We start from the raw sequence: 258362 nt of genomic DNA, 5'->3' as shown, positions 1-258362 counted from the left end.
GCAATTCCAATCTCCCCGAAACCTCCCCATCAGTCCCAACCACACCCCCCACCTTGACAGCCCCAATCCCCCCCCCCCACTCCCAGCAGCTCCTCTCTCCACCCCGATGGCCAGCCCCGACCAGCCCATTCGCTCCCTCTGCCACTGATTCCATTGCAGAGAGGTAGCGGTAACCCCCACCCCACCGATCTCCCCCGCATAGTTCCCGCCCTGCCCCAAGAGGCCCTGCCCCTTGGGCATTGCCACTTTGGGCTGGCAATGCCCAAGGGGCACCTCTGACCTCCTGGGGGGGGCCTCCATGAGTGAAACACGCCAGGCAGCAGGGGAGAGGCTAGTGGGCCCGAGACTGAAGCCTCAAACAGAACAGAGCAGTGGTCTGGGAGAATTGTCCCCCTTTTGAACAAACATCATGCAGCACCTCTCCAGGATCTGTAGGTCAGCACAACAGCACATTTTACGTACATTCCCAACGTACGAAAAAGGCATACAAAAATGGGACCATTTGACTTTTCCCGGTGTCCAGATCACCAACAACCTGTCCTGGTCCCTCCATGCCGACACTATAGTTAAGAAAACCCACCACTAATGCCTCTACTTTCTCAGAAGACTAAGGAAATTTGGCATGTTAGCAACGACTCTCACCAACTTTTACAGAGGCATCTTAGAAAGCATTCTTTCTGGTTGTATCACAGTTTGGTATGGCTCCTGCTCTGCCCAAGACCGCAAGAAATTACAAAAGGTCATGAAAGTAGCCCAATCTATCACGCAAACCAGCCTCCCATCCATTGACTCTGCCTATACCTCCCACTGCCTCACAAAAGCAGCCAGCACAATTAAGGACCCCACACACCCCGGACATTCTCTCTTCCACCTTCTTCTGTTGGGAAAAAGAACAAAAGTCTGAGGATACACACCAACCAACTCAAGAACAGCTTCTTCCCTGCTGCCATCAGACTTTTGGATGGACCTACCTTGCATTAAGTTGATCTTTCTCTATACCCTAGCTATGACTGTAACACTACATTCTGCACTCTCTCATTTCCTTCTCTATGAATGGTATGCTTTGTCTGTATAGCATGCAAGATATAATACTTTTCACTGTATGCTAATACATGTGACAGTAATAAATTAAATCAAATCCTCTAGAGCTAGATGAAAATTTGACTCCATGTACTAAAGAATAATTAGTATCTAGTCTTACCCTTTTTTGAGCCTGATCTTCGTTAAAATTAATTTATTAGTCACAAGGCTTACATTAACACTGCAATGAAGTTACTGTGAAATTCCCCCAGTCGCCACAATCTGGCACCTGTTCGGGTCAATGCACCTAACCAGCACGTCTTTCAGACCGTGGGAGGAATGTGCAAGGGGAGAATGTGCAAACCCCACGCAGACAATGACCCAAGCCGGGAATCGAACCCGGGTCCCGGGTGCTGTGAAGCAGCAGTGCTAACCACTGTACTACTGTGCCGCCTGTGCCACAATGTCTTATTCCAAGGGGATTATCTGTGACTACCGCTCACCTATCTTTATCTTGTTTTGGTTTGTTATCATGCCTGCACTGTAAACCTAGTTCAGACCTAATTGTATTTTCTCTTACTCTGACCCAACCTGATGCCTGATTATCTCTGACTCTATTGCTATCTGTCTCTTCCAATCCATCGTACATGGTTGTTTCTCCATTCTAATGCTCCATCCCAGTTCCCATTGTCCTATCAATGAATTTAAACCACCCCAACAGCACAAGGATAACAGGGGAGCTTGCTGTGGTGTCCTGACCCATTTTTATCTTTGAACCAAGTTGACAAAGACAAATTATTTGATCATAGAACATTGCAGTTTGTGGAAAGTTGCTATGTGCAGATTGGCCACTTCATTTCCTATTTAACAGAGACAACTACCGGAATTTTACCACCTCACCCACCCAAGGTTTGTAAGATCCTGCCCAAGGCCAATGTAGAATGATGTTCTGCGGTAAAACTCCGGCCAACTTTTCCAAACTACCTTCTTGGCTGTAGAGAGCTTTGGGATGACCTGAGAGTGTGAAAGGTGCTATATAAATACAAATCTGTATTTATTTGTTAACTAAATGCAGACACATGGGCTAGAATTTTATCGGCCCGCCCGCCATGGGAATCAGAGCGGTCTCGGAACGAGCGGGGCTGTAAAATCCCGCCCATGAAGTGTTTTGCTGTATTGTGTGAATGTGAGTAACACTTTTTGGTCTGAAGTTACTGCCAAACCAGTGTTGGCATAACCACATCTGTAACTAGTCTGATGTTGTCCCTGCCTTCAGAATGCTTAGAATATCCATCAGACACTTGCAAGAAATATAACATCAACTATAATCGCTTTAACACCGTAATCTTGCTACCATTTATAGTAAATAACACTTCACTACCCTTGTACTATTAATCATAGCCTCAATTGAATAGATCAAGTTAATTAAGAGGCCAATTAAAGTTGTTATTTTGAGTACAAATCAGCTAGTGTTGGTTTTCATAGCTGCAGATATGGTTCAGCTTAACATAGATTGGCATAATAATTCCCACTATTGAGCATTAATACTTGCTCATAGCAGCCAGATCCATTTTTGACTGAGTAACTGCAGGGATAAGTCATTCATTACCTTGAACCTGCTATTGAATGCCAAAGGGAGATGGTTAAACTATTTAGGTGGCACGGTGGCACAGTGGTTAGCACTGCTGCCTCACAGCGCCAGGGATATAGGTTCAATTGCCAGCTTGGGTCACTGTCTGTGCGGAGTTTGCACATTCTCCCTGTGTCTGCTTGGGTTTCTTCCGGGTGCTCCGGTTTCCTCCCATACTACAAAGATGTGCGGGATAGGTGGATTGACCATGCTAAATTGCCCCTTAGTGTTTGCAGGACTAGCTAGGGTGAATACATGGGGTTATGGGAATAGGGCCTGGGTGGGATTGTGCTCAGTGCAGACTTGATGAGTCAAATAACCTCCTTCTGCACTGTAGGATTCTATGATTCTATTTCTCGTTGAAGATGGTCATTGCCTTAGCATTCATGTGGCATGAATTTTTCTTGTGTTAAACAACCCTATCCTGGATGCTGTCTCTATCTTCAATATGTCTAATGCCCCTCATAAATTTGACAGAAGAAAAAAGTCATCCATAATGCATTTAACACTCTATAATTTAAAGTAATACTTCATCAGCACGCCCCCCCCCCCCCCCAGCCCCCGTACCACCACTATTAAATACAGCCTTAGCCCAATCAATCAAGTTAATTAAATTATTATTTTGAATATGTCAGCTGGTGTTGTTTTTCTGGGCTTGCATCCCCATGGCTGGTGCGTATAATATCTTGGTCTGATTGCACTAACACAGAATATTTACAAAGTCTGCAGAGGTAGGCAAATATTAACTTTAAGAAACATCTTACTGTGGTTTCATTTTTTCATGAGGCCCCAAAGAGGGAGCAGGGTCATAACACATTGCATTACTTCTTGCGATGATGTCTATTCTGTCTCAGCATATCACACAGTTAGAACTAACCCCTTATACCACATCTTCCCCAATCTCTGATTCTCCCCATTATACTACACCTCCCCCAGTCTCTGATTCTCCTCATTAAACTACATCTCCCCCTAGTCTCTGACTTCCATTTCTTTGTTTTTATATAAAGGCAACTGTTTCATGGGTGTACCCGAATGGGTCACAGTTGCTTTGGAGGAGGTTTGGGGTTTGAGTCCTATGTCCTAGGCAGAAGAAGAATTTATAGATGACTCTGGTTCACCAGTCTGGTTGTGCATCTTTTGATGATTGCAGCATCTATGATCTGTTTAATTGTGTAGATGGCTGCTCTTATTGTGTAGAAGGTTGCTTCTATATGGTAACTAGTGGACATCTGTTCTGTTTCACTGTATCATTTTTGGTTTGTTTGAGGTAGGACTGTGGATGTGATGTCTGTTCAATCACTTGTCCATAATGAGCTTGATCTCAGATTTTCACACCTGCATTGTTTCCCCGCCATACGGACTACAGTTCGCTGGAGAAGTTGATGGATGTTCTTCCTACTTCCTCTATGAAAACCATCTTTCTGCTTTTTAATATAACATACTCCACTGACTGTTCTTTTTGGGATAGACTCTCCCTATCACCCCAAATCACTGATTGATTTTGCTTCCTGACCTCAGCTTGTCCACTCAGTTGAATTGCCTTTGTTAAGGTTCAATCATCTCTCGACCGCAAGTTTTCTTTTTCATTCATTGATGTGATGTGTGTGTTGCTGGGTGGCCAGCATTTATTGCCCATCCCTAATTGCCCTTGAGGAGGTGGTGTTGAGTTGGCTCCTGAAACCACTGCAGTCTCTGTGGTGTAAGTACATCCACAGTACTGTTCAGAAGAAAGTTCCAAAGTTTTGACCAAGCGACAGTGAAAGAATGGTGATATAATTTCAAGTGGTCAGACAATACTTCCTTGATTAGTTCATATTTAAGCTGCCATGTGCATAGTTCTCTGCAAGCCTATACAGGTCATTAATAAATGCATCAATACTTTGCCCTTGTCATTAGGTGCACTTGTTAAATTTAGCCCGCTCGACAGTGCTTTTCATTCTCAGACTGAAGTGGGTATCAAGTGCTATCATGTATAATTGACCTCCTCACTGCTTGTCTTTGCTGTAAGGCTAAAAATGGTGCAATACTTGGAAAATCTCCAATGCCAATTCAGCCATGCTTCTGCCTGTTTGAGACCTGTGACCTACTTGAAGCTTTTTGGTAATAGCAGCGACTTTTCCGTATTCATTCATTCACACACTGTCTCGCTGTGCTGACACAGAATATTAACAAAGCCTGTTTGAGGTAAACATTAAGAAATATCTTACAGTGGCTTCATCTTTCCATGGGGCCTACAAAGAGAGCAAGGTAATGAGACATCACATCACTTCCTGTGATAATGTATATTGTCTCATTAACATAGGGTTTCTATGAAGCCCTCCAGACAGATGATGAGAAGACAGTGGTAAGAGATAGTAATGTCAGCAGTGTAGCCCCAGGGATCTAGATGTAGTGCAGGAAGAAATTTAATGATCTCACATGAGTTGTCAAGGTCAAGACTCCAGCTTCAAATTCCATATTCTACCGACTGCATCACTAGCCTCACCCACTGCTCAATTCACTGTACCTCCATCACTCATCTACTAACAATTTGTATCAATCAGGACTCATACCTGACATTCATTTGCTCACCCTCATGTACTTAGCAATATTGCAAGTCTCACATGCGCATCTGAGACACACTGGCAACAATGCGACCACGAGTCCTAACATATTGCATGACACACAGTGACTCTTTTTCTTCATTCTTGTAGCACGGATTGCCATACAACAGGAGACAGGAGGAATTAACAGAAGTGGGGCTATGATGCAGGTAGGAGAATATACAATAAGCCTTGGCCCCCCCGTAGAGTAGACAGCGTTGGCAATAGCTGGAAGGGGCATTGCTGAAAACCCTTCTCCATCTCTTCCTCATCGTTTCTCTGGCTGTGTGTGATCTTTGCTTGTTCTCTCAGTCAGATGTAGCCCTAAAGCCGTTAAGTCAAAATAGTCAGCAACAGCTGTTGACCAATGAAACCTAAAACAAGTATGAACGAGAAAGCACCCAAAATGCATTGAGTTATAGCAACAGCCGGAAGAACGAATCCAACAACTAACCTTCTTAGTGTTGATGATCCTTTCAAATGGCACTGGTGGCCCTTCATGCCATTGGGCACACGTTAAACCGTGAGAAGTTAAGAGAAAGCAAACGCATCATTAAACACTAAATGATGTCACGATCTGCCTGATCCTCGTACTGCTGGCAGTCATTAGGTAGTAGTGGTGCTCAGTTCTCCACCATCGCTCTCCAATGCTGTCTGCCTCTGCTGCTGGTATCAGCTTCAATGACTAATATCATGAAGGAAAAGAATACACGAGACGGTTTCCCACTGCTTTCCTAAGAAAATGCAAGTCTTCTTCCAGAGTGATTGTCCACTTGTAAGTAGCTGGTGTCCCTTGACATTTTAGCTCCTCCGCCATCACCACCAAGAACTCTCTGGTTCTGCTGTTGACCATGGTTCGTAATCCTGACCATGGGACTCTTACCTGGGCCAAAGTAGCAGAATCATTTGAAACTCAAGGGGTCTTCTTCCCTGCTCTTTTGCAAATTGTTCCAGACCCACGTAAGGCCTTTTGGTGCAAAATTACTAACATAGCATCTGGCACACTGCCCGTTGAAGGTTGGCACATTTATCATGATGTCATTTTGATAATTTGGTATTTTAAGAGACCTCAGTACCCACAAAACATGCACTACAGAGCCCAACTCTGACACTCTCTCCCCACAGTCTCTTACTCAGTATGAACCTTTCTAGTCCATGCATACTCACAACTCAGGGTTCAATGTCTGGGTCAGACGCTTTTAGACTGCATCCACTCCTTTCTTTGTCCAATACTTTCTGGTACCACGCTTCTTTTAACCTCGTCTCTCTGTTCTGCTTGATTTTCTCAAAAAACAGCAAGATTCCATAACACCACACAACTCTCTGCAAGTCCCAACACAAGTTCACTTCTCTTACACATGATGGCTGCCTTAGCCAATGTTAGTGTCCACATTAGCCCTACTAGATAAACATTTATTTTCTAGCACTTTTAATATTTCACAAAATAGGAAGTTGCTAACTGGCCCTGAATCTTGTTTTAACAAGAAACACCGACAGCGTGGCTGGTGCTGCCATGACTTGTAGGAAAAATGAGCTTTCATTAGGATATGCAGACAATCAGGCAAAATGACAGATTCAGTAATTCAGCCACACTCTAGTTTCCTGTCACCAATGCCCTATATAGTGCACCAAAGGAAACGGCTGCTCCCGTGGCTTACAGTCAGGCAATCTTCACCTCAGGACCTACACCTCCAGTCCAGGCAAAATGACAGGCTTAAAAAACAGTCGCTTTCATATACCTCGAAGCCCAAGGGTAGATCTACAGATGATCCCCCTTGGCCTTCGTGGTTGTCATAGCATCCCCTTAGGCAACATTAGGGTTCCTATATCGGATGGGACCCTTTAATACCTGATTGCCACAAGAACTCTGCTTTGAGGATGGGTTGCATGAGGTCCTTCCCGAGTTGGAAGACATTGCTGCCTGATGTTATCCTCTAATCCCTGGTGCAATCTAGTTACTGTAATTAATAGTTAATCTTTTTTTTACAATTACAATTCACATTACATTGCATTCCCTTGTAGCTCTTGAGAACCTCTCTCTGCATTCTCAAATGGCAAGGCTAAATCTCAACAGCATATTTTAAGTCCAAATTGGGTTCTGCCAACAGCTTCTTTTGAAAAGTTAGGTCATTTATGCCACATACCGATCTTTCCCGCAACATTTCATTAAGAGGCAGTCCAAATTCTCAGTGTTCAGCTAGTTTCTGCAATCCAGCCAAGAACTCAGCGACAGGTTCCCCAGGGGTTCTCCCAGCCTTGTTGAAACGATATCCGGATAGGTCAGACCTCTTATCACACTGAAAGTCAGTGCTCTGGATATCAATGTCACTTTTTACTTTTCATCTCTTCCAATGTTGTTAGCACAGAAGAAGTAATGCATGCACTCCGTGTATTGGGCCCAGTCTTCCCCACTAGTGTCATAGGGCTCAAATTTCCAGAAAAGGCGCATAATGGCCTTTTATCGGTGAAATTCTTGACATTCAGAGGTTGTTCAGAGAGAAAGATGGAGGAAAAAATAACTTTTCTCCTCGTTGTCAATGTAGTAATTCAGCCAAATGCCAGCTTCCCATCGCCAACACCCTTTAATGTGCATCAAAGGAAAAGGCCGCTCTCGTGGCTTACAGTCAGGCAGTCTTCACCTGGGGACATACAACTGCGCTCTGCGTAAAGTTACAAGCTTAAAAACCCCCACGGGCTGCTTCCCATTGGATGAGCCGCCGCTCACTCAATAAGGCCGCTGGTACTCCACGAAGCCCACAGGTAGATCCATTCATGATTCCCTGTGGCCTTTGTGGTCATCATAACAACAGACTTGTCCGAAACTCAACATTTTCAGATTGGATAGGGTCTTTCATTTTCTGGATCCTGGGTTATGCAAACACAAAATGACTTTTTTGATGACATCTCACATAATATACCGTGTTGTGTCAAATTATAACTATAACTTAAATTAGATGCATTGTGCAATGAAAGGTGAATTGTAATTGTAAAAGTAAAGATTAACTATTAATTACAGTAACTAGATTGCATTAGGGATTGGAGGATAATAAAACTATAATTGAATGCCTCACAGTGGATTCATACTAAATCAAAAAGTGATATGGCAACTGGGAACAAGTATGAATGCAAGACCATGGAAACTATTATGCCAATTTAACTTAAGTTGAATACTATAGCAGCCCCGAAAAACAAAACCAGTCAACTTACACTCAAAATAATAATTTTCATTGGCATTTTAATTGACTTTATTTCTTCAGCTAAGGCTGTGATTAATAGTATGGGGGTGGTGAAGTATTATTTACTGTAAATCATAGCAAGATTACAGTGTTAAACAAATTATCTTAAAATAACATTAATAAATTATCCAAAGTTTGGTTGATTTCTAGAGTTTGGATAATATATCTTATGTGAAAGAATGGATCTTTCCTTCTGATGACACAAGCTGCCTTTGTATTTTATACTGTTGCCTGACATCTAATTGTCTAATATCCAGGAAACATTAATTTTTGGCAGGAAGATGGCAACAGGAGCCATTCAACTTCTGCAACCCCCAACCTGCACCCTCCCTCCCCTGCTGCCCCAAACTCCCCCACCCTCTTATAAAGTTAGACACTTTCGCATTGGAGATGGTCATCACCTTAGCATTGGTGTGACATGAATCTTACTTGCAACTCTTGTCTTGGGTGTTGTCCCCATTTTCAATATCTTCAATATGTTTAGAACACCACGCTGCACTTAAAATAAAGTTTTCTAATGTCTCAACTCCAGTTTTCTCTCAAAGGCCCAGGATTTGTTGAAGTGTGGCATTTTTCCTCACTCTTCAGCTCCAGTTATTTTTGACCTACCGATTGCTGAAACCAGTGAACTTGGTGAAAGGGATTGATGGTATAGCCTGTCAGCCACTTCAATTTAAGGATAACAACAACTTGCATTTATATAGAGCTTTTGACATAATAAAGCGCCTCATATAGACCATTATATGAAACAAAATATGACACGGCCAAATGGCCAAAGCCTGGTCAAAGAGGCTGGTGTTAAGTAGCGCCTTGAAGAAGGTAAGTGAGATAAAGCGGCAGAGGTATAGTGCAGGAATTCCACAGCTTAGGGCCTAGGCAACTGAAAGTGGAGAAATTGAAATGGAGGACACTCAAGAGACCAGAATTGGAGGAACGAAGATATCTCGCAGGATTATGTAGGTGAAGGAGATTCCAGAAGTAGGGAGGGAAGGAAAACGAGGATAAGAATTTTAAAGTCAAGATGTATCTGGATAAGGCGCCAATGTAAGCCAATGAATAGAAAGATGATAGGAGAATGGGGCAGTGAACGTTAAGGCAGGGACAACAGAGTTTTGGACAACTTCAAATCTACAGAGATTAGAATGTGGGACGCCAGCTAGGAGTGTGTTGAAATAGTCGGGTCTATTCGTGGCACGATGAGAGTTTCAGCAGCAGATGCGCTGACACTGATCGGGCAATGTTACAGGTTTGAAAATAGTCAATCTTAGTGATAATGTGAATTTGAAGGTCAGACACTCACCTCGGGATCAAATCTGATGCCAAGGTTGGAGAATGAAACAGAATGACTGACAGATAAAAAAAATAAAGTGAATTCAAGACAAATTAGAAACAGAAAGAGAAATAAAGAGAGGACAAGAAAGATTGGATGAAAAGAAATTAAAATAGTCAGCAAGGAAAAGAAAGAAACCTCCAGGAGCAATTTCATAGAGTCATAGAATCCCTACAGTGCAGAAGAGGCCACTCGGCCCATCAAGTCTGCACTGAGAGTTTATCTTACCCAGGTCCTCTCATCCGCCCTATCCCCATAACCCCACACATTTACCGTGGCTAATCTACCTAACTTACATATCTTTGGACTGTGGGAGGAAACCTGAGCATCCGGAGGAAATCCACACAAACACGGGAAGAATGTGCAAACTCCACACAATCACCCAAGGTTGGAACTAAACCCAGGTCCCTGGCGCTGTGAGGCAGCAACACTAATCATTGTGCCACTGTGCCACCCATAAATCTGCTAGCTACAGTGAGAGTACACAATTTCTATTGAACTTTTCTGGGCTTCCAAGATTGAATGGGATGTCAGAACCTTTAATCAGCCCATTAATAATGTTCTTATGTTGTTAAGTAGCTGGCTGCACTTTCTGTGGCGAGTTTAGTTCATATTTATGGTGAAAATCCAATGATTTCTTGACACTCATGAGGAGAATATACTTTTGGAAGAATAAAAGCATAAAGAATAAAATTGTCCAGTAATTTGTGATGTTTCACAATTCATGACATAACTCTAATTTGTTACCTTTACCTGTTTTCTGCTCCCCACTAATAAAGATGTGTGCCTTAACTCACCATTATTTTCTTAACAAATTCTGGGCAAATCCTAACCGGGTGAAGTTCCAGATTGAAAATGTTTGAGCACCATGCTCATGAGGCCATTAAGTAACATTGTTGATTATTATTTTCAAAAGTTTACGTTTGTGGTACCATCTAGTGGTGCTCAAATATATTTACATTAATTCCCCAGCCTCTCCTTGTGGAATTAACCCTTTTTAGTTTTTACAGGAAAACTTTGTTTCTGCCCTCTCCTTTTGGATATCATTCCATTTGAGTGCATTATGTTGCTGGAGGTGGGTGGCTGGGTCGGTGGGCGGGGGGGCGGGGTGCCATCACAACCTTTACACAATGTATTCAGAGGCCTACTTCCAAAAATTGAGCTCTGCTGTTAATTTGCAATGGTCCACTAGAGGGCAGAATCGTCTCATTATTCTCTTGGTTTGCGATGGTTTTGGCCATTGACGTCTGAGTCTTGGGTTAATTGTTTCTCTGCAATGCAGTATGTCCAGAATTCAGGGTCAGCGCAGCTGATTACAGGCTGACCCCCTATTAAATTAGGTGGAAACTCATTTTTGTAGGAGGTAGTTTGAGACAACAAGAAAAGTGCTTTTTATTCTTTGCTGTTGCTATGAAATGATGTGGAGATGCCGGCGTTGGACTGGGGTAAACACAATAAGAAGTCTCACAACACCAGGTCAAAGTCCAACAGGTTTATTTGGTAGCAAAAGCCACGAGCTTTCAGAGCGCTGCCCCTTCGTCAGGTGAGTGGGAGTTCTGTTCACAAACAGGGCATATAAAGACACAAACTCAATTTACAAAATAATGATTGGAATGTGAGTCTTTACAGGTAATCAAGTCTTAAAGGTACAGACAATGTGAGTGGAGAGCGGGTTAAGCACAGGTTAAAGAGATGTGTGTTGTCTCCAGCCAGGACAGCCAGTGAGATTCTGCAAGTCCAGGCAAGTCGTGGGGGTTACAGATAGTGTGACATGAACCCAAGATCCCGGTTTAGGCCCTCCTCATGTGTGCGGAACTTGGCTATCAGTCTCTGCTCAGCGACTCTGCTCTGTCGTGTGTCGTGAAGGCCGCCTTGGAGAATGCTTACCCAAAGATCAGAGGCCGAATGCCAGTGACAGCTGAAGTGTTCCCCAACAGGAAGAGAACAGTCTTGCCTGGTGATTGTTGAGCGGTGTTCATTCATCCACTGTTCATCAGCTGCCAAGCAGATGAGACAAAGGAACTACACCATCTACTTGCACACCAAGAACAGGAAACTTGAGAAACTCGGCATCACCACCAGCAGCAACCAAGCCTCCCCCGGTACCACAGTAGAAAACAGTACCACTGCAGGAAAGTCCATTGTCAACTTGTCGGACTGCACACTTCAACCAGATGAAATTGAAGTCCTCAGCCGAGGGCTCAATTTCTGCCCCACCACCAAAATAGACCCCATCAGTCACGCAGCAGACACAGAGGAATTCATCAGGCGAATGAGGCTGCGGGAGTTCTTCCACAAACCCCAAGAGGCCAACAGCGAACACAATGAGACAGCCAATGAACCGGAACAGCCGACAGAGAGATCCGCAGTGTAGCAACCGAAGAGGAAAAAGTCGAATTGGACTCCTCCGGAAGGCCGCTGCCCTCGACTTGACATGAATGCCCAAGCCATCAGGAGGTGCGTCAACACCAGATTCATCAGCCGCACTCACAAGACAGCCCCGAACATCACCCAAGCACAACGCAGCGCCATCCGCACTCTCAAGACCAACCGCAACATTGTCATCAAACCAGCAAAGGAGGGGCCATCGTCATACTGAACAGAATGGATTACTGCAAAGAAGTGTACCAACAACTGAAGGATGGGAACACTACAGACAGTTACCTGCAGATCCGACCAAAGAACACACGCCCGTCAACTCAACAGACTGATCAAGACCTTTGATCCGGACCTTCAGAGCACCCTCCGTGCTCTCATCCCACGTACTCCCTCCGTTGGAGATCTCTACTGCCTCCTGAAGATACACAAGGCAAACACACCCGGCCGTCCCATCGTATCGGGCAATGGGACCCTGTGCGAGAACCTCTCCGGCTACGTTGAGGGCATCCTGAAACCTATTGTACAAAGAACCCCCAGCTTTTGTCGCGACACGACGGACTTCCTACAGAAACTCAGCACACATGGAGCAGTTGAACCAGGAGCCCTCCTCGTCACAATGGATGTCTCGGCACTCTACACCAGCATCCCCCACGATGATGGCATTGCTGCAACTGCCTCAGTACTCAACGCCGACAACTGCCAGTTTCCAGATGAAATTTTGCAACTCATCCGCTTCATCCTGGACCACAATGTCTTCACCTTCAACAACCAGTTCTTCATCCAGACACACGGAACAGCCATGGGGACCAAATTCGCACCTCAATATGCCAACATCTTCATGCACAGGTTCGAACAAGACCTCTTCACCGCACAGGATCTTCAACCGATGCTATACACTAGATACATCGATGACATTTTCTTCCTTTGGACTCATGGTGAACAATCACTGAAACAACTATATGATGACATCAACAAGTTCCATCCCATAATCAGACTCACCATGGACTACTCTCCGGAATCGGTTGCATTCTTGGACACACGCATCTCCATTAAGGACAGTCACCTCAGCACCTCACTCTACCGCAAGCCCACGGATAACCTCACGATGCTCCACTTCTCCAGCTTCCACCCTAAACACGTTAAAGAAGCCATCCCCTGTGGACAAGCCCTCCGTATACACAGGATCTGCTCGGATGAGGAGGATCGCAACAGACACCCCCAGATGCTGAAAGATACCCTCATAAGAAAAGGATATGGCACTCGACTCATCGATTGACAATTCCGACCCGCCACAGCGAGAAAACGCACCGACCTCCTCAGAAGACAAACACGGGACACGGTGGACAGAGTACCCTTCGACGTCCAGTACTTCCCCGGAGCGGAGAAGCTACAACATCTTCTCTGGAGCCTTCAACATGTCATTGATGAAGACGAACATCTCGCCAAGGCCATCCCCACACCCCCACTTCTTGCCTTCAAACAACCGCACAACCTCAAACAGACCATTGTCCGCAGCAAGCTACCCAGCCTTCAGGAGAACAGTGACCACGACACCACACAACCTTGCCACAGCAACCTCTGCAAGACGTGCCGGATCATCGACACGGATGCCATCATTTCACGTGATAACACCATCCACCAGGTACATGTTGGTACACTCTTGCAACTCGGCCAACGTTGTCTACCTGATACGCTGCAGGAAAGGATGTCCCGAGGCATGGTACATTGGGGAGACCATGCAGACGCTGCGACAACGGATGAATGAACACCGCTCGACAATCACCAGGCAAGAGTGTTCTCTTCCTGTTGGGGAGCACTTCAGCGGTCACGGGCATTCGGCCTCTAATCTTCGGGTAAAAGTTCTCCAAGGCGGCCTTCACGACACACGACAACGCAGAGTCGCTGAGCAGAGACTGATAGCCAAGTTCCGCACACATGAGGACGGCCTCAACCGGGATCTTGGGTTCATGTCACACTATCTGTAACCCCCACAACTTGCCTGGACTTGCAAAATCTCACTAACTGTCCTGTCTGGAGACAATACACATCTCTTTAACCTGTGCTTAACGCTCTCTCCACTCACTGTTTGTACCTTTAAGACTTGATTACCTGCAAAGACTCGCATTCCAATCATTATTTTGTAAATTGAGTTTGTGTCTTTATATGCCCTGTTTGTGAACAGAACTCCCACTCACCTGACGAAGGGGCAGCGCTCCGAAAGCTAGTGGCTTTTGCTACCAAATAAACCTGTTGGACTTTAACCTGGTGTTGTGAGACTTCTTGCTATGAAATGAATCATAGAATCATAGAATCCCTATAGTGCAGAAGGAGGCCATTCAGCCCATCAAGTCTGCACTGACTCTCCAACAGAGTATCTTACCCAGGTCCTCTCCCCTGTCCTATCCCTGTTATCCCACAAATACAACATGGCTAATCCACCTAACCTACCCATCTTTGGAGTGTTGGAGGAAACCAGAGCACCCGGAGGAAACCCATGCAGACATGGGGAGAAGATGCAAACTCCACACCGTCACCCAAGGCCAGAATTGAGCCTGGATCCCTGGCGCAGTGAGGCGGTAGTGCTAACCACTGTATCGCCACATTGTAAAGGAGTCAGACATATGAAACATTCAGTCCAGCTGGTTTATATTGGTGTTTTTGCATCACATGAGCTCCCCCCCCCCGCCCCCGCAATTCACTTCAGCCACTTGTCGAGGTTGTGTGTTCCCCATTCTTACTGTTCTTTGGATAAAGATGTTTCTCTCGAACAGCATCCCTCCTCGGACTGCAAGGCCGACTGGAGGATTCCCATCGCTTTCTGTCAGAGGAGATGGTGCTGTCACTCCAGCAACACTGTGAGGGTGGCACCACAGTGGAGACCTTGGTGCAGGGTGTGCGCTCCATGGCAGGAGATCTTCACACCATGACTCAACGTGTGAGCTCCATGATGCAGGGCTGCGACTGCATTGTGCAGTCTCTAGTGGGAATCCATGAGTGTCAGCGCCAGAGGACAGCGGGGCCTCTGGACCTCACTCCAGCTGCCCCTCTATCCCATGGAGGAGCACAGGATCCTATTGGCAACCAAAAGGGAGAGGTTTGGCCAGAGTGCAGCCTATGGCCCTCCACCCAGGAAACCCTGGGGGTCTCCAGTCCATCTGACACCATCCTCCCTGTGAGCAACACACCCCTGCCCCACACACCGAGGAAGGCAGCACTGCAACACTTGTGCAGCCTAAAAGTAGGGCCGGATCCTCAAGATTCAGGACCCCCCGGGGACAGCCAAAGAGAAGCACCCTTTTCCTGAACCCCTCTCTCTGCCCTTGCAGCCTGGTCCCTCATGGAACCCCACCTAAGGACCTTACAGTTACCTAATGAGGTTCCTGGGCTCATTACTTTCACATTATTCTGCCGGTGAGGGGGATTGAAAATGGGAAATCATTATTTCGCTGACATGATTCACGTTTTCCTGTTCTTTCTGGTTTTGTGCCTGCATTGGTGATCCCGCGCACTGCTAATGTGGACGCAAACTCACCTTCAGGGTCTCAGCCGTATGCTGAAAGCATGTGCTCTGGTAAAACCCCTTGTGCCTGATGAAGTTCTGATACAGCTACTACACCTGACAATGTGGAAAATTGCGCAGTTAGGTCCTGTGCACAAAAACAGGCCATGGTCAGTTAATTCCCTATCCACCTCCCGACTCCCCATCATCAATGTGATACAAGGAATCATTGACAGTTGGATTTACTCACCAATAACTTGCTAACTGATACTCACTCATATTGCGTTCTGCCAGGGTTGCTTAGCTTCCGACCGCAAAAGTGCATTGGCTCAAATTTGGTCACAAAGGGGTCGATCTTACCGAAAAAATTCTTAGTCCAGGATGGGCACAAAAACGGGAGAGCTTCACATCTGTCTTTTGGGCGAGTTCAAATCTGTGATCTTATCCACTTAGAGTGAAAAAACCCAGCAGAAACAGTTTCTCACCTGTAGAAGGTGGGGGGAGGGGTGGGGGGGGGCGGGGGAGGAGTGGGGGGGAGGGCTTAAATCACCTGACCGCTGGCTGAGAGCAGAAGAGGGCACCATTGCACATGTGCAGATCTCTAGCAGCAGAGACCTGTCACTCAGCCTCTGCTGCTCTCAGTTTGCCTCCATGACCTCCACAAAACACCTCCCAGCAGCTACCGAGGGGGCCACAGCCTATCGTAACATCCCCCCGCCTGGACCAATTCTCCCCCCTCCCCCCGCAATTGGCGGCCCAACTCCACCCCCATGAAGGCCGGCCCAACTTCGATCAATCCCTCTCCCCTCCCCCTCCGATCCCTGATTCAGACGGGCAGCTGGTCCCCCTCCCTCACACACATTTCGAGTGCAGAGTGCGCAGTGGGTTCCACCACCACCACCAACCTGCCGCACCTGGTTCAGCCCCATCCTCCAGTAGGCCATATCCTCCTTTGGCCCTGCCCTTTGCCAGTGCCCAGTGGGCAGTGCCAGGGTGCCCGGTGGCACTGCCATGGTGCCAGGCTGGCACTGCAAGGGTGCCAGGCTGGCAGTGTCAGGCCGGCACTGCCCAAGGGGCAACCATTCTTTCCCCCATCTTCCTCGGGGGTGGAGGCTCAATGGACACGGTTCTACTGATGAGGCCATCATGATGCTGGGGGCCAGCTGAGACTCGCTCCGGAGAGAACCTGTCCTGGCGAGGTCACAGAGGCAAGTGAGCCTGGACGATTCTGTCCCGGGCTCATTAAATCAATGTAAGATAAGTTTAAAATACATTTAAATAATTTATTCGGCCTTGCATCAGAACTAGGCGTGAGGCTGATCATGCTGGATACCCGGTGCCAGTAAGATCGCGAGAGGTGAGAAATCGGATGCAAAGTTGATTTCTCAGCTCTCTTGTAATCTTATCGCGCCACCCATCGGCCAGCAGGGCACAACGATAAGATCGCCCCCAGAAGCTGAATACTGGAGGTGAGGAGAGAGTAACTCGACTTAAGGCAGATGTAATCTGGGTGTTGCAGCAAGCAGCAATGGTATGCTGCAGTCGATAGCGATTGGAGAAAGAAATTCCTTGCAACAGGAGCAATATCTGGCATGTAGGAAAATGGTCATGATTGTTGGAGGACATCAGTGTAGAGGTTCGTCAGGGCAGTGTCCAATGTCCAGCAATTTCATTCAAGATCTTCCCTTCATCATAAGATCTGAAGAGAGCATGTTCAGCTCTATTCACAAATTCTCATAATGGAACAGCCATGCTTGAATGCAGCAAGACCTGGATCACATCTAGCCGTGGGTTAGTTAGTGGCAAGTAGCATTTGTGCCACACAATGACTCTATGACTCTATGACAAGTGCCAGGTGATGATCATCTCCAACAAGAAACATCTTATCAATTTTCTTTGACATTCAAAGGCATTACCATGACTAAGTCCTCTGCCATCAACATTCTGGGAGTCACCATTGACCAGAAAAGTGGACCAGCAACCGCATAAATACTGTAGCTCCAAGAGCAGATCCGAGGCTTGGTATTCTGTGACAAATGGATCTCCTGACTTTGCAAAAGGCCCTCTGTCACATATATTTAATTTGAAACTGATTCTTTGGATCAGAGTCTAGGCATAATTGTTGTGTCTTTAGTTCACACGTTTTCATATCCCTTCCCATCGCATTCTATTGGCTCCTCTTTCATTTCTCGCTCATATTTGTGAACTGAGGTAGCGCCTCTTCAGTGGTTTTAACCATTCACCCGAGCTTCCCAAAAGAGAAAGAAAAATGCTCCTTATGGTTGGAGACTGGTTTGTGATTCACTGAGAATGTTATTTCTAAAAATTATAAGAATAGAAAATATTGCCAGTGCTGTTACAGTAAGAATGCACAACGTACTTTTGTCAAACTTGTCTCTTTACTGTTTTAACATGATATATTCACATGATTGTCAAAACAGGATAAAAATGACTAAGAGTGATGTAGATCCCTGCATTCAAATAGCAGAAAGCCATACAAAATAGTACAACCGACAGTCATTTTTACTCTTATAAATTCCAGATTATTATGGAGACATTATTCACTGAAAGGGAAAGGCAATGTTCATCATAGGAGGGCCCAGTAATGAGTCAACAACGTCCCCATTTCCCGCTACATTAACATCTGAGGTGAAAAGACTCTAACTGGATTAAATTCACTTGCTGTTTACCTATTAATTCATTGATTGCTTTACTCTACCACTAGTTACTCTCATTATAAGAGAGGATCGGTATTGGTTATGGTGATAATTGGCACAGGATAATAACATATCAACCCCAGGGAATTACAGTATCCTGACAGTGTCCCGATCATGGATCATGATACATATTCATGGTGACATTTACAAGGAAGTACTGTACAATACTCCAAAGTTAACAAGCTCATTATTTTGGATGACATTCATTCCAACTGAATGACAATAATGTATTTATTTCCTAATGTGGTTGACGTACACCAACCAGTTTATTGTTGCACTTAAATATTCAAATGTCATCTGGGTAAAAATTTGTTAATGAGGGTTTATAAACGCACAATTAATTTTTGAAAGTAACAATGGGAAAAGGTCAGTAAACGTGAGTTTGCTTCGCCATCAAGTTACTGTTTCAGGACCTGCCTCTCCATATTTCTCCAAGTAAACCCTGCTGATCAAGAAATAGGCCCAATTCCCTTCCGCAGACTGAGCTACATGTCACTGTATTGGATGTCAGCCTATTCAAAATGTCCACAGTGCTGATTTTGCAGTATTTCTTCCAAACAAGCTAAAACACCTCCAACAAAATAGTGCTGCAAGAAATTCCAGGCACTGACACTGGATGGCACGATGACACAGTGGTTAGCACTGATGCCTCACAGCTCCAGGGTTCGATTCCTGGCTTGGGTCACTCTCTGCGTGGAGTTTGCACATTCTCCCCGTGTCTGCGTGGGTTCCCTCTGGATGGTCTGGTTTCCTCCCACAGTTCAAAGATGTATGGGTTAGATTGATTGGCCATGCTAAATTGCCCCTTAGTGTCCTGGGGTGCTTAGGTTAGAGGGAATAACAGGGTAAATATGTGGGGTTAAGGGGATAGAGCCTGGGTGGGATTGTGGTCGGTGCAGACTTGATGGACCGAATGGCCTCTTTCTGCATTGGAGGGATTCAATGAATTGTATTTTCATTCTATTTCATGCCTTTAAACATGAATAAATTCACCCTTAAATTTATCTGGTGTCTCCTCAGCTTCAGTTATGTCAGCTGATTCTTTTATTTGGATGTTAGACACAGTGGGAGAGTACTCCAAGGCAATGGGAGATGGGTCTGCGTGTATGTGTGTAGGGTGTTAGATCCCTTGAAACTGATGACGGAATCAGGATACCGACATCAGCCCACCCCATTCCAGGGTTCTGCCAAGCAAGATTGAAGGTGAGCCGGGGGGACCACGTTGGGTCTGTCGAATAAATTGTGTAATTACTGAATACAGTAGAATCCCTGCGGTGCAGAAGGAGACCATTTGGCCCATCGGGCCTGCACAGACTCTCCGAAAGAGCATCTTACCCAGGCCCTCTCCCCGCCCGTAGCCCTGCGCATTTATCATGGTCAATACACCTAAGCTATACATCTTTGGACATTGGGAGGAAACCGGAGCACCTGGAGGACATGGGGAGAATGTGCAAACTCCACACAGACAGTCACCCAAGGCTGGAATCAAACCTGGTGCTGTGAGGCAGCAGTGCTATACATTGTGCCACCATGCTGCCCCAAAAAAGCCACTTGCAAGAGTTTGAATCCTTGTTTCTGGATTCTCCAGCCATTCTGCAATTTCCAGCATCACCAAAGTGAGTCCACAGCAGAACGAGTTTCTTCAGTGAAACTGACAGACCGGGGAGTTTCTGACCGGTGAATCTGAGGAGTTCCAAGCCATAGCCATTGAAAGACTTTTTCTGAGAACTTTGCTCAGCTGAAGCTGCGCTTAGCTGCTCCCGGCCCTCACCATTGCACTGGTGCAGTTTATGCAGCTTCACCTTCCAACGCATGGGAGCTCAAGAGCAGAAACCATACCACCCCCAACTGCTCCAGCAGCAGCAATGACAGCACCAGCGGCAGCACCAGATACCTTATCCTCAAATACACCCCAGCACAGGACAGAGGAGCTGAACACTGGGATCCAGCTGAAAGGACGAAAGATCCTTAACACAGGGTCTACAGGCAGAAGACAAGTTCAGGAGGCTGAAGCTGTCAGGCCAGGTTGCTGCTGGTATGCAGGTTGCTGAGGTGAAACCTCCTAGATCAAGGCCTGAACATGCATGTCCACTGGCTGAAAGCAATGTGCCACTGGAGGATCAGCCAACCTGCTGCAGTCTCTCTGCCTGTCGCCAAGTTGTTTCTTCTCCTGCAAGGAGAGAAAGCAGAGAGATGAGAGTGCTTGTAATAGCTTGAGTGGCAAGAGGGAAGGACAATGAAGGTTGCCTGTGAGGCATGGGAATGAGAGGGCAACAGACTGAGGCTAAATCTAAATTTTGTCTGCTCAGAGCGGGATGTGGGGTGCCTGACGAGATAGGAATGTGTGCAGCTGCAAGATAAGTTGACCTGAGATGTTGTGTGCAGGAAAATGTTGGGTAAGATAGAGTATGGGTTTGCTAGCAGCTACCATTAACCCTACCAGAATCCCTACAGTACAGAAGGAGGCCACTCAAGTCTGCACCAACCAGAATCCCACCCAAACCCTATTTCCGTAACACTCATTTACCCTGCTAATCCGCCTGACACTAGGGTCAATTTAGCATGACCAATCGACCTAACCCGCACATCTTTGGAGTGTGGGAGGGAACCAGAGCACCCAGAGGGAAACAATGCGGACATGAGGAGAACGTGCAAACTCCACACAGACAGTGACCCGAGGCCAGAATTGAACCCGGGTCCCTGGCGCTGTGAGGCAGCAGTGCTAACCACTGTGCCACGATACCGGCCCTGTTGCACCCTCCTGAGCTCCTGGATCCTCAGTGCTCTTTCTCCAGTTTGGGGATCCCCACTTCTGCTGTTCACATTCCTTGGCCACTTCAATCCACGCCTGTTTGGATGAACAGGTTGTCCTGTTCCTCTCAGCCTTGGGAGATCTCATTCACCGTAGTCCCTCAGATCCTGCAACCGGACCTTGAGGTAAGAGTGGGACACCTGGGAAGCAGCCTTCACACGTTTCCTCTGCATTCCTGTGATTACAGCAGCCTCTGGGGAGTTCTGAAATATGCTTTAAATGCTGAGAAACCATAGTAACCCATATAGTGGTCCCTTTAAATAAAAATCTTTCCTTTGACAAAATGGACATGTCACCCTCCCTAATTGTTTGGAAAACCTGGAGGTGGGAGATAAAGAGGCACGGGTGAGTCCACCTTTTAGTAAATAAATTTCCTGACCCAAAAGTGATTCTGGCAGGGAGAACTGGTAGATCCAGATGTTTCTGTCCATTAGTATTTTAACTTACTTAATTCCTTTTGTTAACTCAAGTGGAAAACTTGGATCATGCTTCCCCCCCCAACCCCCCCATCACCAAACCCCCCCCCCCCCCTCCACCAAGGCACCAAAGAGTCTAGATTTAGTGAAGTGGTAAAGATTTAGACTCTTTACCACATAAAATTTAAAATTGGAATCCTGGGCCTCTATGTCATTTTTAAAGTGCGATGGACACATTACTCCACACACAGGGTGGGATTTTACGGCCCCGCTCGTCCCGAAACCATAAAATCCCGCCTGAGGTCAACAGACCTTTCCATGGTCTGCCTCTCACCCGCTCCAATTCCCGTGGCGGGCAGGGTGGTGAAACTCCATAGGGTGGGATTTTCTGGGCGTGCTCGCACCAAGACTGGAAAATCCCGCAATTCCGTGGTGGGTGAGACGGGAAAATTCCGCCCAGAGTTTCACTTGTTAACTCTTGCATAATAGGCTGTCAAAATAATGGTGAGGTTATTGACTCTCATTCTAATATGTAGCTAAATAGTCCAGTGTTGGGCCAGTTAGTTCAGCTGGTGAGAGTGCAGTGCCGATGGTTCAGTTTCTGTATCAGCTGGGGTTGTTCTTGGAGCCTGTCCCTTCAAAATGCTCCATTCTGACAAGCATTGGTGCAGCAACCTTGTGCAAAATACAGTCAAATGTGTAAATATCCCGAATTTGATGTTTGAGTTATACTGCTGTGCTGTTAACTTCATCCAAACGGTATCTCACACTCTGCCTCATCATTGGCATGCATTGAACGTTGAAAGTTCGTGTATTTAAGCAGTAGATATACACTGAGCCAGGAGCAGATATTTAGGACTATAATCAATAGCATATGCACCCTTTGATTAATATGGTCATTTTTAATGATTCCCAATGAAATAATCTAGTGCTGAAAATGAACCAATGTACGTGTAGAGTCTCAGTCCAGATTTTGAATTTTTGGAGGATATTTGAAAGATGCCAAATTAACAATTTATAATGATTTCAATCAGGGCATTGAGTTTGGCCGATTGGACTCCCTGATTAAGGAGTCAACTTATGGGCCAGTCAGGGAGTCTTTTCCTTGTCTCTAATCGGGAGTGTCAGTTCTTCTGGCATTCCCGAAGGTAGACAGCTGATTGTGTACTGCTGTTGGAATTGCAAATAAAGGGATTTGGGTGAAGGGACTTCTGCCTCTGCAGACTTATTACGATCAATAATATATTTCAAATGATAGAAGAAAAAATAAACTTGCCTATAGAAAGAACTGTTATCACCAAGTTTTGCAAAGTGGTTCACTGCCAATTATTTGCTGCTGGAACTTATTCACTGCAGAAAAATAAACTAATGTTGCAACAATTTTAACACAGCAACTGTAAATTTAACTACCTACACATATTCAATAATACAGCTGTAGGGCAGGCGCATATTTCTGGTTCCCTTTGAGAAATAATTTATACAGTATTTATATGGGGCTTTTCACATAAGAACAAGATAAGGCCATTCAGCCCCTTGAGCCTGTTCTGCCATTGAATTTGATCATAGCTAATCTGTTCCTTTACTCTTACCTTCGTTCTGCAACCCATCAATTCTTCTATCTTACAAAAATCTATCAAACCATTTTGACATTTTTAGAATGCCCTATATTTGTTGTAATGTAAGCAAGCTCATATTTTATCATCTATATACATCATTCTTATGTATATTTATAGATAAACAAAGTGCCCTGTAATGTATAATAATGCAATTTATTACCTGATATATTATAAAGAGCTGTTTCTCTGTGCCAGACAGCATTGATTTATTTAGATTTCTGTCTGGATTTTTGCTCCTCGCTGCCATAGCAACTCCCCTTGCTCTTCAGTTTATTTATTCCCTAACAAATGTATTGATTGTGCTTCACTGCGGATAAGCGAATCCTGGGAAGCACATAGAAAGGTGAATCTTGAAGAGATGATTCTGAATCTACCTGTCCAGCAAATGACTCCAACCGAGATCAGACTAACAAAGCCATGATAAACAAAAAATAAATTGTCTCTCCAGTCTGTTACTGGAGAGAACTCTGTTGCAATCAAGATATTTCACTGAAAGTTCACCATTTTGTCTTGTGCAGTTACAAGAAGATTGGAAAGATTCAGTAACATTCACCAGTCCAATTTCTCATCTCATTGGAGTCTGCTTTGATCACTTTTACGTGAGAGTGTGTGTTTATAGATTTTCTCTTAGTGGAGGAGGAGGCGACATCACTGAACAAATATTTTTGTACGCACCTATTTCCTTGACATTTACCGTCAGGATGAGCTCAGCAGTAGCTTTTTGTCACACGTTTTACTTCTAACGTTTTTGTTACAATCACAATTATTTCCTCCAGCCCCTGTGCTGCATCATACAAAAATGACGAGCAAAGCTATTACTCTCCAACTGCTTCAATAGCTATTCAGTTGATTCAAATAGCTGGTGCATGGACGTCACCTTTGTTCTAAAAATATATTTCAAATAGCCCCACTGAAAAATTGTTTTAGGCCTTTAACATTAAAAAAAATGCTTGACAACTGCGCCGGATTAGGCATCCTAGTAGATCCTACCCAACAATGTATTCAGTATAATGCAAAGTACCACAACTGATACTACTGCATAATACGGGATAGAAAAATTGATTATGATGGACTTGGATTTCATGCACCAACTTGAAGTCCAGCATAATGATTTTGTTTCGGGATGCTAGGTGCTGCCATATTGATCCTTGGATGTCTCTGGCAGCAGTCTGGAACACAGAATTGTCTCAAATGCAATTGGGAACTCTTTGAGAAACTGGCTCCTGGAAGTGATTGATTCAATCACTCTTAGCGCCAGTCAGATAACTTGGCTTAACACTCAGGCTGAAGCAACGGCATGTAAAGGGATCCCCATCTTTTTATCGGTGAGTTTCTGGATACTGCTTTCTGGCTTCTGGAGATTTTTGGAGCCACTTTGTTTTTGCATAAGTTTGGAGATCCTTTGGAGAAATTTAGAGGCAGATAGATTCTTGGCAACCAAGGGGGTGATAGGTTATTGGGGATGGACGGGATGCAGATTTCGTGTTACTCCCAGATCAGCCATGATCATATTATATGGCGGAGCAGGCTCGAGGGGCTGAATGGCCTATTCCTGCTCCTTGTTCGTATGTTCCTCGGAGAGCTGGTCTGGCTGCAGCTGTGCTCTGTCTTTACTGGCTGCAGCAGTGTTGGTCAAGGCGGGATTTAAGTTTGCCACACCAAGAAAACCCCACAGCAACACAGACTTGTGGAGGGTTATAAAAGAGTGTGAAGAAGGCCTTACAGACCCTGAGCACTGAAGCAATTAAAGTTACAAAACTCAAAATTCACCAAACCATTGGTGCCTTTAAGCAAAGGTGATGGCGACTGTACTGACGCAGGGGAACGTTGCAGCATAGTCTCAAATGAGTCTTCAGATTTGTAATGGTTTAGCACAGAATTCTGCATTTCCATGGACCAAACCTGGCAGCTGCCACTGGAGGAAGAAATGGAGAAGGAGGATGAAGAAGGGGACGGGATGAAGTGGTTCAAAGGTAGAGTAGTGATATCAGAACTGTAAGGCTCTGCAAGGCTTATTGAGGGGAGCTTCTCTTCGGCAAACCCTCCCCCAGCATTGCAACAAATCCACCTGCCATCTTACCCTGGCCTTCTCCTCACCTTCTGAATATCCTCCAACACAATTATCTCATGTGTCTTCCTTTCACATAACTAAGGACATCAATGCAAAAATAAAGCCTCTTTACTTTATACTCGTACATTCGTAATTTAACACGTTTTCTTTCTTTCGATATTGAACTGAAATTAACTTCATGCTGTCCCTTACCACCTGGCCTCTCCACTCATTCAGCTATTCAAGTGCTTCTATGAGGAGATTCCCTGTGTATAGCTCCTGCAAGGTAGGAGCACTTCTTCTGTTTTCACATACATTATTTCTATTCTTAAGTTGTACAAAATTGGTGCCTAAATTCATATAGCGCAGGCCATTCAGCCCATTTTGTTTGTGCCAACTTCTTTGAAATTGCTATCCAGTTAGTTCCACTCCCTTAGCTGTTTTTTCGCTAAAGCCCTGCAATATTTTTCCTTTCCATGTATGCATCCAATTCATTTTGAAAGGATATTAATAAAGTGTTTTTGTCACTTTTTCAGGTGGTCCATTCCAAAACACAATCATTCACTGCATCAAATAATTTCCCCTCATCTCCCATGTGATTCTTTTGCCAATTACCTGCAATCTTTCCCTCCTAGTTACTGATTCTCCTGCCAGTGGAAACATTTCTGCTTTATTTTCCCTATTAAAACCCTTCGTGATGTCGGACACTTTTATTACAAGTTACCTTAACCTTGCCTGCACCAAAGAGAAGAAGTTCAGCTTCTTCAGTCTCTCCTCATAATTGAAGTCACTCAAACTTGATTTCATTCTTTAGGAAGAATGGTGCCTAGAATTGGATACAACTATCTTCGATGTAATGAATAATTTATGGAGGGTTGGCAAACCTTCTTTGCTTTTGTGCTCGATGCATCTATTTATAAAGCCAAAGATCCTGTATATGCTTTTTTAACAGCCTGTCATGCTTAGTACAGGCATGAAGTATTTACATTTTAAAGTTGTACTTTTTAAAATGGTCACAACATGGCTGACAAAACATGATGCGATGTTGGTAATATCAGCTCCAGATAAGACCTGAACCTCAAGCAAATTACCTCATTAAAATACAAACAATCCCAGACATATGTGAAACTCACAGTTAAGGATGAACTGTAAACAACCATGCCAATGATACCAGCCGATTCATAGAAACATAGAAGATAGAAGGAGGAGGCCATTCAGCCCTTCGCGCCTGCTCCGCCATTCATCACGATCATGGCTGATCATCCAACTCAATAGCCTAATCCTGCTTTCTCCCCATAACCTTTGATCCTATTCACCTCAAGTGCTACATCTAGCCGCCTCTTGAATGCATTCATCTTCCTGGCTCAACATAGACAATAGGGACATCAAAACTCAACAGCTGGTAGGATGAATACGGTGGCACAATGGTTAGCATTGCTGCCTCACAGGTCCAGGGACCTGGGTTCGATTCCAGCCTTGGGTGAATGTGTGGAGTTTGCACACTCTCCCCGTGTCTGCGTGGGTTTCCTCCGGGTGCTCCAGTTTCCTTCCACAGTCCAAAAATGTGCAGGTAAATGGGTTACAGGGACAGGGCAGGGTAAGATACTCTGCCAGAGAGTTGGTGCAGACTTGATGGGCCGAATGGCCTCTTCTGCACTGTAGGGGTTCTAAGATTCTATGAATATGAAATGACTTTCATCCACTTTTTATTTGTACCATCATGGTCTCTCATCTCAAAACACTCAGGGCAGAATTCTCCTGTTTTCAGGCTAAGTGCCCAGGAGTGTTTGCTGCTGTCACTGGAAGTGTCTGTCAGGTGGGATTCACCAACTCGAAAGATGCTAATGAGGTATTTTGGGGAACTTGCCGGCCAGTCCCACTGTTAAGAGGTCAGGGCGCCCTTTTTAAAGGCACGGCGTCCCATGCTGGCTTGCCATAGTGCTCAGCCCAATCATACGGCTCTCAGGAATTTCCCCCTTAAAGGGGCCACGCTTCCACACTCCTCCCCCCCTCTAACTTCAAAGTTTACCTATGAATGAAACAGAAGGAACATCATTAAACATAGGCAAGCTCAACTCAACAAGACAAGAGAAGGAACTATCAGAAAAACTCGTCACAAATTCAGTCTGTCTGGAGTATTCCTGATTCTGGAGGAATATCTCAATCCAGTATTCTGATCTCCAGTGAGTAAGGGATCTGGGCAAGCTGTTGCTAACGGTAAACTCATCAGTCTGGGGTCGAGCCTTTCTTCAGTAGCTGCTGTCTCCTCATTTTCAGTAATCGCTGAGTGTCCCGGCTCCAAACCTAACACAACAACCCCTGTATCAGCAACTGCTGAACACGTGCCCCCACAGGAGGGGTCTGTTGATCCTCAGTATCGACACAAATGCTCCCTCAAATGATCTACATGTTTTTTTACACGTTGACCTTATACTTCGGCAACGTAGGAAACCACTATTTTTCCAGGTACCCAGGTCAGCTGGTCCTGGCTAAAACAAGATCATCAACTTGGAAAACTCTGTCCTTCTTCCCCGACTCATGGTTTTGTTTCTGGGAGGCTTGTGTAACCTCCACCCTCACCGCCAAATCCGGAAATACGGAATCCAACCGGGTCTACAAGTGACATTCCATCAGTAGTTCAGCTGGCGTGACCCCTGTGGTTGCATTTGGCATGGTATTGTATCACAGTAGGAAATCTGCTTAACATAAAGGCAATGGCCTATAATCTTGCTTCTTCATTGATGATATGAGCGTTTGTACAGCTCGTTTTACTAACCCATTAGAAGCTGGATGATATAGTGCTGAGCGAACATGGCGAATACCATTTGACTTCACAAATTTCTGGAATTCGTCCGCTGTAAATCTTGTGTCATTGTCCGACATTAAGACTTCTGGGATATCATGGATGGCAGAAATCTGCTTTAACTTATCAGTGGTGGGGCTGTGGCCATTGTGCTCTTCATCAATTGGACATTCAACCATTTGGAATGAGCATCGACCAAAATGAGAAACATATGTCCCATAAAGGGACCTGCAAAATCTATGTGTAGTCTTGCCCATGGCCTTCCTGGCCATTCCCATGGGTACATATTCACTGGTGGCAGCAATGCCAATTGAGTTCCACAATTGGGCACTGGCTGACCAATCTTTCAATTTCTTTTATCGATGCATGGCCACCAAACATAACTTCTTGCAATAAAAGCCTTTGCCCTTGGGCTGGCACTATAACATGAGCTGCCGACAATAACGCGCCATCCTCACATGTTATCTTCATTCTACGTTGCTGATACGGTTTTAAGTTGCTCTGACGTAACATACCACCAGCCTTACATCATCCTCTTAACCTTAGACAGTCCTTCTCGGTCCAGGTTTTTAATGTGATTTGCTGAAACTGGCATAGTCTCTATTTCTTGGGGTATTGGTGGTGTGGGGATTGTTTGAAGAAGAGGTAACCGATGCTGAGAAGAGCAGTTGTATACTAGCAATAAAGCAATCTCTGCACTCTCACAAAGGCAATTGATGGCACTGGCTTATCCTCTTGGAATAACTCCAATGAAGGTTTCTGATCTGACATTATGCTAAAAATGTCTACCATATATTTAGATGAAACTTCCTCACCACATAAATTACTGCAAGACTTTCTTTGACTATCTGAGAATTTTTTTTTCTGCATCTGATACTGTCCTGGGGCAAATGCAATTGGCTTTTCCAGTCCATCCTACATCTTGTGGGACAAAATTACTCCCATTCCATAAGGTGAGGCTTCACAGGTAACTACCAATGGTTTGGTTGGATCATAGTGTACAAGCAGTGCCGTTGAGTATAAAGCTGCTTTATTTTTGTAAATGCTTCCCGGGCCTCCCCCCATTTCCAAAGCAGATGCTTCCTCAAAAGTTGGTGAAGAGGGGCTAAGATTGTAGACACATTTTGTAAGAATCTGCCGTAATAATTCACCTCTCCCAGGAGCGATTTTAATTCCACCACATTTTTAGGCTGTGGTTCTTCCTTTAGTTTTAACTTTATCCTCCACAGATGTAAACCTTTAGCGTCTACCCTGAAACCCAAGTGTGTAACTTCATCCACCTGGAAAGTACATTTCTCTCATTTCAGACTAACTCACACCTCCTTAATCTTCTTAAAACTTCCTCTATGTTTGACCTGTGGTTCCTCAGGTGAAGCTCCAGTAATTAGGACGTCATCTAGATACACCACTACATTAGGGACATCCTGTAGCAAAACTTTCTATCGTACATTGGGAAATGGCACAATCCGATGAGACTCCAAAATGTAAGCGTGTGGGCTGGTGAAGTCCTTCATGGGTTAATAGTAACCATCTTCTGGGAATCCTCACCCAGCTCCCAATTGGCTCGGCTTCCCGCTGGCTCTTCATATGGTCCGGCCCAATCACATGGTCGTCAGGGATTGCCCCATTTAAGGGGTCACGCTACCACACTTTATCTGCCTTGACCTACATTTGACACCAGACCCACAGTAATGTTGGTTTCTTTTAACTGTCCTCTGAAACGGCCTAGCAAGCCATTCGGTTTAAGGGCAATCAGTAATGGGCAATAAATGCTGGCATTGGCGATGCCCAGGTCCCTTAAAAGGATAAAATCCTTCTATTTCTTACCTTCCTCAGCAAGTGTTCTGTTTTTTACTATTATCTAATCATTGCCCACACCAATAACTGCCACAACCGCTTTAGCAGTGTTTAATGAAAATAAATTTCTGAAAATAATTTTCATGAATCCGTTTTGTTCTCCATCTATGAAATAGGTGAAATTATATAAAATGAGAGTAAAAAGGTAGTGGGGAGAGTGATGTTATCTCCAAACAGGTAAAACCACTGGGTAGATGTGGTTCTCAGTAGGAATGGGATGGGGGAACAGGTTTAAACATTAAAAAAAACATGTGAGAAGGGGACTCAAAACTATAATTCCCCTCCAAAGGCTCTTTGTTACTGCCCATAAGCAGGGTAACCAACCTATAGCCAGACATCTCTGGCCTATAATTGGCAACACGCAGCTGACAATGTGTTATTGAATTCCACCATTTCTTTGCTCAGTATTTGTAACTCTGAGTCGGTGCAGACTCGATGGGCTGAATGACCTCCTTCTGCATTGTAAGGATTCTGCGATTCTGTTGGGATTCTATGGAAACATTCTCAGTAACCTCTTCTCATCGTTAAAAATCTCTTTGACACAACTTCTAAATTCCCACCATGGTTTGGTAGCTGTCCATGGGTCCCCTCTCCCTCTGTAAAGGGCACTGAAATTATTTCTATAATAGGGTCCTATGTAAATGCAAATTGTTGCTGTATGACTAGTCGACATTAGAATAAATTAATTAGAGCAAACTATTTATGTCACAGCTGACACTATTCACTCTTGTTGTATACCGCTGCCATAATGTGTTTAATTGCAGAGTACAGTCCTTTATTTATATACTCCACAAGTATACTTGTAAATGTATCCTCTATTTATAGAACAAAATAATTGCTTTTTTTTCCCTGTTATATTATATACACCAGAGATGAAGGAATAAGTTGTGGAGAGCGATTTTAGGCTGGGGCTGTTTTTCCTGAGATCTGAATTAAAGGCCTCCAAATTCTGGAAGGTTATGATATAACCTTTATGATATAAGGTGAGAGGGGAGAGATACAAAAGGGTCCAGAAAGGCATTTTTTCACACAGAGGATGGTGAGTGTCTGGAACAAACTGCCAGAGGTAGTAGTAGATGTGGGTACAATTTTGTCTTTTAAAAATCGTTTAGACAGTTACATGGGTAAGATGGCTATCGAGGGATGTGGGCCAAACGTGGGCAATTGTGGTTAGTGGTTAAAAAAAGGGGCAGCATGGATAAGTTGGGCCGAAAGGTCTGTTTTCATGTTGTAAACCTCTATGAGTCTATGACTCTACGATATAGAAAATAGCGACAGTTCGCTCAAAAATGCGGAAGTTCTTTGGATTTTACAATTATGTAAATTCTGCATGGTCTCAGTTTCCATTTTGAAGCTATATCACAGAATCATAGCATTGCTATGGTGCAGAAGGAGGCCATTTGGGCCATTGTTTCTGCACGGGTTCTCCAAACAAGCATCTTGACATAATGCCATTCTGCTGCCTTTCCTCCATACTCCTGCACACTGTTTCTATTAGAATATCATCTCATTCCTTCTCGAAAGCCTCAATGTGGTCCTGTTGTTTAAGAAGGGTAGCAGGGATAACCCGGGAAATTACAGGCCGGTGAGCTTGACGTCCGTGGTAGGGAAGTTGTTGGAGAGGATTCTTAGAGACAGGATGTATGTGCATTTAGAACGGAACAATCTCATTAGTGACAGACAGCATGGTTTTGTAAGAGGGAGGTCATGCCGTACAAATTTGGTGGAGTTTTTTGAGGAAGTGACAAAAACGGTTGACGAAGGAAGGGCCGTGGATGTCGTCTATATGGATTTCAATAAGGCATTTGACAAAGTCCCACATGGCAGGTTGGTTAAGAAGGTTAAGGCTCATGGGATAAAAGGAGAAGTGGCTAGATGGGTGGATAACTGGCTTGGCCACAGGAGACAGAGGGTAGCGGTCGAAGGGTCTTTTTCCGGCTGGAGATCTGTGACCAGTGGTGTTCCGCAGGGCTCTGTACTGGGACCTCTGCTATTTGTGATATATGTAAATGATTTGGAAGAAGGTGTAACTGGTGTTATCAGCAAGTTTGCGGATGACACGAAGATGGCTGGACTTGCGGATAGCGATGAGCATTGTCGGGCAATACAGCAGGATATAGATAAGCTGGAAAATTGGGCAGAGAGGTGGCAGATGGAATTTAATCCGGATAAATGCGAAGTGATGCATTTTGGAAGAAATAATGTAGGGAGGAGTTATACAATAAATGGCAGAGCCATCAAGAGTATAGAAACACAGAGTGACCTAGGTGTGCAAGTCCACAAATCCCTGAAGGTGGCAACACAGGTGGAGAAGGTGGTGAAGAAGGCATATGGTATGCTTGCCTTTATAGGACGGGGTATAGAGTATAAAAGCTGGAGTCTGATGATGCAGCTGTATAGAACGTTGGTTAGGCCACATTTGGAGTACTGCGTCCAGTTCTGGTCGCCGCACTACCAGAAGGACATGGAGTCGTTAGAGAGAGTGCAGAGAAGCTTTACCAGGATGTTGCCTGGTATGGAGGGTCTTAGCTATGAGGAGAGATTGGGTAAACTGGGGTTGTTCTCCCTGGAAAGACGGAGAATGAGGGGAGATCTAATAGAGGTGTACAAGATTATGAAGGGTATAGATAGGGTGAACGGTGGGAAGCTTTTTCCCAGGTCGGAGGTGACAATCACGAGGGGTCACGGGCTCAAGGTGAGAGGGGCGAAGTATAACTCAGATGTTTTTTACACAGAGGGTGGTGGGGGCCTGGAATGCGCTGCCAAGTAGGGTGGTGGAGGCAGACACGCTGACATCGTTTAAGACTTACCTGGATAGTCACATGAGCAGCCTGGGAATGGAGAGATACAAATTATTAGTCTAGTTGGACCAAGGAGCGGCACAGGCTTGGAGGGCCTGTTTCCTGTGCTGTACTGTTCTTTGTTCAATGGAACCTATCTCCACCACATTTCCAGGCAGTGTATTCCAGACTTGCATCACTCGCTGTTTAGCGTAGGAAGGCAGTTAGGCACCTTAATGAGTCACTTACATCTAATGATTCTTGAATCGATTGGGATCTAATGGTGGCTAAAGGATTAAACTAGACTCACAAGTATCTCCTGTGCCTCCAGAAAGCCACCCAATAAACACTGAGGTTGCTAGCAGCTCACCACGGGGAGGACCGCTCATTCACAGGCCGATCAAGGAAAAGGGGTGGGGGAGGGAATCCTGTCCTTGCATCTGTTCCTCCCTCACTAGTGACCTTCCCTCCCCACAATCCTCATCCCGTCCCACTTACCTCTCTCCAGGGATCCAGCAGTGATTCATAGAATCATAAATCATAGAAACCCTACAGTGCAGAAGGAGGCCATTCGGCCCATCAAGTCTGCACCGACCACAATCCCACCCAGGCCCTACCCCCACATATTTACCCGCTAATCCCGCTAACCTACGCATCTCAGGACTCTACGGGGCAACTTTTAAACTGGCCAATCAACCTAACCCGCACATCTTTGGACAGTGGGAGGAAACCGGAGCACCCGGAGGAAACCCACGCAGACACGAGGAGAATGTGCAAACTCCACACAGACAGTGACCCGAGCCGGGAATCGAACCCGGGATCCTGGAGCTGTGAAGCAGCAGTGCTAACCACTGTGCTACCGTGCCGCCCTGGTGAAGGCCCAAACATGTAATTGACAGTATGGCCTACCGCCCCAGTGGCACTGTCAGGATTGAAGAGCTTCCAGCCTCTTGCTGGCTGGCTGCTTTTAAGGGTGGAGTTTCTCTTCTACTTAATCTGATGGGAGGTTTGATGCTGTCCAGGCAAATGCCTGATTAAATGATAATTACGTTGAAAGTCCTGTCGAAAGGTCTCCAGAGGATCCACCAGTTCTCCAACCAGTAGGTGGTACCCCTATTGCCACACTATATTCCACATATTGAGTCAATATGAAGCCTTCCAAGACAGTCTTTGTAAGACCTCCAAATAGAGTTGCTTAAGCCATGCAACCTCAATACTTGGCGAGAAAAAAAAAAGAGTTATTTGATAAGACAGTTTTTTGTTTCTTGGTTTATCATAGTTATCTATTCAAGGCAGGGATCAACAGAGTTTTGGATACTAAGGGTATCAGAGGATATGGGAATAGTGCAGGATGGTTGAGTTGAGGTAGGAGATCCGTTATGGTCTTTTTAAATGGCTGAGGAGACTCAAAGGCCTGAATTGTACCCAGAATTGTGACTATTTTCTATTTTGAGGATATAGTAAAAATAATAATTACTATAAACTATTTAAAATGTTATAATAATATAATAAGTCCTTTTGCTTATTGCCAGTTCTTTGATCGAACTAACCAGTCAGTTCCATTCTCCTTTTTCCCATCGCTCTTTAAAAATGTAACAGACTCCATGGGAGAAGAGGGAGAATGGATAAAAGAACAAGGAGAAGAGTAAGAAAATCCAAGATTGTGATCCGCACAAATGAGGACACATTTGAAAAACTGGATTTTCAGAAACTGTTTATTTTCATACAACAGCAATTAGCATTTCACAAAATTTGTGCTTTTGAAAATGGTACTTGAAAAGCAATTGGTGATAGTTAACACTGCTAGTCACATAATATCAGCTTCAGCAGACTATACCTAGCAGCTGTGAGTGGAATTAATATACAATAAGGTTAATTTAGAAAATAATACATTCAAATTATTACAATTAAAAATAGTAAACACAGACTAAAATTAAAACTTAGCAATTTTTGTCTTTCATTTACTTGAAGCATAATTGTCGTACTGGAGAGCATCACGCCAAGTGAAATCAGTCTGCAGGAGAATGGTCTGGATCTGTGTCAGTGTCGTTGTCGCAATAGGTAATATCAATTTCTATAAACAGAGGGGAGAAATAGGAAGGTGTTACCATGGTTACACTGCAGTCATGTAAACAGCTTATTTATAAAATTCAGGCACTTAAAGTCAGCACTGATGTACTGATCTAGGATACGATGCATGCTGACCCAAGTTTTAGATGGACACAGAATGGTTGAGGGGCGGCACGGTGGCACAGTGGTTAGCACTGCTGCCTCACAGCGCCAGGGACCCGGGTTCAATTCAGCCTCCGGTCACTAGCTGTGTGGAATTTGCACATTCTCCCCGTGTCCGCGTGGGTTTCCTCTGGGTGCTCCCACAATCAAAAGATGTGCAGGTTAGGTGGATTGGCTGTGCTAAATTGCCTCTTAGTGTCCCAAGATGTTTAGGGTATATAGTAAATGTGTGGGGTTACAGGGTTGGGGAGAGGACCTGGTAAGATACTCTGTCAGAGAATTGGTGTAGACTAGATCGGCCAAATGGCCTCTTCTGCACTGTAAGGATTCTATTTTATGATTCTATGATAATAGCAATAGAGGATACATAATTTATATTTCAAATAGAGTAAAGGAAGGACATTGGGACAGAGGCTGTACAACAGAAGGGGTAGAAAGAGCACTGGAATAAACAATAGATGGAGAAAGGGATAGAAGGGGGAGAGTAGTTGGATAGACACTGGAGAATTGTTTCGTAAGCAGGAAATTTTATGAATGTCAGTAACAAATTCAAGAAAGGTTTATAAAAATCATCTATTTCCATTCTCGTCATCTGGTTCAAGGTGGCACTATTTTCATCCTTTTGCGGGCCACAACTTTTGCACTACCGATGGTTTCCATTCACCCCATTACAATATCTTGCTTCCTAATTCACACTCTTATGCTCATTATTCTACCCATAACATATTCCATTACTCCTTGACCATCGTGCAGCCTACTGCCTTTCCCCTTTCCAATATCAAGTCTCTAATTCAAAATAAAATCTCTTAACTATTAGGAGTCCTTTTACTCAACCAATAAGCTGAAGCTTCTTGTGGAGACCTAACATTTCAGAATGGGTCAAAGCTTGGACATGGGCAGTTCATCAGCAAGCAACATTGCAGACTCCTTTCGTTCCTAAATGCTGACTTTAAACAGTCTGTATCCCACTCTCTGCTTTACTCTCTTTCTGTACTTGACTTCTACTTTACACCTTACAACATGAGATAGTGATTCAGTGATTCACGGTAAGCAAATAGTCAAATTTAGTTTTTAATATAACGATAATAAATGTGAGGACATTGCAAATGTAAAGTCGTAAATTGCTCATATTATATTCTCCTGTGCATATCATCCATATCTCAAACAGATTATTGTTTGTCTAAAAATAGCACAGAGCAACAAATGTTCATATCGAAATTTTGCAGAACAGGAAATGCACTTCACTCTATCAGTTCATCGCTAGCTATAGCTAAAGTCACCTCACTGTACTATGACTTTATACTTGATTTTAAAAATACAATCGTAAAAGGGGTTAGGGCTCCTTGAGTTTAAGCCGTTAAAAGTTAGCTCCCAGGTGAAAAAAGCAAATGGGAAAGGTGAATGTTATGCTGGGCTTCAACACAATAGGTGAGGATATAAAAAACAAGTGCTACTGCCATTGTAGAGAGTGCTGATGAAACCTTATCTGAACAATGCCTTCAGTTTGACCAGTTTACAGAAGGGTTTCCTGGAATAAACAGGAATCCCGCCATGCTCAATTGTTCCATGGTTCATGTGATTCACAATGGCTGGCACTCACATTGTGCCTTTAACATAAGAAAGAATGGCCCAAGGCTTCAAAGAGGTGTAAGGAAAAAATGAACACTAAAGAACACAATTTGAAGTTTAACAGTGCCTTTAACACGGGAGAACATCACAAGGTGCTTCACAGAATGTTATCAAACAAATTTTGACACTGAGCCACATAAAAAGAGGATAGGACAAAAGACCAACTGCTTGGTCAAATAGCCAGGTTTTATGCAACATCTTAAAGAAGGAGAGGTAGATAATTGGAAAGATTTAGGGAGGGAATTCCAGACCTTAGATCCTTGGTAGCTGAAAGGCCACCAATGGTGGAACAAATAAAATCAGGGTTATTAAAGGTCAAATTGGAGGAGCTCAGAGATCGTGGAGGGTTGTAGAGAGAGGTTGCAGAAAACATTATAGATGTTCAGGTTAGGTGGATTGGCCATGCTAAGTTCTCTCTTGGTATCCAAAAATATGTAACTTAGGTGGATTAGCAGGGCAAATACTTGGGGGCACGGGCATAGGGTGGGGGTGCGCCTGGATAAGATGCAACGTTGGAGAGTCGGTGCAGACTTGATGGGCTGAATGGCCTCCTTCTGCACTGTAGGGGTTCTACAGAATGGGTTGAAAGGCTGGGGGTAGAGAGGACCTGCAGGAGCCAGTCCCGTTCGAGGGGGCACCCAAAGTTAAACAGGGGTTGCTGATGGAGGTTCCTCATGCCACCCCCTTGCCTTCCACCTCAGAACAGAACAGAGTTACTTTTTCGGTTTCCTCCCCTTCCCCTGAACTCCTCCCGCCAACTTGAAAGTTGAGGCTGGGCTGGAAACAGCCCTTAAATGGTCATTAATTAGCCACTTAATGGCCTCATTGGGGAAAGGGCAGATTGACTGTCCCAGGCCTTGCCCATCTCAGCTTAAAACCGCTGAGAGATTGGGTGAGTGAGTGCCTGGTGGAAAGCTCATCCAACAAATGTTACAGCCACCTCTCACTTACAAACCCGCCAGTGGGGAAATGCAAAATTCTGCTCCTGGGTAAAATGGCGCAGAAGAGGAACAGCATTTTGGAGGAATGCACATTAAGGCTAGAGAAGTCGATAAGGATAGGGACTGGTGAGGTGATGAAGAGATTTAAACACAGGCTAGGCTGACATGATAAGAATTGAAAGTTTGAGGCATTGCAGGAGCAGGAGACAATAATGGACAGGTGAGTGGGACTGAGTGTTGGAAAGGATCTGGAAGCAGAGTTTTGAGTGAGCTGGAAGTATATGGAAGGTGGATGATGGGTAGGGTTGCCAAATCTCTAGGATTAGCCTAGACTCCCTAGGAATCAAAGATTAATCTTTAGACCATTGTGCGCAACCCTGAAGAAAATCATCGTGGTGTTAAAAATGATTGTTTTTTTTGTCATTTTCTTTGAACATTAAACAGATATAAAAATTTTGAAAATGGCCAAGGAAAGATTGTTTGGCTGACCGTCAGGCTTCATTAACTTGGTAATAAATCATTTTGTTTTCCAATTAGCTGGGGATGGCAGTGCATCACTGGATGGATTAGTTGGTCAACTAACCACTGGAGAGTGGGGTCAAGTCATGTGATGAAACCTCCGGGAAGACATTTAATCACAACTGGCAAGCCTAATGCTGGCAGGGTCCATAGGATGAGGAGAGATTGAAAAAATGTTATCATGTTAAAGAAAGCATACAAAACATGATAACACTGACGGGAATTAACCAGTTTCTCACCTGGTATTTTGTTGGCATTTTCCTCTACATGTGATTGGACTTTGATATATTCATCCTGTGATTGGTTGAAAAAATCTTGAACTGCCTATAAAATAGAAACCATAAAATTAGTGAAAATTACAAAATGCAGCCAGGTACTGAACTCAACCTAACATCATGCGGCTAAAAGGAGGTAGTGCTTTCTAGGCTTATTTGATATGACAGCAAGGATTTTACAACTTAAATTTTATCCTCTGTTGTGAATTCTTGCCTCCAACAAGACCGCTTCCAAGGAGAAAATAACTTAATTGAGGTGTTCATATTTTAGACAAATACAGAAATTTAGCCCAGCAACCCTCCCCCGAGTATACATGGAATCTGCTTTATTGTGTGATGTTAGTGCTCAAAGGTGAGGAATGTCAGCACTAGAAAGACACCCAAAAGCAGCATCAGACACTCTCATGTCAGGTATGATATGCTCAGAACCAAAGTAAAGTTTCCTTTACCCTGTGCGACAATGCGTCTGAGCTTTAAGATAACATACCCAACTACACCAGTGCAGCATTTCTTCTATTTCTCATTCCAGAGCCACCTCTCAGACTAATTGCCAATGTAGTGCCAAATCATACAGTTATGTACTGTCAGCTCACATCCTGTGGGTACTAGGCTGAATCCTCCCTATTCATTTCAAATAGGACCCTGACTGTCATCAGCTTTGCTGTAATCAAACAAATCAAAAGGACACGAAGGCTGATTACACGAAGCACTGTTTTTGATTAGGTTTTATTGATAGTAATGTGATCTGTCCTGTAGTGTTAACATCTGCAACCTGTGTGCCTGTTGTGTGAAGTCCTGCGTGCTGCTGGTGCATTATGCTTTATGCAAGCTCAGTCACCATGCCACATTTTGGAGCTAAAATAAAGGAGTTAAACTTGAATTTTATACGATTTGCTATAGTTTAAAATCAAATGAAAATGTTTCCTGCTTTTGCACATCAAAATCCACATCACTGCCTTGCCTGATTCATCCCAGCTCACCTCAGCATCTTGAGGTTTGGGTAGTTCCTGTATTCCAAAGCAGTAGTCTTCACTCATCTGTTGTGACCCTTCCAGTTCTATGAGGCTTGGCAGGTTCTCCCACTGCTGTGAATCAAGACAGTCTGGAGGTGGTGCTGGAAGACCTTCATTGCCATCAAAACACAGCAAGTTATCTTCTTCAGCTTCCCCACAGCTCTGTGGTTGTTGTGGCCCTAGTTCAGTTGGCCCCGATGCTTCAGGTTTCTCTGCTGATTCCTGGAAGTTCACAAGCAGTTGGCTATTTGTTTCATTGTCTGCATGTGTTGACACAGCCTCATCCAACAGTGGGCTTTTCATATTTAAAACCAGTTCCGTTTCCTCAGCACTGGTGTAGATCAATGGCTTCTCTACCGGCTCACTGTTTGATTTTGATGGTAGCTGATCTATTCCATTGGCCTCCCAAAGATCCAGCAAATTCTCATTCACTTGTGGAAAATTCTCAATCACTTGTGGATTCCCAATGTCCACAAGATGTTGTTCCGCAGTACTTATGAAGCTTGCCTGATCACTGTGTACTGAATCTTCAGTATGTACAAAGCTGGGTGCCTCAGGCCATACAGGGTTTGGCGTGTCTATATCTACAAGACCAGGTTCCTCAGTATAGCTTGGCACATTCCATTCTGGCACTGGCTCTTCATATTGAATGGGCGGTTCTTTTGGAAAGTCAAGTGGTGTCTTGTCTGTATGGGACAGAATAGAAACAGAGAATGAGATCAAATCAATCAATGTATTGGTAGGTTACAGGTAAACTAATTAAAAGTACAAAACTCGACATGAATCCATATATTTCTTTTTATATCCAAATGTTACTATTCACATCATGAAGCAGCACAAGCATCAACACTGTGCATTGGTCCCTGCTTGGAGCCATACCACTAGCTCCCTAATTAAACTGCATTCTTTGTCACAAAGAACAAAGAAAAGTACAGCACAGGAACAGGCCCTTCAAGCCTGTGCCGATCATGATGCCTCAACTAAAATAAATCTTCTGCGCTTACTTGGTCTGTTTCCCTCTATTCCTTCCCTATTCATGGATGCCTCTTAAATGTTGCTAATGTTCCTGCTTCCACCACATCCTCTGGCAGCGTGTTCCAGGCACCCACCACTCTCTGTGAGAAAAACCTCCCCCCTCACATCTCCCTTAAACTTTCCCCCTCTCACCTTGAACCTGTGCCCCCTTGTAATTGACACTTGTACCCTTGGAAAAAGCCTCTGACTATCCACCCTGTCTGTGCCTCTCATAAATTTGTAGACCTCCATCAGATCTCCCCTCAGCCTCCATCTTTTCAGTGAAAACAATCCTAGTTTATTCAACCTCTCCTCATAGCCAACACCGCTGAGACCAGGCAACATCCTGGTGAACCTTCTTTGCACTCTCTCCAAAACTTTCATGTCCTTTTGGTAGTGTGGAGACCAGAACTGCACGCAATACTCCAAATGCGGCCTAACCAAGGTTTTATATAGCTGCAACATGATTTCCCAGCTCCTGTACTCAATGCCCGGCTGATGAAGGCAAGCATGCCATATGCCTTCTTCATCACCTTGGCCTCCTGTGTTGCCACTTTTAAGGAACTGTGGACCTGCCTGCACGCCCAGATCCTTCTGTATGTTAATGTTCCTAAGGGTTCTGCTTATTACAGGATAATTCATACCTAAACTTGATCCTCCAAAATCCATCACCTCGCATTTGTCCAGATTAAACTCCATCTGCCATTACTGTGCCGAAGTCTCCAATCTATATCCTGTTGTATCCTCTGACAATCCTCGGCACTATCAGCAACTCCACCAATCTTTGTGTCATCAGCAAACTTACTAATCAGACCACTCACATTTTCCTCCAGATCATTTATATATACTACAAACAACAGAGGTCCCAGCCCTGATCCCCGCGGAACACCACTCACTACGGATCTCCCTAGTTAAAGGCAGATATTAGCATCCCATTATCCTCAGGCAGAGTTATACTCCGACCATTTTCTCTTTGATCCATGTACACTTCCTTCAGAGTTATACACTACTCCCTCTGCATTCAGAGATTCTCTCCACCAATCAAAATCATTCACAACTTCCTTCTGCATTTATAACATACACAGATTACCTATCCACAGTACAAGCCATACACTGCTCCCTCCATTCAAAGTTACATATCTATTACCTTACCTGTCATACACCATCCCTGATAAGCAGAATGCAGCAGCCTTATTCTACAACTAACTGTGCGCTCCCCTAAAACTCAGTCATACCCACTGTAAGCATACTCAACCATGTCACTCATCTCAGTCAGAGCTAATAACTGCCCATTGTTTCTTGATTAGAGCTGTATGCTGCTCCTAGATCCAAGTCACAAGTATTGTTTATGTTATTGTATGTCAGGGTAGTTAGATTCTTTTTCCCTATGTATGATTTCATGAAGGTGTGTAAATACATGTCATTTTCAACAGCAGTGATGATAGCCCACAGACTTAAATTGCAACTGTAGATTCTCTTGTACCCAGACAGGACCTACAACTTTCATCAACATCAGTGAAGATCAGAAGTGTGATTATAAAATAATTATTATGATTGCCAATCAGCCACCATGAACTCAGAAGAGTCTTTCAAGGTAAAGGTTAAGAAATATCACACAACCATTACAACACGACAGACTTTGGAACAAGAAATAGACATTGGGTGGGATTCCTCCATTTTGAGACTAAGTGCGGTGATGGCGGCTCCGGTGGTGCCTGTTCTGCTGCAGAATGGCAGGACCTACGCCAGATTCAGCATTAATTATGCACAGGCGAGTTCCCCTCTGATTCTCCTGGCAACTGGCAGCTGATTCGTCTGCCTGTCCTCAGCTGACAGGTTCAAAGGTCCCCGTGTCATATTCAAAGACCAGTCTAGCACACTTATATCACACTCTTCAGCTCACCTGTCTTCAGCAGATCCTCCAAAATCCCAGAACCCTGAAGCAAAACGCTAGCAGCCTTAAGAAGAAGGCACCAAGGGCTTTTATTTCCAAGGTCCTTATTTGGGGAGTGCAGGCAGGGCTACCGGCATGTTCTCTACCCCAGGGATGGCTCAAAGTAGCACACCAACCACACCTCTCTAGCCTGGGGGGGGGGGGGGGGGGGAGAACAGCATTGTCCAGGAGGTCAGTGTGGCTCTCACCCTCCCAGGAAGAGGATGAACGATCTCATTCGCTCCACCAGGGTAAGTCCTCTCTCAGCTCCTCCCACTCAAACCACCCAGTTCCATATGACTGAATCCATTCTCCAACTATACCTGTATCCCGGATTAAACTTGGAAGCTCTTCTACTTCAGCCTCTTCATTCTCCTCGTATATTGGTGTTGCAACAATACTCGACTCGGGAGCATTGAAGGACGTTACATCTTCCAGTCTGGTCGATTCAAATTGTGTCTGGTGAGCTGTTATAAGAGAGTTGAGTTCAAAGATCAATATAAACCTAAAGCAACAGTCAACTCACAATTGAAGAAGAAAGGCTATTAAATATAAGTTAATGCTTTTAAAATCCACAAATTGTTTTGTCAGTTACATCAGCAAAGAATAATTTTAATTTTTGTAGAGGAGGATTAGAAACATTCAGAAGCACTTGATCTTAAAAGTCAAGAAATGATTAATGCTTCACGCATAAAGGTGGGATGGAGCAATCATATTGATTTTCAGAGAGAAAATGCTCAAGTTGTTAAGCTATGATTAAACTACTAGAATAAAAAATCATTCTTTAAGTAAGCCGTGATAAAGGGCATTTACTCTTTGTAACAATCCAGCAACAAATTCAACAGCAACTATTTAACATGTAACTACAGTCATCTGCTGTTTATCTATAATTAAGAAATCCTACACAAGTTAGAAATGGCAGGATTTAACTCAAGAGATGGAGATGGATCTTTCCTCTGGGGTATACTAAGGACGTTTTTTAATAAAATTCCCTGCGAGAGGCACTAGCTAACTAAGGACTGAAAGGTTTCACTAATTTTTTTTCACATGCTTTTGCCTTTCATTAAAGGAAAATCAACTTTCTAGCTGCATAACAAGAAATGAAGCAGAGAATCTCCTTTCATGTGCTTGATGACCTGAATGGCTCTGTCATAGCTTTCTATAGAAGGCCTGCTCAAGTTACAGGAAAGTGTTCTTTTCCCAGTTTTAGGCACAAACAGCACACATGAATGACTGTCAAGGGAACCTCAGGTTTGAGGGTACAGTCAGGTAGATGGAACTGCTCTTGTGGAACATAAAAGAAGTCAATAGTTGGAGCTAACTTTTTGAGGCACACAGGATAGATAAGAATGTGGAACTGCTTTTCAGGAAGTCAAGAAGGTGGAACTTAGCTTCAGATGTACAAATGGAAGATAGAAAGATGGAACTGTTTTTTCAGCACATGGAGAAAGAGGAATTTACTTTCTGAGGCAAAGAAGAAGGTGGAACTTACCTTGCGTGGCACTCTGGAAACACAAGAATGTGGAATTACCTTTCAGGTAGACAGACGATAGGAATGTGAAACTTCTTTTCAGACACAGGAAAGGCAGAAATGTAAAAGTGTTTTTGTGGCACACATTGATGGCAGGACAGTTGAAATGACCCATCAACAGAATTTTTAAAATCAGAATCTTTGGAGTAGTTTAAAGCTTAAAGTGACCCACATGTAAGCATGTAGAATAAGGAGCTATTAATTTTGCAGAGTACTTCACGGTAAGATAAGTGATGGAGGGTTGATTGAATCTACTCGGTTGCACGAAAACACTTTTGTTAGAAATTCCTAACTCACCAGCCGCCAAATTTGACAAATGATTACTTTCCATTTTAGAGGAATAAATGAAGCTGGTGTATGTAAATCTTTTACTGCAATTTTTAGTGAGATTTGGATTGTGAACAATTTTAATCATGCTCATTATCAAAAGTATATGTACTGTATCTTTAGGAGGTTCCACGCTATATTGGAGCAATCTTTTGGATACATGTTTCCATCTTCAATTAATAGGGTAGCTTTTGCAGTTAAGAGTCGCGATCGACATTGAGCAATAATGGCTCCTTTAAATGGGATGTTAGACAGGTTCATGAGCCAGAATTCCTCACTCTGCCACTACGGGGGCGATTCTCCTAAAAAAGTTCTAAGTGCTGAATTAGCAGGACAAATGGTGTAATTCACGATTGTTTTTTCAGTGGGAGCTCAGACTTGAATCTTCCACACACTGCAATGCAGAGATCACAACCATGAATATCATTAAAAGCTTGGGGGGTGGGGGGGGGCTGCTATTCACGCCAGAGTCTGACAGTTCCGGAACTCTGCACATGTGCAGTGGCCCCAATCTGTCAACCTCCCATTTGCTGGCCAGCTTGATCGCTGGACAGCCCGACAGCCTGGCACTGCTGCCCCTCCACGGCCCAATTGTGGCCCGCTCGTCCATTCCCAGGCCAGCCCCTAAACCCCCCCCATCCCAGAGTGCCCCAATCTCCAATTCCACCCCCCCCCCTCCTAGCAGTGACAATCCCCCCCATCACCCGCCCACTCCGGCAGACTCCCCCACGGGAGGCAGACCCCCCCCCTGGGAGGCAGACCACTCCCAGGCCGCCCCGATTGCTGGTCTCCCTCCAGCCCCAACCGATCCTGTCTGCAGAGTGGCAGCAGGACCCGCCCCACCCCCACCGATCGTTCCCTAGGGCCTGCCCCCAGCTGACCCCACCCCCTAGGCCTTCCCCCTTGGCTCTGCCCTCTAGACCTGCCCCTTTGGCAATGCCCCTAAGCCCTGCCCCCGAGGCCCCATCCCCTAAGCCTTATCCCTTGGCACTGCCCAATGCCCAGTGGGCAGTGCCAAGGTGCCCCCTGGGCATGGGCACTTTTCCCCTTGGGCAGTGCCAGGGTGCAAAGGCTGACACTGCCAGGGTGCCCAAGCCCAAGGGGCACCACCCCCTTGTGGCCTGACCCCCTGGGGGCCCCAATTGCCTCCCCTCCACTCTAGCAGGGTCTCCCGCTAGTTCCCCGAAAGTGGGGAGCTACTCTTAGCCCTGCCGGAGTAAATTTGTACTGGTGGGGTGGGAGATACTATCAGGCCCGGAGAATTTAGTCCCGGGCCCGATAATTACATTCAAACACATTAAAAATAGATTAAAATTACTTAACCGGTGTTCCTGCCTATTTCCTGCATGGCCCAACCGCGCTGGATATCCAGCGGTGGGAGTTGCGCATGCATCGGGAATGCATTCGCGAATCCTGCGAATCGGTACACGCGCACATCTCCCGGCTCGACGTGCCAAAAAATCAGTGGGTTGGAATGGGAGAATCGTCCCCTACATCTTTGGCCTGCTCTGAAGTAGGATTTAATCTAAAGTTTTTAGCCACAAAATGCCCCCTGCTGTGTTTGATTTTACTTATGGTTGGCTGCAACGACAGCAATAGCCTCATGGCTAAATGCTAACGAACGTTCATACAATACTTCGAGTTGGCAGATGATGGAAATCTGTCCTTGAATGGATCAATGGATGACTGCACTGACATGTGTGTGAGAGCTGAGCCATGAAGCCCTGGAAAATTGAGAGTTTTGATTTGCAGAAGGTCCTGTGTTAGATGATTTCAGCTGGTGGAGTGCCCGTAACACTGTGGTGATTGTCTCTTTAAAGGGCAACACAGCAGAAGGGGGTCACCTGGTTTGAAGGACCAATTGAGAATTTAGAGTGGGTAATCACTCCAGGGGGTAGAGTCCTATCTTAGGCAGAATACATTTCGAAGACATATAGGGACTGGGGCAGCCAATGGGCTGCTCCAAAGCAGCCATGAAGCTGCCGGCCTCTATTCAGTTTTTCCTTGTTAATACATACCTTTTGTGTTCCTGACAAAGTCTGTGGGCATGCATCATCACAATGGCATTGAGGATGGAATTATTGATGACACTGCCTGTGGCCCTTCACCTGTTTTAATCAAAGTCTGAAGAAAAGAAATACTCACCCGAATGCCTGTCTGTGGGCAAACACACCCATTTGAGATGTTGAGATATTGCCAGATTTTGAGGGCTGGTAACGGAGCAGACCTGAATTGGCCAATGTAGTTGGAGGCTTCGAAATGTATAGAGGAAAAAAAAAGTGAGGATAACTCTCAGAAGCAAGATCTGTGATTTTGAGTTTGGAGAATAGTTCAAAAAAAAGCAGAGTTGCTGCAGAATGTTTTGAAGAGAAAAGAATAGTACAGAGAGCAGCGTTTAAAATGAAGAGGGAAAAATGCCCCAGGGAGCCGCAGTGAGTTCTTAAAAAGCGCAAGAAAGAGAGGCTGAGATTGCCGGGCTCCCGATCTGAGTGGAGCCTGCAGGGGGTCTGGTAGTAGTCCCGGCACTGAGGGACCACAGACAGTGAGGGTCTGAAGCTCTGGGGAAAAGACAAGTCCCTCGCCTGGATTTTTCCAAAAGGTTACAAAGTTTTTTTAAAAAAGGACCGAAAAGGACCATGCTGGATCTCCCATTGAAATTGACAAGGGAAACTGGCTCACTGGAGAGAGGAGGGAGAATGGACTCTCCATGTAGCCAAAGGAAAGAAAAAGAGATCACCAGAAGGGCTTTCTACCAGTAGAAGAGAAGATTTAAAAATTTAAAAGAGGTTCGAAAAGGAGCATCCAGGATTCCTGTCAAAACTTCAAAAGCACGGGAGAAGCACATAAAGAGAACTGCTGACAGTTAAAAAGGTAGATAGTCTTAAAGCAGTAATGCTTTTAAAAAGGTAATGCACTTAAGGTGGTAATACCTTACCACCTTAATGTGGCAATGCATTTAAAGCAGCAACCACAAGAAGAAACAGAGGGCGATGTGCAGGAAAATTGTAGAGGACGCAGATAGAGGGCAACTCTTAAAAAAGGTCCATAAGTAACAAAAACTTCAAGGAAGAGGCAACTGAAGACCAGAAAGGAGGCAATGAACACTTCACAGAGGAGGCAACAGAAGGAGGAAATGAAAGAGCCCAGAAGGAGGGCATTGAAAGAGCCCAGAAAGGCAATGAATGAAATAGAAATAGAAAGAAACCCTACAGTACAGAAAGAGGCCATTCGGCCCATCGAGTCTGCACCGACCACAATCCCACCCAGGCCCTACCCCCACATCCCTACATATTTACCCACTAATCCCTCTAACCTACGCATCTCAGGACACTAAGGGTAATTTTTAGTGTGGCCAATCAACCTAACCCGCATATCTTTGGACTGTGGGAGGAAACCGGAGCACCCGGAGGAAACCCACGCAGACACGAGGAGAATGTGCAAACTCCACACAGACAGTGACCCAAGCCGGGAATCGAACCCAGGTTCCTGGAGCTGTGAAGCAGCAGTGCTTGTGCTACCGTGCTGCCCCCACTGTGCTACCGTGCTGCCCCCACTGTGCTACCGTGCTGCCCCCACTGTGCTACCGTGCTGCCCCCACTGTGCTACCGTGCTGCCCCCACTGTGCTACCGTGCTGCCCCCACTGTGCTACCGTGCTGCCCCCACTGTGCTACCGTGCTGCCCTAAATGACCAATGACACTAAATGACCAAATGAAGGATATTGAGAGATCTGCAGAATGGAAACAAGTCAATACTTCGGAGACAGATCCGACCAACAGTGAAGCCAGAATGGTTTCGCCTGGAGTTAAGACAAGTAGAAGTGAAGGTTCCATTTGTGATATTTATGTCCAGTGAGAACTTGATGGATTCCCCTCTGAAGAAATGCAGAAATTAAAAGACTTCAAAAGAAATTAGGAACTACTGAACACAAAGAGGAATCGGCAAAAAGATGCTAAAACAAGACAAAATGACTGACACAAACTTGGAGATAAAGAAGTTGCAATAAATTTACAAAATGAAGTCAAGGAGAATTTAATGAGACAATGTAAAGTATGCTGAAATGCATTAAAAAAAACTAGAAAATAAGAGCAAGTCCGGCGAAGAATCAAATCAGGAATATAAGAGCTTGAAGAAGGGAAACTTAACAATGAGGAATTAACTGAAGATGTAAAAAAAGCATTGAAACTGACAGCAGAATCAGCAATTCAGACAGAGAAAGAAACTGAGATCGTGTGCGAGGACAAGGTTGCTGAAATGAATGCAAAGGCAGTAAGCCTACATGGAAGAGCTCCATGCAAGACTCTGGCCGGAATTCACCAGTCGCACAGTCTCCGCTACCACTGGCAGCAAGCATGGAGAATTTGGCACTCATCTAAATCTCCATTCACAGCAGCGGGATCGGATAATTCCAGCTGCGGGTGAGGTAGAAGCATGCCGTCCCATATTTGGAACTGTACATAGTGATAGCCTACCAATAAAAGTGTTTATTTTTGGACATACAAGCTTCAAGACCGCATCAATGAGCCATCACCATTGTAATGCTAAAAAGCCCATATTAAGTACAAAATCTGACACAGTGCCATAATATGAAACCTTGGTAGCGGATTAAGTTAGATCTCTAGAATTATTACCTCTGTGACTAGACTCCTGTTGTACCCAGTAGACATGAAGGGACGGATCGTTCATAAACATGTGGATCACTTGAGGGGTAGAGAGGTGCTCCAGCAGTCAGTGCTGCCATCAAGAAATGTTTTCGAACCTGTAAGCACTGAGGTACCTAACTACCTGATCGACCTGTAATAGACATAACTGATGTCTCCAAGGAAGCAAGTAGTAATGAACTGCCTGTGCCGGAAGAGGTATCCATTATTTGCAGTTCCAGTTAATGTTGATCGGGTGGAAGCATCTTACACTTCTCTACAAGAAACGGAACAAACTCTCAACGACTCGATTGATAATTGTCCAACGCATGTGTATAATATTTAGTGAGGATTTGGGCTTGAGTAACTTGATTATTGAAGATTATATATGGGAGTTAAAGGGGGAGGGATGTGGTGATTGCTCTTTTAAGGGCAACACAGCAGAAGTGGGTCACTTGGCTTGCGGGACAAATTGGAACTGAGAGTGGGTAATCACCCCAAGAGGTGGAGTTCTCTCTTAGGCAGATGACATGTAGAAGACATGTAGTGACTGGGGCAGCCGGTGAGATGGTCCAGGGCAGCTGGGGGCTGCTAACCTCTGTACAGTTTTCCCTTGTTAATAAATACCTTTTGTGTTCCTGACAAAGTCTGTGAGTGTACATCATAACAAATGCACAACTAGCTTCACTGTCACTGGACTTTGGGCAAGGGAGGAAATCAGGTTCATGTTTGGCCATTACCTTGTGACACTTGCAAGTGAGCTTTCAATTAAAGGCAGAGGCTGCCCAGGCTGTGAAACTGCAGCAAATTAGTAACTGATTCAGACTTATTGTCCAGACTGTCCAGGGCGAGGCGCTGCCCATCAATCTACCGAAGCATCTTTAGGATGGAAGGGATGAAAAGAGCTAAAATCCAATGAATGTATTTCTTTTTAAAATACAAGTGATTAATTTTAAGAATTCTTCTTTGTTCCTTGTTCATTTTATGTTTGTTTCCAAATATGCCACATGCAAGAGAAAAAATACTCAAGAATTTCTGTGCAGTTTCTCCAATGCCAGATCAGTGGAACTACCAGGTAAACTACCTAAATGGTTAAAATTGCCATGTACAGTACTCCAGTTCAACACGGCTTCTTTCAATCTTCCACAGATGTTAAATTGGAAAATTAAAAGAGCATTGTGGAAATTCTTTTATGAAACACAATATTGGGCCATATTACACTGTGTTTCCCAACAATATCCATCCTTCTGAATTCTGTATTTCCAAGTTCTACATGAAGAGCTTCTTGAAGGGCACTTAACCCACAATGCAAAAACATAGCTACATAACATGGCATTCACTGGTGAGGCGCAGACAAGCAAATAAAATGCGGCTTTGCACAAATGCAGAGAATGCATTTAAAAAAGAAAAAAACATGCATGCAATGGATTTCTAAACTGTAAACAAGCTAGCCTAAAGACTCTGAGGAGTAAATGAGTAAGCTGTCCTTTAGCCTGTGTTGACACACACACACATGCACACACACACGCATACACACACGTGCGCGCACGTGCACATAAACACACACACACAGTCCATTATTTCTCTCCAGTCACATCCTAGCTATGTTTAACTTCTGTTTTCACACATTTTAGAATGTGTAAATTACTTGCTTAATATAGATCTTTTTATGTAGCTCCCTCCTGTTTTGCAGATTCCCTTGGGATGCTTGCAGCATTCCCTTACTGTAAGCAAGTAGACATTCAGCTGCCTTGATTTCAGGCCTCTGATGACATCAAGCCCTAAACAGTTACTAAGATGATATGAGAATGGCCCAGGTCCATTCATTCTCTCGTTTTTCTTTCTTCTTGTGGGCTAATTTTAAAATCTCCCCAAATAACCTGAACCACAGTATGTCGTGCATATCCATTTTCAGTTGATATTCTATTATTCCAATGAGAAGGAATTGAATTGTAAAGATGAAAACTGTGAAAATCAATAGAGTTTGGGTACTGTTGCTCTTCAACTTTAATATAACTTAATTATATTACTGAGTTATCCCATGTGGTGCTTTCGATTTAATCCCCCCTCCGGAGACTAAGGGTTATATTTTCTGCACACAGTAACCTGTGATTCTCTTCCCAATCGGATGGACCTCAGTAAATACAAGGGTAAAACCCCATGCTTATTCCTGCTACATATGTGACAGCATAAACCACTTCTACATCAGGTATGGCATCAACTAAATACAAAGCAGGCAGCCTCTACACTCTCCTGAAAATGTATTTTACCCAAAGTAATAATTTCCCTAATTTTACTAGAATAACATTTCCATTCTGAACAGTGGAGTATATAGTTTGGAGAGGGGACTCAATCTACACAACACAACTAGTGAGTGGATACAAATAATTAAGTTGATTTCCAAGCTGAGAGAATTATTATAGAAGTTCCCTGGTTAATTACCTTCCAAGGGCAATTAAGAATGGACAATGACACACAATCCCATAAATAAATAAATAAATAAAAATAAAATGTGTGGGGCCATTTTGTGTGAATCAGTTGCCGGCAAAGTCACCAATTATTAATTCTTAAAAGAAGAATGAGTAACCGCAGATCACGCAAACAGCAGTGAAAGAACAGGATGGTGACCTGGAGTTTCCTCCATGCGATCCAGAAGTTACACCCAAGTTTATGCCCATATCCAATGTCAGGTTTCACCCAAGTATCCTCCCAATCTCATTAGAATATGACCAAACTTAAAATGGGCGTAAATCAGTGTAAACAATTGAGTCTAAACAACAAGGAAATGCCAAACCCACATTATGGCTAGGATTTCACAGCCCTGCCATTGGGTGTCTCCCCTCCCCTCCAGCAGATGTGATGGGCCATTTTAAATTGCCGTTTACTTTGGCGGGACTATAAAATCCTGGCCAATATATTTCATCCGAGTCTGAAAATTTAAAATTTTAACTCAGTTAACCATCATTCATACACATTTGGCACAGCGTGTTTTAAGAACTTGCCGTTGGTGACACTTTTCAATTTTTAATGTGACTTATATGTTGCCATTAAAAGAAACAGAAAACGCAGAGCTTATCTCAGGGAGGATGCACTTACTTTAAAAAATGCACTGAAATTTGAAACTAAAAAGACCAGAACTTTGGCTTTTCCTGCTGTGGAGTCTGAAAGTTTGGATTCAATGTTGAGACAACTTCCAACAAGTGCAATTGATGGAGACTCGCACTTCAGAATTGGGAGCACGGCCTGCTCTGTAGGCAGTGATTTGTTCAGGTTGAAAGTCTAATATAAAAGACCAAGATGGCATATATTCAATTTTACCCAAACTCTGACCTTCTAAGTTGTTTGCATTCAGATTGAGTGCATCTGGGCACAAGTGTGGAGAAAATTACAAGCCAATCTGCTTTGGAGCTACTGGTTGAGGAATAAATGTTGGTTCAGACTAAAGGAGAACTAATTTACTCTTTCAATAATATCATGGGACCTTTTGCATCCATCCAATTCCATCTACATTTCAAAAGAAAAAGTTGGAGTTTAATGAGTTTTCAAAATCTTGTACAACATCCTCAGAATCCTTGATTGTACACTGCACTGACATGTTTCTATTGCGTCCAGCACTGCTGTCTCCTCTTTCCAATCAGGATCTGCTGTATTATGGATACTGAGGTGGGTTTCACCTTGAAGAACCTGTAGTACTGGGAGAAGAGGTAGATGTCAATCTTTTGTACTCCTGCTTAAAGAGCTCCAAGATTGCCTACATCTTTATCTCCCACTGACAGATTATCTCTTTCAGAAATGAGCACTTTTCAGGGATAGAGTTCACTTTACCTTCCTGAGCCTCTGGCCTAGAAGCAACAAGAATGGGTTCAGAGTTGTTGCATCATTCTGTAAACGTAGAGCTGCTTATTGAGCTGGATGAAATTGAGAGACAGGTCAGAATTGGCAAAATTTGACACTTTTGTTCTATCCTATTCCACCACCCAGACCACAAGAAAGCAGAAAACATTCATCCCTTCTGTCATTGGACAACTGAAAGAAGTTTCAGAAACACGAGCTAAGAGAATACATTCATTAAGATTAGAGACTCCAGATACATTCGCTTTATACAATACGTTTGATGGGTTCTAGCAGTGTCTGGAATCTTTCAAGTGTCCCCATATTTTATAAAGTGCATGCTTCTATTCCAAGAAACATGATACTCTATATTTTATTAGAAAGTATACATACATGAGGGGAAAGACTGGAAAGGGATATGGTTAGCGGCGATTCGAGGGCAAGGGGATCTCGGAGGGGACCATGATCGCTCGGGCAGACTGTGCTGATTCTTAAGGAAAGGACTGTTCACTCGACCTGTGGGGAGAATGTGTCACACCAGTCAGTAACACACAATGCCAAATAGCTAAGAGGTTTAAGGGGGTAGCAAAAGGGATTGATGAGGTGGGTAATGCAACCAATACAGTGTAACCTGCTTATTGTCATACCATCCTAAATAGCTAATAAAAATATTTTGATTACCAGCCAATTTCCATGTATTTCCATTGGTGTCTGCTCAAACACTATCTAATGTCATAGATTGGTCAATGCAACTTAATCAACCAGAATCACATCAACTTCAGATAAATATTAATTTCTCAACTGCTCCTATCTAACTGAGAAGAGTTATTTCATTATTACTTGCATCAAAATACACCCAAACCAATGAATCAAAAATCTTTTTTAATAACCCTTTCCTCCCTTTACAATCCTTCCCTGTCATCTCCCCCCTCTGCCTTGCAACATTTTACTGTTTCCTCTTTCTCACACCCTTCCGCTCATTGGGTGGGATTTTCCCACCCGAGGTCAACAGACCTTTTTATGCTCTGCCTCTCGCCTGCTCCGATTCCCAGGGCAGGCGGAACGGGAAAATTCGCTCCATCATCTTTTCACTCATGTTTGTTTTCTATTATGTTTACTTTTTAACCATATTTCCTTTCTATTCACTATGTATCCCATTTCCCAATATCAATTACTTCTCATTTCACGACCCATTACTCTCCACAACCCCTGCCCAACTACATCTCTTGTGCCTATGCTACCATCTCTTTCTATTGTCTTTGACTTTCTTGTGTTTTCATTATTTGCCTTATGTTAACCTTTGATCTGTTTTCTAAGCTTATCCAATTCCTGAACCATCAAACATTGCAAGTTGGGTATGATAATAACACGGCTCCACTGTACTAGAAATCATCAAGTCCCTTCTGACAAATTGTGAGCATCTGTTCATAGTGCAAAACAATGAGCTGTTTTATTTTCAAGATAGCACTTGAACAACTTTGGGAGAGGTGTGGTATTTGTTGAGAAGGGAATAGGGATTTCCGAAAGATGTTAGTCAAAAAATGTAGATAAAAGAAAAACCATTCTCATTAAGATTCAGGGAAGACTCTGGGTTTCATCTCCATCCCTTTGATTCTTCCTGCAAAGTTTAATTACAGCAGCAGATGGCTCAGAGATCCATAGCATAGCAAGTTCTCAAAAAAAAACACTACCTAGGGATAGGCCAAAAAACACAAACATACCAATGAAAAAAACAAGATTCTCTGTTTCTCTCTGTTAGTCACAATTTTAGCCTATCGGATCAATATTGCTCACAGTGTTCAATGCGGACTTTATGGGACATGCTGTTACCTAGAGCAATGAATGCAGCCTGAAGTAAACAAACAGCTTAGTGAATGAAGTCTGCCACTATCTCAATGTATGCAGATCTGATTGCTGCAGATTGATAGCAAAGAGTGAGTTTTAGCTGTAGCAGACCATTAACTGACAAATGGAGTTGAGTCGGAATCAACTCACAAGAAATATGATTGAGGCCAACACAGAGCAAATGGACAGATTTCTAATTCATTAGACATGAATAACAGCTTGTCATTGGTAAAACATGGGCCATGTATAACCAGAACATAAACTTAAATGACAAGTGAGCTGACTGATGTATTTTATTTTTTTCTACTGCACTCAAGTCCACGTGATCGGCTCCTGCTGAAGGAATTGAACAAGTATTCCAAGTGCAAACACCTGATGTCTGAGATTTGCCGGGGGGGTGCATCTTACCAAAAAATTCTAAGTGCCGAATGAGCATGAAAACGAGAGTGAATAGCACCCATTTTTTCAGTGGGTTTTCAGACACGATATTATGGCACTTAGTGCAAAAAAGAAGCAAAGTGTGATTCGCGCCAGTAGAGGGAGTGGACAGAGTCTATTTTCGCTAGAAAGCCGGTTGCTCACACTAAAGGGTGCTATCGCACATGCATAGATCTGACGTGTTCTGTGTAACAGAATAAAGAAAGATCTGTCACCCCACCACCCCCCAATTGCTGGCCTCCCCAGTTGATTGCACTCTCCACCCCCACTGGATATCGCCCCGACATGCCCATCCCCAGCCTATCGCTCCACCCCCCGCCTGGTTGATTGTCATCCTGGCCAATGATCCCCCCCCACCCCTGCCACCTGAACATCCCCCACCTCTCCCTGAACATCTTAGGACCTGCCCTCATCATGGGTCACCCCTCCCCTCCCCTTAGGTATCACCCCCATCATGGCCCTACCCCTCCTCTTAAGCCCTGCCCCCATCATGGCCCCCCCCTTTGGCATTGCCCAGTGCTCAGTGGGCAGTGCTAGACTGGCAGTGCTAGCATGCCCAGGGGACAATGCCAGGGTGCTAAGCTAGCACTGCCAGGCTCCCAGACTGGCACTGTCTAAGGGGCACTGCCTCCCCCCCTTCCCTGACTACCAGGGGGCCTCAATGGCCTCCAGTCCTACCAGTGAGGCCAGCATGACAGGTCCCTGTTGATGGGGACCATACGTGATCCTTGCCGGAGAGGATCTCCACCGGCGAGGCCGTTAAAGCAAGTAAGCCTAGGCAATAGCATCCTGGGATCATTATGAACATTTAAATATTAATTTAAACATTGAAATCAGCCTTGCATCTGGGAAGGGCATGAAGCTGATCAGGCTGGAAATCTCGGGCCGCTAAGATCATGAGAGGCAAGAAAAGGCGCGAATTCGGTTTTTCGCCTCTCGCGCAAACTTACCAGCTTTCCCCGCTGATCAACTGGAGTGACAAGTTGTTAAGATCGCCCCCTCGGTTATAAATATAGTCCAAGATCATTGTGGCCCATGTGCATTTACCTGCCACCTATAGATAACACACATAACTCATTCTAATTTTTTAATTAATTCATGGGATACGGGCATGACCGACAAGGCCAGCATTTATTGCCCATCTCTAACTGCCCTCAACAAGCTGGTGGTGAACTATCTTCTTGAACTGCTACAGTCCATGTAGGCCCACCCACAGTGATGGTAGGCAGGGTGCAAGTCCAAAGATGAGCAGGTTAGGTGGATTGGGCACACTAAGTTGTCCCTTAATGACCAAAGATGTGTAGCTTAGGGAGATTACATAGGGTTCGTGGAATAGGATGGGGCCAAGGGCCTGGGTGGATGCTCCATCGGACAATCAGTGCAGACTTGATGGGCCGAATAGCCTATTTCTGCACTGTAAGGATTCAGTAGCTCTATGGAATTCCAGAATTTTAGTCCAACAATAATGAACGACCGACAACATATTTCCAAGTCAGGATGATTTGTGACTTGGCATTCCCATGCGCCTATTGTCCTCCTTTTCATTGGTCATGGTTGTGGATCTGGGAGGTGCTGTAAAGGTAACTGGTGAGTAGCTTGTAGATGGCACACACTGTAGACACTGCATGCCAATGATGTAAGTAAATTAATGTTTAGGGCGGTGTTTGGGATGCCAATCAAGCAGGCTATTTTGCTCTGGATATTGTTGAGGTTTTTGACTATTGCAGGTCTCTATTCAACTAGGCAGGGGAGGGTATTCCACACACTCCTAACTTGTGTCTTGTAGATGATAGACAGGCTTGGGGGAGTAAGGAGCTGAATTACTCTTTGCAGAATTCTCAGCCTCTGTCGTCACAAGGTACATTTGGTCGATCTGTACAATGGTGATCCCCAAGATGTTGATGGTAGGGGGATTCAGTGATGGTAACGGCATTGAATGTCAAGAGGAGGTGGTTCAACTTTCTCTTGTTAGAGATGGTTATTGCCAGCACTTGTGTGGTGCAGATGTTTCTTACCACTTATCATCCCAAGCCTAAATATTGTCCAGGTCCTGCTACATCCAGGCACAGACAGTTTCAGTATCTGTGGGCTCGCAAATGGAAGTAAACTCTTTGAAATCAAAACGTCCACTTTTGACCTTGATGGAGGGAAGATCATTGATGAACATCTTTAGCTTCTGCAGTGATTGGCCTCCAAAATCCACAGCCATCTTCCTTTTTGTGACGTATGACCCCAGCTAGCAGCGAGATGTCCCCCTGAGTCCCATTGACTTCAGTTTCATACAGGCTTTTTGATGCCACACTTGGTTAAATGCTATCCTGATGTTAAGGGCAGTCACTTTCACCCCACCCCTGGAATTGGGATCTTTTGTTCATGTTTACACCAAATTGCATTGAGATTCAGAGCTGAGTGGTCCTGTTGGAACCCAAACTGGCATTAGTGAGCAGGTTATTACTGAGTAAGAGCTGAAATTGGTAATTTTGTCAGCAACACTTTCCATCACTTTGCTGATGATTCAGAGCAGACTGATGGAGCGGTAATTGACCAGATCAGGTTTTTCCTGCTTTTTTGTGGATTGAACATACCTGGGCAATTTGTCGGGTGATTACCAGCGTTGTAGCTGTACTGGATCAGTTTGGCTAGAAAATAAACTAGTTTTGGACAAGTCTTCGATACTAGAGCCAGGATATTGTCAAGGCCCACAGCCTTTACAGTGTCCAGCATGCTCACCATGTCTTGATATCATGTGGAGCGAATTGAATTGGTTGAAGACTGGCTTCTGGCTTCAGGAGGAGGAAGAGACAGATTATCCTCTGGGCACTTTCCACTGAAGATTGTGGCAAATGCTTCAGTTGTGTCTGCTGTTTTTGCTCGGCTCAGCCATAATTGAGGATGGAAGCGTTTGTGGAGCCTCCTCTTCTGGTTAGATGATTAACTGTTCACAACAGAATGCAGTAGGACTGCAGAACTCTCATTTAATCTGGCTGTTGGATTATTCTTCTTTAACTATTTGGCATGCATGCAGTCCTGTGTCATAACTTCATCAGGTTGGAAACATAATTTTAGATGCTGATTTTTTATGCCTGATGTTGCTCCTGGCATGCTTTCCCACTCTCTTCATTTAACCAGGGTTGATCCCTTGGTTTGAAGGTGATGGTAGAGTGAGAGATGTGCCTGACCTCAAGGTTTTAGACTGTGGGAGAATACAATTCTGCTGCCTCTGGTGGCCCACAGCACCTCGCAGATGCCCAGTTTTGTGCTGCTGGATATGGTTAGAATCTATCTTACTTAGTATGGTCCTTCTGTTGCATAATATGATGGAGGGTATCCTCAACATCAAGACCAGACTTTATCTCCACAAGGACTGTGCGGTGGCCACACCAACCAAAATTGATAGAACAGGTCAGATATGGAGAGTAGTACATTGTTGAAGGCAGTATGCAGGTCGTTAACAGAAAGAGAGTCTTACACCTCTGAGAGCAGCTTTGGGAAGACAAGTATCAGACTAAATTTTGCAAATACTACACTGGTAAGAGCAACATTGGGAAGGTTGCTGCTGGGTTGCACATTAAAAATCTGACATTGCCAATAGCAGCACTGGGGATTTTACAGAGCTGATGCTAGTGATAGGGAGGTTATAGGGAGCAGGAATATTTGCTGATTAACTATCCTCCAAGGTGTACTTTCATCTGCACTGCTTAAAAAGGTTTGACAGGGTCAACCAAATGAGCATCTTGAATGGCTTCAACTCAGCAGCATTTGCTTTAACTAACAAGCCTTAGGATTGTTATAACATCAACCCATTTTTGTTTAGTTGGAGAGATACGATCATTAAACAAAACTGTACATGTGATCCTTCCCCACATTCCCCCACCCACTGCCCCCAGTGAAGTACAAAGGGCAGATTTGAGCTTGGTTAGATTTAATGACATCATTAAGCATTTTGTACCCATTTATTTTCATGGTCCAAGCATCTTCTTCTCTCCAAATGTTTCCATTACTCTAGGTAATAATACAGAAATGTGACTTTGTTTAATGAAGAGATGAAACCCCAAGTATCTAAATATGTAGAGTAATGAGTAGAATAGATAGGATCTTCAGCAAGTGCTGAATGAGTTCTGTTTCTGCTCCAGTCCATATCTCTACAGCAAGAAGCTATTTATACAGTGGAGCCCTGTTCATTGGTAAATTCACTTTTAAATTAACTGGTCAATTGTACTGAAGAAATATCCTAATTTACAATTACATTTTGTGGAGAATGGCCCGAGGAACACTCAAAATGAAGACATTTTGTGCTCTTCAAATATTAGTAGGACTTCCCAAATATCATTTGACTTGTCTATTAATGACTCAAGTTCAACCAGTTGTTATCCAACATAACTAGGCACGGCTCAATTCACTTCAACCATGTCACCTGGCATAACTGAATACAACTTTACTCCATTCCTGTTTACTTTATTTGAGACAACTAAATGCTATTCTACCCAACTCTTCTGTCCTTCCTCATCTGATATGACAGGCTTTGTCCCATACATTTCCATCTGTTGTCACCCATTCCATCACCTACTATTCTGTCCAGCAAGATTCATATTACTTTACATAATTCCAGCCCAATTCATTCAACATGATTGATCATTAATTCCATTCCATGCATTGATAATTTCATATACTCCCCCATCAATTTAACTGATTGAACTGATCGGATGTTGCTCCCTGGCTCCCACAGAATATGTATCATCTGGTTCAGGTACCATATGAAAAACCTTAGTTACATGAGGATTAATGGTTTACTAGCAGCATTTAGCTTTACATTAGGCTGCTTGGCTCACATCCTGCAGTTCATGACCTGATCATGATCATTCCATCAAGCCTCTAAACAGGCTGTAACATTTTACCCTCTGACATGGATTTGATGACAAAAGAGAGCAGGACCATTAACTCTGCCATTTTGATGGAAGGAATTTTCATGGAGAATGAGAGGCCTAAGGGGAAATAAGGGGTTGGAGGTGTTGAAATGGGAATTAACATGGACTTTCCTACCTGGTCTTTGGCCTGAAAAATGTGCAGTCTCAAAACTTGTTGTCATGGCTCGTTCCCGCTGCTTAAAGAATTCCCGAGGATTTCCATCCCGCAGTGCAATAAGAGCCGCAGCTTCCTGTTGATAGAAGGATATGTGAGAAAAACAGGCCATGTCAAACTGAAGAGGTTTGATATCTTTACAACTGTTTCAGCATGTTATAAACATGGTCGCAAAGTTAGATTTAATTTTTGCTTTAGTTAAGCACCTTTCCTAATTTTGTTCATAATTTCACTGAACAGCATCCCTTCCGAAGACTTCTCTGTCAGGTTCTCTAAATGTCAAATCTGACCAGCTGAACCAAATGTTCTGCAGCATGTTTTGAGGTAATGGTGCCATAATCCTTGTACATATGGCGAAGGGGTGGGCTGAAATTCCTTGTGACATAAACAGCAGAATGCTTGTTTCTTCCCATTCTCAATGATCCAAATTGGAATGTATTGCTTTGAAGTAATTTCATTACTCAACCATTAATATGGAGGAAAAGAGCAGTAATTATATTACATTTAATCATAGATTGATCATAGAATCCGTACAGTGCGGAAGGAGGCCCATCAAGTCTGCACTGACCACAATCCCACCCAGGCCCTATTCCCGTAACCCCACATATTTATCCTGTGAATCCCCTGACACTAGGGTCAATTTAGCATGGCCAATCAACCTAACCCGCATATCTTTGGACTGTGGGAGGGAACCGGAGCACCCGGAGGAAACCCACGCAGACACGGGGAGAACATGCAAACTCCACACAGACAGTGACCCGAGGCCGAAACTGAACCCGGCTCCCTGGCGCTGTGAGGCAGCAGTGCTAGCCACTATGCCACTGTGCCACCCCTGTGCTCTTGACTTCTTGTTCTTTAAATGTACTATAAATGTTTCCTATACCTTTTGCAATTCAGCTTCAAATACCTAGAATGCTCAGTAACACTAAACACAAAAAAAACACTGACATATGGCTGGATTTAAAGGGGTGCCATAGGCCCCAACTGCACCTCCCTGGCTAAAATCTCAGGGTGGGGGAACCTGTCCACGATCCTGATGGCTGGCCTTAGCCATTTGATACAGCGTGCAGTGTTAAATAGTTGGAGGCAGGACATCTGCCCCACTCAGGAGGAAGACAGGCCTTAGAAAACTACAGCCAATTGGATAGCTGACTGTAATGGAGGGGATGTAATTATGCTGCGGTATATTTCCACAGCACACTAGAGCCATGCAACCTGAGACAAAGAACTAAAGGTCCCAGAATTCAGAGTTTGCCAAGGCTGAAGCAGGGAAATGTTCATCGAAAAACGAGTTTGGCCCCATTTCTGCTAATATATAGTCTTAGCCTGCTCCATGCAGTTATACAGCAAAGGCAACTGGATTGGAACTGACAGGATTTTGGATGATGAAGATCATCCATCCAATCCTGTCTCTTCCAGGGATATCACCACAGAAACAATGTGCACACAAAAAGCGCTCACTTCACTAATTTGTACTGGGGTGAATTCAAGGTTGGACACAAGACAAAACTCGATCCAATGCCAAACTTTGCCCCATCTGCCTGAATGACACTGCAGAAGTTTCCACCAGATCTGTGAATTTCTGTAAAATCTTTCAGTAATGTTATCTGTCACTATATGGAGTTACAGCTCAGGATTGCAATCATTTCAGAAGAAAATGCTTCTGTCTGTCCCCTATCAGCACACTTTGATTTTTATTAAAGGCTTACTGCTGCTTTCTCAGCAGAATCGCTGATCTTGGACCCTTTGTTCTCTTCATCCTCGTTCTCCTCCATTCCCTCTTTCTGCACTTCCTATTTCAAAATGAACATGGTTAGAATTAAGCGCATTTTTTAATGATTCAGCACAGGCTCACACTGAGTTTATCAATTGCCATTTTGAATCTGAATGGACAGAGACAGATGAAGCAAGGCTTAATTACCACAACAATGGAGTACATAACAAAATATGCTAAAAAATAAACAAATTTGAACATTTTGTTCAAATCTATTAAATTAAACAAATGATGTAAGGTGCAAAATGTAAAGGATCTGGTAGATCAGGTGAGAACAGCAGGAGATCTGAGAGCAGAACAAGATTAAAGGAGCAGCTGAGGATGTGGGGTGAGGGAGAAAGCATTGCAAGAACAAATCTACAAAATTAAAGAATGACCTAATGGGATATCAGTAAGGTGACTGGTTGTTTGGTGAGCCCTGGAGATAAGCAGCATGTATCTGAAGGAGTCCAGGGCAGAGCAGAGTAAGTGCGAGCATCAGGGAGAGATTCTTTTTTAAAACATATCTGGGATATGGGGGTTGTTGGCTAGGCCTGCATTTATTGCCCATCCCTAATTGACACAAATGCCAAGCAATGACCAATCAGAGACAATCTAACCACCACATCTTGACATTCAATGGTGTTACCATCATTGAATTCCACCCCCCCCCCACCCCCCCGGCCTTGATCAGAAACTCAACTGGACTTACTACATAAACACAATTGCTACAAGAGCAGTTTAGGGGGTTGGAATACTGTGGTGAGTAACTCACCTCCTGACTCTCCAAAACCTTGTCCACTATCTACAAGGCACAAGTCAGGAGTGTGATGGAATACTCCCCACTTACCTGGATGGGTGCAGCTCCAACAACACTCGAGAAGCTTGACACCATCCAGAACATCCAGGATCGTAATCGTTTCAGAAGAAAATGCTTCTGTCTATCCCCTAGCAGCACACTTTGATCTTTATTAAAGGCTTACTGCTGCTTTCTCAGCAGAATCGCAGAAGAAAAGTAGGCCGCTTGATTGGCACCACATCCACAAAAATCCACTCCCTCCACTACCGACGCTCAGTAGCAGCAGTGTGTACTATCTACAAGATGCAGCAATCAACCAAAGATCCTTAGACAGCACCTTCCAAACCCATGACCATTTCTGTCTAAAAGGACAAGGGCAGTAGAGACATGGGAACACCAGCACCTGCAAGTTCCCTTCCAAGCCACTCACCATCCTGAATTGGAAATATATTGCCGTTCCTTCACAGTCGCTGGGTCAAAATCCTAGAATTCCCTCCCTAACAGCATTGTGGGTCAACTCACAGCATGTGGACTGCAGCTTTTCTAGAAGGCAGCTCACCACCATCTTCTCAGGGGCAACTAGGCTTGGGCAATAAATACTGGCCAGCCAGCGATGACCATGTCCCATGAATGAATAAAAAAGTGCAATTGATAATGCAGAATATGGTGTCAAAGCGCTAATGGAGACCAAACAAAGGGCAGGTCAGAGTACAAAATATTCCTGGATATAAAGGCTTGGATTTTCAACCTCGAGGTAGGTAGTGGGAGTTGGGCAAGTTCCTGGTTAAATCTGCTTGGGAGAAAGTGCCCGCAAGGGTGGGCTCATTATTGCTGGGGAGTGTGGGCTGCAGTCTGGCCAGCCAACCAAGTAAGAGGCTGCCGGGTGAAGAGGCGGTCTCTCGGTGCAGTGGGACTGCCCTGGTCAAAATAAAAACACAAAAGCCCTTCAGTCCTCACCCTTCACACATCCTCACCCTCCAAACAATCCCATGCCCCCTCTATGCCCCATGCACTCCCAAGGTCCCTCATGCCCCCTATACCAAGCTCTACCTTTTCATCCACCCACTATAGCCCCTCATGAATCCTATTCCAAGCTGTAGCAATTGCATGCCCAGTGACCCACTATACATTCTCTAGAACCAATGAACCCTATAGTGACATGAAGGGCCATAAGGCACCACAGGATGTGGGTGAAAGGATAGAGCTGGCATAGGAATATGGGGGTTGGGCAAAAGGGCAGTGTTTGGTATGGGGAACAAAAGGAAGACTCTTTGAAAGATGCCCTCATGCAGATTAGGGTTCACAACTCCTTTGAGAGGCCATGAACCACAATTCATTAAGAACCTGGCCCAACTGCATGAAAATTGCAGAGGGGAGGGACCTTCCTAACCTTACAATGAGCTGGCCAGGTCGGGAATGCTGGATGTGGGCTTTTGACAATAACAATCCTGCAAACCTAGAAGGCACTCCTGAAAATGAGACACACTGGGAATGGAATCAGGATTGGGAACTGCCCATCATTGGGTTCCTAAGTCATCTCACCTTGGAGAAAATCCAGGCCGAGGTATTCAGAATGAGAGGGATGGACAGAAAGGAGGGTGGGTGGTATAAAAGTTGGGGTCTGATGTTGCAGATGTATAGAACGTTGGTTCGGCCGCATTTGGAATACTGCGTCCAGTTCTGGTCGCCACACTACCAGAAGGACGTGGAGTCTTTGGAGAGAGTACAGAGGAGGTTTACCAGGATGTTGCCTGGTATGGAGGGGCTTGGTTATGAGGAGAGATTGGGGAAACTGGGGTTGTTCTCCTTGGAAAGACGGAGGATGAGGGGAGACTTAATAGAGGTGTATAAAATTATAAAAGGCATGGATAGGGTGAACGGTGGGAAGCTTTTCCCCGGGTCGGTGGTGACGTTCACGAGGGGTCATAGGTTCAAGGTGAAGGGGGGGAGGTTTAACACAGATATCAGAAGGACATATTTCACACAGAGGGTCGTGGGGGCCTGGAATGTGTTGCTGGGCAAGGTGGTGGAGGCGGACACACTGGGAACGTTTAAGACTTATCTAGACAGCTATATGAACGGAGTGGGAATGGAGGGATACAAAAGAGTGGTCTAGTTTGGACCAGGGAGCGGCGCGGGCTAATTGTTCCTTGTTTCTCGTTTCATGGCTTCATTCTATGATCATCTTGCTGGTGCCAGTACAGAGCGAGACTGCGGATAGTTGGGAACCTGTCTCGGGGGCAGGGAATTCATATGGTGTTCGTGGAAGTGGAAATGACTAGGGTTGGGAAGCATTTTCCGATCAGGGCCATTGTGATCTCCTGGACTCGTTTCGATCGCCTCAGGGGGTCGGAGAGGAATTTCCCAGATTTTTTTTTTCCCCATATTGGCCCTGGGGTTTTTCACTCTGGGTTTTCGCCTCTCCCTGGAGATCACATGGTCTGGAATGAGGGGGTGGGGGTGAATTAATAGGTTGTAATGAACAAAGCATCGTAGCTGTGAGGGACAGCTCGGTGGATAGGATATTGGTATGTAGATAGGCTGGAAAATTGGGCGGGGATCCTGGATTCAGGATTCAATCCTGGACCGGGGAGCGGCGCGGGCTTGGGGGGCCGAAGGGCCTGTTCCTGTGCTGTATTGTTCTTTGTTCTTTGGTAATATTGATCAAGGACAGAATCAATTTGATTAGGCTTAAGGAACAATAAATACACTTTTACACTTCTGGGTACATTCTATAGGCCACAAGTTCATGGCTATAGATATAGAAGGGCAAATTTGCAGGGAAATTATAGAGGGTTGCAAAAACTATAGAGTTCCTGGGATGGAACATTTAAGTTATGAAGAGGTTGGGCAGGCTTTTCGTGGGAGCGGAGAAGGATGAGGGGCGACTTATTGAAACTTACAGGATACTGCGAGGCCTGGATAGAGTGGATGTGGAGAGGATGTTTCCACTAGTAGGAAAAACTAGAACCTGAGGGCACAACCTCAGTCTAAAGGGACAATCCTTTAAAACAGAGATGAGGAGGAATTTCTTCAGCCAGAGAGTGGTGAATCTATGGAACTCTTTGCTGCAGAAGACTGTGGAGGCCAGGTCATTGAGTGTCTTTAAGACAAGATAGATAAGTTCTAAATTAATAAGGGGGTTATGGGGAAAAGGCAGGAGAACGGGGATGAGAAAAGTTTCAGCCATGATTGAATGGCAGAGCAGACTCGATGGGTCAAGTGGCCTAATTCTGCTCCTATGTCTTATGATCGAGGTGTACAAGATTATGAGGAACATGGACGGAGTAGATAAGGAGCAGCTGTTCCCCTTAGTTGAAGGGTCAGTCACAAGGGGACATAGGTTCAAGGTAAGGGGAAGGAGGCTTGGGGGGGGGGGGGAATGCGGGGGGGCGGGGGGGGTTGGTGTGAGGAACAACTTTTTCACCCATAGGGTGGTGACTGTCTGGAATGCACTGTCACTGGGAAGGTGGGTGGGTTGCCTCACATCTTTTATAAAGTGCCTAAATGAGCATATGGCATGTCATAACATTCAAGGCTATGGGCCAAGTGCCCATAGATGGGATTAGGTGGGAATTCAGGTGTTTCTCGTGTTTCAGTGCAGACTCGATGTGCTGCAGGGCCTCTTCTGCACTGTATAATTCTATGATGATAATGGGCAATTTTAATTGTCCTAATATAAACTGGGATAACCGTGTAATTGTTTAAGCAGCATAAAAATGTGCGGGTTAGGTTGATTGACCATGCTAAAATTGCCCCTTAGTGTCCTGAGATGCGTAGGTTAGAGGGATTAGCGGGTAAATGTGTAGGGATATGGGGATAGGGCCTGGAATGGGATTGTGGTTGGTGCAGACTCGATGGGCAGAATGGCCTCTTTCTATGATTTCTATGATTCTATGAAAAAGCAAGGAAGTTATTATGAACCTTCATAAGACATCAGGACTAATGAACCAGATGTGTTTTTAATAACCATCAATGATAGTTGTCATGGTCACCATTGCGGAGACTAGCTTTATGGTCAATATTTATTAATTGGTTTATTAAATTCCATCATCTGGAGTATTGTGTCAAATTCTGAGCACCACAATGTAAAGGCTTTAGCGAGGGTGCAGAAAATATATATATATTTATTATTCATTGGATGCGGACATGACTTGCTGGGCCAACATTTATTGCCCATCCCTAACTGCCCTTGAATTGAGTAGCTTGCTATGCCATTCAGAGTTAACTACACTTTGGGTCTGGGTTCACATGTAGGATGGCAGATTTCCTTCCCCAAAGGGATATCAGTGAACCCGATGGGCTTTTACAATAATCGACAATGGTTTCAAGGTCATCATTTGACCTATAATTCCAAATTTTATTGCATTTGAATTTCACCATCTGCAGGGCTTAGATTTGAACCTGAGTTCCCAGAGAATTTACCATGGGTCTCTGAATTATTAGTGATAACACCTCTGCCTCACCTGATGGTAGAGGAGGGGCATATCAAGACAACAAATCATATAATCACTGAATGGTTACAGCACAGAAAGAAGCCAGTTGGCCTGTTCATTAATAACCTTTAGGGAAGGAAATCTGCCATCCTTTACCTGGTCTAACCTCGCCTACATATGACTCCAGAAATGTGATCGTCTCCCACTGCTTTCTGAAATTGCCTAGCAAGCCACTCAGTTCTAGGGATGGGCAAAAAGTGTTGGCCTTGACAGCAACACCCACATCCCATGAAAAGAACAAATAAATATTGAATTTTATACTGCACAACAGTACTAAATGCTTTTGCATATTGAAAAGATTTTGCATACTGAAAACTAAATGAAATGCAAAGAAGAAACAAGGTGGAACATTTGTTATAGAAAGAAGTGTAAAGCATTTTTCTTTCATGCGTACTCGCTCTGTATAACTTTGTCCCTGAATTTTCTTTAGACCAACTCACAATTGTTCTAAAGTTTATTTCTTAAAACGATTAAAACAATTATGTACAGAAAAAACAGTAGTTACTCTGTACGGCTTGGATGTTAAAAGTCGTACACAGTAAGAGTTTTAACAACACCAGGTTAAAGTCCAACAGGTTTATTTGGTAGCAAATGCCATTAGCTTTCGGAGCGCTGCTCCTTCATCAGATGGAGTGGAAATGTGCTCTCAAACAGGGCACAGAGACACAAAAATCAAGTTACAGAATACTGATTAGAATGCAAATCTCTACAGCCAGCCAGATCTTAAAGATACAGACAATGTGGGTGGAGGGAGCATTAAGCACAGGTTAAAGAGATGTGTATTGTCTCCAGGCAGGACAGCCTGCAAGTCCAGGAGGCAAGCTGTGGGGGTTACTGATAATGTGACATAAATCCAACATCCCGGTTTCGGCCGTCCTCATGTGTGCGGAACTTGGCTATCAGTTTCTGCTCAGCGACTCTGCGCTGTCGTGTGTCGTGAAGGCCGCCTTGGAGAACGCTTACCTGAAGATCCAAGGCTGAATGCCCGTGACTGCTGAAGTGCTCCCCCACAGGAAGAGAACAGTCTTGCCTGGTGATTGTCGAGCGGTGTTCATTCATCCGTTGTCGTAGCGTCTGCATGGCTTCCCCAATGTACCATGCCTCGGGACATCTTTCCTGCAGCGTATCAGGTAGACAACGTTGGCCGAGTTGCAAGAGTAGGTACTGTGTACCTGGTAGATGGTGTTCTCACGTGAGATGATGGCATCCGTGTCGATGATCCGGCACGTCTTGCAGAGGTTGCTGTGGCAGGGTTGTGTGGTGTCATGGTCACTGTTCTCCTGAAGGCTGGGTAGTTTGCGGCTACCGGGTACACGGTACCTACTCTTGCAACTCGGCCAACGTTGTCTACCTGATACGCTGCAGGAAAGGATGTCCCGAGGCATGGTACATTGGGAAAACCATGCAGACGCTACAACAACGGATGAATGAACACCGCTCGACAATCACCAGGCAAGACTGTTCTCTTCCTGTGGGGGAGCACTTCAGCAGTCACGGGCATTCAGCCTCTGATCTTCAGGGAAGCGTTCTCCAAGGCGGCCTTCACGACACACGACAGCGCAGAGTCGCTGAGCAGAAACTGATAGCCAAGTTCCGCACACATGAGGACGGCCTAAACCGGGATGTTGGATTTATGTCACATTATCAGTAACCCCCACAGCTTGCCTCCTGGACTTGCAGGCTATCCTGTCTGGAGACAATACACATCTCTTTAACCTGTGCTTAATGCTCCCTCCACCCACATAAGATCTGGCTGGTTGTAGGGATTCGCATTCTAATCAGTATTCTGTAACTTGATTTTTGTGTCTCTGTGCCCTGTTTGAGAGCACATTTCCACTCCATCTGACGAAGGAGCAGCGCTCCGAAAGCTAATGGTATTTGCTACCAAATAAATCTGTTGGACTTTAACCTGGTGTTGTTAAAACTCTTACTGTGTTCACCCCAGTCCAACGCCGGCATCTCCACATCATGTTAAAAGTTGGCCAGATCTGGGATGTCTCTGATGTATAGAAGATATTTACTAATCCCCATAACAGGGGCCACCAGTCTGATTAATGGGCCTCTAGAATGAGTTTAGGCTGGTAAGTGACATACATTCTCACTGCAAAATCGTGCTCAAACTCTACAGTAGCAGAAATATATGGGGCAGTGGTGGGCACTGGGTTTTTTATGCCTGGGGGTAAATGCCAGTCAGTCAGCATAGGGCTGTACTTACTCGGAGATCTTGGTTAACTGGTTAATTCCCCTATTTCTTTTCTGCTTCAAGGGGAGGCACAATGACATGCCACACAGCCACTCAGTTCCTTAGGATATCTAGAATGAGAAGTAGAAGCCTCACTGACCTTATTGTTGTTTGGCTTTGCTGCAATTTCGATTTCATCAACTTCCAGAGTTTGCAATTTCTTCCTAAAATTAAAGAAAAGCACACACATGAGAAGTAAAAGTAAAAGACAACGCCAGTGGTAAGATCAGGAAAAGAGATGACAGCATGAAATTGAGCTTCTTCCCACCCCCATCACAGATACAAACCCCCTCCACACTAATGTTTTATTCTGAAACTCAGCTCAGATTGTTGATGTGCTCATGGCTGACAATTCCGCTTTCAATCCATTATAAATAATGAAAGCCCCGAAAAACAGAGTCCTCAAAACTATAAAAGAAACCAACCCACATTCGGTGGATTAACACTACAGATTCCAGGAAAATTGGGCAAGTATAGCAAAAACCCATCATTACCTACTAATCACTAACATGTGAATTAGAGATCAGCAAATAGCATATTATTCTTGAAGGAGCTAGGAAAACAATAGAAGACAGACCCTGCATAGGTTTTGTTCTAGCATGCAACGGCAGAATTCTCCAAATACAGCTAATGTACCAGTCCTATTTTATTATATTACTACTGTATTCTAAAGAGATATAAAAATAGATTGCAGCTCCAACAATATTTATAGGAGAACTAGATTATTTATTTTACCTGTCACAAGCAAAGTAGTTTTCCATATGAATAGATAAACAGTTTTCAAAGGACCTGAGATGATTTGCAAAAGTATCAATAGGGAAATTATAACATCAATTTTACATAATGCGTGGTTAAAATTTGGAACGCACTGCCTGAGAGGGGGATGGATACAGATTCAGTAATAGTCTACAAAAGGGAATTGGATAAATACTTGAAGGGGAAAACATTGCTAGTGTGGAGAAAGGGCCAGGGAGTGGGATCAATCAGATTGCTCTTCAAAGCAGCCAGCACAGACCCCATACGCCAAATGGTCACCTGCTGTACAGTACAATTTTATGATTTAGCATTTGTCGTTGCGTAAGCTAATTTGAATGCAAACTGGAAATGTCATCCAACCAGAGCAATTTTACCACAATTTTCCAGAGCAGCAAGTAACGCTGCCAGTGTGGTGAGTGGCCAGTTTCAGACCAAAATGGCGAGTGGCTGGTTTCTCACCAGTATGTTAATTTCTGAAAAGTTCAATAGAATCATAGACCACCACCTTTATTCCCCAGAAACAGGTCCAGCACAGCTCCTTCCCTTGGACCCTCTACATATTGATCTAAAAAGTTCTCCTGTATACATTTCAAGAAACCTACTCCATCCAAGCCTTTAACACTATGTATATCCCAGTTAATGTTGGGGAAGTTGAAATCACCTAATATAATAACTCTATTGTTATTGTTTTCACACAGCGCCACAAATTGAGCACATATTTGCTCCTCAATATCCCTCTGACTATCTGGAGGTCTATAATAAACACCCAACTATATGGCCGCCCCTTTCTTATTCCTAAACTCTATCCACAAAGCTTCATTTGATGCACCCTCCAAGATATCACCTCTCCTAACTGCAGTAACTGACTCCTTAACTAATAATGCAATGCCTCCTCCTCTTTTACTTCCTTCTCTGTCTCGTCTGAAGATTCTATATCCTGGAATGTTGAGTTGCCAATTGTGTTCTTCCTTCACCCATGTCTCTGTGATGGCTACGATATCACACTTCCACGTGTCAATCATCACCCTCAACTAATCCATTTTACTTGCAATACTCCTGGCATTAAAGTAGAGGCCATCCAGCCTGGCCTTACACCCTTGAAACTTAATACAGCTGCACTCCCTCTGACTTGTTTGTTTTACTGTATGATTCTTGTGCCCTTATTCTACTGTGTCCCCTCCCCTGCCAAATTAGTTTAAACTCCTCCTAACAGCAAAATGTCCCGCAAGAATGTTAGTCCCGCTCTGGTTCAGATGTAGACCTTCCCGCTTTCCAGGAATCTAAAATCCGGGAATCTAAAATCCTCCCTCCTGCACTAACTCTGAAGCCATGCATTCATCTGCACTGTCCTCCTACTTCTGTGTTTGCTAGCACGTGGCACTGAGAGTAATCCAGAGATTACAACACGAGCAGTCTTACCTTTTAGTTTACTGCCCAACTCCCTGAATTCTTGATGTAAGGCCTCATCCCTCTTTCTATCCATGTCACTGGTACCAACATGTACCATGACCTCTGCCTTATCACCCTCCCCCAACAGATGCCCTGCATTCGTTCAGTGACACCCTGGACCCTCGCACCAGGGAGGCAACATATGATCCTGGAGTCACATTGATGGCCACAGTAGCCCCTATCTGTACCTCTGACTATAGAATCCCCTATTACCTCTCTCCCCACCCCTCCTCCCCCTCCTGTACAGACAAGCTGCTTGTGGTGCCAGAAACTTGGCTCTGTCTGCACTCCCTGGAGGAACCAGTGCCCTTATCTGCCTCTTGAAAAGAACTTGAAGATGTAGTAGAGGGATCCATAGATAGATTGAAATGGGGATGGATTGCTGGATCAATGGAGTAGAATACCATGGAGAAAGGCCTTGAACAATGTCCTCCATGGTAAGCACTAAAAAGATGCAAGGACATCTTTGATTTGATTATGTATCCTGTATTAGTATACAGTGAAAAGTATTGTTTCTTGAGTGCTATGCAGACAAAGCATATCGTACATAGAGAAGGAAAGGAGAGAGTGGAGAATGGAGTGTTACAGTCATAGCTAGGGTGTAGAGAACGATCAACTTAATATGAGGTAGGTCCATTCAAAAGTCTGATGGCAGCAGGGAAGAAACTGTTCTTGAGTCGGTTGCTATGTGTCCTCAGACTTTTGTATCTTTTTCCAGACAGAAGAAGGTGGAAGAGAGTGTTTCTGGGGTGCGTAAGGTCCTTAATTATGCTGGCTGCTTTTCTGAGGCACCAGGAATGTAGACAGAGTCAATGGATGGGAGGCTGGTTTGCGTGATAGAAAGGAATCCGTTCACGACCTTTTGTAGTTTCTTGCGTTCTTGGACAGAGCAGGAGCCATACCAAACTGTGATACAACCAGAAAGAATGCTTTCTATGGTGCATCTATAAAAATTGGTGAGAGTCGTAGTGGACATGTCAAATTTCCTGAGGCTCCTGAGAAAGTAGAGGCTTTGGTGGGCTTTCTTAACAATAGTGTCAGCATGGAGGGACCAGGACAGGTTGTTGGTGATCTGGACACCTAGAAATCCGAAGCTCTCGACCATTTCCACTTCATCCTCATTGATGTAGACAGGGACATGTTCTCCACTATGCTACCTGAAGTCGATAACTATCTCCTTCATTTTGCTGACATTGAGGTAGAGATTATTGTTGTTGCACTATTTCTCTATCTCTTCTCTGTACTCCATCTCATCATTGTTTGAGATCCGACCCACTACAAAGGTATCATCAGCAAACTTGAAAACCGAGTTGGAGAGGAATTTGGCCACACAGTCATAGGTGTACAAGGAGTATAGTTGGGGACTGAGGACACAGCCTTGTGGGGCACCGGTGTTGAGGATGATCATGGAGGAGGTGTTGTTGCCTATCCTTACCGATTGCGGTCTGTGAATTAGGAAGTCTAGGATCCAATCGCAGAGAGAGGAACCGAGCCCGAGGCCACGGAGTTTGGAGATGAGTTTTGTAGGAATAATGGTGTTGAAGGCTGAGCTGTAATCAATAAATAGAAGTCTGACATAGGTGTCTTTGTTATCCAGGTGTTCCAGGATTGATGGCGTCTGCTGTGGACCTGTTGCAGCGATAGGTGAACTGTAGTGGATTCAGGCAGTCTGGGAAGCCAGAATTGGTCCATGCCATGACTATCTTTTCAAACGTCAGAGCCACCAGGCGATAGTCGTTAAGGCACACTGTCTGGCTTTTCTTTGGTACAGGGGTGATGGTCGTCTTTTTGAAGCAGATAGGGACCTCAGATTGGTGTAACAAGAGATTAAAGATGTCTGTGATATCTTTGGAAAAACTTTCCTTTGAAATCTTCTCCCACACATAGGAGGTGTATGGGCTTTGCTTTACATCACCCATGGTTTGGAGTGACCACCTGAACAATTATTCAATTGAGATCCCACACTGAGCACTCTATCTCTGGCATACCTTGTATGTGCAAATTTAAGCAAAATGTAAAAAGGCTTAAAGGGTACTTCATGTTTGGAAGTACAAATTTGTCCAGATAGATGCCTGGTATCATTCACATAGAGTAACTACCAAAATTATAGGAGTGTAGTGTTTCATCTAGTCAATAAAAAAATGTACTTTTCGAAGTGAAAGTTTTCCAGTCACTGAGCATTTATTTTCGACTTTAGGAAAAAACATTTCTAGCAATTTGTCACTGGATGATGTCACAAACTCACAATGGAAAGACAAGGATCCTAGCACATGTTAAAACAAAATATACCAGCCTGTAATCATGACATGCTGTTATTCTTTGTACTTTTCAAAAACTCTGATTTCTGCAATTCTTACTGAACAAGAGCCTCTGATATCCACCACATTAAATAGAAAATGCCATTTTGAAACTAATTTTACTGTGTGAAAGGGCTTAAACACTGGGAACCGGAAATCTGTGCAACCATTCATCATCTTTCCACAATACTCTGCCCACTAGGCAAATTTCCATTCATCACTGCGCCATCCAGTCACAGCATGCTGCCTAAATATTAAGCATACCTTTCTTCTTCTATCTGTTTCTCTCGTTCTCTGTATCTTTGCTCTCTATTTTCTTGTTCTTTCTTCTCTTGTTCCATTCTCTCTTTCTCAAATTTTTCTCTTTCTTCAATCAATTTCTTACGTTCCTCTTCTTTCCTCAGCTCTTCCTCTCTCTAAAACACAAATCACACATTAGATTGGAATTGACATTGCAGTGGTTTAAGCAAAGAGGGACAATGGTACATGAATGGTGCATGCTTCGATGTACAAAATGGGGCCACTGGATCCTTAGCAAGTGCAGTGCATTTACTAGGTTCAGCTTACTGCTGCTGCTCCCATATTAGCTTTTCAGCTAGACAATCAGAATAAATTGGAGATTTGTCTCTGATCTCCCAGGTACACCAGGAGAAAAAGCTTAGCAGCACTAAAACAGAGGGCAAACATCAATCACAGTAAAGCCACATTTACATTTTCTGTAATCTGTTTGAAAGGCTTAAATGGTATCACTGAAAGATTTCCTTAGTCCAGCGAGATTGGCTGTCATCTTCAAAAGAATAAAAATACTAAAACTAAACAGAGCTCAACAGTGGAAATAATTAAAGCAAATTTTAGTTGATAGGGACAAGGATGATAGACTGAAATTAGAGATATCCCTGATTTCAATAATGTGAAGGGAGGACGAATTACAGTACAAGCAACCTGAGGAGATTCCAATGCTGAGAAAAGGAGAGAGGATATGGTCAGTTTATAAGCACCAATGCACAGGCAGAGAGGGTCGGTAAAATAGAGAGAAATGGCTTGAAAAATTACAGGTATTTCAGTCCGTAGGGAAACTCCGGTTATTTTGCACGTTTACTCGGAAGTGTGGGAGACGGCAAGAAACAGCTGTTCCAGTTTCCCAGTTAATGAATGCCATTCTAACTATTAAATGGGGTGCTAACATTATTCATGGAACCAGACTGCTATACTAATCTGGGGTTCCCAAATAATACCAACATACTTTAGCTCAGGCTTGTCCAATCATTTTGCGTGGGGTCCACATTTCCATACACACACACACACACACACACACACACACACACACACACACACACATACGCACACACACATACACACACACACGCACATACGCACACATACATACACACACACACACACGCACACACATATACACACACACACATACACCCACATGCACACACACACATAAACACACACACACACATGCACACATATACACACACCCATACACACACACACACATAAACACACAGACACACACATACACACACACACGAACACACACACACGCACACATATGCGCACACACACACACACGCATACACACATATAAACACACACACACACATACTCACACACATACACTCACACACATACACACACACACATGCACACACACACATATAAACACACACACATATAAACACACACACACACACACACATGCACACACATACATAAACACACACACACGTACACACGCACACACATATACACACACACGCACACACATATACACGCACGCACATACACACACACACGCGCACACATATACACGCACGCACATACACACGCACACACATACACACACACACACATATAAACACACACACTCACACACACACATACATACACACATACACACACATAAATAAACACACACACACGTGCACACACATATACACACACACACGCACACACATATACACGCACGCACATACACACGCACGCACATACACCCACACACACATAAACACACACACACACATGCACACATATACACACACCCATACACACACACACACATAAACACACAGACACACACATACACACACACACACGAACACACACACGCGCACACATATGCGCACACACACATAAACACACACACACGCATACACACATATAAACACACACACATACTCACACACATACACACACACACATACAAACACACACACACATATAAACACACACACACACACACACGCACACACATATACACGCACGCACACACATATACACGCACGCACATATACACGCACGCACATACACACGCACGCACATACACACGCACGCACATACACACACACATATAAACACACACACTCACACACACACATACATACACACATACACACACATAAATAAACACACACACACGTGCACACACATACACACACACGCACACACATATACACGCACGCACATACACACGCACGCGCATACACACACACATACACACATATAAACACACACTCACACACACATACATACACACACATACATAAACACACACGTACACACGCACACACATATATACACACACACATATACACGCACGCACATACACACGCACGCACATACACGCACACATATAAACACACACACTCACACACACATACACACACATAAACACATGCACACACATATACACACACACATGCACACACATACAAACACACACATGCACACACACTCGCACACACATACACACATATAAACACACACACTCACACACACACATACATACACACATACGCACACATAAACACATACACACATGCACACATATATACACACATGCACACACATATACACACACACGCACACACACACACGAACACACACATACATACACACACACACATGCACACACATACACATGCACACACATACACATGCACACACATACACACACACACACATATACACACACACATACATAAACACACACAAACACACATACACACACATATACACACACACACACATATAAACACACACACTCATATACACACACACATAAACACACACACACACGCACACACATATACACACACACACACGCACACACATATACACACACACAAACACACACACATACACATATAAACACACACACATACATACACACACATACACATATAAACACACACACATACATACACACACATACACACACATACACACACATACACACACACATACATACATACATATACACACACACATACACACATACATATATATACACACACATACACACATATAAACAAACACTCGCGCACACACACACACACACATACATACACACATACATACACACATACACACACACACCCACACATACACCCACACATACATACACACACACACATACACATACAAACACACTCACACACATACACACTAGGTCCTGTGGTCTCCCCGTCCTCCTGGCCCAGCAGCCTCTCTCACTCTTTGGGCACCTTAGCGCCTTCTCTCTCCCTGGGTGCTGCAGCCTCTCTCTCTCCCCCTGGGTGCTGCAGTCTCTCTCTCTCTCCCCTGGGTGCTGCAGTCTCTCTCTCTCCACTGGGTGCTGCAGTCTCTCTCTCTCCCCCTGGGTGCTGCAGCCTCTCTCTCTCCCCCTGGGTGCTGCAGTCTCTCTCTCTCTCTCCCCTGGGTGCTGCACTCTCTCTCCCTCTCCCCTGGGTGCTGCAGTCTCTCTCTCTCCACTGGGTGCTGCAGTCTCTCTCTCTCCCCCTGGGTGCTGCAGCCTCTCTCTCTCCCCCTGGGTGCTGCAGTCTCTCTCTCTCTCTCCCCTGGGTGCTGCACTCTCTCTCTCTCCCTCTCCCCTGGGTGCTGCAGTCTCTCTCTCTCCCCTGGGTGCTGCAGTCTCTCTCTCTCCCCCTGGGTGCTGCAGCCTCTCTCTCTCCCCTGGGTGCTGCAGCCTCTCTCTCTCTCCCCTGGGTGCTGCAGTCTCTCTCTCCCCTGGGTGCTGCAGTCTCTCTCTCCCCTGGGTGCTGCAGTCTCTCTCTCCCCTGGGTGCTGCAGTCTCTCTCTTCCCTGGGTGCTGCAGCCTCTCTCTTCCCCTGGATGCTGCAACCTTCCACAGCACCTTCCCATTCCCCAGGCCCACAGCCTCTCTGTGGACCCTTCAGCCTCTCTCCCAAGAGCAGGTCAGAAGTTAGAAATCCTGCGGCAAGAAACTCATCTCCTGACTCCCCAAAGTCTTCCCACAATCTACAAGGCACAAGTCAGGAATGTGATGGAATACGTTCCATTTTCCTGGATGAGTGCAACTCTAACAACATCAAAGAAGCTTGACACTATTCAGGATGAAGCAGCCTGCTTGATTCACATCCCATCCACAAACGTTAATTCCCTCCACCACTGTGCGCAGTAGCAGCAGTGTGTACCATCTACAAGATGCACTGCAGGAACACACCAAGGCTCCTTAGAGAGCACCTACCAAACTCACAACCACTACCATCTCGAAGGACAAAGACAAATGGGAATACCACCACCTGGAAGTTCTCCTCCAAGCGGCACAACATTCGGACTTGGAAGTATATTGGGTCAAAATCCTGGAACTCTATCAGCGCTGTGGATGTACCTATAGCAGAGGGACTGTGGCGGTTCAAGAAGGAAGCTCACTATCATCTTCTCAAGGGCAATTCTGGATGGGCAATAAAAGCTGGCTTAGCCAGCGATGTCCACACCTCATGAATGAATAAAAGTAACTACTCTCCCCCAGCCCCTAAGCACCTTCTCCCTCTTGGGCACCACAGCCTCTCCTCGTCCCTTATGCCTGCAGCCTCTCTCTCTCTCCCTGGGCCCCGCAGCACCTTCTCTCCCTCAGGTCCCGCAGCCTCTCTCACCTTGGAGTTCGCAACATCTTCTCTCTTCTTCCCCCCCCCCCCAAATCCTCACCCAAACACACTTACTGCCACCACTGATCACTGCTCATCCAATTAGAGACTGTTTCTCTTCCGTATTTGTGGGACAGTAATAGCCTAGGATTGGAAGAGTAACCCCCCCCTGCAGAATCTCCAACTTCACGTGCCAGTCTTACTGGCATTTTGGACAGTACTAACAGTACTGGCTGGGATCAACATAGAGTGGCTTTCGGAGCCACAATCCTGTCCATGGGCTGCATGTTGGACAGCCTGCTTTTAGATGGACTGTTTTTCTTACATAGCAGTAAAGGTCACAGTGATTTGCAATGATCAATTTCTCATCTTCACTATCAAAATGCAACCTAACATTTGCTTTCAATTAGACAGGGAAAAGTAGTACTGCCTCTGATCAGCTACCTAATTGTGATCCACTCCTGTTCTGAAGGAGATTGCTGCCCAAATAAGTTGAAGCAAAGCTCCGCAATCGAAACACAGACTGCTGTACCTACAGATACTAATAGCTAATGTGCTGTGTTATTCCTATTTTTGCTTCAAAACTGTAATTTAAAAAAAATAAACAAAGTAAAACAATTGAGTGTGTGGCTGAACTGATTCAGATGAGATGTAAACGACTGATGCCAAGTCAGGATATTTACAGCAGATTCGGGCAACCCTGATCATTCAGGGCCATCCAGACCAGGTCAGCAAAATTGCTCATTAAAATATTGTTCCCTGCTTGTAGACTTCGAGTGACATTCTACACATTCCTCAGACTAGGAATGTCTTGCTGAAAGATCATTATGTAGGAGTAGTATAATTAAGAATCTGCATTGTTCTTTTCAAAACTGAAATTCTTGCACAGTTGGCAAAGTCTCACGATTTTCAGTTGGTGACAATGAGGAGTTGTACCTTTGCCTGTGCCCAGAACAATTCTCGGTTGATTCGCTTCATTTCAATCGCAGCGTTGGTCTTCTGGTATGTCGTGCCCTGCAACGTGAACATTATCAAAGAAAAACATCAGTTGGTATTGGAAGAAAAAGTTGCTGTGGAGGAACCAGTGAAACTTTTGACGAGTTTCTCTTTGTAATTTACAGCAAAAAAGAATGAACCAGTCAGTCATATCCACCGGCATTTGAAGTGCAGAGGGGAAGTAGAGGATATCTCTGGATCTATAACCTTTGTAGTTAAATTCAAGCAGAATCGTAACAATTTTGTACCTTGAATCAGGTAACCTGAATACTGACACAACTGTGCTGATGTGTGCCTTAAGAGTGAGTAAATGAAACATGAGTGTTAGAGTTCCTGTACCGACTGTTCCAAAATGGAAAAAAACTAATTTTGTCACTCTGGCTGGAATTTTATGTTCCCGCTCCGGAAGCCAGCTGGCAGTTGTGGGGCTGCCTGCCCACCCGGGAAAGAGGTCTTTCCTGATTGAGCGTCTTGTGGCCACGGAGAGTCCCCAGCGGAAAGGGCCAACCCCACTTGAAGCCACTCCCCCCAGCCTCTCGATCACTATCCCTCTCTGCTTGACTGGGCCCGGTGAGTACACCCCACTGACCAGTTTCTGCAGCCTCCATTGCTGGTTTGATCTGGTGATTGCTACAGTGGCACTGCTGGGACTAAACAGCTGCTGGCCCACTGATTAGCTGGCAGCTCTTGAAAATAAGGCATTTTACACCCGCAGGGTAGAAGCCACAAACTCAGGCAACTAATTGCTTGAGCCATGTAAACAGGCGCCATGACTCAAGGACTAGCAGAGATGGGGTTGGCCCTGGTTTTTCAGCAGGTCAATGGGACCACTGCCTCTGCATTATATCCTGGCCTATACTTCCAATTACATCATGATCCCTTGGCTACCTATTCTATATATCTATATAGAATTCTATTTTTTCTATAAGCATCGCCTAAGTTTGCCAGAGTTCAGGACAAATACCAGACTCATCCCCACAACTACTAAATCTTCCAGTACATATCCATTCTCAATTCCTCTAAAAAGTGACCCCCTTAAGCCTTCTTATTCTTACCAATCTCCCAATATCTGTTGGCCACATGCAGCAAAATACAATGTATTCTGCTATTTTACCCTGATGTCCCACTATCTGACTGCTCCATGTTAGTTTAAATATGATGACGGTAGATTTATACATTAATCTGTTTCGTAAAATTGATAACATTTGAGTGAATACCCTCTTTCAATGTTTGCTGTCTTTAACTGCAAAATAGTTGAGAAGGTAATTGCTGTCTTCTTCTCTGGTCATCCACCACTTCCCTTGCTGCTCTCCAGCATCTAGTTATGATCAGACACATTGTGGCCTAAATGTTTAGGCCCCTTGACATCAGGAATGGGGGCACATGAAATTAGTCAGTCTTGGGACACCTTTCCTGGCACCGGCCATTTCCAGGGGACCAGGAGGGCACCTGCCCCCACGATATGGGCATGCAATTTGGTGCATTAACGGCCTTTTCATAGGTAGTTGAGGAGGCCAACTGGCATTTTCCAGTCAGCCTCCAGTTTTCCAATGTGACGGGGGAAGGGGGTGGTGTGGGTGTGCGGTGGGGGCAGGTGGGCACCCAATGGAAGTCTGGGATGTCAGTGCGCCTGGAAGGCCTAGAGGCTTTCCCTACCTCCCTGGATAGGAGTTCAGTCAAAAGACCACCTTTTATAGGAATGCCCCCTTCATCCACCCACAGTGGCTGCTTTTTGTATATTTTTCAATTAAAACTTTGTAAGAAAATAGCTGAGAGGGCACCTTCTTATTGAAGCAAATTCCACCCCCCCCCCCCCCCCCCCACCCCCCCCCTGCCCTCAGTTACTTACTTGTATTGCTGCTGGGTGCTTCAGTTAGAAATCTTTGATTGGCCCACCAGGTTTGAGGGCTGGCCCATCATCTCTAATTGGATAGGAAACCCATTCTCATGAAAATTAAGGGTTCATCCACATGAAAATCTTAACTTTAATTAATTTCTCCCGGGTTGAGTCTCTGACCTGAAAACAATCCCTGCTATTTTTCCTGCCTCTGTGGTGTAAGTTTAGCCCTCTGTCTTCTACTCACCACTGGGGGCAACAACTCATCGTCCTCTTTCAGGTGAAGACGGCGCAAAACCGGGCTCGAAATGTGCATTGTGCCGTTGGTCAGCTTCTGACGAATAGCAGTCGAGTCTACATCCTCAGGGCTGCTGGCATTAACAATAACATTTGCCCCCTGGTTGGAGATAGGAAGAGAGAGAAGGGAAAACGGTGATGAATATTATGTACATTTTTTATGTGGTTATTCAAAGAAAAGGCACTCACCTTGTGTTTTCATAGAAACATAGAAGATAGGAGCAGGAGGAGGCTATTTGGCCCTTCGAACCTGCTCTGCCATTCATCACGATCATGGCTGATCATCCAACTCAATAGCCTAATCCTGCTTTCTCCCCATAACCTTTGATCCCATTCACCTCAAGTGCTACATCTAGCCGCCTCTTGGATACATTCAATGTTTTGGCATTAACTACTTCCTGTGTTAATGAATTCCACAGGCTCACCACTCTTTGGGCGAAGAAATAGCTCCTCATCTCCATCCTAAATGGTCTACCCCAAATCCTCAGACTGTGAAACCTGGTTCTGGACACTCCACCATCGGGAACATCCTCCCTGTCTAGTCCTGTTAGAATTTTATAAGTCGCTATGAGATCTCCCCTCATTTGTCTGACCTCCAGCAAAAACAATCCTAACCTAGTCAATCTCTCCTCATACATCAGTCCCACCATCCCCTGAATCAGCCCTGGAATTCTCTCCTTTTATCCTTCCTTTCCTAAATGTGCTGATTTTTGCTGGGCAATGCTAGCAGCCTGTATATACTTTACCCAAGTAGTCACTCTTCTCATGTAAGTCTTGTCAACCAGTGGGTTGTTTCATACAGAGAGTACTGCAGTAGTGTCCTGACATCAATATTGATGCAGTTTAACAGAGATCACTGCATAACAAATGGAAACTGTCCAACCCAATGTTTTTCATATCATTTGACAGTATCTGCTTTCAACAGCTTTCATTTAATGTTCTCAATTGCAATCATTTTGCCATCATTTGATATCACTTACACTCACAAGCAGTCATTTAGCTGTCATTTTCACACAGAACCATACTTGCAATGTCAAATGATAATTATCAACTGACATAGACTCATTCATTTGCCATCCTAAAATGATCATAATGAAATGTGACTACATATAGCCAATTTTTTTCCACGTCCCAGCTGATTGTACACAGTGTGCGTAGGGTCCCTCACCCACTCCCTCACCCACCCCACCAACCTCTCTATCCCTTCCTCTCTTTCCCATCCCTCACACCACACCCCTTATTCTCCTTCCCAAACCCTGCTTATTCCTTTTCACCATCCTCCATTCCTCCTTTCCCCATCCAGTCATGAATGGATCTCCTGGATTCTGAGACTAATATGAATTAAGAATTGATGGGGGCCGTGTGTGCTCTCAAGCCTTTTGTGTAAAGCAGAACAATTTTTACGTACTAACTGAATTTAATAATTAAGGTCCATGCATTTTTCATTGCAGGTTGCTGAGCTTGTGGGATTTGAGCACATGGGGATAGCTTTGAGCATGCTGGGATAGCAGTGAGTACGCTGGGATAGGTTTGAATGCACTGGGATAGCTTTGAGCATGCTGGGATAGCTTTGAGCATGCTGGGATAGCTTTGAGCATGCTGGGATAGCTTTGAATGCACTGGGATAGCTTTGAGGTGTGGAGATAGCTCTGAGGTGCAGGGATAGTTTTGACGCATTGAGATAGCTTTAAGGTGCAGGATTAGCTTTCAGCATGCTATCAAATTTGATATCAAAATTCATTCCAAGTTAGAACTATTGATGTCAAATTGTAATTGAGAGCATTGAGTATACATGAAAGCCAAAATTATGTTAAAATTTTCAGACAGGCTGGAATCATAGCTGATTCCAAATCCACAGCATCCCCACCAATTCTTCACTAAGCCAATTCCCAGGAGGGGGAGGAACTGAGGAGGGGTCATGCCTGCATGGTATGGTGGGGGAGGATGTCTCTCATTGCTGAAGAGTTGGTGGAGCTCCCTGGATCCACTGGGTCCAACACACCAGGTGTATGGTTGTGAGGATCTGTACTAAAGCCCGTCCAGTGCAGATCCTGGTGGGGAGGTGGGTAAATAGTGGAAGGGAATTGATCTGGACTCCAAACCTGCTAATCAGATGGAAAATAAGTTATCTGAATATTAAGTGGGTTTTCTGTCTGCTCTGGCCAGGAACCCGATCGAGGCTGGCGTTGTGGACTGGGAGCATCAGAACGGGTTCAGTGACCGGCAAGATTTCTTTTCCAGCCAACACTCAATTCTCTGGGCCATCGCTGGGAGCCAGCAGGCCCGGAGAATCCCCCTCCCCATCTTTAAAGACATTTTTATTGGCCAACCAATGCCATATCTGAAGGTTTCCAAGTCTTTGATGATTAAATGGCAGTTTCACTTCAATGGAAAAATTACATCTCGAACATCCAGCCAATGATCAGAACGAATGAGACGCTCTTACATTTAGTGCTTCTGTAATTTCAGTATTGTAGTGCATGCATCTTCTGTCAGACTACAGGGGCCGATTTAGCAATGGGCAGTACGTGAACAGACTTTGGTCTCTTTCAACCCAAACTACAAAAGCAGAACATGTAAAAATGCCCTAGTTGCTGAACTGAATAATTTGTGCAGTATATTTCCACTAATCTGATGTCACTGTCAACGACTGAGTTAAATATGGGACCATTTATTTTCACACAACAAAGGGTGGTCTGAAATACCAGAAGAAGCACACTTACCTGGAAGAAGTCTGCAATTGTGGGCACGTGACTAGCACATGTACATTTCCGATGGTCATCGACATCTTCACCAACCTAAGGAACAAAGGAAAAGAACAAAAACCCCACTAGCGCTATCATTTCACCAGGATTTGTAACTTCATTTGTAGCAGGAGTTTAAAGGGAGTTCATTTCTGAGCTCCTTCTCACACCACATGCACTTCTTCAAGAAATCTGCAGAAGTTCAGGAAACTAAAACAGGGATTGGTTTTGGGAGTGTACGGGGAACATCTCTTCATACCTGGATGGCAGTCTGGAGCTTCAACATCGATTACCTTTGCGATTGTATGGGAACAACAGTTCCTCACCCGGATTTGACTGGCAAAGGGAACAGCTATTTGGAAAAAGAGAATTATTTCTGTGCCCACCAACTAATCAGAGGCAGCCCTTTGCCAGGCTAGCTTCAGACCTTAGTAATGTGCTCATTATTAAAAAGATAAAAAGAGAAAACGCTGGAAAATCTCAGCAGGTTTGGCAGCATCTGTAAGGAGAGAAAAGAGCTGACGTTTCGCGTCCAGACAACCCTTTGTCAAAGCTCATTGTCAAAGGTCATCTGGGCTCAAAACAACAGCTCTTTTCTCTCCTTACAGATGCTGCCAGACCTGCTGAGATTTTCCAGCATTTTCTCTTTTGGTTTCAGATTCTAGCATCTGCAGTAATTTGCTTTTATTAAAAAGATAAATGGACAGAAAGAAACAAGAAATAAATGTTAACAAATGAAATACATTTTAAAAACCAGGAGAAAGGTACACTAATGCTTATTTAACCCCATTTGATTAACCCCAATTTCAGCCTTGCGAGTGTGTAGTAATATTCTCAGTCACAGGGCGTTAGGACAGAGGTTCCTTCTTAAGATTCTCTACATAGTCAGTTTCTACTCTCAAGCATTATTTTGGGGAAGCTTACAAAATAGTATTTCTAAAGATATGATAGTTAGTCATATAGCTACTCTGTCTTACGAGGGAGTTAACGTCATAGGGAGGCCTTAAATTTGAGTCAAGAAAATGGGACAATTAATGAAAGATTTTGTTTTATTAAATGATGAAGTAGGTAAAGAGACAACACTCCATCACTTTAGAACCATTGAGTGTACTATTGACAGGGCTATAATTTACTGCATGAAGGTTGCACTACACACTTTCCCAAAGCAGGGGACACACTGAACACTGCTGCAAAACAGGCAAAAGCTAAATTCGCTGGACGGCAACCTTTAAATTCTAATTTGTTTATGAGTTTATCACACTGGCATCAACAATGCAGATTCTGTTTAAGCATTTTGTTTGCAAGTAATCAATCACTACAGCATGGCAATGGCATTAGAGGAGGTCAGAATCAGTGCCAATGATCTCAGTGCAGAGACTCTGAGCTACGCTGTGGCAGGCCTACACTGAATGAAAACCAGAGCAAGTTAGAGAGCCTTCCTATTCCTTGAGTGAGCTTCAATGTTTGAGGGGAGAAAAACCATGCACTTGACCCTACATGTAGACAAAGAGCACTCATGTCTCCAACAGAGAAGCTAGACAAAATGACTGCAGGGGAAATACTCAGAAAATGTAAAATTGTATAATTCTGTTCAAATATCCAGTTACGTCTCCAACAACCATACTCATCTACTGAATAACTTGCATCTGCATAGCATTCTGAACACAAAAACAATGCTAAATGGTGATTCACAGAGGTATAAGGGAACTAAAGAATTGTACTCCAAGCCAATGATTCAGAGGGGTGTCAAAAGCTTTATGCAAGGAAGCTGGTGAATGAGTGGGTTTTAAGGATATCTTAAAAGAAGTGAGGAGGTGCGGAGAGGGTGTAAGGAAGAGATTTCTAGAACATAGGACCTAAGCAGATGATAGCAAGCTCACCAAAGAAGGGATGGAGGATGTGAAAAGATTTCAAAATAAACCTGGCATAGGAATAGAGATTTCAGAGTTGAGGGTGGTGAGGAGGGGTGAGGGTGGGAGTGGGGGTGGGTGGGGGAGAGTTGGTGGATGATGGCAACATTGAATTGGAAGGGCTTACAGAGGTAGGACAAGAAAGTCACAAAAGTGAGAATTTTAATCTTGATCTAATGGGGAATTGGCAATGCAAGTACAGGGGTGATGGATGAGGAGGATTTGGTTGGGATATGATATGGGTAGTAGAATTTAAATGAGCTAAAGTTTGTGAATGGCAAATGTTGGATGCTGGCCAGAAGAAATCAGCAATCAAGTTTGGAGGTGACACAAGCATGATAGAGAAGGCATCAATTGGATTCAGAAGATAGCGGCATGGTGGCACAGTGGTTAGCACTGCTGCCCCACAGTGCCAGGGACCCGGGTTCAATTCCAAGCTTGGGTAACTGTCTTTGTGGAGTTTGCACATTCTCCCTGTGTCTGCGTGGGTTTCCTCCAGATGCTCCGGTTTCCTCCCACAGTCCAAAGATGTGTGGGTTAGGTTGATTGGCTATGTTAAATTGCCATGTAGTGTCTGGAAGACTAGCAGGGTAAATATGTGGGGCTACGGGACTCGGGGCTGGGTAGGATAGCAGACTCGATGGGCCGAATGGCCTCCTTCTGCACTCTAGGGATTTTATGATAACTTGCAGCCTTTTCTAGTATATCCTTCTGGATTTTAGTGAAGTTGGTATTAATTGTGGAGCTATTGAGGCACTTCAGGCAGACCATGAAAAACATTTTTACCTACCCAATTTATGAGGACATATTTTGGCAGGCCAGAACCAGAGTCCTTGATGCTGCAGAATCCATACATCACACTTTGGTTGTCAAACTTTGTGGCAATTTCCTGCAGACCGCCAGCTGAACAATAAGAAGGAAAGACCTGTCAGTAATATGAAGAGCATATAATAAATGCTGTTTATGTCCAAAAATGCTAAATCACAATGGATTTTCCCAATCACATGTCCCTCCTTGGATTAAAATGCTTGAAACAAGATGCATCAGAAAATAAGTAAAAAATATGCATACATAGTAAATGCACATCTGAGGGATTCAGCTGTCACTTCCCACATTTCTACACAATTGATGGACTGGTCAGGTATAAAGCAAACGTTGCCTTGTATTGTCTGGGCAATTCAATTGCCAGATCATCAAAAATATTTAGGTTGATGAAGGGCTTTGTTTGTAACCAGAAAGCTGGGATGTAAGGCTGAAAATTGTTGACTGATCAGACTTACCCACTTTGGTTGGAAAAAATTTAAATTTTAGTTGGCGGCACGGTGGCACAGTGGTTAGCACTGCTGCCTCACAGCTCCAAGGACCCGGGTTCGATTCCCAGCTTGGGTGACTGTCTATGTGGAGTTTGTACATTCTTCCCGTGTCTGGGTAGGTTTCCTCCGGTTCCCTCCCACAATCCAAAGATGTGTGGGTGAGGTGCATTGGCCATGCTAAATTGCCCCTTCGTGCCTGGGATGCGTATGTTAGAGGAATTAGTGGGGTAAATATGTGGGATTACAGGGATAGGGCCTGGGTGGGATTGTTGTCGGTGCAGACTCGATGGGCTGAATGGCCTCCTTTTGCACTGCAGGGTTTCTGTGATTCTATGAAATGTTCCAGTAAAGACAATGAGGCACAAATGAACCGCCAGCACAAAAACATTCACGAGTCAGGTGAAAAAATAAACCATATCATATAAACAGTATCTCTTTTTCTCAAAAGCAGCATCTCTTTTAATGGCTCTCTAGAAATAAGCCACACCCCTTGTGATCAGGGAGTTTTAACAGAGAGGAGAGGGTTAACAAATATTCTATCTTGCAGTAACAATGTGAATTAGACTTTAATTTATTCATACTGCATCTCCTTTCATTTCACAAGCAGAGCTAAGAACAGAACTGCTGCCTATGCACAAGAGTGGATAATGTCTAACAAGGGAATAATTTTCTTTTTCAAACCCCGAAGAAGGACTAAGAAACTGAAATGGCCCATTGATGCAGTCAAGCAAATATAGATCTTAATGTTTCTAAAATGTGTTTAAAACACAGTGAGGAGAATTTCTAATTTCTCCCTCTGGTGTAATATTTGGTTTCACAAACTATGCCTAGCTGTAAAAACTTCTAGTTTATCCATCATGCTTTGTCTTGAAGCTGGCTTCTCAGTTGACGGTGCCAACCAGCTTAAATAAAACACTTTCACAAAGGAGCTTCACTTGTTCAGCTAGATCAAGCTCAACAGATCAAAGGGGCTCTTTATTTGCAGCCGTTAATTTATAAATGCTAAAACGCATTTCCATATCAATCATACCAGAAATATTAGATCACACATTTAACAATACAAAATCTCGCACAACCAAATATAATAAATGAGGTCACAGGGCAAATTCAACGACTGAGTACACAGGCAAATATTTAAAATGTTTTTAAATAACCTGATGATGGCTATTTGCATTTCAACCAGCTGCATTAATTAGCACTCCACAGACTAAATACAGATCAAAGGGAATGTCTTCAAGATATCCAAGAGACACAGCTGGCTGATGCCATTTTGAACAGAACATCCATTGCCTTCAAAAGCTAAATAGGTCTAACAAGACAAAATCGCCCAGTTTTGTCACAAGGGGCTGTTCTCTCAGCATGTTACAATGATTGTGCAGGGAGGGGTGTAGGGGGGCAGTGGGAGGTTGATGGGACAGAGAGGGGCTGTGCTTGAAATAAGAGCTGAAGTCAGTGTGAGTTGCTGTTTGACAGTCTGCACTTTGACAGCAGACGGTGTCTCAAGCAAGATTACACTACTGTGAAAATCAGTTCAGGTTTACATTGTAATACAAAAGGAAACCTTCAAACATCACTATATTGATGTTATCAATATGCCAGGATGAATTATTTCTATTTCAACATATACAGAAGTAACTTGCACTTATATTGCATCCTTAACTTTAAACTCAAGGCCCTACACAGAATGGAATTAGACAAAAATTGTCACAGAGCCAGTGAAGGGGATACCTGAAGGGGCGATTGAAGTCCAAACATGGGCGGGATTCCCCAGCCGTTTACCCCAGGATTTACCCTGGGATTTTCCCGCCCGGCTGCAATGAATGGAGATTTGGCTGAGTGCCAAATTCACTGTTCTCTCTGGCAATGGTGGCAGGGCGTGAATGGCCAGAAAACTCCAGTCATGATCTCTGGGGGCAGTGAAATTAAATTCATTTGAAAAGGGCTGTATGAGACTGCAACAAAATATAAGAAGATATTACTCTTGTAGGGGAGAATTATCCACAGTGCACAGGGTGCTGGTTGAGGCAAGAAAACCAGTGTGTAGCTCGCTCTCAGCTGGGTTTACTTTCCAGATAATCCGGCAATGGCGGCGCTTCGGAGATCGGGCTTCCCTTCATCTGCGTGTAAAAAAATGTACCAACTCTCCACTGCTCCCCCCCCCCCCTCCCCCACCCCCTCCCTCCCAAACACAGGTAGGGGAAACCACATCCCACACGTACCAGGGCACCCAACCCCCATGCATAAGGGAACTCACCCAATTAAGTTCACCAGAAGGCTTGCTCTGGCACAGCCCCCTGGCACTGCAGCCCTGGCAATGGCACTGTCCAGGCATGTCCCTCTCCCCAGGGATCTACTTACCTGTGCAAGCCCGGCAGGTTCCCTTCAACTGTTTCATGTCTGAAAAGCAGTTGTAAACCTCATTGACGTGACTTCACTTTGGTGAGGGGGGAATTAGGAATGTGGGGGGATGCCTGCCAGGGATGCCTGCTATCCACGTTAAAATTTAGCAATATGTATTGAAATGCGGTTCCCACCATTAAGTCACTAGAAAGGGGAAAATCTGATTACAAAATCTCGCCTTCGTGAATCCCATTTTACGGTTCTCGTGAGATTTTGCACCTGCGTCATCGTTCACACTTACGGCGGATGCAGGTGGATATTCATGCCCGTAGAATGGGCATGCAAATGGCAAATGAATTTCATTATGGGTAAAAATGAGATGGTACATTTTGGTAGCAGAAATATGGCGGAATCTTTAGAAAATATAGACAGAATTTAATTCAGGCGAAAGGGGTCACACTTGCCGGCTGGACAGCTGGTGAGTGTCCCTCATTGCCACCTTTGGGAAAGGCCCATCATGCCCATCAGTGTCCAGCTAAAGGCCTTCTTCAGGATTTAAAATCCTGGAGGCAGAAATCCCACCCAAGCTGCCGGCTAATCCAAGGTCGGCAGCTCTCCATTGCCTGTCAGCAGCACTGGGAAAGGGGGAAATGGTTGGCAAAGCACCAACCAAAGATTGCTGAAGGACCCAAGCCTCTGGTGAGTGAGGGCAGGAAGAGAATCTTGAAGAGGGGGGGGTCACTATCTTTGGTGGGGGGGAGGGGCACAGGGGAGAGGAAGAAAGGCTGGAGGGTGTCTCTCAATGAGCCCCCTTCCTTATGCTGGGTCCTCGATTAGGCACTGAGCGCCTTTGAACGCTTGCTCTCACTGCACGCCTGCTAGCAAACCTGGCAGTGTTTGCTTCCTGTGTGGCAAGTCTGCTGACTGAAGGGCAGCAGAGGCAGGATGAGGCCTTTAAATAAGCATCATTAATTAGCGATCTGTAAGAAAGTTGTCCATGAGCCTTCTTGTTGTGGAGGCAGGAAGGTGGCTGGGTGTCCACCCACACTCTCCAGCACAATTTAATGCCCCCTACCACCAAGTTACCTGGTGGTAGGGGGCATTAATTTCTGCCCTGAGAGGCTAAAAGAGCAAAGGCTTCTACTTATATTGCATCTTTCACAACCTCAACGCTGGCTAAAGTTGTCCACAAAACATCTCTGATTTAAGTCCATACCGTGCCCCCGCCCCCCCCCCCCCCCCCCCCCCCCCCCGCCCCCGACCCCGTCACCACTCCCTGCAGAACCTGAGTAAATGTAGGTCTTTTTTGAACCATACTCACTAATAAAGTAGGAAACAAATAATCTTGAGGTGCAAAGAGATCAAGAGAAACTTGGAAAATAAGACAGTAATTAAAGTGGAATTTGTTAATAAGGATATTCACACCCTAAGCCTAATGTTTTTCATTAGAATTTGCAGCAACAGATCACTCAACCCATCAGATTTATGCTAGTGTTAATGGTCCGGCGGAGGAAGCATGTGGATCTTTGCTGTTGCTTCAACCATTCAATATGGCTGGAAGTTCCACATTCTCACCATTGAGTAAAGAAGCTTTCACTGAAGCCTTATTGAATTTCTTAGTGACTATATTTATGATCCTAATTTTATACTCTTTAGAGTCTTCTCTCAAACTACCCCATCAAATTCCATCATAATTTTGAAGATCTTTATCAGGTCGCCTGATAGTCTTTGCAAGAGGAAAGAGCTATGTCCTATTTATTCTTTCCTGACAACTGTACCTTCTTAGTTCTGGTAAATCGTTTTTGCATTTTCTGCATATTTCTGTATTTTTTGCAATTTGAAGAGCAGCACTGTGCACAGTACTCGGTATGATCTAATCAAAGTTCTATAGAAGGTGCCTTTGCAAGATCCTCCAAATCAGGTGGTAAGCAAAGCAGTCCGGCAGCAGTGTGCTCTCCCAAGTCAACTTGCCCAGCATCAAGCCACTATTCACTCAAAACTAGCTCCTTTGGGTGGGAGATATGTCTGATACCAAACCCCCGAAGCAACTGCTCTGCTTGGGTCTCAGTTGCGGCAAGGGAGTCGCTGCAAAAGGACTGCCGAAAATTTTTAGGAACGTCCACAAAGCATCCTTGAAGAGATCAAACGTATTTTCTGACTCATGGGAGACCCTTGTTTGTGACTGACCAAAATGGAGAAGGCTTGTTCGGGAAGACACAAAACACATTGAAAGACTTCATTGGGAATGTGCAGAGGTTAAGCTGAGGGAAAGAGGGAGTGCACAATCCTCTAAACTACCCATCTAGCGAACCTTTCAAATGCCACTTGTCTTGTATTTGCAGAGTCTGCAGATGGTGTATTGATTGGACTTATCAGCCACATCAGAACCTATCAAATCACAGTGGAAGCAAGTCATCCTCGACCTTAGGAGACTGCCTAAGAATGTATAAGCTTAACATAACTTCTCTGATTTTAAATAAATTCCTTTAGCAATTAACTCTAATGCTTTAATTTTTTTAAGGTTCTGTTCACCTGCATTGCATATTTTAATGGTTTTTTAATCTGCATCTCCAGATTTCTTTGCACTCCTACTCCATTTAAGTTTTTATTTTCCAAGGAATCAGTGGATCCATATTCTTCCTCCCCAAATGTACTCTCAGATATATCCAAATTCAAATTCATTTACATGGCCATTTACAAGCCCATTCTTCTGCAATCTTTCTCTGTTATAACTATAATTCCCAATTTGGCGCCATCTACAAATTTTGAGACTGTACTTCTGATTCACGAGTCTAGGGCATTTACTTAAATGGTAAACAACGCAGTCCCAGCATTTATTCCAGTGGAACAACATGGGGACAGCACAGTGGTTAGCACTGCTACCTCACAGCGCCAGGGACCTGGGTTCAATTCCTGGTTTGGGCCACTGTGTGGAGTTTGCACTTACTTTCCGTGTCTGTGTGGGTTTCCTCCGGTTTTCTCCCGCAGTCCAAAAGGTGTGCTGGTTGGTGAATTGGCCATGCTAAATTCTCCCTCAGTGTACCCGAACAGGTGCCAGAGTGTGACAACTGGGGTATTTTCACAGTAACTTAATTGCAGTGTTAATGTAAGCCTACCTGTGACAACAAATAAACTTTAACTTTTAACTACTACTCTCAGATTTCTGATTTGTAGCTGGTTTGCAATCTATTCTGCTATTTGCGCCCTGACTCCAACTTAGCCATGAGCCGACCTCATTAAAGGTGGCTTAAAAGGCCATGTATATTAAATCTCTCACATTACGACTGTCTACTCCTCCTGTTTTTTCTTCAAAGAAATCAATAAATTTGGCCAAACATGACATTTCCTTCTAAGCTCTGCTATTATTCTTTATTATATTCTCACTTTCTATATATTTTTTATTATATCTTTGATGTTACGATTCCAGTATCTTCACTGGTGTAATATTTTATTCTATCTTTGTAGCTTTTGAACTCATCTCTCCATAAATGTTAGATCTGATGTGGAGTTGTCGACGTTGGACTGAGATAGGCACAGTAAGTGATGAAGGAGCAGCGCTCCGAAAGCTCATGCTACCAAATAAACCTGCTGGATGTTAACCTGCTGTTATGAGACTACTTAAACGTTAGATCATAAGACTTTTCCCTTTTCAATTAGTTCAGCCTGAGATTGTACTTATTCCACATGTCGAGGTTTCCCTCTCTGTCTCTTCCTCTGCAACTCCTGCCCACCTTGCAGAGCAAATGGCATTGCAACTACTGCCCCCATACCTATGCAAGATGCAAATGTTTGCCTTTCTGTGGTCAGCAGAAACCTCCAAACTCCTCCGGAGACTCACCACAGCCCTTCCACCAACTTTGGCTTCAGCTCAAGTAAGTCCAAAGTACTTCAGCTACGACTTTTAAATAGCCCCATCACAGTCCCCAATGCTTGTTGTTTCAGGAACAAATCCAAATCCATTCCATGTACATTTGTAGATCAATTTTCATATCCTGGAATTATGTTAGTCTGTTGATTTCCAGTGATGTCATGATCAAACAGCTTCAGCAACTTTGGATGCATACAAGGGATGTACTTGTTTGCACCACTCCAGTAGCTTCACACACTACAACACTGAAGGTAAGACCGTTGAGTGCCATTAGAAGTGGTGCGATGCAAATGAATTTTACATCCAAGTAGTCTATCTGTAATTGCAAGTTACGCCAATTTGAAAATTGTGCTGCTATTGCAGAATCTAATGGCTATGTTGGACCCACCATTTTGATGCAACACCCAAAATCACCGATACCTTCTCCCTAGTGATTTAAGCCCATCCATCAAAAAGACATCTGTGCGGATTCTGTTTTTTATCTTTACTGTGTGTGGTGAATCTTGTGCCTTGCAAAAAAGTCTGAATTTCCCTTTTTGTGACTCTCCCTCTAAACCCAAAGTGAAACCAAGTTAATGTTGTTCCTGGCAATATTGAAAGTACTTCTGAAAAGTGCTCATGTGATCTAGGTTGTTATGCAAATGAGAGTTAGGTGAAGCAAAAGTTAAGTAGACAGGTAACTGAACATCGAATTACTGTTGGTGTTCTGCAGCAGACAGGTAACTGAACGTCGAGTTATTGTTGTTGTTCTGCAGCTGGGAGTAGGACACAGCTACAGAACACAGACACAGATCTACTGGTGAAGAAGTTGGGAGAGTTTTCCGAGAATAGGGCAGGGGCTGTGAAACTGTGGGTGTAAAGCCACTGAGAGGGGAAGTCATAGCACAGCTAATGAAGAAGACCAAAAAGGCGGATCACGGTTGGGGAGGACATGCCTTTTGGGGGACTGTGGAAATCAGGTGTTGCAAGACTGCTGTCTGAATAAACTATGACCCTTCCTGTATGAGTAAAGGAACAAAATCTCCAGCTGTGAAATACAGAGGGCTGTGAGACTTTGTAGCTGAGTTAAGGATCATATATTCTGAGGAGGGAGTGTTTGTAGTTTTGTACATGTATTTTTGTTGTATTGGCTATTTAAAGTGAAATTTACCTTGTTATTGGAAGTGTTATTTGCCTGTTAAATAATACCTGAATTAACTGGATTTTGGCTTGTTTGTTTGTTATAATAAAGGTTTCAAAAAGTGAAATCTTATTTTTTTCCTGTTGGCGTTATGGGAATTACTTTCTTCTGAAAAGTTTCTATGGGGATTGTAAGAAATGGTTTGAATTATAAATATATTAGAATTTAACAATTAGTTGGACTCAATTAGTTGAATTTAAATTATAACATCAAAAATACTAATTGATACTCCAACATCTCAATATTATTGAATGCATCTAAATAACAGCATTAGAAATATGACACAATCAAAACTTGCAAAAATCAATACTGCATTTATTTTTATGAGTAAGGTTACAATGCCAATCATATTTTAGTGAGAGGTTACTGCCAGACTACTGATAGCAGTAAAGTAGCTTAGGAAACCAGAAGTGGATGTTCAGAAACAACAGTTATGAGTTTCTTGTGCTACACATTAAAGACCATTCCGATAAGCAAATTCCCACCTCCTAAAAACGTGAGTGTGTTTGTAAAATTCAATTCTGTGAAGGCGGAAATACACGGTTGCGGATTGGCTCCCCCTTACACATTCCACTAAACTTTCCTTTCCATCAAATTCACGTTTTGTGGCACTATCAAAAGTTGAATTTTGTCTCCAAATATCTGGTAAAGCAGCGCTTTCATTATAATTCGCTAACTGGATAAGACATAAGCCCTCATGTTCACTGACACTTCTGAAAGCAGCAAATAAACATCCTATCAGAGTGTGGCAAATGCTACAAACTATGGAATAAGTTTATCAAAAGTAATGGGTAGGAAGTAGCAATGGATCATGAAGCAATATTGTTGGGCACGATCTTAGCAGCTTGACGTGGGAACAGTGATCACAATTCTGTAAGTTTCAAGATACTTGTAGAAAAGGATGGAAGTAATCCCAGAGTGAAAGTACTAATCTGGGGGAAGGCTAACTACGACAGTATTAGACAGCAGCTGGGGAATGTAGACTGGGGGCAGCTGTTTGAGGGTAAGTCCACATCCGAAATTTGAGTCAGTTGTTAACAATTCAGGACAAGTATGTCCCTGTAAAAATGAAGGATAAAGATGGCAAGATTCGGGAACCCTGGATGACAAGAGAGATTGTGAGCTTAGTGAAAAAGGAGGCGGCATACATAAATTTCAGGAAATTGAAAATGGATAAGGCTCTTGAGGAATACAAAGGTAGCAGGAAAGAGCTTAAACAGGGACGTAGGAGGAATAAAAGGGGCCATGAAATGTTTTTGGCAGGCAGGATTAAGGAGAATCCCAAAGCTTTTTATGCATATATAAGGAGGAAGAGGGTAGCTAAGGAAATGGTGGGTTCACTCAAGGACAGTGGTGGGAATTTGAGTGTGAAGCCAGATGAGGTGGATGAGGTCCTTAACAAGTACTTTGTATCAGTATTCACAAAGGAGAAGGATGTGGGGAATGGTGAGTGTAGAAAGGAGGGTGTTGACATTCTAGGACATGTTGAGATAAAAAGGGAGTAGGTATTGGAGGTTTTGAAAAATATTAAGGTGGCCAAGTCCCAGGGCCAGATCGGGTTTATCCCAGAATACTGAGAGAGGCAAGGGAAGAAATTGCTGAGGCCTCGGCCAAAATCTTTGTATCCTCTTTAGCCATGGGCGAGGTACCAGAAGATTGGAAAGTAGCATGGTTTTGAGAAGGGGAGGTCGTGTCTCACAAACTTGATTTGAGTTCTTTGAGGAAGTGACAAATAAAATTGACCAGGGCAGGGCAGTGGATGTTGTATACACGGGCTTTAGTAAAGCTTTTGATAAGGTTCCTCATGGCAGGCTGATAGAGAAGGTGAAGTCATATGGGATCCAAGGTGAGCGGGATAAGATGGATACAAACCTAACGTGGGCATAGAAATCGGAGAGTAGCAGTGGAAGGGTACTTTTCTAACTGGAGATCTGTGACAAGCGGTGCTCCACAAGGATCAGCGCTGAGGCCTCTGTTGTTTGTAATACATATAAATGATTTGGAGGAAAATGTAGGTGGTCTGATTAGTTTGCAGATGATACAAAAATTGGGGGAGTAGTAGATAGTGAGGAGGATTGTCAGAGGATACAGCAGGATATAAAGGAGACTTGGGCCGAAAGATGGCAGATGGAATTTAACCCGGACAAATGTGACGTGATGCGATTTGGAAGGTCTACTGCAAAAGGAAAGTATACAGTATACAGTAAATGGTAGAGCCCTTAGAAATGTTAGCATACAGAGGGATCTAGGATATGCAGATCCACAGTTCCCTGAAGGTGGCAACTCAGGTGGACCAGGTGGTCAAGAAGGCGTATGGCATGCTGGTCTTCATCAGTCGGGGAATTGAAAAATCATGTTGCAGCTGTGTAAGACTTTGGTTACGCCGCATTTGGAGTATTGTGTACAATTCTGTCACCACAGTACCGGAAGGATGTTAATGCATTGGAAAGGGTGCAGAAGAGATCTACCAGGATGTTGCTTGGTTTGTAGGATATGGACTATGAAGAAAAGTTGAACAAACTTGATTGTTTTCATTGGAGTATCGGACAGTGAGGTGAGGAAGGGTGGGGGTAGAGGGGAGGGGTGGTGTGCCTGATAGAGGTTTACAAGATTAAGGCAGGCTTGGATATAGAGTGAATAGTCATAGTCTTTTTCCCAGGGTCAAAGAGTCAATTACTCGAGGGCATAGATTGAGAGTGAGTGAGAGGGGGAAAGTTTAAGAGAGATTTAAGGGGCAAGTTTATCACACATAGGGTGGTGAATGCCTGGAATGTGTTGCCAGAGGAGGAGGTGGAAGCAGATTCGATAACAACGTTCAAGAAGCATCTGAATAGATACATGAATAGGGAGGGAATAGAGAGATATGGACCCAAAGAGGCAAGAAAATATTAAATTAGAGAGGTATCCGTGTCGGCACAGACTTGGTGGGCCAAAAGACCTGTTCCTGTGCAGTACTATTCTTAGTTCCTTGATGTACTAGTCGATCAGCATGACAAGCCGTGAAGACAAGAGGCCAAAAATCGCTATCTTCCCACCTCCATTTTACCGGCGAGAATGGCTTCACTTCCAGAAGGTGCACGGAGCTGATTTACATAGAATTGACTATATTTAAATCTACTCACCAAGTTCAGCATGCTTGCTTCCACCCTCATGGATGCTTCCTCCCTCATTGGCGAGACATCATGCTGGTGAGAATCACCACTGCTCTGCAGTAGCTGGGTCCAAGTGCCATGGCCACACCGGGGGCAATCAGAGGCCACTGAAGTCCCTACATGGTCAGGGGCATGGCTAGGCAGTTTCCATCAGGCAGTGCAAGCCTGGCAATGCCCACCTATCGTCCTGGCAGTGCCCAGTTGATCACCTTAAGTGTGCTGGGGCAGTGCCAAGGGGGTGGGGCCTAAGTAGGAGTGGGGTCTTCGTTGGGTGAAGATATGACAGGGAGCTATGCATAATGATGGGGGCTTATGCAGGAGTGGTGCCTACACAAGGGGGAGTTCAAGGGGTGGAGGGGGAGCTCTGCAAGGGGGTGGGGGTCATGGAAGGGGGGATTACGGAAGGAGGTTGTGACGGGGGCAGGGGGTGGCTTGTCGTGGGTCCACCAGGGGACTCATCAGTAGGGTTCTGATGCCCCAATGCCGGCGGCAAATGTTGGTGTGTGTGTGGGGGGGGGGGGGGGGGGGGGGGGGGGGGATTGGGTGACAATGCCACTAATGATGGGGTTGGGGGGGGGGGGGGGGGAGTGTTTGGTGGGAGGACTGATGTCTGTGTGGGCAGGGAGGTCTCCCAATTCACTAGCAGATTGGGTCGCCTTGCCCAATGGCGCCCGAGCGATCTGAAGCTGGCTTTACTGGTGTATTTAGGCATCACCCTCCCCTCCTAATGGTGCAATGTTTCTAACTGTCAAATAAATTGACAGAGTGCTGGAGGATTGCAGTACCAAGCTCACCAAAAGACCGGCGTGGAGGACTCCAGTTTTCACGCGTGCCTTAGGAATATGTCACAACCATATAAATTAAATGGGGAGCTACTTTTATCACTTGATTTAGATTTATTTTTATTTCTTAGTTTTAAAAAGTGCCATTTAATTTACTTGTAATTCTTTGATTAAATTACTGAAAATGCATCAAATTGGGCGTCCTTATGAACTGAGCCCACGTATGTGGGCTGTCAGCGCAATGCACAAAAATAATTCCAAATACAACAACATCATGCCATAAAATGTAAAAATATCAGCTTTACTATGCACCTCTCTGTACCTTTATTTTCTTTCTTGAATTTATTCTTTGCAATTTCCCTCTCCATCTTTTTATAACCGTGTCCTTCTGTTCTTGCTTTAAGTATGAACATTTTTTCCCCTCATAGCTGCTGGCCCATTCTTTCTTTCACTTTTCCAGTTTTTTTTCAGTTATGTGCCTCTTCCTCCTGTTTGGCTGTTCATATGCACTACTCATACCAACACCATCAACATTCCTCTCTCCCAATTCTCTGCGAAACAGAATGGATGGCACCAGCCTGCTACTGGATTTCAGTTACTAAACATGAGAAAGTAGCCACACACCTCAGGATTTCATCTCTCCTAATATATGTGTGGGACTCTTCCATGCTAATAGCTTCTTGCTTTGTGTGTGTGTGTTTTTTTCAGTATGGTGCTATAGTACCAGAAATGGCACTATAAAGTATGTTAAGTGATAAGGTCTATAACTAGCCTGCAAGACAATTCAACTCAGTATAGGAGAATCAATTATTTTACTGCATAATTCCAATTTCTGGGTGTCATAATTTAGAATTACTTAGAAATTGTAAAACAGAAGCAAGTTGTTCGGCCTAACCAGTCTGTGCTAGTTTTGATTCCCCATTGAGCATTCCCTCATGCTTCCCAACTCCTACTTCCCTTTATTTCCCTTTTATTCAATGGGCGATCAACCTATTCTTAAATGCCGACATGGTCTTTGCTTTAATCATCCCGTCAGGCAGTGGATTTCACAGCTAAAGGTTTCTCCTGCTCTTAGTAGGACTTGGAAGAAAGTCAAACAATAAAGAAAAACTAATAACACCCACCAATGGTCAGGATAGAAATCGGTATGATGAAATGTCTAAAATTAAGAAGGAAACTGGGCAAAGAACATAATTTCCCAACCTTATATAGTCATGGCATACTGATTGAATCTCCCATTCCATTCATCTGCCAATCTTGGCAACTATATTGTTTCAGAATATAGCCTTATTATCACTATCTGTCCTGGCAAACCGCACTACATTTAGAAAATTCTGTGAAATAAGTAGGAGTTTTCACATCCCCATCTCCGATGCTTGAACTGCAGAAGCCTTGTACAACCTTGCTCCATCTTAACAGAAAGAAAGAAAGGCCTGAATTTTCACAGGGACATGGAGGGTCTCCAGCTCACACAAAATGGCACCAGCTCCCAATTCTGGAAGTCCCACCCTCCAACCTGGCACCCGCTATTATTGGGGGGGGGGTGGAGGCTGGTCATGGGGAGGGGGGAAACGGTGGGTTTAAGTTTGCACATCTGTGGTTAATGGAAGCAGTTGCACATTGAAAAATGCAGCTGCTTTCAAATTGATCTAATTTTCATTAGTGGAATGTCCAAAACATAATTCGAGGTCTTTAAACCTTTGAGGAAAAGATCTAAAGCTCGTGGTACTATTTGGAAAGATATCCCTAGGTCCAGGGACTCTATGCTCCCAACTGAAAATCCAGGTCTACAACTTCTAAGCACTTCTAATGGCATTGCAAAACATTGAACTTCTTTCTCTAGCCTGGCAGGCAAGCAAGGTGACACATCTTAACAGATTTAGATATGCGAGAATGTTGAAAGGTTATAGAATTAGAAGTCTGCCAATCCAGACATACACTTGAATCTATATCCTGCAATTTTAAATTAAAGTCGTAGGTTAATTAGAGGTTGTCATTGAACTGGCCATGACTTCTGCAGATCAATGCCCAAATCCTATGGAGTGCAGAACCTTGAATGTGCTGTACATTAACCAGACATACATTTCCTTACAAGGCTGTAATTAAACCGGGTTACTGCAGAGTATACTGCATCCCTTACTTTCAAATTATGGTGAATCTGGATCAAATCCAGTAGAAAAGGCCTAATGTTAACCAGAGGCATAAATCCAGCCTGCGTTAGTCACATACCTCCTGAATCGGCTAATTTCAGATTGTCAGTGTTATCTTCGTAAGTGTACAGGGCCCTGTGGAGAAAAGGAATTCAAACCGGTTAATCAGCTTTGCCACCACAACACATCTAGGCCATTGGAATCAAAAAATTATAATATTTGGCAGAAATTAAATGGATTAATTTCTGTGGTACATTAACTCTCCATCTGCTTTGCATGCTCATTAATATACTATGGTCCGAGGTCCCTCAGATCTCTAACAGGCTACAACATTATAATCTAGTTTGTTTCAAAGGTAGGGACATGGAGATTGACTAAAAGCAAACTGTATCATTACAGTAGAAATCTTACACTTCCACACCACAACAAACTATACTGTATTGATGATTATTTAGATAAATCCAAATATAAGAAAGCGTGTACCAAAATAAATTGCTATTGGTCTATTACTTCCAGACCATGGGTAATAAACCCCAGCAGGGACTCAACAAGAACATAGAACATCGAACAGTACAGCACAGAACAGGCCCTTCGGCCCACGATGTTGTGCCGAGCTTTATCTGAAACCAAGATCAAGCTATCCCACTCCCTATCATCCTGGTGTGCTCCATGTGCCTATCCAATAACCGCTTAAATGTTCCTAAAGCGTCTGACTCCACTATCACTGCAGGCAGTCCATTCCACACCCCAACCACTCTCTGTGTAAAGAACCTACCTCTGATATCCTTCCTATATCTCCCACCACGAACCCTATAGTTATGCCCCCTTGTAATAGCTCCATCCACCCGAGGAAATAGTCTTTGAACGTTCACTCTATCTATCCCCTTCATCATTTTATAAACCTCTATTAAGTCTCCCCTCAGCCTCCTCCGCTCCAGAGAGAACAGCCCTAGCTCCCTCAACCTTTCCTCATAAGATCTACCCTCCAAACTAGGCAGCATCCTGGTAAATCTCCTCTGCACTCTGCACATATATTTATTTGGCAGTCTTAATAAAATAGAAGTGTAATAAAACTTTTCAAAGCAGTTAAGAAAACTAGAGGCAGTAGTGTTGTGGTATTGTCACTGGACTAGTAATCCAGAGATCCAGTGCAATGCTCTGGGGACCCGGGTTCAAATCTCACCACAAATTTGAAATGGTGAAATTCAAATTCAAAGTCTAATGACATTGGTGCAAAACCCTCCCAGTTCACTAATACCCTAAAGAGTGCTATTCTTAACCTGGCCCATATGTGACCCAATCTGGTTGACTATTAAATGCCCTCAGTTGAAATTTAACTGGAGATGGGCAATAAAATGCAGGCCCAGGCAGCAATGTCCATATCCCACGAATGAATAATAAAAAATGAAAAGGTGAAAATAACCAGAAAATGGAGTAAGATTGGTGTAGTGAATTTAAGAATTATTGAAAAGGTTTTTAGGTGGATTTGGAGGAGAAAAGCTTTGGTTTTGTCAATGCAGAAAAAAAAATGACTGTTCCCAAGAGCAAGTGATTTGCAGTAAATGTCGAGGAGGTCAAAAGTGAGGTAGATAGGTATCGTTGGGTGTTGTTAGCATAGATATGAAAGCTTAAAACTTATTTAGTCTCCTGAAGAGATTTCCACAAGTCTCCCTCTGACCTCTCTTTTCAAAGATAATCAAATCAAACCTCCAGAGTATTTATCTAACCTTATATCCTTCATTACTTATTTTTGACTGATTGTTTTCTACGATATGACATTTCCATGATGGCAGATGCCCAGGAACGTTTGTAGTGCTCTATTTCAATCTGTATTAACCCCAATCACCTTCAATTTTAATCGTAAACCAACTAGCTGATCATCCTATTTTAAATATTTAATCAATAAACATAGCAAGATACTTTTGCAAGTCTTTTTGCGTGTCCATTGTCCAGTGGAAGGAAATGAAGCTTCTTTTATTTTTGTTTGAAGCTTGCCAATTTTGTATTTGTATCAAATTTTCCATTCAAAGTCACAGTTAATAACTTGTGTGCATCTACATTTTGCATCCCTCTGAGAATTATAAAGAAAGGGATCATGTTCTCACTCATCTTTGCTTCAAGCTCAGCTCAGTGTGCAGCAGATCATCCTCGGTCCTATTGTAACCATGCTTGTCACACTTCCTTAAACTCTCCCATTTATCCATGTATTTTGGAGATAGGGTATTATAATTGCAAGTGATAGCTTGTTTTGACTTGTAATCAACTATTTCAAGGTAGATTCCAGTTAGCCATCTTTTTTCCAAATTTGAAACCAGACATATGCAATTTTTGGATACCTTATTAAATTTTATAATATATCTTTTCTTAATAAGATGAAGTAAAAAAAGACTTGGGCTGGATTTTCATCTAAACATCCACAGAGTATCTTTCAAAGGAATTGAGTAGGGAAGCTTACTGTGAATCTCCACTTCTAAGAGTGATCATTGGTATTTTCCTCCCTTTTCGCTGCCACTAATTTCCTTCCCTTTCTACCTCTACAACATTGATGGAAGGGAAGGTCAGAAACAAGGGACTGGTTATATGATCAGAGAAGAGCACATCCTTTCCCAACCTCTCCTATGTCTGAACTGTAAATTTAGGACTTTGTCAGAGGGAAACAAACCGTACTGGAAGATCACTTCCAACCCCTTTACAATTAACTCCACATATTTCAGCTGTTGCAGACTGGGTCCCATTCCATTATCATTATCTCCTCCTCCCTGGTAGTGGCAGATTCTCTCTGAACAGCAGAGGTATGATTGGGATATGCAACTAAAAAGAACTCGAGTCAGGTCAGCGTTGGAAGATCTGTCACCAGATAGTAGCTGCAATATCATGCTTAAGAAAAATAATGCAACAGCCCTCTAAAACAAGATACATGCATAATCACATTACTTGAATATCCTTAGTTGAGGTCTTAACACCATTTGGTGGAATGTGCTCAACAAAACCAGATGTCAAACTGGCACCTCCTAGATATCATACAGCTAATAATAAAGCTTGCACAATGGGATCATTTTTTAATAAGGTGGTTTTTAGGAAGATGTCAGTCTTTTCTCCTTTCTCCACTCTAAACAAAGCAGCCAGTTCCACCCAACATTCAATAGTTAGTTCACAGCATTGGAAGCGATCACAGTCAGAAATAAGTCAGGCATTCCAAAACCAGATACTAACCATGAGAGAAGACAATCACATGTGGAAATGGAATAAATCCCACAATTTGATTTAGTTTAAATGAAACCACAGTTATGGATGAGACGTTTTTAATGAAACATGACTTTATGAATCAGCATGATCATTCCTACACACATCCTAAACCAGGAACAGAAAGAGACAGCCAATTTTTGGCTTTGATTTTTGATGCCAAAATTACATATGTCCACCTCCCAGGCGCATCTCTTGAATTGATTTTATAATAGCACACACGGTGTTGGCAGCGTGTTCAGCATAGAGACAAAACAAAATTGTTAAGTGCAGAAGCACCCCAGAGAGTCTGCTGCATAAAATAGGATACCTCCTCTGACTCAGATCCAACAATGTCACGGAGAAACATAGCCCAGACTCACACCCATGCAATCTCCCACACAGGGACCACAAGTGTGGCACAATGAGGTTCCAGTAAACGAAGGACATATACTTCATTCCTACAACAAATTTGGGAGGATAAAACTATTTAGGTTGTATGTGAACTTTAACACAATTAGTTTAAGGTAGTTATGACAGGAGCCTTCAGCCTTCCTGTTGTAGGACGGCCTCAACTGGGATCTTGGGTTCATGTCACACTACGGGCCCTATTTACCATTTTGATTCTAAGTGCTGGGCGGACTTGAAACTGGGAGCGTTTCAGATCCGATTTTTAGACCCATTCTCAGGCGCCCCCATATGCATTCTGCCTGAAAAAAATCAGTAATTCTGAATCCTGCCGCACAAGCCTGTGAGCGGGGCTGAACGCGCCTGAAAAATCCTGTAGCTTCGATTGGCGTCTCCAACTGTGCATGCGCAGAAAAAAAAAGTGTCTCCCCTGCCATCACTCCTGGGCCGGTTAATGCCTCCCCCTGGCCCCCACAGACATTGCCCCATGCTCACAACATTACTGACCCCCTTGTCCCCCCACCCCGTCCGCCACCCAGACCAATCGCGGGCCTCTTCCCCCCTTGCCTCCCTCACCAATCTCAAGCAGAGTGGCAGTGGACTCCCCTTCCCCCGCACCGATCTCAGGTAGAGTGGCAGTGGACCTCCCCTTCTCCCTCACTGATCTCAGGCAGAGTGGCAGCGGAGCCCCCTTCCCCTGCACCGATCTCAGGTAGAGTGGCAGTGGACCTCCCCTTCCCCCCACTGATCTCAGTTAGAGTGGCAGCAAACCCCACCTTCCTACCCCCCCTCATCGATCTCAAGCAGAGAGCCGTTGGACTCACCTCCCCCCTCCACCGATCTCAAGCAGAGAGTCATCCGAAGCTCGACAGTTACCTCCTCACTAACTGGAGCGCCCGAATCGGACTTTTATGGAGCATGTCTGTTTCGTGCCGATTCTGGATGGGCGAGTGTGGTGGTAAAGGGGGAAGTGCTGGTAAGGTTGGGCATGCAGCCCACTAAGTCAATTTAAATGCATACTCGAAAATGGGCACAACCTGATGGTACAATCGGCCCCAATGTGTAACCCCCACCCTTTGGCCTGGGCTTGCAAAATATTACTAACTGTCCTGGCTTGAGACAATTCACACCTCTTTAACCTGTGATTAAACCTCTTTCCACTCGCACTGTCTGTACCTGTAAAGACTCGCATTCCAACCATTATCTTGTAATTGAGTCTTTGTCTATATATGCCGTGTTTGTAAACCCAACTCTCCAGTCACCTGATGAAGGAGTAGTGCCCTGAAAGCTCGTGATACCAAATAAACCTGTTGGACTTTAACCTGGTGTTGTGAGACTTCTTACTGTGCCCACCCCAGTCCAACACCGGCATCTCCACATCACTTATACTTGCTGACACAGGAACATTAAAAAAAGGGTAGCAAGGTATCAAACAAACAGGACATATTACATACATCGCCCATAAGCGATGAACATGCAGTCTGATCTGCCTTTGGTTGATCAATATAGAAACTACTGAAAAGACCCTCCTCATTTCACTGCTAATAGTTTCACCGTAACCAAATTTTATCCGTAAATAGTAAAGTTAACAGCAGCCGAACAAGCTCCGCAACATCGAGGAATGTAGCTTCAACTTATGTTGTAACTTGGTCAACATGTCAGGTGTGGTGTGAACCATGATACTCAGAGCCGGTGGAAAATATACCACTGGTATCAGTTTATACAACAGTTCTTTTAGGTAGTCATGTGCACACAACCTCATTGGCATGTAGTCAGATTTTAACTCTTATAGCACAAGGAAGGGTATTGAACTACAATTTAGTAAAAGCCAGAAGTGCATTTGACAATTTTTTTCTGACTTTTTTTTAGCACTTTAATTTTCTTCAGTTAGAGGAAAAGTCAGCTTGAATTCTCCTGGCTTTGGTAATGTGTGTGATGGTACAGGGTTTTCGAACAATGGAGAGTGTGAGGATGATGTGGAGATGCCGACATTGGACTGGGGTCAGCACAGTAAGAAATCTCACAACACCAGGTTAAAGTCCAACAGGTTTATTTGGTAGCACAAACTTTCGGAGTGTCGCTCCTTCTTCAGGTGAGTGAGGAGTTGTATTCACAAACAGAGCATATATAGACACAAACTCATATTGAGTTTGTGTCTATATATGAAGTGACGTACATCAATAAGGAATAAAAACAGTGGTCTGAATTTTGTGAGGGGATTGCGACTCCATGTCTAAAAAGGCAGGTCTAGGCAGGTAGACATCTGATGCTGGCAGCCCAATCACAGGGCTGGCAGTTCTGAAGCCTTGCAATGCCACCAGGAGAGGTGATCAATGCTGAAGAACACAGGAGACCTCAGGAACTGGACCAGGTAAATCTTTTTAAATCACTGTGCCCAGGGTTGGTGAGGAACAGCTTTGGGGAAGTTGTTAGGGCTGCGGGTGCTGCCTTCTCTACTTGCCATGGGCCGCCACTTCTTCAGTCCATGATATTGCCACAATATCGGCAGTAAAATTCCCTGACAGCGGGTGGGACTGCATCGCAGAGCCAACTCAACTCAACATCTTACAAATTTGCCAGCTCCTTTGCCTCCCACCTTACCTCCGGGTCAGTGGCGAGACAGAGTACAGGAATGAGATAGAGAATCTGGTGAAATAGTGTAACGATAATAATCTCCCCCTCAATGTCGACAAAGTGAAGGAGGTTATCATCGACTTTAAGAAGCGTAAAGGAGAACATGCCCCTGTCTACATCAATGGAGATGACGTAGAAATAGTCAAAAGCTTCAAGTTTTTAGGTGTCTAGATCACTAACAACCTGTCCTGGTCCCCCCATGCCGACGCTATAGTTAAGAAAGCCCACCAACGCTTCTACTTTCTCAGAAGACTAAGGAAATTTAGCATGTCAGCTCCGATTCTCACCAACTTTTAAAGATGCACCATAGAAAGCATTCTTTCTGGTTTATCACAGCTTGGTATGGCTCCTGCTCTGCCCAAGACCACAATAAACTACAAATGTAGCCCAATCTATCACGCAAACCAGCCTCCCATCCATTGACTCTGTCCCCCTGCACTTGCCGCTGCCTCGGCTAAGCAGCCAGCATAATTAAGGACCCCACGTACCCCGGACAAACTCTCTTCCACCTTCTTCTGTCGGGAAAAAGATACAAAAGTCTGAGATCATGTAACTCAAGAACAGCTTCTTCCCTGCTGCCATCAGACTTTTGAACAGACGTACCTCGCATTAATTTGATCTTCCTCCACACCCTAGCTATGACTGTAACACTACATTCTGCATTCTCTCATTTCCTGCTCTATGAACGGTATGTTTTGTCTGTATAGCATACAAGAAACAATACTTTTCACTGTATACTAATACATGTGACAATAATAAATCAAATAGGTAATTATCATTCCATAAACTTGCGTTGATAACATCACAATCAATCAATCAATCACCTTGCCACACATTGTTCAGTCAAGAGAGGGTGTTGTTCTGATTTTCTTCTACCCCTAGTCCAATGTCCATACCGCAATAAGCAGTTTTAATATCTCATCTGAAGAACACCACATCTCATACCATGCAGATATTCCCTCAATCTACACTGAAGATCAGTTTAAATGTTGCATGCAAGTCCAGAATTTGGTCGTTATGAACTGGAAATGCTACAGCTGAACCAGGCTGTGAACCATCTGCATTCTTTTGGAGGTTATGATAAACCCTATGACTTGTTATTAGCAACATTATGGATGATTGGTCCTTTATAATAGACAGAGATAAATATATGGTGATAGGTGTATTACAGATCATTTAGTAAGTCAAGTTGCTGTGGCAGCATGCACTTTGACATGTTGCAATCTGATGTTTTGGATAGTGATAGTAGAGGCTCTCGCTTTTTTCCCATCACATGGAGGTTCACAGGAATCTCTTCTGCTCTTACTGTCTGCCATTTACGTGTGTTGGAAGGGTTTTGCAAGTTGATAATCAACCTTTGGTCGTAGAATGATCACACTTTCCTTGACCATCAAGTCAACAAAGAAAAAGAACAAAGAACAATACAGCACAGGAACAGGCCCTTCGGCCCTCCAAGCCCGTGCCGCTCCCTGGTCCAAACTAGACCATTCTTTTGTATCCCTCCATTCCCACTCCGTTCATATGGCTATCTAGATAAGTCTTAAACGTTCCCAGTGTGTCCACCTCCACCACCTTGCCTGGCAGCGCATTCCAGGCCCCCACCACCCTCTGTGTAAAATATGTCCTTCTGATATCTGTGTTAAACTTCCTCCCCTTCACCTTGAACCTATGACCCCTCGTGAACGTCACCACCGACCCGGGGAAAAGCTTCCCACTGTTCACCCTATCTATGCCTTTCATAATTTTATACACCTCTATTAAGTCTCCCCTCATCCTCCGTCTTTCCAAGGAGAACAACCCCAGTTTACCCAATCTCTCCTCATAACCTAGCCCCTCCATACCAGGCAACATCCTGGTAAACCTCCTCTGTACTCTCTCCAAAGCCTCCACGTCCTTCTGGTAGTGTGGCGACCAGAACTGGACGCAGTATTTCAAATGCGGCCGAACCAACGTTCTATACATCTGCAACATCAGACCCCAACTTTTATACTCTATGCCCCGTCCTATAAAGGCAAGCATGCCATATGCCTTCTTCACCACCTTCTCCACCTGTGACGTCACCTTCAAGGATCTGTGGACTTGCACACCCAGGTCCCTCTGCGTATCTACACCCTTTATGGTTCTGCCATTTATCGTATAGCTCCTCCCTACATTATTTCTACCAAAATGCATCACTTCGCATTTCTCAGGATTGAACTCCATCTGCCATTTCTTTGCCCAAATTTCCAGCCTATCTATATCCTTCTGTAGCTTCTGACAATGCTCCTCACTATCTGCAAGTCCTGCCAATTTTGTGTCGCCCGCAAACTTACTGATCACCCCAGTTACACCTTCTTCCAGATCGTTTATATAAATCACAAACAGCAGAGGTCCCAATACAGAGCCCTGCGGAACACCACTAGTCACAGGCCTCCAGCCGGAAAAAGACCCTTCCACTACCACCCTCTGTCTTCTGTGACCAAGCCAGTTCTCCGCCCATCTAGCCACCTCCCCCTTTATCCCATGAGATCCAACCTTTTTCACCAGCCTACCATGAGGGACTTTGTCAAACACTTTACTAAAGTCCATATAGACGACATCCACGGCCCTTCCCTCGTCAACCATTCTAGTCACTTCTTCAAAAAACTCCACCAGGTTAGTGAGGCATGACCTCCCTCTCACAAAACCATGCTGGCTATCGTTAATGAGTTTATTCCTTTCTAAATGCGCATACATCCTATCTCTAAGAATCTTCTCCAACAACTTCCCTACCACGGACGTCAAGCTCACCGGCCTATAATTACCCGGGTTATCCTTCCTCCCCTTCTTAAATAACGGGACCACATTAGCTATCCTCCAATCCTCTGGGACCTCACCTGCGTCCAGTGACGAGACAAAGATTTGCGTCAGAGGCCCAGCGATTTCATCTCTCGTCTCCCTGAGAGCCTTGGATAGATTCCATCAGGCCTTGGGGATTTGTCAGTCTTTATGTTCTCTAACAAACCTAACACTTCCTCCCTTGTAATGGAGATTTTCTCCAACGGTTCAACACTCCCCTCCGAGACACTCCCGGTCAACACATCCCTCTCCTCTGTGAATACCGACGCAAAGTATTCATTTAGGATCTCCCCTACTTCTTTGGGCTCCAAGCATAATTCTCCACTTTTGTCCCTGAGAGGTCCGATTTTTTCCCTGACAACCCTTTTGTTCCTAACGTATGAATAAAATGCCTTGGGATTCTCCTTAATCCTGTCTGCCAAGGACATTTTGTGACCCCTTTTTGCCCTTCTAATTCCCCGTTTGAGTTCTTCCCTACTTGCTTTGTACTCCTCCAGAGCTCCCTCCGTTTTTAGCTGCCTGGACCTAACATACGCCTCTCTTTTCTGGGATGGGACCAATTGAACCCTAAGTTTCTGGCTCAGAGGTAGGGACACTATCCACTATGCAACAAGATCTCCATAGATAAATAGATTAACTCAAGTTAATTGGAAGTGGAAAGCTTGTGAAGCTGAGAAAAACATGAATATATGTAAAAGCCAATATAAATTTAATTACACCTGCAATAAATTTCTTGGATTCCATATTATTAATAAGTTGAAAAAAAAAGATCTCTATTCCACCAGCACGACTGTTTTGAGCTGGCACAACTGTATGATGATCCCACCTATTCAGGTAATAGAAGAGGCAACAACCGATTCAATTAATTCATCGAGTTAGCTGCACTCTCTAACAACTGATCTCAGCTCGAGGGGGTGGAGGGAATGGGTTTAACTGAATGCCGTACAAAATTCTTTTTCTACACAGAAAATATGGAAATGGTGCCGTGGTCCTTGCAAGGAGTTAATTTTTTTCATCTGGAGAAACCTTTAGAGTAAAATTCATTCTGCATGGAGACTATTGTTAGCAGGTAGTGAAGAAAAACAGGCACCTCATTTGGAATGAAATTGAATTGAAATGGTTTCAAGTAGAGAATGATCTATGCAGAGTTAGTTGATTTTAATTAGGGGCGTGTGTTGCATGCAGGGTGCATATGTGGAGTGCATATGTGTGTTGGCTAACAGGCTTTCTGCAGTCAAATAACTTACTGATTTTCAACCACGTAAGTGCACAAATGAGTATAGTCAGGGAGGAGGGAGCATGGAAAACATCTAGCTATTGCAAAACCATACTTCAGGAGCGTGTCTTTACGATAGCATTTTGGAACAGAAAAGAACTTCATCGCACAGATTTAGGGAAGGGGAATCACAACTTCAAGCAAAACTGCAAGGCTAGTTTTATTGAATCATGATGTTCCAAAGCACACAACAGGAATATCTAATCTTTTCAATCCATTAACTGTAATGGGTGGCAATGCTTCCAGAAGGCACAATGTGGTGTTTTTGATTCTTTGCATGTAATTTTCTTCACTTATAGATGTTATAACAATATTTCTGAACAGCAGGAATTTATTTATTTCTCATATAGAGCCTGGTTTCAAACTGGCTAGCATCTAGAAGTGTATTCATGGTTATACATTTTATATGTTGATCTGATTAGAATGATTGGCACCAAGGGAAGCTGATCACAATTTGATAAAAATTGTAGAGTCATTAACTGAACATTGGGAAGGAAAATTATGGTAAACATGTTGTTGAAATAGAAGTTTATAAAAGGAACCTTCCCCATAGCTTATTGGCAATAAAAACTCAGAGATCACTCAGCACAACATCTAGTACATTCAGGTTGGTAGAGTCTCCCTGTTGCAATGCCATAGAATACAACCAGAAAGCCTGCTCCTAATTGCACATCAGCAAGCTGTGTATATTATGTATATATGTGTCTGTGTATGTGTGTTCTCAGCCATGATGCTCACCATGGCTAATAGTCTCTTGAGATATTGTCTAGACTCACAAATGAGAAATGGTCTGCTGGGCAAGGCAATGAAGGGCTGCCATATGATTGGAACTGCAGGGGTGCTAGAGAAGGGAAATGGGTGTATGACAAAATTGATATGGCACAAAAGTGATAAGAATAAAATAAAAAAGGATGCTCATGTAATAATAGCAGTCTTCACCGCACAATCTTTTGTATGATCTCACGACTGTATTGAAGTATTTAAAGCAAAGCCAAAAAATAGTTTATACTACTCTCAGATTGGAAAATTTAAGACCTGGTTTGTATTTAACGATATCATCGACAAAATATTTCCTCAGGCTCACACTGAAAAAATGTAATCCTTAATTTCTTTCTCGGGAGTCTAACCATGTTCTAACCAAGTCTAACGAAGAGTGGTTAGCATTGCTGCCTCACAGCGCCAGGGATCCGGGTTCGATTCCTGGTTTGGGTCACTGTCTGTATGGAGTTTGCACATTCTCCCTGTGTCTGCGTGGGCTTCCACTGGGTGCTCCGGTTTCCTCCCACAGTCCAAAGATGTGCGAGTTAGGTTGATTGGCCATGCTAAATTGCCCCTTAGTGTCAGGGGGACTAGCTAGGGTAAATGTATGGGGATAGGGTCTGGGTGGGATTGTGGTCGGTGCAGACACGATGGGCCGAATGGCCTCCTTCTGCACTGTAGGATTCTATGATTCTATGTTCCTTCCTTAATAACCCCAACCTATTCTAAAATCAATTGGCTTTACACCAAGACAGAGGCCCAGGTTGCAGCTATATTGCAATTGGGTCATTTTTAAAATAGTCATGAAATGTTTAGGTTTTAATTATGATTCACTCTCCACCATGGACTTTCCGAAGAGAAAAAAAGAAATGATAATAAAATACAGACTCTTTTATTCAAGTAGAAATATAGGCAATTCCAGCTCATTTCTTACTAATCCCAAATTTCAACAATTGATGCTAGAAACATGAAAAAAGACATATATTTGAAGAAGTTTCATCAGTCCAAAGCAAACATTTATAGTTTGGATATAGTTTAACATGTCTTGTAAACACTAAGGGGTGGGTGGGGGGGGGTGATTTTACAAAAAAGATTCTAAGTGCTGAAGAGTGTACACAGTGTACTGGGAGATCCCCTATCACTCACGACCCCAGACATCACCCCCCCCACCCCCCACTCTCCGATCGCCACCCTGGCCGATTGGTCACCCCCCACCCCATGATCGCTGCCTTAGCCAACTGCACCCACCACCTCCCCCCAATCGCTGCCTTGGCTGATTGGCCCTCCCACTCTGCAGAGTTCCGCCTTTCCTTCTCCCCCCACCTTGGCTCCACCCCTCAGGCCCCGGCCATCATGCCTTGGCCCCTCAGGTCCCTCCCCCTCAGCCCCCACCACTTGGCACTGCCAGCGTGCTCAGTGGACAGTGCCAGGGTGCAAGGAGCACTATCTAGCACTGCCCTTGACCACTCAGGGGGCGTCAATGGCCTCCATTCCCATCATGTCTAGTCTCCATTGGTGGGGACTATACGTGATCATTGCCAGTGAGGACCTTGACCGGCGAGGGGTTAAGTCCAAGTGAGCCCAGACGATAGTGTCTGGGACTCACTAATGATATTTAAATTAGGTCATAAATATGTAAATTGGCTCTGAGTCGGAAAGCGGGTTTCGCTGGCAAAACAGGGCTGGTAACATTATGAGAGAGAAAAAAACAGGCGTGAACCCAACTTTTCACCTCTTGCCAACCTTACTGACTCGCCACCGTGACCGACTGGCAGGATGAGTCAGTAAGATTGCCCCCTAAGCATTTAGCATAAGAATTCAAACATTTTTAAAAGAAAAAACCTTTTTTGAAAAACAACCAGGGCAGTACATTAGCACTCTGACCTTTTATATGTGGCACTTGCCCATTTTATACTTCTTGTGAGGGTTTACCTGAAATGTGTTTTGGCCAGTCTTAACATGGATACTAATGAGTATCATCCAGAGCACAAAACTGCCTACAACAGAGTGCAGAACCAAAATTTCACTCAGACCTTAGCTGGCAGTTTATTCATTTAAGGGAATCAGCTTTGTATTTATTTGATATTCACATGTTCACACTTTCCAGCAGGGGCTGCTGGAGAGCAGTCAGGAATGGGAACCCTGGCTTAGATATGCCTCTCTAATGAAGGGGGACTGAGGACATCACTGTCACTACCACAACTCAAATCACCTTACTCAGCACAGACAGGGGACCAAAATTCAGATCAACCCGGTGCATATGACTCAGAGTCAGACCAGGCAGTGCACTCAGCATTTTTCCCCTACTAATCATGCTCTATCTGATTAAGTAACATAGAAAATAGGAGCAAGAGTAGGCCATTCAGCGCTTCAAGCCTGCTGCACCATTCAATACGGTCACGTCTGATTCGCTGGACAGGATTTTACAGCCTCACTCGGCCCAAGACCGGAAAATCCTGCCCGAGGTCAGCAGCCATTTCCGTTGTCCGCCCCTCGCCCGCTCTGATTCCGTGGCGGACGGGACAGTAGAATTCCAGCGTCAATCTCAAAGCCTGTGTTCTCCCCACATCCCTTATACCCCTTAACACCTTTAGAACCTAGAAATCTATCTATTTCCTTCTTAAATATATTCAGTTACTTGGCCTCCACAGCCTTCTGTGGTAGAGAATTCCACAGGTTCACCACCCTCTGAATAGAACGTAGAACAGTACAGCACAGAACAGGCCCTTTGGCCCACGATGTTGTGCCGAGCTTTATCTGAAACCAAGATCAAGCTATCCCTCTCCCTATCATCCTGGTGTGTTCCATGTGCCTATCCAATAACCGCTTAAATGTTCCTAAAGTGTCTGACTCCACTATCACTGCAGGCAGTCCATTCCACACCCCAAGCACTCTCTGCGTAAAGAACCTACCTCTGATATCCTTCCTGTATCTCCCACCACGAACCCTATAGTTATGCCCCCTTGTAATAGCTCCATCCACCCGAGGAAATAGTCTTTGAACGGTCACTCTATCTATCCCCTTCATCATTTTATAAACCTCTATTAAGTCTCCCCTCAGCCTCCTCCGCTCCAGAGAGAACAGCCCTAGCTCCCGAAACCTTTCCTCATAAGACCTACCCTCCAAACCAGGCAGCATCCTGGTAAATCTCCTCTGCACTCTTTCCAGCGCTTCCACATCCTTCTTATAGTGAGGTGACCAGAACTGCACACAATATTCCAAATGTGGTCTCACCAAGGTCCTGTACAGTTGCAGCATAACCCCACGGCTCTTAAACTCCAACCCCCTGTTAATAAAAGTTAACACACTATAGGCCTTCTTCACAGCTCTATCCACTTGAGTGGCAACCTTTAGAGATCTGTGGATATGAACCCCAAGATCTCTCTGTTCCTCCACAGTCTTCAGAACCCTACCTTTGACCCTGTAATCCACATTTAAATTAGTCCTACCAAAATGAATCACCTCACATTTATCAGGGTTAAACTCCATTTGCCATTTTTCAGCCCAGCTTTGCATCCTATCTATGTCTCTTTGCAGCCTACAACAGCCCTCCACCTCATCCACTACTCCACCAATCTTGGTGTCATCAGCAAATTTACTGATCCACCCTTCAGCCCCCTCCTCTAAGTCATTAGTAAAAGAATGAAGAGGTTTCTCGACATCTCCGTCCTAAATGGCCCTCTCGTATCCTGACACTGTAACCCCTTGTTCTAGAACTGCCAGCTAGAGGAAACAACGTCCCTGCATTCAGTCTGTCCATCCCTGTCAGGATTTTATACATTTGAATGGGACTCTCTTTTATTCTTCTAAACGCCAGTGAATAAAGGCACAGTTGACCGAATCGCTTCACATACACCAATTCCTGTCAGGAATCAGTATGGTAATCCTTTGCTGCACTCCCTCTCTGGCAAGTATATCCTTTCTTCGATAAAGAGACCAAAACAGCACACAATACTACTGGTGTGGTCTCAGCAAGGCCCTCTACAGGTGCAGTAAGACATCCTTGCTCCTCTATTCAAGTCCTCTTGCAATGAAGGTCAAAATATCATTTGCCTTCCTAACTGCTTGCTGTATCTGCATGCTTGATTTCGGTGACTAGTGTACTTAGTGTACCTAAGTCCCTTTGTATGTCAACAATTCCCAGTCAATCACTATTTAAATACTCTGCCATTCTGTTGTTCTGTCTGGAGTGGATAACTCACATTTATCTACAATATGCTGCATCTACCATGGATTTATTTCCCCACTCACTCAACTTGGCTAAATCACATTGAAGTCTCTTAACATCCTTCTCACTACTCACATTCCCACCAAGTTTTGTGTCGTCAGCAAACTTGGAAATATTACATTTGGTTCCCTCATCCAAATCATTAATGTATATTGTGAATAGCTGTGGCCCAGGCACTGATCCCTGTGGAGCCACACTACTCACTGTCTGCCAATTGGAAAAGACCCATTTATTCCTATTTGGGATTTGGGAGAAGTGGTGATGTTTTGGAATTGGGTTGGAGCAGAGTACCTGATAAAGGAATCCTAGAATCATACTCTACGGAGGAAGCCATTCAGTTAATAATGGAAAATAAGGAAACCGAGGATGAATTGAACAGATATTTTAGCCAGAACTCTTTGGCCTCCTCAGTGGGATTCTCGACAGAGAGAGGTGGCGCTGGTCCCACTGCTGTCAAAGGGATTTACCACTGAAGCTACTCTACACTGCCAGGAAACAAGTGACAGGGGTGCACTGCTGGTGGGACCAGGGAATCCGCAACCAGCTAACAGCTGGAGAATTCTGACCTTTGCATCTGTTTCACTGCAGATGTGCAAATAAAGTCCCAGAAATAATTGTGAATTAGGAGGTGAAAGCGGGGGAAGGGGGTCCCCAAGTCTTGATAGAATTCATCCTAGAGGCTTAAAAGAAATGGCTGCTGAGATAGTAGATACATTTTTTTAATTTTCAAAATTTCCTAGATTTTGGAAAGGTCCCATCAGACTGGAAAATAATGAATGTGACTCTGCTATTCATAAGATGGGAGCGACAGAAAGCAGGAAACTACAGACCAATTAGCTTACCATCTGTCATAGGGAAAATGCTAGAATCTATTATTAAGGAGGATAGAATGGGCACTAAAAAAATCTCAATGCAATCAGGCAGAGTCAACATGGTTTTGAAAAAGGGAAATCATATTTGAATAATTTATTGGACTTCTTTGAGGAAGTAATAAGCAACATTAAGGGGAACATGTGGATATACTGTACATAGATTTCCAGAAAGCATTTGACAAAGTGTCACATCAAAGGTTACTTTGCAAAATAAGAACTCATAATGTAGGGGGTAACTTATAAGCATGGACTGGGAATTGGTTAGTTAACAGGGAACAGAGAGTCCACATATTTGAGTCATTTTTAGGTTGGCAAGATGTGGTGAGTGGAGTGTCAAAGGGGATCAGTGCTGGATTCCAACTATTTATAAATTATTTCAATAATTTGGATGAAAGGCCCAAATGTATGGTTGCTAAATTTGAGGTAGGAAAGTAAGTTGTGAAGCAGACACTAGAGGCAGCATTTTCTAGTCCCTCGGCAGTGTGTTTTCCAGCAGCAGAGGCATTGGCCGCTGAAGGGATCTTCCGGCCCTGCTGGTGTTTACGATGTTTGTGCGTGGTTTGCCCGTCCTGCTGCCTTTGGCTGAACTGGAAGATCCTGATGGCAGGAAGGGTCTGAAAATTCCACCCGAGGAGCCCGTAAAGGGTCATAGGTAAGTGAATGGGCAATATGAAGCATAATGTGGGAAAATGTCAACTTGTCCACTTTGGTAGGGTGAATAGAAAATCAGCACATTATTTAAATGAAAAGAGATTGCAGACTCTGAGGTACAGAGGGATCTGGGTGTCTTGGTACATGATCACAGAAAGTTAGTATGCAGGCACAGCAAGTGATTGGAATGTCAAATAGAATGTTGTCATTTATAGCAAGGGGAATGGAATATAAAAGTAGGAATGCTTTGCTGCAGTTAGACTGAGCATTGTTGAGACCACATCTGGTCTATTGTGGACAGTTTTGGTCTCCTTATTTAAGAAAGGATATAGATGCATTAAAATCAGTTGTCTTGACCGACACTGGAATGGGGATGTTGTCTTATGAGGGAAGGTTGGACAGGCTAGGCCTATATTCATTGAAGTTTTGAAGATTGAGACGTGATCTTATTGAAATACATAAGATCCTGAGAGGACTTGTCAGGGTAGATACTGGGAGGATGGCTCCCCTTATGGAGGAAATTAGAACTCGGGGACAGAATTAAAAATAAGGGGTCTCCCATTTAAGACAGAGATGAGGAGAATTATTTTCTCTCAGACCATTGTGAGTCTTTGGAACTCTCTTCCCTAGAGAGTGTTGAAGGGAGGGTCATTGACTATTTTTAAGGCAGAGGTAGGTAGATTCTTAACTAACAAAGAATATCGGGATGTGGAGTTGAGGCCACAATCAGATCAGCCATGATCTTATTGAATGATGAAGCAGGCTTGAGGGGCCAAATGGCCTACTCTTGCTCCAAAGTCATATGTTATCATGCCTGTGACAGTTTTCTTTTAAAGAGCAATTCAATTACTCCCACTGCATTGCTCGCTTACCCATAGCTCTGCAAGTGTTTCCATTCCAAATATATATCCAATACCATTTTAACAGTAAATATTGAATCCGCTTCCACCACCCTCACAGGCAGTTAATTCTCTAGATCAGTGGATCAAAACCTGTGGGCTGCAGACTACTAGTGGTCCACGAGGGTACTGCAGGTGGTCAGTGGGAGAAAAAAATAGTATAATTACATGAACCCCATATGTATCATCATCGATGTTACACTATTATTTGCAATGAGATTGGTCAAAATGTGTAGGAGTTAGCGCAAATGGGGCTTGAGTGATGTTAGGCCAACATAGTGGGGTTGTTATGCATGTAAGAGCAGTGGCTCTGTGAGCAACATTCATACACTGCAGCACCCATAGGGAGATGTTAGCAGCATAGAAAATACCTGCTGATCTCATGACCATTTGAGGAAGCGGTAAAACAGTTAATTTTATCAAGCCCCATCTACTGAATGTACGAATATTTGCAGCTCTATGTGACGAGATGGGCAGTGATCATCATCAACTATTTCTGTACACAGAGGTCCGCTCTCCCGAGGAAAGGTACTGGCATGTCATTTTGAATTGCATGATGAAGTGAGAATTCTTTCGCTTGACTCAAAGTTTGAACTCTTACAACACTTCTGTGATTTTTAGTAGCTTGCCAAATTGGCATTTAATGCAGATATTTTTGATCGTTAAATAGTACCAATCTGAGTCTTCAGGGGAAATCAGTGACAGTTTTTCATGTGCAGGACAAAATAGAAGCGATGATCAAGAAAATAAAGATGTGGGCCAAATGACTTGATAAGTCAAATTATGACTCATTTGTGAATCTGTTAGATCTTTTGGCCACGGTAGAAATGCAGTTTCCAAATCCCTTTGCAAGTCTTGATGATGACAACCTTGCAAGCCTGACCTCGAGAGACCAAGACAGCCTTGTGGAACTGTCCTGTGACAGTACTTTAATGTTGGATTTTTCCCAGAACTACCTGACTGACTTTTGGCTTAAAGTTGTTTTGGAATATCAGGGCTGCACAACAAGACAGTAAAGTTTCTGATGCCTTTTCCTACAACCCACCTTTGTGAAACTGGATTTTCAGAGCTTGTCACATTGAAGACCAAATATCGGAATAAAGTTACTGTTGACCCAGATCTCTGATTGAGACTGTCATTCCTGGAAACTGACATCCAGCATTTGATGTCCGTGAAACAATATCAGCCTTCTCACTGGCATTATCAGTTTCCACTAGTAGACCTACTGCAAGTAAATGTGCTGTGACAAATGCAATTTGTGTGCATCATAAATTATTAGAAATAGCTGCGTTTTTAATACCCGTTGATATGTAAGTTTTTGATTCCCGTCAGCCATAAGCTATGTAAAAAATGTCAGAGTTGCTTGCAGATACCTAGGCGGTCCCCCATTCAAGGGTACACATGCCTGATTGAGGGCACCGGCATTGGAAAGCGGCTGGGGGCAGCTTTTGCTGCCAACTCCCTGGGGAAGACCCATTGCTGGACTCTCAACTGCATGAGTTATACAAAAGGTGTCATGCCTTCCCAGAGAGAGGTGGCAAAGGGCTCTCACTGGCTCTCCTACCACACAATGAGGCCACTATTGTCACCACAAGATTACACCCATTCTTAAAGCCAAAAATTAAGCACAGTATTCCAACTGTGACCTAATAAATGATTAAATAACGCTAGCTCACCTTGCCTCTAAAGCCAAAGAGCTTTTTGAACAGCCTTGTCAACTTGTTCTGGCACCTTCAAAGATTTATGTACATACAATCTGTCTTCTGTACCCCATTTAAAATTATATCATTTCATTTATATTGCTTTGTTTCAATCTTCCTCCAAAAGTGCATCACTTTACACCTCTCTGCATTAAATTGCACCTGCAGTGCATCTGTCCAACCAGACTGGCCCTGTCCTTCTTAAATCTGCTAATATTTCCTTCCCTGTCTACTACATTTACAAGTTTTGTGTCATCTAGAAAATTTGAAATTATGACTCCTGTAACCAAGTCCAGGTTATTACTATATATCAAAAAGAGCATAATGCCATAATATCAACCGCTGGAGTTGAATCACTGAATACCTAGAATCATAGAATCCCTAGTGGAGAAGGAAGCCATTTGAACCATCGAGTCTGCACCAACCACAATCCCACCCAGGCCCTATCCCCGTAACTCCACTTATTTACTCTGTTAGTCCCCCTGACACTAAGGAACAATTTATCACGGTCAATTCACCGAACCTGCACATCTTTGGACTGTGGGATGAAACTGGAGCACCCGGAGGAAACCCATGCAGACATGGGGAGAATGTGCAAACTCCACACAGTCATCTGAGGCCGAAATTTAACCCGGGTCCCTGGCACTGTGAGGCAGCAGTGTTAACCACTGTGCCACTGTGCCACCATGCCACCCCATATAATTTAATTTATATCGCTACAAAGATGAACAGTTGTTTTCCAGACTGGAGGAAATAGAAAGCAAATAAAAACTTTCAATATAAATAAAATTTGAGCTACATGGGTTGCATGTATGCATGTGGGTAGGATTTACAACTCTGGTTGAACATATTCCTGGTAACATATATGACCTCCAGTCAACTCATCTAATCAAATAACAATTTCCCCATCTCTAATAGTTTTATAACCAATAAACAAGTATTTAAAGAAACTGAAAAACTTTTTTAATGACCCTATGATTTTCCCCTTGGTTTACCGCTTTTCCACATTTCTCCCTTCACTGCATCCTAGATCCCCCCACATATAGGTTTCTCTCCTCATGGCATCACAGACTCTGGTTACAGATTTCTCCCCTCAATGTACTTTATTCTGACATAGATGTATCTCCCACTATGTCCCAGCTAGATCCCTATGTTTACACAACCCTCCAACCTAAATCACAGAATTCCACATGTGCATTGACTAATTCAATTATAGCCTCATACTTAAACAGGTCTTTTGCTAAATTTCACACTGAAAAAGAACATTCTGCCAACAAGTATATGCAATTGGAATGTTATCAGCTATGAAATTATTGCATTCCACCTCATTACCAAGATGTCAATACAATTCTGCGTATATACAATATTCCCTTAAAACTGTTCCACAAAATTTGCACAAGAGTTTACAAAATGGTTGTCAGTGTTTAGATCAACCATTGCTACATTGTGTAGGAGGATTACAGGCCCGCAGCATGATGAATGAAAGGCTGTTTTCAGGACATTTAATTCTGTCACTCACTGTAACTGAAGCAGTTTAAAAAGCAATTGTTCATTTAATGAATGTTCAGTGTATACTTTCATGGTGCATGTATATTGTGTTGACAGAATCTGGTTATACTTATTTTACTGAAGGAAAAGAACACTTCCATGTGGGAACGTGGCAACAGTCTTCACTAATTATGTCGGATCAAATTTTACAAAAATAAAATAAAAAGACTGCCAAAGGGACTAAAATTCTCCAGAATGTCACTGGCCTCAGTCTGTACTTTACATTTCACAAGAATCATGACTGTAGTGGGGATGGATGGGCAGGAGTGAATTCTCCTTAAGAAAACATAAACCTAATACAGGATAACTGCAATTTAATAATTAATTATCTAACAGTCCTAATATAAGCACTCAAACTACAGACATGCCTCCTGTTCAATATTGATCAGGAAGATTAAACCTCCTGTTGTGACATAAAATATGGACATCCAGTTAATGCAGACTTTGTCTCACCACAGACTCCAGGAAACAAGTACAGCTTTGGAGTCAGGCTAAGCATAATGAGCTTTACAGGAGAGATTCTTACCAAAAAACAGCAGCGTGTTGGTTCCTCCATGTTTCTCTCTATACTTTGTTATAAAAGAATAGCTGAGCCATCATGTGGTTTGGGGGGGGGGGGGGATCGGACCCGTTATCCCCCCACTTTCCCCTCAATGTCGGAACATTCCCCCGACCCACCACCAAATGGCCATCACCAGCACTCGTCCCCCACCAAATGGCCATCACCAGCACTCGTCCCCCATCAAATGGCCATCACTGGCATCCCAAGGTCCTGCATCCACTTCCGCCCACCACATATAAATGAATCCCCCTCAAATGATGCTTTCACTGCGGTTTGCCCATGGCACTGCCTCTGGCATTGATTGCCACTGCCAGGTAGGCATAGTGCCAACTTGGTAGTGCCAACCTGTGTCGGAGCAGTGTCAGAGGTCATTACCAGGCCACTGCCTGGCCATGTCCGTCTCCCTTGGGGGCTTTTACACCCCCGGGGGGGATCCCCACAAGAGGTTCACATCTGGGTGAACCTGTTGTAAACCGTGCTGACGTGACGTCCCGTCGGCATGGTTTGAAAATACGGTGGGGGCTCAATATCTGGCAGGAGGTGATGTTTAATAGGGGCACCATTATGGGCATGAACTTGATTACATTGCCGGTGAGGTGCGGCCAAAATCCAAAATTGCGATCTCGCAACTCTTCCTGGTTTCGCTGGATCTTGAACCGTCCGCTGGCATTCCCGCGAACGGCGAACATGGGTTCAAGATCCCGCCCATAGTGTTTCGAACAGGACAATGGAAACTATAACATGAAACACTCCAGACAACCTTTCCATATTGAAAAGGAAGGGAGCATGTATGAGCACAGTTGTCCTCTCACTTCCAGTTTACTCCTGCATTTCCAAACTCAACCATGAATTTCACAATGTCACTTGAATTCCAGTCCAGACAAGGGTGTCAAACCTTCAACATTGAAGATTGAGGTTTCACTGGCCAGCTGTAATTATATCAGTGGAGACGGAGCACATGTGTGCTCTTCAATATACTTCAATATAACTGGGCTACCTACTGCACTTAAACTTGCCTATGAAATACAACTAATAGTATTTCTAGTAAGACCATAAGACCATAAGACATAGGAGCGGAAGTAAGGCCATTCGGCCCATCGAGTCCACTCCACCATTCAATCATGGTTGATTTCAACTCCATTTACCCGCTCTCTCCCCATAGCCCTTAATTCCTCGAGAAATCAAGAATTTATCAATTTCTGTCTTGAAGACGCTCAACGTCTCGGCCTCCACAGCCCTCTGTGGCAATGAATTCCACAGACCCACCACTCTCTGGCTGAAGTTTCTAAAGACCTGTAAAATAAATTACTTCATGGGGTTGTTTCTCAACAGTTTGTCAATACTGCAGTGATTGCACTTCACTTCCAGACAGATCAATATCTTTACAGTGATTATGTTTTCCGATTGCTTGATTCTTTTATCCTTCAGTCAGCAAATCCTTCCACTACTTCACACTATTCTTCAAGGGGAGATTGTGAAGACAAAAAAATATGATTCTCAAATCTCTGGTGATAGCAGCTGCAAGAAAGCATCTTGTTTAGGATAGTAGAGGACTTCAGTTTAGTTGGGTTGCGGAAATTCGGCTGCTCAGTTGATTTTTCCTTTCACAGCTACATTTATACCGGAATGTTTCTCCTGCTTACCAAGTCTTCGTAAGAAGTCTCACAACACCAGGTTAAAGTCCAACAGGTTTATTTGGTAGCAAATACCATAAGCTTTCGGAGCACAGCTCCTTCGTCAGATGGAGTGGATATCTGCTCTCAAACAGTGCACAGACACAGAAATCAAATTACAGAATACTGATTAGAATGCAAATCTCTACAGCCAGCCAGGTCTTAAATGTACAGACAATGTGGGTGGAGGGAGCATTCAACACAGGTTAAAGAGATGTGTTTATTGTATATGGAGACAATACACATCTCTTTAACCTGTGTTGAATGCTCCCTCCACCCACATTGTCTGTACATTTAAGACCTGGCTGGCTGTAGAGATTTGCATTCTAATCAGTATTCTGTAATTTGATTTCAGTGTCTGTTTGCACTGTTTGAGAACAGATATCCACTCCATCTGATGAAGGAGCTGTGCTCCGAAAGCTTATGGTATTTGCTACCAAATAAACCTGTTGGACTTTAACCTGGTGTTGTGAGACTTCTTACTGTGCCTATCCCAGTCCAACGCCGGCATCTCCACATCATGACTACCAAGTCTTCCCCAGCCGAAAACATATCATAATAAAAACACTGAAAACTCTGCTCTCTGTAAGCATAAAGCAGCCAAGAGTCAGGTCCTTGTACCTTTGCAGACTCTTTTTCTCCCTTTCTGCAAGCCCTTGTGCATTGACAAACTGTTGAGAAACAACCGCATAGAGCAATTTATTTTACATGTCTTTGGAAACTACTAGAGAGCTCTAATTGCATTTCATAACAAGTTTAAGTACAGTAGGTAGCCCAGTTATATTGAAGTGTTTGGATCCGAATGTGTGTATCTGCCTCATCAAGGTATTGAATGCAGAATGTTTTAGGTTCACGTTCTTCTGCTCACAAAGACACAGAAGAACACAGATGTGCTCCGGTTGGTTTGATACTCATTCCAAGTTTTGAACTGGCGTTAGCCAACTCTGACCAGATGGAATTACTCAATGTGCTAATCGTCAAGAGGATATTAATCAGGATTCTCTCACACAGCTAGAAATAGCTAGCCAGCCTTTCTAGTCCATTGGTTTTGTTTGTGGCAAGTCTTCCATCCAGTTTAGTTTTACATGTGTTGGAACTAAGGGTGCTGTCAGCACACCCTCTCTGTGTAGTTTGCATGGTGGTTGTCTAGTGCACTGGTTTATGGAATAGTAATGCTTTAGAATGATGAGTCTGGAGATTAATTGAAAGATCCATAATAAAGACGTGACATCCACAGATCAATACCTGAACAGGTATTGACAGGATTTGATTCAATGATGCAAGGAAACAATGTGACAGGTAGGAATCAACTGCATAGAATCTTTGTAATAATAATATCAAAGCTCAACAAATCTAGAGGCGGAAGGCCCTGTTTATTGTTCTTTGTGGAATTATAGGAACAGTGGCGTCTGGAATGGAAATCTCATGTGGCCAATAGATATCCAGAGCAAGCTTGTCAGGGTTACTCAGGTTGATGACGGGATGCTCCTTTTTACTGGTGTTCCTGATTTTGAGCTTTAGCAAGTCTCGCCAGTTGCCTCCAAGCCTAGAGCCATTAAGTATAATATAAAAGTCTGCAGGAGTAGAGCAGCAAACAGAATCCAAATGTAGAGAGCAGCATGACAGAAAGTGTGGGTCAATTTTAACCCTCCAAAAATGGATGAGTTTGGATCGGGTGGAATGTTAAAACACTAAAGTTTCGAACACAAACTCAGTTTGCCTCAAATCCATGTAATTCGGAGGCCTGACAGGGAGTAGGCAATCAACATAAATAACCACCCCTAGGAGACAGACTACTGTACTGAATTCGATATTTCAATGAAGTTGTGGACCTCAGATATTTAAATTCATGTTAAAATCAACACTGGCCCATTGAATTTCCCAAGCCGAGGGAAACCCAACATGTGAAGGGAGCCGATCGAACAGGTAAGTGCCTTTCCAGCATGTCTGTGGGCTAGGAGGACCCTGCTCCCAACCCCCAGCCCACCAGACAAGCCTGTGGGTGTTTGCCCTGCCATCAACTATTTCATTCCTTCTCTCAGCATCAGCCCTTCCTCACCCACACGATCCAATCTCTAATCCCGAGTCGGTATCTCCCATCCTCTGGTCTTTCAGATTTCCACCCCACCCCTTCTGCAAACCCTGACACAGGCTGCTAATTCCCTCACAGCCTGCCAGCCTATCTCAATCTGGCTATGTTCAAGAAATGGATATAAAACATGCAAATGATGTTGTGTTGTTAAATTTGATAGACCTTAATGAAAAAGTGTTCTTACGAGTTTCCTGGCTGAATGCAAAGCTGTATTCTTCATCCCACTGCTCCCCAGTCCCTCTCGATAAGTATCAAGACCCTTATGCTTAGTTGCTGTTTTCTCCTCCCTCTTCCATAAGTGTCGAGAAATGCCCAGAGAAATATTCATATCAGAAGCCCAGTGTGAAACACACCATGGAAACAAACAGATCCCGTACCTATACAGTTTTTTTTAAGAAAGCCACCTCATCATTATGAGAAGCTCAATATAGCAGCCATTGTCATAATGCAATGTCCGAAGCACAGTAGCACTTGAGGTGCAAAGAGTTTATCAGCCATACAGTTTAAGCCTACCTTAACTGGAAGCTATTAGAAACCTGGTGACTGACAACACTCGTTGGAGAGTTTTTTTTACTGAAGTACAGATTGGAGATGTCTCTTCCCTATACAATTCTAAATGTTCCTATAAAAATCCATGGGAGGTGTTAACACAAGGATGTTTGAGGCCACACAACATGATAAGTGGAATCAGGAACTGGAATTTTAAAGAATTATGGATATATCTACTGAAACAATCTCTGTAACTGGAGAAATCCATCCTTCGTTCCATTTTGGAGTGACAGGTAGTTATGGATAAGCAGCCAGGAACAGTTTCCGTTGAGAGTTCAAGTTTAACCTATGCACCCTGCAAAATGTCACTCACTGTAGAATTATAGAGATGCAGGAGATAACACCCCTTTCAGACACCCACACACTGCTTCCATAGTGCTAAAAATAACCTGTAACTGCCTATTTTCACTGCTCCACGCAAAATAGTGCTGTTAACTGGAAATCCGTGTACCTAATGCAATCTCAGCCTCATTCACTCACTGAGATTTGACTAGAAACCAACTCACCATTTAACTCTGAGCATTCCTCATCTGTCATTTACTCCTTAACCTGCCACTTAGCCTGTCACCAATGATCCCTCAAAACATTTTTTGTTCTTTATGACCTGTTCATTTCTATGTACAGCAACTGGATTTGACAACTTGTGTGTGACCTACGTGGTATCTTTCGGGTTGCTCCTTGGTCCTTCACAGCTTACAGAATAAATTGTCTGCCACCTCTACTGCTGCTTGTTCAGAAAGCTTCCAAATAACCATCATCCTTTGTCAACCATTTCCTGCTCAGGGGTCAGATTTACACATTCTAAAACGGGGCCACAACTTGTTGGATGGGCTTTAAAAATAGCAGGTGGGACCGAACTCTGGACACCAGCAATTTTTCTCAGTGTGGGATAATGGGGCTAATTGGCAGTCCACAAGCTGCTGACTCGATGTTACACGCACCATTGTGGAAGAGGGAATTTCAAAACTACCATAATTTGATGAAGGAGGACAGGCAATCTAAATCACATCAACTCCAAGGCACGTGAACCAGGGGTGAACTATGATTTGGGGATGGGAACTGAATGAAAGCTTCAGCTCAGCAATCTGTTTGGTTGTTTCTAAGCTTTGACAGATTGTTGAGCTTCTGGCTGTGTTCAAAGGCTATAATAGATTTTGCCCACCAGGGTTGCCAAGACAGTTGTTCAGTGGAAAATCATTATGAATCTTTGGCTACCCACCAACCCATCTCCTGTGCACTTCTCCCTTCTCCCCTCCTTCCCATTTCAGAGACAGGGACAGACAATTATCAAGGTGCCCAGGTTAAAATATTGTTTCATTAAAATATACATGATTCTTTAATATTCCAGTTCCTGATTTCACTTGTCATGTTGCGTAGCCTCAAACCCCTCCATTTGCTGCTACATTGGCCCACTTCTGGAGATGAGTATGAGGTCTCCCTAACACTTACCTCCTACACCCCTCACCCGCCATATTCCCCTATACCTCCCCTCACATACCTCCTTCAACTCTCTCACTCCATCACCCCACAAGATGGAAGCTGAAGGCTTCCATCTTCATGAATAAGAAATTCTTGAGCCCAATGCCCTTTTTGTAAACTGGGAGGGTAAAAGGAGCTAAAGCGATGGGTTTAAGGAGGCAGATGGCCGTAAAGAAAAATTGTTGCAGGTTATTTACCTTAGAGTATCTACCTGGCTTGGCAGGGGTAGTGATGCTTGTGATCTAGTCAGTTGTGGTGATGTATGGTAAAACCATTTGGGCCCAAGGCAGAGAGGATGTGGGCCACAAGAGTGGAGCTACTGTGCTGGGAGACAGTTAAGGTTTTGTTAAGGTCACCAATATCAAAGATGGAGTTGAGATAGTGGCTGAACAAATCAACAGCTTTAGAAGGTATTATAATGAACAGAGGGCCAAAGGATAACTAGCTGCAATAACTAGCTGCAATAAAGTAAATGTGCATTCCAGGGCTGAATGCAAAAGGTAGAAGAGAAGGTGTATAGACGCTATGGGTTGGGGAGGGATACAAGGAAAAGGCCAGAAATGACTTCATCTGATTGGGATCATAAGTAAAGAGGTCATGGAAGATGGCAATGTTGAGGGGTCACAATGAATAGGGGACTGTGAAGTTTGAAGTACATAACCAATGAGTTCTGAGAGAGCACAAGAGGAGTTGAGATTGAGGCTCAATGTTCTTCTGAGGATGGAATCATCAGTTATTTTGGAGGCTATGTGATGAAAGGATAAAGGATATCTCGGTAAAACTTGGGTGGAGCTTGGGATATGCGAAATAATGAAAATCATAAAGGAGATTAATTGGTGGATAGCATTAACATCTTGAAGGAGGAGAAAGTGGACCGGTGGGAGTAATCAAAGTCTGACTTGCAGATAAGGTTCATGCACTCACCATCCAAATAAATGTATTATTGATTTTTGGTTGATCATTAACATAATCTTATTAATTTGTGCTCAAATAACCTTACTAATTTCTGCTCAAAGTTATAACATGCCAAATCCTCATAATTGTTCAGTTCCTCTCCTGAGTAAGACTGTGGTGATTTTGATAAAGGCACCTCCCTCAGTAACTCTTTCAATTCCCACTGAGTCAATCTAACCTCTAACAGCATGGAATTTTCCCTGCAGGCTTCAGGACCCCATCGTTAGGCTTAAAAGTGGGTCAGACGCCCATACTGCTTCTATCAATCATAGTGATTTTCCCCACAGTGTCCGATTAATGGGTAGACAGTGGGTTCATTATCCAATTAAGGATGGCAGGTGGGTTCTGGAAGTTGGAAAGCCAATCAATTTTCCAGCTTGGACCAGCAAGCTGCGATGGCAGGTAAGCATGGGAGAGGGCACTTTAAAATGGAAAGAGAGAGGGAAAGACAAGTCCCAGTACAGGGAAGCCTGTGACTGCTGCTGCAGCTAGGTAAGTAGGAAGGGACTCTAGGTTTACCTGGAGCGTTGGGTCCCCCAGTCTGCAGTCGGGAGGCCAACTCCTGACAGTCAAACTGACCCTATTGCATCTGGGAACCTGGAAGCTGACTGGAAAATTCTAGTCAGTCTCCTTTAATTGGCCTTAAGTGGCTCTTAATTACTTGGATTGCCTGCCCACCACATGCAGGTGGGTAACCTTGCTGACCTCACATCCTATCTTTACAAAAATGTCCAGGCAGCAGGATGGAGTTAGGGAACTCTCATGCCGGATAGCAGGGCTATTTTTAGCCCCTTCGCATAAGAACTAGGAGCAGGAGTAGGCCATCTGGCCCCTCGAGCCTGCTCCGCCATTCAATAAGATCATGGCTGATCTTTTTGTGGACTCAGCTCCACTTACCCGCCCGCTCACCATAACCCCTAATTCCTTTACTGTTCAAAAATTTATCTAGCCTTGCCTTAAAAACATTCAATGAGGTAGCCTCAACTGCTTCACTGGACAGGGAATTCCACAGATTCACAACCCTTTGTGTGAAGAAGTTCCTCCTCAACTCAGTCCTAAATCTGCTTCCCCTTATTTTGAGGCTATGCCCCCAAGTTCTAGTTTCACCCGCCAGTGGAAACAACTTCCCTGCTTCTATCTTATCTATTCCCTTCATAATCTTGTATGTTTCTATGAGATCTCCCCTCATTCTTCTGAATTCCAATGAGTATAGCCCCAGTCTACTCAGTCTCTCCTCATAAGCCAACCCTCTCAACTCAGGAATCAACCTAGTGAAACTCCTCTGCACCACCTCCAGTGCCAGTATATCCTTTCTCAAGTAAGGAGACCAAAACTGTACACAGTACTCCAGGTGTGGCCTCACCAGCACCTTATACAGCTGCAACATAACCTCGCTGTTTTTAAACTCCATCCCTCGAGCAATAAAGGACAAAATTCCATTTGCCTTCTTAATTACCTGCTGTACCTGCAAACCAACTCCTTGAGATTCCTGCAAAAGGACACCCAGGTTCCTCTACACAGCAGCATGCTGCAATTTTTTACCATTTAAATAATAGACCTCACATTTACCAACATTGTACTCCATCTGCCGGACCGTCGCCCACTCACTTAGACTATCTATATCCCTTTGCAGACTTCCGGCATCCTCTGCACACTTTGCTCTGCCACTGATCTTAGTGTCATCTGCGAATTTTGACACACTACACTTGGTCTCCAACTCCAAATCATCTATGTAAATTGTAAACAATTGCAGTCCCAACACTGATCCCTGAGGCACACCACTAGTCACTGATCGCCAAGCAGAAAAACACCCAATTATCCCATCTCTTTGCTTTCTGTTAATAAACTAATCCTCTATTCATGCTAATACATTACCTGTTACACCGTGCACCTTTATCTTACGTAGCAGCCTTTGGTGCGGCACCTTGTCATAAGCCTTCTGGAAATCCAGATATACCACATCCACAGGTTCCCCATTGTCCACTGCACATGTAATGTTCTCAAAAAATTCCACCAAATTAGTCAAACATGACTTTCCCTTCATAAACCCATGCTGCGTCTTACCAATGGGACAATTTATATCCAGATGTCTCGCTATTTCTTCCTTGATGATAGATTCAAGCATCTCCAATCCCTGACCTGATGGGGGATAAAAATCAAGCCTTATACAAATCTGTTCACATTCAAACTTTACAACAATCCTTCTTCTCCTTTTGCTTTATGTTTACATCCTTCATTCCCTCTGTGTTGATCTGTTACTGAAGTCTCAGTTATCCATATTAGATGTGAAAAAGAATCTAGTGTACAATCCAGCATTTTCTCCTCTTGTTTACTGAGAAATGTTGGCTGTCCTGGTCATGGGCAGCTGACAAAAATACTGTTTTCTTTGCAATTTTTTTTTATCACCCACTATTTCCCAGCACAACACTTTCTTCATAAATCCAGAATCCTTAAGCGATTGAAAAGAGTACATTAACTACATGAAAGTAGAATCAGATTAACGTAAAGCTGCAGGACATTATACTTGGACAGACGCACTAATGAGACATCCCCCAGGCCCCCCAGAAGGTTAAACGGTACATGCCATTCTCACCGCACAAGCTACATTGTACATGGGTTGGAAGCCCATTACCTAATCACGCAAGAATCCCTTTGTGTGAAGGAATGGAAAACAAAGGGAATAATAAAATGACATGAAAAAGTCCCAGCCACTGCAATGTATGCAGCTGAAACAACTCAGCATTCCTCAGTGGAGTGCAGATTATATTCCAAATCTCATTCCACACAAACACCATTTCTCAATCCAGATCTCTACTAAATTCACAAATATTTGAGCTTTTATAAAGGGACACCACCACCCTGTAAAGTGATTTAGTTCACTGTTTTCAAACAGACATGATATATTCTCTTGTTAATCTTAAAATGACTCTCAATACTGTAGTGATTGAATGTACTAGATGGGGTGGTTTTGAGCCACAGAACCCTGAAAGGTCCAAGGTTTGGTTGATAGTTTATGCCGAGTATGCCAATGATAGTGGAGGTACTGTTATTAACTCCATGCTCTTGATCACTATCTAGTGACCATTGTTGGGAAATGCATTTGTTTCAAAAAGTTGAGATCAGGGTCAAATTAGATTCAGTGAGTCCTTTCAAGGCCAAATAACCTGTTGAGGTTCACGTGAAGAGTGGATATTGGGTTGAAATGCTGGCAAGCTGTCTGTATCATAACACCATACTTCAAGCAATGTCTTTTGAAGGGGAGAAATTGTTAAACTATTCCTTTCAAATTTACATTACAGGAATTTGTAGTGCAAAAATAGACCATTTGGCCCAACTGATTAGTACTAGTGTTCATATTCCCGTATGAATTTCCTTTTCATCTGTGGAAATGGTCATCAAGGATTACCCCAGGTGCAAACTAGGTTTTCCAACACACTGCAAGCTGAGATTCCATCTGGAAAAGAGTCTAAAGAATTAGGCAATGTTTCTTATTATCAGAACTGAATGTCAGGTTCTAACTGTAATCTGGCAGCAAAGGGTGAAAACTCAGACCCACCAATTTTAGACTTGCTTGTGCAAAAGCTTTTTGTCAATATTTCCTAATTCAATATCCTCCTAATCTCGAGAAGGTGGTGGCGAGCCGACTTCTTAAACCCTGCAATTCATATGGTGTAGGTACATTCACAGGGGGGCAGTTCCTGGAATTTGACCCAGTGAAAGTGAAGGAATGTTGTTAGGATGGAGTGTGATTTGGTGGGAAGTTTGAAAGTGGTGGTGCTTTCATCTATCTGGTGCCCTTGCCCTTCTCAATGGTCAAGCTTGGCAGGTTTGGAATGTGATGTGAAGGAGCCTTGGTGAGTTGCTGTAGTGCATCTTGTAGATGGTACACACTGCTGCCACTGTGCATTGGTGGTGTTGGAGAGAGTGAATATTTAGGGTGGTAGAAGGGGTGTCATCAAGCAGACTGCTTTGTCCGAGGTAGTGTTGAATTACTTGAATGTTTTGGAGATGGAAGCATCTGAGTCAGTAGGGCATATTCCATCGCATTCTTGAGTTGTGCCTTGTGGATGGTAGGCACGTTTGGGGAGTCAGGAGGTAAGTTACTCGCCACAGAATTCCCAGCCTCTGAGTTGCTCTTGTAGCCACAGTATTTAGATGGCTAAAAGGTCAGTGGGAAGCCTGCCTACTGGAAGAAGATGCAACAACCTTGAGAAGACCTGGGTTCTCATATCTTAAGTCAGTTCAGACAAAAGGACAACACACAAGATACTAGGATTCTATCATATCCTGTGACCACAGAAAAGAAGGCTGAAAGTTGGCGGCACGATTTCCATCCCTCAGAGACAAGAAATCCCGCCTCAGAGAGCTGCCAACCAATCAGATGGGCAGTACCTCTGTAGTCCCTGTAGTGCCAGGCCGGAGCAATGACCACTGTTTGAACTACAGGCAATTCCAATGGAGATTGTCACCAGAGCCAGACACCAAGGTAAGTGGGAGGTATTTCACTGGGGTCAGACTGGCAGGCCCCAGTGGGAGGGAAGGTGGGAGGGGGAATACGGGGTTCCCTCTATTTGCCCGACTCCAGCGGTGCAGCTAAAGTTCTTGGGCTACCTGCTTGGCATGGGCCTTCCCCTGCTATGGATAAAATAGTGGGATGAGACCCGTAAGTGATCAACAATGGGCCTAAGGGTGGGTGGGTCACCCAATGCTTCCACTGTCCCACATAAAATTTCATACAGGTCAGAGGCAGATGGGGGGCAATCCAGCCTTGCACTGGATTTTATGAGCATCACCCCCACCTTCAAATGCGTCAGTGTGAGAACATAAAATTCAGCTTATGGCAGCACCTTGCTGTCCTGTATGAGGTTAGAGGGCAAATACCCAGGCCAATCTCAAAAGCACCATCACTCCAGCAAGTTCTTGATCAGAAGTCTCCCTCAAAAGTATATATATATATTTTTTATACTTTTCCAATTCAATCAAATCAAATCCAATTCAAAGTCTCAACAAGTTGAGACATTTCAGATCCAGGCTGACAAGACAGGGCGAGCGACCAAATCACCCTGTCCTGGGCCTGATCTACATGAGCCAAGTTGATTGGAGGAGCAAAGCAACACCTCCTCCAAGACTTGAGCTCATTTGCATCTTAGCCAAAAGGCCGAGATGCAGCTTTTAAAAATTGCTTCATATGAAACATATGAAGCTTCAATGTAACCCAATGACCTCAACCAAGTGCAGCATCCAATCCATACTACACTTGATCTTAGCCAAAAGGCCGAGAAGCAAAAGTATATATATTTTTAAAATACTTTTCCAATTCAATCAAATCAAATCCAATTCAGAGTCTCAACAAGTTGAGACATTTCAGATCCAGGCTGACAAGACAGGACGGGAGACCAAAACCACCCTGTCCTGGGCCTGATCTACATGAGTCAAGCTGATTGGAGAAGGGGGAGGATCCTCCTCCAAGACTTGAGCTCATTTGCATCTTAGCCAAAAGGCCGAGATGCCGCTTTTAAAAATTGCTTCATATGACACATACGAAGCCCCAGCGCAACCCAATGACCTCAACCAAGTGCAGGCGATCCATACCACACTTGATCTCAGCCAAAAGGCCGAGAAGCGATTAATATACTTTTGCTTGCTGCGAGAAGCAAAAGTATATTACTCTTTATATTTATACTTTTACTTTAACATGCCTCTTCTGGTCACAGGACATGGCAGAATTCTAGAATCATGTGTGCTATCCCTTTACCTGAAGCTGACTTAAACTACAAAGGTGTGAGGCCCCAGAGCATGGTTCCTCGAGGCTGCTGCAACTCATTTTTGCTTGAGTTTATCCTTTCTATTACCTTTCTATTCTAGAATATCTTTCTATTAGGTATGAGCTTGTCTGCACATGATAGCAGTACTTTCATTTATTCGTTATCAAAATGGACCTATAACTTCCATCTAAGCTAACCACACTACTTATCCAAATCTACCTTTAACTGTTACAATGATTAGTTACATCAATGCCAGTTGCTTTTTGTTCTGTTTTTGTATATATTATTGCTCACGGAACCTGTTCTGTGTATTCAGCTAGTCTTCTCCCTCTCCTTTTTCTCTTCTTCCATGATAGCTCTCTACATTAGTTAATACATAAGGCAACCTGCTTCACCCAGGACTTTTCTGCTGCTTATCACAATCAATCTCAGTTCAAACTGTTGCTGGAATGTGGTGTTCTCCAATTCCAATTGTGGTATTTTTTACTGTAAGTGTACCTGGTTCAAGCTACTGCTTGGCATGAAATCCAGGAAATCCCATCCCCCAAAACACCATTGCAAAGAACAGCAGGTGGGAGATGCAATTCTGAAGATGGCATACCTGTCCCACGTTGTGTTAACATGTTATTATAATCAGGCAGCTTTTACTTCAGGCTTTTCCTGCCTAGTTGATGCTTTGTAACTACAACACTGAGAAAATGACTTTGTTATTAAGAACTTCCATCTCACTGTAGAGGCTTCAGGCTAATCCACAAACAACAATCTGCCCTGAAAACTCTGCTCATATTTTGACAGCTGTGACAAATTCCATCAAACAATTTAAAATAATCAACTACATTCTAAATAAAAGAACCCACAACATTCTAAAAAAAAGTCAATTTGCCCTTTCTCCCAATATTAATGGATTAACCGTTCATTTTTGAGATTGTTTACTGACCACCAACAAATGGGTGAAAACATCATCATCGCCCACCTTCATTGGTGGAGGTAATGAGATCAGGAAGAGGAGGAAACTTAATGGAATTAGGATCTGTCCCAAATTCCTTGACACTCCACCCGGTTTATGCTCATTTATAATTTTCTGAGCACCAACTTTTTTCCAGCCAGCGTAAGCTCAGCTAAACACAAACTTGTTCTATGCTGATTTGCCTTTCTCCTATTCTTGTGTAAGTTTGTTTTGATTAATGACCAGTTCTTCTTGGCAGCAAGCAGCTTGCAGTTCTGAAATATTCCTAGATGGATTTTGTGAAGTAGAAGACAGCAGATATTGCGCAATGTGCTAATATCCCTGACGGCTCAATGGATTGGAGAATGGTCTATGACATGAATAATTTATATGTTCTGACAAGGAACTTCGGCAAAATCCATTAATTTTGGACATGATCGACGAACATGGACATAATCCATGTTTCATCTCACTCCTCCCTTCAGGATCTGTACTAACAAAATGAAAGGACTGTTGACAGCAATAGCTTACAATCCACAGAATGCTCTGGCACATACTGCTGCATCAACACAACAAGATAAGAGAAACTGAACCAGATGTACCACACTCAGTGCTTCAGTAAACATCATATGCATTTTAACGCAGGTTTTAAAAATGTTTTTTTAAATTCTCGGGCATTTGTGATGGTGTACCAAGAGGCTTCAAGGTCGTCAGATTTCTGAATTTATTTATATACACAAATGTTGGGGGATTTTGTCAGACCGACAAGGGTCTCACCTACTGGTTGGAGAACCAGTGAAGAAACCCCACCAATTCTGTGGGGCAGAATCAAGTGTCCTTCAGTCACTCAGTTTGCTGCTGTTGGGCCTTTCTGCATTTGAGGTCCCTGGAAAGCAACTCATTAAGCTCCCAATGCCTGTGGGAGTGATGACTGCTGCCAGCATCGCACATACCCGAAGCCCAGGATTGTGGAGATACTCCAGGCCGCAGGTCAGTGAAGGCGAGTGGAGGTTATGAGAGTGGGCAAAAAGGAGCTCAGAGGCAAGTGTAAGGGGAGTAGCTTTCAGCAGCGATCGTCTACCCTATGGCAGGTCCTTCAGTTGGACACAATGCCCAATAACAAGGTACACCCCTCGTGAGACCACTGGCAAACACAACAGGTTTTGCTGGGCAGCCTTCTGTTGGTGCAAAAGAATGAGGAAATTGTGGTGGGCACAGATATTACTGGTGTCAATTGGTTCATTAAGCTTAATTAACATCCTGCCATAGGCAGCTAGAAAACCTGCCACAGTGTCTTCCTCCCGCAGAATTAACCAGGGGAGGTTTTCCTGCCATCGGAAAACTGATGCAGGGCCTATCCCACAATTAAGCTGCCAGAGTTCCTGCCGTGATGGATTGCATAAAATCCAGTCTGTTTTTCCAATTGTCTAATCATTTCTACAATGATAGTGCTGTTTTTCATGTTGGCAGCTAATTTTATTTCATGCAAGTTAGGACAGGAGTCTATCTCTGGGAACGAGTCAATACTTGTAGCAAGTTGCAAAGGTTGGACGACCACTGTTTAGTAGTCTACAAAAATCATAGGAATGCAAATCCTATCTACATATAAACTCCCTTTAAATTCAGGTTAATGAAGTACGAAAAGCAATTTTGCTATAATGATAGTGGGGGAGGAGGGTTTGAAAATTCCATCCAGATTAAACATAAGAAATAGGAACAGCAGTAAGCTATACACTACACAGGCGCCCACACACCTCCCACCCACTACCCGCCCCCCCCACCTCCCCCCGCAGCACAACAACCCCTGAGCCTGCTCTGACATTCAATAAGATTATGACTCATCTTGGCTTTAACTCCACTTTCCTACCTGTGCCCTATAACTATTGACTACCATAGAGTTCAAGAATCTGTCTATATTCAATAACTCAACCTTCACAGCTCTCTAGTGTAGCAAATTCCAAAGATTAATGACCTTCAGAAAGAAGGAATTCCATTTCATTTCCATCTTAAATGTGTGACTGTTTATTTTGAAACCGTGGCCTCTAGTTCAAGATTCCTCCATAATGAGAAACATCAACCCTGTCAAAAATGCTCAGAATAATAAGATCACCTCTCTTTCTTCTAAACTTCAATAATAGGCCCAAGCTACAAAATCATTCCTTATAGGACAATCCATTTATCCTCGGAATCAACTTAGTGAACCTTCTCTGACCTACCTCCAATGAAAGTATATCCCGCTTTAAGTAAGGAGCCACATGTTATGACGAACCACAAAGGCCACAATAGATCTACCCATGGCCTTCGTGGGGGACAAGCTGCCTTACTGAGCGAGTGGAGACTCGCCCAATGGGAAGCAGACAGCAGGAGCTTTAAAGCTTGTAACTTTACCCGGACTGTAGTTGTACGTTCCGAGGTGAAGACTACTTGACAGTAAGAGCGACCCTTTCCTTTGGTGCACAATAAAGGGTGTTGGTGATGGGAAATTGGCATTTGACTGAATTACGGCAATAAAACTGAATGTAGGACTCTGGGTGTGGTCTAACCAATACCTGTACAGGCCATTTGGCTAAGATCAAGTGTAGTCTGCTGATCCTGCGCTTGGTAATGGCCACTGGGTTGCATTTAAGCTTCATTTTTATATGAAGCAATTTTTAAAAGCAGCATCTCGGCCTTTTGGCTAAGATGCAAATGAGATCAAGCCTTGGAGAAGGAAGACCTGCGCCTCCTCCAATCAGCTTGGCTCATGTCAGGGGCCAGGTCAGGGGAAAGGGTCGCATACCCTGTCTTGTCAGCCTGGATCGGAAATGTCTCAACTTGTTGAGACTCTGAATTGGACTTGATTTGATTGAATTGGAAAAGTATAAAAACAAAAAAAAAAATACCTGTACAGGTGTAGCAAGACTTCTCTACTTGTATACTCTATTCCCCTTGCAAATTCAATGTGTGTTCCTAATTACTTGCTGTAACCACATGCTAACATTTTGTAAAAGCAAAACAAACACTGTGGATGCTGGAAATCTGAAATAATAACACTCAGCAGGTCTGGCAGTATCTGTAGAGAAAGAAACAGAATTAATGGGGGCGATTCTCCCAAAAGTGCAGGAAAACTGTTCGAGATCACAACTGTTTTGTCAGTTCAGCTTCTCACCTGAATTTCCCCACTCTGTGCACTGAAGAAGTCCCAGTCGGGAATCTCATTAAAAACCCAGGGGGTGGGGCCTATTCACGCCAGAGTCTGACAGTTCGCCGATCGCTGGCCAGCCCGGCCCCCCACAGTGCTGCCCCTCTAGCGCCCCCCCCCTCCCCCACCCCCATCCCCCGATCGCAGCCCCCACAGCAATTCCCCAGCCAGCCCTGATCCCCCTAGTCCCAGAGCGCCCCGATGCCCAAGGCCCACCCCCAGCAGTGGTGATCCCCACACCCCCCTCACCCCAGCAGCCCTCTCCCTCCCCTCCCCAGCAGACCACACTCCCCCCCCCCCCACCCCACCCCACCAGCCCGCCCCAATCTCTGCCCTCCCTCCATTCTGCTTTCTTCCTGTATCCTTCCTTGAATAGGGGCATTCCATTTGTGGTTTTCTGATCTGCGGTAGAGGTACCTCTATAGAATTTAGGGAATTCTTAAAGATTATAAACAGACATCCACTATCTCTTCAGATACAATGATGCACAGCATCCAGTCCAGAGGACTTGTCAGCCTTTAGTTTGCATAGTATTTTTTCTCTCATGATAATGATTGTTTTCAGATGCTCCCTCCCTTTTCCCCCTGATTTTTCATGACAACTGGATATCTCAAAGCACTTTATAGCCAATTAAATAGTTTTGAAATGGCAGTCACTGTTGTATTGTAGGAAACACAGTAACTAATGCAAGCACAGCCAGCTCTCACAAGTAACAATGCGGTAATGACCAATGCAGGTGGCAGCAGGATCCCCATCCCCACAAATCGCTCCTAGGCCCTGCCCACAATAGGCCCCCCCCCTTGGCTCTGCCCGATGCCCGATGGGCAGTGCCAAGGTGCTCCCTGGGCATGGGCACTTTGCCCTTTGGGCACTGCCAGGGTGCCCATGCCCAGGAGGGACCAACCGCTCCCCCCCCGCTGCCCGATCCCCTGGGGGGCCCCAATTGCCCCTCCTTCATTCCGGCAGGGTCTCCCGCTAGCTCCCTGAACATGAATGAAGTACTGCTGGTGAGGAGGGAGATTCGATCGGGAGCTGCCTTCCCACTGGTTTCCAACGTGGTCTGGTCGGCGACTGCTCGCCGGCTCTGGGAGATGTGCATGTGTTCCCCGTGCACGCGCAAGTCCCCATTCAAGGCCGCAGACGCGCGTCTCCCGGCCAGACCAGCCAGAAAAGTGGCGGGCGCGGATGGGAGAACCGCGGACAATGTTTCAAGTCCAATATGGCTCTTCTTTGGAACTGAACAAGAGTCATATTGGACTCGAAAAGTTAACTCCGTTTTTCTCTCCACAGACGCTGTCAGACCTGCTGAGTTTTTCTAGCATTTTCTTTTTTTTTGTTAACGTTTTGAGTTTCACGTACAAGGATGCCCAGGTTCCTTTTCACTCGACTTAAATAATATTTTGATTTTTTATTCTTTCTATCAAGGTGCTAAATTTTTACCCCCTCACTTATCCTTTTTATATCCCTTTGTAGACTCTTGTGTTCTGGGCAATTCTTTTCCCCACCTATCTTGGTATCATCGGCAAATTTGGCCGAAATACATTTGGTTCAATTATCCAAGTCATTATTATAGATCAGTGATGGGCAACCTAGGCTGGTGAGTGGACCACATGAGCGGCCCTCCTTCAGTTCAGTGGACCGCAAGATTGAAATCGGGCTGGTTCACTAACTATAACCCTTGAAAAAGATTAAATGCATTTAATACATGCCAATTATTTCATAACAAGGTATAATCATTCATATATTAATAGAGCTATCATCAACGTCAAGTGATAAAAACAACATATATATTTATACTTGATTGGACACAGAGGGAGTGCACAACTCTCACAATCAATGTGTGCAATCAGCATGCACCTCACTTTACATGCCCTTGTTTTATGTGTGTATCACTTCAGTCATACCAGTAGGAAAAAAGTGGATAGAAATCAGCAGAATGGGGCAACTCTGTGTTTGGTAACAGTTAACAAAATGTCTTGCACTCAAATGTGCCACATGTGGCCCCAGCCCGCAGGTTGCTCACCACTGTTACAGATTGTAAATAATTGAGGCTCCAGTACTGATCCCTGTGGCACTTCACTGGCCTGAAACTGATCCATTTACCTGACCCTCTGTTTTCACTGCCGATACTAATTTATTAACCTCAAAGCCATAAGATCTTTTCTTGTGTGGTGACTTTTTATGTGGCACCTTCCCGAATGCCTATTGGAAATCCAAATACATTACATTCACTGGTTCCCCTTTATTCACCCTGCATGTTACATTCTCAAAGAAGTCTAGTACATTTGCCAACATGATCTCCCTTTCATAAACCATGTTGACTCTGTTTGATTGTATTGTGATATTTCTCAATGCTACTAGGTAATTAATAATGGATTCTAGCAATTTTCCAAGGACAGATATTAGGCTAAATGGTCTATAGTTTCTGCTTTCTTCCTGCATCCTTCCTTGAATAGGGGCATTCCATTTGTGGTTTTCTAATCTGCGGTAGAGGTACCTCTATAGAATTTAGGGACTTTTTAAAGATTATAAACAGACATCCACTGTCTCTTCAGATACAAGGATGCACAGCATCCAGTCCAGAGGACTTGTCAGCCTTTAGTTTGCATAGTATTTTTTCTCTCATGATAATGATTGTTTTCAGATGCTCCCTCCCTTTTCCCCCTGATTTTTCATGACAACTGGATATCTCAAAACACTTTACAGCCAATTAAATAGTTTTGAAATGGCAGTCACTGTTGTATTATAGCAAAGACAGTAACCAATGCAAGCACAGCCCGCTCCCACAAGCAACAACGTGGTAATGACCAGATAATGTGTGATTTTTTTTTGTGATGTTGATTTAGGGATAAATATTGATCAGGATATGTGGGGATAAATTCCCTGCTCTTCTTTGAATTAGTGCCATTCTTTGAATTAGTCACATTTACCTGAGAGGGCAGGTGTGGCCTTGGTTTAACATCTCATCTGAAAGAAAAGGAAGCAGTTGGGTTCTCTTAAACACAAAAAAACCGTCATCCGGCTTCAAATTGTGAGCTGCATTTCCTGCTTGAGCTTTCGCTTGTGTTTATGCTGCTCAAAACAATGAAACATTCCCTTGAGAACAAGCAGCCACTAATTACTTTTTCTCATTGCCCCATCCCTATAGCACATGAAGGACACTAAAGTGAGGAATGTTTTGTAGGTATATCAAGAATAAAGCTTAGTTACCAATATGAACATTTTTTTGTAAAGTAAGAAAAACAACCTGATCCCATTCCTCAGTTGCCTTAGTACTTAAGATGACTGTTCAACAAGGATCCTGCTAAAAGCAGGCAGAGGCCTACTTAACATGGCCTGCTGTCTTAGGCACTGTGATTTCATATTAACCTCATCTCCCCCTTCTGGTTCTTTGTCTTCTGCATGCTTCACTATCCTGAATGATGCCACCAGCAGGCTTCCTGTTCCCAATCATGTGTTTAGATTTCCTCCTCCCTTCAACTCCCACTTACCCCAAATTATGGCCCTAGTGTCCTTCCACCAACTGACCGGGCAGGGCCCATTCCCACTTAACCCCAATGGGGGCCACTTGCCAATAAATTACATTTCCGCTTGCTAACGATGCAGTCTATCCGGCCAACAGCCTGCATAGAATTGTTTAAGAGTGCCTTCCGTTAACATCGGTGGGGCTGCCATGTCTTTAGCCTCGATCTGTTTTTTTTGTCCACTTCTGGACTCCCCTACATCCTTCGCACCTTCCCATTAATAAGTGGGTCAAGATTAAAGAACACAATTTTAGGGTTTCCATGTGAAATGAGCTGCTGATAATAAACGCAATTTGGTAAAAATGTCTTCAAAAAGGTTTAAAATTTGGTATTGCGAATTAAGGATGTCTCACTCCAATGGTAGGCACTGATCAAGGTGGCACAATGGTTGCCACCAGCAATTCCACGATCAGTGACATGTCACACATATAAAATAAAGCTATTTACAGATGACCTCAGTGGCACCTCGTACCCATCTACAACACAGAACTGGGCCATTAAGTGCCATGGCTGCTTTGGAGCAGTGTTAGCAACTGCAGACCATTTTCAAAAGAAGCTATTCAGAATATGAATCATATATGCTCCCATCAGTAAAGTTTTCAAGCATGAATGAAGTCTTGTACCAGCATCGTTTATAGTCGGCAGGACTAGTAAAGACATCACAAGCAACCTTGAGCCCATGCTGGCTGTCCGTGGGAATAGCGGTGGGGCTCAGGATCCAGCGAAACCCGGAAGTTGCAAATTTTGCCAGCAAGATTGCAACTTCTGATTTTCGAAGGCTCCCCTCATTGTATACTGAGCCCAAGGCGTATTTTCAACCCTCGCCGCCTTGAAGTCATGTTGGTGTAGTTTACAATACGTTCATTCAGACATGAACGGCACGGTGGCACAGTGGTGCCTCACAGCGCCAGGGACTCGGATTCGATTCCCAGCTTGGGTGACTGTGTGGAGTTTGCATATTCTCCCTGTGTCTCTATGGGTTTCCTCCGGGTGCTCCGGTTTCCTCCCACAGCCCAAAGATGTGCAGGTTCGGTTGATTGGCCATGCTAAATTGACCCTAGCTTCAGGGGGATTAGCAGGATAAATATGCAGGGTTACGGGGATAGGGTGGGATTGTTGTTGATGCAGGCTTGATGGGCCAAATGGCCTCCTTCTGTACTGCAGGGATTCTATGAACCTGTCATGGGGATCCCCCTGAGAGCGCCTGGGGGAGTGGGACACGGCCAGGCAGTGCCCTGACAATGCCCCCTGGCACAGGTTAGCACTGTCAAGTTGGCATGGTGCCAACTTGGCCGTGCCAACCTGTTCCAGGGATCAATGTCAGGGGCGGACTCCAGTGGGAGCCTCATGGGGAAGGGAGAAATCATTTACTTGTAGTGGTGGGGGGGGGGAACAGATGAAGGAGCTGGGGACACCAGCGATGGCTGTTTGGGTGGAGCATTGGGGGGAAGGGGTTCAATGTTCAGGAGGGAAGGGGGGGGGTGGCATTGACTGTTCAGGCGTGAGGGGGTTGCCTGTGTTGACTGTAAGGCAGGAGGTTGGGTGAGAAGTGCCAGCTCTGATTGTGCAGGGGGTGGGGGGGGTTGGTGGTGAATTCTGTCTCTGATCACGGGAAGAGGGTGGAGCCCCTGAGAACTCCGGGGGTTATTTTTGTGGTCTGACCGAAGCACCCTTTAAACATGGCGTTGTGATCTCAGGGCAGCCAGCTTTGCCAGCCTGTTTAGATGCCTCTCCACAAACCTGGTTTTTTTTTAGTGTCGGAAGAACCAACACTCTGCTATTATTTGGTAAGATTTTGCCCATCAACACGACTTCCATTCATCCTATAGAATTAATTTCATTTCACCTTGAGGCCTCGGATGAAGTTTACAAAATTTGGAAGCATTTTGTGGGCATGACCCTGGAATAGAACTCCAAGCTGGGACAGAACAATAAACAGCTCCAATTCTATCGTGTTTGTATCTAGGGATAGGGATGTTTTACTGCAATTGTATAGGGCATTGGTGAGACTATATCTGGAGAACTGTAGGCAGTTTTGGTGTCCTTATCTGAGGAAGGATGTTCTTGCTATAGAGGTACTGCAGCGAAGGTTTACCAGGCTGATTCCTGAGATGGCAGACCTGTCATATGAGAAGAGATTAAGTCAGTTAGGATTATATTCATTGGAATTTAGAAGAGTGAGAGGGGATATCATAGAAACTGATAAAATTCTAATAGGATCAGACAGGGTAGATTCAGAAAGAATGTCCCCGATGGTGGAGTGCAGAACTAGGGATTATAGTTTGAGGTTAAGGGGCAAACCTTGTAGGACTGAGGTGAGGCGAAATCTCTTCACCCAGAGAGTGGAGAACCTGTGGAATTTACTGCCACAGAAAGTGGTTGAGGCCAAACATTTGTGTGATTTCTAGAAGAAAAACGATATAGCTCTTGGGGCTTAAGGGATCAACGGTCATGGGGGGGAAGGCGGGATCAAGATATTGAATTTAATGATCAGCCATGGTCAAAATGAATGGCGGAGCAGGCATGAAGGGCCAAATGGACGACTCCTGCTTCTAGTTTCTATGTTTCCATGTGTACTGAGAGAGCATTTCCAGGGCACATCACAGACACTGGGCAGCACTGCCAGTGCGAATGCCCACATACTGGTATGATGAGGATTTTAATAAAGCTTCTCATGTGAAATTTATGTGCTATGATTACACCCTGTGGCACAATTACTGGTTGTATCTGAAAAGTAAGGTTTGAGGTATGAGACATCATTCAGCTAGTAATAGTTCTTCTGCTGAGGATAATAATGGTGGGAGCAATTGAGATGCTGAATTCAGAGGATAACAAGAAATATATTGGAACAGCCTTTAGTACATTGAATTTGAAAGCAAAGTGAATGAGTGACAGCACCCACAATTAGCAGTCCATTAGTTTCTGGTGAAGAACTAAAAAGATCATCCTTGCCCAGCCTCAGTTCAGACACGGTACAGCCTACATGACAAACAACACTTTTGTGAAGTCACTGGTGTGAAAAGCATTCACCGTGACGCAGTTTTCCTCCACACTTCCCACTGTGCCTGATTCAGTGCCAGAAGGCACCCAGTGCAGCCAAGGAACCAGCTGCCAAATTAAACCAGAGCATCTGTCAGCTTCACAGGAGGCTACCAATCAAACAACCATTATCATTTCCTGATTTAATAGCCCCTCCCATCACATTAGCTGGCTTTGGCCCACGGATGTGTTTCAGATCTCAACAGGTTCCAACCTGCATTCATTCTATTGGTTTTAACATCCTAATGCTGATCTTCTTCACAAGTAGAGAGAATTGACCACATCTCCTTATGATTTACTACCTTGGATTTGATCCAAACCATGAGAGTTAGAGTCTACTCTGCCAAGAGTGGAACCATGCTTAAGTGTAGAAAATCAGTAACATGGAACAGACACTGGATGTTGATGTTAACAGTGATGGAAGTGACAGAGTGGATGTAGAAAACAAGCAGCATACTCAGAAGCTCAACACTGGCCATTTGTCTGGGATTGGAGAGAGGTGATAAGAGGAGCGACAATCTATTGTACATTTAAGAGCAGAGGCACCTATTATTTACCGACCCAAACAGGGGGTGGTCAAGGGTAAGATGAAATTAGGGGTGGAGAAAGATATGATCTAAATTAGAAATCAATAAGGTAGATGTATATGATTATTTTGTGCAGAACCACCTCCGTAACCTCAGCATGGATACAGAAGGTTCTGTCATCTATCCCGCCTCCAACAGAACTACTCAGACTGAGAAGATATCAATATTTAACTGTTTTGATCTTACGGCACACAGCACCAGAGTCACACACTCCACCCTAACACCATTTGCAGAACCTAGAAATGTTCAGCACACAAACTAAGTCCACAGCGCAATAGCAGCTCAGAACTGTGGGTTCCACCCTTTCAGCCTGGCCTGGGCCTCCTGTTGATGAGCTCGCTTGCTGCCTGGATGCAACCCCTAATCCTGGTCATGTTCTCCGATATGAAATTTTCTAAGTGACAAGTGGGATGAATTATCTTGTTTCAGGAATGTGTGTCTTTCCCAAGATAGGGTGGAGAAACAATCCTGACAGCTGCAAAGAGGGTAAAAGTATATCCTTTTCCTTTTAAATTTTCCTGGATGGCTTTTAAAAGCCACCAGCAGATTGACGCCGATTCCAGGAGACTCCTGGCCAATCTGGGATGATTGGCAACCCTATCTACTTTACCCAACTATTGCCTCTGATCCTGACCAGTCCTTTACCCTCTTCTCCACCCCCATTCCTTTACTCGCCTTCTCCTTTCCCCTCCTCTGTTTCCTCACCATTACTCCTATCCCTCCTATCCGCCCCCCCCCTCACTCACATGCCTCCTCCCAGTTAATATCTCCCTCAGCTGTCTGAAGTCAAAGCCATTTACCCAGTACTATGTCGAATATTAGCAATCTATTTTTGAAATACTTATTATTTGATAGTATATTTACAGTGTGGTAACCTCTTTGACAAACAAATGCCAGTTCCCAGTCTAGGGCGGCACAGTAGCACAGTGGTTAGCACAGCTGCTTCACAGCTCCAGGGACCTGGGTTCGATTCCCGGCTTGGGTCACTGTCTGTGTGGAGTTTGCACATTCTCCTTGTGTCTGCGTGGGTTTCCTCCGGGTGCTCCGGTTTCCTCCCACAGTCCAAAGATGTGCGGGTTTGGTTGATTGGCCATGCTAAAATTGCCCCTTAGTGTCCTGGGATGTGTAGATTAGAGGGTTTAGCAGGTAAAATATGTAGGGATATGGGGGTAGGGCCTGGGTGGGATTGTGGTCGGTGCAGACTCGATGGGCCGAATGGCCTCTTTCTGTATTGTAGGGTTTCTATGATTTCTATGATTTCTAGGAAAACCACAGAAAAAGAAAGTGGGGCAGGATTGAGATGGACCAAAAAGTGGGTGAGCATCACCATCAGGATATTGGGAAGCATGAGTCTGAGGTCTAATCTCCAACTGGGGTTGGAATGCAGGGTGACTTTGAGGTTGGAAAACCCAACATTGGAAGAAAACAAGTACACCCTCTGCTTGGCCAGAGACACAGGATATGCAGAACTTTAGCAAGAAAGTTGGAAAGCAGGAGGCCAGAGGCTGGAATGTGTTCTGGTGGCTGGAGATTTTTTGTTGTTATTTATCTGCCTTTCATTCATTCCCATTTTTTGACTTTTGGGTCGAAGGTGGCATGATCGGGCAGCAGCACAGTGGTTAGCACTGCTGCCTCAGAGCGCCAGGGACCCGGGTTCAATTCCGGCCTTGGGTGTCTGTGTGGAGTTTGCATGTTCTCCTCATGTCTGTGTGGGTTTCCTCCCACAGTCCAAAGATCTGCAGCTTAGATGGAAAGGCCATGCCAAATTGCCCCTTAGTGTCCAAAGGTGTGTGGGTTAGGTGGATTTTCCGTGGTGAATGGATGGGGTTACTGGGATAGGGCAGGGGTGGTGGGCTTGGGTAAAATACTATTTCAGAAAGTCAGTGCAGATTCGATTGGCCGCATGGCCTCCTTCTACACTGTAGGAATTCTATGAGATCGTGTAAGGAGTTGCCAAAGTGGAGGTAGGGGAAATAAACCTGAAATTATTTCCTGCAACTACCTGGGCCAGGAAATAACTTATACCAGAATGTACCTGTACGGTCACTCAACTGGGCAAACCTAAGAGTCAGAGCTTGAAAGAGCAGCAGTGCCACCTAGTGTCAGGAAGATTGAAAGTCTAATTTTAAATCTACTGCCCAAGTGTGAGAAAATCATGTCACACAGGAAGTGACACAAGAGTTAATAAATTGCACCTGCAGTGGGGCCTTGCTTAGGACTTCCTGTTTGGCTTGTTTTTTGTTGAGTGGTTACCCTAATCGATTGCACCTTGGCACAGCTCTTCAGTACAGAACCCTTCCCTTGTTTCATTGCACAACATCAGTGTAGTGGGCTGCAGTCATCTGGTTTGCCACCTCCTTGCTTGCTGTACGTTCCTCATCTCCCACAAAAATCTGGTTCTTGCAACTGCAAAATGAGATCTTGCTCTCCTCCTCCTGCCCCAATACCAAAGATAGAACTTGCCTCTAAACTTTAATGTATAACAAGCTGTTTAAAATCTTCCCCACTTCTAGACCCAGCCTATAGCGATCAGCTAAAATCCACTTCCTGATGTGCTGAAAAATGCTTTGACACCATACTGGAAAGCTTAATTTTGGAGAATCTGTTATACATTAAGACAGAGGAGTCCACCCAACCCCAAAATGGCTGCTTTGCTCAGCTGCATCTCCTCCAACAGCACTTTCTTCAGTGAAGGAGACAATTCACTATTCATGCAGACATCTTTCCAAGTTGGCAATGGTCAGATTTCAGGAAAAAACTAAGAGCTGTCCTTTAACTCTTAGCATCATTGCACTCTATAGTGTTCATTGTTCACCTGGAAATGATTGCATTTAAGGTATTTTAATTAAGTGGCCTTTCTGAACTAGACCATTTTTATTGCAAGGGCACTGCATTTGCAGTCTCTCTTCCCCTGAAATCAGCCTCATAGGACCTACGCAATAAATTTGCCAGGAGGTAACATTTTTATTCAGTGTGTTAAAACCTAATTTGAAGAGATCTGACAAAGAACTCTGACTTGAAGCAGCAGCAAGATTTTAGTAACAGCAAGTGATGGCAGCAAAGAGATAATGGGGGGATCTTTACCATATTTCTTTCAAAGTGTCAGGTTCAGACTGAAATCTGGCGTGCAGGTCCAGCTGCACGGACCAGTTTTCTCTCCAGATCTTCACCCTCCCTAATTAAGCAAAATGAGTGGGTGGGGTTTATGCCATCACTCTGACAGGTGGTGCCTGATAGAGCCTACAAAGCCAGCTCCATCTGTAAAGGGCAACCCAATTAGCACTAAAGTGGAACTCCCCCAGGCCCCCTCAACCCCCACCAGGAAGGTATCGGGGACTCCACCCCCATCCCCCGGATCATTGGGAGCCCCCCTCCTCCCATCAACACAGAAGTACCGCCAGTGTTCTCCCCCGCCCACCCCGCACTCTTCACTGCCCGCTCTCTCTCATGCCTTCAAGTTACCCCTCAGTGCACGCTCCCCTCCCTTGCCTGCAGTGAAGTTTCTTCCTCACTGCCCATACTACCCCTCCCCCCACACACCATACATACCTGAACCCTCACCCATGGGGCTCCCACTAGGGCCTTCCCAAGGCATTGACGCCTTGAACTGCCCCTTCGCACAGGTTGGCACTGCCAGGTTGGCCACTGGTCATGTTCCCCTCCCCCAGGGGCTATACTTACCTTTGCGCCTCCAGAGGGATCCCCTTGACTGAATCTCATGTTTCAAAACCTGTTGTAAACCTTGCCGATGTGAGGTTTGAATATTCAGTGAGGGGGGAATCATGTAATGGGAATGCTGGGTAATTGTATTTAAATTTATTAAAATCTACTTAAATAAAATTCTTGCCCTTTGTGACCTCACCAGCGAGGAACAGGGAAAATGCAATCTCTCTGGACTTTCTGCCCTCGTTGCCCTGGTGACATACATGGCTGGAAATTTCCCCCAATATATCTAATTGGAGAAATGAAGAGGTGATTGCAAGCAAAACAAAGGCTGACTAATATCATGTTTGGAAGCTGGAGAATATTAGAAAAGAAGCAGTGATTAGGCAAGAACTGAATTGAGAATTGACAGGAGCAGTTTTACCACTAGTAACTGTGTTCTAGCAGGACTTCCTTTTACTGTAGACCACAAACATGCATCTCCGACTGATGCTTGACCACCAAGCTTAATTTGTAGTCTGCTATTCCAGATTGCATTCCAATGTTATCTTTCAGCAATTAACCTGTTATAGAACCTTCATGGAATGAGACTGATTGTAAATGGATTTTAGCTATAAGTCTCTAAAAGGTGCTGGCTTTACCCAATTTAAATAAAATTGCAACAGTAAGATTATGTCTTCTATAGGCATGTTAAAAGTATAAAGTATAAAGTTAAAAGGGGTGGGGCTGATTAGGGACCAAAATGCTTGGATGCAGAGGGTATGGCTGAGGTATTTGCATTGGTCTTTAAGATGCTGCCAAAATCATAATGAAACAGAAAGTAGTTGAGACAATAGATGGTATACAAATTGTTAAAGAGGAGATATTAGAAAAGTTGGCTGTACTTAAAGTTGATAAGTGAAAAGGGCTGGATTGAGATGCATCTGATGATATTGAGGCAAGGGCGGAAACTGGACATAATCTTCCAATTTTCCTTGGCTAAGTCGTGGTGCCAGAGGACTGGAGAACTGCAAATGTTATACCCTTTTCAAAAAAGGATGTAAGGATTAGCCAAGCAACCACAGAAAGGCTGTCCAGACTTAACTTATTAATATGTATACTAATGGAAATCGCTTGTGGAGTCCCCTGTAAATATTTTACCTGTGATATGGGTTATTTCTGTTTGTCTTTTATTCGGTTCCTCATGTCCCACAGAAATTACGTTATTACTATTCTTTTCACTACAAAGAATGATAGCATGTGCCAAAAATGTTATTTAGCATTACATTTTAATGTATAACAGATTCCCTAAAATTAAGTTTTCCGGTATAGTGTCAAAGGACGATTCAACACATCATGAAGTGGATTTTAGCTGATCCCCATAGGCTGGGTCTAGAAGTAGGGAAACAAATCGGAAAGCTAGATTTTAAACATCCTGTCATACATTAAAAAGCAGAGGTAACGTTTTTGGTGTTGGAGGAGAAAAAACACTAGCTCAAATCGCAGTTGCAAGAGGCAAATATTTGTGGGAGATGAAGAACTAAATAAAAGGAAAGCAGAGCCAACCTACATAAGTATAAAATATTTTACAAAAAAGCCTATGAATGATTCTAATAGAAACACACACTGCTCAAATGGGAATGACTGAATACGTTAAAGTCTGGGCTGTTGGCCTACAGATGACCCAGGGACCACACAGCAGCACTGTTCCAGATGGGATTCAGTGTATCACTGTACAGCTAGACAGAAACACATACTTGCACTCAAACAATGCCTCTCCTTTTATACTCACTAATGGAAACTCAATATGTAAAACACTTCAAAACGCCAATCCTACACAAGGGAGAAAAATATCTGAGTCAAGCACAATGCTTCCAAACAGCTGGATGTGGGATGAAGTAGTAGAGACCCAAGGTGTGGAATTTCCTGTGTATTTGTATTCAGGGACATCTTTAATTGTGGAATGAAGCAAATACCCCACGCAGAAAACCTCCAACCTCATCCGCGGCTGGGGTTCTCTGGTGCCACTGCAGCTGCAGTGAATGAAGTTTTGGCTGAGTGCCAAATTCTCCATTGTAACTGTCTGCGGGGCGGACATGGATGAGATGGAAAATCCCACCCCCAGAGAATGAGATCAAGGAAATTCGGGTGCAAGTCTGGTTTGCACATAATTACGCTATTTAATTACACAAATTTCCTTGCTCTTTTGTACCATTTCAATCTCTGCTCCTGAATGCATCATGAATCATTATACCAGCTCAATCCCCAGGCTAAAGACTCATTAATGTGATTTTCCTGCAATTTTGTTGGTTCAAAATGGATCTAAAATTAAGCATAGTCTGGCAGAAAAACAGTGATTCTTTTACCCTCAGAATTTTGAATGTATTTTTAAGGCAACCGTTAAGGTCAGATTAAAAATGGAAAATAGTCTGCGATTTCATGTTGTGAAATATGTCATTTCTTGCATGCATGAATTAAAGGTGACTTGAAAGTCCGATTCTTAAAATGAAATATAAAATTCCCAAGGAGCTTGACAGGGTAGATGTTGAGAAAATATTTCCCCACGGGGGTATCTCAACCATGGGGGGTCACAGTCTCAAATTAATGGGTTGGATATTTAGAACTTAGATTATGAGAAATTTCTTCACTTAAATGGTTGTGAATCTTTGGAATTCTCTATTCCAGAGAGCTGGGGATCCTCATTCATTGAGTACATGCAACAGTCATGGACGTTTGAGTACCATGGTACTTAAGGGATATAGGGATGGTGAGATAGAAGATCAATCATGATATGAAGCAGGTTACCCCATTTCTAGAATCGTCCCCCACCCACCATGAGGGGAAATATGCTCTCAGCATCTAACCTCTCAAGCGCCCTCAGAATCTTATATATTTCAATAAGATCACCTCTCATTCTTCTCCACTCCGATAAGGAGAGACCAAACCTGCTCAACCTTTCCTCATTAGACAACGCCTTCATCTCAGGAATCTGCCTGTCCTGAACTGCCTCCAATGCAAGTATATGAGTATGGCATTTTTTTTGTATCTCAATTGTTCATGCTGTCTTCCCCTTGTTGGAATCCATTTTGATGCTCCGGCACATATTAATGAAATGGCTAGCAGATTTGGGTGTAAGTAGGCAGCAAATGGCAAAATGGGCACAGTGGGAGTATTTTCCTTTGTTATATCCCAATGATACACAGGTTTTCATTTAATCTGTGACCAAATTATAAAATAAAGTTTATTTTACAGTACAGACAGAAATTTCCAGTAATAAACTGCAAGTTAATTTCATAAATTTGTAATAATGTTGTCAGTCATTAGTTCTTGTGTGATTGTCTGTAAATGCTAATATTTGCATTGTCAGAACAAAAATATACTGTTAAGTTCCCCAAAGGTATAATTGGTAAATGCAGTATGAAGTGTGGTATTAAGCCATTAGGAGCAGTAAGGTCCCAGATTTTGGCCTTAGTTGTAATGAGTTAGCTGGTCTTGCATGTAGTGATAATAGGGGTTTTGCTTCTGTATCTATGACTAGAAAGTTGGAAAATAAAAGTCAATCAACTTTTCTGCTTCTGTTTGATATTCAATGAGCCACGCTGTAAAGTCATGTGTGAATGTTGGATGAGAAAATATCAGTCTCGGGTGAGATGTCCAACAGTTGGAATAGCCTGCCCATGACAATTGCCTACTCATCACATGAAGACTGGTCTCTTTTGATGAAGTATCAAAAAGGTATTGACATCTACAAGATCATGAGATGAAAGAGCTTGAGTCTCTGAGACATTTCATAGAATCTCAAAAAAATGATTTCATAGAATCCCTATAGTGCAGAAGGAGTCATCTATGTGCAGATCCACAAGAGATGGGCGAGATCCTAAATGAATATTTCTCATCAGTATTTACTGTTGAGAAAAGCATGAATGTTAGGGAACTTGAGGAAATAAATAGTGATATCTTGAGGAGTTTACATATTACAGAGAAGGAGGTGCTGGAAGTTTTAAAGCCCATCAAGGTAGATAAATCTCTGGGACCTAATGAAGTGTATCCCAGGACATTGTGGGAGGCTAGGGAGGAAATTGCGGGTCCCCTAGCAAAGATATTTGAATCATCAATAGACACAGATGAGGCACCTGAAGATTGGAGGGTGACAAATGTTGTGCCTTTGTTTAAAAAGGGCTGCAGGGAAAAATCTGGGAACTACAGGCCGGTGAGTCTCACATCTGTGGTGGGTTAGTCGTTGGAAGGTATTTTGAAAGACAAGATCTACAGGCATTTAGAGGCGCAAGGACTGATTAGGGACAGTCAGCATGGCTTTGTGAGTGGAAAATCGTGTCTCATAAATTTGATTGAGTTTTTTGAAGGGGTAACCAAGAAGGTAGATGAAGGCAGTGCAGTTGATGTTGTCTACATGGACTTTAGCAAGGCCTTTGACAAGGTACCGCATGGTAGTTTGTTGCATAAGATTAAATCTCACGGGATCCAGGGTGAGGTATCTAAATGGGTACAAAATTCGCTTGATGACAGAAGCCAGAGGGTGGTTGTAGAGGGTTGTTTTCAAACTGGAGACCTGTGACCAGCGGTGTGCCTCAGGAATCGGTGCTGGGTCCACTGTTATTTGTCATTTTTTATTAATGATTTGGATGAGAATATAGGTGGAATGGTTAGTAAATTTGCAGATGACACCAAGATTGGTGGCATAGTGGACAGTGAAGAAGTTTATCTTGGATTGCAAAGGGATCTTGATCAATTGGGCCAGTGGGCTGACGAATGGCAGATGGAGTTTAATTTAGTTGAAGTTGTACAAGACATTGGTAAGGCCACACTTGGAATACTGTGTACAGTTCTGGTCACCCTATTATAGAAAAGATATTATTAAACTAGAAAGAGTGCAGAAGCGATTTACTAGGATGCTACCGGGACTTGATGGTTTGAGTTATAAGGAGAGGCTGGATAGACTGGGACTTTTTTCTCTGGAGTGTAGAAGGCTGAGGGGTGATCTTATAGAAGTCTATAAAATAATGAGGAGCATAGATCAGTTAGATAGTCAATATCTTACCCCAAAGGTAGGGGAGTCTAAAACTAGAGAGCATAGGTTTAAGGTGAAAGGGGAGAGATACAAAAGGATCCAGAGGGGCAATTTTTTCACACAGAGGGTGGTAAGTGTCTGGAACAAGCTGCCAGAGGTAGTTGTAGAGGCAGGCACAATTTTGTCTTTTAAAAAGCGTTTAGACAATTGCATGGGTAAGATGGATAAAGAGGGATATGGGCCAAATGCAGGCAATTGGAACTAGCTTAGGGGTTTAAAAAAAAGGGCGGCATGGACAAGTTGGGTCGAAGGGCCTGTTTCCATGCTGTAAACCTCTATGACTCTGAGTCCATTTGGCCCATCGAGTCTGTACTGACTTTAATTGGATACTATTCATTTACACTGGGACTTGGCTGTACAGTTGGCCGGAGCATGTGCAAGCAAATAACTACTATAGTTACATGTGGACATGCACAGGAACAAGAATTTAGGAGAAATGGCAGCATAGTAGTAATGTCACTAGACTCATAACCCAGAGGCCTGGATTCTGGGACATGGGTACATATCCAACATCAGAAACTGATCCAGATGTTATCTAGTATCTGTAATAGTGACCAGGAGACTTGTTAATTATAGTAAACCCATCTGGTTAACTAATGACCTTTAGGGGAAGAAATCTTCCATCTGTACGCAGTTTGACCTACATATGACTCCAGACCCATAGCAATGTGGTTGACTCTTAAATGACTTCTGAAATTGCCTTGCAAGCCATTCATTTCATGGGCAACTATGGATGGGTAATATACGCTGCCCTCACTGCTATTAGCCAAATCTCATGAAACTTTAAAAAAGGACAATTAATTGTCACTCTGCATCAGCTAAGATATATTGAAGCTATTAAAAATGGTCTTCCTCCCCCACAAATGGCAGGAATACCTGCAATTACATGCACCTACCACTGGACACGCTGGAGTGCTTCACAGCTACTTTGTACAGACTAACTGAGTTATGGACGACAGGGAAAGGAAAATGCCTACAATTAATTGCTATAAAAACATCAAGTTTTATCTATCCCAAATAGTTTAGTAACACTCAGCAAACAAATCCTTTGAAGGAGTAAAAATAAAACAACATAATTCAAAAACAATTCCCACATTTCAACCTTCAAACATGCTTTGCCATTCAAAAAACAAAGAAAATTACAGCACAGGAACAGGCCCTTCAGCCCTCCAAGCCTGCACCGACCATGCTGCCCGACTTAACTAAAATCCCCTATGCTACCGAAGACCATATCCCTCTATTCCCATCTCATTCATGTACTTGTCGAGACGCTCCTTAAAAGTCACTACCGTATCCGCTTCCACTACCTTCCCCGGCAACGAGTTCCAGGCACCCACCACTCTCTGTGTAAAAGATCTGCCTCGTACATCTCTTTTAAAACTTGCCCCTCGCACCTTAAACCTGTGCCCCCTAGTAATTGACTCTTCGACCCTGGGAAAAAGCTTCTGACTATCCACTCTGTCCATGCCTCTCATAATCTTGTAGACTTCTATCAGGTCTCCCCTCAACCTCCGCCGCTCCAGTGAGAACAAACCAAGTTTCTCCAACCTCTCCTCATAGCTAATGCCCTCCAAACTAGGCAACATCCTGGTAAATCTTTTCTGTACCCTCTCTAAAGCCTCCACATCCTTCTGGTAGTGTGGTGACCAGAATTGAACACTATATTCCACTATTATTCAATGATATAACTATTATCTACCTTCCTGAACTATCCCCATATCCTTCAATACCCATTTACAACCTAAAGTTAAAATCTGCCCTGAAAATACTCAATGACTAAGCAACCCCAACATCTTAGAGAATTTCAAAGATACATAGCCCTTTAAGTGGAAAACAATCTTATAACCTCAGCCCTAAATGGTGGACTCCTTAAATTTGAGACTGTGACCATATTTCTAGATATACCAGTCAGGGAAAACATTTTCTCAACATCTACCCTGTCAAGTCCCTTAAGGATTTTCTAAGTATCGATTAAATCACCTCTGGTTCTTTTAACCTTCAGGGAGTGTAGACCTTCAACTCAGGCTTTTCCTATAGGACAATTGCCTCATCCCAGGAACCTGTCTAGTGAACCTTTGTTGCATTCCCTCTTGGGCAAGTACGTTCTTGAGTGCAAACTACACGCAGCACTCTAGATGTAGTCTCACCAGTGTCCTGTATAATTGTGGTAAACTTCTATATTCTTGTATTTTGTAACAAAAGCTAACACACCATTTGCCTGTCACCTCCTGCATGTTAACTTTCTATGATTCATGTGAAGGGGACCCAGAATTTTCTGAAAGCAAACATTTCCAGTCTCTCAATCTAAAATATGTTTTTCTTTTTCCTTCTGAAGTGAATACTTCACATTGTGTTCCATCTGCTATGTTCTTGCCCACTCACCCAATCTGTCTGTATCCCTCTGCAGACAATTTGCATCCTCCTCACTGCTTACTTTCCTAATTTTTTATCAGCAGTAAACTTGGGCACATTACACTCAATTCCCCCAGCTAAGACATTTGAATAGATTGTAAATAACTGAGACCTGAGCACTGACCTTGCAGTACCCCAATATCTACAGCCTGCCAACCTGAAATGTCCAATTTATTATTATTCTCTATTTCTATCCATTACCTAATCCCTAATCCACAATTTATGTCAATATTGTACCCCCAATCCCATGAGTCCTAATTTGGTGTAGTGACTTGATGTGTGAGACCTTATTGAAAGCTTTTTGAAAATGTTATTATACCACATCCTCTGGTTCTTCATTATTCAACTTATTGGTTACTTCCTCAGAAACCTGACAATTCTGTTAAACATGATTTCTCTTTCATTAATCTGCGTTTATTCTGCTTAATTATAATGTTGTTCTCCTGTTACCTCATCCCTATTAATAGATCCTAGCATTTTGTCTATTACTGATGTTAGGGAAACTGGCCTAATATTCTCTTTTTTTTTCTCCTTTTCTTATATAGCAAGGGTGTGTTTCTGAATGGAGGGCTGTGACAAGTGGCGTTCCTCAGGGATCAGTGCTGGGACCTTTGCTGCTCGTAATATATATATAAATGATTTGGAGGAAAATCTAACTGGTTTGATTAGCAAGTTTGCGGACGACAAAAAGGTTGGTGGTTTGCGGATAGCGATGAGGACCATCAGAGGATACAGCAGGATATAGATAGGTTGGAGGCTTGGGTGGAGAGATAGCAGATGGAGTTTGATCTGGACAAATGTGAGGTAATGCATTTTGGAAGGTCTAATAATGATAGGAAATATACAGTAAATGGCAGAACCCTTAAGAGTATTGACAGGCAGAGGGATCTGGGTGTACAGGTACACAGGTCACTGAAAGTGGAGAAGGTAGTCAAGAAGGCATATGGCATGCTTGCCTTCATTGGCCGAGGCATTGAGTTCAAAAATTGGCAAGTCATGTTGCAACTTTATAGAACCTTAGTTAGGCCGCACTTGGAATATAGTGTTCAATTCTGGTCGCCACACTACCAGAAGGATGTGGAGACTTTGGAGAGGGTACACAAAAGATTTACCAGTATGTTGCGTGGTATAGAGGGCATTAGCTATGAGGAGAGGTTGGAGAAACTTGGTTTGTTCTCACTGGAACGACAGAGGTTGAGGGGCGACCTGATAGAAGTCTACAAGATTAGGAGGGGCATGGACAGAGTGGAAGCTTTTTCCCAGGGTGGAAGAGTCAATTACGAGGGGGCATAGGTTTAAGGTGTGAGGGGCAAGGTTTAAAGGAGATGTATGAGGTAAGTTTTTTATACAGTGGGTGGTGGATGCCTGGAACTTGCTGTTGGGGGAGGTGGTGGAAGCAGATACAGTAGTGAATTTTAAGGGGCGTCTGGACAAACACATGAATAAGATGGGAATAGAGGGATATGGTCCCAGGAAGGGTAGGGGGTTTTAGTTTAGTCAGGCAGCATGGTCAGTGCAGGCTTGGAGGGCCGAAGGGCCTGTTCCTGTGCTGTAATTTTCTTTGTTCTTTGTTCTTTATTATGTTTGCTATCTTCTTATCCTTGGGAACTGTTCTAGAATCTAAGAAATTATGGAAGATCAAAAACATGTATTCACTGTCTCTGCAGCTTTCTCTTTTAAAACCCTAGCACTCAGCTCATTCGGTCTAGGTTTTGACAGTACTTAGTCCCATTAATCTCATTAGTAATATTTCTTTAAGTTCCTCATTCTTGCAGTACATATTTAAGGAATTAACGTATTCAAAACAAGATAAAGGGCACATCTGGAAAAAAATATTGTACATATAAGAGTAGGTATTGAGTTCTGAGTAGAATATTCCCTCCCCCTCCTTTCCATTACACTATACAAACTGTGTTAATTCATTGAGAATGCAGATTGTAATCAGTCCTACTAACCATTCCATGAAGGGGCACTGCTGGCTGTGTTGCTTTGGACAGGACAGGGTTAAAATTGGGCAACAACTGTCGTCGAATTTGAAAATTATTTCAGTTGAGCAAATAATTACATTGCACTGTCGGGTGATTTATTAAGTGCGAGGTGCCCACAGTTCAGAGTCATAGAACAAACCAGCAGAAATAATGAAGCTTACTGCCTTGTAATCTGATACTTATACACTTCCCCTTAAATTCACTTGCAGTTAGGGAAGGAAAGATACTTACAAATGACATATTCCACTGGCTTACCAATTTGCAGATCCAGTGAAATGCCTGGGAATCTACAAGACCATTAGTTCTCTATTTGCTCCGATATGTTTTTAAAAATCCACATTCCTCTAATTATTTTCAAAAATTCAAAGGGAGTGCCCCATTCACAGCTAAATTAGTAAATGCACGGAGGGGTCTGATTGTGAACTTACAAATCAGGAATGTTCTAAGTTCAAACACAAATTTGAGCTATGTGAGTTGATCTCAGTGACTTAGCACAGGCCTGTAATCCAGATCAGCCTGCTGTCCCATCTACAAAATACAGATCATTATATGTTTGAACCTAACAGGCTGTTAAATAAATTCAAGCCAGATGGTGAAGTACAAAACAAGATACAGATCTATTCCTTCATAGTAGGTTTATTCACACAGCAGTTTATTGTTAAACGTTCGTAGAATCACTGCCCTATCTGACTTCAGATGGACTAATTCAATGCAGCATTACAAAACTCTGCTCTAACTAACCCAGTGTCCCAGCAGACTCTCTTTACATATGCTCTCAGTCCTTAATCAAACAATGCCCATCATCTGTTTATTTTTAACAACATAACCAACCAACCATTAACAAGGCAGCCTCTAAATCTACATCTCCAGCAACAGCAGGAAATATGTTTCATTCATTGGGATAATGTTAGTATTTGCCTATCTGCATATGGGTGAGCTCAAGTTCTTTCTGCAGCAATTGCAGAAAACAGTAAAGTGGCAATTGAAATTGTATTTAGCAGAAAAATATTTTGTTATTCTAAGCTTGGGACAGGTGTTGGGGGTGCTACAAGTAGGAAGCCTTGTTATCATTTCTGTGAAAGATATCTGAAGGTGTGGCCAAATCTTCCAATTAAAATACAAGCTTTCCATAGGTTTTATTTAAATAAATGTTTGATTAGTAATTCAATGAGTTTAAAAGACAGATTTCAATTTCCCTGATGCTGGTCAAATTTGAAACATCCAGAGGGTGAAGCCCTGGAGGACTGCGGATGACTCACAATGGTCATTTTATTGTGATGGAGATGTTTGATATTGTACTGTGGTGTGACCCTCCGAGAGCAGACCCCTCAGAAGGGAAAACATGGAGGGCAATGACCTGGAAATTTGAAGATTACCTACAACGAATCCTTTTAGTGCAAGGGAGTAATTGTTCGCTATTGGTTAAAGGACGGCGTTACCTTTTGATACTGTTTAAATAGCGACTTGTTGGTTTATTGTTGCTGCGAGCTGCTTGTTATTGTGATATGTTATTTGTACTATCGGATTTAAATGACATGCTTGGTGTTGATACTGGTGTAATATATTTTTATATTTGTAACTATTTTGATAATAAAAAGTGGGTCAAAATTTGAAAAACGATCTTCACCTATCTGATCTAATTGATTAGTCTATTTGACATCAGACAGCTAGATCGGGCAAATATTCTGTGAACATTTAGCAATGAGCTGCTAGGTAAGGTTAAGCAGGGAGCTTGAGCAAGAAATGGCTTAGAATCCAATTTAGCACAACAGATATTACTGTCGTTTCCTACCATTCCATGGGGGAATAGTTAAGTCTTTCAATAATTGTAAATTTATATTGTGACATTTTACTAGTCCATTTATTTTTAATGAATTTGTTGGGTAGTTTATAGCCCAAGACAGTTCTCAGCCTACCATCTTCTGAAGTTCAGAAAGATCATGCAAGAACAGGTGATGAGGGGCATGCTAACATGCATTGACCAGGATCCTGTTCAATCCCTGGAATCATGAAAAATCATCTCAATATTGGAAAGCTAAAGGCACATTACAGATACTAGGGGGTAAAGATTCATCTGTGAGAATGGTTTGAGATGCTGAATCCAAGAAAAATGCCTGGAGTGAAGACAAGAAAAAGTCCACCCATACAATTTCCAATAGGAATCAGAATTTGAAAGTGACCAATTCTCTCTGTACGCCCCTGCAAGTCCCACCCCTTACAATCACCACACTCCCAGGCCAGTCAGGTCAACTACAGTGCCTTTCCCTCCAGTCTGGTTGAGGTCAGTGAACTCAGCAGAGACCAGCACTTGATTATAAGCAACATTCTGAACACAACAACCTAGATGCTGAAAGCCATTATTAGGCTTTCAGCAATCCATTCAATTAATTTCTTTTAAAAAACAGTGACTGTATTTTAGATAGTGCCATTAATGTATTAAAATGTACCAATTAGGTATGTCATGAAGTATTATCAACATATATAGAAAATAGAAGGAGGAGTAAGCCATTTGGCCTTTGAGCCTGCTTCACCATTCATTATGATCATGACTGATCACTAAATTTAATACCCTGATCCTGTTCTTATGGATTCAAGTCCCGGGATTAACTGATATGTAAGAATTTGATCAGTTTTGGTTTGGGTTACAATGATTCTGACTAGTGGTGACCAGCTAACAGAAATCATTCAGAAAAACTGACAGGTTTTTCTGACAAGGGGCGGCACAGTGGTTAGCACTGCTGCCTCACAGCTCCAGGGACCCGGATTCAATTCCGGCCTCGTGTGACAGTCTGTGTGGAGTTTGCACGTTCTCCCCGGGTTTGTGTGGGTTTCCTCCGGGTGCTCCGATTTCCTCCCACAGTCCAAAGATGTGTGGGTTAGGTTAATTGGCCATGCTAAATTGACCCTAGTGTCAGGGTAATTAGTGTGGGGTTACGGGAATAGGGCCTTGATGGGATTGTGGTTGATACCAGACTTGATGGGCCGAATGGCTTCCTTCTGTACTGTAAGAATTCTATGGTTCTATGATATTCATCATCAAAAAACATGTGCGGGTTAGGTTGATTGGCCAGGTTAAAAATTGCCCCTTAAAGTCCTGAGATGGGTAGGTTAGTGGGATTAGCGGGTAAATATGTGGGGGTCAGGCCTGGGTGGGATTGTGGTCGGTGCAGACTCGATGGGCCGAATGGCCTCCTTCTGCACTGTAGGGTTTCTATGAAAGCCTCATGTACCGACTCAGAAAGGCAGTAAAAAGAGGAAGGCTGCTCCCAACGCCATCTGCATCTTCAAACAAACATTATTCTCACTTCTTCAAGTGACACTGATCAACATTAACCTTTTGAACGTTAAGGCCCTTCCCACTTTTACACGTGTTTCTCCACTGTTGTTCAGCAGGAGTGGAGAAAACAGCTTTATCGTCATCATGCAATCAAATTGCAATATGTACTGAATCAGCCCCTGATTCAGCAATAGGAGAGCCATAGAGACTCTCAGAACAGCAAAAACAATCAGATGAGGTGCTATCATGTGATAATGGGATCTTTATATTCTCTGATTGAAGAATTTTGGTTTTGGAACCGAGCATAAAATGCATCCTTTGTGATATTCATACCCTCAATATTGTTGCACCTTTAATGTGTCAGAATGATGCCTCCGTGGATTTGTAGAAAGAACTCAAACGAAAATGGGACGCTTACGTGTACTGTTCTTGTCTGCAAATCAGGTTTTCGATAAAAGTTCATAGAAAAAGCTCAGCCCAAGATGAAAATGTAAAAATTAAGCAGATATGCTATCAGCTTTCAGGCAGATGTAGTCACTTAACAGGAAGAAAAGGAGTGGAAGGAGAATTATACTAATGCTATGAAAATTGTACTAACTGGTAAGCTGCCACAGTGCTGTCTATAATCAGTTGATGAGTTTTTTAATATATTGAAGATGGCAACAGATTTGGGTATTGATTTAAGAAACTCACTCCACTGGACCAGCTGCTGGCCAAATTCTTCAACTATAACGTTACAGGGAATTGATTACATCCAGGATTTCTATTTTTAGGGTGGAATTTTACAAGATTTTTTCCAAGTGTCGGGCGGGCGTGAAACTGGGAGAGTTCTAGATCTGTTTTTTTGGGCGCTGTTTCAGGCCCAATCTTACGCACTCTTAAAATTTTGGACTAATCTGTTTCTGGCCAGAGAGGCTGTGGGCGGGGCTTAATGTGCCCAACAGCTTCTACAGGGAGGTATTGTGCATGTGTGGACCTCTGATACTGCACATGTGCACTAACAGTAGCAGGAGTCTGACAGACAGAGAGAGAGCTGTCAGGCCCCTGCTACTGCAGCAGCCTCAAGTACCACCCCCCCAAGCAATTGCAGGGGCCCGTGGCCCGCGATGCAGCCCCCACCGCACCGCCCACCACCCGGACCGATTGCAAACCCCCTCCCGCCCCCACTGATCGTGGCCCCACTGCCCGCTCTCACCGATTGCATGCAGAGTGACATTGGGCCCCCCTTCCCCCACAGGCCCTTTCCCCACAGGCCCCGCCCCCTGACACTGCCCGCGCCCACCCACAGGCCCTGCCTCCATTGGTCACACACCCGGGACTGTCTAGTAGGCATTGCCCAGGTGCCCAGTGGGCATTGCCCAGGTGCCAGGGTGGCACTGCCAGTTTGGCACTGCCCAAGAGGCACCCCCGCCTTGCCGTTGGCCTCCCCGAGGGGCCTCAATGGCCTCCGGTTCCACCAGCAAGGCCAACATGGCTGTTCCCCGGTCAGGGCGAGCAGGTGTTTTCCTCGCCGGAGAGAACCTCTCCCGGCGAGGTCATACAGGCAAGCGAGCCTGGATGATTGTGCTCCAGGCTCGCTAAACACATGTTAATAAACATTTCAATAAGTTTAAATACATTAACAAGCCTCTCGCCCATTTCCAGCAAGAGGCTGAAGGCGCCGAAAATCTGGCTGCCATAAAATCCCGCTGGTGACGAAAACCCGCACCATTCGCGCTCGCCGCTTTATGCCCGATTTTACGGCATTTTCCTGCTGCAAAACGGATGTAAAACGGTGGTAAAATCCATCCTACATGTTTACATCAACTGTGTCAAAATTACATACTGACATAAAATCATGGCTTAAATCAGAATGTGCACCTGGGGAAGATGCTCTTTCGGAGAGTTGGTGCACATTTGATGGGCCGAATAGTCGCCTTCTGCACTGTAGAGATTCTATGGTTCTATTCTATGATTCACTAAAATCCAGAAAGATGTACTAAAAAAGGCTGCAAGTTATAATTTACTCGCTGCTGAATCCAATTGATGCCTTCACTGTCATGCTTTTGTCACGTCCAAACATGATTGCTACTTTCTTCTGGCCAGAATCCTGCATTTGTCATTCACTAACGTTAGCTCATTTAAATTTCTACTGCCCATATCATATCCCACACCAAATTATTCTCATCCATCACCCCTGTACTTGCATTGCCAATTAGATCAAGATGAAAATTCTCACTTTTGTGATCTTCTTGTCCCATCTCTGTAAGCCTTTCCATCATGGGTGAGATGCTCTTTCGGAGAGTCAGTGCTGACTCGATGGGCTGAATGGCCTCCTTCTGCACTGTAGGGATTCTATAATTCTATGAAAACTTTATTTTCCTCCTTATTGATAGGGAATAGATGAACACAAAACACACTGCACCACTACGCCAGAACCGCATCCCCATATTTACCGTGTGATATATGAGACCCAGATTTTCCAAATCCTCTTCCCCCAGAGTGCAGAGTAATGTATACCTCACACTGGATTAGGAAATACACATATGATTTGCAACACTGCTGCCTGACACATTACTCATGCATCCACTTCCTTGTGACTTGACATAATGGTGTAGAAAATAGTGACCCAAGCTATTACCCAACTTCCCAGTTTTTACTTTCACCTCCGTTTAGGAAATATTGAGTGAATAAATCACTCATTATCTCATCTTCAATATTTATAGAATAATAATTGTGAAGGTGCTGCTGAAACTGAAAAATTTGTTGTTTAATTTTGCTGTCACTGAAGCCACTAACGCAGATTGGAATCCAATATTATCTTAATTCAGAGGCTCAGCCAGGTTTATTTGATTCTAAGCCAATGAGAATTAAAATCTACTCTAAAAAGTACAGCAATGGCACAAAAGATGGTGTCATGCATTCATATGACAATCAATGCCCATAATGTATCAACAGTTAGTAAATTACCTATAGTAGTGTACCATATGTGATGGAGGTACCATGTAGCAAAGCATTCATATTGTGCACATAGCACCTTCTAGAGCTCTGCAAATATGTACAGAGCAAGAGCCGCAGTCATGCAATCTCACTACCATTACTGCACTCCCAAATCCCCTCCTGGAATGATACCATGACAAAGAAATGCATACCCTGCACCTTTACTGATAACATTCTGTCAATCCAAACTTTGAAGATCTTAATAAAATCAGGTATGATTTGACCAAAGTGGCTGGGAGCAGACACTTTTATGTAAATCTGTGACAGAACAGTGGGACACTTTCAAGAAGCAAACAGGGAGAGTACAGGGCCAACATGTTCCAATAAAGAAAAAGGGTGGGCCCAACAGATCGACATGCTGTACTTGGTTGAAGTCATTAGGTTACATCGTGGCTTCATTTGAAGTAATTTTTAAAAGCGGCATCTCAGCCTTTTGGCTAAGATGCAAATGAGATCGAGCCTTGGAGGAGGTGCAATGCCTACTCCAATCAGCTTGGATCATGTAGATCAAGCCCAAGACAGGAGGTGAGAGGCCTGTCTTGCCAGCTTGGATTGGGAATGTCTCACTTGATGAGACTCTGAATTGGACTTTGATTGGATTGAATTGGATATCTAAACAAAAAAAAATACTAACAAATGCGCATGATAAATCAACATGTAGCATTTTGTTTACTACTAGAATTATTTTACACTAGGAAGTTAAAATTCTCTTGTGCCATGTGAAGAATGGCCATTTGGATGAGGTCACAGTGATATATTACCCCAGTGTGATTTACTATTTGTTCTAAACATAGAGAGCTAAGAAGAAAACATTTAAGGAAAACAATATTTGCTTGCTGCATTCACAAATTGTTGGACTCTGAAATATACTCTCTCTATGAGGAGAGATTGGGTAGACTGGGGTTGTTCTCCTTGGAAAGACGGAGAATGAGGGGAGATCTAATAGAGGTATACAAGATTATGAAGGGTATAGATAGGGTGAACAGTGGGAAGCTTTTTCCCAGGTCGGAGGTGACGATCACGAGGGGTCACGGGCTCAAGCTGAGAGGGGCGAAGTATAACTCAGACATCAGAGGGACGTTTTTTACACAGAGGGTGGTGGGGGCCTGGAATGCGCTGCCAAGTAGGGTGGTGGAGGCAGGCACGCTGACATCGTTTAAGACTTACCTGGATAGTCACATGAGCAGCCTGGGAATGGAGGGATACAAACGATTGGTCTAGTTGGACCAAGGAGCGGCACAGGCTTGGAGGGCCGAAGGGCCTGTTTCCTGTGCTGTACTGTTCTTTGTTCTTTCTTTGTTCTTTGTATACCCATTATAGTCAGTGATGGGGGAAATTTTACATTATCCCATAATATTGTGTAAATATTAGTCAAATGAGTCAGGCAATATGATAAAAGTGAGACTCAAAATTATGATCCATCCATTCAGGGGATGCAAAAGTCCTAACAGACCCAATCTAAGATGAAGCGAAAACTATTGTATCTAACTTGCAAGACTTAAAACACAACAAAATATTCTGAGTGCTAACATTACTAGAAATCTCTCTGGAACATGACGTAACATTTGCCTTTATGGAGGTAATGCATTAAGGACAACTATTACGTCCTTCAGTTGTCAATTAATCTTCCTGAATGAATGTGATAAACTTGCAATTTTCACTCAATGTTCCTGAAGTCACTGGAAGGTTCTGATGTGTTGCTGGGTCAGGTTATTACTCTGAAAAACACCAGTGGCAGCATTTTCTGTGCCAAGGCACAACCTAATTCTGTGTAGTCAGCAGGGCAAGGATTAATTCTGGAAGCTAGCTTGTGAAGACTTTCCTGATTAGCGAACATTGCACAAATTACAGGGGAGAGCCTAATCCTCAGGACAGGAGTTTTCTAGAAACTTCTGTGATTTCTATGTTTGAAAGTGTTCTAAAATAATTTAACACAACAGATGTCAGACTTAAATGCTATGAAAAGAAGGAAAATAGTTTTCTTTTAATTACTGGAGTATGGAATGCTTAAACCCCTTACCTGATATCTTTTAAGTAGTATAAGCATTTTAAACTGAACATTAAGAAAATTATTACCCCCTGGATACAAGACCATGGCAGCATAGCAGGCAAAGGTTGTAAGTTGCATTTATATTGGAAGGACGCTAGCTAGCAAGGGATTGCATAGTGTTGTGATTCATATCCCTTTAAATTATAATGAATTGATTTTGGGGAAGGGGGTGAGGCAAGTCCAATGCCAGTCCATTGACAGCACAGAGGTTACATTGGAAAGAGTACCATTTTCTCACCTGCATGGAGTCAGTACTCAATTAGGGGTATCAGTATTCATTATTAATCTTGTCATCAAAGAGCATGAGAAAAATCTACTCAGAACAAGAGGATAATCATTCTGAAGCCTTATTACGTTCTGGTAGTGTGCTTGAGCATTGACATGGCTAGTCTAGTTTTTGTCCACTGCTACATGAACAGCTTTAGCCTTTACTTTAGCCAATGGTGTTGAAGATAGATAGTCACCTTCAGATGTTCCAGTAAGAATTCTACAAATTTTAATTAGAGTGATAGTTTCAGCCATCCGTGAGATTGGATATTTTGCTCTCAATCAGCAGTTTAGAAGTGCACATTTCAGATCATGACTTGTTTGCTGGACTACATGACAGGTCAAAAATGACGCACTTAAGATAGGAGAAAAGATTCAGAGCTTCAGCCATGAGGCTGAGCTAGCAATGACACAGATGCAATGAGCAGAATTTTCTCAGAGAAATTCTAAGCGTTGCACAAGCAAGAAAATAGGAGGTTTTCTCACCCATTTTTCCAGTGAGGTCATAGAAATCATAGAAACCCTACAGTGCAGAAGGAGGCCATTTGGCCCATCGAGTCTGCACCGACCACAATCCCACCCAGGCCCTACCCCCACATATTTACCTGCTAATCCCTCTAACCTACGCATCTCAGGACTCTAAGGGGCAATTTTTTTTTTAAGGTAAGTGATAATAATTTATGGCACTCTGTACAATACAGAGGCCGTATTGTGATTCCTGCCAGTGTGTGGGGAAGAGGGGAGGGTGGATTCTCAGTTTGCCTGTGAGGCAGGCTACTGAGCCCTAGGGGCACCAGTATGCAGGCACCCTGATTTCCAGTATATTGTGTACACAGTATACTGAGAGACCTGTCACCACACTCCCCATGGTCTTTGCCCCCACCCCTCCCACAGAACACGCTGCCCGATCACCCCATCCCTCATGATCGTGGCCCCCCCGATCAGCCCCCACCCCCGATGCAGAGTTTCCCCCCTTTCTGCTCCACTTCTGGACCTTGCCTCACCCCCTTAGCAGTGCCAAGGTGCCATGCTGGCACTGCCAGGGTCTCAGGCTGGCACTGTCCACGACCACCGGGGGAGGGGGGGGGGATTCAATGGCATCCAGTCCCACCGGCGAGGCCATCACATCTGGTCCCTGTTGGTGGGGACCATCTGTGATCCTCGCTGGTGAGGACCTCAACTGGCGAGGGGACTAAGGTAAGTGAGCCTGGACTGTTGCGTCCCAGTCTTGTTAATGACATGCTAAGCATATCGCCAACAGAATAGGGCCGGCAATACCGCGAAAAGTGAGAAATCGAGCATCTTTTTGCCTTTCGCTCATATTTCCTGCCCCGCTACACTACTCAACTAGCACAGCGGGACAGAAAAATCATGCCCAATATGTACAATATTTTAAAAATCCTGAAAGCAAATGCTCTCCCCAAAGAACCAATCGTTTTCCAAGGAATCAGATTGGAATATTTTATATTTAATTATGTCTAATCGGGGAAAAGTAAACAGGATGAAAAGGGATAACTTTTTAAATTCAGATTGTTGCTTGGTAGTTCTGTACTATTGATAATATTGCTGCGAAGTGAGACCTGTTGCCAAAGTTTTACATTTTATACTCATTAGGACAAAGGCAAGAATGCCAAATTTCAAATAATCACACCAATTGATGCTATGTAAGAAAATGGTGCTGATTGGTTGGCTGGTTGACTCTGATTGCCCAAGTATTGCAATGGGGAACTGTACGCTCACCAGGCAATTAAGAAAAGGCACAAGGCTTGAACATATTTTTTTCGTAGAGAATGGGTCTCTGTGTAAGAATGTATATCACTTCTAGCAACTGTGAATGAACCACATTACATACTTGACTGATTATCTTAAATTAGTTGTTGATGCAGCTATTGGCACACTCAGAATTGTTCAGCAAGAACTGCCCAATTGCAAAACCACAACTAACAGTAGATGTTTGTTTTGGGTTTTGCGAGTGCAGGCAGGCTGAGTACAGTTTTTTGCAAACCATCAAAGGAACATGTTGTTTGATTTGATTAATCACTGGGACATATGGCCTATGTACCTGTGATTATACCAGCACTGAAATTCATACGAGGTTGCTCAATTGTGTGGAAGGCAGAATATCTTTTTGGACTGTAACAGGATGCCGCTGCCTGTCCAAAAGAAGCATATCCGTGTCTTTCCCAACCGGAAACCATGAATCCTAAAAGCAAATGCTCTTCCAAAAGACCTGAAGAACCAATCTTATTCCAAGGAATCAGATTGGAATATTTTATATTTAATTATGTTTAATCAGGAGAAAAATAAACAGGATGAAAACGGATAACTGCAAGTGCAGGCAGGTTGAGTACAGCTTTTTGCAAACAATCGAAGGAACAAGGGATATCCACTACTTGCTGAAGTTCAGGTCTGACGCGTTCAAGTCAGGCGACCTTGACCTATACAAGAAAGCCAGATATGATCTATGGAGATCCATCAAAGATGCCAAAAGACAGTACCAAACCAAGCTAGAATCCCAGGCTAGCCACACGGAATCCCTTGACTATGGCAAGGTCTACAAGATAGGCTATAAAATGCAGGCATGTAAAATCACCAGCTCCAATGCAACCCTCCCTGATGAGCTCAATGCATTCTATGCCCGTTTTGAGCAAGAGCTCAGCGAGAGCATGCCTTCCATCTCGGAAACCTCAGACGAACCTGTATCTGAGGTCAGCATTGCCGACGTCAGAGCAGCCTTCTCAAAAGTCAACCCACGGAAAGCAACTCGCCCAGATGGGTACCCAGACGAGCACTCAAGTCCTTCATGGGCCAGCTGACAAGGGTATTCTCAGACATCTTCAACCTCTCTTTATACCAATCTGAGTACCCTACCTGCTTCAAGGAGATGACCATCAGCCGGTTACCAAAGAAAAGCCAGGCAGCGTGCCTTTATGACTATCGTCCGGTGGCTCTGACATCCATCATTATGAAGTGCTTCAAAAGGTTAGTCCTGGAACAAATCAATTCCTGCCTCCCAGGCTGCCTGGATCCACTACAGTTTGCCAATCGCTGCAACAGGTCAACAGCAGATGCCATCTCCCTGGCCCTATACTCAACCCTGGAACACCTAGATAACAAAGACACCTTATTCATAGACTACAGCTCAACCTTTAACACCATTATTCCTACGAGACTCATCTCCAAACTTCGTGGCCTGGGGCTCAGCTCCTCGCTCTGCAACTGGATCCTAGACTTCCTAACCCACAGACCGCAGTCAGTAAGGATAGACAACAACACCTCCTCCACGATCATCCTCAACACTGGTGCTCCACAAGGCTGTGTCCTCAGCCCCTTACTATACTCAGGTGACTCACCTGAGGAAGGAACAGCACTCCGAAAGCTCGTGATTCCAAATAAACCTGTTGGACTTTAACCTGCTGCTGTGAGACTTCTCACTAATCTGTTTGTTAGAGGCTTAACTTTTATTTGGCATTATAATCATTGCCAAATGTTCCTGTGTATTCACTATTACAAGGATTAACCATCACAAATATTAGATTATTCATTGTTTAGAAGGCATTTCCAGAAAGCATGTCAATTTGACATCCAGTATACGATGGAACATAATCAACCAAACTCTCAGCAGTATAAGAAGCCTCATCAAGCTTCATTAAAAAAATTAAACACATTGTAGCATCAGTAGCTAGACAACACATTGTGCTAGCATGCATCACATGATGACATATATCTTATCCCTACACCCATGTAGCATGCAACATAGCATGTAGTGCACCATAGTTTGTAACATATTTTTGGAATAGATTGCAATACACTACGTGGTGCATAATGCTCAGTGTCCTTGTTCGAAACAGGTTCCATTACAACAGAATCATCCATATGTTATACAACCAGGTTTGCTGGCTCCCAAATTGGTCTTGCCTGCATGACTAACCTTCTTCCTAAATATCCTCAAGGTCACAGAAAACACATGTATTAATTCCTTTACTGAAATGGTTGATGTTGTTTTTTAATGAGTCACTTGGTCTTGAAGGCCTGCCTAACTGCTTTATTGTGGATCACAAAGGGGTTTTGGATGATTTCTCAGTCACATATCATGTGGTGACAGAATGTGTCAACCCCGAGCTCTGGAGCACATAAGGGAGGACAGCACTATATTGTAGCTGATTCTTTAGGAGGCAAGATAAGAAGTCTTAGAAGAGGAACTAGGGAATAAGGTGCAAGTCTAAGTGTAGTGGAGCGCAGAGGAAATTAATTGACATCAGTTCCATTATTAGACTGGGGGAGAGAGAGAGAGGGGGAAAAAGGAGGAGGAGCTTGTTTTGCACACATCAAGATCCCACAACAGCCAATTAAATGAATGGCCAGTTATATACAATCAGTATAGGTTAATGGAAGAATGTTGGCCAGAATCTTTCAAATGGGGTCTTTAATGTCAGCCTGAAACACTGGAACAGATGGAAAATCCTTAATTTAATGTCATTTATGAAAGACAGTGGGGAAAAATTTGTTCTCACAGCAGTATTACATGCAAGCTATATAGATTCCCCGGGGCAGTTAGCGCCATGGGACACAGGGTCTAGGCTATTCCAATAACTGCTCTAGCACAACAACATTTCATCAGAAGGCAAGGCAGTTTTAAGGCTATGGTTAGGAATTTTAGGTGCACAACAAAGACCACCAGAGAGCTTATGCATGGGACCGAAGTTCCCTATTGTTGACTGTGTGAGAGTTTGTGGTTCTGTTGGTACAGTAAGAAGTCTCACAACACCAGGTTAAAGTCCAACAGGTTTACCTGGTAGCACAAGTTTTTGGAGTGTCGCTCCTCCTTCAGGTGAGTGAAGAGTTATGTTCATAAACAGGGCATACGTTCTGGTGATAGCCAGTCTGTTTCCTGCTTCTGATAGTGAAGTTGGATAAGGGCCTCTGAATGTTGTTCAGGTTTTAGCCAGAATACTTAGTTTTCAGGATGAAACCACCTATAACTTAGCATCACATTAGCAACTTGATTTACAGCATATGTGGAAGTAAACATGTTGTCCAAATCCTGTCCCATCCAAGTCCAGCTTTTCCACCATTTTTCCTTCACTGGCTCCCTGTCCCCCAATGTATCAATTTAAAATCCTCATCTTCAAATGCCTCCTAAATTTCACCTACCGAATGTTACATTCTGAGGCAAAGATCAAAGTGTACTTTGATTCCATCAGATTTGTTGTCTCATTCATAAAGAACATGTGTCCACTTTGGTTTTAAGACCAACTTATTTTGATGCATGTTCCTCTTAGAACTAAATTGAGCTCCACATCGGATTCGCTATCATGTCATCTTTATTCATAGACATCATAGTCTTCCTTACTTTAAACGTTCAATCAGGCCAATGTTGGGGAGTTCTGCATTATATTGAGGATGTTACAGGTCAGCATAATTAGGGATTTCTAGTACTTTTTCTTGAGCGAAAAGCCCCAAATGCTAGTGATTATATTATTTGGCTAGAAACAAACAGAAGAGTCTTCTTGTAAGCACTTTTTACCTTAACTGCTTGTCATTTTTCCCAGTCCACCCTAACCTCTCTTATGCATCAAATACTATATTAGGAGTCACTCATCCAACCAGCCAAACTCTTTCAACTGCCACAAATTTGTTTTCAATTATAAAAGAAGGCTTCAACTTTACTTGTGTAAATATTGAACGCTAATGAAAGATTTAACATTTGAAGAATCACAGCATATTAATTCATTCCAGTCCCAAGCCACCTGGTGTTCCCTCTTGGCCTATCTGCTCTTCCCAAACAACAGCTGTGGTCAGGAACTCCTGTAGAGAAACAGCAGGTGCATGTCTGTAATAGCACTATGATGCCTTGACTCATTTAATACTTTTCGAGTCAGAGGTTGGAGGTTTAACCCTCACTCTGGGATCTGAGCATTGGTCAGAGATGCTGTTTTTGCAATAAAATATCGAACTGAGGTCCCCCACCCCCATCATATCCTGGGTTCAGGTGGACATTAAAGGTCCCATTGCATTTCTTGAATAAAATCAAATTTTATCCAGACAACACTTTTAATTGCATATTAATTGAGCGTTTCATTAATTTGTATTTGAGTAGTGGGTATTAGCTGGGAATTCACTGCGTTCCTATTGGATCAGATTGAAACTGTGGTGGTTGGATTTGGATGTGTATGTTTGTAGTGTGTACCTTCACAAACAAAAAGCTGATAACATGTTTAAAGTTCAGACCCTAGTTCTAGTCTTCACCATCTAGTTTTGTGGAATAAAACAAACACTTTTCCCTCAATGAACAGCCAAGAGAAAGGCTGATTATTCAACTCACAGCCATGTGTAAAGTAGAAAAAAGAAGGAATTTATGTAATATTATGTAGCAGCCTTAATGGACCCAGGGTATTCAAATGCACTTTTACAGCCAATTAAGACTCTGAAGTGCACTCAATGGAGAAAACGCTGGAAAATCTCAGCAGGTCTGGCAGCATCTGTAAGGAGTGTCCAGATGACCCTTTGTCAAAGCTTTTGTCGAAGTGCATTCAATGTTGTAAATGTAAGAAATGTCGTTGAAAAATAAATGTTGGCCAGCACACCAGAGTGCCTCTGCCCTTCTTTCATAGTATCTTACAGATCCATTCCAGATGGAAGATGGGACCTCAGTTAAAAGTTTCATCTAAAAGACAGCATTTTCAACAGTACAGCATTCCCTCAGTTTGTAAGGGCAAGTCTCTAAATGGGGCTGGAAACTATTTTCTTCACACTCAGAACCAAAAATGCTTCAACTAAGTTGAAATGGTTATTATGTGTCCCAGTATAATATTAGCCTTCAAAGGTTTAGCATGGTTTTTGGAGATGTGATGTATTTTTCTTTTCAGCCAATGTGAGCTAATGACCAGGTATTATTTTGAAGAACATAGCTGTCATATGGAAAACATTAGGTGTCTCAGGTCAAGGTTTCAAATACAGTTTTAACTCTCCCAGATGTGCAGACACAGAACCAATCCACAAATTGAGCAGTGTGTCTCTGGTTACAATTCTGAGGTGCAGAGGAATTTATAGGTCTGGAAAAGACTAGGGCAGTCCCTCTGCCATTTCCCAAAGCTTAAAATTAAAATACAAATTCCTTATATTCTTCAATTACTTGATTTCCATGTATCCCTGGACAGTATCTTCTACACACTCACCACAATGTATCCTTTCACCTTCATTCTTCTGAGGTCAAATCTGTTCTTCCTGGCTACAGAACTTGTGATCCTTTTTTAAATTTTCAGATTCAATTTATCCATAGTCTTTAGAATCTTATAAACTTCAAATCAGTAGGACTTCTCAAGAGTCTTTTGCCTGCGATACATATGTTCTGTTTCTTTTCACTCTCTCTTTCCACCTCAAGCACCAATTCCATGGTATAAAAGTCCAGTTATCTTTCTCCAGATACTCTTCAAAACTAGGATAACTGCACTGTGATCCAATGTGATCCATTTGTCACGATCACCCACTTCTGTAAGTCCTGTATTTCTGTTCCCTTTTCAACACCATGTGTAAAGAGTTCATCATTCTCCGGGGTCTCATCTTCCTGTCACCACACTCCCCCACCCAACCATCCTAGCCTCCAAACTCCTCCTATCTGCCTCACCCTCCAGTCAGGCTTCTTCCCACTCTGTTTCGAATTTGTCATCAACGCTTTATTTAAAAAATATATATTATTAAACAAAACATCTCCATCCATAAATTCTCTCCAACTAACCTCTCAGCTTTTGAGTATTGAATTATTTCTCGAACCAATGTCCATCTCTTACAAAACTGCTGTTTAAACCCATCTGATTTTTATTCTTTCCACAGTAAAAGAAAACTCCCTAGCCAAATTCACAAATGGTGTGCGCTGTGATTGTGTCCATGGTGTATTATGACTCCTTGTCCATCTTGACATTTCTACAGTGACCACAACATCTTCCCCAACAGCTCTTCTCCAACATTCAGCTTCATAGGACTGCAATTGCATGGTTCCATTCCTGCCTAGCCAAACATAGCCAATACATCCTCCATATCACCTTTAGTTCCCGTATGAAAATGTACTCCCAGGGGCTCCTTAAGTTGAACAAACAAACATTATTTGCAAGGTTACTTCATTCGCTGCATACTTTAAGACAGTGCATAGTACTCTCTTTTTAACTAGTAAAAATCCTCCCACTCCCCCCACCTCCTCACTTACCTTGCATCTGGTTCCAGCAAGGAATGTTGCTGAGGACTAGATGCAGTTCTAGCAGTAATCACTGCTATCAGTGGCATTGCTGAGACCAAAAAGCTGCTGGTCACCTGATTAGCCGGCAGCTCTTGGTGATGGGTCTACTCCCAACAGATGTTAAATCACAACAGGGACCATTAGGCTGGGCAAATACAGATGCATCCATCCATGGGACCCTGCCACTATTATAAAATCCAGACCCCCAGAAAACCAACACCAGCATTTTTAGTGCAAACACTTTACTTACTTGTTATGGATTGCATCACCCTACTTGAAAACTATTTCATTTTGAATGAGTAAGTTTTCAGACCTAGTACCTTGAGTTTTAAACTAGATCCTGTCCCTCAACAAAAATACTTACTTCCTCTTCCACAAAATTGCCCACATTTCTCTTGCCTGAGCCCCTTTGTTGCTGAGTCCCTCATGAATGCCTTTGTCAACACCAATTTGGCTATTCCAAAGTTGTACTCACTGGCCTTGCATTCTCCAGCCTTCATAAACTCTAACCTGTTCGAAGTCCTATTGTGTTGTGTTAGCCCTCTTCAAGGGACACCCACAGGGTACCCAACAGGCATAGTGCATCTGCCAGAGGCTTGTGAATTTCCAGCTCCTATATTCGTTCATGGCATGGATGCATGGTAGGCACGAGCACACCATCAATCCATCCCACCCCACCACCTTATCTGGGATTTATGTAGAAAATTGAACAATAAACCTGAACGCAGGTATGAGGACATCCCATGATCTTAACAGTATTGTCGGATAAAAGTTTTAAAGAACATCTGTAATTTGCAAGCAAGGTCATTGGCCTATGGCTGAGAAAAATGCAAACACTCTTGTTCATGGGTGGACGCTGCAACAGGCCACTGTGCCAGGTTTCTTCAGGTGCCCCTTCACCAAAGCACTCTTCACTTCGTGAGGAGCGCAGGAGGCTAGGAATATTCCCCCTACCATCTGCATCTATTCCAGGTACCGTTCAATGGCCACCTAATAAGAACATAAGAACATAAGAAATAGGAGCAGGAGTAGGCCATCTAGCCCCTCGAGCCTGCCCCGCCATTCAATACGATCATGGCTGATCTGAAGTGAATCAGTTCCACTTACCCGCCCGCTCCCCATAACCCTTAATTCCTCTACCGATCAGAAATCCATCTATCCGTGACTTAAACATATTCAACGAGGTAGCCTCCACCACTTCAGTGGGCAGAGAATTCCAGAGATTCACCACCCTCTGAGAGAAGAAGTTCCTCCTCAACTCTGTCCTAAACTGACCCCCCTTTATTTTGAGGCTGTGCCCTCTAGTTCTGGTTTCCTTTCTAAGTGGAAAGAACCTCTCCACTTCTACCCTATCCAGCCCCTTCATTATCTTATATGCCTCTATAAGATCACCCCTCAGCCTTCTAAACTCCAACGAGTACAAACCTAATCTGCTCAATCTCTCCTCATAATCTACACCCCTCATCTCCGGTATCAACCTGGTGAACCTTCTCTGCACTCCCTCCAAGGCCAATATATCCTTTCGCAAGTAAGGGGACCAAAACTGCACACAGTATTCCAGCTGCGGCCTCACCAACTAACCTTGTTAATGAGAATTCAGGAAATTTCAATGGATCCCAAATAGCCAGTGGTGTGACTAAAGAGTCCTCCAGTTTAACTTCCCTGTGCTTGGCGACTACATTTTCGCTAGCCACACTAAAGAGTAATATCTATCTTATCCTGTTTTGTCGAAGCTGCATTCACCTATTAGTTCCATCCTCATTGACCTTTTAACTCCTTCCTCATATCCCTACTTTGACCTCTTACCTGCTGGGCGACACGGTAGCACAGTGGTTGACATTGCTGCTTCACAGTGCCAGGGACCTGGGTTCGATTCCCGGCTTGGGACACTGTCTGTGTGGAGTTTGCACGTTCTCCCCATGTCTGCATGGGTTTCCTCCGGGTGTTCCCTCCCACATTCTGAAAGACGTGCTGGTTAGGTACATTGATCCGAACCGGTGCCGGAGTGTGGCGACTCAGGGAATTTTACAGTAACTTCGTTGCAGTGTTAATGTAGAATCATATAATCATAGAAACCCTACAGTGCAGAAGGAGGCCATTCGGCCCATCGAGTCTGCACCGACCACAATCCCACCCAGGCCCTACCCCCACATATTTACCCGCTAATCCCTCTAACCTACACATCTCAGGACTCTAAGGGGCAATTTTTAACCTGGCCAATCAACCTAACCCGCACATCTTTGGACTGTGGGAGGAAACCAGAGCACCCGGAGGAAACCCACGCAGACACGAGGAGAATGTGCAAACTCCACACAGACAGTGACCCGAGCCGGGAATTGAACCCAGGACCCTGGAGCTGTGAAGCAGCAGTGCTAACCACTGTGCTACCATGCCGCCCAATACCGTGCCTTACTTATGACTAATAAATAAACTTTAACTTTACCACATCTATAGTCTGTCCAAGGCTTTACCCCATCCTCCACCCACAATCCTATTGAGCCTACAATTCCTCATTTATTCTCCATTGCTCTAACCTCATCCTTCTGCTTCACCATTGCTTGAAGAGTTTCCAGTCATTTTGGTCCTACTTTCAAAACCTTCCTCACTAAACTAGTCTGCTTTTCCATTGTTAAGAACCATCTCAAAACCCAAGTCTTTGTTATTTCTTGTAATCTCTCCCTTTCTAACTCTCTGTTCACTTCTTAACAATTATTTCTGAAGCATCTTGGGGCACTTCTTTGCATTACAGCAGGCTATTGTGAGGAAGAAATGAGCCTCCCTTCAAGTGCCTAACCTATTTGCTTCACCAGCCTGCCTGTAATAATCTGAGTCTTCATTTCACTGCTGCCTCACCCATCATTTATCATAGAATCCCTATGGTGCAAAGGGAGGCCATTTGACCCATCAATTCTGCACTGATTCTTCGACAAAGCATCCTACCCAGTCCCTATCCCATAAAGCTACATATTTACCCCACTAATCCCCCTAATCCACACATCCTGGGGCACTAAGGGGCAATTTAGCACAACTAATCTACCCAACCTGCACATCTTTGGATTGTGGGAGGAAACTGGAGCACGTGGAGGAAACCCACGCAGACATGTGGAGAATGTGCAAACTCCATACAGACAGTCACCCAAGGCCGGGAATTGAACCCAGGTCCCTGGCACTGTGAGGAAGCAGTGCTAACCACTGTGCCACTGTGCTGCCCACCTTTAACTAATCTAAGCTTGAGCTAAGATTCCAACCCATTCTATTCCATCGCCACTTTTCATGCTCCATTTTTGTCTTTTACAGAAAGCCAGCATGCAATTCGTACTGCCTGCATGTAATCCACTTATGGGAGCTAATCAAACAAGCCTCATCTATAACTGCTGCTAATTCTGAGCAGTTTAGCATTTCCTTTTCATCTTCATCACAAATAACTTGTGTAATGTTCATCTCATATAGTGTTCAAAGGCACCCAACACCATTTCCTGCCTCTACTTTTGTTGCACTGGGCAACACAACTAAACCACTTGGGAGTATTGCAGAGGCACCACAATTTCATTTGCAGAAAGACGGAATGCAGTTTCCATGACAGCAGCAGCTGCACTATAAGCCCTGCCTTTAATGAATATGAACAGGATGGACATCTGCCAGAACCAGGTGGCAATCTATTCCCATTGCTTGTCAAAACCATTCTGCTCATAATGGATTGACAGCTACATTGTTACTCTGGTTACAGATTTCTCTCTATATGATCACTTTCATTCTTATTCTTACTGCTTTGTAATCTGAAAGCCATTTCCTCATACTTATTTCTTGCAAAAAAGACTACCAATAGAATTATTAGATTGGGGGAAGGGAACTTTGTCCATTTTGTCAGGACAACAGAACTTAGTTCAATCATCTCAAAGCAAGTCTTTTCACATCTTTTACCTTATGCCCTCAACTGTCCAGTTGAACCTTTGTCTACTGGTACCCCATTGTCCAATTACCATAGAATTCCTACTGTGCAGAAGGAGGCCATTTGGCTCATTGAGTCTGTACTGACTCTCTGAAGGAGCATCTCAGCCAAGCCCACCATCCTCCCCCCACCCACCCACCCTATTCCTATAGCCCCACCCATTTACCATGGCCAATCCACCTAACCTACACATCTTTGGACAATAAGGGCCAATTTAGCATGGCCAATCCACATAACCTGTACATCTTTGAACTGAGAGGGGAAACCGGAGGACCTGGAGGAAACCCAAGCAGACACCGCAAGAATGTGCAAACTCCACACAAACAGTTACCCAAGGCCAGAATTGAACCTGGGTCCTTTCCCTGGCACTGTGAGGCAGCAGTACTAACCACTGTGCCACTGTACCATTTGTTTCATTCAATCAAACCTATTTCACCCACGTCCAGAACTGTCCCATCAAGATCTTTCCACCTTTTTATGACTATTCACTATAGAACCGTTATGAATTGAATTTTAACTTTAATTCTATGCTCTTCTGGTTGGGTTGTAAATGATGGAATGGCCCCAGTGAAATATACCTTCATCCCAAAATAATGATACTCAGATGCTGCATATGGCTTGGAATGGGCATAAAATGACATGCGTTAACAACATTTCTACACAACAGGGACAGAACAGAAATGGAGTGGCAGCTGCTGCAAAACACTGTAAAACTTGAGTCAGTGAGTGACAGGAGCCACTGCATTAATAAGACCACCAGAGAATTCTTCTTGGTCTCTTTTTTATAAATAAAACACTCAGCTCAAAAGCAGTTCCAGATTCTGCTGAGAAATGGCATTCACTTCAGCTGCATCAAAAAAAAATATAAGCAACAAAAGGATCAAATTTTAAAGGATCAAAAGGATCTGCTAAGAAAGCCTCCAGGGCTTGAGGGGTTGGGGGGTTTGCTCATATCTAAAGCACTACAGTCCCCAATGGCTTCTGATGGGAGAAGATTGAAGAATGCGGTCTGTGACTTTCAGTAAAACAGGCCATCACAGCCTCATTATTTCTGCACACACTAGCCCATAGGAATGACATGGACGATCTTTCGAAAGGGAATATTTGCACATTTGTTCCCTGTGCCATTTTAATGGATAGTGGTATGGTTACTTTAACTGATTATACTATGGATGATAATGAATACTTTAGAGGCTCAAGCAATAGACACCATTGATTGATCACATTACTAGATATAGGAAATTAATGGGCCCACACAAAACCAATTGGTTTAATTTGCATATTGTTACAATCAAACTAAACCAATACTGCAACCAAATATTTACTAAAAGCTTGAACTAAAGGCACAGTACCAATAGTGGGATGTGTGCCATTGAAGTCACTTATATAACAAGTTAATCCGCAAGAGCTGGCATAATCACAAACTTTGTACCAGCAATGATACTGGCGCAGAGCCACCTGCAACAGCAAATGTTAATTCAGCTGAGCAACTAAATTATCTCCAGAACAGAAACACATATAAAGTTATGCTTCTCCACAGACAAAACCAATGCCATAGCACAAAAACAGGCCATTTGGCTCATCAAAACTGCACCAGTATATTTCTCCACAATAATCGCCCACATCCTCTAACCTTTTTATTCCTCTTTATTCCTGAGTGAGCTCATGTGCATATGTTATAATGATGGTCAATGTTGCTGTAGTTCTGAGTTTGCTGCTTGCCACAAATCACTCAGGAAAAATTAGACTCACACTGAAGGTGCAGCTATCAGCAGGATCAACCAAGTCATCTAGAAGTGAGGAATTTCTGGCCCTGAAGATTATGAAGAGTTTCAGTGGCAATTTCTGTAGCTGGGAAATTAAACTTCGCAGCTTTCTTCTTGGCACTCTTCCCTTGCGGAGGCATGAACTTGCTTCTCACTGCTTTGAACATTGTGAGACCATCAAGATATTTTCATACCACTACCCCCTCCCCAGCCCAGTAAGAATTTCTGAGGAGCTGGTATAGCATTACTTACAGTCACACCTTCTATGCATCTATCATAGAGATGGAGGAAGTGCAGCGTAGAAGGCTCAGGTAGCATTTAGGAAGGATTCCCCCTCCCCCTACCCCCAAGTACTTTTCATCCCTTCAGAATATTCAAGCAATGTTACACCTGATATGTTACAATCTTCCGGTCTCAACATCAAATTCAACAACTTCAGATGATTAGCTCTACCCCATCTTGACCCCTTTGTTTTCATTTATTTAATTTTTAACCATTCTCTACCTTTTATTTCTTTATTGTCTTTCTTTATTTTTCTTTTCCCCCACTCTTTCCCCCATTTTTATCCCCCCTTTTCTTTACCTTTTCTCCCCCTTTGCTTCCCTGTTCCCCCTCGTTCGCAATTTGACCTCCCACCCATCTCCCCCCTCCCCCCACATCGTAATCTGTCACAGCTTACCCTTTGATTTCAGCTTCTCTGCCGTTTGGCCATTTACACCTTCTATTCTCTCTATGGACAGTCATTAGCACCTCTTAGCCTTTCCCCTTGTTTTTCTGGCTATGACTCATCTTTCATTCCCTCACCCTACAGTATAAACATCTCCCACTTTCTATGCCTTTTAGCTTTGACAAAGGGTCATCTGGACGCAAAACGTCAGCTCTTTTCTCTCCTTACAGATGCTGCCAAACCTGCTGAGATTTTCCAGCATTTTCTCTTTTGGTTTCAGATTCCAGCATTCACAGTAATTTGCTTTCATCCAGCGCATTGATACTAATACTCTTAATTCTCAGATTTGTCTCATAATTAACAGTAAAACAATGACTTTTAGCCTTGTACGTGGTAATAATAGCTATAAGATCCCAATATCCTATCTATAAATAGTAGCAGTTCTATACCTGCTGATATTTGCCATGAAACCTCAACCAGAAGCCCCCGGCACAAGGTATGGTCAGGCTCCCCCAGTTAACGCACCTTTTAATAGGTCCCATCTCTCTTCTCATCTATATACAAATTACTGCAGAAGCTGTAATCTGAAACCAAAAGAGAAAATGCTGGAAAATCTCAGCAGGTCTGGCAGCATCTGTAAGGAGAGAAAAGAGCTGACATTTCGAGTCCAGGTGACCCTTTGTCAAATGACAGCTTTGACGAAGGGTCATCTGGACTCAAAATATCAGCTCTTTTCTCTCTTAGAAATCTTAGAAACCCTACAGCACAGAAAGAGGCCATTCGGCCCATCAAGTCTGCACCGACCACAATCCCACCCAGGCCCTACCCCCATATCCCTAGATATTTACCCACTAATCCCTCTAACCTACACATCCCAGGACACTAAGGGCAATTTTTTTTTTTAGCATGGCCAATCAACCTAACCTGCACATCTTTGGACTGTGGGAGGAAACCGGAGCACCCGGAGGAAACCCACGCAGACACGAGGAGAATGTGCAAACTCCATACAGACAGTGACCCAAGCCGGGAATCGAACCCAGGTCCCTGGAGCTGTGAAGCAGCAGTGCCAACCACTGTGCTACCGTGCCGCCCATATCTCCTTATATCCTTGGTCTGTTGAGTTTACATGAAGATGCGAATTTTAAACCAGGAGCTTCAGCGAGGGCAGACCAGTACTCAGCCTTCAAAACAAAACAGGCCAGCATGGGTTGACCTCAAACAAATCGAGACCGCGCAAAAGGCATCAGGCTCAGTGCTTAGGCCACTTTGTCTGAGCTAAGTACCAACGGCCGCGATTCTACCAAAAGTACTGAATTGGTGGGAAAACTGTTTTATCAGTTCAGCTTCTCACCTGAATCTCCGCACTCTGTGCACTGCAGAGGTCCCAGTCGTGAATATCATTAAAAATCCAGGGGCGGCGGGGCCTACTCGTGCCGGAGTTTGACAGTTCTGGAACTCTGCGCATACGCAGTGGTTCCGATCTGTCAATCTCCCCGTTTGCTGGCCAGCTCGATCGCTGGCCTGCCCAGGACCACTGCAGTGCTGCCCCTCCAGTTCCCCCCCCACCCCCATGACCCAATCGTGGCCCCCAAAGCAATTCCCGGGCTAGCCCTGACCACCCCGCCGTCCCGCAGCACCCCGATGCACAGCCTACCCCCAGCAGTGGCAGATTCCCCCCCTCCCATTGACCTCATCCTGGGTCAGACCTCGCCCACCTCCCCCCCCCCCCCACCCCAGCAGACCACCACCTCTCCCCAGCCCGTCCCAATTCCTGCCCTCTCTCCACCCCAGACCGATCCTGTCTACAGAGTGGCAGTGGGACCCCGCACCCCCACCAATCACCCCTAAGCCCTGCCCACAATGGGCCCCACCCCCTTGGCACTGCCCGATGGTCAGTGCCAAGGCATCCCCTGGTCAAGGGCACTTTGCCCCTTGGGCAGTGCCAGGGGGCACAGGCTGGCACTGCCAGGGTGCCCATGCCTAGGGGGCACCCCCTGCCACCCGACCCCCTGGGGGGCCCCGATTTCCCCCTTTCATTCCAGCAGGGTCTCCCGCTAGTTCCCCGAACATGGGGGGCTAGTGTAAACCCCACCAGAATGAAGTACTCCCGGCAGGGTGGGAGATTCGATCCCAGGAAAGTTCCTGACAATGGCCTGCTAAACATATTTAAAATACATTTTTAAAAGATTCAAATTACTTACCTGCCTTCCTGTCGGTTTCCAGCGTGGTCTGACCGGCGATTGTTCGCCGGCTCTGGGAGATGTGCATGCGTTCCCGGCGCATGCGCAAATCCCGGTTCAAGGCCGGCGACGCGCATCTCCCACCTCGACCCGCCAGAAAAGTTGCAGGTCGCGATGGGAGAATCGCGGCCAATATTTCTAAACCATACACTGAGCTCAGACTTAATAACGGAAGATTTTCATGGAATGATAGCAATTACAGCACAGAAGGAGGCCATTTGGTTTTGATGCCTGTGCTGGTGCTCTTTTTTGGAATCACGTTCTGCAAAATGCTTTTATATCGCACCTTCCCAAATGTGTATCCTATTCCCATTTAAACAATGTTTAGTCTCTGCTTCAATAGCTACTTGTACTGAATGATCCCATGGTATAATGATCCTCAGTTCAATTACATTCCTCTCATTTTTTCCTTCGCTCTTCCAGTGCAGACCATGCCTTTGATTCCCATTGGCCCACCAATTGAAATATTTCTCCCCCTACTCCTCTCTCTTTTCCTCTCTCCTTCATCCACCAATCTTATTCCCCAGCCTTCTTCCTTCTCTAGCTGACCTCATTCCTAAATTTCTTTCTCTCTCCCATCCTAAACTACAAATTTCTCCTGTTCTGAGGGAGAGTGGTGGAAAAACAGTCCTGTAGTGGAGGTTTCGAGTATGAAGATTACTCATAGGCAGCACCCAGGAAATCCATACCTCACTCAGGGAGACACTGGGCAATGGGAGAGTTGGCAGGTTATATGAGGGGCATTCAAAGGCAGCTGTGTAATTTATAGCACAAAGGGTGTGATTACAATCTCATCTTCCTGAGCCGTCCTCTATGTTAGGTTAAAAAGGGGGCTATACTTAAATTTTATAATGCAGGCTCATTCTAGACAGTCAATGGTGATCTCTGTATTATAAACTAGGATGCAGAACAGGCATAGATTGAGTAGGTGACTGAGATGCTTTATAAGGAGAATTGGTGAATTTATTACCTGTAAGAAAGTATTTTCAAGCTAACAATACTTTAGTCCTCAACTGTAGTTCAGATTAAACACATTGTAATTCAATCGTCTACCTTCTCACTCTGCTGGCCTCTGGTCATATGGTTGTTGCAAACTTATACAATCGACTTAAACCTTCTCAAAACAACAGTCAGCGTTCATAGGTTCACCTGCCTAGCAACATGATTTCAGAATTATTATGTAACAGTTCCCAATGTCTGTTGAAGTGACACTTGTTTTCTTATTTTTTGTCAGTATCTCACAGTTAAGTCTGTATCTCATTGACATCCCACCTCCCAAAGTAAAGTCTGAATCCCCTTAACTAAAATTAATCTTACATTCTGCTTTTTATATGTCAAAACATTCACACCTCATTTCACGGGCTTCAACAAAAGCAGAAAATAATTAATAACAGCATTTAGATAATGACTTGTTAAAATTGCAATGCACACAAAGGTGTTTTGTAATCACATGTAGACATTATTCAATAATCTTAAAAAGGATCCTTTAATATAATTTATAAGGCACTTCCACTGTTTTCGTTCTTGCTTGTTAGGCAGAACTATTGAACAATTTCCCTTAGTTAACTCCTTTAGCCTTAATTTTATGTAATCCTCAATTCTCTTACATGCTCTACCCCTACAGCCTCTATAATCAAATAGTTAGTTGGATGTGACAGTATAACTGCTCTCTTGTCATATAGTTACTTATTACGTATAGACTTGAGCTACATATTCATTAAAATAAATATAGAATGTCAAAATGTAATTTGATCAATTGAATTCATTCTGTAACACAACTGAATTTTCCAATTTTATGGATTGCCTCTTCTAAATTAACCCACCCATCTCTTAACTACAAAGGAAGATTTTGAAATTTCACCCTGGACCTTTAAAATTAATGAATAAAAACTAAAGGATATTACTCTGGTGTTATGCAGTCTGGACCAATTACATTCCACTGACAACTTGGTGATCCAGATCTCTATGCATCCATATATTTATAATATTCTTTTAAAAATATACAGCCAGAGAAACAAGAATGTGAGTTTTATTTTAATAAGGAGTGCCAGTGTTAAGTAGAGTCTGCCACCGAACACAAGGTGCCAGTGAAACATTAATGAAAGCTTCTAAATATAGGAAACATTGAAAATTATGAAATTACCTCTACAGAAAAAAATGTTTAATAAACATGAGACTTCAGTACTGCAGGTGTTCACTTCCACATTAAGATAAGCCAGCCATCAGACAGATATAAAATGTAAATAAATATCTAACATGAATAACATGCATGATTGCAGTCTGCAAGTTTAAATAATGTTACCCCGGATCACAAATTTAGGCTGAATGTTTTAATGATATTTCTATGGCCAAAACTGATCGTTGAATTTCCTGTTCCTTCTAACATGTGAAATGTAAATAACTTAAAAATATTGCTGCAATTTTTCCACTAAATAAAAATCATCAATTTACAATTTGAATTCCAATTAGTATTTAAAGGTAAAATACTGTCCTAAAATAATTCTCAAAGCCATTTCCCCAATCGTTTAGTGAGTGAATATAACACATGGTATAGTTCTGAGCTAAAAGCAGTGGGTTGGCACATCTTAAGCAGGGTCATTCTCTGATTGGCTTTGATGAATCCTGGGTAACGCTGGGGAATAAAACAAAAATAATCAAATTGTTAACTATTTTGTGACTCCTATTGGATTGTGGCATCTTCGTTGTGGACCATAATAATGTCTGTGTGGTCATTTAATTCACCAAAACTCACAGAAAATAGTCACCTGAGAACGGTATTGGAAAACTGTTCATGTCTGTCCTGCAACAAATCACTGACTTTAAAAAGGAGAGAAAAATACGTGGAATTTTCTTCCCCCCCCCCCCCCAACTTAATGAATAGGCCAACAGATTCATTGTCCCCAGTCCATTTAGGTTGAAATTATTTTTGATCACATGGGAATACTGCAAGGTGCAGCACTGAGTTGAGTGGGAATTGGCTCATTCTGCTTGAATTTCCCAGTCTGTTACCATTCAAGCCTCTCATTGGCCGTTACAGTGAGGAGTTTTGTCAGAACTCAGCTCATTTTGCATGTAGAATCTCAGCAGAAAGCAGCTTTTTTAGTTTACGTAGCCCGAACTGGCACTGAGAGCCACACCCATATTTAACAAGTTTAACAATGGAAGCAAAACCAAAACCTTGCCTTCTCATTCTCAAGGCTCTTGTGAATGTTAAAGACTCTGGTATGATTTAAAAAAGAACAGGAGACTTGACCAATTTACCTCCCTGGACTAATAACAGCTATATTAAGGATAAGATCAAGTGTAGTATCGACATGCTGTACTTGGTTGAAGTCATAAGGTTACACTGTGGCTTCATTTGAAGCAATTTTTTTAAGCGGCATCTAGGCCTTTTGGCTAAGATGCAAACGAGATCAAGTCTTGGAGGAGGTATAATGCTTACTCCAATCAGCTTGGATCATGTAGATCAAGCCCAAGGCAGGCGGTGAGAGCCCTGTCTTGTCAGCCTGGATCTGGAATGTCTCACTAGGTGAGACTCTGAATTGGACTTTGATTGGATTGAATTGCATATAAACAAAAAAAAACTGGTCACTCATCTCAAAGGTGTCTGCGATATGGTTGCAAATTCATGATTTTAATCACTCCACCATTGATGGCAGTGCCTTCAGCGGCTGAGAACCAGTGCTCTGGAATTTCCTCACTAAACCTTGTTGCCTCCCTTATCCTTAAAGATGCTCCTTAAAACATTCCTCTTTGGGCAACCTTTTGGCCACCTGCCCTAAATTATTTTCACGTGCTTACTAGGTGCTGAATCTTGTTTGATAAAGTTCCTGTGCAGCATCTTGGAGCATCATACTATGTTAAAGGCACTACATAAATGCATGTTGTGGTTTCCTTACACTTACACTTTATTTCAGGAAATAACCAATGGTGTGAAATTCTTTAAAATATTTTGATGTGACAAGACACAAACCAATTGTCTTCCTCCCCTCAACCTAAACGTTGGCCTCTCTCCCCATCATTGCTGACTTTCCACCTCCTAATGGTTGGAGCCCAGGCAGGACTCAGAGCTGTGGGGTTTGTAATGAGATTTGCACAGCCTCCACTTCCCCACTTCATCTCACTGCACCTTCCCATAAATACTGGGGCTACTTATCTAGAGGAATGTTGTAGAAATATAGCAACATCACTGGAACAAGGAACTGCAACAGTTAAATCTTTGTAACTCGAGAGAGCGAAGGCAGCTTGATGACCTAAGGTCAGCTTATGCTGGATTGCATATTGCAGCACATGTTTATACTCCACTCTGAGGACATGTTTCTCGGTCCCACTTTTACCCTTCCCCACAAAAACCCAACACTGCGGCTGGAATATAAATGTAACAATAGATGAGTTCATCTCTATCCTTGATACTAAATTAAGTTTCAATCTATAGCCAAAAGAAACAAAGAGGATGTCAAGTCATTTCATTTCAATGCTGACTTTGATGTTAGACTGGGCAGAGTCAAGGGAAACAGAATTTAATTCTACAAATTAATTCATTGCCATTCCCCTTTCAGATCTGTGAAAGTAGGTTTTGACAAGAGTTTTGCTAGTTTGACATATCTTGATCAATTGCCCAATTTTATCCTGGGTTTTGTAGTGGATATTTTTTCCCCTCTCTGTGGATATTAAGTGGTAAAGCAAAACAGATGAGTGGAATGCTTATTTTGTTCTGCACATGAGGAAGATCACATAAAACCTGTCATGGTACAAATGAATAAACATCCCCAAGCATATCCTCGACACGCTCTTGCTGACTAGAATCACAAACTGGTGACACTAAGATGGCTGTTGCAAGTGATATTCTCTCTGTATGGAAGCACATGTCTAACACTTTAGCACCTCAAACCAGCACTCTGAGGTGTTTTTATCCAAAAAAAGAACACAGGCTGCTTGGTTATAATATCATAGATGGATTCACTCATAGTAAAAATCATAATACCCTACGTGCAGAATAAAATTCTACCATCTCTCAGTATAAACCGGGTTTATTATACAGGTAACATTCAGATAAATTACTGCATGTGCTATAAATCCATGAGGAACTGAATGTAATTATCCGGGGACACAATACTTGAGATCAAACTTAACTTCAACCACAAAAAGCAATGGAGGCCCATACGGCCGATCTTTGGTGGGACACAGCAAGACTGTTCCAAATCACCACAGCACCTGGATTTCCAAAGATTGCACTTTCTAGACTCCCAAGAACAGGCATTCCCTTGATTTTGGATGGCGTTCAACCATAAAATAAAATAAAAGTTTTTTATTGCTGTTGAAAGGGGATTCCTTAATTGCTTTTGTTTTTCAGACTTGCTGACTCAAAATGTAGATACCCAATTTAAAATAACGAACATTGGGGAGGAATTCTCTCGCGGGGGGCAGACCACGCAAAGGTCCCATTGACCTCGGATGGGATTCTCTGGTTTTGGGACGCGTGCGGCCGGGGAATCCCACCCTAGCTCTGTTACTCTCTCTATAAAGCACATTGTAAATGACTAGCACTTCCCCAAGCAAGAATGAAGGAGAAATAACAAAGAAGAGCAAATGTCACCATCTTGTGTTCTTGTGTTTCTAGCAACTCTCCCAAAAGCACTATTGGCCATATATCAGAGTCAGAGCTTTATAGCACAGAAAAAGGCTCTTCAGCCCATTGTGTTTGCATCAGTCAAAGACCGACCACCTAACTATTCTAATCCCATTTTCCAGCACTTGGCCTTGTATGCCTTGACATCGCAAGTGCACATCTAAATACTTCTTAAATGTTATGAGAGTCTCTGCCTTCACCACCCTTTCAGGCAGTGAATTCTAGACTCCCACCACTCTCTGGTGAAAATGTTTTTCTTCACATCCCCTCTAAACCTCCTGTTCATTATCTTAAATCTCTGTCCCATAGTCATTGATCCTTCCACCAAGGAGAAAAGTTTATTTCTGTCTATCTATGCCCCTCATAATTTTATACACCTCATTCATGTCCCCTTTAGTCTCCTCTGCTCCAAGGAAAACAACCCCAGTCTTTCCAATCTCTCTTAACAACTAAAACTCTCTCGCTCCTGATAAGTCTCCTCTGCATCCTTTCCAATGCTACCACATCTCTCCTATAATGTGGATTCCAGAACTGCTCACAATATTCTAACTGTAGCCTAACCAATGTCTTATATTGTTCCAGCATAACCTCCCTGTTCTTAAATTCTATGCCTCAGCTAATAAAAGCAAATATACCATATGCCTACTTAATCACTTTATCCACCTGTCCTGCAACCTTAAGAGACTGGTATACATGCACACCTCTGATCCTCAGTGCATCCCAAGGTTCTGCTGTTCACCATGTATTATCTTGCCTGATTTGTCTTGTCCAAGTGCATCATCTCACACTATCTGTAGTTAATTACATTTGTCAAGGATCATCTCACTTGACCAGACTGTCTCCATCTTCCTGTAGTTTAAGGCTATCCTCCTCACTATTTACTACTCCACCAATTTTTGTATCATCTGCAAACTTACTGATCAGCCCTCCTAAGTTCAAACAGCAAGGGCGCCAACACTGATCCCTGAGGGATTCCACTGGACACAGTCTTCCAGTTAGAAAAACACTCCTCGACTATCAACCTCTGCTTCCTACCATTCAGCCAAATTTGGATCCAATTTGCCAGATTTCCTTGGATCCCATAGGCTCTTACCTTCGCTATCAGTTTCTCATGTAGGACCTTATCAAAAGCCTTGCTGAGGTACAAGTAGATTACATTAAATACATTTCCCTCATCTACACACCTGGTCACCTCTTCGCAAAATTGGTCAGATATGACCTCCCCTTAACAAAACCATGCTGACTGTTCTTGATTAATTTCTGCCTCTCCAAATGCAGATTAATTCTGTTTTTCAGGATTGCTTCCAGTAGTTTCCCTACCACTGAGGTTAGACTGACTGGCCTGTAGTTTCCTGGTTTATCCTTTCCTCCCTTCTTGAAAAATGATACCCCACTGGCTGTCCTTCAGTCCTCCGACACCTCTCCTGTGGCCAGAGAGGAATTGAAATTTATTGCCAGTGCACCAGCTATTTCCTCCCTTGCCTCACTCAACAGCCTGGGATACATTTCATCTAGCTCTGGAGATTTATCTATTTTTAAGCCTGTCAGACCATTCAGAACCTCCTCTCTATGTTATTTTTAAAATTGTATCACAGTCCTTCTCCCTGATTTCTATACCCACAGCATCTCTCTCTCTCTCACTAGTGAATCCCGACATAACGTATTCATTTGGAACCCTCCCTTCCTCCTCTGGTCCACAAACAAATTACCACTGTGGTCCATAACAGACCCTACACTTTCCCTAGTTATCCTTTGATCCTTAATGTACTTGTAAAACAATTTTCCTTTAGTTTACCTGCCAGTATCCTTTCACGTCCCCTTTTTGCTCTCCTAATTACCTTTCTAAGTTTCCTCTTGCATGTTCTATGCATCTCTAGGGTTTCTGCTGTTTTGAGCCCCTGATGCCGTAAGCCTCCCTTTTCTTCTTCATCCAATACTGTATATCCCTCAATATCCAGAGTCTACTGGATTTGCTGGGCCACTCTTTTTCTTTATTGGAACATGTTGGCCCTGTACTCTCCCTATTTCCTTCTTGAATGAGTCCCACTGTTTTGTCACAGATTTACCTAAAAGTGTCTGTTCCCAGTCCACTCTGGTCAAGTCATACCAGATTTTATTAAAATCAGTTTTCCTCCATCCTTGTCCTTTTCAATAATAATCTTGAATCTAATAGAGTGATGATCGCTGTCTGCAAGAAGCTGTCCACTGGTATTTCAACCACCTGCCTGTCTTTGTTACCTAATATTAACTCCAGGACTGCCTCCTCTCTTATAGGACCTTCTACGTCCTGGCTTAAAAAGTTCTCCTGGACGCATTTTTAAAATTCCGCTGCCTCTAAACCTTTCACATTATGACTACCCCAGTTAGTGTTTGGGAAATTGAAATCCCCCACTATCACTGCACTATTATTTTTACTCTTCTCTGAAATTTGCCTATATATCTGTTCCTCTATCCCCCTCGGACTGTTAGGGGGCCTATAGTACACTTCCAGCAGTGTGATTGCTCCTTTTTGGTTTTTCAGTTGTACCCATATGGCTTCATTTGGAGAGCTTTCTAAGATGTTATCCCTCTTTACTGCTGTAATTAATTCCCTGATCAAAATCATGACACCCCCCTCCTCTTTTATCTCCTTCCCTGTCCTGCCTGAAGATCCTATATCCTGGAATATTGAACTGCCAATCCTGCCCCTCTCTCAACCATGTCTCAGAGACAGCAATGACATCACATCCCCAAATTTTAATTTGTGCCCTCAACTCATCTGCCATGTTTGTCAGATTCCTTGCATTGAAATAAATACCATCCAATCTTGCCAAACTCACTTGGGCCTGTAACTTCTCTGCCTCCCTGACTCACTTGCTATCTCTTCTAATTTTGGCTGGGCATCTCCTCCTGCTGAACCTTCCCTCAGGAACCTCCACCCTCCAAGTTATTTTAAACCCTCCCCAACAGCACCAGCAAACTTCCCTGCAAGGATGCCAGTCCCATTTCGGTTCAGGTGCAACCCATCCACATTGTGCAGGTCCCACAGTTCCCAAAAATGGTCCCAATATCCCAAAAATCTAAGCCCCCCTCCCCCCCACCGCATCATCTCTCCAGCCACATCTTCCTCTGGACTAACCTCTTATTTTTATACTCGCTAGCACATGGCATCGGATGTAAGCCATGATGTGGAGATGCTGGCGTTGGACTGGGGTAAACACAGTAAGAAGTCTCACAACACCAGGTTAAAGTCCAACAAATTTATTTGGTAGCAAAAGCCACTAACTTTCGGAGCGCTGCTCCTTCATCAGGTAAGTCACCTGATGACTTACCTGATGAAGGAGCAGCGCTCCGAAAGCTAGTGGCTTTTGCTACCAAATAAACCTGTTGACTTTAACCTGGTGTTGTGAGACTTCTTATCGGATGTAATCCAGAGATTACTACCTTCTGGGTCCTGTTTTTCAATCTACTTTCTAGCTCTCTAAATTCTGCTTGCAGAAACTCATCCCATTTCTACCCCCATTGTTGGTATTATTAAGTACCACAATATCTGTCTGTTTGCCCTCCCCTTTTGGATTGCCCTGCAGTAACATGTTCAGTAACATCCTTGACCCTGGCAGCAGGGAGGGAACATACCATCATGGAGTCTCTTTTGCAGCCGCAGAAACACCTGTCTGTCCCCCTTACAATTGAATTCCCTACCACCATAACCCTGCCGTTCTTCCTCCTCCCCTCTTGTGCAGCAACCCTACCCATGATCCATGAAGTTGGCTGCCACTGCACACTCATCTCCCACAACAGTATCCAAAATGGTATATCTGTTAGAATGGTGTTGGCCACAGGGGATTCCTGAACTACCTGTCTTCCTCTACTCTGCCAAGGAGTCACCCATGCCCTTTCTGCCAGTTCAATCTTCATCTGCGGTGTGACCACCTCACTTAACATGCTATCCTTGGCTTGCTCAGCATCACGGATGCTCCACAGTGAATCCACCCTCAGCTCCAGCTCTGAAATGTGGTTAGCCAGTAGCCTCAGTTGGACACATTTCCTGTACACGTGGTCACCAGCGACAACTGAAGCTTCCATGATTTGTCACATAGCACAGGAGGAGTCTATCACGGGTACGAGTTCTCCTGCCATGACTACCCTTAAGCCCATATTTACTCCCTTTTTTAACAAAAACATTATGCTTATATAAGAATACTATTAACTTGCCTCCCTTACGATAACTTTATTTCCCTTGCCCTACTTTGCTTACTTATATTACTTTATTATAATAACCCTGACACTCACTTATTTGTATTGTTTCTTAGTTAATCCCATCTTCCAATAAAAGCACTTTGTAAAATCACGACTGCTTCACTGCAATGCTGACTATGAGGACACCGTTTCCAGACTAAGATAATCACTTGCCTTTCTGGTCCCCAGGAAGGGTGGAGTGGGACCCCATGAACTGGCAAATGAAAATAGTCTGGATTTTGTAGTAATGATGACAGTGAGGCTGGCAGTGTTAAAAATTAAGCCAGATAACATCGTCCATCAACTACACATGTACAATTAAACGTGGGAATCAGGGGGTTGCTGCTATATGTGCAATACTCCTCTACAAGCTGCACTACCTTATAACCTCACTGATAGATGTGGCATTATAACATGTGATGGGCATGACGCCCTCTCTTAAACTCGTACCATGCATTCATTAGCAGGAAAGACACCCCATCCCCACCCGCAAACACCACCACTACTTGAAGTGATCATTAACTATTTTCAGATTAAATGTTCATTGATTTCTACTTGCTCATGTTTTCGCTGCAATTGTAGAAATGTTTGGTTTTTTTAAGGATTGTTTAAGGTTGTTGAAATCTACAGATTGAAATCTATGGACTGAAATTTATAATCCCAACTTGACAACCAAGGTTGTGTAAGGACATCTACAGGGAATAGCATAGCACGTGCAAAAACACTTCATCCTGACTTCAAGGATTCTGTACAGACCTCTTGTTTTCAGTCAAAATTGCAGTGGTTTTCACCCTGATTGAACTACAATATGTCATGGTGAATGAGCAGAATAAGCATGTGTTGGCTTGGAGTATAAGAGGGACTAAAGGGGATAGGTGGGGGAGGTTTCATGAGTCAGCGTGTATATGATATGGGCAATGGGTAGGAGGATGATGGGGTGTGAGGGGTTTAGGGCTAGAGGGCCTAATATTTAACAAAAAGACTGGGCCAAAGCCTCAGAGAGCTGAGGCATGTCTTTTAAACAGCCCACTTTAGCCCTTGGCAGTCCCTGTGGCCGTCTTTGATCTGCGTCCGTGATGGACCCAACTCCATTCCACACCCGTCCCCTGGAATGAAAGGTGCACCGTTTGGAGAATTTTTTCCAAGACAGGTGTGTCGAGTTAGGAGCGAAAATCTGGCCTGATATCCATGCACACATAATTATAAGTATCCGAAAACTCACTACAGCAGAGAGAAAGCTGTCACTCTACATATAGATGCTTCTGCAAAAGGCCTTGATACATGGGGGGGAAACTGATAGCTTTTGTATCTAAAATTCTGAACAGCTGAGACCAGAAAAGCCAAAACAGAAAGAGAGCTTTTAACAGTTGTGCATGGATATGAGAAATTTCATACATAACATAATGAGAGAAAGTTCAAAAAGTTCATTGTGAAAAGTGATCATCACCCACTAGACCCGATCTACGAAAAACATCTGTGTAAAGCATCAGCAAGACTGCAAAGGGTACCCTTGAGGCTTCAGAGTTAGGATTTCACTCTGAAATACAAGCTAGGGAGAGAAATGGGACTAGCTGGTGCCTTATCTAGTATGTTGTCATATGAGAATCATGAGATAAAAGATCTAGGTGTAAAGATCCATCATGTAGTGAATGTAACACCACTGAAACAGAGTTAGAGATGAGATCAGTAAAGACGAAGGGTTACAGATGTCCTCTCAGCAAGTGATCCAATGACAGCTCATTAAGGTACAGCAAACACAGTCAGCAATACAGCAGTACTGGCCTATCAGAGATGATAGCTCACTAGAGGATGGTGTTCTTCCGGAATAATCATGCCCAAAACAATGCAGTGAGAACTTCTTTAGAAGGTTTATGAAGGCCACGTGGAATGGAGAAGTGTAAGCTCAGAACCAGATCAGCTGTGTATCTGAAAGGCATCTACAAATACATCGAAGGAATTGTAGCTGCAATGTTTGCTAGGAATATAGCAATAAATAGCTGAAAAAAGCTGATAGCTACCACCCAGACTATGTCAGAATATGGGTGCTGATTTATTCAAACACAATCAAAAATAGAATCTTATAGTAGCAGACTATAACTCAAAGTTCCCTTTTAGCAGAGAGGTGGGAGATTTGAGAGCTACAATGATCATCTCAGCTGGGCAAGAGATTCCTGAAAGAGCAGTGTGTGATAATGGAACCCAATGCACCTCTGAAAATTTTAAGAAATTTGCTGAATGGTATGGGTTCAGTATCATCACCATGTTACTCAAGGGTTTATAGAAAGACACAAGTAGATGGTCAAGAGAACCCTCAGGAAAGGCTGGGAGACACAAACCTTGCTTTATTGTAACTCCTAGTTGCATCTCTCAAGGGTGACATGAAATCACCTGCAGATAGCACAAGACAACTTTGTCAACCAAGATCCATCCTCCAATTGACAAGAAGGAGGTAAGACAACAATTAATTAAGCACAAGTAAAAGAAGGTGACCACTTCAACAAGCATGCTAAATCCCTGCCTGAGATGCTGAAAGGACAAATGGTACATGTAAAGGATCCAATCATGAAAACTTGGAACCCAGCAAACATCCTTGGTGAAGCTGAGACTCCAAGGTTAAACATCGTTTGAGACCGAAACCAGTCAGCAAATGAGAAGGAACAGAGTTCATATTCAGCATTGTTGTGAGCTGGAAAAGCAGAAAAGATCACCAACAACACCAGCAACATCATTAACAAGCCAGAAACGGCAACAGCATCACCAACAGCGGTGTAACATAATGACACAATATCAAGCACAACTCTTACAACACCAGGAGCAATACACACAATGCATCACCAACGCATGCCACCTCTTCACTGAGAGCAATGACGACTGAATCCACGAGATGGAGGCGCAACATCCTATCACCCAAGCAATATCATGAATCATTTCATTTTGGAAAAAGGAAACAAGCTATAAAACTCTTAAGGTGTTCAATTTAATTATAAAAGCCGATTGTTAACCTCCTTTAGTTTAGACATAGCAAAAAAGGTTAATGATTGAAACAGTTATACTGATACATAGAGGCACTATATTTTTTTAAAAAGAGGGATGTCATATTGTTACATTATTCCAATATGATTTAAGAACTATTCATATATGCATATACAATACATAAGTGTCCAGAGTTCCATATCACTCACTACTGCACTACGATCAGTGTACCGAGCAACAACGTATCAGTATGCAGCTCCTGCTGTGATCTGAGAATACATTCAATGAAGCTCCAACATTTGAGTCTAAAAGTGAATATTTTGAACTTCTGGGAACCACAAGAACTGACACATTCAGACAGTTCAAGTGTTTGGATATTCCACATAATAGTATTGTGCACAGCAGCCAGACAGGGCCTCATCCAAACAAATCTCAAATTTATTACTGGTGCTGTGGGGAGACTGGAGAATGTTTTAAGAAATATGTCTTTTAATCTTTTCTGGCAAATTTGTAACAACACAGACTGTAAAGTGCTTCAGAATGGGAAGTTAGTTATCGTAACGAAAATAAGAAGCCTTGGACACAAAAGAAAGAAACATTTTAATTCCACATCACTATACCAAGAATAAAAGTCAGGTTTTATTTCAAAAAGTGAATACTCTCTACTCCTTAGTTATATGACTTGCTTTTTCCCAAACTCTACCATTCGAGTTGCACTTGGTAAGTGTTAAATCCATATTTTCTAGACTTTGTAATCAAAAACTGGCCATTACGCAGCACTGGAATATCTCAGTGGAACTATATGCTTTTCCATATTCCATCCAAGCAGATGCTTGTACACAAGGACCAAGACATAATCTGCACTTCAAGACAAATACTGCCTGCCAGAATATCACAGCATGCCCATCAACATAGAGAAGACCCACAAGCTTTCAGCTAGACATTAAGTAAGCTATCAGGCAGCCTACAGTTATTACAGCTGTCTGATCATGTCTAGTAAGAAGTCTCACAACACCAGGTTAAAGTCCAACAGGTTTATTTGGTAGCAAATACCATAATAGCCATGTGGAGATGATCATGTCTAGAGCATGAACAATGCAAGACTGTGCACAATAACTATAAATATCAGATACAGCAGTAAGCTGGGCCAACAATCGGCAGATCTACTGACATCCCATTCTTTAGGAGCACCATCACAAGTTACAAAACAGGCTTCATCCAGGAAGTGAGAAAAATATATAGGATGAATTTTCACCATGGAGGTGGGAAGCTCAAGCTGGTAAATCTCCCAATTCCATAGGCCTGTCGCCATGGAAATGACCTCCATTTGCACTGTCATCACTTTAGTAAAAGAAGAGGTGATTTAGTTGAGTCTGACCCTCTGGAGGCAGTTTGGAGTCAGCTACAGAGCCAGGCAAGTGCTGAGGCGGGCAGGTTAGAAGACCTGCCTCGGTTCTCTGAGACTTTGGGCAATTTTATAGAAAGCTGTTAGGCCCTCTCGCCCTCATCTACACCCTTTCATACATGCCATCCAGCTCTTTTGCCCCCTTATGCCACCTTCATCGTCCCATGTCACCTCAATGGCACCTCCATTGTCACACACCCAGTAACCATGATGGGAAAACTGCAGGAGCCATGCGGAGATGAAAGATGTCAAACCTCCAACAATCTATTGGAGCTCTCATTTGTACTTGATACAGAAATAAAATTCACAATAACCATTCAGTGGCATTAAATCTGCTCAAATAGTCACTCTATTATAAAAACATATTTTATTCAGTAACCACATCAAGGCATTTAATCCTTTAATAGCCTCTTAAAATGTCAAGCAAAATATGAACTTAACACATTCCCCCAGCCCTGTCCTCCCTCGCCAAGATGAGTGATTTTAGAGCTTTTGAAACTCTGCCAATAATTCATAATGAACTCAGGTGTAATAACAGCCATTGGGAAATATCAATAATAAAGTCTATTGAAACTGTGGGAATGGATAGATGGTAATGTTTTTCTAAGCTACACCGGAAGCACTGTCTGTGTTTGCTTTTAATTCTAATTGACAGGTGTTACTTGGATCTTTTCATGCTTAAAGGACTTGAATTTAAATAGCTTCAGATCACAATATTTAACAGACCTTTGCTGTCCTTCAAGGGTATTTACATCTTCCCCATAAATTTGTGACTCCTACACTGCGGGTTAAGGCTCTTGGAACAGTGGAAATGGGGTCTGTTCGGGCTTGGCACTAAGTGCAACTGGGCTGTTATGTTCTGGTTTCCTGATCGTATGATTTATGTCTCACCCCCTTTCCCCATCGATAAAAATGAGATCTGCTGGTGGAACTTCCAGATCTAAGTCTGGCCCAACTCTGTGAAAATCCAGTGCATTGTTTTTGTAAAATTATTACGCAGTTCACTGTACATTGTTTAATAGTAAAGCGCTCTTGCACCACATGTTCCTGAATTTGAGCAGGTGAAAGAGGTGAGGAAGGAAATGGTAGGAAGCAAATGTAAAAACAGCATAAGGTGCTCTTGTTTTGTGGGGAAGGACAAAAAGAAAAGAAAGTTTGGCAGTGTTCAATACATTTTCCAATTTCACCCAAAGACATTTATTTAATTAGATTTGTGTTTTATTTTATATAGACATAATTTTGCTGTGTCACTGTTCAAGACAGCTACAAACCTGATTCCATATTTCAATTTAATGGTTACTGACTCATCTCCATTTGTGGGATACTGATAATTGCACTTTATGGTTCCGTTTTACTGCATGCCACATTGAACTTTTGTGCAGCCTGCGATAAGCTTATGAGAACCTATTTCAGTTATAGCACAATGTACATATCCATCTGATTCTGTGGTTGGTTCATGTTATTATACTGCACAAGGTTTGAATATCTTCGTTTTATCCAATCATTTGTATTAGCGCTATCTACAGAAGATGAAACAACGCGTTCTCCTTAAAGCTAATGGCCGCTTCAACATGACTACTCACAGCAGATGTAAATCTGCGTGTCCGGGTATTCCTTCTTCATTTGGCTGGATGAGGACTTGTGGCATAGTGGTAGCGTCACTATCTCTGGATCAGAAGATCTGGGTTCAAGTTCAACACGTGGGAAGAATTTTAAAGATGGCGAACAATTAGCACTCATCATTGTGTCATTCCCCTCTTAAACAGATATACCACTTTAGATACCATTGAGGGGGAAAGTAGGAACAGCCAACTTAAAGGCACCAGGGGTGGCTCTGCTGCACAGAAGAGGAGGAAAATGAGTGGTGGGATAGGGGATTCAATAGTAAGGGGTAAAGACACATGTTTCTGTCACCACAGATGTGAATCCAAGATAGTATGTTGCTTCCCTGGTGCTAGGATCAGGGATATGGGAAGAGTTTTAAATAATTTTTTTGTCTCCATATTCACAAAGGAAAGGGATGATGAGGATATAGCAATCCAAGAGGAGCAGTGTGAAATATTGGATAAAATAATCATAATGAGAGAGGAAATGTTAGAGTTGGAATCCTTGAAGGTGGATAAGTCACCAGAGCCGGATGGGTTGTTCTGTAGGATGTTGAAGGAGGTCAGGAAGGAAATAGCAGATGCTCTGAGGATTATTTTCCAATCTTTACTGGACACAGGTGAGGTGCCAGAAGACTGGAGGAATGCAAATGTGGTTCAGCTGTTCAAAAAGGGTAAGAAGGAAATGCCAAACAATTATAGTTTGTTAGTTTTATCTTGGTGGTGGAAAAATTGTTAGAATCAATCTTGAGAGATCGGATAAACCACCACTTAGAAAGGCATGGATTGGTCAGGGATGGTCAGCGTGGCTTTGTTAAGGGAAGCTCATGCTTTACAAATTTCACTGAATTGTTTAAGAAAGTGACAAGGAGGATCATAGAAACATAGAAACATAGAAACCCTACAGTGCAGAAGGAGGCCATTCGGCCCATCGAGTCTGCACCGACCAAAATCCCACCCAGGCCCTACCCCCACATATTTTACCTGCTAATCCCTCTAACCTACGCATCCCAGGACTCTAAGGGACAATTTTTAACCTGGCCAATCAACCTAACCCGCACATCTTTGGACTGTGGGAGGAAACCGGAGCACCCGGAGGAAACCCACGCAGACACGAGGAGAATGTGCAAACTCCACACAGACAGTGACCCGAGCCGGGAATCAAACCCGGGACCCTGGAGCTGTGAAGCAGCAGTGCTAACCACTGTGCTACCGTGCCGCCGATGAGGGTAGTGCAATGGATGTTGTCAATATGAATTTTAATAAGGGATTTGACAAGGTCCCACATGGCAGACTGGATCGATGAGGGTAGTGCAATGGATGTTGTCAATATGAATTTTAATAAGGGATTTGACAAGGTCCCACACGGCAGACTGGTCAGAAAAGTAAAATCACACGGCATACAGGTAAATGTGGCGAACTGGGCCCAGAGTTGGCTTAGTAACAGGAAACAAACGGTAATGGATGATGGCTGCCCTTGCCAATGGAAAGCTGTTTCAAATGGTGTTCTGCAGGGCTCGGTGTTGGGAACCCTGCTGTTTGTTTCATATATTAACAATTTGGACTTGAACATGGAGGGCGCAATTGGGAAATTTGCAGACAACATAAAAATTGGTTGCGTAGTCGATAGTGTAGAGGATAATTGTAAGATCCAAAATGATGCAGATGGGTTGGTTTATTGGACAGGAAAGAGGCAGATGGAGTTCAATTTTGGGAAGCGTGAGGTAATGCATTTAGGGAGGTCAAGCAGTAAAAGGGAATACACAATAAACGAGAATATACTGAAATAGACAGATGAAGTGAGAGATCTTGGTGTGCAAGTGCACAAGACCCTAGAGGTAGCAGTACAGATAGATAAGGTTGGAATACTCTCCTTCATTGGCAGAGGAATGGAATACAAAAAATAGGGATATAATAATGGAATGGTATAAGACACTGGTGAGAGGTATTGTGCTAAGTTTTGGTGACCACATTACAGGAAGGACATAATTGCACTGGAGAGATTGCAGAGAAGATTTACTGGAATGTTGCCAGGGCTGGAGAATTGTAGCTAGGAGGAGAGATTGGAGAGGTTGGAGTTGTTTTCATTGGAACATAGAAGGCTGAGGGGTGACATGATTGAGGTGTACAAAATTATGTGGGGTAGAGATAGAGTTGGCAGAGAGTTCAAAAACCAGTGGTCATAGATTCAAGTGGCAGAAGGATTAGAGGGGACATGAGGAAAAACCTTTTTACGCAGAAGGTGGTGGGTGTCTGGAATTTGCAGCCTGAGTTGGTGTTGGAAGCAAAGGCTCTAAACTCATCTAAAAAGTACCTGGATCTGCATCTTAAGTGCTGTAAGTTGCAGGGCTATGGACCATGTACAGGAAGATGGGATCAGAAAGGGTGCCTTTGGGTCGGCATGGAAAAGATGGGCCAAATGGCCCCCTTTTGTCCTGTATAACTTCTGTGGTTCTATTCATTTGATTTTTATTTTCTATTTTTCTTCTGAACTGAGTAAACCGATGACAAGGCTGGATGTTGCCCAGCTATGGGACAAGATTTAAGTGAATGACAGCTAAAACCTCAACACATCTGAATAGCCTCATTTACATTATGTGTACTATTGTGTGGTGGTTTTGTCACAAGAGGTCTGGAATAATAATTCAGAAAACATTAATTCAAATCTCATATGACAATTTGAGAATTTGAATTCAGTTAAAGAAATTAAAAACCATTGGAAGAAAAAAAGTGATTTGAAAATATTCAATTGTCATAAAAGCACAACCATCTCACTAATGGTCTTTCATGAAGGTAGTCGATTATCATTACTTGGCCTTGATTACATACAACTCCAGTCTCACATTAACATGTCTGAACCTATCACAGAAATCAAATGGATGTGTTCATTTTTCTGTTTAGTTTAATCTAGTAAAATCCTCATTTGTATCAAAAAGCATTTGAGATGAACAACAAATGACAGAAATGCTACATTCAGAGAATGATTTTTAAGGATTCTTATTTGGATTTTTCTATTGTTAGTCTCGTATTTTTTACTTTGAATGGAATAAAATGGTAGGGCAGGATTTTCCAGCCGTTCCTGCGGGCGGGATCATTCAGCCCCTCCGACAGCGAACCTCTACCACGGGTTCCCTGGCGCAGAGGGTGTGAACAACGGGAAAAATAGTGGCAGGACCGAAAGATCCTGCTGTCAGCCAATGGCGGCTGCCTCCACGGCCTCAAAATATGCCGCGGGATTGCAGAAAATCCTGCCCGTAAAGTGGAATCTGCATCTTAAGGGTTTAATTTTTCAGTTGGAACTGAAAGGCATAGATGGCAACAATCTATTGCCTTACAAGTCTTTGTTTATAGTCTCTGACTTCATACAGATACTATGTCCATCTGTATGTAGATTTGCATACTGCATGTATCTCAATAACTAGGTTAGTGGGTCTGGGAATATGGGTCATAGGTTTGCTTCTTGTGTGCTTCCCATAGCCAGATGGACAAGTCTGCATGCGTAACTTTATTTACTGCCTGCTTTTAATGGCTAAGTATAGAGGTATTGAGCTAGTAGGATTGATTCCTTAAATTGTTTGCCTCAAATAATAAATTCAAACAACAGCCTCAAATGTCTTTACAAAGATTGAAATAATGTTTTATTTGCCAGGCCAGCATGACACGACAGGTACAGATGAACTGGGGATAATGTTAATCCAAAGACAAAGTTGGACCAGAGCTGTGTTATATATTTTGAGCTCATCCCTCATGAACACCATACATTAGGGCTGCTGAAGAAGAGCTCGACAGGAATTCCAAAAGCAACAGTTATCACACTGACATTGTTCATCGTCATCACATGTAGATTTTGAAAAGATGGTGACAAAGGAAATGAGTGGGACCATGTATTCTCGGCCCTCTCCCAGGGAAGTGGGATTCATAATTTTCAGATGTACTTGCAACCTTGGAGCAGTCAGCATAATCTAACCTGGTAAACGTTTTTTATAGAATTAATATTGATGTTAGAATGCTAAAGCTAAAACACAAATACCTTCGTAAAGTGACTTCAGCTACCCTGAACAGCTTGAAACCAGGTTGGTAATATGTTGTGTTACTAAGATGGTGTACACAATGTCCCACATGCTCAATCCCTATGCTCACCTTCAAATATATGGATGCCTACTTCCCCAGTGCGGAAAAAAAGAGAAAAATGCAAGGAAGACATTGTAATAAAGCTCTCGGCCTCGGGTTCACATCCTGGGCTGGCTCAGTTCCCATTCTCTCAGCCTGGAAATCGATGCAAGGAGTTCTGTTTTTGAAAAAAAAAAGTGCAAATTCCAAACCAGCTTACTTCAGCGTTTGAACAGTAGCTTATATTTTTACAACAGCCATGTCCAGTGTGAACTAGATCATTCACAAAGCTATAGGACAGAATTCTCCCATCTCACCCACGGCGGATTTTGTGGCGGGCTCGAGCGTAGAATCCAGCAGGAGCCAAAAAATCAGAAACCCGTCAGTGTAAAATGTGTTGTGATTCTCCCAATGACAGGTTAATGGCAGGTCGGTCTTCTCACTGGCTGGTGGAGTGAACGGCATTCGCATCTCATGTATGCTCATTAAAATGGCTGTCTGCTGGTATCACGATGTGGAGATGCCGGCGTTGGACTGGGGTAAGCACAGTAAGAAGTCTCACAACACCAGGTTAAAGTCCAACAGGTTTATTTGGTAGCAAATACCATAAGCTTTCGGAGCAGAGCTCCTTCGTCAGATGGAGTGGATATCTGTTCTCCTTTGGTAGCAAATACCATAAGCTTTCGGAGCAGAGCTCCTTCGTCAGATGGAGTGGATATCTGTTCTCCTTTGGTAGCAAATACCATAAGCTTTCGGAGCAGAGCTCCTTCGTCAGATGGAGAACAGATATCCACTCCATCTGACGAAGGAGCTCTGCTCCGAAAGCTTATGGTATTTGCTACCAAATAAACCTGTTGGACTTTAACCTGGTGTTGTGAGACTTCTTACTGTGCTGGTATCACATCAGGCCTTCCAATCTTGTGTCACACCAGTGTGAAATTATGTTGGTTTGAAACCCAATTGCTAAAGAGTGGCATGCACAAGGCAGTCCTTAATTCACAAGAGATTTCAAGGTGAGTGCAACAAAGCCTTTCTGCCGCAGTGCTTCGCAGCTCCTGATGTACTATACACCACAGATCGGTCCCTGTCTTCCATCTCGAAGCCGGGCTAGTCTTCATGGACACAACACGGTGCTTCTAGACCAATTTACCCTCCTGAGTCACTGAGTTGGATCAGTACTGCGCCTGGGTTTGGAGAATACTGGAGTCTCCTTCTCCCTGGTGCCCCACCAATGTCAATCTGGACAGCACTGTGCTGCGGGATTCATGCAGCCATCGAAATAAAGGCCTGAAGTTCGACTTGGTATGGCTTGACAAAGACAAGGAGGACAATGTGGAAGGAGGTGAGGGAAGAGCCAGCTTGAGAGCTTACAATGGCAGGCAGAGGGGTAAGGAGGTGGATGAAGAAGACAAACAATGGAAGGCTGAGGGAAGACCGAGGGAGGGAACTGGACCCTGACAAGGCTGCATGAAAAGCTCACAAACAAGGGGGTCAAAAGGATACTACATAATTTACTGGAAGGGGATACACAAAGACTCCTGATGCAGTGGATAGAGGTCCATGTGGGGATTGGGTGCTGGTGATGGGCTCAGGACATGGATAGTTGAATCAAGGAACAGATTTCTCCTTGAGGCTGCTAGCCTTTTCCCTCTGGGTTGCTTACATCCTGAGCACGCTGGTGAAGACAGGTGGGCTGGAGAAAGTGATATGAGTTTGCTGGATTGGTGTTTAATGGTGCCAGAACTTTAGAATCTACTAGCTCATATTGGGTTGATGAATCAGCTGCCAGCCCACCAGGACATTCAGAGGGGAACTTGCCTGTACATAATTAATAAAATTCCAAGTGCAAGCTCTGGTGCGGGATCCTGCCATTCTACCAGTGGGAAAGGTGCCACCTGAGCAGCCTGCAACTGCACTTAGACTCAAAAACCGAGAATTTTTGCCCATAGGCCTTTGAAGCTTTTGAAAGCAGGAAGATGTCACGTGTGAAGCAGTGAGTTTCTGAAGGAATAAAAGGAATCAAAATGAGGATTCATTTGTTGTTGAAAGAATAGAGGGACTGATACGGGCGGCACGGTAGCACAGTGGTTAGCACTGCTGCTTCACAGCTCCAGGGACCTGGGTTCGATTCCAAGCTTGGGTCACTGTCTGTGTGGAGTTTGCACATTCTCCTCGTGTCTGCGTGGGTTTCCTCCGGGTGCTCCGGTTTCCTCCCACAGTCCAAAGATGTGCGGGTTAGGTTGGTTGGCCATGCTAAAATTGTCCCTTAGTGTCCTGAGATGCGTAGGTTAGAGGGATTAGTGGGTAAAATATATGGGGGTAGGGCCTGGGTGGGATTGTGATCGGTGCAGACTCGATGGGCCGAATGGCCTCTTTCTGTACTGTAGGGTTTCTATGATGATTTCTATGATTGTTCAGGCTGGGCAGTGTAATGGAATTTTGAAGACTTGGCAAGTAAGTCAAGACACTGTGGACTCTTGTCGGGGTGAGGGTATGGACCACAGCATTCTAGACAAATTGGAAGTTTTGCAGGATGAAAATGGGAGGCTGGCAAGGATAACCTTAGAAAAGTCTTGTCTGCAGTTGAGAAAGTTATGGGTTAGGAATTGGAGAGCAGAGAGTCATCGTTCAGATCCTGCATATTCCTCAATGTAAGCAAAGTTTAAAAGGTTTTCATACAATACATAAATGTTGTGACCTACCCAAATTTTTAAACTGGCAAAAATCCAACTCAAGTGGAATTTAGAAGTTGCCTCTTTTTTTTGTTCAAGGGCAGAAGTTGGATTGACTATGGCATCACATTTGCACTGCCGATATAGCTCACAGAATTGTCCAGCTGTTAATACGTGGAAAGGGTTGAAGGACTTTCAAAGAGAGTGACATTCCTCCCTACATTGGACAAGAAACAGTCACAGCAGTGAATCCACAGGTCGGAATCTGATCCCTTCCTTTCTGCGCACGTAGCTTTGGAACTGCAGCTGCACAATATCGCAATGACCTCCTCTCATATTTTGAGGTCATCCCATCAGTATTTTTTCAGCCAAGCTATCACAGTGGATGAATATCGACTTGCTTTATTAATGACGTGAACTAAATCACTGCTTTGGCAGCAACTCCAGAAACTTATTCAATGCAGATAAAAAAATACAATGGCAGTAGATAGCTGAAAACAAATATGGATATAAATCAACCTAATTGGATATAAGGGGTTAAATCTTACTTACATTCAACATTAAAAAATATATGTCGGCATGAATGTGATAGTATCAGTGTGCACATGATGTTGGAAGAGAAAGGGCATAGAGTTTCTCAGACTCAAGTTCTCTAAATATACAGATCAATTCCTTTCCAGGTTATAAAACAAACCTGGTTAACCATTAGATCCTGTGCCTCATGACATATGTCATCATTCTGCTTATGTTGTTGTTGTGTTTAGGAATATTCAGTACATTGGTGATCAGCTGCTTTAAATGGACAAAGGAACATGAAAAGGGATGAGGTTTATATAAAAATCTTTTATGGGAATGGAGACATTAAGCTCATCCCATGATGCAGAGGAGGGTGATGATGCAGTAATTAGTCTTGATAGACCTCATTTCTAGGCCAATTAAAGCTGCATCCATCAATTAAACAAAATCGTCCTCAGAATCAACAATCCATCTGCAGTTATATAGTTCCTAATGGAATCAGGCTCTGCAGGCACTTACATCATTTTAATATATTAAAACTGAATTAAAACCCACCCAAATGTAAAACTGCATTAAGCACCTGTCTTATTACAACTTCAGAATCAAGGCACCCAAGAAAACATGGCAACAGAGCAATTCCGCACCATCAGTAATTTCAATCTATTACTATTACACCGTTAGAAAGAACAGGAGCACCAAAGCTATTAATGCATCATTGCAGAAGTATAGGCAAGGTTGTTCTGTCCTCAGTTCTTCGTCTTGTACCCATCCTTGTTTGCCAGTTTCTACTGTTTTTCTCATTTCCTTCATTTCTTTCTTTTTCTCCCTTTGAATTCTTTTCTCAATTTTCTTTCTTGACATTTATCCTGTCCTAGTACCTCTCTTCAGCTCTCATATCTGAACATAGAAACATAGAAAATAGGAGCAGTAGGGGGCCATTCGGCCCTTCAAGCCTGCTTGCCCATTCATCATGATCATGGCTGATCATCCAATTCAGTAGCCTGATCCCACTTTGCCCCCATATCCTTTGATCCCCTTGCTTCAAGTGCTATGTCAACTGCTTCTTGAAAACATTCAATATTTTGGCCCCAACTACTTTCTGTGATAGTGAATTCCATAGGCCAGCCACTCTCTGGGTGAAGAAATTTCTCCTCATCTCTGTCCTAAACAATCTACCCTATATCCTCAGACTGTAACCTCTGGTTCTGAGCATCAGTAAGTAAACCTTTGGGTTGACACACAGTAAACAATGAAGTTAGGTCATAATACAAACTCATTTTCAAAAAAGGGAGATTTTAAAAGATGGAAAATAAATATTTCAATCTTGACCTAATCAATAACTAAAAAGGCATTGGAAGATTGGAGCAAAGTAACCAAATATCACAATAGTTCAACTCACAGAAGTGAAAAATTACCAATGTATGGTGTGTGTACAGAAAGGACAAATGGCCAATTACTGTCCCGTAAATCTACCCTGGATCATCAGAAAAGTGATGAATGGTGTTGTTGACTGTGCTATTAAGTGGTGGTACTTACTCAGCAATAACCTGTTTGTTGATGCTCAGTTTGGATTCTTCCAGGAACATTCATCTCCACATCTCACACAGCTTTGGTGCAAACATAGACAAAAGAGCTGAATTCCAGAGGTGAATGTCTTTGACTTCAAGATAGCATTTGACTACCTGTTGCATCAAGGAGCACTAGAAAAACTAAAGTAAATGGGAATCAGGATAAAAACTCTCCGCTGGTTGGAATGAGGCCCAGCACAAAAGAAGTTGATAATGATTATTGGAAGCCAATATCTCAATCCCAGGATATGGTTGTAGGAGTTCCTCAGGAAAGTTCCCCAAGCATCTTTGATTGCTTCATCAGTGACCTTTCTTCCATCATGAGGTCAGAAATGGGGATGCTTGATGATGGTGCACAGTATTCAGTTCCATTCTCAGCCCACAAATCATGAAGCCAGACCTGGACGACATTCAGATTTATGCTGAAAAGTGACAGTAAATTTCTCACCACATATGTGGCTGGCAGGACCATCTCCAATAACAGATAGCCTAATCATCTTCCCATAAATTCAAAGGCATTATCATTACTGAATCCCCTACCATCAATATTCAAGGGGTCATCATTGACCAGAAACTTAACAGGACCAGCCACTTGAATACTATGGCTACAAGAACAAGTATGAAGGTGAATATGCTGTGGCAAGCAACTCACCTTCCGCCCCACCAAAGCCTTTCTACCAGCTACAAGGCACGTGTCAGGACTGTTATGGAATGCTCCCAATTATCTGGATGAGTGCAATTCCAACAACACTCAGAATATTACAGGAGAAAGCATCCCACTTGATTGGCATCCCAGTGCAGCATGACTGCAGTGCGTACCACTATAAGATTCACTGCAGCAACCTGCCAAGGCTTCAACAACAGCACCTGCCAAATCTGCTACCTCTACTGCCTAGAAGCACAAGGGCAGCTGATGTATAGGGCCACCACTACTGGAAATTCTGCTCCAAGTTACACAGTATCCTGAATTGGAAATGTATCACCATTCATGGTTACTAGTCAATATCCTTGAACTCTCTACCTAACAGAGTACCTATACCACATAGACTGAAGTGGTTGAAGAAGGCAGCTCATCATCACCTTCCCAAGGGCTATTAGAAATGGTCAATAAATGCTGGCCTTGTCGCATTCACATTCCAAGAAAAACATTAAAAAAGGGAACTAGCATACAGTCAGACAGAATAGGATTGCAAAAGGACAATTACAGAAGTGGTTAAAGAGGGTTCCTGGTTGATTATTTAGTGAGCAACTGAGCCCCATAGAACTGATGCCAAGTTTGATTCTTGGTAATATTGTTTTAGTTTCTCTTACCTCGGATTATAGGACTGTTACAAGTGACAGTACCATTTAAAATCAATGAATCATGAATAAATACCATAGGCTAATTGAAAGAAAGCCAAATGAACAAATTTGGATTAATAACCAATTATAACAATTTTTAACTTGGATTTACAACCAGTGAATTACATTAAAATGTGCATGTACACCGATTTATCATATGTTGAAATAAACAAACTTCGGTGGCAAGAGAAACACAAAGTTCCCAAAATTTGAAACCAGAAGGACACTAGAATTTCAATAAAAACATTTAAAAAGAGGAATTTGTGACTAAAAGGCATGGAAAAATGTCAACATCCAGTCTTAACTGTCATTCTGCACAGATGGGACTCGTCCTGGCACATAGGGCATCACACAAATGTGTGAAGTTCATTTGCAATCTTCATGACCTGAGATTAGGATAATTACAATCCAAGACTTTGGAAAAACCTTTATGTTATTTGCCAAGTATTAATATTTATGTAATATTAAATAGCAGGAGAGGCGTTAATTCACTGTAATGAAATTCAATGGGCCACATTCACACTAGGAAAAGAGTGGTAGATCCAACCTGAAAAGAAATTGCAGGTAATAGATAAAGAAAACCATTCAACGTATTTTAGCCCATCCAACCAGAATGACCGTATAGTTCCTGCAGTAACATCCAACTGGTTGTGATTTTACCTCCACTAATCTAGCCAGGACTCCAATCCATGCATTGATCACCTGAGAAGAAAAACATCCTGATGTCAGCCCTAAATCTGCCTTTTACAAATTTAAACATTTTATTACTTTTATATCTGGTTTACAATTTTGTGCAACACCATAAAATCAAATCTCAAGACAACATGGACTGTATTTTCCTCATCCCATGATGGTGGGCTTGGAGGTGGCAAAAGGAGGTGATCGCAGGAAAATAGGGGAAAGTATTTATCAGGATGGTTTCCTGAGGCATTACCATCGCTGGTGAAGTTTCCCATGTGAGGGCAAGGATCTGGATCGGCTGCCTCTACCACAGAGGTGGGCAGCCAATTAATCCAACTGCAAATCAGATTAGGTCCAATCGACGAATTTGCTGTCAGAAGAGTGAGACCCCACACCATGCAGAGGTCACCACAGCAATGGAGGTAGCCTCCCTGTATCAGAACAGGGAGCCATTGGAACTGGAGTGCCCCAAAGATATGGGGGTACAGGCTCAAAAGGCCATACTTGTGGCTCAATCAGTCCACCCAGAGATGTTGCTCATCTACTCCAATGGGCCAAATGACCTCATCCCTAAAAACCGTAGCTTTAAGAACATGCCTCCAAAGGGTGCCTCTATGTGGAGGTATTTCGTGAATCCTAACCAAGCAGTGCCCATCTCTCCTGGTACCACTGCCAATGCTGCAGAGCTGCTGATTCACTGATTGGAATGGCAGCATTAGGAACCTACCTGGGAAGATTGCACTGTTACACATGTTGATGATGGACTCCCATTGTTCATGACGTCATGCCCCAGATGCCAGTCACAGATTCCTAGCCCATCTTTCAAGGTTGAAAAGACCAAGATTTTCCAGTCTCTCGTCATGGGTGGAAATTTTGAGTGCCCCCTGCTGCAGGTCTAATGGCAGGTGGGGGACAGAATGTGGTGGGATGTTCAAAAACATGTTCAAGCCCGTGTAAAATAAAGGCAGGACCTCCTGCAACTGTCCGCCATGACGCGTCACATTTCGCAGCATGCAAGCGATTTGCATTCCACTAATGGGTGCAGATGAAAGCCCAATCAGAATCGATCCCCATGCCTGGTCTTCTGTGACATCAGGGGGAAATCAGAACACATCTGGTGTGGCAGAAGACCAGCATGGGGATCAATGTGGTGTATATATATCGACACTTACCTGGAGAAAACACAGGGCTGCCTCTGGAGTTCAGGATGGAGGCCTCCAGTGATCAAGAACACTGGAACCCACAACATCAGGCAAGGGAAGCATTTATTAGGTAGATAGTCTAGCTTCAGTATCTTCGAAGAGGTCCATCTTCCAGTTTCAGAATGTTCCTGGAGATCCATCTTCTTCCTTCAGGAGGTCCATCTTCTTTCTTCAATGGTGGTTCAGTTATGTTCAGATGCCTTTTAAAAACGGCACCCAGATCTGATGATCGGGGAGAGATATCTAATCCACCCCGCCCCCCCCCCCCCCCCCCCCCACACACACACACACACACACACACACACACAAAACATTGCAAACCAACCCCCATCGCTCCTCAACCAATGCATTTTAATGAGTCCAGGGTCGTATAACACAGCAGAAAGTCCTGGTGGCCTTCGCTGTAAATCCTGCCCTCATCACAGGTCTTAGTCCCAGATGAGGAAGTTCCACCCCATGTCTGAAAACTTCTACATCTAGGGATCATTCTTGTGGCTCTCCTTTTTACCATTTCCAGGCTGAATGTCTCTTTTGTGTTTTAGTGACTAGAACTGGATACAGTGTTCAAGGCCTAGCCAGACCAGAGTACTATGCAATTAGTTCATTACTTCTCTAACTTATTTCTGTAGTCTTGGCTATATTGACTTTGCTGATTAGCCAACATGGCACTGTTTGCTGTCAACATCACACAGTTATTTCAACATTATTCGTAGATTATGTGTGTTGCCCATATGATTGTCCACACTACTCTATTTTCCTATTGCCTGCATGTTTATACCTATTTTTCTCTCACTGGGTAATATTTAATGTTTTCCCCTCTGATGAGTTTGGTGGTGGAGGACATTTAATCAGGCAGGAGGATGGCAGGTGGGGATCTCGCCACATTCCTGCCCCCACTCTGATTAAGTCCATGGTGGGAAGGTCCACGGACAGCCTTCCCACCCTGCTCCCAATTAAGATCTTTAAATGGACAATTAATGCCTCACTATGCAGGGAGCATGATAAGCAAATCCTGAGGGCTGCCTGCAGACTCTTTTGATGGGGAGGGGTCCCTTTTTCAATGACATAGTGCCTGATCAAGAGACTTGGCATCAGGAAGGTTGGATCCCAGAAGGAAGAAACAGTAAATGGACAAATAAGAATACTGATCTGAACTGGTCTTGTATACGTTAAATGGAACACCAGTAAAACAGAGAAATAAGAATACTGGTCTGAATTGTTTATTCCTTCTGGAGTGGTGCCTGCTGAGAGACACATTCTGCCCTTACTGCTGACCCCTGTCCCCTGCAACCCCCACACCACAACCCCCTTCCTGCCATCACTCAACTGTGGGCAAGCATCCAGCAGTGATACTAGACCTTGGGTGGGTGTCATATCAACAACGGCCACTGCCCCAAGTACTGCCATTCAATAAAGTTGCCAGCCTCTGATTGGTTGGCAGCTCTTGGTGGGCAGGACTTCTGCCTCTAAGATCTTTTACCCCTGAGGGAGCCTATCACTAGAGTTAAGTGCCTAAGCCTTAATTCGATGGTTCTTCCCCAAAGAGGTGATGTGGGGCTCTCCAGCCAACAGTCAAGACCCCTGTTGCCTCTGTTAAATCCTACCCACTCTTTCTCTCCCTCCGATTCCAAAACACTCTCCTCACTTTGATTGTTTTAATTTCAGAAACAGACAAATGTTTGCAATCATGTACAGAATAAGCTGCAGAATTTTGCTAATTCACATGGTTTGCACTTGTATAGATTTCTTTTAGATACCAGTAATGATCAACCTGTCACACATAACAAAACGTTCCCAGCACAATCATACAGTTAGGCAGGTATCACGTAGGCCTGGTGTACCACCAGACAAAACATTCTACCACCTCATCTACCAATCCACTTCTACATAAGCAAGAATATCTATGGTGTTCCTAATAGCATAGATATCAGAACAAATGATTTGGAAACATTTTCCTGAGGAAATTGAAGGCATATGGCAACACGCAGATATATGCTGCTCTCTCATGCACCATTACACCAAGCTGAAAATATCCCCACAGCATTGGCATTTCACTGCATCTTGTACATAACAGTGAGATGGCACAAAATTATTGACTGAAGAAGAGAATAGAAAGTAAGGGTTACAGCATTAAATCATATGAACCATGTTTTTGAACCCTAGGTTTGAATCTGGCACTGAATTACTGAAAATCTTGAGGTTTATTGAGGATTTGTAAAGGATATTGAATGAATTTATGAGCTTGTTGTGAATGTCCAAGGCTCCGACTAGAGTAACAGATTCTCTAAACCATCAAGTTGTATATTCAATATTTTTTGTATATTACTATGCCCAGAGTCAGACAGAAACCTAGTAGCTCATACAGACTGTATGCACGCACAGGCTGGCCTCAATGCCTATTTTATCACTTTATAAAGGCAAGGTCAAGCTCTTGTATTTGTGCAGGGTCTTCTAAATTTATTTTGCACACTGAGACAGGCGAATGAAAAACCATATTATCTCATAGACTTCCTCTTCACCTCCAGCCTCCAATCCCTTGTTTTTTTGTAATGGTAACCTGTTCTCTATTTCATCCATTCTACAAGATCCAAATTCCTCTACATTTTTCTCCCTGGATCCACCAAATAGACCATTCTATACTCTTCTGTCTCCAAACCTAACAGTGTTGAAATCATTTATCCTTCATTCCTCTGCCCCCTACATTTTCTTTTAAAACAAAATGTTAACTCTTTGTTTGGATGGATATTGAAACTATATTGACAAAATACATGGCCTGGTGTTCTACAAGGAAATTATCAAATGGACTAAAGAGCCCACTCCATTGGAACTTCTCAGGAATACTTGATTAGTCAACATGAAGCTAGAGTTTTAAAACAAAGGCAAAATTCTGCAGGAATCTGAAATAAAATAAGAAAATACTGGAAATGCACAACAGGTCAGGAAACATAGGTCAAGATGGATCATTTACTCAGATCTCTTGACTGAAGATGATTGCAAACTATTCTGCCTTGTCTTTTACAATAGGCTTCATCATTACTGAGGGTTGGGATGTTCATGGAACTTCCTCCTCCTGTTAGTTGTTTAATTATCGCCCACTATTAATGACTGGATGTGCAGTATTGCAGAGCTTTGATCTGACCTGTGGTTATGGAATCACTTAGCTCTGTGGAAAGCTTGCTGCTTTTGCTGTTTAACATGCATGCAGTCCTTAATTGTAGCGTCAACAACAGAAACCTCATTTTTAGGTATGGTTAGTTCTGTTCCTGGCATGTTCCCCATAGTGTTCACTGAACCAAGGTTGGACATTTGGCATGATGGTAATGGTAGCGTGAGGGATATGCCAAGCCATGATGTTACAGATCTTGGTGGACTACAATATTGCTACTGCTGATGGCCCACAGTGCCTCATGAAAGTGCAGTTATTAACTGCTGGAACTGATCTGAATCTATTCCATTTCATATTATTGCACTGCCACACAACATAATGGAGGGTTTCCTCAACATAATGACGGGACTTTATCTCCACAGGGACTGTGTGGTGGTCATTCCGAACAATGCTGTCATGAACAGATGTATCTGAGGAAGGTAGGTTGGCTAGGATGACGTTAAATAGGTTTTTCCCTCGTTTTGGTTCTCTTACTACCTGCCGCAGACCCATTCTGGAATGTACGTCCTTCAGGATCTGCCAGCATTGTCAGTAGTAGTGATTCTAGAGTATGACTATGTCTGGCTGTTGCTTGAGTCGTCTGTGGGACAGCTCTCCTAATTTTGGCACAGATGTTGGTAAGGAGGGCTATGCTGGCCTATTTCTAGTGTCTATAATGATGCTGGATGGTCTCTTTGGCTTTATTTTTATCCAACTTAATTTGTACAACTGAATAGTTTGCTTGGCTATTTCAGAAGGCAGTTCAGAGTCAACCACATTGCTGTGGATCCGGAGTCACATGTAGGCCAGACTGATTAAGGACACGGGAATTCTTTCCCGGAAGGACATTAGTAATGACTTTTTTTAATGCCAATCTTGTAGCTTTATGGTCATCATAACTAAGACTAATGTTTTCAAATTCCAGGTTTATTTAATTAATTGAACTTAAATTCTCCTAGCTACTGCGGTAGGATTTAACTCATGTCTTCGGGACAATAGTAAAGGCCGCTGGATTACTAATCCAGTAATATTACCACTATGATACCACCCCCATATATAAAGTTTCTGCAGAAAGGAAGAACATACAAAAACAAAATAAATGCAAAATAAACTCACATTTGAGCACCTGACTACCTTTAGTCCAACAGCGTGCTACAAGTAGGTGACCAATTCTGATATAACTCACCAAAACAGACTGCTTTTATGAATCAATACTTGTTTTTTTATTTACATCAGGCCTGCTAAAACACAACATTAAAGCAACTGGTGTCTATAATATATGAAACTAGAAAAAATAGCTTCAAGTAAATTACTGCGGATGCTGGAATCTGGAACCAAAAGAGAAAATGCTGGAAAATCTTAGCAGGTCTGGCAGCATTTGTAAGGAGAGAAAAGAGCTGACAAAGGGAAGGAAATGTGTGAAATTGCATTGTACAAATGGATGCTAAATACAGGCCTTTTCAAATCCCAACAGCAAATATTATGCTATAACCGGCAAGAATGGGAGATGATCAGAGGAGGTACAGGCATAACTGTACGGAGTGACAGAGTTTGAGAAGAGGGAAACTCAGCTGGCAGAGGTAGAATGGGACCAGGCCATTGGAGATCAGGCTTTGGACTCCAATCAATAAGGATAAATGCATGTACAGAAACCTCAGGGTTCAAGGGTGCCTCCAAGTTGGAGGCAACTCAAGCTGTCACTCGCTCTTTCCTCTCTCACTTATAGGTGCCATCAGGAAGAGGGCAAGGTCCAAGTCCAGGGAGGAGTGAGGACATCTGGCAAGAGCAATCTGTGAGGTTCGAGTCCAATGACAGACCTTTGGGATCAGCCTTTCAACTGATGGTGCAGAGTCAGCAGGAGTCAACCAAACATCAGACATTAGAGATGTCAAAGGCTCTCAACATGGTAGCACCCAAAGCGAGGAGTCCGTCCACCTGCTGGTAGATGAATTGGTGTCAATGTGATACATGTGGAGGCCTCCATTTGGAGGAAGACGGTCTCCATGGTGATCCTAGCCCAGTAGATTGTGCCTCAGATGTATGCAGACTTGCATTTCACTGTGGAGCTTGTGTCGATGCTACTTGATAGGGGTCAGGGCACTTTGACCTTCCTCCAAATGCCCCTTCTCCTCAAAGAATCAGGCAGGAGCCTTTGGGCACTCAAAGGTAGGGATGGGGTGGGGGTCATCACAAAGAGAGCAACCCCACAGTAGGACAGCCAAAGTAAGTTTGGGCCCTCCGGACCTCAGCTCTCTAGGGGATGGTCACCAAGGTCATCCAAGGCAACAGGGCTAACTGGTCAGTAGGCTGTCTGCACCCCTGCTGCAGATATTGGGGGAGTACCTAGAATAAATGGGAGCAAAAGGAAAATCAAGAAATATTGAATCACAGCTGGTTGCAGTGGATCAGATGAGATGAGGCAAGGCGGGGCTGGAGTGAGGGAGGGTGGACTCCAGGCCTAGAGCAAGAGGCAAGGTCAGTGAGGTCGGAGGGAGCGAGAGGCTGGAGGGATTATTTGGAGGGAGGAAGTGGAGAGATTAGAGGGAGGGAGTGAGGGGGGACTGGTTGGAGGCCAGATGGAGTGATGGTGGAGAGTGTGGAGTACAGAGAGTGAGAGAGGGGAAAGTGTGGAGGCCAGAGGGAGTGAGGATGGACTCTGAAAAGAGCTTGGGGGGGGTGGGGCGCGGGCACGGGGTGCAACAGGGTGCTATGGTTGGGAGATAGTTTGGACCGAGACTCTTGGGGAACAGGTGTGTGGAAAGTGAAGACCCTGAGACTAAAATACCCGATGACTGCTTTGTGAAAATCTGACCATCTAACTGGATATTCTGAGTTTAAAAACTGGAATTCAGTGTATGCAGAGAAAAAGAGAGAGTTGTTGTATGAAGGTGCTTTTAATAACCCCAGTACTGAAACTCAATGCATTGCCATGCTACAATGCAGCCATGAAAACATATGAAATGACCTTCCAATAAGGAGAAAAATATATATCGCCATCACCAGATACCAGCACCAGTCTTAACATTCATCTCAATGTAACAGATATGACAAGATCCTGAAAGAATTTCTACATTTGCGGGAGTTTTTATTACCTTTCATTTGGGATACTTGGTCCACAATCTTGGATGAAAGATGCCTGGGTCCAACAGACTAAATGTTTTCAATATAGCATCAGTGGCTATATCAGTCTAAAATGGTAGTGGTAAGAAGCACCACTAATTCAACAAGGATTCAGCATTACGAAAAAGAATTCATATTCAAAAACAAGTTACATTTATAGAACCATAGAATCCCTACAGTGCAGAAGGAGGCCATTTGGCCCATCAAGTCTGCAGCAACTCTCTGAAAGAGCGTCTTATCCTCGCCATTGATAGAGAGATAATGAAAGCATCAATGAGGGTTTCAGTAGACCATAAGTAAAAGAGGCAGGGGAGGAGATGGGAAAAGAGATGGGCTTATTCAATACTAGATATCGGTCAAGCAGTGTGACAGCACAGATAACAGAGCAATGATGGGAAAAGAAGTAATTACAGGAGGTCCTCTGGCTACCACTGGAGAATTAAGAATGGAACTAGTCAGGGATGGTCTATTCAGCTGGACAGTAAAGGAAGATGCTGGGGAAGGATCATGTGGACACTGCCACAATGGAGGCAGAGAGTTTGAGAAAGATGAAGAGGGAGTTTGGAGATAGAATTGTAGTTTGCAAGGAGAGAAGGGTCAAGGGTGAATTTTTGGAAGGTATGGGGTAGTACTTGAGGAGAGGTAACTACTTATGATACAGTATGAGTTGGAAGACCTGTTCATTTATGCCAAAATACAAAGCAAACTCAACAAGTAGTTGGTCAGCAACATTATTCTTCATGCCAATTCATCACTTAAAACTTACAAACACGAAATTGAGCAACTTATGAAATAACAATAATATGGAACGGGGCTGATGGCAGGGAGCCAACATAGAATCCCTACAGTGCAGAAGGAGGCCTTTGACCCATCGAGCTGACACCGACAACAATCCCACCCAGGCCTTATCATCGTAGCCCCGCATATTTACATCACTAATCCCCTGGTACTAAGGGCCAATTTAGCATAGGCAATCAACCTAACCCGCACATCTTTGGGCTATGGGAGGAAACTGGAGCACCCAGAGGAAACCCACACAGACACGGGGAGAATGTGCAAGCTCCACACAGAGAGTGAGGCAGCAGCGCTAACCACTATGCCACCCATAACATGAACATGCTCCAAGCCAACTTAATTAAAAGGGCCGCGTGGGACTTCTGTCAATCTGATTAGCCAGCAGCTCCATCAGTCCCAGCAGCGACAGGAATACATCAGTGGCCACTGCCAAGACTGTAGAAGAATAAGAAGACCAAAGTCCATGGATTGCAGAGAAATAAGTTTGGGGTCTTGGGCAGGGAAGGTTTTGGTAGTTTAGGGAGTGGGATGAGTAGGTTTATGGGAGGGAGTAGGTAGGAAGGAAAGAAGGGGAGGTATGTCCTAAGGGGGGGGTCATCTATGATCGGCATATGGCAGGCGCCCTTCATTTCCACTCTTTAAACATTTCAATGAAAAAAAAAACGGACTTCCTGCCTACACCAAACATTTTATGGCATGGGCAGCATATAATCGGGGCGGGGGGGGGGGGGGTCAATTGTCTTGATAACAAGCCTAATTAATCTTTGATTATTCAGTTAATTATGGTGGGGGGCTGCTGATTTCAACAGCCGCATGCCCCTATATTATAGGGGTGAGCTCAGGGCTGGGTGGGATGGTGATGGGGTGGGCCCTACTTACATCCTCCCCTGCGAGAAACACACCCACAGGGGGAATGTAAAACTTTGTCCAATGTCTCTCTATGAATGGACATCAAGGGGATTTCAATTATCCCCCGTTTATTCTCAGAAAATCACTAACTTAAAATTAGTTGAGTTTCATAGACATAAGTTTACTTATGACTGTCCTTAGAATCAGACCTCCCCTTTCTTCCAGAGGCATTTGACTTTTAAATGAACATTCAATTGAAAGATACATGATCAAAGGTCAAAAGAGAAGCTTATTTCATTCTGAATATAGAGCTAAATAAAAACAAAAATCAGTTCTGCGTTCTAAAGAATATGCAGAACAGGCTTATAAATAAAATATCATTGATGTTCTCCAGTCAGCAGAATGAATGGTCTCTGATTAGCAATATACATCTCTGAAGTTGTGGCAGCCCATATATTTTGGTCAAATCACCATTAAGGGTATCTTCAAAATGGTGGTTCAACAGTTAGGAACAGCAAAAGAAAACTTGTAATTTTTAATTTTTAATAAGTAGACACCACATAACATACAAATGACATACTTGTGCACAGATCAATCACACTCTATAAAAATAATGGATAACCTGTGTTTTACAAGCTGTGACCAAAGTGCAATTATTCATCCAAGTCTGCCCACTCAATCTCAGAGTTCAGCCAAGAGGAAGTGACACTGCCAGTACCACAACAAACACAAAAATCTAGCCTACTACCGGAATCAACAAATCAGATGGAGTTGAAGAAATTTGCAAAGTCATTTGTAAAATTACATTTGTCAATGAAATGCAGAGCAGCTCAGACCCAGCTGATCCAGATGAAAGCACATGATCTGATTTACAAAGCAGACATTGACTGACAATAAGCAATGGAAATGAAAGAAGTATAAGAAACACATGACCTGCACAGGGATGGAAGACACATGATCGGTGAACACCATCTCAAAAGGCTCACGCCAAAACCTTACCCTATGATTGTTTCTGTTCCCTGCACTAAAAACTTTCAGAGAATGAGTAGCTTGGAGTATAAACACCAGTATGACCTTGATAGGCTGAATGGTCTGATTGTGTGTTGCATGTTGTACATAATTCTAAAGAAGACTCACAGATCTTCCAAAGTTTAAGTGGAATAGACACAAAGGGACATGGAATAAAAGTGAAAAAGTTGAAGGTTGAGATTTAAAAGATAGGTAAAAAGATAAGGAGATGAAGAGAAAAAGCAGAAAGCATAAGTGAGACAAATGAGAAAAATTAGGAACACGGGTAGGTCATTCAGCCCTTCAAGTCCGTTTTGCTCTTCAAGGTCATGGTTGATCTGCATCCTAACTCCACCTGCATTCACTGGCCCCATATCCCTTATACACTTGGTTAGCAAAAACTCTATGCATCTCAGATTAAAATGATTGGGTACATTTCTGCTGCTTTGTGGGAGAGGCTTTCCACACATCTACCACCCTTCATGTGAAGAAGAGTAATTTTATGCTCCTGTCCACACTATTTTACCACCTTTATATCATCGGCAAACTATTGTGTTACCTAAGCTATTAATAAATATAATGTGCGAGACTTAGCGGGCTCATTTGTCGTGGATGTAAATCCCGTTATGGGCACTAAACCTTGTGAGAGGGCCATAATGGGATTTATGTCAGCAAGATCTTGGTTTGAGATCTTCCCCGCTGCCTGCTGGTGATGTAATCAGGGGCGGCACGGTAGCACAGTGGTTAGCACTGCTGCTTCACAGCTCCAGGGTCCTGGGTTCGATTCCCGGCTCGGGTCACTGTCTGTGTGGAGTTTGCACATTCTCCTCGTGTCTGCGTGGGTTTCCTCCGGGTGCTCCGGTTTCCTCCCACAGTCCAAACGATGTGCGGGTTAGGTTGATTGGCCAGGTTAAAAATTGCCCCTTAGAGTCCTGGGATGCGTAGGTTAGAGGGATTAGCGGGTAAATATGTGGGGGTAGGGCCTGGGTGGGATTGTGGTCGGTGCAGACTCGATGGGCCGAATGGCCTCCTTCTGCACTGTAGGGTTTCTATGTTTACACCCAGAAAGTTGCATCCGGCCCCTTGAATGCTCTCCCTTGCCAATGTGCCATCACGGCAGAGGGAATCACTACTGATTTTTGAAAATGAAAACCAGTCATGATGACCACGCTGCAGGCACAGAGGTGAGTATAGCCCTGGGTGATGAGGGACATGGTTGAGCAGTGCATTGGCATTGCCCCAGCAACCTGGTGGCAGAAAGATATGCCAGAATTTTCCAGCCGTTCACGCCAGCGAGATTCCCTGGTCCCGCTGCAGTGAACGGAGATTTGGCTGAGCGACAATCTGGTACTGCCAACTTGGCACTTGGCTCCCAAGTTGGCACTCTTAGGTTGACAATGCCAGGTTGGAAATGTTATGGCAGACCCTCTGGGGAGCCCCATTGGAGTGTTACCCTTATGTGAGGCGGAGGGGATTGTTACTGTATTTGGGTGAGGGCGGAGACGTGAATGGGGGGCTGGCACGGAGACTGTAAGGAGGGGGGACCCAATGCTGATGGATGGGGGCAGGGGGGTTATCGGGTCACCCTGATGCTTGCGTGGTGTGGGGGGGGAGGTGTCCCGATCTTTCAGTGGTGGGTGGGGGGGTTCCCTCTCTGCTTGCAAGGGTTGGGGGTGTTTCCCCGCTCCACTGGGGTTCCTGATGTGTGCGTGGGAGGGTCCAGATGTCCGGGGGGAGGGATCCTTTAATTCAACTTTGAGATTGGGATGCCTTTTTCCTGATCTCTGTGGAGCTGGCCTTGTCGGCTCTATCAGACTTCACCCCACCAGAGTGACTCCACAAACCATACCCCCAAATTAAAAAAAAAATCAGAATATCTGGTGAGAAAACCTTGCTGTGACCGGTTTTCAGTCAGAACCTGACACTTTGCCATTTTTTTTGTAATGTTCCACCCAATGACTAGCTGAGATCTATCCCAGTACTGATCTTTAGGAGATACCACTAGTTACTTCCTACCAATTTGAGCACATACACATTGTTGCTACTCTCTGTCTTTTACCATCTAACCAACCTCCTAACCAGGTGAATCATTTACTTTCAATTCCATGAATTTTAGCTTCAGCCAACAATCTCTTAGGTGGAACCTTATTAAATGCCTTTTGGAAGTCCTTATAAACTACATCCATAGACATGTTTATTGCTTTGGTTACTTCTTCAAGAAGTTTAACTAAGTTCATTAATTGTCACCTACCCTTCACAAATCCATGTTCCCACCTTTTAAGTTTATTTATTATTGTCACAAGTAGGCTTACATTCACACTGCAATGAAGTCCCTGTGAAAATTCCCTAGTCGCCACACTCCGGCGCCTGTACACTGAGAGAGAATTTAGCATGGCCAATGCACCTAACCAGCAGATTTTTGGACTGTGGGAGGAAACTGGAGCACCCGGAGGAAACCCACACAGATACAGGGAGAACATGCAAACTCCACACAGACAGTGACCCAAGCCGGGAATCGAAGCCCGGTTCCTGGCGCTGTGAGGCAGCAGTGCCAACCACTGTGCCACCATGCCGCCCATTAGTTTAATCAGTTCTAAATATCTCTGAGGTGCTTTCACTGTCTTTAATCACAGATTCCAATAAGTTCCCAATAACAGATGGTAGACAACAATTCTCTCATTTCCTGGCTTCTTCTCACACCTTTCATAACTAATGGAGTTACATTTGGAATTTTCCAATCCAAAGGTACAATGCTGAATCTTTAGAAGACTATGGTTGAAACAGCTACAATTGTTTTATTTGCTTCCTTTGATACCCAGGGCTGGAAACCATCGGGTCCTAGGGAATTTGTCGGTCTTTAGCACCAACCCTTTAACTGAAACTGAAACTGTATTTGTGCTTATGTTAATTTTAGTAAATTCCAGTCCTTGCTTCATCATTAGCTTCCCTGGAATGTCAGATATATTATCCTCCTCCTCTACAGCAAAGAATGGTAAAATGTAATTATTCAACTAGTCTGCCAATACTTTATTTTCATTTGTAATATTACCCCCACCTGTTTTTATAGGGTCTGGATTACCCACGAAAACTCTTTTTCCCCCTAATACAACTATGAAAATGTTGCTATTCTGGAGATCGTTCACAAATTTATTTTCGTATTCTTTTTTTGCCGCGTTTCATATAATTTTGTATTTTTTAGTCGCCTCTCCCAGTTTCCTGGATCTACACTACTCTTTGCACTTCCATATGCTCTTTCCTTCAGTTTTATGTTAAACGTTAGCTTTTGTTGACGGTAGCCATTTTATTTGATAAATAGATTAACTCCAAGACTGTTCCTGTATTAAGCAAAGTTATTAGTTTTAAAAATGCTATTCCTTTCTCAGAGTTACAAAGCCAATGCACAGTGGACAGGGTAAGCCCTTAATCCATCACCTTGCTTGCTCCAAAAACCAAATTCAAACTGAATCCAGTTCACGGTCCCAAGTTCATAGATCCAAGCTGACAAGAAAAGGCATTGCGCCCTATCTTGGGCTTAATCTGATGCTTGATCTGAACCTATTTTTGAACACTGTTACTCATCTGTAGTTTTACCTTATAACATTTTGACCAATTTGCTATTAGTCTGTATCACCCTTTTCAAATTAGCCTTCTCGAAATCTAGAATCTGAGTAACCATGGTATGTGGCTGCTTTTCAACCTAACATTAAATTTGATCATGATCAATTAGATAAATGTTCCTGTACTGTGAGATTATTAACTAAATCTAGCCCATTACTCATTACTAAATCTAGTATGGTCTGCTCTCTTGCTGCTTCTAGAACATGTTGGCCCAGAAAGTTACCTTGAATACACAAGAAATTCACTAGCTTTCTGATCTGAGCTACTCAATTCATCTCGATCCATATGAGAATTATAATCCCCCATTAAAATTCTGTTTCAGCCACAAACCTTGCATATCTCTGATTTGCCACATTCTGTAATTTCATTACCACTATCAGAAGGCACATGGAATGAAAAAAATTACTTGGGGAATGATGGTAAGACAAATGGAAGCAAAAGGAATACAAACAAAAGTGTAACTTAAGAAGGGAGAAAGGTGCAAGAAGCACAGAGGAGTAAAGCATTAATAAGAGGAGTGTATTGAGAGAGATAGAGAGAAGTTGGGAACATAGGGATGAATTTTCCAGTCTCTTGTCAGCATAGTTGAAGGCAGGGCATTCGTAAAATAGAACACGTGGCCTGATCGCTGCCTTCCCACCCACCCCTAACTTGTCTCCCGTGTTACAGTGGGTGGACAAGTTGTCAGGAACCCTGCCCATCCTTTAAGCCTATTGAGGAACTTAAGTGGCCAATTCATGGTTATGTAAGGGCCTCATTCCTCCTCCATCACAAATTTTCATCTGGCAGGGGAACCCAAAAACACAAGAGATAGGAGCAAGAATAGACAATATGGTCCATTGTGCCTGCTCCGCCATTCATTACAATCATGGCTGATCTCAGACTTCAATCCCACTTTCCTGCTTGATCCCCATATCCCTGAGGGACCAGAAATCTGTCTATTCCATCCTTAAATGTATTCAAGGATGTAGCATGCACAAACCTCTGCGGTAGAGAATTCCAAACATTCACTACTCTTTGAGTGAAGTAGTTTCTCCTCATCCCAGTCCTAAATGATTGGCCCGTTATCCAGAGACTGTGACCCCTTGTTTTAAATTCCCCAATAATGGAAACAATCTTTCAGTGTTTACCTTATCAAGCCCCTTCAGAATTTTGTAAGTTCAATGAGATTGCCTCTCATTCTTCTAAACTCTAGAGAACATAAGCCAAATTTGCTCAGCCACTTATCTTGGGACAACCCCCTCCTCTCAGAGACCAGTTTAGTGAACCTGCATCGCACTGCCTCCAATGCAAGTAAAACCTTTCTTAAATGTGGAGACCGAAACTGCACACAGATTTCCAGATGTGATCTCACCAAAAACCCTGCACAATCATCGCAAGACTTATTTAATCCTGCACTCTAATACCCTTGAAATTAAAAACCAAAGAAAGGTGGGGGGAAAGGCAATTAGCCTGGCAGCTTTTATTGCAAAGGCTGCTTTTGGGCAGGAAGAGCAGGGTACCTCATTTTTGGGGTTCCCTGTGCCCATCTGGGCCAACGCCCAATGAAGTGCCACCCATTTATCCCTCTCCCTGACCTATGAATCCTGACCCCTCCTCCTCCCCCCCCCCCCCCCCCCCCCATCCCCCATTCCTACCCAGGGCAGGCCTGACCAAAATCCCTGCCTTACCTGAAGTTAGCAATCCATCACTTTCCTATTTCCCAATCTGCTTGTAATCCCAGCAGTGGACACTACTCACTTTGCTGCTGCTACATCTACAGGCATGATGTGGAGACAGTGACCAGCAACAGTGACCAGCAACAGCAACAGTGACCACCTACAGTGACCAGCAACAGTGACCATCTACAGTGACCAGCAAATTTTATTGGCTGGCAGCTCTCTATGCCAGGGCTTCCTTCCAGATGGGGGTAAAGTTGCACTCCAAACCAAATAAGGCTGCTCCCAGCATAACATTACTGCAGGGCAGCTGGATTTCTGGTCGCCATGGTACTAACAGACCTTTTTGAGTAGGGGGGAGGTGCAATCCACCTTCCTGTAAAATCCACTTCAAAGAACAGGAGAAGGCCATTTAGTCCCTTATGCGTATCCTACTGTTCAATGAGATCATTGCTGATCTGCAAGCTAACTCCATATTTCATAATACCTTTGATTAACTAAAATCCATCATTTTAAGTTTTAAATTTAACAATTGACCTAGTAATTACTGTCAGTAGAGGAGAGTTCCAAATTCCTGCCACCCTTTGAATGAAGAAGTGTTTCCTAATTTTACTCCTGAAAGATGTAGCCTTAATTTTTAGACTATGATCCTAGTGCCAGTTTGCCCAGCCAGTGGAAATAGTTTCTATCTACCTTATCTCCCTGAATATCTTGAAAATTCTGATAAAATCACTCCTTCTAATTCCAGGGAATGCAACCCTATTTTGTGTAATTTCTTCTCAAAATGTATCCCTTAGGAGTCCAGGTATAATTCTGTTAAACCTATGCCACACTCCTCCTCCATGGCCAATGTATGATTTCCAAGGGGTGGTGCGCAGAATTGCTTATGATACATCAACGTGATCTAATTAGGGCTGAAGCATAACCTCTCGCCCTTTAGATGTAAAGGGCAGCATTTCATTACCCTCTTTGAAAAATATTTTAGGTACTTGTTCATGACATTTTTAATGACAATTTTAATGAGAATGAAATAGAGATGAGAAAAAATGATAGATGGATATTATTTGAATACTCAAACTCTGAATTTATCATTATACCTAATACCTAAGTGAATTATATTTATCTATGCAGTGCACTGTACCTCAATACTCAAATAATAACTACACTACCCCGGCAATGATTATACCCACATATAATCATCACAACTAACTAGAGGGCGCACTGCATCCCCACACTGTGAAATGATCGTGGGCGGGATTTCATGGCTACAGAATTAATCTAAATCTTCAACCAACCAGTCCTCTTCTAAACTTAACCCTTTTGTTTACCAAGAGTTTTACGATCACACAATGCTCTCCAGATTTCAATTTCATCTAAATATTGACAAATTTTCAGATTTGAGATAATTCCATTTTTGCCTAAGAATCTGTATGCGGCCATGTAGTCAACTTGATATGATATTCTCCATAACAGCGAAGAGAGCAAAACACAGCCAAAATTAGCTTTAAATGGAATGAAGCTATGCATCAAGTGTCCATTGGATACAATTTTAATCACAACAAGTCTGAACAAAGAGTATAATAGTAATTTTTATGTACATCACAAGAGTGATTGCAGGGATAAACAACTATAGCTATCAGGATAGACTTGGAGAGGTTGAGTCTGTTTTCCTTGGAGAAAAGAAGTCTGAGAGGGGAGTTGATTGGCGGCACGGTAGCACAGTGGTTAGCACTGCTGCTTCACAGCTCCAGGGACCTGGGTTCAATTCCTGGCTTGGGTCACTGTCTGTGTGGAGTTTGCACATTCTCCTCATGTTTGCGTGGGTTTCCTCCGGGTGCTCCGGTTTCCTCCCACAGTCCAAAAATGTGCGGGTTAGGTTGATTGGCCGTGCTAAAAATTGCCCTTAGTGTCCTGAAATGCGTAGGTTAGAGGGATTAGTGGGTAAATATGTAGGGATATGGGGGTAGGGCCTGGGTGAGATTGTGGTCGGTGCAGACTCGATGGGCTGAATGGCCTCTTTCTGTATTGTAGGGTTTCTATATTCAAGAACTTGAGGGGTATGGACAGGGTAAATAGTGAGAAACTGTTCCCACTCAAGGGAGCATCAAGAACTGGAGTGCACAGATTCAAGTTAATGGGCAAAAGGAGTAAAAGTGATGTGAGAATTCTCCCCGCCCCTCCCGTGGGGAGGGGGGATGGGGGGGGTGGAGTCTGGAACGTACTTCTTGAGCGGCTGGTGGGGGCTGGTTTGATTGAGGTATTCAAAAGGGAATTGGATTGCTATCTGAAAAGAAAGAATATGCAAGGTTACAGGGATAAGGCAGGGCAGTGGGACTAAGCAGAAACCTCTTTCAGAGAGCTAGTGCAGACTCAGTGGGCCAAACGTCCTCCTTCTGCACTGTAAAGATTCTGTGTTATCTGATCCAACCTTTAACTAAAAGGCTTTTGCCAGCTGTTTTACAAGCCAGCACTTTAAAATGGTATGGCTTTAAAGAGGTAAAATAGAAAGCATCTGACTGGATGGAAGATGCTTCTGTTAATCGAGCGACTGAGAACATGGTACACTAATCTTACAAGTGTAAATCTCCAACAACTGTTCATTTTCCTATGCTTATCCATTAAAAAAATCCCGTTTAATGGGCCCGGGAAGGGAATGCAAGCTTTTCACGAAGTCAAGCAATTCCCATAGTTCTGGAACCATGGGAGCATTTTGAGAATTACACAAATAGAATGCAATAACATAGCAGCTGTAATATTTCACCCAGGTACAAAGGTGGAAAAGGCAACCAGTGATGTGCTTATGATTTTATCCTTCACATTTACAAAAGTGAAATTGATAGTGAGATGTGTCTAGCAAGACTCGAATTACTCAAACATTTGCTAACTACGCCAATCTTTCCCTAAATTCCAATGTAATCAGTCACTGCATTATCAATCAGGAAAAAAAGGGGCCGGTCAATGGAATAATGATTATCATAAGCACATGATAACTCTTTAAAATAACTATACAGGGGTAACGCATGCGGTGAACAAAAAATGCACGAAGCATCACTACGATGCACAGTGATTAATGCGCGAAATTACAGACCCTCTAATAAGCGGGGCGTGGGGAGAGGGGGTGGGGGGGGGGGTGAATAAATTGCAGTCATTCCACCATCTACGCTGTCCTTTCAGCCTGCGTTACCATGTAACAAAGAGACAGGGCGATCTGCGCTTCGTTGACTGGCACCTATCAGTAATCACAGGGCGATCGGAGAGGAGGTTTGCCCAGCACACAACAAGCCTTCAGCGGTTCAGATGCTTTGACACAGCAAGTTCAGACCACAAGTACTGGGTAAATCCAGGCAGGGCAGGTACTGGCGTAGCCCCCTGTTTCCAGCATCTCTCGAAGCAGTCGGCATTGAATACTTTACAATTGAAACCATTACGAATAATCATATGGAGGAAAAAAACACACTAAAATGCACCTGGATAAATATAAATAGACCACCCATGAAACTGTGTAATTAACTGCAGGATTTTTTTTCAATGATATATTGAACAGCGGAATCTCAAGGGTATAGTGGACGATCTCTTTATGTACTATTAATTAATTAATAAAACATCAATATTGAAAACAATATGATGGTAATCATTTTGAATCAATTAAAATATTTATGCTTCAAGATGTAATATTTAATTTGACACCGTTTCTATTGTTGGTACATATTACATGATGTTGTTCCTTCGCATCCGACGGTGTCCTATTGTTCGCCTGAAGCTAGGCGCTGATGCATTTCCCAACTCTGCAATAGGAGGAAATCCCCAAAGCCTGGCTCTGCTGCGATTTGCCATCTGCATCCCTCCATCTTCATCTCTACCCCGAACCTCATCTCCACTCCCAGCCCTCTCCCCGCCACCCAGCCCCGCTCAGTGCCCAGATCCCCTTACCAGTCGGTGGAGGTCTTCTCGTTGATGACATCCTCGTAGGCTGTGAGTAAAGCGAGTCTGTTATTGCTGAGGTTGAGCGCCATGGTCCCTGCTCCCATTGAGATCTCTCCGGCTCCGAGGCTGTAGCTGCGCTCGCTCTGAAACTGAACAAAGACTCCTCCCGCACTGCGCCGGGTCCTAGTGCCTGGAAGGGGTACCCGCCCAACACTCCAACCGAACAAAGGCTCCTCCTTCACTGCGATCCGTCCGAGTGCCCCGCACAATACCCGCCCCAATCTGAATCCGAACAAAGGCTCTCCTGCCACTTCGCCCACTGCTATTATTGACCTGTCAGCCCGCCCGTTCGAATGAGGAACCAAAGGCTCCTCCCCAGCAGGCAGGGTCTTTCTTAATCTCTGCCTCTATACCCTGCCACATTGTGTAACTGAACAAAAGTTCATTCTACACTACACTAAGATTCTCCTGCTGGACCGGTACCTTCCCTGCGTTCAAACGAACTAAGGGTTTTCCCACTTTGCACAGAGTCCTAATGGCCTCCTTCTGTCCTGTAACAATTCTGTGATTCTGCGAGGTAGGGTTTCCACTCCCCCTTGCCTGAAATTGAACAAAGGCTTGCTACTGTACATTGCATTCGCTTCCTCCCTTACTGCATTGATTCCTGATGCTCTGCAAATGTACCCTACTCTGAAATGAACAAAGGCTATATCTGCACTGCACAGGGTCCTAGTGTTTGCCTGGATACCTGCTCCTCTCTTAAATTGAACAAAGACTTCTTGCACAGTGCATTAAGCCACCAGCCTCTGGATCCACTCAGGAACTGAATAAAGATTCAGATTTTTCGAAGACTGTGTTAGGTCCAGATATCTGCTTGGTGTTTGTTCTTTGTTGTTCCATTTTTAAGGCCACTTTTCCATTAAGCTGGTGTTACCAATGTTGCCCCAAAATGAAAAGAACTAAAAGCTTCTACACTGTACTCGGTCGCTGCCTGCGTATCTTGTCTGCACTGAAGACCAAAGCTCTTCTTACATTACATTTAGGTTCTAATACCCAACTATCTATATCTGTCTTTCCTCAACTGGAAAAGGAATGAAATAATCAATAATCATTTATGTTGCTTACTACTGGAAACCTCTAAACACTTATAAATTATAATCGCAGCTAAATGGTAGTTGCAATAGGTGGAATGAATTTTCTACCTTGTATTGTGAACTGGGCAGCATGTGACAGGTCTGGGAACTATCAATGAATTTGCACCAGAATGTCTCATTTAGTTAACCCATTTGCTCCAGTATCATCAACTCAAAAAGTATAATGCCTCAATCTTAGAGGGGCATAACAATAAAACTAGCATTATCAAAATACAAGGAAACATAATAAGCTAAAATTTAATATTATTTCCCATATCTACAACACACTTCAATCCCTGCAGTACTCACCAGTCAAGGAATGGCTCAAGTGTACCAACAGACATTACATGATCCTTCTCCAAGGCCACCCACATGAACAAGGCCACAGAAGAGAGACAGGCAATCAGAGTGACCACCCCAGGGCTGTGTCCTACCTGGAGACCTCTAGATAGCCACTTCATCCAAGCTAAGGCGCAGACCCACAAGTAGGCCCCCTGACTTGCCCATATCACTCACTTCTCCCCCCTCCCCACATCCCCCACCCCAGCCCCCAACACTGTTGTGGTGGCGAGGGGGTGGGGGTGCACATATGCAAGGATCAGGAATATAATGCTAAAGTGGAGCCAGAAGTTTAGGAGCAGCACCTTTAAATAGTGAAAAGGGGGCTGCAGTTTCTCACAGTTCTGGTAGATGTGCCACATGGACTCATCCATGTTGTAAAAATCACCCGGGATGCACACTACACTATACTTGCTTGCATACCTTAAAAATTGGAAATCTCATTGTGTCAGATCATTATGTTCAGGCTAAAACTGATAGTTATGTTTATTTACGTGTATGGTAATAACACAGAAGCACAGTGTATGGTAATAACACAGAATAACAAGAAGTTATTGTTGGTGCAAATACATAGAGATTGCACCATTTCAGAAGAGGTTAAAATATTATCTTCAGGACATGTTTCTTACACAGTTTCATAAAGTGACTTTGAGGAAACAATCTTTTGTGTAATTCCCAGTATTTTGGTGAGAAAATATTCCTTTTTCTCTGCATCTCAATTTAGAACTACTGTGCCTCAGTTAAAGAATGCAGGAAAATTCATAGCTCTATATAATTTTCTGGTCTCCAAAGATAAGTTCCATCACTCAAAATTAAAGATGCTGTAGACAAAGGACTGATATGGCTTACTCATGACTAATTTGAAACAAAGTACATTGGTCTCACACCTCCTAAAACCTAACTGAACTCACATTATAATTTCTGCTCAAATAAATCTCCCCATTTCTGATCTATTTAATTACCAGATCAATGAAATCCTGTCTGATTTTTTTCTGTGCTGTTTGATTTAGGTCACCATTTTTAAATTTAATATGAAAAGACAACTTCTATCTTCACTCTAATTATTCTAAAATGCATTTGCAAGGTAAATCTAAAATCATATAAGAGACTTCCATCTATTTCTTTGGGGTTCTCCAAATCAGCCATTGTAAATTCAGTTGTAGATCAGCAGAAACCCCTGGAAATGCATAAATATGGACATGTATCTTTATTCCAGGCTGGGGAGAATGGAGGGATGGAGAAAAATTTTTGTACTGAAAACTCAGAAGTAAGGCTTCCCCCATGTCCTGCTGAATTTAACGATAGGATGCATTTTAAATGTTCTTAAAAGCTTTCCCGCTAGATCAGTAGATTAGTAGGTTGGTAGCCCATCGAGCAGGAAAACAGTTACAGTAATTCTATTATTGTGAATGGCAAGTTGGATATTATGGAAGGAGGTGAACCAGATATTACAGGTTGAACATAACTTCATGGATGGAGGTTGGGAGTGGGGTGAAGAGCTAAGTTGTCTGATTGCAGGGGTCTGATCTTGTGTAATACAGGCACTTACATGATCATCATGGATACAGTCTTCTTGCTTTAACTGCCATGATTAAAAATAAAGATATTGTTAAAATAGAGGCATACAACGTCCTTTAAAAGAATTCCTAACTGACCTGCCTCCTGAGAGTGGCTCAGTTGCCACCTCTTGCCCCCAGCCCACCTCCATTAAGTCTAAAAGTCTTGGAGGCAATTTGCGGTTGGGTTAAAGATTTAAAAGTTCTCATCCACCTATCCTTGGGGGTTAAACTTCCCTTGTGGATGATGTTTGAGTTGTAGTAGCTGATTGGGTTAATCCCTGAGGAAATTTCCAACAACAATATCTATCCCTAATTGATGCTGATTAGTACTTTGATCATAATACCTCATCACATCTGTAAAAATGCCATAAACACTTCAGATACAATTATTTATTTTGCAGTGTAGTCATTATTGCTATGTAGGCAAATACAACAACCATTTTGCACATAGATTCCACAAAGAACAATGAGATCAATTTCTAGGTAATCTGTTTTTGGATAATGTTGCTTGGGCCAGGAAACTCATCCAGGACATCAGGAGTATTCCGCGTTCTTATTCAAATTGTGCCATGGGATAATTGACCTGAAATCCCTGAACAGACAGACAGAGCACTAGCTTTAATGTCTAACTTAATGGGTGGAATTCTCCCCAAAACATTCTAAGTGCCGAATTCGCGTAAAACTGGATTAAATCCTGCTGTTTTTTTCAGTGGGATTTTCAGAATGAATTTCCCACACTCTGTGCACTGCAGAGTGAACTAGTGTGAATCTCATTAAAAAGCTGGGGGCAGGGCCTATTCCTGCTGGAGAGGCCACCAGCATAGCACTGAGCGGGTCACTGTGCATGCGTCGATCTGTCATAGTGGAGATCAGCACATGTGCAGCAGCCCACACTGCTGGCCTTTCAATCGCTGGCCAGTGGCACAGCAACCCCGTGTTGTTGACCATGTGACCCCCCCTCCACCACCTGATCACTGGCCTCCTGGACGTGTCCGGGCCTCGATCTCACCTCCCCCCAGCCTGCCTCGATCTACCAGCTCCGCTGCCAGTCCCGATCTCCCGATCCCACCCCCCCACCCTGCTGGCAGCCCTGACCTCCCTGCCGCAGACCCTACACCCCTGGTAGGTCGACACCCCACCCCCACCCCGATGGCCAGCCCTGATCGCTGGCCTTCCTCCCTCTGTCACCAAGCCTGAGTGCAGAGTGGCAGCGTGACTCCCCACTGACCTCACCTTCATAGGCCCTGCCCCCCTCTGGCCCCACCCCCTTGGTACTGCCCGATGTCCAGTGGGCAGTGCCAATGTGACCCTTGAGCATTGGCACTTTGCCCGTTGGGCAGTGCCAGGGGGCCAAGGTGGCACTGCCAAGCTGGCAATGCGCAGGGGGCACCCCCCCTTACGCCCGATCTCCTGGGGGATCTCCATGGCCTCCCCTCACTCCAGCGGGGTCTGGCCGCCAGCTCAGTTGTAAACTCTGCTGGAGTGAAACACTACTGGCGGATGGGGGGAGATGCTAGCGAGCCCAGAGACCTCAGTCCCGGGCCCGCTAATAGGTTGCAAATCCCCATTAACCTAATTTATTCAGCTGCGCACCGATTTCTGATGCAGAGCTGACAACGCTGGAAATCCGGCAGCCGGAGACTCGGTGAGGTCATAGCGCCCAGTGGAAAGCCTGCTATACGGCCTCTGCTGGAGTCTCCCGGCCCACTGCCTTGCTCTAACAATGCAGCAGGCTGGGAGAATCGCCCCCAATATCTTAGTTATGTTAAAAACACATGTTTGTCCAGCTTCTTTTTAAAAGTTGGTGGAATAAAAGGCAGAAAATGCTGGAAACACTCAACAATTTCAGATTGTAGCCTGTGCCCCCTTTTTGATTTTTCTCCCATTTTTCTCTTTTATTTGTTTTCAGATGGCAATGGTTCAAGATTCTTCTACTTCCTCTAGACACATCTTTTGTTCCTTTATTTACCTCATTACCACTCCCATTGGTTTTGCCCCATGAACTCTTTTATTATTTAGAAGAATAGAAAATAGGAGCAGAAGACCTTATGAATCTGCTCTACCATTCAGCATTATCATTGATGATTGATTACCTGAAGTGTGACTTGGCCTCCACAGCCTTCTGCGGTAGAACACTCCACAGGTTCACCACCCTCTGAGTAAAGAAGTTTCTCGACATCTCAGTCCTAAATGGCCTACGCCGTATCTTGATATTGTGATTCCCTTGTTCTAGACCCCCAACCAGAGGAAACAACATCCCTGAATCCTGCCTGTTCAGACTTGTCAGAATTGTATAGGTTTCAATTAGATCCCTTCTCGTTCTTCTAAATTCCAGTAAATAAAGGACCCAATCTCTCCTCTTAAGGCAATCCTGCCATCTCAGGAATCAGCCTGGTGAACCTTCACTGCACTCCTTCTATGGAAAATATATATTTTCTTAGATAACGAGACCAAAACTGCACACAGTACTGCAGGTGTGGCCTCACCAATGCCATATACAGCTGCAGTAAAACATCATTGTTCCTGTACTCAAGTTCTCTTGCAATGAAGACCAACATACATTTGCAGGTACAGCAAGCAGTATGGAAGGCATGTTTGCTTTCAGTGACTGATGTACAAAGACACCCAGGTTCCATTGTACGTCAATTCTCTCCTGCTGTTAATCTCCCCTGCCTTGAACCCTATCACAAATCTTTCCTTTTCTCCCTACTTCCTCCCCCCCCCACCTCCTTTTCACTTGCTTAAAGCTTATTACATCTCTAACTTTTCTCAGTTCTGATGAAAGGGCGTTAACCTGAATTATTAACTTGGTTTCTCTTTCCACAGATGCTACCTGACCTGCTCAGTATTACTGAATATTGAGGAAAAGAGTTATGGATCTTTGGAATCCTCTACCTTAGAGGGTTGTGGATGCTCCATCATCAAATATATTATAGGTTGCGATAAACAAGACTTTTGGTCTCTCAGGGAATCAAGGAATATGGGGAACAGGTGGAAAAGTGGAGTTGAAGCCCATGACAGAACAGGCTCAATGGGCTGTACCATCTTCTCCTGCCTGATATCTCATGTTCTCATGTACCAGCATTTTCTGGTTATATTTCAGATTTACAGCATTGGCATGGTGGAAGATGTATCTTTTATTCTCCTGGGCTTCTTTGTATATTCCTTATCTTACTTTTTAACTTATCTTACTTTTTGACTCTTTGGTTCAAAGATTACGGCCGGAATTCACGCTCCGCTGCTGCTGCAAGTGAGAACAGAGAATTTGGCAAATCTCCAAACACTGCAGCGGGACTGGAGAATCTCATCGGCGTGAATGGTTGGAAAATTCCGCCTATATTTATACAGACGGTGTCTTTCAGCGTTTTAATGATCTTTTCATAATCTTTTCTCTAATGAAAACAAGCCCAATTATATTAGATTATCTTCAGTTTTTTTTGTTCCTTTGCTCTGAACCTTACCAGTGTATCAATGCCCTTCTAAAAATAAAATTATTGCACATATTCATATTGTATCAATAAATTATACAGACTTAATTAAAATAACCTGTTCAAACTACAATCACATCGTCTAAATATGCATGCCAACGTCCAATTATCTTTCTTGCTGACAGCTCTGCAGTGACTTTCAGTGTATGATTGATACAAACCTAACTCTTATCTCTTTTTCCACCATTTTTCAATGGAATGCTATGATCTCAGAAAGGTCCCAAGTAAAATCTCACTTCTGTGTTAACCAACTCATTCTTTCAAGGACTTAGTCACAATGCCAGTCCTAAAATAAACAAGGTAGGAGTAGCCAGGACATCCACTTGTGAAGCTATTTGTAAAACGGAATCAAATTCAATTTTTATGTCGCAGGCTTGAAAGGTTTGCAAAACTCACAGATGAAGAAGAGCTACTTGGAGGTAGAACAAAGTTGGCTCCAGAGCCAATGGGATTAGCTCGAGTTAGCAATTTCAGGGGGACAAGGGACAAAATGGAAGAATATTGACATTAATTGTCAAGTTAATTAACAATCCAGCTGGTTAATGTAGCCACAGAAATGTACCCATCCACTAGTTTGGAGTTCCAATGGATTGCTAAGGTACGGCTTATTGTTTCAAAAACCATGGCCATAATTTTACATTTGCCATGCGGGCATGTGGCAGTCCCGACACAGTGTGAAAAGGCATGTGATGACATTGGCAGAGTTTCTGTACGTTAGTGCGCTGCCTCATGATATTTCGGTTAGTGGGTGCGTGCTAATATCAACAGCCTGCCTGTCAGAAATTAAAGGCCAATTAAGGCTGTTAAATATCCAGTTGTCCAAGTGTTTTTACACTTGGCATGTGGGCCAAATGGGCAGGCGCGAATCACGTTTCTTGAACTTTCTGGATCGAGGGTGGGATATAAGAGCCAGAGGAATAGTTAGATAGGTGAGAAGATGGGATTTTCAAATTGGGGTCTGCGTATGTGCATTATTGTTCATTTAGTGAAGCATTTTGTTCACTGACATTGCTTTAGGTGGCTTAAATTTTTACAGAGGCTTTCTGCAGACAGGCCCCTTCATAATTTAGGTGAAACCTCTGAAAGCATAAGGCTTGAGATGGGCATTGCATACCCGGTTGGATTCCTCCAATTCAGATTCCATGTCACCCAGACCTTTGGGGATCTCTGCAAGATCGTCACATGCATCCTACTGGACATACAGCATTTGCTGCCTAATTCCTGATTTCAGAGGCTAAGCATCTGCACTGTCCTGATCTCCAGCAATCCTCCGTTTGTCGGTGCCCTGGGGTGTGCCTTCCCCAGTGTGCTCTACCATCTGTTCAAGAACATTCAATCCCAACGAAGTGTCTGTATCTGAGTTGGTGTAAGGTGCAAAGAGAGGATGTGACACTGGTGCATCTGGCTGGACATTGGATGTCAAGAGTGTGAGGTCATGCTGTGGTCTACAGGGTGTTCCATCTGAGGGAGGGGAAAGATATCTAAGTCTCCATCAGCATCAGTACATGCTTTCTGTCGGTCTTAAAACTGCTGTCCTACATTTCTCATACCCTCCCCCAATCTCTTCCTTGTCCACTGGGCTCTTACCCTCATCCAAAACTCCTGCATTGCTCCAACCTTGTTTTACGTTCACATTCCATCTCCAGGATCTGCTCCTCCATTGCAGTTAGCAGTGCTAGATCAGGAACCCCACCAAATTCATGCTCGTTCCTCAGCATTGTGATCCCTTTTCTCCTGTAAGGACAATAGTGCTTTCATGAATCCCCTCTCTACGTGTCTTAATATTCCATAGTTCTCCCCAAAGTCACTGATTTAAGTGCCCATTACATTTCAGGACATTCCCCTTCCATACATTCCTTCTATCCTGTCTACCCATATGCAGTCTTTAAGGGCGCAGGAAGATATGCCAACTTAAACTTGGGGCTTTACATCTGGCAGCTCCAACAAGTGCAAGCACACATGGACACATTTCTTCAAGGTTACTTGGGGAGGCAATACTCACTCTCACAGAGTGCCAAAGCGCAGAAGACCATTGATCTTCTTCCGACACTGTATCCCAGTCCTTTGGACTATCCCATGGTTATTGACTGAAGATGCCACCTCTGACCAAGCCTTCTTCATTAGATGTGGAGGCCTTCTCCTGCCACCTTGCGGCAGCAATATCTCTTGTTGTTCACTCACAACCTTCAGTGTAACTTGCAGGCAGTCATTACAGAAGGGGGCTTCAGCCACTTCCACCATGTTTGGCATGGTTTCTGGGTTCTGAAGACATTCTATGTCCTGGGCACACTTTCTGACCTTGGTTGTCTGTATCGTTAAAGGTCACAAAAGCTCTTTTATCACAGTTCTTCCAGATATAGTAGCCTTCAGGGAGCTGCTTTTAAATGCCCTGCTCAAAGCTGCAATCATTCAGCTGCCCATCTTCTTCATTAGAGTTAACCCTTTACTCTACAGATCCCTCAAGTCTTTATCCCCACACTATTACACACATAGTCTCTTTTCTTAAAGCGAAAGTCTCTTTAGTGGTTTTACAATCTTGCTGAACAGGTGCAGAGCTCCTTCTGAGGTAGATGGGAATTCTGTTACTCTGAGGTCACTTTGTGGTGTTGTCACTCCTGGTTTCCCTCATTTGTGGTTAAGTAGATGTGATGCTCTCTTGAGGTTCAGTGTACTCTGCTCATGCTGGTCATGGCTTTCTGTCCATTGAGCTGCCTGACTGTGTCTTGAATCCTATGCCACTGGTTAAATCTACGAGCTTGACTTGCTCAGTTGGTTTCTTCCTCCTTCCTAGCTCGATGATGGTCTTTGATGTGACATTTGTTAGTAAGGTACGGGAAAGAAAGGAAGTTGGGTCTATAGTTTGCATCAGAAGCTCGAATGGGGAAATCCTATTATGTAATGGCATTGGATGATAACTAAGCAGAGTAAGCTCAAAGTCATCATTTTTCTACAAGAGGTCTTTGACAGTACATACTCCTCACTCGGCTTCTCTGACGGTGGGTATTTTGGGGAGCTTTTAGCATGTGAAAATCCATATGACTTTGCAAAAGATTGAAAGCGCTTGTTGTCAAATTGTGATCTATTATTGGAGATTGCAATGTAAGGCGGCACGGTAGCACAGTGGTTAGCACTGCTGCTTCACAGCTCCAGGGACCTGGATTCGATTCCTGGCTTGGGTCACTGTCTGTGTGGAGTTTGCACATTCTCCTCGTGTCTGCGTGGGTTTCCTCTGGGTGCTCCAGTTTCCTCCCACAGTCCAAAGATGTGCGGGTTAGGTTGATTGGCCATGCTAAAATTGCCCCTTAGTGTCCTGAGATGCGTAGGTTAGAGGGATTAGTGGGTGGATATGGGGGTAGGGCCTGGGTGGGATTGTGGTCGGTGCAGACTCGATGGGCCAAATGGCCTTTTTCTGCACTGTAGGGTTTCTATGATTCTATGAATACAATGCGTAGAGAAAACCTTCTTCAAGGAGATGATAACTGCGCCAGAGATGAGGCTATGTAGCTGTTGCAACACTATCCATTGGGAACAATAGTCAACCACAATAAGAAATATTTTCCCTTTATAGTCAAACAAATTCATGGCAAGGCGCTACCAAGGCCTTAATGGGAAAGAGAGGAAATTTCTGGAGGACTTCCAGATGGAGAGCTCATGATATCACCACTCTTGCATTGTATGCGGTGCTGCTGTTCATAATATTGCCTCAAGACGGGGTTGCTTGAGATGTGCAATGGCCATCCATCCAGGCAGTATGTGCAAATCTAGGTTCACTCTTCCTTTTGTCTTTAGGTGGTAGGAAATTCACACAATTGCTGGTCTGTTGCCAACAAGCATTTGGTAGTCACAGTTGGAAAGGCTTCAATTTGTCTTCCTATGCTGGATAAGTTGAGGGTATTCTGGACAGTGATCTGATATTTATACTCTGTAGTATCGTTGTATCACATGAATCACTGAATCCTGCATGGCATCTTTGTGATTTAATTTCTGCTCAACAAGGTTACTAATGGCTTGTGATTGGTTTTGGTCTTTAATTGCCGACCGAAATCAGAGAATTTTTCACACATCGAAGTTCCTGTGAGGGCTTCCTTTTCGATCACAGCACAGCACTGTTAAGTCTCGGATAATGACTTGGATGTGTAGTAAACAGGGCCGGAATTTTACAGAGCTTGATCTGAACTCACATGAAATCGCACCAATAGATGCGAGGCACATGTCCCGACATCATGGTTCCCTCACATAATATTACAGTTGGTGGGCATGCCCGCTGACAACTAAAAAGCCAGTTAAGATGTTAAACATGCAATTGTTCCAAATTTTACATGGACCGTGTGCTTTTGAGCTTGGCACATAGGCCAATTGGCCAGATTGCTTTCATGTTTCCCGATCCAGGGCGGGATAAAAGGCCTGAATATGTTTGAGGTAAGTCTTTCCAATAAAGCGCCTCAATCTACTTCCCAGCATTGGTTACAATGATTTTTGGCATGACTCCCAGCAAACTGCTCAGTGTTCACCCATGTCAAATTTATCCTCTCTTGATAGCCCCATAACTCATATCTGTGGCATTCCATAATAAGGACATGCCAAGTTCTTCCTGCTGTCCCCGCACAATAGATCTGCATTGGTGTTGTGCCTATCAAGCTCCATCACCGCATCTTGAAAGGTTGACTGTCGGGATGTCAGCATTAAGGTTTGAATGTCTCAACTGATTTAACAAGGTGAAAGAGGAAAATTGAAGGAGAATTGATTAGAAACCCAAATGTTAAAATTGAAATAATCAGCACTGAATTTAAACATTATTCTTTGCAATTATATAATCATAAATCTGTGTAACAAAAGTCATCATAATGATGGGCACAGTAAAAAGTCTCACAACATCAGGTTAAAGTCCAATATCACCTAATCAGATGATGAAGGAGCAGTGCTCCGAAAGCTTGTAATTCCAAATAAACCTGTTGGACTTTAACATGATGTTGTGAGACTTCTTACTGTGCCCACCCTAGTCCAATGCCGGCATCTCTACATCACCATAATGATAAAACGACGAGATCACTAATTCAGAATGTTCAACAGGTAAAGTGTTTTGTGAAGCAAAATGAACGTTATTCACATTGGCTGACCCTTAATTGGGCAGCCAGCGTGAAATCATATTCTCCCAGTGCTCATGGTTGAAAGCGCAGATTGTGGCTGCTTCTGCCCCTGGCGCTTGGTTGCGCTTGCCAACCAAGAAATTCCAGCACAGGCCTTCTTTTGCCATCACTTTGGACATGGGATAGCACTGATGCAAATGCATCAGTGCCACAATCGTGGGAAATTCTGGGTTGAAATGGACTAGAACCTTTGTGGATGTTAGCATCATTTTGATTTTTTCGAATGACTGCTGCTAATACTCAGTCCCGCACCATGCCAGGTCCTGTCCTAAAAGAGTCTGAGGTGTTCATTTATTATTTAAGTGAGGCAGGAACTTGCCTAGCTGGTTCACCAATGCCATAAACGTTCACAGCTCTGTTACATTTCTTTTATTGCCTTCATTTTCTTTGGATTTGCGGTAATCCCAATTGATTGTAGAATGTGTCCAAGGAACTTTATCATGGACCAAGAAAACTCACATTTGTCACTGAATTTCAAGCCGACCTCTTGCAGCCTGAGTAAGACTTCCCTGACCAATGTGTCTTGTTCGAGTTTCGTTCACTCATGGAGCAAGATTAGACATTATCCTTTGGAATACTTCAGGAGCTAATATGGTACCAAATGGCAGATGGTTAACAAGGTATCCTCCAAAGGTCGTAATGACAGTAGTTAAAAGTTGGCAATCCTAGTCCAATGGCAATTGCCAAATCCCACTGTTGCTGTCAAGTGTCCAATACCAGAGCATCACCTGGTTGATTTAGTGATTGGCGAAATGATTCTTTGTTGCAGCATTGCTTCAATCTCACTCCTGATCCTTTTCAGAAATGAATGTGGGGCCTTCTTTGGTGTGAACAGAAAAAGGGGCTTAGTTTCTGTCTTGAGTGTAATGTGTTACATTGTTTTCAGTTTACCCAAGCCTGTAAAAATTCCCTTCAAAATTCATCATCATGTGTTTTGCACTGAATTCACCAACTTTTAAAAGGGGGTTCAGAGCCATGTAGACTATTTTACTCAACATAAATCATTCTTGATAACTTATATTGTCTCAGAAATTTCTCTATCCTTATATTTTAGTGCTGTATCTAGCTGGTGTTGAACATTTAACTTAATCCCCCCTCTGAATCTTGGAGTTGAAAAGAGGAAGGTTGTAGTGTCACTTTATTCAGCCATGAAACTCTGTCAGACAACGCTGAGACACCAGGCCGTCTCTGTGTCGAGCTTGAATTTGGACAGATGCCCATTGACATCAACATTAGGACTCCAGTACTGGTTTGTATTTCCTTTATTTTGCCTAGGAAGGTGTTTTCCTGGTTGTCAAGGTCTTGAATCTCTTGAATGGAGGTTCGTTTAACAGATTGTTCTTATCTAATAAAAACAGATTTCCTGGAATGATAAACCACTATAAAATAGCCTAGCTTGCCCCAGCCTTAGCACTGCACAATTTGTTGGGGAATTCTCCACCCCCCCCCCCACCCCCTCCCCCCCCCCACCCCCCCCGCCCCCCACCCATTCCATGGACCTTCTTTACACCACCTGGGGACATGGTAAAATGGCAGTTGGCACATGTTCAGGGTGTTTAACTTCATCCTGTTTTTGACTGCGCTGATCACATTTCACCCTCTCAATGACAATATTTCTACAAAGACTGAAGTATGAGTCAAAGACTCTAATGGAAGAGGCTGTCTTTTCCTTCACACTCCGGGGAGGATGGTTAGCTCAGTTGGTTGAGTGGCTGATTCAAGTTGCGGAACATGCCAACAGCGTGGGTTCAATTCCTGTGACTGGCTGAGGTTATCCATGGAAGTCCTACCTTCTCAACCTTGCCCCTCGCCTGAGATGTGATGACCCTCAGGTTAAATCACTACCAGTCAGCTCTCTCTCAAAAAGGAGAGCAGCCTATGGCCCTCTGGCAACTTTCATCTGTAAGAAGTCTCACAACACCAGGTTAAAGTCCAACAGGTTTATTTGGTAGCAAATACCATAAGCTTTCGGAGCACAGCTCCTTCATCAGATGGAGTGGATATCTGTTCTCAAACAGTGCAAACAGACACAGAAATCAAATTACAGAATACTGATTAGAATGCAAATCTCTACAGCCAGCCAGGTCTTAAATGTACAGACAATGTGGGTGGAGGGAGCATTCAGCACAGGTTAAAGAGATGTGTATTGTCTCCAGACAGAACAGCTAGTGAAATTCTGCAAGTCCAGGAGGCAAGCTGTGGGGGTTACTGATAATGTGACATAAATCCGATCTGGCCAGCACATCATCTGCTATGTTCCCAGCAGCGTCTTACAAAGTGCTAATTTGATCTTTGTTCCCATTACTTTCAAGACCTGAGGCATTGCAGTATGAGGTGAGATGCCAATTTTGCCACTGCTCAGCCAGCCTGAGACCTACTGTATTCTGAAATGCTTCTGGTATGGGCAAAATAGTAACCGTTTCCCACTCTGATTCAAGTTTGTCCTTTCCCGTACTTCTTGTCCTGTCAGGCATTGAGCTTCCTCATTATTTTGCCATCTCCGGTGTGGTTGCTGGGTTGGCCTGCTGAGCTGCAGTGCGGCTGGGTTTAACTTGAGGTTTCTCCTTCTGCTTTCTACTGTTTCTTTGTGGGTGTAGTCACTGTTACCACCATCTGTTATTGTGGTTTTATCTTGGGATTCATTGGCTTCTTACTTTAAAAGAGACCTTACTGGAAGTAATTGTCTTTAGTTCAAAACAAATTTACTTATATACTTACAAAGGTTAAATAAGACCAAGACTCTCTAATATGCTTCCCAGTCAGTGAGTGACATCACTATGACGTAGCTCGTCACACACACGCTCAGTAGCTATCATTAACCCTTTACATTATAAACATTAACAAAATATAGTTTTAACATAAAACTATAATCATGCATTAATAATTATTGTTTTTCAAACATCACATGGGATTTTTTTTGCAACAGTTTTGTTTGACACATCCATTGATAGCAAGAAAAACAATTTGATCATTTCTTCCAGGAATTTGAATGAAATTTTAGAACACTTGTGTCCACATGCTTTTTGATAGGAATTTGACCAACATAATCTTTGCTTTTAAATTGATCCCCTCCAGATGCCTTGCCATTAAGTAGTGTACTCTGTTTGGCTGCACCAAATTCTGGTTGGTGAACTCTGGGTTAACTGACAGATGGCTCTGATAGCGTGCCAATATCATCAGAATGTACAGCACCAGTTGGAGCAGCAGGATTATTGGCAGATGCATCAGAATTTTATATTCACTTTTCAAATGGGCCACATAGATATTTTGGATCACGTGACAGTCTAAAATTAGACTTTTGGACCAGTGAGGGTGTTTCACAGTAATTATGAAGTTTGTAAACCATTAAAAACCCTGTTACACCTTGTTGTAGATCATACTCTAGCTAGACCCCAACAGCACAACTTCTGGAGAAACATAGGGTGGAATAATACAGAAGGGAAAGGGATGGCACACAGCCCCCCCCCCTCCCCCCACCTCTCTGGAAACCACATCAACATGGTGCCAACATGCTACATGCCAACTCACCCTACAGCAGCAATAAAGACCTGCAAGGCTAATTAATGCAGATGCATGGGACTTCCACCCCTCATTGGGGCAGACGTTCTGCCTTCCAAAGGAGCCAGTCAATCCAATTGGTTGGCTGCTCCCTCAGTCCAAAGAGCGCCACAAAAGTGTCAGTGGAGGCTGCCAGAACTGCAGGAGTGGAGCCCAAGCCTCAGGATCCCCATAAACCTGGGTCCAGGAGGATTAGGGGAGGAAAGGGAGAGGAGCAGCTGGGGAGGGAGTGGGTTTAAGGGAGGGAGTTGGTAGGAAGGAAAGAGGTGTTCGGTCCAAGGGGGGTCACCCTGCAATTGACAAAAGGCAGCCCCTGAAGAAGGGGCAACCCTCCCTCCATCCTGCCCTTTAACCATTTCAAGATAAAAATCAGGCCTGTCCACACTGAACGTAATTTGGAATGGGCAGTATATTATCAGAGTCAATAAGCCTGATTGACCCTTAATTGTTGATTTAAATATGGCTGCTAAGCTCCTGATTTCAGTGCTTCCCCCCACCCCCTGCATCCCTGTATAATGGGGTTATGGGGGTTAGTTCAGGAGTGGGCAAGATGGTAGTCGGATGGGTGCCCACCCCACTTTACATGCCCCCCCCCTCCATACATGCCCCCCCCCCTCCCCTCCTCCCCCCCCTCCATACATGCCCCCCCCCCTCCCCTCTCCCCCCCCCCCCCCCCCCCCCTCCCCCCCCATGGTAAACTCAACTTCTGCCAGAGGCACATAAAATTTAGCTCATAAAATCCCAAATTTCTGTGTCTCTTGTCCAGACTCCCAAAGTGCTGTCTGTTTAAATGAAGTAATGATGGCAAGCACTCACAATTTTGTTGTCATTACTGCCATAAAATCCAGGTCCTGCTGTTTTTAGATATTACGGGAGAGTTAAAAGTGAGCTGAGATGTCAGATCACACTAATAAAGTTCAAACAAAGTGAGTAGAATTGTTATTGTAGTTCAGAATTGTAAATCCACCTTGGCGAGAGAAAATAGACATTCTTGTTGAAGCACTTGCTGTGTACTTTCCTTGTGGTGTAAACCATTTCAGTGCATTAGGTACAAAAGTGTTGGGTGGAAAATGCTGTTCTATTGTTTATATATTTTCTCGAAACTATGTTACCTCAACTTTAGGTGATTCCTTCAGTTTGTAAAGCAATCTGATGTAAATATAAAAGCATCAGGAAAGAAAACAAAGTTGAAAAGGCATGAAATGTGCTTGTTGATTTTCTTTGCACAAAAATAGTTGATGCTTTACTCTAAGCAGAAATAATTTGAACAGGGTATTATTCTCAGCTTGGCAGATGTGTTACTTGGCTTTCAAACAGAGCTTTCGAAAACTCACTGGAACATATTGGACTGGGTTTTGCATCTGAGATAGCTGCCGAAAATGCATCAGGACTGCTGGCCTCTATTGAAACCTCACCCTGATCCTGAAACATTTTCTTGATCTGATTAATTTTGATATCCAAAAGAATGTTTCCAACTTTATTTGTGATTTCTATTGGGAGCCTATCTTTAGAAGAAAAGATAACATGGCCTGCTGCAGCATTTAGGTCAAACACTGCACCTTCAAAACATTATCATGGAATAAGGTCTTGAACTACTGAGAACAAAGGAAGGAAGCATGAATAAGGATGCTATACCAGGGCCCTGAGCTTCAAGTTTTCTGACTTCTCTGTAGAGATTTCACCGACTAAAAATAAGACTTAAGATGACAGATATTCAGCATGCAGGGAATGATATCAGCAATAAGGAGCTGGAAGGAAGTGAACTTTACAATGAATACCAGTTTTGGTAACACTATAGTTTTAGTGCCAACTAAATTCAATGAATTGACCAACTTAACCCAGGTAAAATAAAGCAGTGATATCATAAAATAATTTCCTTCCAACTTCTAAAAAGCATCTACAGGTTACGCAAAATTTCCACAAGATACCAAAACAATCTTCATATCACTTTCTGTTTTTTTGCAAGAGTTTCTTCGCTCTCAGCTGTTCATGAAGAGAACAGCAAGATAAAAGTTGTTCGCTTATGGGAACCTGTTATCGCACTTATTAAGGAGTGTTTTCTTACACCTGGATTGGATTCCACAAATTGCCAACCAAAGCATTTCACCCTCTCTATTTTCTCCTTAGAGGAACAAAAATAACCTACAATTTATTATTTTGCAACATAACCAAAATCTGTCATCATAATGCGTGATGAATGCTTTAGCTTTGATAAAAGAGTATCACGAGGATGTCCTTTTTAAAGGTACAATTTCTAATTTTTTTTTCTGGCTGAACTTTAAAACAAACTGGAACTTAAAGACAATGACAATCGCCCAGAGTATTACACCAAATGGAATGAAAGGAAAAAAACACTCAATTCTCTGGGGAGCATGAAAGATCCAATTCTCCTATTAGCTTTGCACCATCTTGAGACTTTTAAAATGTCTCTCTAAAACAAGTCATCAAAATGCAATTGCTTGTACTGAAACAATAACTGCAGCAGGCATAAACAAATAGAATTTCTCTGGCTCATACAGCCAGCAAGGTACTTTTAAGGATTGCTTGGCAAACAGGAGAGAGAAACAAAATAATGCTGTGGTGAACAGGCTGCTGAAGCTGTTCGCTTCTCTGCTTCACTCTCTTTCTTGGAAGTATTGAGCCTGATTTTGTAAAATAACCAGCCCAAGAAGGGAAATCTAATGCGAACCAAGACCTTTTGGGGGAAAATGTGGAAATCTGCTCCACACAACTGTGTCCAGGAAGACAACAGAACAAAATCACCACAAAGTGAAATCACCACATTGAGGTCAGCCAAGGAACAACTCCTCTTTTTCATTTTTCTTGAACTGTAAAAATCTCATAAGCCAATTGTCTTACTCTGCCTTCTGTACCGGTGAGGGAGTGGGCCCAGATAAATGTGTGTGATGGACGAATGGTGGTTGCAGTTGATCTAGTTTCTTCTTAAGTTGGGAAATAATTTCAATAAACTTGCCTTGTTCATTGTTTAATCTAGGAAAACCTGTTCAACTAATTCTCTATAATGTCAAATAATAAATAGTATAACTCCTAGAGAATTGGTAAAGCATAAAATGTCTAAATTCAGACAAAATGCTGTTATGGTTCCTGGAATGGGCAATATGGTAATATGGCTTGAGGTCCATGACTAGTGGTGTTCCACAGGGATCCATACTGGGACTCCTGCTGTTTATGATATATGTAAAAAACTTGAATGAAAATGTAGATGGGCGAGTTAGTAAGTTTGCAGTCAACACAAGGGCAGGTGGAGTTGTGGATAGTGTAGAAGGTTGTCAAAGGATACGGATCAGTTGCAGATATGGGTGGAAAAATGGCAGATGGAGTTTAATCCAGACAAGTGTGAGGTGCTACACTTTGGGAGATCAAATGTTAAGGATAAGTGTATAGTTAATGGCAGAATCCTAAACAGCATTGATGTACAGAGAGATCTTGGGGTTCAAGCTCATAGCTCCCTGAAAGTGGCCACACAAATAGATAGGGTGGTAAAGAAAGCATATGGCATGCTTGCCTTTATTGGTCGGAGCATTGAGTACAAGAGTAGAGTTAGGATGTCATGTCATGCTTTATAAAACTTTGGTTCGGCCGCACTTAGAGCATTGCATTCAATTCTGGTTGCCACATTACAGGAAGGATGTGGAGGCTTTGAAGAGGGTGCAGAAGAGGTTTACCAGGATTCTGCCTGGATTAGAGGGCATGAACTATAAGGAGAGGCTGGGTAAATTAGGACTGTTTTCTCTGGAGAGGCAGAGGCTGAAGGGAGACTTGATAGAAGTCTATAAAATTATGAGAGGCACAGGTAGTGTTGACAGTCAGAATCTTTTTTCCCAGAGTTGAAATGTCTAAAACTAGGGGGCATGCACTTAAAGTGAGAGGGGGAAAGTTGGAAAAAGATGTGAGGGGCCAGGTTTTTACACAATGAGCGGTAGGTGTCTGGAACGTGCTGCCAGAGCTGGTGGTGGAGACAGATACGATAGGAGCATTTAGATAGGCACATGAATATGCAAGGAATAGAGGGATATTGACCAAGGGCAGGCAAAAGGAATTAGTTTAAGTTGGCATCATATTCGGCACAACATCATGGGCTGAAGGGTTTGTTCCTGTGCTGTACTGTTCTATGCTTTATGTTCTATAAGTCTCAGTGTCAGTGAGGGCCATTGATACAGTGGGACACAGACTGTGCCAAGTCCGTGCTGAGATGAAGTTCAATGCAAAGAAATGTGGAGTGAATGTGCATAAGTCATTGAAAGTTATAGGACATATTAAGAGCATGGTTAATAAACATACAGTATCATAGGCTTTATTAATAGGGGCATTGAGTACAAGAGCAAGGAGGTTGTAATGAACTTATATAAGACAACAGTTTGGCCTCAATTGGAGTATGGCATCCAGTTTTGTATACTATGCTTTAGGAAGGATGTTAAGACATTGGAGGCAGTGCAGAAAAGATTCACAAGAATGTTTCCAGAGATGAGGAACTTCAGTTATGAAGATGGACTGGAGAAACTAGGATAGTTTAAGTTGGAGAAGAGAAGGCTGAGAGGAGATTTGACAGGTATTCAAAATTATGAGGAGTCTGGGCAGGCGTAGATAGGGAGAAACCGTTTCCACTTGTGAAAGGATCAAAAACTAGAGGGCATAGATTTAAAGTGATTGGCAAAAGAAGCAAAAGTGATTTGAGAAAATTGTTTCATGTAGCGAGTGATTAAGGTTTGGAATGCACTGCCTGAGACTATAGTGGAACCAGATTCAATTGAAGAATTCAAAAGGGAATTAAACTGTGATCTGGAAAAAAAAGAATGCACAAGGTTATGGGGAGAAGGGGGGAGAATGGCACGAAGAGAATTATTCATTCAGAGAGCTGGCATAGATGTGATGGGCCAAATGGCTTCCTTCTACACTGTAACAATTCTGTGATTCAGAGATAAATTGTTGTGTCAATGAGATCCACTAATTCTGGACAGACAAATACCACATCCTGAAGTTTGAAATTAATTTGTAGCATTTGTAGACTCAAATACAAGCAGCCTGATTACCAATTCTCCTTTGGAAATCAAAAAAGTACAAAACTGTGTTAAGGTGGGTGGGGGATCTGGAGGTGGTGCAATCTCACAGAACAGAAGGCTTTAGAAAACTGAATAATTTTCAAAATTACAGTCATTTTTTTGTTTTCACCCATACTTTTTTATTTCATCAGGTATTAATGGAGACTTGGAAATATCAATCTCAGTGTGCAGCGTCATTTCCAGTGGCTTCTGCTGCCTCATAGAATCATAGAAACTTACTAACAATATACAATGTGGATATGTCATCCTGGACAAAAATGTATCTTACATTTCAATCCTGAAGAGGCAAGTACTTAATCCTTCAGATGTTGCTTTCAGATCAATATTGCTTTTAATGTCAGTATAAGTTTCAGGTACATGAGGCAAATTATATTCTGGCAAAAAGGCACCCATTACACTAACTTGCAGCATTTATTCAAATTACAAATAGATTGCTTGCAATGCTTTTTTAGAAACCAGTAAAAAGTTTAACTTAAAGGATCACATGATAGCTAGAAATGAGGAAAGCTATTTTAGCCCAGCCTTGCGGAACCTTACGGCAAAAAAATACAGCTATCCCATCAAAGCATCCAGCTGTTTCTTCTATTATTTCAGCATTCTTACTCCCACTTTCTTAAACAGATCAAAATTTGCTGTCTGTTAATTTGAGCCTTATTGCCCCACTGTCACTCTTTAATTTGAGGTATTTTCCTTTTTTATTTTGTTTGTCATCATAATCCATATGCGGTCTTCTCTTAGTCACCTTTCATAGATGAAAAGCTCATGTATCTCCGACCTTATGTTCATAATGCAGTCTTCTGACATTGGAAATCAGCCTTGTGAGTCGTCTGTGTACAATTTCCAGGGTTTACCTATGTCCGTTATAATAATCTGTTTCAGAACTAGGCGCGAAAGAAAAAAACTTGGATTTATATATTGCCTTTCAGAACCACATAACATCCCAAAATGCTGTGCAATTTAAATATAATGTGCTCCACTGTATTTTTGTTATATTCCATTTGTTTTGCTGATGCAGTTAAGCTGTAACTGAACATGTTCAGGGTAGACTCTTTTAGTATGACTAGATATTTTTCAATTTTATAGTTGTTTCAACATTACGCACAAATTACTTGAAGGTGATTCTCATCCCCATTTTTGGACAAAAATGTGGGGGGCAGTGGATTGAAAACTGTGATACTACACTTATTGCCCCATCTCATGAATTTCCACCCCAGCATGATTATGGAGAGGGTAACAGGCAGGCAACAATCTCATCTGAAGTACATTCCATGACCTTCCATTGACTTCAATGGAATAGAAAATTAGGCAGTGTATATAAACAGGTGGCCAGTTCATTATCATCATTTTAGGTTATGGATAGGTTATGAAGCTAGGCTAGCTCTAAATATAAAAAATGATAGTAAAAGCTTTTACAAATATATAAAAAGGAATAGAGTGGCAAGAGTGAATGTTGGACCCTTGGAGGACGAGAGGGGGGATTTAATAGTGGGAAATGAGGAAATGGCTAAAACTTTAAATAAGTTTTTTGTGTCGGTCTTCACGGTGGAAGACGTAAATAGTTTACCGAATATTAACGATAGAGGGTTGGTAGGAGGAGAAGTACTCAATACAATTAATGTTACCAGGGAGGCAGTGCTTGGTAGACTAACGGGACTGAAGGTGGACAAGTCCCCGGGCCCGGATGGAATGCATCCCAGGGTACTGAAAGAAATGTCAGAGGTAATAGCGGATGCGTTAGTGGTTATTTATCAAAATTTGTTGGATTCTGGGATAGTGCCGGCGGATTGGAAAACGGCTAATGTTACGCCGCTGTTTAAAAAAGGAAATAGACAAAAGACGGGTAACTACAGGCCGGTTAGCTTAACGTCTGTAGTTGGGAAAATGCTGGAATCCATCATTAAAGAAGAAATAGCAGGCCATCTGGATAAGAATGGTTCAATTAAGCAGACGCAGCATGGATTCATGAGGGGAAAGTCGTGCTTGACGAACTTGTTGGATTTTTATGAAGATGTGACTAGTGCGGTTGACGGAGTGGAACCGATGGATGCGGTGTTTTTGGATTTCCAAAAGGCCTTTGATAAGGTGCCTCACAAAAGGTTGCTGAAGAAGATTGGGGCACACGGAGTTGGGGGTAGGGTGGATTGGGGATTGGCTATCCGACAGGAAGCAGAGAGTCGGAATAAATGGGTGCTTTTCTGGTTGGCAGATGGTAACTAGTGGCGTGCCACAGGGATCGGTACTGGGGCCTCAACTATTTACCATTTATAGAGACGATCTTGAGGAGGGGACTGAGTGTAGGGTAACAAAGTTTGCAGACGACACAAAGATAAGTGGAAAAGTGTGGAGGGCGTAGAAGGTCTGCAGAGAGATTTGGACAGGCTGAGTGAGTGGGCGAGGATCTGGCAGATGGAGTATAACGTTAACAAATGCGAGGTTATTCACTTTGGAAGAAATAATAGCAAATTGGATTATTATCTAAATGGAAAGAAATTACAACATGCTGCTGTGCAGAGGGACCTAGGGGTCCTTGTGCATGAGACGCAAAAACCCAGTCTGCAGGTGCAACAGGTGATCAAGAAGGCAAATAGGATGTTGGCCTATATCGCAATTGGGAAAGAATATAAACGCAGAGATGTCTTGCTGCATCTGTACAGGGCATTGGTGAGGCCGCAGCTGGAATACTGTGTGCAGTATTGGTCCCCTTATTTGTGGAAGGATATATTGGCCTTGGAGGGAGTGCAGAGAAGGTTCACCAGGTTGATACCAGAGATGAGGTGTGTTGATGATGAGGAGAGACTGAGCAGATTGGGTTTGTATTCGTTGGAATTTAGAAGGCTGAGGGGGGATCTTATAGAGACCTATAAGATAATGAAGGGGCTGGATAGGGTAGAGATGGAGAGATTCTTTCCACTTAGAAAGGAAACTAGAACTAGAGGGCACAGCCTCAAAATAAAGAGGGGTCAGTTTAGGACAGAGTTGAGGAGGAACTTCTTCTCTCAGAGGGTGATGAATCTCTGGAATTCTCTGTCCACTGAAGTGATGGAGGCTACCTCGTTAAATATGTTTAAATCACGGATAGATGGATTCCTGATTGGTAAGGGAATTAGGCGTTATAGGGATCAGGCGGGTAAGTGGAACTGATCCACTTCAGATCAGCCATGATCTTATTGAATGGCGGGGCAGGCTCGAGGAGCTAGATGGCCTACTCCTACTCCTGCTCCTAATTCTTATGTTCTTATGTTCTTATTTTGCAAACCTGCTGAAATTAGATTTCACTTGCAGGGAATCTGAGTTGAATAACATACCCTTCAGACTGCTCATAAATTTACTGTAAGTAGTACAATATGTCACATATTCTTCAAATGATAGGCAAATAACATTCTGACAAAATTTGCATTTCAGACTACAAGGTATGAATCGAATTTATCAATAAGTAAGAAAGCAGAAGCATGAGCAAACGCAGCAGATTTCACTAGTTACCAAAATTTTACTTCAGCTTGCTGACTCTATTTTGAAAGAATTAAAGTTGAGACACATTCACAGATCTCAATGGTAAAACTCTCAGATCAATTCTCCTGAGAGGGGTACGAACACTGTCAAATGTGCGAGGCCCAACTAATTTCAAATACTGGGCCTCAGTGTCATATATTGAGTGAGCTAGCCTGGTAGTCAAGGCAACAGCATACTGCCCACCTTCCTGACTTGCATCATGTCTGTTGAAAGGCTTGAACCATTGTTTTTAAAGGGTGAATGCATATTTTAAATGGAAGTTTTCATCCACGTAGACTTTGTTTACTTTGAATTCTGAATCTACTGGAGTTTTGAGATGGCTGCAAGGAGGGGAAAAGTAGTCCCAGATGCCAAGCTGAAGGTGAAGGGTCAAGGGGAAACATGCTTATTCTATAATGTGGGAAGGAGGTGCCCAAGTGCGGTGAAGAAAGCATGACTGGAAGCAAAATCATCTTTCCAAGAACACGGATACACTGCCATGAGAGAATTACTGACTTGAGAAGCCCAACAAATGTGAGTACAGTACACCTATTCTCATTTCTTGTAACTGTTTGCAGTCCCTCTTCTCCCTCTTCCAACATTCAGAGCAGTCACCGCCACAGAACATACCATTAAACATCAGTCAAAAAGGCACACTGCACCACTCAATTAAGACTCACCTGCTGTTTGTTGCTATCATTGTTTTCACTCATGGCATGATCTTCATAACTGCTGCCAATTGCAAAACTGCAACTCCTCGCCTTCCTCAATTTACTCAAGTTAGTTACTTCTCCACCTTGCCCTTTCTTCTCTCAGCTTATGCACTAAATGCTGGAACTATACACAAATACACTTGCCTTCATGCCTTCATCTATTTCACCTTCAGCAGTAGAAGACAGCATCTAATGGAAGAAACAGCTAAAATTGGTGGAGGAACATCAGTCCTTATGGTTTTCACTTAGATTAAACAAGAGCCAAAAGAAATCTTTGGCACATCAAGAGCCGCCAGAAGTGAAAATTGCAAGACCAGCTCCTCTGATCAGGATAATTATTTACCACTTGAATCTTTCACGAATTCCAAACAAATTGCATGCTAAAACAATTTTAAAACATGATCAAGCCTTGAACACATGAATGTTCAGCTTTTCAATGTCATCAAACACTTAAGCTGCAAAATTTGCCATTACATCTGCATAACTGTTCCAGCACAACAGTGCAACTGGGCAGATCATGTACAAGACCATTTGGGTGCAAAACATGCTGAAAGCCTGCTCACTTAAAGAATTTTAGGCTTGTCGGACAAGCATAATTGATTTGACCAGAAGCGGATGTGAAATCTATTTCCGCCGTGATCGGTTTCTGACAGTGATTTCACGCTAGCTGGCCAGTGTAAAAAGTATGCCATAAGACCATAAGACCATAAGACATAGGAGCGGAAGTAAGGCCATTCGGCCCATCGAGTCCACTCCACCATTCAATCATGGTTGATTTCAACTCCATTTACCCGCTCTCTCCCCATAGCCCTTAATTCCTCGAGAAATCAAGAATTTATCAATTTCTGTCTTGAAGACGCTCAACGTCTCGGCCTCCACAGCCCTCTGTGGCAATGAATTCCACAGACCCACCACTCTCTGGCTGAAGAAATTTCTCCTCATCTCTGTTCTAAAGTGACTCCCTTTTATTCTAAGGCTGTGCCCCCGCGTCCTAGTCTCCCCTGTTAATGGAAACAACTTCCCTACGTCCATCCTATCTAAGCCGTTCATTATCTTGTAAGTTTCTATCAGATCTCCCCTCAACCTCCTAAACTCCAATGAATATAATCCCACGATCCTCAGACGTTCATCGTATGTCAGGCCTACCATTCCTGGGATCATCCGTGTGAATCTCCGCTGAACCCGCTCCAGTGCCAGTATGTCCTTCCTGAGGTGTGGGGCCCAAAATTGCTCACAGTACTCCAAATGGGGCCTAACCAGTGCTTTATAAAGCCTCAGAAGTACATCCCTGCTTTTGTATTCCAAGCCTCTTGAGATAAATGACAACATTACATTTGCTTTCTTAATTACGGACTCAACCTGCAAGTTTACCTTTAGAGAATCCTGGACTAGGACTCCCAAGCCGAGACAAACTCAGGGCTGGGGGGCAGGGGAGAGGCAGCTGGAATGTTTCAAGGTGAAGGCCGGGGGTTTATAAGGAGCTCCTTGAAGGCTCACAATTGTGCATTTGCTTCAGAGCGCTGCTGAGAATTTCCAAGGGTCAGTGATCCAATGCTGCAAAATGTTGTTGGAGTTCGTCATCTGCACCCAGGGCTCATGCCAGATGGGGTGGAAATGGCTGGAGTTAGTTTCCCCGCCTGTTTTCAGCTGAGTGCCTGTGGATTCTCCTGGAGACAGTCAGTGCCCAATGGGAGATATTGCTGCAGTGAGATGGCAAGTGGAGGCCACCACACCAGGGTCCACACTGCATGGATTGAGATGGCAATCTGGTCAGCAGTAGTGTGAAGGACCTGGATGCAGTGCAGGAAGAGGTTTAATGACTTTCTGTGGTATGTCTGGCTGAGTCTTAATTCCATATATAACTGTGGAGAGATGTGTCTGTGTATGACTCCACTTGTTTGGGCTCCCGGGTGTGTAATGCTGAACTTAATTTGGCACAAGTTTAGTGCCCATAAGGAATGGTTACATGAATGTAAGGGTGAAGTGCTGCAGTGTGATGGACATCTGAATCTGCATCTTGGGAAGGGGAAGGGGTGGCTGGTATGTTCTCATAGGTAGAGTGGGGGGAACCATGAAACCTTTTAACGTTACAGGAGAAAAGAAGTCACAATCTAGTTCTAAAACCTAGACCACTGAAGAACCCCAAGGACCCTCCCTTGACATCAGAGCATGACCTGTAGCCAGATGCACCCGTGTCACATCCTCCCTCTGCGCCATGCACAAATGCAGATACAGGCACATTGATGGGCATAAGTTTTGTGGAGCATATGGTAGTGAACACTGTGGAAGGTACATCACATCCATATGAGGAGCTCGCGAAGGCACAGAGTCCCCAGGGCACTGGCAGTCAGAGGATTGCTGGAGAACAGGATGATGCTGGGCGCAAGGTAGATAATGAGCCTCTGGAGTTGTCTATCAGGTGGCAGATGCTGGAAGACCAGCGGGATGAACATGAAGATGTGGCAGAGATCCCTGAGGGTCTGTGTGTCATGAGCTCAGAGTTGGAGGAGTTCATGCGGGGTGTGAGCATTGCGTTGGCCCAAAGCTTAGAATGTACAGCTTCCTTCATAGAATGGCAACTCTCATGGAGCGGCAACTCCCAGGAACTCAATCTGGGCTTTCTGGGGTTGTCGTCAGATCTGCGAGCCCACATGTTGTCAGTA

General features: G+C 43.5%; 1 protein-coding gene and 1 pseudogene across 2 annotated transcripts; both read right to left on the bottom strand.

Annotated features, from left to right (window-relative positions):
- Positions 1 to 34425: 34425 nt before the first annotated feature.
- Positions 34426 to 231866, bottom strand: dbn1 (drebrin 1). Of its 2 annotated transcripts, XM_078231629.1 has the most exons (14): positions 231199 to 231866; positions 101312 to 101367; positions 87238 to 87350; positions 84517 to 84591; positions 81744 to 81893; positions 79600 to 79677; positions 74030 to 74181; positions 69364 to 69427; positions 61683 to 61766; positions 59935 to 60049; positions 42607 to 42750; positions 39304 to 40022; positions 38288 to 38372; positions 34426 to 34801 (listed from the first exon to the last, which is right to left on the bottom strand). In XM_078231629.1, exons 1-14 carry the CDS (start codon positions 231294 to 231296, stop codon positions 34737 to 34739), a joined length of 1998 nt encoding a protein of 665 aa, XP_078087755.1. In that variant the 5' UTR covers positions 231297 to 231866; the 3' UTR covers positions 34426 to 34736. The 2 variants fall into 2 exon arrangements, with proteins under 2 accessions (XP_078087755.1, XP_078087756.1); XM_078231630.1 differs by lacking the exon at positions 61683 to 61766.
- On the bottom strand, positions 134640 to 134842 carry LOC144505711 (U2 spliceosomal RNA; annotated as a pseudogene).
- Positions 231867 to 258362: the final 26496 nt, after the last annotated feature.

The sequence above is a fragment of the Mustelus asterias genome, chromosome 16 (genome assembly GCF_964213995.1).
Source record: "Mustelus asterias chromosome 16, sMusAst1.hap1.1, whole genome shotgun sequence".
Classification (NCBI taxonomy): Eukaryota; Metazoa; Chordata; class Chondrichthyes; order Carcharhiniformes; family Triakidae; genus Mustelus; species Mustelus asterias.
The sequence above is the reverse complement of the archived record's forward strand: the minus strand, read 5'-3'. Positions and strand labels throughout refer to the sequence as shown.

Excerpts from the sequence above, each read along its gene's own strand:
- dbn1 (XM_078231629.1), bottom strand. The coding sequence starts at position 231,296 with ATGGGAGCAGGGACCATGGCGCTCAACCTCAGCAATAACAGACTCGCT. Across the intron at positions 42,751-59,934 it reads TTTTTCAGGCCAAAGACCAG|CTCACCAGACACAATTTGAA; the intron begins GTAGGAAAGTCC and ends CTCTTATAACAG. Across the intron at positions 34,802-38,287 it reads AAATGCCAACAAAATACCAG|AAATTGATATTACCTATTGC; the intron begins GTGAGAAACTGG and ends CTCTGTTTATAG.